Source organism: Mesoplodon mirus (assembly GCF_964341445.2).
Source record: "Mesoplodon mirus genome assembly, chromosome: 6".
Taxonomy (NCBI): Eukaryota; Metazoa; Chordata; class Mammalia; order Artiodactyla; family Ziphiidae; genus Mesoplodon; species Mesoplodon mirus.
The window spans coordinates 7,899,858-8,151,608 of NC_138982.1; the positions used below are offsets into that span (position 1 = coordinate 7,899,858).

General features: G+C 40.5%; 1 protein-coding gene and 1 pseudogene across 4 annotated transcripts; one reads left to right on the forward strand and one right to left on the reverse strand.

Annotated features, from left to right (window-relative positions):
- Nucleotides 1-36,693: 36,693 nt before the first annotated feature.
- On the forward strand, nucleotides 36,694-156,094 carry RASA2 (RAS p21 protein activator 2; the record flags this gene model as incomplete). Of its 3 annotated transcripts, none has more annotated exons than XM_082624395.1 (24): nucleotides 36,694-36,857; nucleotides 61,212-61,329; nucleotides 65,631-65,734; nucleotides 75,356-75,450; nucleotides 84,734-84,810; nucleotides 100,751-100,834; nucleotides 102,715-102,787; nucleotides 106,056-106,132; nucleotides 108,146-108,247; nucleotides 118,595-118,751; nucleotides 119,122-119,270; nucleotides 120,279-120,393; nucleotides 120,817-120,891; nucleotides 121,338-121,461; nucleotides 124,005-124,111; nucleotides 128,808-128,891; nucleotides 129,329-129,406; nucleotides 132,834-132,907; nucleotides 133,460-133,569; nucleotides 148,658-148,740; nucleotides 149,634-149,842; nucleotides 150,506-150,609; nucleotides 151,305-151,494; nucleotides 152,982-156,094. In XM_082624395.1, the coding sequence occupies exons 1-24, from the start codon at nucleotides 36,728-36,730 to the stop codon at nucleotides 153,010-153,012; spliced, it is 2,550 nt and encodes an 849-aa protein (XP_082480521.1). In that variant the 5' UTR covers nucleotides 36,694-36,727. The 3 variants fall into 3 exon arrangements, with proteins under 3 accessions (XP_082480521.1, XP_082480522.1, XP_082480523.1); XM_082624396.1 differs by having other exon boundaries at nucleotides 133,460-133,566; XM_082624397.1 differs by lacking the exon at nucleotides 152,982-156,094 and having other exon boundaries at nucleotides 151,305-151,498.
- Nucleotides 114,050-114,700, reverse strand: LOC309806050 (large ribosomal subunit protein uL22-like; annotated as a pseudogene). The gene has a single exon. The product of its transcript is annotated as a large ribosomal subunit protein uL22-like (transcript).
- Nucleotides 156,095-251,751: the final 95,657 nt, after the last annotated feature.

The following is a 251,751-nucleotide window of genomic DNA, read 5'->3' on the forward strand; positions in this document are numbered from 1 at the left end:
AAACGTGATTACATTTTTATTATTTCATTCTTGACATCGGAGATGTCAAGTAATTCTATTTAGAATGTTATACTGAGAAGTCAGAAGCATATTTTTCAATAATCTTTATGTGATGACTTCTGTGTAATTATGAATATTTTGTTCCTGTTCCCAGAAACTTTGGTACGTATATTTAAAAGATGTACCATGCTAACTTACAAAGAATTTTAATTCATTTACTCAAAATGTGCTGAATTTTAAGTGTCGGGCATTTTGTCAAGCCTACAGAGATAGAAGAGGTAGCCTGTGACTTCAAGGAACTTGAGTCCGGGGAAGGAGGCAATAGATGATTACAAGATAAGCTCTGAGCTCCTAGGGGCTCAGAACCAAAGCTCCTAGCTGGGGCTGATGGAGCCTGGGCTTCCCATTTGGGACAGGTCCAGGTAGCTGTGACTAAAAGAAACCACAAGTGAGTATAGACCCTGCAAGCCTGGGGTGTGGGGTGGTGAGTCAGGAGTGGCATGTTAAGGACACATCACCAGGGCCTTGGGGGCCGGCTTTCTAGCCTGAGGGTAGAAGGACCATAGCAGGGGTTGGGGGGAGAGCGTGAGGGGCTGAGTGCCAGGAGATGAGGTCAGAGAGGTGTACCACAGGTCCAAGCAAGATGAGGAGCCATTGTAGGGCTTAAGCAGAGAGGAGACCATCTGATGTGTTTAAAGGATCATGCTCACTGCAGTGTAGAGACCACAGGACGAGGCAAGCGTGGGTGGGGAGATCAGATGGGAGGCTGGGACCGTACAGGTGAGAGATGACAGTGGTTTGGTTAAGAGTGGGCGTAACGAAAGTGGTAAGACTAGGTCACGTTCTGGATAGATGATTTTTAAGTCTTTAAAGAATTTCAAACATGCAAAAGTAGAATAGTACGATGGACCCCAGTGAACCCGTCATCCAACTTCAACAATCAACCATTCACAGCCAATTTTGTTTTATCTGTACCCTCACCTGCTTCCCCTCTGTACTGTGTTATTTTGAAGTAGATCTCAGACATCACACCGTTTCATCTGTAAATACGTTCATATTTCAGAATGTACCTTTGATAAAAAATAAGCGTTTCCGGGCTTCCCTGGTGGCGCAGTGGTTGAGAGTCCGCCTACCGATGCAGGGGACACGGGTTCGTGCCCCGGTCCGCGAAGATCCCACATGCCGCGGAGTGGCTGGGCCCGTGAGCCATGACCGCTGAGGCTGCGCGTCCGGAGCCTGTGCTCCGCAACGGGAGAGACCACAGCAGTGAGAGGCCCGCGTACCGCAAAAACAACAACAACAAAAAAGTAAGCGTTTTCAATATAACTATACCATTATAACCCCTTAAAAATCCTTAATATTATCAAATCCATCCATTAAAATTTCTGATTGTCATAATTGTCAAAATCTTTCCTGCAATTTGAATCAGAATCCAAATAAGGTCCCACACGACAGTTGGTTGATACAGCTGAGTGTCTTTTAATCTTCGGTTCCTCGCATCTCTTTTTTTTTCCCCCTTTGCAATTTATTTTTGAGGAAATTAGGTCCTGGAGAGTTTCTCACTGTCTGAGAAGTAGCAAGACAACTTGCTAGGTTGGGTTATGTTCATCCATCAGGAGGCACATACAGTTTAGCTGAGGTAGGATAGGTACTTTGAAGATAAACCTGGTAAGACTTGCAGGTGGTTTAGGTCCCAGGGGGTGAGGAAAACAGAAGAGTCAAGGATGACTCCAAGCTTTGGGCTGGAGGAATTGGAAGGATGGAGTCACAAGCAGACAACTAGATACACGGATCAGAAGTTCAGAAGAGGAGACAGGCTTCAGGTATGGATCTAAAACTTATATTTCCTTCATTCAAAACATATATGAGAGGGGCTTCCCTGGTGGCGCAGTGGTTGAGAGTCCGCCTGCCGATGCAGGGGACGCGGGTTCGTGCCCTGGTCCGGGAAGATCCCACGTGCCGCAGAGCGGCTGGGCCCGTCAGCCATGGCCGCTGAGCCTGCACGTCCGGAGCCTGTGGGAGAGGCCACAACAGTGAGAGGCCCGCGTACTGCAAAAAAACCAAAAAAAAACCAAAAAAAAAAACCATATATGAGCTAGGTAATGGGAATCCAAGAGTGGGCAAAACAGATAGTCCCTGGAGCTTGTGATCTAGTGGGGAACATAAAAAGCTAAATAATTACAACTGCAATAGACGCTGTGAAGAAGAGTTACATGGTGCCATAAGAACATCGAATGCGGGGACCTAACCGAGTCTGGGAGTCCAAGGGACATCCTTGAGGAAGTAACTTCTGAGCTGAGATCTAAGGGATGAATGAGAGTTGAAAGGGGAGAGGGTTTCCAGGTGGAGGGAATAGCATGTACAAAAAGTCTGCTTCTAGAGGGAATACAGTGCCCTGGAATCAGTGGTGCAAGAGAGCTAGGTCTGAGATGAGACTGGAGGACAGGAGCCAGGCTATGCAGGCCTCCCAGGTCATGCTAAGGACTTGGATCTTATACTAAGAGCAACAGAAAGCCACTGAATTGTTTCAAGCAGATTAGGACACAAAGAGGTATTTTCATCAGTTTTGTATTGTGAAAAATCACTGTTGCTGAAATGTAGAGCATGAATTGGAGGACGGTAGTAGCCGGGAGTCGAGCCGTTAGGAAGCCACCGCAGGCTGGAGATGATGGTGGTGTGGACTGCATACAGGCAGTGAACATAGAGAGAAGGGGGAGGATTTGAGAGCTATTTAAAAAGTCAGCAGGACTTGATGTTGGATTGATATGGGAAGGAGGACTGGGAAGGGTCCAGGATGACCTTTTGGTTTCAGAATTGTTGAAACTATGGGAATGTAAGATGTCCTCTATGAAGCTTGTATAGGAAAAGAAGACAGGATCCCGGAAAACACCAGTTTTTGAAAGACGAGTTAAATAAAAGTCTTTAAAGGCTGAGGCAGAGACGGGGCTGAGAAGTCAGAGGAAAATGGGGGGCGTGGCAGCCTAGGAAGCCAGAGATGAAGAACCTCTAAGAGAGGAGAGAATGATCAATTATGTCGAGTGGAGATAAAGCCAAGTAAGGAAAGTCTGAGAAATGCCCTTTTGCCCTCAGCAACTGGAAGGTGGCTGGTAAATGGTTAACCCCAGCCCTGTTGGGGGAGAAAGCCTGATTTATAGTGTGCGCCAGTGTCTGTGGTGTGAATACCCCCACCCTGGATGATTTTAAGCCACCAACACGGTGTCAGTAAACATGAAGTTGGGAAGAGAGGCATCCAATAGGCTCACAAGAGCCGGTATGAGCCTGCTCTGGTGACTCATCTGGTGATCTTGGCACGAGTGGTTCCAGCGTGATGGTGCAGGTGGGAACTGAGGGGTGGATGCGGGAGTGGAGGTGGAGATAGTGAGGGAGACTCTTCTTTCAAGAAGCTCAGCTCTGAAGGGGAGAAGAAAGACAGACAAAGGCAACCAGGGTTTGAAGGTTGGGATTCCGAACAGGGCGGAACAGAGGATGAGGTGGCGAGGGAGTTAAGAGTACTGGCGAGAGACTGGCTGTAGCCAAGAACTGTGGAGCCTGGGTTTAATTTAAGGAAGTGCAGACCTCAGTATGTGACAGACACAAATGGAGGGTCAGACCTGAGGTGTCTCAGGAAAGGCTAAAGAATCTATGTTCCACATAGTGAAGGCTTAGGATTGCCGCAGTTTCCAGGTTCTAATATTTATCTAGGTGTTTCTTCACTGCTGTGTCTCCAGTGCTTCAAACATGGTCTAAGAGAGTAGACCTTAAAAGTTCTCATCACAGGAAAAAAAAAATTAAAACCGTGTATGGTGATGGATTGTAACTAGATTTATCATGGTGATCATTTTGCAATATACACTGTTGGGCTCAAGACAGGCCATCCCAAAATATGCCACAATGGCATATTGATTATTTTGAATTAAAGTTACTTAAGAAATGACCAGTGTGGGCTTCCCTGGTGGCTCAGTGGTTGAGAGTCTGCCTGCCGATGCAGGGGACGCGGGTTCGTGCCCTGGTCCGGGAGGATCCCACATGCCGCAGAGTGGCTGGGCCCGTGAGCCATGGCCGCTGAGCCTGCGCGTCAGGAGCCTGTGCTCTGCAACGGGAGCGGCCACAGCAGTGAGAGGCCCGCGTACTGCAAAAAAAAAAAAAAAAAGAAATGACCAGTGCAACCTGTTCTTATATGGCCTCCCATGCAGTTGTAGTCAGATGCTGGTGGGGTGGAGTCAACTAAGGGCTTGACTGCACTGGGCATCAAAGCAGTCACAGCCAGCCCAGATCCAAGAGAGTGGAGGAATGGAGGCCATTTCTCGATAGGGGAGTCAGGGGCACATACGGGGAGGGAAGGGATTAATGGCAGGCATCTTTTAAAAAAAATATCTATTTATTTATTTGGCTGCACTGGGTTTTAGCTGCGGCACTCAGGATCTTCGTTGCGGCCTGAGGGATCTTTAGTTGTGGCATGCATGCGGGATCTAGTTCCCTGACCCGGATTGAACCTGGGCCCCCGGCATTGGGAGCGCAGAGTTTTAACCACTGGACCACCAGGGAAGTCCCACAGCAGGCATCTTTAGAGACAAGCTACTGCAAGGGATAATTCCCTTGAGAAAACCATGGCACAGAGAAGTTAGATAACTTACCCAAGGTCCTACAGCTTACCCGCTGTGGAGTTAATCCCAGGCATCTGAGTTCCAGAGCCTGATGGGAGAGTCAAAGGGTCCTGGAGCCCAAGAGCACAGCACAACCTCTCATAGCAAAGCTGTGGTGGTTAAGAGAACAGCATTATCCATAGTAGAACCAGAGAGTTCCTGGGGTTATCTATCAGGAGTTTGGGAGAGAGGAAGAAATTCTAAAAATACTATGAATGGAAAGAAAGGAGGAGAGAACAAACTGGGCCAAATTTCAAGGATGATCTAAACAAGGCTCTTTTTATGTTGGGGGTGAAAATACGGCCTTGTGTGCCCCAAGGCAAATGGAAGACTTCATACTTTTTGCTTGTCTCTCTCCAATCAGGAAATGGAATTGTGTGTGTGTGTGTGCACGCGCGCACGTGTGTGTGTGTGTGTGTGTTGTTTTCCCTATAAGTAATTGAAATCTAAAACTTTTAGACATCTGCTCAAAAGGGTCAGACATGGGGGGAGCCTATAGCTGGACCAGAAGAGGTAGAACTGAGGTGTAGAGCGGCCTCAGAGAGGTTTTTCAAGCTCCGTCAGCGCCCCCTGCTGTACAACGTCATAGCCCTGAAAGTCTGGGTCGTCACTTAACTTTAGGCAGGTCCTGGCCCTCCACGGAAGGACAAGGAAAGGACGTCTCTACCTCAAAAAGCTTACTCACTTCACTGGAGCAACGGGGTGTTGCCAGAGAGAAGCTGACTCGTTCCCAAGTGGCCTGTTTCCCTCACCCTGACAACCTGAGAGAGTATATAGTTTAGGTCCTATTAATTTCTAGCTTCTCAGTTTTACTGGGTCAAAAGGCCAGGTCCCGCACGTTGACTTGGATGTGCCCAGCTCCTGTGTACATGTGCTGAGTGGGAAGGGTGGCGGGCCATTTTCCAGGTGTTGTCTGACGTTTCTCCTCCTAAAGAGCAAAGGTGAGAATTCGGGGCCACTCTTCCTGTCATCTCTCATCACAGTGAGAACCAGCCTCCTGTTCTGCTATTGCTCATGCTGATATGACAACGTTCCAGCCACTGGGAACTGCTCACCTCTCAGCATCATTCTGACCCCAAGTGAGAGGGCCCTGCCCTGGCCTCCTCCAGAGGTCCCCTCCCTTCGGGACAAAGGGTCTGCAGGGCCAGCAGAGATGGGCTCACCCAGAATCTGCGCCGTTCCCCAGACCGCACTCAGAGTACCCAGGACCTGAGAATTCCCTGTCCCCTTCCAGGGCCTGCTCAGGCCTCTTCTCTGCCAGTGTCACTCTGCGAGGTCCCAGGGATGGCAAGGGGCAGCTGTTCGAAGGGGATTTGGACACAGTTTGGGATATAGTTTCCGGGTCCGCGTGAGGCCCCCGGCAGTGTGGGAAGGAGCACAGTTGAGGGTAGGAAGGTACGGGAGGGAGGCCAGGGCCCAGCGCTTCTCGTGCTGCCTCGTTCCAGCCCAGAACACCGAGGAGATGGGAATTCCTAATTCAAAGCTGGCCTTTCAGATTGCTATGTTTGTCAAGGGAAGAGTCGTAGAGCGTATTTTTTTTTTTTTTTTTGCGGTACGCGGGCCTCTCACTGTTGTGGCCTCCCCCGTTGCGGAGCACAGGCTCCGGACGCGCAGGCTCAGCGGCCACGGCTCACGGGCCCAGCCGCTCCGCGGCATGTGGGATCTTCCCGGACCGGGGCACGAACCCGTGTCTCCTGCATCGGCAGGCGGACTCTCAACCACTGCGCCACCAGGGAAGCCCGAGAGTAGGGCGTATTTAATTAAGAACTTGTTAGCCTGATTTATAACTTTTAAATATTTTGATATGTGATATATATGCCTCCGTCTATGCGCTTTTGCCTTCAACCCTGCAAATGTTTGGGCACCGTTCCTCAAAATGCCTGGCTTTCCATCACACTGTCTGTGTCCAAGCTCTGGGCCATAATGAAATGTCCATCCCCACCACCACCACCCCCTTATCCACAGGCATAATCATTTCTCAACATCTAGGTCAAAACCCCCAGCCCCTCAGACCTCCGCTGGCCTTCGCCTCAGTCCCACACAGCAATCCGAGATCATTCGTTTTCAATTCCAGCCCTGCTGTCAGACAACCTGCCCCTTCAGGCTGAGCCCAGAGCTGGCTCATTTAGCTCTACGTTTCCAGCATCAGAACTTTGCTCTCAAACATGAGGAGTGCCGGGTCCCCATCCTTGGGTGACCAGCCATCCCGGTGCATCCATGAAGGAGGGTTTTCCCAAGATGCAGGTCTCGAAGTGCTCAACCGAGACAGTCTTGGGAAAACCGGGATGATTGGTGACCCTCAAGGTGAAGAAGCTGTTCAGAAAGACACAGGGCATCGGTGGCCAGGACACGAGTAGAACAAAGTGGCAATTTCAGTTTGAAACAATTAATGGGACTGTTGACTTTCCACCGTCCACCCCTCAGCCGTAAGGAAACTTCTAGACCACACGGAAATCTATCCAGGCTGTGCAGGTCTGGGCTGGGAGAATGGAGGCCCAAGCATGGTTAAAGATGCTTTCATCTTTATTCCTCGGAAGAACCTGGAAAGAAGGTGTTGTTTTCACCGTTTAATACTTAACTTATTCATTTAAATGATTTAATTTAAAGAATTAAAGGATTTTAGTAGGGGCAACTCCTACTAAAATCCTTTAATTATTTCACAAAGACTCCCTCTAGTCTCGTTTCTCTGAAGAAACTTCTGGGGAACCCAGCCCATCACACAGCTTCCAGATGCCCACACAAGGCATTTCGTGGAGTCCACTCTGAGGGTAAGTGATGGCCTGTCTCAGTCTTCTCAGCCCTCCCCCCCTCCCCCTCCCACCCCACCCCAAGTCCCCCATCTGTCCTTCCAAGCGGGGTGGATGGGGTTTCCTGCTGAGTCCCTTTCTATTTTTATCGTTAAAGCACCTGAACTTCCTTTAGAAACCACCCTTCAATCCCTTATTCCTCAACCCTACCTTCAGACCCTGTGGGGAGCAGCGGGGGCTGGGTGGGTGGGAAATACAAGACTTGGTTTCTAGTACATTGTATGTCTACGTCTCAACACAAGAACAAAGAAACTGAGTCAGGATCTTCTCAATTGCCATAGACAGAATAGTTGGCTTTAAGCAAAACTGGATCCAAGGGCTCAGGCAAAGTTCTATTCTCTCTCTCTCTCTCTCCCTTTTCTCTCTGCTTTACTTTCCTCTGGCTTCAGTCTCAGGCTGGTTCTCTGCAATTGATAGTAAAGATGTCCATGCTGAATGGAATAAAGTTTTCCTCCCCCCAAAAAAGTCTTCAAAAAGAGCAAAGACATTTCTAATAATAACCTCCCCCAACCATCAGTCTGGATTCAAACCCAGGACATCCAACATCATGGCTGACACTCATAATCTCTGTTAGTAGGAACACTTTGATGTAAAGTCAGTCATAAGCACCGCAGAACACACAGCATTCAGCTAAAGCTGAGCGAGGCACTGTGCCAGATGCTTTCATCTCTATTCCTCAGAAGAACCTGAAAAGAAAGTACTGTTTTCACCATTTAATAGGTGCTAAGGTCCAAGTCCAAGGCCTTCACCACTCTGAGCCATGAGAATCGACATAGGAAATGAGAACCCAGTTTCCCGGCAGTTCCTGGACCTCGGATGAAAATTGGAATCAGGAAGCAGAAGCCTTCTCTCTCTCCCCGTCCCCTCATCTCTGTGTCCCCTCCGTGTTCACATTTACTCGGTTCTCTCTGTGCTGGCTGGCCTTCTGTGCCTCTCCCTGCCCGCAGTGGAAGGTGCTGGCCATCTCTACAGGACACGCAAAGTCTCTATCAGAGACTGACTGCCATGCCTGTGTCCTAATGGCCAATTTCTGGAAAAGGAAATCTGATTCCCACCCTCCGCAACTCCCCACTGAAGGGATTGGTTCCCCTCGGTCAGTTTACTCCTGGTCCAATGAACTCTGGTTAGACAGAGCCCCGCTAGAAGATGGCTGCAGAGACCCAGCCTTGAGGGCAAACCATGATCCATAATCAGAGGCGGCAGGTGGGCTGGGAGAGGCCCTCAAGTGCCCATCACGTGGTCCCATGGGGACAAGAGCTGCTTAGTCAGTAACTGCATCAGTGTGACCCTCAAAACCTGTCATGGTGGCCTCGACTTTGCTGTCCAGCTTTCTACCCCAGTCTCCCACTGCAGTTGTACCCAGGCAGTTATAAAAAAGTCTGCTGGGACTTCCCTGGTGGCGCAGTGGTTAAGAATACGCCTGCCAATGCAGGGGACACAGGTTCGAGCCCTGGTCCGGGAAGATCCCAAGTGCAGCGGAGCAACTAAGCCCGTGCGCCACAACTACTGAGCCTGTACTCTAGAGCCTGCAAGCCACAACTACTGAGCCCGCGCGCCTAGACCCCGTGCTCCGCAAGAGAAGCCACCGCAATGAGAAGCCCACGCACTGCAACGGAGAGCAGCCCTTGCTCGCCACAACTAGAGAAAGCCTGCACTCAGCAACGAAGACCCAATGCAGCCAAAAAAAAAAGAAGTCTCCTGGCATGGAGGTGGGCTCAGGCCTTACCAACAGCAGCATTTCACAGGTCTTTGTGGGTGAGAGGGCGCATGACAATGTGAAGTGTGGGATTTGGTAGAGGTATTTGTAAAGGACGCCTCATCCTTTACATAAAAAAGTGAACTTATTTTGACAGAGTGTCTTCACCTCACTTTGTCAAACTGCAAACATGTTATTCTTAAGAAATTTTATACACTTGTTTATGTGAAACCTGTGTTTTTAATGTGTTCTTTTTGAGAAAAGTATTCCTTAAAAAAGAAAGAAAACATGTTTATATCTGGAAAATGAGTCTTGTAAACAAGCCATTCACATTTGAGAGAAAGCCAGTGGAGGCAGGTTAGGATCTATGCTTAAACTCCTGACTGCTGTGACCTCCAACCCCCTGGTACCCAGTCTGCCCTACCCTCTCTGAGATCAGTCTTGCGAAATCTCTCTGAATCCTGAACCAGACACACAGACCTGAAGGATACTCTAACCCTGTGTGGACCAGAGAGGAAAATCCTGCCAGCAGAGGGCACTGATGCTCCAGCTGGGACTCAGCAGGACAGCCCATTCCAGTAATGTGCCTGCCCCTCTTCCCTTTCGAGTAACTTGCTCCCTCTTTCACTTACTGAAGGAAATAAATGTCGTTGTGGCACTGACCCAGTGCGTGCATGCTATCAGCAACTTTCTCAGTAGTACCTACCTTTTGATATCCCGAACTTAAGGGTTTTTAGATTAACACTAATACTCAGAACAGGACAGACAATAACAGGACATCAGGTTCTGCTTCAAACTTGGGTTGTACCTGACCACCATTCCAGAAACTAGTTACACTTGCTTCTTACCTGGATGACTGGGAGGTGACCCCACTGCTCATACACACACACGCACACACACACACACACACACACACACATGGCTGAGGGTATGTGCAAATACCCCTAGAGTAAGGCCGGGTGCCATGGTACGGCATGGCGTGGAACACCCAGAAGGGTGAAAAGAGAAGGTGCTTGCAGAGAATGAGGAGTATCTATGAGCCCCTTGTGGGCCAAAGACTAGCCATGGACAATAGCTGCAGACCATGGACCAACTTGCCAGCACTCTCAAGTGGCCACCAGTACAGCAAAGAGATGCCACCACGAGCCATCTACCCATTAAGGGTGGAAGGGAAGAAACTACATTTGTAGGATTGGGGAGGGCATAACAAAGTACCTGAAAACCACTGAATTGTCCAATGGTAGCACCCGTCTCATATATTGGCCAAGGCTAGGATGCTGCCAGTCTCAGAGGCCAGGTGAGAAGACCAGCTTTGTAGGCCATTAGGGTATGTGGACTGTTCCCCACGCAGCCAGCCAGGTCACTGCACCTCACAGCCACCGGCCAGTCGACGTGTGATGGTCCCGTGAAAGCAGAAGGAAACCATCTGGGAGGGGAGGTAGGTGTCCATTTGGGAAGAGTTCTGAGGAAGACGCGTGTGATCTAGGCCTAAGCTGATCAATGCAGTGCATTTCCATGGTCACAGTGATTGGCTCAGCAGTGTGCATGTGACCCACTCAGAGCCAATGAGACTCAGCGACTCCTGGAAATGCTGTAAGAGAGAAGGCGTGATTCTCTCCTGACGGGACTGGGAGCTAGGGACAGGGTCTGGAGCTTCTGCTTCCTCCTTGCCTGGAGCTGAGTGGGGCCACTTTGGAGGTCCTGAGATCATGACGATCTCAGTGGAAGAACCTCAAGACAGAGGGAAATTGAGTCCTGATGACACCGTTTGAGCCCTGAATCCAGCCACACCTGACGTCAATGTTACTCCTGGGTTTTCAGCAAGGCAATGGACTCGCCTTGTGCCCATTAGAACTGCACTCCTGTGTCTCCTGAGGTGGGAAAGACGAGGTAGGTGTTCTCTGAGCAGGTTCTGCACCTGATACCCTTAGGATTCCTGATATGCCGGTAGATCTGAGATAAAGCCAGTCAGCCGGGGCAAGCTGCTCAGGCTCAAAGGGTCACCGGAGGTTGTTCTCGTACAAACATCCAGACCATTCTGGATCTTGGTGACCATTCCTCACTCCAGAGTGGGAGCCCACAACTCCAAGGTATGAATTCGAACTCTAAGAGCAACACCAAGAGACCAGGATTTCTATTGCAATCACCTGTAGAAAACAGCACACCATGAGAAGCATCTCCTTGAAATTAAAGTTGAAACTTCAACTTAAGTTTTAGAAGGGCTTCCAGCTGGAGAGGATGATAAATTAATTGGCTTATTCCCATGATTACTCATTTAAATATGTAAAGTAACATTGATTTTCCTTTATTCAGTGTTCTGCCTTTATTTCTTTGTGTGTGTGTGTGTGGTGGTAAAAAAAATACCTAGGGTCATTTTGTTCTTTTCTGCTTTTCTCTCTTTTTGAAAATCTCACGTGTGCAGCCTGATGGATTTAACATATGTAGACCAAGTGACTCATCTTCTCTGGGTGTGTGTCCTCATCTTTCAAGTAAGTGAGGCAGCGTTTCTAACCTCTCTCCTCAGAGACCTCTTCCAAGCCAGTGACACCCATTCTGCATGTTTTTTTTATAAAGTTTTTTTTTAATTTTAATTTTATTTTATGGCCGCTCGGCATGTGGGATCTTAGTTTCCCAACCAGGGATCGAACCCGTGCCCCCTGCCTTGGAAGCGTGGAGTCTCAACCACTGGACCATCGGGGAGTCCCCGTTCTGCATGTTTTGGTGTAACAGCACCTGTATCATGATTGCAGTATGACTTTTACCCACACCTGACACAGGGGCCCTGCATGATTGAAACGGGATAAATCTTTGTTAGGCTGAGTTCCCCCAAGGGCCGCCTTGACCCTGCCTCCAGAAGAGCCCAGCTTTGGGAGCAGGACGCTGCTAACCAAAAAGCCCATGGCCTACAGGACTGCCACACTTGTCACAGTGCACACAGCCCGTGGCTAAGGGAAACCAGGGGACCCCATCATAGCCACGCTGGCAAATGCTCACACAAAGGTAATTTAATAGATAGTTACTGGATGGTGGATGCATGGATGGATGCATGGATGGATGGATCTCTATTCCAAATCCTTCAGGGAGAGAAAAAGGACTAAACAAAGAGGAAAGCCAGTTCTGAGGTAAGCAGGCTGTTGTCGTGACAGGAAAGGGGATTCCCTGGCCATCCAACCTGATGCTTATTGTTCAAATCAATTTCCAGTTCCTCTGCGGTGTAACTGCACAATCAAACTCCCTGGAAATCCTCTGGAGTCCAGCATCTTGCTTTAAGCCATAATGAAACCAGAGTATTTATAAATTGTTTGCTGAAGGGTTGGTTTTATGCCTAATGATGTTAGATCCCTTGGAGGGGGGGAGGCATATATATCTGTTAAGAGGCTTTGGATTGCAATCCACAGAAAAACCAACTTAACGAGAAGTCTCAAAGTAGGCAAGTCTGAAGTTCAGTTGTGTCAGCAAGGACTCAGGCCTTTATTTACATCTGTCGATGCTGTCCGTAATATCTACCCTCACAGAGAGAAGATGGCCAAAGCCCGTCCAAGCATCGGACTCTTACACAAGTCCAAGAGCAAAAAGAAAGGGCAGCACGGCAGGGCTTTTCTCCCTTCCTCAAAGGTCCTCAGCGACCCACAATTTAGGCTAATCCTTGGTAAAGAGGAAACAGGTGTTCGCAATAAGTGTTACCCCCTGAACTGGGCTCATGGTCACCAAATGGCTGCGTAAAACCTGAGCTCTTTTGAGCACAGCAGGAGAAGAGATGAGTTATGAGTGAGCAGCCAACATGCACGGCCACATGGGCAGACACCGGCAATCATCCAGGCAAATCCAAATGGAACTAAATAAATTATTTTTTAAGTTTAAATAATCCACTTCCATAGTAAAATTGGATGACAGCCATGGACCAGGCAACCAAGAGCTCTGTGTAAAAAGCTCTGGTGGCTTCTGGAAGCTCTCGGTGACAATGAGGGCCTTCTTGCTCTATCACAGCTCCTCTGAGGCAAATGCAGAGACTTGATAAGTGTGCTTGGCCTCTTCCTGGGTAAAGGTCACGGCTCTCGGAGAAAGCGGCTCATTGTATGGCCTTGCAGAACAGTCATCATTTGTTCCTTCTCAGTGAAACTCAGCAGCCTGGGAACAGAACCGAGCACCCTTCAGCTTCCCTGGCCAGCTCTGACTCAAGAGGACACCCACGGGAGCCTGGATAAATGGCCCCGTGAGGGAGGCATTGGGGGGCGGGGTGGGCAATGACCCTGGGAGGGCCAGAGGTTGAGGGCAAGGGGTGATTTCCCAGGAAGTACCAAAAATGCCACCTAAGAGGCTCATGTACTAACAATTCGCCTTTTATTTCCACCCTTTCTCAGCAGTTATGGAGGCAGGACCAAGGCTACCCTTGGTGCAGGGGTGTGTGTGTGTGTGTGTGTGTGTGTGTGTGTGTGTGTGTGTGTGTGTGTGTGTGTGTGTGTGTGTGTGTGTGTGTTAGAGAGAGACCAGGAGCTGGGTATGTGTGTGAGTGGGAGGGAAGTGGGCAGGGCCAGAGGGCCAGCGATCGAGTGGCACCTGCTGTAATGAACCCACCCCCGGGGGTCACCCTGGGTCGAGTGCCACTCCTTTTTCCTCCCCCGCAGGGTTGGGAGGAGCCCATGAGACAAAGTGGGTAGAAGAATAGGTATATGTCGTGTCCTCTCTGGGCCTCTCTTCTACCTTCATTCATGCTTGGCTTCTCCTCTCATCCTTTCCCCTTGTCTGCAGCCATGACTGTGGGAGTCAAGAGCCCACTGCCCCAAGGACAGGCTATGTATGTGTGCCACTAGAGGCACCCGAGATTACTTCAGGACAGATGAACATTTTCTAGTTTAATAGATATGCATTTGTTTACTTTTCATTACCAAAAAAAATTGTAAGTTGTATGGTGGTCGTGAGAATTCCACTGGTTCTTGAGCTCTTCCTCCAGGAAAAGAATGTTGAACTCCCCCTAGTGCTGGAGGAAAGCGGGACCCAGATGGAGGGAATTTGAACGAATGGCATCTTGGAGCGTAAATGCAGTGATTTCAGTATTAAAAAATCAAGTCTGTGGGCTCCACCACATCATACTTCTGATAAATATATGTCTCATCTGGAGCACTTTCTATTTTTACATTAACAAGACTTGTAAATTACTCAATGGAAATAGCTGCTTTCTAGGGGATCGTACAGGAAGCTGGTAATTTCTGGATTGTACCCTGATTTCTAATTCCACTTTCAGCTAAGTCTTTTAATAAATCTCTAAATGTCTTTCTTTTTATTTCCTCATCCAGGAATTTGCAGAACATTACTGGCATTTCAATGAGGTTTTTTTTTTTTTTTTTTTTTTTTTTTGCGGTACGCGGGCCTCTCACTGTTGTGGCCTCTCCTGTTGCGGAGCACAGGCTCCGGACGCGCAGGCTCACGGGCCCAGCTGCTCTGCGGCCTGTGGGATCTTCCCGGACCGGGGCACGAACCCATGTCCCCTGCATCGGCAGGCGGACCCTCAACCACTGCGCCACCAGGGAAGCCCTCAATGAGTTTTTAGTTAAGAATTTTAAAGGTAATAACCATAGCCTTTCAAAGAAAGTTTCACTGAAATTAAATTTCAGTACCCCAGGGACTTCCCTGGTGGTCCAGTGGTTAAGACTCCATGCTTCCACTGCAGTGGGCACGGGTTTGAGCCCTTGACGGGGAACTAAGATCCCCCATGTCACGTGGCCAAAAAAAAAAAATTTCAGTACCCCAAATAAAAAGCTACATCATATACAAGATTACATAGCTCACGTTTCTGTGCCAATCTTTTTAATAAATTCTTCTTTTCTCATTACAGACTCAAGGTAACTGAGATATCTAGTGTCCAGTCCTAAGAAAAACAAATTTCTACTGATTTTGGGTTTAAAGAATTCACCAAATCCGTTTTATGATAACTGTGAGTAAAACTATTATTCCGCCCCCTGCCCCCAATCTTGGAAAACCTCTTCATGGTGCTTCCTGGACTTAATAATTTTCCAGGTAAAAAATATTTTCATATCACAGAAGCTCAAGAAATGTTTCCCACATTTATTGTTCTTGTTATAACAAGTATTGCCATCCCCTCAGTCCCACCCCAACCTCTTCCAACTTTTAAAGCAATTGTCTCAGATAGAAAATGCCTCTCAGGTATTCCCTGGTGGTCCAATAGTTAGGACTCAGCGCTCTCACTGCTGTGGCCTGAGTTCAATCCCTGGTAGGTGAACTAAGATCCCAGAAGCCGCATGGTGCGGCCTTAAAAAAAAAAAAGAGAAAGAAAGAAAATGCCTCTCTTCTTCAGTGGAATTTGAGTTTAGGGTCATATCTTGTTTTCTGGACCTCCAGTCACTAAGAATGTACATATAAGCTTAAGGTATTTAAATTACTACACACACACACACACACACACAAATAACATCTATTTTCACATCATGATAATTTTTTAAAGTGAATTCTTTCTTAAATATGAGAACAAAAGCAACAAAAGAAAAAAATAGATAAATTGGACATCATCAAAATTAAAAACTTTTTGCTTCAAAGGACATCATTTGAAAATGAAAGAAAGACACCCCTCAGACTGGTAGAAAACATTTGAAAATCATATATCCGATAATGGACTTATATCTAGAATATATAGAGTACAATTACAACTCAATAATAAAAAGACAAATAACCCAATTTAAAAATGGCAAATGAGACTTCCCTGGTGGTGCAGTGGTTAAGAATCCGCCTGCCAATGCAGGGGACACAGGTTTGAGCCCGAGTCCGGGAAGATCCCACATGCCCTGGAGCAACTAAGCCCGTGTGCCACAACTACTGAAGCCTGCGCACCTAGAGCCCGTGTTCCACAACAAGAGAAGCCACCGCAATGAGAAGCCCGCGCACCGCAACGAAGAGTAGCCCTAGCTCGCCGTAACTAGAGAAACCCCGTGTGCAGCAACAAAGACCCAAACGCAGCCCAAAATAAATAAATAAAATAAATAAGTTTATGAAAGTTTATGAAAAAATATAGACAAATGATCTAAATAGACATTTTTTCAAAGAAGATACACAAATGGCTAGTAAGTACATGAAAACGTGCTCAACACCATTAATCATCAGGGAAATGCAAATCAAAACCCCAATGCGATACCACTTCACACCCAATGGAGAGGCTACAATAAAAGAGAAATATAATAGCAGGTGTTAGGAAGCAGGTAGAGAGATTGGAACCCCCATGCACTGCTCGTGGCAGTGTGAAACGTTTCAGCCTCTTTGAAAACAGTCTGGCAGTTCCTCAAAAGATTAAACATAGAGTTACTATATAACCCAGTAATTCCACTCCAAGGTATATACCCAATAGAAATGAAACTATATGTCTACACAGACTTGTACGTGAGTGTTCATAGCAGCATTTGGCTATTCATAATATCCACAAAGTATAAACAACCCAAATGCCCATCAACTGATGAAAGGATAAATAAAATGTGGTATATCCACACTGTGGGACAATATTTGGCCATAACGAGGAATGAAGTGCTAATACATACTACAACATGGATGAACCTTAACAACGTAATAATAAGAATAAGAAAAATCCAGACTCAGAAGATCCCATATTACATGACTCCATTTATAGGAAATTTCCAGAATAGGCAAATCGTCAGAGATATAAAGTATCCGTGATTGCCAAGGGCTAGCTGGAGGGAAATGGGGAGTGACTCCTGATAGGCATGGAGTTTCTTTTTGGGGTGAGGAAAATATTGTAAAACTGATTGTGATGATAGTTGTAGAATTCTGTGAATATACTAAAAACGGTTGAAGTATACAACTTTCAATGAGTGAATTGTATGATGTGTGAATTTTGCTGTTACTAAAAAGTGAATTATAAGTAATAACACATTTTAAATCAGTGAAAAGATTTTCACCTCTTTACAGCTGCCTTAATTGTCTTGTGTTCAAGTATTCTGAAACACCTTGATGAACAATATGAAAGGAGATACCCTTTAAAATATTTAAAGTGTCTTACAAATATAAGAAAGTACACACTTACAAACGTTGATGCCATTATTATCTGGTCAATGTTTGTTAGCTCCTTCATATCAATTCTTAATAAATACTTGTTGAATAGGATGTAAAGGGGTGAATCAAAGTTCTAATAGTTGTATTTTGGGAAATAGTGAGATGATTCTAATAGTTCATTTGGAAGAAAAAACAAACAAGAATAGGTAATAAAAATTCCAAGGGGAATAGTAATAAGGAAGACTTAGATACTGAAAGTTATTAAATAATTATTGGAGTTAAATATGTGTGGTATTGGCACAATAATTGACAAGCTGCTGGAACAGAAATAAAAGTCATGAAATTTATTTTTATGTATAAGATTATGAAGTTTATAATTAAAGAAGGAACAGAAACCAATGAAAAGAACGTGGTCTATTAAACACATGGTGTTGAGATTACTTCCTATTTGGGGGAAATATGTGAAGCTTGGTTCAAACGGTACACTCAATTTCAAATGAATTAAAGAGCACAATGGAAAATATAAAAATCAGAAAAACAAAATAAAACTGAGTGCACATATATCTGGTCTCTGGAAAGAAAAGATATTCTGAGCAACAAAGTGGTGATAAAGATTATGACAAAGGAAAAGATTGAATTTGGATCCATAAAAATTGACAATTTCTATGAAAATATTACAAACAAGGCTACGCACACACACAGACTATGAGAAAATAGCAGCACATCACATATACGTACAAATGGTTCTAATCTGATGTATGTAAATATTTCCTAGAAATCAATAAGGAGGAAATATGCTTCTCCTCCTACCTCCCCAAATAAAAAGATCAGAAAGAGGTTCCACTTCTGATGTGGAACCTGGAGCCAGGAAAGCAAATAAAGATAAAATATCAAATACCAAAACATAGGACTTTAAAAAGAGTTTGGAAATCTGTCCAGACTAGCAAGCCAACATTTTCTCTTTGACATTGACATGAGAAAACCACTGACAAGAGACCCTGGGAACTCAGCATTCTTTAAGCCAATATGCATTTCTCCTAAAACGGACAAATAGGCCAAGGTGTGCATATGTGTTTGACATACAGTGTTTGAAAATATATGTGTCCCTGTAAAGTATAAGTAATAACATCTTTGGCCAGGATTCCATTAACTGCTATGTTTGTGCTGTTCCAGTATAGTAACAGGTGTTTACGATAATGACTGAGGAACTGCATGTTCTCGAAGTTCCCTTTCAATAATCTTTTATTGTGCCGTCACACCACGGCTATAGAATGTATTTCTAGAGCAGATGTCTGTGTCTTCAAGTCACTCATTCATACATGGCACATAAGGTAATTCTAGTCATTGTCCCACTCCCTGACTCCTTTTGTGTAACAGGAATTTTACTACAATTTAATATAGAAGATTCCTTTATCTGAAACATGGAGAATGGAATTAAAGCTACTATTTAATAGAGAAAGAGCAAGAAAACGGTACATTTTGGTGAGGAAATGAAGTCAAATTTTTATTTTATTATTATTAATTTTTTAATAGATCTTTTTTGGAGTATAATTGCTTCACAATACCGTGTTAGTTTCTGTGGTACAACAAAGCGAATCAGCCATATGCGTACACATGTCCCCATATCCCCTCCCTCTATTTATTTTTATTTTTATTTTTTGGCCTTGCCGCAGGGCATGCAGGGTCTTATTTCCCCCACCAGGGATCAAACCCGGTCCCCCTGCAGTGCAAGCGCGGAGCTTAACCACTGGACCGCCACGGAAGTCCCAAAGCCAAAGTTTTAAAATGTAAAAAGTTTCAAATGCCAGAGAAGATCCTCAGTCGGCAAAAACTAGATCGGACTGCAACGTGTTTGTCTGTAAACAGATACGCGATTGAGCAAAAAGCTGGATTTTCTGTTTTCTCCAACAGGTGGCGCTACACTAGCACCCTGCCTCATAAACACAGGCAGGGGAAAGGCCACGGGGAGCCACGAAGCCCACTTCCTGTAGCAGTGATCATGGGATCTATTATTTATGTTTGATCGTGGCCCTCGAGGACCTTCTTCCATCACAAGACGTAACCTAGCACAGGCCCACACACAGAGAGGCGCTCGGTGAAGTGTGCTTGAGGAGGATGACTCCAATCATTCTTCCTAAATTCATTTATTCGTTCACTCATTTACACAGTCAGTAAATATTTACTGAGTGCCTATCAAATATCGGGTGGGTCCCATGTTTGGGGCTGGAGGTATAATCGCGAAGAAAATACATGGACCCTGTCCCTGTGGTTTAGTGGAGGAAACAGACATTACTGAAATGCTCATGTTAATGAAATAATCACAAAGTGTGGTAAGTGAGCCAAAGGAAACGTACAAGCCATATAACAGTACAGACACCGGGATAAGATGAATCAAGGCAGAAAGGCGGCATAAATATGGACGAACTTCTGTACAGAATGAAAGAGGAATTGTCTAAAATGTTAAAGTCTACCCAGTGACTACATATTAAGTTATTAGGAATATATGTAGCACTCTTTAAAATCACCCACCACCCTTGCCATGGTCACCAATAGACACAATAACCAACAGACATAGAAAAAGTGCCCCATTCACCTCCCACTAAAGATTACACTTCAGCCAAAGTCTGGGATGATTCCATATTTTCTCTCCTAAATGGCTTTCCTTCCTCTAGCCTCCCTCCCTCAAAATGTAGTAATTCCATCAGAGGCTGCACATAACCTACAACTTAAATTTCCCCAACATGGTTTTCTTCGTGTCAGTTCCCTTCTCATGAAAGAGTCAGAAGGTCTGACCTCTCAAAGCTGACATTCCAGTTTCTCACCCTGTTACTGAAGGATCTCCATGACATGCTCTAACTTCCTTTCAGTCTGCTTCCCATAGGCCCCTATACAAATCCTATAGGCATTTCTTAGTATATCTACCACCCTGGAATAGACATTGCCTATCTCCCTTCCCTGGCTCTGTTCCATGCCTTTGCTCCATGCCATTCCAGGCATCTGTGTAGCTTTCTTCCTTACCAATAATGATGCCTTCCTTAAAACAAAACCACCAGCTTTTGAGGTGTTACAGTCCTTTTAAAAAAAAAACCACAAAACATTCATGATAGGAATAGGGGTTGGTTTTAAACATACTTGCTTGGCGAAATAAAAAATTGATAACTCACATGTGGAATCTAAAATACGACACATACCGCAAAAAAAAAAAAAGAATAAAATATGACACAAGTGAACATATCTATGAAACAGACAGACACACAGACTTACAGAACAGACTTGTGGTTGCCAAGAGGGGGCGAGGGGAGGGATGGACAGGGAGTTTGGGATTAGCAGATGCAAACTATTATGTACAGAATGGGTAAACAACAAGGTCCTACTGTATAGCACAGGGAACTATATTCAATATCCTGGGACAAACCATAATGGAAAAGAATATGAAAAAGAATGTGTATATATGTATAACTGAATCACTTAGCTGTACGGTAGAAATTAACCCAACATAGTAAATCAACTATACTGCAAGAAAATAATTTTTCTTTTAAATTGATAACCCTATGTTAGTCTTCCCGTTAAAAACATTTTATGACATCGATCTTTTGAACTGTAGAATCAGGGAAGCACAGTGCTACAAAGAAGTCCCTCTTGGCAGGCTCTGGCCTGACTTCATTTGGGAGAGAAAATTAGCCCACACCTGGGAGGGCTGTCCTAGTCCTGAGGCTCTGTGATTCCAGGTCAAGAGACCTCAAGGATGGTAAACAGTTCTCCCATCTGTTAAGATTTGCCCTCAGAGTTCTGGTTTCCTGTCTGAGGACCTACATCTTCTTCTGGCCATTCGCTGGACAGACGCAGTCTGCCCACAGTCTGCGGTCTTGGCCTTGCAGGCCTCTACGGAACTACCACGTTAGAACATGACATGTGATAGGAAAAATTATCAATCTATATAATGGTGATAATTTCATCGTGAAATACCCAAATATGCTACTTTCTTTTTTATTTCCTTTTACTGCCCTTCCCCCTGCCTTGTATTTCCAGCGGTTTCCACTTGCCTCAGGGAGGTTTAGTGTTGTTACAGAGGGACACAAAGAAAAAGAAAAAAAAATTAAGTATCAGCTTCCAAATAGGATTTTAGTATTTTTCCACCAGATGATCTTAAAAGCTAGGTTTCATAAGGGAGAGAAAAGATGTTCTAGATTCCTTTATTTCTCTTGTTGGCATATCAAAAGTCAGTTTGATCCTAGAGTTTACACAGGGAAGTAGACAAGGAAAAGAAAGAATGCCCACCCCATCCCCGCTGCCCCACTAGTCCTAGGTTGTCAGAGGTGATGCTAATCTCCCTTCTCCTGATTCCACCCAAAGTGGGCAGGTTTGTTAAGTAGGTGGGAGAAAGGTTGAGGGCTTCTGAAGCCTTCATCTTTGGGACTCTGGGAGGGGCTTACCTTGCAGGTTAGCTGGCACCCTGCAGGAGTGACTACATCCCGATTTTACTCAACAGCACAGCACAATTCTGCAGGGAGAGAGGCAGAATCTCATTCCCTGGGCTGCCCCTAGAACCAGCATGGAATAAACTGGATGAAGGAATTTCCACCTGGTCCATAGAAGAGGCCTGGAAAGTAGCTGAGTTGAGAGCCAAGAGGCGGCCACACCTCAGCCATCATGAGGGAGAGGTGAGTCGGCAGCAAGATCCTGGGTGAACATTCTAGGCAAAAGCCAGATGGAGGATGAGGGGTCTGCAGCAGCAGCCAGAGCAGCGACAGAGTCATCCATGAGCTTCCAAGCCAGGAGGAACCAGACCATGGGTACTGTAAATATAGCCTCAACGGCAGGTCCTCACTGAACTCCCAGGGATGGGTTAGATACAACCCAGGAGTGCCCAGACCACTCCCACAGCAGAAAGCAGCAAGGAAGCCGAAGAGGCTGCATGCATCTGAGGGTTCCATCTTCTGCTCTCTGTCTCTCCAGGGTTTGTTAGCCCCAGCAGTTGCCTGAGAGACGTAGCATTTTTTACCTAAAGAGATGGACCATTTACCTACAATGTCTATTTAAATTGTGCCAGAATAGTTCTCCTTCTATTTAGTGGTTGGAAGCTGGTAAGAAAGATGAGAACAATTTTGGAGAAAGGAAATGCTACATCTTCTTTGCACATTTGTGAGTAGGGTGAAAAAATCTGCAACTTTTCACACATGTGAGTGTTGCCAGCTTTCCCCACCCTCCTCCCCACTGCTAAATTTGGTGCTGCTCAGGCTGCCCAGTTCCTCCCATCCACCCACACCCAACTGGGGAGAAGAGCTTGGAAGGTCCAGATCGGATCTTTGGAGAATCAGGGGAAAGGAAGAGAGATAGAGTTGGTGTAAGCCACACGGGTAGATTCTAAGGGAAAAAATGAAGAGTAGGGGGCATGAATGTTGTTCAGAGGCATCAAGTGGGAGTGTGGGAGGAGGCCACAGAGAGATGTAGGGAGAGACTGGGTGGGTGAGAGCTGCTATTCTGGGGAAAGAGGGTGAGAAATGGAGGGCTGGATATTAGAGAAAAGGAAAGGTATTTTGATAAGAGCTGCTCTAGATTACATACTGACCCTTATTTATATTCCTTGAGATGAAGAGTAGAAATCCCATCAGGACTTTGCTTCTTTGAACCCCACCCCCTCAGGGACTGGGCCATGTGGATCTCAGGTTTGACAGGTCTCTGACTTACACACACAATGACCCTGCTACTATATAAGAAATGTGTTAATGTAGAGCAGGGGGCGATTTTGCCTCCCAAAGGACATTTGGCAATGTCTGCAGACATTTTTGATTGTCACAACAGGGAAGATGCTAGTGGCATCTAGTGCGTAGAGGCCAGAATGCTGCTAAACATCCAACAATGTGCAGGACAGACCCTATAGCAAAGAATTATCTCAGCCAAAATGTCAAGAAGGCCACAGTTGAAAAACTCATACAGAAAAATGAAGGAAACGGGCTGTTGTTTCCTTACATCTTCTCTTCCCAAAGACCAAATGAAAGACAGCTTTTTTTTCCATTTTAAACATTTCAAGTTTGTGATATTAATTCTTAAACAGCACTACATACATACAGTAATATCAGCCAAATCATAGAATTCAGGTTCTTAAAAACATTTAAGGTAGGAGAATTTCTATTGAAGAATTCCACACCCTGTGAAAAAATAGAGTTGAATATGAAGGTTTCTAGAAAATTCATGAAAAGCCCTTATACATATTTTTATTCTTAATATAAAAATATAAACCTAGCACACCAAATTAAATAACTATCACATTTAAGACATGATCATATACCCAGAGAAAACCATAATTCAAAAAGACACATGCGGGCCTCCCTGGTGGCGCAGTGGTTGAGAGTCCGTCTGCCGATGCAGGGGATACGGGTTCGTGCCCCGGTCTGGGAGGATCCCATATGCCGCGGAGCGGCTGGGCCCGTGAGCCATGGCCGCTGGGCCTGCGCATCCGGAGCCTGTGCTCCGCAACGGGAGAGGCCACAACAGTGAGAGGCCCGCATACCGCAAAAAGAAAAAAAAAAAAAAAAAAAAGACACATGCACCCCAATGTTCACTGCAGCACTATTTACAATAGCCAGGACATGGAAGCAACCTAAATGTCCATCAACAGAGGAATGGATAAAGAAGATGTGGCACATATATACAATGGAATATTACTCAGCCATAAAAAGAAATGAAATTGAGCTATTTGTAATGAGGTGGATAGACCTAGAGTCTGTCATACAGAGTGAAGTAAGTCAGAAAGAGAAAGACAAATACTGTATGCTAACACATATATATGGAATTTAAGAAAAAAAAATGTCATGAAGAACATAGGGGTAAGACAGGAATAAAGACACAGACCTACTAGAGAATGGACTTGAGGATATGGGGAGGGGGAAGGGTAAGCTGTGACAAAGTGAAGGAGCGGCATGGACATATATACACTACCAAACGTGAGGTAGATAGCTAGTGGGAAGCAGCCGCATAGCACAGGGAGATCAGCTCGGTACTTTGTGACCGCCTGGAGGGGTGGGATAGGGAGGGTGGGAGGGAGACGCAAAAGGGAGAGGATATGGAAACATATGTATATGTATAACTGATTAAATTTGTTATAAAGCAAAAAAATAAAATAAAATTAAATTAAAAAAATAAAAAATAAAAAAATAAAAATACAGCAGTGAAGGTTTAGGTAAGTTAATGTGGTAACACAGTTGTCAAAGTTAAAAGTTCTTTTAATCATATGGGGTAAAATAATGAGTAAATGGTCATTTAATAATTAGTTTGATTTTTACCTGCTAACAATAAAGTGTTTAAAATTTAAAAAAATAAAAAATAAAAAAAATAAAAAAAAAATAAAAATCAAAAGATGTGATAAATATGAGTAGTCATGGTTACTCTCCATCTTTTGCTCACTACTAGAGAATCCTCAGCATCTAGCTCTCCTCCCATCCCACCGCTCAGCACACTTTCACTGAGATCCTAATAAATTTCTTTTGTGTTGTTCCAGATAAGACATCTACTAAAATGGATTACTGGGAGTGAGGATGTAGCCACAAGCTGATAAAGCTCCCTGGAGATCTGACCATCTGTAACAAGTATGAAAACAACTTGCAACTTTGAAATCAATTTTCCAGCTTCTACAACAACCCACCAAAAAATGGAAGATGGTTAGATCTAGCCCACTACTAGACAACAGTTCATGACCCATGAGATTCTGCTCTCCTCAGCTACCTCTGCCCAAAATGAGCTGCTTGTGACATACACAGGCCCAGCCCAGGGGAAGGATTGCAAACCCCAGACCCTGCCTCCTTCCCTTCCACCTTCCTCATCTGACTTCTGAGACGTTGCCTTTTCTTTGCATCTAAGCTTTCTGCAAAGCTCAGGCTCAGCTCAGCATGATTATGTGGTCTGCTCTGGTTTCCCTTGTGGGTTTTAAATTCAGAATTCTGAGCTCATTTATTAGCAGCTTCTCTGAACAGACCATCTAATTAATTTGCTCATTCATTCATTCATCTATTCATTCATCATTCAGCAATCATTTAATAAGTGCCTTCTCTGTTCTTACATGTTTTCTATGCACAAGAGAGGCAAAGACAAATAAAATATTGTCCAGTTGTAATAGGGAAAAACAAATCTGACTCCATATTGGACTGTTTCTTTTACTTTAAACTTTGTATTCTGTTGCTTTTGCTACAAGTTAAGAATGTTGCCTATAGTCTGAAATATACAGGATAGCCCATTCTCAAGGCTCTGACCTTTAAAGGTATAATACTTTTCCATTCATATAGAGATAAAAAGTTGCAGAACAGAGAATAATATTTGTGTTGTTGGATGGACGTTTACAGGAACATCGTGACCTAATCTACCTGGACAGCTGCAGGAGCAAAGGATTCTGACACCAAGGAGTTTGCAACAACTAGCCACACCCCCTCCCCTTTTAGTATAAAATAAGCCTGAATTCAAATTTGGGTAAGGTGTTTCTTTGGGACCCTAGTCCACCATCTTCTTTGTCTGCTGGCTTTCTGTATAAAGTCACTATTCCTTGCCCCAATGACTCAGCTCTCGATTTATTGGTCTGTTGTGCAGTGAGCAGTATGAGCTTGGACTTGGTAACACAATCTTTGAGAATCTTACATAGAGGTGAGCAAGTGGAAAGGTAAATGTGCTTTGGGCATTACAGTGAATGTACACACAGGGTACTATAGTGACACGAAGAAAGAAGAGGCCAGTTCTACAGAGCAAACCAGATGAATCTCTGGTGTTAGGCGTTATTGAAATATTTTCAGTTGAACTTATTATTGAAAGATAAGTAGGTATGTTGATGTGGTGTACAGAATTGGCTGTCTACTCTGAGGCTACTCTTCCCTTTTCTTTCTCACAGCATTGGTTTAGTTCAGGTCTCAGGCAGAAAAGCACTTTGGGAAGGAGAGTCCATCTCCAGATTCAGGGGTATTGATGTTGATCAGGCTAAGACAATTATACATTCATCATGATTGCAAATGTGATGTTAAGGAGAAGACACCTGGTCCGGGTTGCAGGGAGTGTAATGGTGGGGTTGACTTCCAGAAAAACTGTCTGGGAAGAGTTTTCCCCTCTAATAAAAAAAAGAGAAAGAGAGATGCTTCAGGAGAAAATGCTCATTCCTGTCATTGGATGTTGAGATGTTTAGAGCTGCAGCAGTCATCTTGTGCTCATGAGGTCAAAGCCAGGAGAATGGCAAAGAAGCTAGCTCAGAAGCTTGATATTGTTGAGTTGATGAATTAATCATCCTGAGGCTGTCTGTGTACCTAAGGACTCCCCACCAGAAAAAAAAATTATTGTGGTAAAATATACATAACATAAAATGTACCATCTTAGCCATTTCTACATGTACAATTCAGTGGTATTAAGTATAGTCATATTGTTGTGCAATTGTCACCTCTATCCTTCTCCAGAACACCATTCATCTTGCAAAACTGAAACTCTGTACCCTTCAAACAATAACTCTCCCTTCCTCTCTCTCCTCAGCCCTTGGCAACCACCATTCTACTTTCTGTCTCTAGGATTTTGACTACTCTAGGTACCACATAAAAGTGGAATTTTTCAGTATGTGTCTTTTGATGACCAGCTTATTTCACTTAGCATAATAGCCTCAAGTTTCAGCCATGTTGTAACACATCAGAATTCCCTTCTTTTTTAAGGCTGAATAATATTCCATTATATGTATATACCCCATTTTGCTTATCCATTCATCTGTCAATGAACATTTGGGTTGCTTCCAACTTTTCTCTATCGTGAATAGTGCTGCCATGAACATAGGTGTACAAATCCCTTTGAGAATCTGCTTTCAGTTCTTTGGGGTATGTACCCAGAAGTGGAATTGCTGGATCATATAGTAATTCTATTTTTAATTTTTTTGAGGATCCATAAGGACTTTTTTATGGACAAAATATACTGTAACTGTTTAAGCCATTTTCTGACAGTTTTTCTGTTACTTGTAGCCAAAAGCCTCCTACCTAGTACGGTGAGGGGTTGGGGTAGGGAGGATATCTTGGACAGAGGGCTCAGGTGGAGTGCAGCAAATCTGCCCAGAACCACCTGGCACATTTAGGAAGCTGCAAAGAGCTCGACATATCAGCACATAAAGTGCAGGACTCTATCATTTGTATCCGTTGTTGTAACAACAGAACCCATCCTAGTTAGGTTAAGCAGGAAACAAACGCATTAAAGGTTCTGGGTAACTAAGAATCTCTTGGAGGGTCAAAGAGTCAAGTGGAAAGCTTTTCATCTAAGCACAATACCCGAGTCACACATCTGGTCAACACACGCAGGCACTGTGGTTTGCACAGGATACAGTAACACAGGCCTCTACTTTTACTGCCTGAGGTCTTTCTGCTATGCTTTACTGCCTTCACCAACAATGTCCTCTTCTTCCTCATATTTCTCTCCTCTGAATTAAAGTCTCTCATGGCTAAAGCTCCCTGGGGGAAACTGAGTCACATGCATGCGGCCCAGCTTCAGGAGAGACTTTGACCTTGAGAAGGTGGGACACAAGGTTCTGAGGCTCACTCAAATTCAGTAGGAAAGAGTGTTGCAATTGATTAACAGTGTGTGCCATGGGTATGAGAAAGGGAGACGTGGGAGCCTATTATGGACCGAACATCTGTGTTTCCCTGAAATTCATGTTGAAGCCCTAAAATATGTATTGTTGAATGTGGCTGTGTTTAGAGATGGGACCTTTAAGGAAGTAATTAAGGTCATATGAGGTCACAAGAGAGGGGCCCTGATCCAATAGGATTAGTGTCGCCTTACAAGAAGAGACGCCAGATAGCTTGTTCTCTTTCTCCATGTGCAGGCATCAAAGAAAAGCCATGTGAAGGCAGAGCAAGAAGGCACCATCTGAAAGCCAGGAAGAGAGCTCTTACCAGAAGTAGAATTGACTACAACCTTGATCTGGACTTCTGGCCTCCAGAACTGTGAGAAAAGAAATTTGTGTTGTTAAAGCCACACAGTCTGTGGTATTTTGTTATGGTACAGAGTTGTAGTACATGTGTCATACGGTTCCCATCACTGTCTGAAAACCTCCAGTTTGCAATGACTTCACTAAAGATTTTTAAGTAGGAAAATGCAGATTGGCATTTTTGAAAGACAGCTCTGGTGGCAAAGGTGGGTAGGGTGGGGAGAGGGTTAGACCGGAAGTAGAGAGCCTACTTAGGGGTGCCTCAGTAACTCAAGGGAAAGATGATGAGAAGCTGAGCTAAGCAGTGGTAGTAGAAATGGGGAAGAAGACCAGTTTGAAAGACATGAAAGGGGCAGAATCTATAGGATTTGGTTATTGAACACAAAAGACAAGGAAGAAGAAACAGTGATGACTGCCTAGTTTCTAGCTTAGGCCGTTGGCCAAGTGAAGATGTAATTCATCCAAGCAGAATATGGAAGGAGGAACATGTATGGGGAGACAAAGAAATTTGCTTTTATTAAATATCCAGTATCAGCCCACGAGATACTTATTCATGACATGGGAACACAGTGATCTCACAGGACAAATCTGGCAGACACCATCTTAACTAAGAGATCAAAGTTGACATCATCAGTAGTGGGATAGATGGTCACCAGGAGCTTCCTGAAAAGATGAACTGAGAAGAACTCAGCATCGCTTACATAGTGTTCCTACCAAAAATGCACAACACACACTGGGGGATAGTCTGCAAAATAACTGGCCTGTACTGATCAAAAATGTCAAGCTTGTGAAAGACAAGGAAAAACTGAAGAACTGTCCCAGATTAAAGATGTATAACAGCTGAATGCAACTCATGATCCGGGACTTTCTTTTTCTGTAAAGATCGTTATTGGGACAGTTGATGAAATTTGGATAAAGCCTGTAGATTACCTACTAAATGGTATCACTGTTAATTTCCTGATTTTGATCATTGCACTAGGTCACATAAGAGAACTCTTTTTTCTTTAGGGTATATACATGGAAGTATTTATGGGTAGAGGCACCACATACGCTGGAATGGTTTCAGGAATGGGTGGAGGGAGGGGGAGAGAGACAGAGAGAGAGAGAATAAATGGCAAGACCGCAAAGTAAATATTTTAAAATGTTAACATTTAGAGAATTAGATAAAGGGTATATATAAGCCTAAAATGATATCTAAAGAAAAAGTGCTTTGAAAGAATAGATTTTTTTACTTGACAAGTTAGATGTAAGTGCTTGTAGTTATCAAGGTTCAGTGCTTTTTTTTTTTTTTTTTTTTGTGGTACGCGGGCCTCTCACTGCTGTGGCCTCTCCCGTTGCGGAGCACAGGCTCTGGACACGCAGGCTCAGTGGCCATGGCTCACGGGCCCAGCCGCTCCGCAGCATGTGGGATCTTCCCGGACCGGGGCACGAACCCGTGACCCCTGCATCGGCAGGCGGACTCTCAACCACTGCGCCACCAGGGAAGCCCTAGTGCTTTTTTGGACTGAGTAAGCATTCCTCCTCCAGTCCTGGCGAGTGAGCCCTCGGCAAATTCATCTCCTGGGTTCAGGTCATCCAACCCTCACTCTCCCTTCATGCACCTTTGTAGGCCTCTCCAGCCTCCCTGGAAGATATACACTAGCAAGCCATCACTCTGCTTTCCCCAGGAGCAGCCAGTCATTCAGATTCTGAGACTCTATGTGCCCTGGGGCTGAGAGTCCCCTGGACCTAGGGCCTCCTGAAGGGAGCATCCTTCCCCTGCTGTCTGCAGTTTGCAGGAGCAGTCTGGGGTATGACGCCTTCCTGGGTCAGTCTCAGGATTCCAGTGCCGTCAAGCTCATCATTGCTTGTGCCTCACCCTTTTGGACTATCCTCCTCTCAGGAAGTCAGAGAGGGCCTCTGGACCACTCCCTCCCGATGGCTGGGAGGCCTTCCCCAGCCAGCCTCCTTTAAGTTCCATCATTTTCTTCTGTGGTCTGGGTGTGATGAGTGGCATGATTAGCCTCTCCCGTCTCACTTTTCTGGTGTGACAGGACAGTACTCACATCCTAATATGAGAGGCCAGACCTCCTATGCAGGATCTGCAAGAGCCAGGGGGAGCCATTCCATGGGCCGGCTTTAGCCATCTTTCACTCTGGCCTATAACAGGAAGAGGTTGGAGAAGTCTTCCAGAAAGAGTTGTTACTGTGCTATGGCACTTCTCCATGCCCCTCTTGTGGGCAAAGGCAAAGAGGGTGTTTCTTATCAAGACAAGTGAAAGTGACCTCGAAGGGACTCCTCATTGCACCTGGGGGTGTCCCTGGAGTGTGACAGACCTGAGAAATCTAAAGGCAAGAAGCTGAGGCTACTGCCCTTAGGTAGCAGAAGAGCACAGCAAAAGTGAGAGAGGAGTATGGAGCAGGAACAAGGGAGAGTGGGAGGGAGCCTCCCGTCCACCGAGAGGGTGCATGATTCCCAGGAGGGATTGACTGGAGACGTCACATAAAGAGCTTCATCCAAAGTGGAAGGTGCCAGGCGGATTGACCCAGCAGAGGGGTGGGCTGAGGAAATCTAGGGGCCAAATGTTTGGAGTTATCAGCTGCTGGCTGGAGGTGACACGACTAGAGTTGAGATTCAGAACAGAGAATCTCCAGGAAACCCACCTAAGGGATCCATGAAAGAAAGGCAGCTGTGAGCATCGTCAGACTCAGAGAGCAGCAATGCCACATCATGCCGGGAAGGTCGTCTAAGGCGGTGTCATTCCCCATGTCCTCTTCCCCTGGACCTTGCCTATCCCCAAGGGGTCAGCAACCTCACTGAGTGCAGGAGCCCAGAAAAAAGGCAAGAAGTTCAACGTCACCCTGCCCTCCTCCTGTAAACCCTCCAGCCTGGGACAGGCCTAAATCTGGACAGAGGAGAAGGCTTAGCTTTGAAGTGAGAAGTTTTGATTATTAGTCTGAGCTAGACAGTTAAGTTACTGTCATGAGACATTTTTGGTAACTAAAAGTGACGGGACAAGCAGCGTAACCTGTATGAGACTTCACCGAGGGCTGGGACCGAAGTAGTCGCAGAGCAGGGAGAAAAGGACGTGGAGCCAGAAATAAAACCGTTTTGTACCCACAGAATCCTGCTTATGTAACCAAACGGCGAGTGAAGGAATTGCTGCCTCTGACCCCCCAGTCAGGCCCCCTCTTTCTGGAGTCCTTTTTGTCTACAGGAGCAACCTGTTCCCTTCTTTGTTCAAATAAGATTCTCCTATGGTTCTTTTCTGGAGCCGGTGTTGCTGCGTTGGGGCTAAGCACCCAAACAGCTTTTGCACCTCCAAAATACCAGGCAAGCTGCTGAGAAGTTCCTCTCACCATCAGGAATGACTGACTGCCTTTCAGAACTGAGCTCTCCCAACCTTTTACGGCCGGGAAAACTGCCCAGTGGTGTGCAGATCCTCCTAGGATGGCACTGGAGCGGCGCGGCTGGGAGTGCGCACTGTAGTCAGAGGTGCGTCCGTTCCCCATCCCAGGTATCCTATTTACTAGCTGTCTGACCTGGGGGACTTTTTAAACCTTTCTGTGCTCAGAGACATAGAATAACTACAACGAAAAAAGCAACAATAAACAACCATAATATCGACGCGTATGGGTCCATGTGAAGAGACTGGCACAAATAAGTGCTCAATACAGGGCACTATTAGTTTCTGTGTTTTGCCAGAAGATAGAGATACTTTTCAGAGAGGTTGCTCTTGGGCTTGTGTTATTGAATCTCTCTCCTTATGGATGTTTTCCCCACCACTGACTTTTGCTGCTGAGGTTTTGGGCCATTCTGTAGCCAGCTCCTTTCTAGTTCCATCCAAGTCTCCTTTTCTCTTCCTTCAGAGTCTGGAAGAACTCAAGGGCATCATCTATCCAAGCACCACTCCATTATTCTCCTTTGGCCCTGGGGAGGGAACGGGGTGGGGGATGACATTTATCTCCAACCTGCCATGAGTATAGCCAGGTGGGTCTCTAGCCCCATCCTCCTTTGAATGACCGCTGAAGGTACAAAGTCAAATGTGTACCAACCAGGCAAGTGATGGGGTTCTTGGCCTCAGAAGACCTTAGCTACACCTTCAGAGCATGAAAATCAGGTGGGCCCTGGTCCGGTTCTTGCCAGCTGGATGGAGCATGTCTCCAGGGTTCATGACGAATGGACAACTCTGACCAGAAAAATACAGAAATTTCTTGAGTACAGAGTAGGAGATGAAACAAGTGCATGGTTGTCCAACTTTCTAGTTTTCTTTTCAGACCGATTAGTGCATCCGTCTAAACTAACAAGAAAAGTGCAGTGGTGGCGTAGTAGATATACCATCACAGTGCAAAAGGAGGGAGGCTGAGAAACAACTGAAGTCAGGCAGGCCTAAGGGCATAGACTGTCCCATGCTCCAATATTCAGGCTTTCAATGTCCTGTTCCAGGAGCTGAGCAAATTTGAAAATATTTTTAATGGAGGAGCTGGAGGCTTTAGGATAAAAGCGTATGAGGATTTTTGAAGACATCCCTGTTATGGCTCTGTTTGATCTTGAGGTGAACAGTTAAAAGTACATTTTGAGGGACTTCCCGGGTGGCGCAGTGCTTAGGAATCCACCTGCCAATGCAGGGGACGTGGGTTCGAGCCCTGGTCCGGGAAGATCCCACATGCCGCGGAGCAACTGAGCTTGTGCGCCACAACTACTGAGCCTGCGCTCTAGAGCCCGCGAGCCACAACTACTGAGGCCCGCGCGCCTGGAGCCTGTGCTCCGCAACAGGAGAAGCCACCGCAATGAGAAGCCCTCGCACTGCAACGAAGAGTAGCCCCCGCTCGCTGCAGCTAGAGAAAGCACGCATGCGGCAATGAAGACCCAACACAGCCAAAAATAAATTTAAAAAAAAGTATATTTTGAATATTCTGCAAAATATTCTGAATATTTAATGTCTTACCTCATCTTCCACCACCCTAACTTATCAAAAAGAAAAATGCTGATTGGATGTAGAGGCTAACTGTACAATGTAACTGAGTGTGTAATGCTTGAGGTACAAACGGTACTCTAATGAGATGAATGGGAAACCAAGTCATCAATGACCAAAGGAACTTGCCTCCCCATCGGTTCTGCTTCATGTGTGTAAAGTCCTATGGAAATGCTCTACATTTAAATATTGAAAAGCAAGCACATTTCTCTTCCCCTGACTCACCAGGAAGAAGGTGAATAAACAACTCAGGGCCAGGAGATAGCCCCGTAGAGTGCCAAGTTATAGGTTGGTGCGTGCTGTTGTTGATTCAGAACAATGCTGTATAACTGACACGTTCTGGGATTAGTTTCTAGCTGCGGGACATATTTTTATTAAGAGTTTCCCTACCTTGGCCACCATGAAGCCTGCCAAGTTACGGTGAAAGACTGAACAGGTTAAACACCGGTGAAGAAATAGGAAAAGACAAAGTAGTGAATGGAGGGGGTAGAGATAGGAGTGAGGGCCTTTAAACACATTCATTAATAATTTGAGGAAGGAAGTGAAGGGCAAGTTTGTGTATGATGCAATATTGTTCCAGTTACTAAACATCGTGAAGAAATGAGAGGAACTCTAGTTGAATTTAAAACACGATGCCAGGGCGATTAAGGGAAGGGGAGGCAACAGCCTCCTTGTCATAGTGAGTAAATCTTTCGAGTCTTTACAAAACCTTATTTCCCAAATATTTTACATTAAGGAAACATTGACTCTGCTAAAAATCTCTGCAAAGCAGATCAGTACCAGCAAAAGAATATTACCAAAAGAATATTAATGTCCTTAAACATTTATTCAGAATTAGAGTAATTAGGAATGATTTTGGATGAAGAAAAAATGAAGTTTCTGAGTTTTAGTGAAAGAGTATGATAATTCTGAAATCTGCAACAGGAAGGCTGCCTGGGAGGAAAAATGTGTAATTTTACACTTCATGTAAAACTGTTTTCAAACAATTTAGTGATAGAGTTATGGACCTGGGGTTAAGCTAGTGAAAAGAAAGGAAATTAGGAGAATCTGTACAGGTGTTATTTTAAAGAAAGGAAGAAACCTTTAAACACTAGCTTTTAATTTTCAATTATAGGTTGTTATTAAGGTTTCCCATTCCTATTTTTACCATTTGGACAGGTATGAAAATGAATAATAAATACAAATCAGAATTTCCCAAACAGGAAAATTTCGAGTCTGCAGAGGAGAGGAAGTGAGCTATATGATTCAAATCATTCATTCAACAGATATTTATTGGAAGAGTTAAAAAAAAAATGAATCTAGAAGAAGAGATAAACAAGTACACAGGTAACATAACACCAGGCAGAAAGTGATCAATGCCATAAACAGGTACAGATCAGAACCTCTGTCTGTGAGAGAAAAAGAGAGATGGATGGAGCAGCATTTGGTCCGGGAGGAGGAAGGGCCCTCCTAACAGAGTCCGGCTGGTGGGCAAAGTGGCTCAGTGTGGCCGGAGATAAGAGGAGTCAGGTAGGCTGGGTCCAGGACCAACCCTGAAAGCTCGCCCGAGGAATGTGAACTTTACTCTTCGTCGTTTCTAGTACTGTTCATGACCTGTACTGTGTAGCTTGCTGCCGGCTTAAGGGATGAATGAAGCCATTGATGCTTTTTTGAGCAGACAAGTGACAAACTCCAATTTTTGCTTTAGAAAGCTTAAGTGATGTGTAGGAGGAAGGAGAGGGATGGGAGACCTGTTCTAAGAGTTCCAGTCAAGAGCAGGAGGTGATGTTTGCTGAGTTAATCCTGCTACCTGCCCTGCATTCCACTAGATGCTTCACACACACTCTCAAGAATGATTTAATCCTGAGAATCACCCTTGGAGGAGGGAGGAGTAAGTATAGAATTCCCATTTTACAGTTTAAAACCAGGTTCAGAAAGACTGCGTAACTTGCCCAAACATCACACATGTAAAAATGATAGCATTAGGCTCCGACCCAAGTCAGTCTCATAAGCTTCTTCTTTCTGAAAACAAAACACACACAAAATACTATGACATGTTGACACTGCTCAAATGAGGACGGTTTTAATAAGGACAATGACAGGGAATGGAAAGGAAGGAAGAGAGAGGAGAGATTTCGGCAGAGTCAGAAGGATGTGGCAACTGAAAACTGTATGGGGACAAGGGATTCAAAAAAAGAGTCAAAGTTTCTATAGCCCAGATAACAGAATATGGCTGTGAACTCAGATTTGGAAATGAAGGTAGGGAATTAAGCTTCGGACCTATTTGTGAAACGACAGCAAAACATTCATGTAGGAGGAGGTAGGTTCACTTTCTCCAACATGTGTAAAAATCACATGGGGTCACTGGCAACACACGCAGAATTGGTAGTGTCACTCCTCGGCCACAGACACATACCAAGGCCATACTCTCAGGCTGTCCAGCCTTTGCCCAAGCAGCTTCTGCTCCTTGGCCCCTTTCCACCTCTCCCCCTTTGTCTTCAGTTCATCCTGCAGTACATTTCCCAGGAAGGACTTCCCTGACTCCCCAGTTTAGTCATCTCAGTTCTTTTCTCCCAGTGCCTCTGCCTTTCTCTGTGTCTCCTCCCAGACTGAGCTGCTGGAGAGCTGGGGCTGTCTTCACCTTGACGTTGTGCAGTCTCTGAAGCTATCATTTGTTAAGTCTGACCCTCAAAAAATATTTGTTGACAGACTGATTCCTATTGTTGCCCTAGAAAACAACCACCCTGCCCTATTAAGTCACAGTTTCTTCCTTCTTAGGGCATTGCAGTTAACCTCAAGACTAGGAAATCATCTTCCTCCTTACATACCAGGGTATTATTCATGCAGTTTACTCACTGCAAAAAGTTCCCTTGAAAAAAAAGCTAACAAACTAGTCAAAGATTTACGAATTTCCTAGTGTCAATCAACTTTTCAACAAGCTCACTTATGGGCGGGGGGATGGGAGATGCGACCCGACCCTTCTTTGCTCTTTGTTTCCCAAGTACCCAAGCGGTGGTAGAGGCTTCAAAGTTTCTCTATGGGAGGGTCTCCGGCGCTGCACTCAGGTTGAGATTGGGGGGAGGGATCTTTTTCTGAACCAGCTTTTGCGGAACGAACACTGTTCTGACTTAAAAGTAAGAATCTGTGTGTGTGTGGCGTCTGGCTTGAGGGTGAGGGCACGTGGACATTACTGGGGGAGTCTCTAAGGCACCTCGGCTCCTTCTGAATAAGGTACTTTGGAGGTCCACGCAACTGTCAAATTCCATTCTTTCTTCCCACAGGGAGTTCCCTTGAGCGTTAGATGTGGAAATCCGCGGACGGCGGGAGGGGGGAGTAATTCCCAGGAGGATTTGGGGAATCTCGGGAGGGCCGGTGTTTTCTCAGCGGGGTTTTGAGGCTGCTCATAGCCACGACTCGGAGCCACACTTGGCTAGAGCCTGGGCTTTGACGGGGCCAAGAGGAGGAAAGCCAAGAGGTGGGTTCGCCCCTGGCTGCCCGGGTTCGGGGGAGCGGGGGCGGCGACTGCCGGGCCCCTGGTGGGGCGGGGGCAGGGCGGAGCGGGGCGGGGCGGGGCGGGGCGAGCCCGGCCACGGCCCGGGGGGCGGGGCCAGGCGCGCGGCTCGCCCTCGCGGAGGCCGCGGCTGGGCTCCGCCTCGCCCCGCTACGCAGGCGGCGAGGCGGCTGCGGTACAGGCCGGGCGGCACCATGGCGGCGGCGGCGGCGGCCCCTGCTGCTGCGGCTTCTTCCGATGCGGCGACTGCGACGGCAGAGCCGGAGGCCGGGGACGAGGACAGTCGCGAGGTCCGAGTGCTGCAGAGCCTGCGGGGCAAGATCTGTAAGCTGGGGCCGGGGTGAGGGAACCCACCCGGCGGCGGCGACGCCGCCGGCGGCCGCGGGACTGAGGGGGCGCCGGGCGCGTGGGGGTGGCGGCGCCTAGCCGCGCTGGGACCCCGGGGCCGAGAGGGGCCTGGGCGGGGGCCGGGCGAGGCGCGCGGGGAGGACCGGCCCGGGGAGGCTGAAAGGGGGGTGTGTTGGGGGAGGCGTCTCCCGGACGGGGCGGCGTGGGCTGAGGCTGCCCCAGTCCGGAACGAGTGGAGAGCCGGGAATTTGCCGGGGACCGGGGGGGTGGGCGGTGCGGGGGCAGCGCCGGCGTGAGGGGCTCGGCTTTGGGGCGCGGCCTGGACGCTGGGACGCCCCGGCCTGGGCTGCGGCTGGGGGCGTGAGCCGGGGGCGTGAGGAGCTTCCGGCTGCCCTCCTACGCAGGCCTGCGGGCGGCTGCTGGCGTCGGGAGCGGTCCCGCGGTGGGAGCCGGGCGGTAATTACCGGGAGGCGCGGCCGGAGGAGGAGGAGGAGGAGGGCGGGGAACTGGGGCTGGCCCGAGGGGAGGGGGCTGCCTGTTTTCTGGGTTCACGACCCGGGGCGAGGGTGGAAAAGGCGCCCAGGGCTGGGGAAACGGGCCGCCCTGGGATTCGAGAGGCCGCCGCACGGGTGCTCGCGAGTGAGCGCTCCGGGAGGGGCTGGGGCCGGACACCTGTACTCGCCCCACCTCGCTGCGGCGGGGACTTGAATCGAGAGACAGCGTGACTGACAGGGACTTCAGGCAGGATGTAGTGGCTTCCTGTGAGCAGGTCTCAAAACAGTCATCCAGCCCGCACTTAACCCACTTAATTCCTTTCTTTCTTATGCCTTTAATTGTTACTTTCGTGAGTGAGCCGTCCTAGCTGCCTTCACATTTTTGCTCAGAGGCCCTGAGCATTACTGTAGACAGACCATTTGAATCCAGTCATTTGGACATTTATTTTTTTTAAAAATGACCCTTTGAAAAAAAAATAAAAAATAAATAAAAATAATAAAAGATAAAAATGACCCTTTGGCGTCAGATTGCCAATGTTTTCACAGTACTGTAGTTTATTCAGATGAAACACTTTTTGGGGGGGGCTGTTTTTAAGATATATCAGTACAGTTTATTTTTGCTCTGGTCGAAAATTAGCTTTGCTTTCTTGATTCAGTATCCTCAGATTGGAAACATGCTACATGCTTCATGTTTCATGTAAATAGCCCTTAGACATTAGGAGTACTTTTTACTTTGTATGAAGCAAATCGAATCGCATTAAAATGGTTAACAATGCTCTTTCTTGCACAGGATGTAAAATTTTCCTCTTCCTGAATAGTGATATTAGTAAGTGAGTTTGGATTTCCCCACTTGCCTTTTTCAAGTTGATCCCCCTTTCAAGTATTTGGGATTTTATTAAACCTCAGAAGCAGACATGTTAAATTCTCTCACCTTTTTATTTCCAGAAGTAGTGCTGGGGTTCTTAAGAGAGTACAGTTCTTAAAACCTGGAAAAATGACACCAGAGAAGGAGATCTTGTCTGTATCTAAGATCCCAACACAACCTACTAGGGTATAAAATCTTTTCAGTATTCAGATTAAGTCTTATGCTTAATATTTGCATATATCTAATTTAATATTTGGGAAAACTATAAATGAATGGGCCAGAGCACCCCGCACTGATTTTCAGATTTTCACTGCTTTACATTTTAGTGTCACTTGATGCTAGGCAGTGTCTATTGGAGCCTCGCTGATTTACATAGCTGCGGCTTGTACCATGGAACTACATGTACACATATCTTGGAATCAAGGGTTAGGGTTGGGCTGTTTTCAGAAGGACTTAGTTGCCCTGCACTTTCACCTGCTCCATGGCAAAGATAGCACGTAAGTGATATCACTGTGAGTGAAACTTGGGCCTACAAATAAAATAACTCAACTTTGTTTCTACGGGAGAGCAGCCCCATTACCCAGACTTGGAGGTTGAACATCCAGTTGCTGGGAATGATATTACCTCTTTAACCATCGCCGAAGTATTACATCTGTTATCGCAGTCAGCTTCTTGGTTTTTGAATTGTTCAGCTTATAGCTCAGGTCATTTAGTGTCTGTTTCACAGAAAAAGCATGTTAGGAAACTTATATACGAAGCTTCTCCCCATCTCCCTCTCCGTTTCTTTGCCCTCCTTTTAGCTGGTGTAATCTAGAATTGGTTGATCTTCAGAACCCTGTGAAGAGATGCTGTTTTCTGTTTCCCTGAAACTGACATGTGGGTTTTGCAGGTTGGGGGCTGGGGGGCTGGAAGTGTCATTATTAGCAGGTGCTAAAGTCACAGAAATGGGATGATAGCGGTTCTGACTGTGCAGATATTAAGCAGCTTGGGGGTGTGGGTAACTGTGTCAGCTTTCTTTTTCACCATGCTGGGAGAGAGACCTCGGAGGAAAACCTGATGTGCCCACCAGCCTGGAGATGTGCTGGCAGATTTCAGCTGCTGATTGAGAGCCTTTGACTTGGGGAATTATAGATTCATAAGTCTGAAAGTGAGCCTGAAAGGAAATGTTCTTTCTCCTGGACTTGGGTAGGACCCTTCAACTCCAGATTATTCCAGCAGAAAGTGGGAGGGTTGGATTTATATCTCTCTAGAGTTCTAGAATAGTAGTCCACAACCTTCTTTAGGCATATCACTCCAGTATTTATTAAATTTCCCATGTATTTCCATATATCCCATATATTCTCCGTATACTTCACAAGGTGAAATGGCATTTTGTGGTCACTTTCAAACAATCAACTGACATTAGCTAATCCAGTGTTGCTACAGTATTTGAGCTTATGTGCGGACCCTTAATTCCTTGAAGTCATATTAGTGCAGTAGGAAACCATGGCAGCTCCAAATATTAATATTCAAGAGCCAGGTTTAGTTGTTGGATGTCTTAGAGTTGTATGAACCTTTGATCAAGGAAAGCAAGGTTGTACTCCAGACTCCATCCTTTGGTCTGAACTCCTGTGCAGTGAGTGGCCGGTATGTTAGTCCTCTTGAAGCACTTTGACATTGGCCCCATCCCCCTAAAAAACCCATACACAAGTGAAAGATGGGGGTTGGGGCTTTCTCCTTTATACTTTCAGGCTTCATGCTGTTATTTTGTCATGTCCTCCTTTTTGGTTACTGCTTTTTGTTAAGTTGCTCTCATCCAGTTAAATCATGTTGTAAAAATGTTGCTCAGAGAGCCCAGACCGCCTTATGCATGGGTTGACCTACTCAAGGAAGACCAGATTGATAAGGGAGCCAGTGAGGATTTATGTGAACGTTGAGATGTGTGGTACAGTACAAGGTCTGTGGGACCACGATATGTCCCAGAACTCACGTGGTCTCCCTGTGTAGGATCCGTGGGATATGGTTAAGTCCTTGAGTTCAGAGGCTTGGTCAGGTTAGTCACCTGGATTTGATTCTTCACTTAATTTCTGACTTTTGTTAACATCTGTGTGTTTCTCTGTTCTTGTGTGTAAAGTGGGGGTAGTTAAAACACCTCTATCTCACAGGCTTGATTTGAGGATTAAATAAATCCCCTCCCCAATCATTCTCTTCATCCCCCCAGGAACTGAATCAGATATGGGCCATCTCTTAGGAAGGAGTAATAAAGTAGTAGCTAAAAACTTTATGTTCTGGTCCAACATGTGCTGGCATTTCCTGGTGTACAAAGCTGATTAAAATCAGGAGACTTGAATTCTGTTTCATACGTTGTTAATTATTATTCATGTGACTTTAGGCAGCTCACTTACCTTTGAGCTTATCTTCCTCACCTTTAAAATGGGAATAATGCCTCATCACTAGCCATTTTGTTCATGTATGTTCCCTGTGCTTGGGCGTGTCTCCTCCTTTCTCACCCCATGTTTATGCCAGGGAACTCCTACTCATCCTTCAGAAGCCTGCTCCATGTGATCTCCTGACCAAAGCCGTGTTTGCGGGACATTGCTACCCTCATTCCTGGAGAGAATGTGGTAGGCCTTTGTACCAATGGGGAATCACAAATTGTTGATTTCCTTGTAACACATTGTATAGAAATCATTTCTTTCCCCCATTAGACTGTGAGTTCTTCCAAGGTAGAATTCATTCTTGTTTTTGTTTTTGTTTTTTAATGTCCAGGTGTCAGCATGGTGCCTAGAACAAAATAGGCCTTTAGAAAATGTCTTGCTTCTCGCTGTGTTATCCTGAGGAGGATTTGAGATACGTACTATATGTGAAAGTGTTCTGTAAATTTTACAGCTAAACAAACTAGAAGATGATAGTATTATTAAAAAAAAAAATACATGGGTCTGTGGCAGGAAGTTCATCCCTTCCAAAATCACAGTTCCAACTGAGCTTAGGTTTGAATTGATGCCAAAGTTGCCTTATTAGGAAAAGGATTAAATTTATCTAAATGCTCTGATTGCTTATTATTAGGGGATTGAATATTATCACCTGACTGTATTCCATGAATATTATTACTAATTGGTCCTGAGCCTGTAAAAGAAAAATCTGATAATCCCACCTTACACATTAAATATTTTTATTTGTCATGGGAGGTTTCACTTTTTTGGTAATAACATATAAATCAAAACATTTTATTGACCAATGTGATCGAATTGAGAGGGAGAGATTAAAAAGAGTTTATTCATGCTGAGAATTCATTATTATCAGACATTTGAAATGAGATGTTATTTAATAAATTAATAGAGATTAAAGAAGGGTTTGTTCATGCTAAGAACTCATTATTGTCAGAAACTTGAAATGAGATGATGAGTTATTTAAGATGGAGGAAGAATCCATCTTTTAGATGGATCGAAATGAGAGAAAAGGGTTCTTTGTAAAAGTTCACAGAGCAGTCTGCTAATCATTTGCTCTGAGGAAGACAGGAGGTAAACCTCAATGAGTTCATAGAATTTTTCTTTTTTAACTTAGAACTCTTTGAATAGACTCTTTTTTTTTGTTTTGTTTTGTTTTGTTTTGTTTGAATAGACTCTTAAGAGACTGTGGAACTAACGTAGCTGAAATAAAACTGTCGTTTTATCCTTTAATCATAGATGCTAATCCTATTTCTTGCTAATGTGCTTTGTGACATTATTTGACGATAATCGCAGATTATGTTTTATCTACTAATGAAATTCTGTTTGCTTTTGAGTACGGCTATCAGTTTTGTTGTATAGTAATCAATTAATGTAAATTAAGAAACTTTTTATGTATATGAAGAAATTTCTACAATACATCTTTCGTTTTGTATGTCATTATTTTCACCAAAATCCCTAGCTAAAATAATATACTTTATAAGGCTATACCAGTAGACATGCAAACATGAATGAACAATACTTGACAAATTTGTTACAGTGAGCTTAGTTCTAAGAATATCATTAATGACAGAATGACTTTGGGCAAATTCTTTAACTTTGCTGAGCTTCTGTTTTCTTACTTGTAAAATGAAGGGTTTGGTTGTGGTCTTTAACATCCCGTCCAGCCCTGAGTCTTTGATTGTTGCCTTTTAACTTGAAACATTTATTAATACTTTAAGACAGTACATTGGATGCTTTTATTTATTTGTTTGTTTGTTTGTTTGCGGTACGCGGGCCTCTCACTGCTGTGGCCCCTCCCGTCGTGGAGCACAGGCTCCGGACGCGCAGGCTCAGCGGCCATGGCTCACAGGCCCAGCCGCTCCGCGGCATGTGGGATCTTCCCGGACCGGGGCACGAACCCGTGTCCCCTGCATCGGCAGGCGGACTCTCAACCACTGCGCCACCAGGGAAACCCCTGGATGCTTTTATTTTAATGCTTAAATGTGTTTAGTGTACTTATTGTGTGTATTATGCAATATACTGTAATAAACACTATACTAAATGTGTTTAGTATACTTATTGTGTGTAATATGCACTAAGATTTATTAGATAAGATTGTTTGAATCCTAACAAGTTTGTTTTGCTTTGTTTTGTTTTTTGTGACCATTACTTTATTCAGCAGTACACAATACATATCTGAGTGTGTGTCAGGGCACCAACCTACTGGACTGTGAAATGGGCCTAAGCAGTGAATGAGATGAAAAAGGTTCTTACTAGTTTATCCTAAAGCAATAGTTGCTTTTAGACACCTGTATTCTTAGAGAATTATAAAAGTTTAGAGCTGGAAGGTAGAGAACATATCTTGTTCAGTCCCCTCATTTTACAAATGAAGAAGTTGACACTCAGAGACTCCACTGTCACACAGTTAATGGCCTGTTGGGCACTAGTCCACTACTATCAAAGTTTTTGCTAAAATGCTGCATAAGATGAACTCATTAGTATGAGTGTTGCAAAAGTACTGTGTTTAATATATGAAGATTACACTGCCTATCTAATGATAATATCCAGAAGTAGTCCTAGATTTTCACTGTGCCAGCTACATACTGTCATCTGTTCCTTTTTAAGAACTTTGCGAAGTAGTTAGGGTTAGCGATGAAACTGTGGTTGTAATCTAGGTGGAGACTGAGCCTGGATGTTTACCTTTTTTTTGTTATGCTCTAACTCAGCTGTTTGCAGACCTGACTGCCCATCAGTGTCACCTGTGAACTTAAAAAATTCTGATGCCCAGGCTTTACTCCAGACCTACTAAATCAGAATTTCTGGGGTGGTACCCGGGCACCTGTAGGTTTAAAACATTCCACAGGGTTTGTTAATGGGCAGCTAGGATAGTGAGCCTCTGCTTTTGCCCATTGAACAGACTAGCCACCAACTACCTGAATGTTAGCAACCTGCTGTGCATGACCATTTAAAGGGTACCAGCGACTTCCCTGGCGGTCCAGTGGTTACGACTCTGTGCTCCCAGTGTAGGGGGCACGGGTTCAGTCCCTGATCGGAGAAGATCCTGCATGCTGCGTGGCATGGCAAAAACAACCCCCCCCCAAAAAAAAGAATAAAGGGTACCAGTAGAAAGTTTGGTGTGATCACAGAGAGGTTTTCATTTGATTATTTTTAAAGGTTTATTTGTTCATTTGATTAGATAGTACAAATACTTGGTACAATATTCAAAAGGTACATAAGGGTATACATTAAAAAGTTAATTTTTCTTACTTCTTTTATTCCCCTAACCATTCCCTCTTCAGAAGCAAGCATTACCAATTAATTTCTTTTGTATCCATGCAGAGGTTATTTAAGCATTTATACTTAAATGTATGAGTATTAATATCTCTGTCTCACCAATATACATATCCCAACAAAATACACACATTGTTTGCATCTTGCCTTTTTACACTTAATAGTAGCTTGATAATTTTTCATAAATATATGTGTATATATATGGGGGGAGGGAGGGAAGGAGGGGGAACTGCCTCATTTTTTTAACAGCTGCATAAAGTTTCATCATCTCTATATACCACAGTTTATTTAGCCAGTCCCCTGGACTGGACATTTAGATTATTTCCAGTTTTTGCTATTACAGACATTACTGCAATAAATAATTTTGTAGGTATTTTATTTTTCATATGAATGCATGTGTCTGTAGGATAAACTCCTAGATGTTAAATTGATGAATTGAGTGGTATGTGCATTTTTATGTTCAAAGGACAGTGGCAAATTGCTTTTCATAGAAACTATAACAGTTTATGCTCCCAGCAGCAATATATGAATGCCTGTTTCTTTACACCCCCATAATGTGTATTTTAAAACTTCTTGATCTTTACTGGTCTGTAAGATGAAAAGGAACACCTAATATTTAGTTTTAATTTGCACTTCTAAATGAGGTTGAGGATTTCTTCATACTTTTTAAAATAAATTTATTTATTTTTATTTTTGGCTGTGTTGGGTCTTCGTTACTGCACGCGGGCTTTCTCTAGTTGTGGCGAGCGGGGGCTACTCTTCGTTGCAGTGCGCGGGCTCCTTATTGTGGTGGCTTCTCTTGTTGCAGAGCACGGGCTTTAGGCGCACGGGCTCAGTAGTTGTGGCTCACGGGCTCTAGAGAGCAGGCTTAGTAGTTGTGGCGCAGGGGCTTAGTTGCTCCGCGGCATGTGGGATCTTCCTGGACCAGGGCTCGAACCTGTATCCCCTGCATTGGCAGGTGGATTCTTAACCATTGCACCACCAGGGAAGCCCCTTTCTTCATATTTTTAAGAGCCATTTTTTCCCCCATTTTTTGGTGTTTATTTGGTTTGCATTTTTCCCTGCTGGATTATCAGTCATCTTACTGATTTGTGGGAATGCTTTATGCAGTAAGGAAGTTAGCTATCTCTTTAGCGGAAAGATTTTTTTAAATTTAGATGCTTTGGCTGATGTCTCTGTTTATTCTTGAGGAGAAGTTGGTTATGAGATCCAGTGAGGGCAGTCTTTTGTTTGTTTCATCTACGTATATAATTTCTGATGTTAGAATAGAGATGGAAAAATAATTGTTTGAGGAAAAGTAAATGAAGACTTAACTATAAACAGGAGCTAAAAGATAAACAATAGATTGGGAGAAGATACTTGCAGCAAATCCTACAGAAAAAAAGAAAACACTTATATAACACTTATACTGTGCCAGGCACTGTTTTAAAGCACCTTAAGTCCAATAAAGATGTTTAAAAAAAAAAAGAGAAAGTACTTTAAGTATATTAACTAACTTAATCCTCACGGTGACTCTATAAGTACAGTTATTATCCACATTTTTACAGATGAGGAAGCTGAGGCACGGAGGCCTTAGTTTAACTGAGGCTAAACTAAGTAACTTGTCAAGATCAGACAGTGAGTGAGCCGTGGGCAGACTGGCTCTGTTACTCTTAACCTGCTATCTATACTTCTTATTTGTTAGTGTCCAGAGTATATAAAAAGTTCATCCAAATTTTAAAAAGGAAAAGGCCATTAGAAAAATAAAGGATATGAATAGGCATTCCACAGAAAAGAAGATACAAAAGGCCAGTAAACATAAAATACTGGAAAGGTTTAACAAAAATTAATCAGGGAAATACAGATTTTAAAAAGTCATCAGTTTGTGAAAAAAGAAGAGCTCATTGATTTCAGTATTTGGTGAGGGTTTAGGGAAACGGGTACTTTCTTCACTGTTGCTTGAATTTAAACTGGAAAGCAGTGTTGGAGAGCATTTTGGCAATATCTGTTAAAAATTTAAGTGTGTATACCCTGTGCATTTCTACTTCTACATATCTGCCCTACAGAAACACACGGTTGTAGAAGAGGTATATACAAACATGTTTAATGTTACCTTGTTGGTAAAACAATACAGAGGCAATTTAAGTGTCCATCAGTAGGATGATGGCTAAGTAGTATGTTCATATACATATTTTATAACACACACACACCCCCCATATACATGCACCTGTGTGGTTGCAACTTCTTTATATCTAGGTGCCACTTTTTTTTTTTTTTTTTTTGAAAAACTCTGGATCATGATTGAGTCCCATTTTGGCTTCCTGGATGCTGTTATCAGAAATAGTAGCCTTATCCCATATATGGCTAAAAAGAATGAGATGTATCTATAGTATGAAATGAAAGAACTTCAAGAGGTATCGTTGAATAAGAAAGAAGCCAGTTGTTAGGGTGGTATGTATAGTTATATGTGACTTCTGTATATGTATATGGAAAAATGCACAGAAAGATGTTTGAAAAGATAAACAACATTGGTTATGTCAGTGGTGGACAAAGGGAGTTGGCCTTATAAAGGTTTACTTTTCTGGAGAGTGTATTTGTGTATGAGGTATGTTATCAAAAAATGACTATTTGTGTAAGTGAATTTGATACAATATTTGTCTTATTCTGTGAGAGCCTCTCTTTCTCTAACTGTTGAAGACTATCCTATCTGCAAAAATAAGGGCAACCAGATGTTAGGTTGGGTAACATTTTGAGTTCACATAGAAATAAAGTCAATTTTTCTGTCAATTTTTTGGGTAACTTTTAATTTTGGTATAACTTCATACACACACAAAACTGTAAGAGTAATACAGTGAATTCCCATATGCTCTGCCTGTTTTCACCAATTGTTTGTATTCAGAAAGTTAACTTTAAAAAAATTCAGTGTTTTGTTTCAGAGGAATATAGTAAAAAGAATAATTTTGATCCCTTAAAATATTGTTAACATTTGTGTGAGTGGTTCGGAACCTCCTCGTTTTGAATTTGGGCGGTTTTATTTTTTTATTTTATTAAATGTTTATTTATTTGGTTGTGCTGGGACTTAGCTGTGGCTCACGGGCTCCTTAATTGCAGCACGTGGGCTTCTTAGTTGTGGCACGCCAACTCTTAGTTGCTGCATGCATGTGGGATCTAGTTCCCTGACCAGGGGTCGAACCCAGGCCCCCTGCATTGGGAGCTAGAAGTCTTAATCACTGTGCCACCAGGGAATTCCCTGGACAGTTTTATTTTATAAAAAAACTTTCTTGGTAGATGGGGGAAGTGAACTCACATTTATTGAGTATTTACTCTTTTCCAGGTACTCTGTTAGGATACTTTGTAAATTATTTCATTTAATCCAATTTCATGAAGAAGTTTGTTATTAATTCCTATTTTAGCAAAGAAGCAGATGGAAAGGTTATTTGCTCAGGGTTCAAAGGGTCAGGGTCAGGGTCAGGTATTCAGAAGGTCTTTAAGATGCCAAGGTCCATGTCCTTTTCTCTACCAAGTTGCCTGTGAGTTGGTATATTGGGAAGAACTGATGAGTACATTTCTGTTGTCAGGAAGTTAATAATTATCCCTAAATTGGTTATGGTCTAATGTCAATAAAATTAGAATGTTGGAATGCTATAAAAATTTATCTTCAGTACTGTTTTGGGGTTTCACAAAAAATGTTATTCTTCTGTCTGCTTGGCTGTGCTCATGTGGGTTTGTGCATGTTAACGGTTCTCTTAGAAAACACACACTTGCACACACACACCCCATATACATGCACCTGTGTGGGTGCAACTTCTTTATATCTAGGTGCCACTTTTTTTTTTTTTTTTTTTTTTTTTTTAAACTCTGGATCCTGACTGAGTCCCATTTTGGCTTCCTGGATGCTGTTATCAGAAGTAGTAGCCTTATCTCGTACGTGGCCCGTCCATGTAGCCCTTAGTTCTTTCACCACCTGGCTTTGGGCCTTTCCTTTGCTTGCCATACTCGTGACTCTTGGTCAGCTTAGGAGCCTTTAAGTTTCTCGTAGCTGTAGGGACCACTGGCCTATCCTAGGAGAGATTTCTGCCATATGTGCTTCAGAGTTTGGTTTGCTACTTGAGAAGGGGGCTGTAGGGAGCTTAGGGATCAGCACACGTTCAAAACTGAAACCAGAAGTGGGCAAGGCAAACCACAGGAAGATCCTGCCTGCAACTTGGTGACGTCTCTCTATAACCCATGGAGGTTTCCTGGCAATACCTTGCGAAACTTGCCTTTTTATGTACAGTAGTTTCCTAACTTCTTGCTCCGGCCTAAGCTTCAGTCAGAGGTGATTAATATGATAGCAATATAGATAACTGTATGATAATTATTATGCACATGACTTGTGTACAACAATTGGCCCCTAACTATGTTCTGTAGACTTTCACACTGAGGAGCTGCATCTTACCTAGTAGGGCAGTTTTGAGGAGTTGCCATGGAATTCATGCTTTAACCTTGACTTTATGCCTTGTCAGGAGTTGTACTTTCTGTTGTTCAGGTTTTATAACCACAAGACAGGTCTTTGCTCACTGCCTTTAGGCTAACCACCTAAACTATACTGGATTCCTGGAGTCCTTTGCCCACTCAAGTGCTCACTCAGTGCTATTACCTTGTTTACGTCTTACTGGTGATTGCGCAGTACCTTACTTCCATGATGGAGTAGGGGTGTAGTGGTAGTGAGACTTTATCACTCCCTGTTTCTTTAACCTCCAGGTCCCAGGTTGATATCTTAGTGCCTGTTCTTCGGTAGAACCAGATTTCTGCTAGCAATTATGTAATCTGTTGATTTTTTTAAAGATTACCAGTTGAGTGGGGTTATAGAATCTCAGATTATATTTTTTTAAAGGTACTTTATCATTTATTGGGAGTGAGAAAAGTTGCTTGACAATCTAGTTATCTGATTATGTTAATTTATGCATTGGAAAACCCTACTTACTAGTAGATATTCCAGCAGTCACCATATGCCTGTTGGCGTCTCATTCTCTGCCTCAATAGTATCACAAATATAAATGTATAACTTCCCAGTGGTGCTTTCGAGATGACAACTAGAGAGCGAAATAACAGCTATGTAACTTTTTTCTCTTCAGTGGTTCTTAGGTACCCCCCCCCTCCTTTTTTGTTACTGTACACCTGGGGCAATCTCACATACTCTGGAGAGGGTGCATAGGAAACCTTTTGGAAGGTCATGTGTGATTATGGCAGTTTTTCTCTTCCTTTCTCCATTGAGAACTGTAAAAAATGAACAAGAGAGAGCTCTTGTGTAAGATTTCTTTATAGGAAGTATTTATTAGGTATCTAGAAATTGATTGAACGATAAATGAAAATGTAGCATGTTGAAAACATGATTTTCTGCTACTTTTCTAGTAATCACCTAACCTCTCTGAGCCTCAGCTTCCTTTTGTATAAATTCATAATGGCAGTTATTCTAATCTTACAGAGTGGTTGTGGAAAGATTGGATGACTTGCTATAGTGCCTGGCTCATTGTAACGTAAGCAGTAGTGATAATCGGTAAAGTATATATATTCATAGTTTTCTTGATGAATAGCTATTTAATATAAATGTATATCCAGTTCTTGTAGTGTTCATGAGATTAAACTGGCCACAGGTAGCAATATCTAAAAACATTTGAAATCAGTGTTGCCACGTGCATTTTAAAACATTTCAGGTGTTATCTCTCAGGATCTTAAAGCTACGGGAGCCTAGAAGATTAACTAGTTAAGGCGTTGCAAACTCCAGTCTACAGAGACCAGGCATAGTGAAGTTAAAGCCAGGTGGGGATTGTTAGGATTTCGAAAGAGGCTGTCTGTCTACAGTTTCTACTCAGAACCACGTTGCCAGGTCTCTGATTATTAAAAAGAAACCAGAAATATGGATTTATTTATTATTAACTCTCCCAGTTTCTAGATGTTGGCTACATTTTTCCTAACACTATGCAAGACAGACAAAATAAATCTCTGGTTAGCTGAACCCCAAATTGTGCCCCCCCATTTGAAATAGTTCAAACCCCTCATTTTAGAGATGTGCAGCCCGAGGTATAGAAAGGTCAGGTGTTTGTGCATCTGTTTCCTCTAGTAGAAATGTATTATTTCTTTAATAAAAGTCTCATTAAAAAAAAGTGAGCTTCTCTGGTATATCTAGTTGTTGAATTACAGATTATCTTTGGTCAGGACCTAATGGCTTGAGTGAATGGAATTGTGTACAGATGCTAATTTTTAGGAATCTCCAACCAAGGAAGGGCGCTACTAGTTACTATTTACTGAGTGCTTACTCTGCTCTAGGTGTGGTGGTAAGTGCTTGACCTCAGCTAATAGTCACAGTAGTCCTTGAAGCATTATAATTACCTCTTTTTATGCAGGAGGTTGAGACTAGGGACACGCAGATCGTTAAGTACGAAACTCACGTTGGAACTCATGTGTCTCCAAAATGAATTTGTTTAACTTGCACCAGTACTGTATATGTTTTCAGAATTTTGTGCAACTTTCATCTTACTGCAAAAATTAAACATCATACGAAAACTTGAACGACCTTATATGTTAGCATTACATAGGATTGTCTTGGGACTCCCCTGGCAGTCCAGTGGTTAAGACTCGGCACTTTCGTTGCAGGGGACATGGGTTTGAGTCCTGGTCGGGGAACTAAGATCCTGCATGCCACGCAGTGCAGCAAACAAACAAACAAACAAACAAAACACATATAGGATTGTCTTTCTGTCTATAATTAGATGGCATAACAGCATTTTACTTTTATTCTAAGCTTGTCAACACTGAAACTGTTATATTTTTAAGCGTATGTTTGATTCATTCTCCTTCACTCCGTTTTTTTGTTGTGTATGTAAATGATAATGTTTGCATAGTTTTATGTCTTCCCCCCCATCTGAAGGTCTAATCCTCTGTTTAGGTTGCTATTCCAGTTATTAGAACATCATATCCTAAGTCACTCAGGCCAAATTCTGTGAATTTTCTCTCTGTAGTACCTCTTCCATTTTTCTTTTCCTCCCGTCTCCCCTTTATTCCCTTAGTTTAGGCCCGGTAACTGTTAGTAATTTTCCTGAAGCATAGTTCTGATCACACAGAAACTTCTAGTGACCCTTGTTGCTTCCTGAATAAAGTTAAAACTGCTTAGCTTGGCATTCCAGGTTCTGTTTGATGCCACCTTTCCTTTACAGTCTCATCCTTTCTTATAACCCTTTCATCTCTCTTTACGCTTTAGCCAACTTGTACTCTTCACTGCCTCCTTGAAGGTGCTCCTCCTGTTTCCACCTCCCGAGCTTGTTCACGCTGTGCCTGCCTTACTCCTGGAATGTTATCCCTCCGTTCCCAGTTTCTGTATTTAAAAAAACTTACTTGGAAGAAGTTACTGTGAAGATTAAGTGAAATAAAATATATGAAGTCCCTAAAAAAATCTATGTGTAATATATTATTTATTTGATAAATGAATATAGTGAACTATTATTATGATTTAGCTTTCCTCCCACTTCAAATAATCTTTATCTTCGGATCATCTTGTCCAGGACCCTGGCCCTTTGCAGTTTCTCTTGGGAGTTAATCATGCTGGCGGGTCTGTATTGGCTTTTATTTCTGTGCTTAAGGTATCCTTTGAAATAGATTGGAGATTCTACAAGATCTCTTAGGATAGTTTCAGACAGGAATAGCTACCTGTTCCTCTCAACACTGCTGTGTTCAGAAAGACATTAATAGGAAGGGAAAGACTAGGCTTTGGAATTTGATTCCTGTCATTTCACTGTGCCAACTGTGTAACTGTGAATTTTTTTTTCAGTTTATAGAAGAGAACAGTAATGCTTATGTCACAAGGTTGTTGTACCAACCAAATGAAGTATTTGAGAACATATTTAGCACTGTCTCGGAGCATGCAACTGCTTGATAAATATTTATCTTCTTTTCTTACTTATCCCAGTAGTGTTCCCCTCTAGGACACACAGAAACATGCATACAAACCTATAGATATAAATGCATGCACACAGTCCCCCCAAAACATACACATAAACACATATATGCATACTCACATCCATGCCCAGAAGCATAACACTGGAATCTCTACCCAATAGCCTGATATTTGGAATTCTAGTCCTAGGTAAAATTTATATGGTAGGCTCTGGACCTGTGACCTTTGCACAGAATCATTGATCTTGTACACAGAGAGTTGGCTGTCTTTCTGTTTCTGTTAATCTAGGTTATTGGTTTTGATTCCCAATGGTGTTTATCTTCTTGGTTTAAATTGTTTACTTTTTCCCAATGACTAAGAGCTATCTTCTATAAAATATTTACTCGTCTCCCCTCTTTCTTCAGGTATTTATGCAGAAGTTACCTTCTAGGTGGAGCCTTCCTTGGCTCCCCTCCCTCTGCCATTTCCTGTGGTGCCCATTCCTGCTTAGTACTAACATACCATTTTAATTGATTTATCTTATATCTGTCCATCTGTGTTAGTTCAGTGAGGACACGGTTTTCTCTGTTCTTCTCATTACTGTGTCCCTGGCATCGGAGGAGGCACTCAGTAAACGTTTGAATGTGTGCACTTCAGGACTGGTTGGTTTGTTTTCAATATGATATCTCTGTATTAACACTATAAACATTCTGAAATTTAGTGCTTTTGGTACCTGTATACAGGAGACATTTTCTTTTTAAAACTTCGGAGCAGTTGACATGGATACACTTACATCAAACTTATAAAAAGTTTATATGCAATTTTATAATTCGTGATGTGATATTAGAACCTCTTTTTTTGCCCATGCTAAAGTTATAAACATACACATACTTACACTTATTCAGTAGATATTTCATTATCTATTATTATAAGCTAAGCATGATGCTAAGCAGTAGTCCTGTCCCTTAAGTTCATATTCAGCAAAGAGACATGTAGCAAGTCTCCTTTACTGGTTCCTTCTTAACTCTACTAATGCGAAATGATGGAGAGCTCTGAGGCTCAGTCTTCAAATCTCTTTTCTTTTCTCCACATTTACCTTCCTTGTGATTCTGTATAGTCTTAAGGTTTGAGATATATTATGTACTTGCTAATGATTCTCAAATTTTATCTCTAGCCAGCACTTCTTTGCCCACTTGCATGTGCACTTGGATATCTAATAGGCATCTCAGACTTAACATACTCAATACAAACTCTTGACCCCTCTTTCCCAACAAGAGACTCTTTCCTCTGGAAGTGGCATCTCTGTTCATCCAGATCATCTGCTCTGGCTGAAACCCCTTAAGAAGTGATCCTTGACCCCTTTTCCTCTCACACCCATATGCAAACTATCAAAAACCCTGTTGGCTCTGTCTTCAACATACATGCCCAGCTGACCACTTCTTTCCATGCCAGGACTGCGCCCCCAGTCTCCGTTATCTCTAATCAAAATTATTACAATAGCCTCCTATCTAGTTTCCTGCTTCCACCCTTTTCCTTCTGCAGTGATTCTTTAGACCAAAAGTTAGATCATGCCATTCTTCTGCCCATAATCCTTCAATAGCTTCCCATCTCATTCTGAAAAACCTAAGACTTTCCATTGGCCTACAAGACCCTATTTAACCTGTTTCCTTCCGCAATCCTACTTCATCTCTTACTGTTTCCTCGGTCTTCCTACTTTGCTTACTGTTTTACAGCCATACTGGCCTCCTTGCTATTCCTTCAGTGTGCCAAACTATCCTGTCTCAGGGCCTTTGCATATTTTATTGTTTCTGCTCGTAGGGCCTTTGCATATTTTATTGTTTCTGCTCGTCCATCTCTTTCCCCAGGTATCTGCGTGACTCATTCCCTCATTGACCTCCTTCAAGTATCTCCTCAAATATCTTCACAGAAAGGCCTTCCTTGATTCCCTGTATAAAATAACATTGCTCTCCTCCCTCTCTACCCTCTGGGCCTGGCACTCCCTAACTGTATTACCTTACTTTATTTTCTTCCATGGCAATAAATATTATATACTTACTTGTTTAAGAGTTTATGATGCTTGTCCCCATTGCCTCCATTGTATAAAAGTTCCATGTGGGCAGAGACCTAGTTTTGTTCATTGTTATATTCCCAGCATTTAGAAAGGTGTCTGGCATGCTGTAGGCGCTTAATAAATATTTGTTGAATGAAATACAAGTGCAATACAATGCGATCCTTAGAGTAGAAGTGCATATAAGATGTATTAGGGAATAGAGGAAAGGGTGACTTGCCTACCTAGGAGCGGAGGGAAGACTTTACAAAGATGGTCTTAAGCAGAGCTTTCAGGAGAAAAAAAATCAGGTGAGAGCATCCCATGCAATGAAGATAGTGTTGAAAATGTACAGGGGCGTGAGAGAACACAGTGTTTTCAAGGAACTAAAAATACAGTACTGCTGGAGCATAACTTGTGGGGGTAAAGATTAAGTAGTAGATGGTGCCAGATTATGAAGGGTTTTTATGCCAGACGAAGGAATTTTAGGTTTTATCCTGCAAGGTGGGCAGTGGTAGATATGGAGGAGCCATTGAAGATTTTGGGGCAAGGAGTGATATATATGTTTACATATTAAAAAAGTAACTGGCCACAGTGTGAAGGAAGGGGGTCAGAGCTAAGTACAGCATTTTGTTATATACTCTGTCTATGAAGTTGCAAGATATGGATGATGCAGAGAAACAATTACTGTCACGTTTTATGGTTGACAAAACCAGTGATGTGTAGTGTGAAGGTGTTCTTGGCCTACTTGCAGTACATCTGTGAGGGAGGAGAAATGCCCGGTGGAGGATTGGTTCACCTCTAAAAATCCATGCTTTAGGAGAGAAGATTTTTTAAAAAAAATTTGGCTAACAATTATGTTGTAAGTCATGTAGACTGAAAAGTTCTTAAAGAGTACCAGTTATGAATTCAACAAGAAATGATGTTGTTACAGAGTAAAAGATGTTGTGCTTGAAGGCCAGCCTCCTTTCTTCGTAGAGGAACGGTTGTTTCGTCCATAATACGCCTCCCGCTCTTGATTCATTGTTGAAGGAAATAGCAACAGTTGTAAATGTAGTCAGAGCTATACTGTTTGCTGTAGGGCCAATAATCCATCTGTCTTTGTAGAAGTACCTGCCTTTGCCTATTGAAGTACCCTGGCATGCACAGAATTTTTAAAATCAAGAATAAGCCAAAAACATTTTCTACTTTCCTTCAAATGCAAGTAAAAACTATTTCCATTATTTCAGCTGTCTTGCTCAAGTGTCATATCTTAGCAATATATTGAATGTCTTGAACACATTTTAATCTTTTTACTTTAGAGTCAAAATAGGATGTGTAAATTTAAGGATAAGATGGGGGTACTCAAATGGTGCACATGGTTTGGTGGTTGAGAATTTGGCACTCCCAAATTCATGGAAACATGATATTGTATTATTGAGCATGTTTTCAAAACCACATCCAAATGCTGCAGTAGGAAATGAAGAAATGTTTTCCAAAGGCAGATACAACCATGCAGAGAGTTAGGGTCCATTTGTCTCCATTTCCCAAGTTGAAGCATTCACCTTTTGAGTGTGCTCTGCTATTCAACTCATTGTCTAGTGGAACCCTAAAAGTGGTTGTCAGTGAGATACTGCTTTATAATTTCTGAGTCCATGTTTGATCCAGATAGCCACATCTAGTTGAAAGACTTATACCAAACTCTGATGACCAGTAATGTGAGATGGGACTTTCAAATTTGTTAGAAAAGGTAGAAAGGATACGAAAAGAAGCTAGTCAGGATTAGGTTACAGAATCAACTCTAGCTAGTGTAAGCAGAAAGAGATTTAATCAAAGATTTTTTTTTAAATAAAAGATTTTAAGTGGCTTACAGAATTGTTAGAAAGACTGAAGAAATAGACTCTAGTCCAACTTTCAAGAATGACATTCAAAAGCCACATTGCATCTGGGCCACGAAGGGATTTGCTACCTCTGTTTGGATCAGAAAGGTGCCTGCAAAATTAGGAAGTTGTAACTTTTAGCTGCTAGTCTTAGAACCTTGCCACCTCTACCATGATCAGGCATCTTCCACTATTAGGAAACAGCCAGCGACAGGCAACCATCTTCACCGGTAAACTGTTGTCACTGCTGCTGGCTCTAGAAGTAGTTTTATTATTATTACTTCTTGGCCACACCGTGCAGCTTGTGGGATCTTAGTTCCCCGACAGGGATCGAACCTGTGCCCCCTGCACTGCAAGCACGGAGTCCTAACCACTGGACTGCCAGGGCATTCCCCTGCTGCTGCTGGCCCCAGAGCTAAGCCACACTGGCCACAACGTGTGTGACAGAATGGATGCCTTGTATCCTTCTTCTTGACGTCTGTGAAACCTGTGACTGGATACAAGGGCTGCAGCCAGCGCTACTGCGGGAAACTTGGACATCTCCACGACAGTACTTGCCAGTAGAAGCAACATAAATGCAACCTCCCTTCTCTTTTGTCCTCCAGATTTCCAGCGAGTGCATCTAGTTAACGGAATTTAAATCACATCCACAACCCTAACTACAAAATAGGCCGGGAAATGTAGTTCTTAGCTTTCTAGTCTCTGCAGTACAGGAAATCGTACGCCCAAGGACATTGTAACAGTTGATGAACGCTAACCCACCGTATCTGCCACAGACACAGACCCTGATTCTCCTGAAGGCTAGCCATCATCAAATGCGCTATAGATAAATTGAGAAAGATGGCACATAATACCAGCAAATAATGTTGAGAGGCTTACAGATATTTGTATTTTAGTATATTTTAAAAATTGTTTTATAATGACATATTAAAAAAAAATGCCTGAAATCGGTTCTCCACCTATATGATGAATTTAGTGGTCTGTGGATGCCCAGAGTTACCTGACATTTAAAGTGTGGGTAGTGGATGAAAAGCCTGAAAGAGGGAGTTCAAAAAAAAAAAATTAAAATGGGTTACCTAAGCTGAGGAAAGGTCAGTGTTATCAAACACTGAAGTGTGATTAAATAAGGTGGGACCAGAAGAACAGTCATTTGATTTGGTAGCACTTAATATTATTAGTGTCCTTGAAAGTTCTAGTAAAGAAATAGGATCAGAAGCCAAATTGTAGGTTTAGGCTGTGAGTAGGAGGGGAAGGATTGAAGCAGAGATTATAGAATAAGTTTTCCGGAAGCTTGCCTTTTAAGGAGCAGTAGTTTATTGTTTGTTTGGTTTTTGTCCAGTGCACTTGCTTATTTATATACAATAATCAACTAGAACTAGTGAGGCCCTATGAAAATATCACAGGACAGGTATAATCTTCTGAAGTTCCTCACTTCTTTGTGTAGCTTAATATAAAGTGTGTGCTATTAAATTAATCTTTCTGCTTAGAGATATATTGAGTACAGCGTCGTTTTTGTTAATTCTCTAACCATTAGTTACTTTACTTTTGTTTTTTTAAAATAAAGTGACAGTTAATTTTGATTTATGTTTTTTATAAAGTGCCAGTTAATTACCACTGTATTTTGGAGTTACAGTTTAAAGTCTTGATAGCTGACTTAATCAACATATATTAGCATGATTAATTGGTGATCTGGCATTGATTAGATGAATTTACTTTTCATTGTAGTTTATTTTGAACATTAGTGACAGATATTCAAAGATTATGACAACTGCTTTTCTAGGAAGTGATGTTGAGTGCATTTTATATATTACGTAGAACTTGAATTTTAATTGTTCTGAGTAAATATCTGATAACGTCAAGTTCATTGGATTCTGTAGACAAAATAACCCCCACTGTCTCCCTCTTAGAAAGGTGGGCAGTGGAATATGTGTACATTTATATAGTGTAGTTTTCTCAAATTGCAGTAGTGTGAATGAAACAGCAACATGTTCAAGGGCAGTGATTTAGTATTTAAGATTCCCTCATTAGATATGGAGCATGTTTATTATGATTTAATTCCAAATTTGTTTATATTCCAGGCCCTATATGGTGACCTAGGTGGATTTTTAGTTAAAAAAAAAACAACGCAGACCCTCTGGATTACACAGAGGGGAGATGGCAAAGAAGGAGAGACTTAAAGGAGAAGGTTGAAAGTAATGAAAACAGAATTGCTGGGCAGTGTCCTGGAGTGAGAGGGAGGGAATGGGGTAGAGAGAGCACAGGTAGGTAGATGGATGAGCTGTAGATAATAGGGAGGGACATGTAGTCTTTTGAGGAAGAGAAGATGGATGGATACAAATTCAAATATATATTATTTTTCCTGTTAGGAAACGTGAAGTTGTAAAGGCCAACCCATATTAGGCAAGTTGGGGGTCATTTAAAAAATTAGATTCCTTTATTTTGACTTGAGATGCTTATTCTATGACGTGGTAACTTGATTTCTTTCCCCTAATCTCTCAGTGACAGACTTAATAACAGTGAGTATCTTACTGGTGCCTTTCCATTGATTTTTCTAATTTTATTTTATTCTAGTTTTAGTTTTTGAGAATTCTGTTTTGTTCGGTGGACTTACTCAGGACTTAAGCCTGAGAGACAGCCTCTCAGATAGCTCTGAGGGACTGTTCCCTGATTTTTCTAATTTTAATTTTTAAAAAAAATCATTTGTTTATTGAGTTTTTCATAAGTGCTTCTTAAGTTTCTGCTAGACTTCTTTAAACGATATTGGTTTAAATGACCTTTAGTTTTATTTATTTATTTATTATTTTAAAAATATTTATTTATTTATTTATTTGGCTGTGCCGAGTCTTAGTTGCAGCATGTGGGTTCTCTAGTTGCAGCATGCAGGATCTTTAGTTGCGGTGTGCGGGATCTAACCCGGGCCCCCTGCATTGGGAGCACAGAGTCTTAACCACTGGGCCACCAGGGAAGTCCCTGGCCTTTAGTTTTAAAGTTGGTAAGCAGAAAGAGACTTGAGTTTATCTAGCCCAGGCTTTCGTTAGGAAAACTGTTCTTCAGAGATTTGTCTGAAGTCATTTGTCTACTTAGTAGCAGAGGTAATACAGGAACATTGGTTTCATGATTCTCACGGAAATGCTCTTTCCCTTATGCAAACTACATTGCTTTCCTAATTTAGTACACTGGTGCCTGATTTCAGCACCTACAGTTTTGTGTGTCCTTTTAGCCAATGAGCATCTCACAAGAACTTCGAAACTAGACTTACTTGATTCTTTAATATTCATTCAGCAAACATTTCTCAGTATTTAACAGTCACTATTTCAGATCTTGGGGCTCAGTAAGTTCTCATGCATTGAAGGAGGGAACCAAGAACTCCCAAATAATGAGGGAACCAGAAATAAACATTTAGGTAAAAATTAAGAGTTCCAGATAGTTGTAAAGGCTCTGAAGAAAACAGAGACATAGAATATGGTAGCAGGATTATTTACTTTAGATAAATAGTCAGGAAAGGTTTCTGAGGAAGTGACATTTGAGCTGAGACTTGGATGATAGGAAAAGGCAGCCACATGAAGATGTAGGGTTAGAGCATTTCAGGCAGGGGCCCTGAGCTTGGAACAAGCTTGACATGGTTGATGAATGGAAAGAAGGTGAACACTGGGGAGAGTGGGAGGAGAAGAGGTCAGAGAGGAGAGGACAGTTCAGTAGGGCTGTGTAGACCATGAAAATGGGCATTTTAAAATGGAATTGTATTCTAAGTGAAATGGAATGGCATTGGAGTAGGGGGGTAATTGACTTGAAAAGTATGTTTAAAAGATCATACTCCTTGATGGAGAGTGGATTGTAGGGTGATACTAATGAAGGCAAGGAGAAGTGGTTGCATTTGGGATTTATTTTGGAGTTCTGCTGGATTTACTGATGGACTGGACGTGGGGGTGGGAGGTTTGGGGAGCATGGTGAGAAAAAGAGAGGAAGATGGTGGTAGACTGGGGGGAGAGTGGGTTTTAGCGGAGGAAATCAGATGGTTTGTCTGGGACTTGTTAAATTTGAGAAGCCTACTGGATATCCAGGGAGGCAGTTGAGTATTCATATCTAATGTTGAGGAGGAGAAATCAGGCCTGGAAACGCATATCTAGGAGGCATCAGCATGAACACCATATACTGAAGGAATTTTGCATAGGGAAAGAAGAGAAGGTGGTCCAGAACTGAGCCCTGAAGCATTGCAACATTTAGAGGTGAGGAGGGAAAGAAGTCAGCAGAGGTCCATGAGGTAGGAAGAAAGCCACAACTACTGTGTTGCGGAAGCCAGGAGAAGAGTGAGTGTTAAGGAGGGATGTTAGCATTCACTTATATTAAATAACTAGCGCTGTCAGATCAGGTATGATGAAGACAGAGAAATGCCATTGGGTTTGGCAGTAATGGAAGGCATTGGTGACCCTAGACGGAGCAGTTTCACTGTTGTCATGGGGTTAAAAGCTGATTGGAGAGGGTCAAAGAATGAATGGAAGGTGAGGAATTAGAGACAATGGCTAGAGATGATAGTTTTTGAGAAGTTTTGCTGTGAAAGGGAGTCTAGAAATGGAATGATATCATGAGGGAGGAGACGGAGTCAAGGGAGTTCCGTTTTTGTTGTTTTTTTTTTTTTGGCGGCACGCGGGCCTCTCACTGTTGTGGCCTCTCCCGTTGCGGAGCACAGGCTCCGGACACGCAGGCTCAGTGGCCATGGCTCACGGGCCCAGCCGCTCCGCAGCATGTGGGGTCTTCCCGGACCGGGGCATGAACCCGTGTCCCCTGCATCGGCAGGCGGACTCTCAACCACTGCGCCACCAGGGAAGCCCTTTTTTGTGCTTTTTTTAAAATTGGGAAATGTCAAAGTTTGTTTGTGAGCTGACAGGAATGATCCAGTAGAGAGGAAAATTAATGATACAGGAAAGGGGGATTAATTGTGGAGACAATGTCTTTAGGGTGGTGCTGGTGGGATGGGATGAGGACATAAGTGGGGACATTGCTCTTTTCTAGGATCAGGGATACGGTGGTGTAACATGACCTCACATGCCCCTTTACACACAGCTCCTCCCTTCCGTCTCACCAGATTCCTTTAGACCAAGTTGATTATCTTTCTTTTTTTTTTTTTTTTTTTTTTTTTTCCTTTTTGCGGTATGCGGGCCTCTCACTGTTGTGGCCTCTCCCGTTGCGGAGCACAGGCTCCGGATGCGCAGGCCCAGCGGCCATGGCTCACGGGCCCAGCCGCTCCGCGGCATATGGGATCCTCCCAGACCGGGGCACGAACCCGCATCCCCTGCATCGGCAGGCGGACTCCCAACCACTGCGCCACCAGGGAGGCCCTGATTATCTTTCTTAATCACTAATTTTTTCTTCTGTGCTATATCTTGTATGTTCTTTTGGATTTAATGTGTCCCATATAAGGCTTAGCATGAGGCAGCTGGTGATATTTAACACCAGTTTTAATTTTTGTACCAACAGGTGAAGCGAAAAATTTATTGCCATATCTTGGACCCAACAAAATGAGAGATTGTTTCTGCACCATAAATTTGGACCAGGAAGAAGTGTATCGTACCCAAGTTGTTGAAAAATCTTTAAGGTTTGTAAAAAATTGGTAAATTATCATTCATATGATATATATTGAATAAAAATTTTTACACATTTTCCTGACTGTAATCAGCAAGAAGACTTTCTTCATCTGAAACTTTTATTTTCCTTTTAGATTCTGAGTTCATTTTTAGAGTTACAGAATCTCAGAGTTTGAAGGAACCTTAATGTTCATTGAGCTGGACTAAATGCCTTACGCTTAGTTCCTCCCAACAATTATTTTTGACAGGTAGTCATATGGCATTTGCTTAATAATGTTCTAGTGACCAAGGAGTTCACTGCCTCCTAAAAGCAGCCTGTTAGGTCTTAGAACTATTCTGATTCTTGAAAAGCTCTTACATTTAATTGATTAATGTCTGTCAAAAGGAGGACCTACCATATGCCAAGAACTTGCTGGGTGCTATTTATTCATACGTCCACAAGAACAAGATAGCCACAGTGCTTGCTTTCATGTGGCTTTTCATTGCCTCAAAATATATCTTCCTCTTAATTGTTCCTAATTCTGTCCCTTGGATTTCTGGAGAGCAGGTTTAATCCGTCATTCACGTGACACTCTTTCAAGTTTTTGAAAACAACTACCATATACCTCAGTTTTTTCTCTAGGCTAAATTTTGCCCACTCATTTGAACTTTTCTCAAAGTACATCATTATTTTATCTCTCTTGAGAATAAATTACCCCTTAGCGTTGATAAAAGTCACTTACCTAAGTAGGGCATTGTAAGGGAATGAACTCTTCGGTAGATTTGTCATGTGTTGGAAGTGTAGTAACACTGCGAGAGTATCATAGTGAGTTATAATTCATAAAATTGAGATGTGCCACCTCTTCCCTGTAATAGTGTTTGTGGATATAATTCTAGTGCAGAGCTGTACTGGAAGGATGCAGTCTTGTTCAGAGACAAGAGTTAAAATAAGGGAAGGAAGAGTTGTTGGAATGAACGTATGGTGGATGAAATATTTAGTAACCCAAGGAGATTGGAGGTAATATACTTCACATCTTTAAATCGTAAACCACCTATCCCCGTTGTACTAGAATTTCTTATTATTTATATAAACGATGAAACTGAGGCACCAAAAGCCTGAATAATTTGTGCATGTAATAAAGGAAGTTAGAAGCAAAACTGGGATAGGGACCTGAAACTATTTAAATCTCGATTTGTTATTTAATGTATGTTGATTCCGTATCAAACAAAAATCAGTTATATACAAAACTAGTAATTTTCAATAAATTGAATATTTGTGGTAGTTTCTAATATGTAATATAGCTTTGTAAATGAGTAACTAAAATAAGCTCACTATTTTTCCAGAACTCTTGCCTGCCTTTCCAGATATTTGTGTGGGGGAAATGATAAAACCCAAGTATTTTTATCCATCTTAAATTATTATGCTAGATGCATAGCAACTTGGAAGATATTTTAAGGCTAGCAATGGTTACCTTAGGTCATTTCAGTATAATTAGACTACATGTTTCTTGGATTCTAGGTGCCTCCTAGCATTCTTCCTTATGGAATAGGGTGAAAGAATTTGTAGTATAAACCCTTGCTCACCTTGCTTTCCTTTCAGTGTTTTCTACCCTTGTGAATGTTGTGATAAGCTGTTAAGTCAAAAGTCAGTAGATATCATTTAGATCTTTTATGGGTTCTGAATATTATAGTTTTTATAGGTAGTCTGGATATAGAATTTTTCGTGGCAGGTAAGTAGGAGTCACATGTGGAATCCATAGCTCCTAAATCTCTACCTCAAATCCTTTTAAGAAGTAGGTGGTCTATAAACAAATTGAGTAGCAACACTTCTTGTACCTAGTGCTTCTCTTCCCCACACCAGGAATTTCCTTAGGAGTGATATGCAGGATTATAGGTCAGTGATAACAGTAAAGTATTGCTTTATAAAAACTATATGTCTAGTTATTGCTTCTAACCAACGTTGTTGAAAACTTTTTTCAAATGGATTGATTAATTAATTTATTTATAAAATAAAGATGTGGGCGCCCATATGTGGGGATTAGATTGTTGAGATTGTGATGATACTGTGATACAGATGACTTAGTGAATAATTCTCATCTTGTTCTTATTTGGCTTTAGAATGTGTTTTAAAAATAATATTTGAGTGTGGATGTATAATATATAAAGGAAATTCTCAATTGTGTATAAAATGATGCAAAGGAGAAAAATACCTAAACCTGTCTTTGCCTAATAGTTGTTTTTGTGTTGATTGCTATATTGAGACTAATTAGAAAGACTATTTTGACATACCACCTTTTAAGTTTATTTTGGTTACATTTGAAGTGAAAAATATATTGACAAAAGTTGACCAGGTATTATAACAACTAAAAAGCTAAGTCAACTGTTTTCTGGACAGGGTCAGAAATGACTGCATTTTAGCTTCTCTTTAAGTTGTGACATCCTGAAGAGATGGCATTTTATGGTGACATTTTTAAAGTACCTTTTGTTCTTTAAACATTCTCAGGAAAGAGGTACTCTTGACAAAAGATGTTAACTAGAATTTCAGAAATTCATGTCTTCATAGGAGAATTTAAATATCAAAAGAGCATTCTTAAAATGAACTTAGAAAAATAAGCTCTTTTATAGGAGAAACTCTTAGCAACTTGGGGGTAGACAAAGATTTCTTTACTTAGGATGCCAAAAGCACCAATCATAAAAGAGGAAAACTGATAAACTGGATTTTATCAAAATCAGAGCCTTCTGCTCTTTGACACTGTCAAGAAAATGAAATGGCAAGCCACACCTAGGAGAAAATATTCTGACAAAGGACTTGCATCCAGAATTTATTAAAACAAACAAACAGACCAAAAACCCAATAAGAAGACAGACAAACCTTGTAAAATATGTGGAGGAAACTCAAACAAATAGTTCCTAAAATAAGGTATACAAATGGGCAACAAGCACAGGAGAAGATATTCAGCATCGTTAGTCATCAGGGAAATGCAGTTTAAAACCATTTCTGTCACTACACATTCTTGAACATAATGTGTCACGATAGAGATCAGATCACTGGTCCCCGTGACAGTATGGAGTGAGTCATTGCACAAGGGAACTTTGTCCTTTATCTTGATTGGGGTAGAGATTACACAGGTGTATACATTTGTCATGTCACATTCACTAGAACAGCTAATTTTTTTTCAAAACAACTTTTTATTGAAGTATAGTTGATTTATAATGTTGTAGAGTAGCTAATTTTAAAAAGACTTTCAGTAGCAAAAGTTAACAATGATGTGGAGCCGCTGGAGCTCTCATCCCTCGCTGGTAGGCATGCAGGATAGCACAGCCGCGCTGGAAACAGTTTGACAGCTTCTCATAAATTAAAAGTTTGCCTACCTTTTAACTCAGCAATTCTATTTTTAGTTACCTGTCCAAAAGAACTGAACACATAAAAGAGCTTTGTATAAAAATGTTCATAGCTGCCTTATTTTTAATAGCCCAAACTGGAAACAACTCAAATGCCATCACTAGGAGAATGAATGGATTGTGGAATATTCATAAATGGAATATTACCCAGCACTTAAAACAAATGAACTAATGATATACACAGCAAGATGGAACAAATATCATAGACGTTAAGCTGAGTGAAAGAAGCTGGACACAAGTGTACATACTATTTGATTCCATTTATATGAAATCCTACACCAGATCTTTAGTGCTAGAAATCAGATCACTGGTTGCCTGTGACAGGTATGATGGAGTAGCTGCAGAGAAACAAGAGGGAACTTTGTGGGGAGTTGCAATGTTACTGTATATCTTGATTGGGATGGACACTATACAGGTTTATAAATTAATCAAAAGTCATTAACCTCTGTACTTTAAATTAGATTTTATTTTATGTAGTTTATACCTCAGTAAAGTTGATTAAAAATAACCTATTTTAATTTTTTAAAGTATGTTTTAAAATAACATTTTATGTAGCATTATTCATTTTAGGTGTTATGTATTATTGTGATTTACGTATTTTTGAGATGATGATGGTGTGAATGACACTGTCCTCAGCTCTCATTTGTGTCCACTTTAGGTGAGCATGACCCCAGGCAGTTACTGGATCTTCTGTCCACAGGACTCCAGAAAATCTGTTGGTTCAGAGCCCAGCCTGGCAATCGAGGTCCTTTCAGAGTTCAGCTTGGTTTGTACAGGGTTTAGCTGAAACTTAGCATAGAGAATTATTTTGGAACTCTTGAAGCTTTTCTTTATGGTGTTTAATCTGTAATTTTAATTTATTTTATTGAAAATATTATAGGAGGACACTGTTGAATTTAAATTTAATGAGCTTTCCCCCTTTTCTCTCTAGCCCGTTTTTCAGTGAAGAATTTTACTTTGAGATTCCAAGAACTTTCCAGTATTTGTCTTTCTATGTTTATGATAAGAATGTTTTACAAAGAGACCTTCGTATAGGTATGTACTATTCATAATTGTCTTTTAATCACAACATTCGTGTTTATATTCATTCTTTCTCTAAGTATAAAGTGTTGAAAACAACAGAATAATATATTCTCAACTTTCTAATCCTTTCCTGTAGACTTCATGTTCATTTGTGGATCTGATTTTTAATTTGAATGCTCAGCTTGGGTGACACTTCCTCAGGGAAGTGACATAACCAATTTCCCCCTGGTCATGGTACCATATGTTTCCATAGTACCTGGTGGGTCCCTTTCTGTAGTATTCATTATAGTTGTTCATCAGTTTTTTTGTTTTTCAGGTGTATCAGAGTCTATTTGTCTACTTCTTTTATGTTATTAGTAAAGCTTGGTCCTGGGTAGAACTCTGATTTATATGAATCTGATTTGACAAATCAGTTTGTTGTTTAATGCCTGGGTGCCCTAGTTGAATATATATGATATTTATGAAGGCAGAGACTGTCACTGCCCGGGTGCCTTATATTTAGTAAATGCTCTGTAAATATTGTTGAATGGTTCAAAGAATGTTTTTTACAAAGATCACAGTATTTGATCCCCACCAAAGAACATCTGTTTTTGAAGTTTTTCTAATAGAAGTAATAATTTGGTTTAATCTAGTCATATTCTTCTCTCTGGCTATCTTGGTGACCGGTAACTGTTTCTTAAGTAATTGTCTGAGGTATGATCTGTAGGCATCGACTAGGGCAAAACTAACTGGCCACATATTGTCACGTTCATAGTCGTTGCACCACTATCTTTGAATAACAGGTAGAGGTCTTTAATTTACAGGCATCACTCTCCCTCTTTAGTGTCCTGAATTTCATCATCTCCATCTCTCCTTTCCCATTTGAAACATGCCCATCTCCTACAGTTTAAATGATTACCCTTTATTTGGCTTTGACCTCTTAACTACCGTCTAATTTGTTTCTGCTTTTGCTATTGAATTCCTTAACAAATGGTCTATATCCTTCTGCTTACTACTGATTTCTTTTTAAATCACTGTAATCTGACTTCATTTTTCTGACAAACTTGTTTTTGAAGTTTGCCAAAAATCATTTTAGAGCAGATAAAATAACCTTTTAAAAACAATAATACTTTCTCTTAATTGTAAAATTATTACAAGTTCTAAGGGATTGGTAATGACTCTGCGTGAGAACAGTTACAGTTAATAATTTGTGTATTTCTTCCCATTCTTTATTTCACACATTTATATTATTACATTGTACTGTTTATCCAAGTTTTTTCCCTTTTTCCTTTAATATCATCTAATGATCCTTTTCCCATGTCATTAAATATTTTTCACAAGTAAATTTTAAAATATCCTTTCTGTAGGAATGTATTATCTTAACCACTCTTTTCGTGGTAGAGATTTATGTTTCCAGATTTTTGTTACTCTAAATGGTGTTGCTATGAACATCCTTCTGCATAAATTTTTGCATGTCTTTTTTTCTAGGATAAATTCCTAGAGGTGAAAATACTGAGCCAAAGCGTTTGAATATTTTTAAGGTTTTTTCTATGTATATTTTTCCATTGGCTCCCAGAAATATTGTACTAATTTACATTCCCCCAAACATGACATGGGCGTAATCATTTCACCATACCCTGGTCATTCTTGGATATTATCATTGAAAAAATTTTTTTTCCAGTTTGATAGGTGAAAGAAATATTTCATTTTAACTTGTATTTTCTGATTATTAGTGAACTTGAGGAATTTTTTCATATGTTTATTGGTCTTTTACATTTTCCTTCTATGAATTAGTTGTTAATTCTTTTGCTTATTTTTCTTTTGGATGGAATTTTATCTTTTATTTATTCTTATGCATCCATATTTGATAAATATGTTAACTTCTGTCAGCTATATACATAACAAATACTTTGTCACAAAAGGCATTTTCATAGTTTTCAATCCTCGTCTGCCCCTGTGTCACATTAGACTCTTTGGATTGCTTATTCAACTTGTTGAAAGCCAAGGAAAAGGCAGTTTAATGACATTGTATTTTCCTAGTTGTCTTCCTTCTGACTTCTTTACTTATATGTAGACTTTTCTCTGTGTAGCAAACCCTTAATTATGGATCACCCCTGAGGCTCCATCCTTAATTCAATTAAACAAACATTTACAAACACTTGTCTGTGTGGCGTACAAAAGATGGGGATATTAAGGTGAATAAGATTCAAGTTGCTCTCAGGTTTTCAGGCTGATTTATACTCTAATACTAATATATTTAATAGGGTCTGTGCTGGAGGTAGGAACAAAGTACTTGGGAGCACAGAGTAAAGAAGAGTTAATTTTGTTTGGTGGAGGATTAACGGAGACTACCTAGGTAGGAAAAGGAAGAAGTTTCAAGATAATAGGGATTAGCAGAAGCAGAGAAGAAAAAGTGAATCATGTTTGTGGTGTATCTGCTGGAAAATGTAAATTACTTAGGCCAAGGGTGGTAGAAGATGAATCTGGGAATATGAATTGGACCAAGTTGTGGTGGACCCTCAAAGCTGTGTTAAGGAATTTGGACTTTATCCTGTAGACAGTAGTGTTGAGCCTTTTAAGAATGAGGAACCTTTTAAAAATCATATATAACTGCATATACGAATATAGTTTTGTAGTTTAACAACTTCCTGTGGTGTAAACAATAACTTTCAAACTACAAACTCAGTCTATAGGTTACGTATTTAAAGTGTGTATACATATATATACATATATATATAACTATATATACACATATTATTAAAGTATATGAACATCTACTTTAAATATGTCATCTGTAGCAGCAGTCCCCAATCTTTTTGGCACCAGGGACCAGTTTCATGGAAGACAGTTTTTCCATGGACTAGGAGAGGGGTACGGTTTCGGGATGATTCAAGCACATTCCATTTATTGTGCACTTTATTTCTATTATTATTACGTTGTAATATATAATGAAATAATTACACAGCTCACCATCATGCAGAATCAGTGGGGCCCTGAGCTTGTGTTCACTTGCCACTCACTGATAGGGTTTTGATATGAGTCTGCAGGCAATTGATTTATCGTGGTCTCTGTGCAGTCACACCTCTCTCTAATGATGATCTGTATTTGCAGCCGCTCCCCAGCGCTGCATCACTGTCTCAGCTCCACCTCAGATCATCAGGCGTTAGAGTCTCATAAGGCGCGCGCAACCTAGATCCCTTGTGTGCACAGTTCACAGTAGGGTTCGCGCTCCTATGAGAATCTCATGCCGCCGCTGATCTGACAGGAGGCGGAGCTCATGCGGTAATGTGAGCGATGGGGAGCGGCTCTAAATACAGATGAAGCTTTGCTGGCTTGCCTGCTGCTTACCTCCTGCTGTGCGGCCCGGTTCCTAACAGTATGGGTCTGTGGCCTGGGGGTTGGGGACCCCTGATCTATAGTTTATGCTTTAGAATGGAGAGAAGTTAAAGGCAGGGAGGCCATCAAGGAGTCTATTATCAAATGAGATGAGTAGGGTAGTGGCAGTGGAAATGCAAATGAGGGAATGTACTTCACAGGAGTAGCTTTAAATAGGATTTAGGTACTAAGAAGATAAAGAGGATATAAGAAGGGAAGGAGTTAAAAATGGTCTTGTTTCTGTGGTTGTCATTAACTGAGATAAGGAGCATTCAGGATGGGAAAGGGAGAGGATGACTTTGATTTCAAAGAAGTTAAATTTCAAACAAGTTAAACTTGCATTACCTGGGGCGTATCTTGGTGGACATGTTGGTTGACTGTTGGAAATACAGATCTGAAGCTCAGAGAAGAAATCTGGATTTGATGTGGAGGTATGGATTTGAGAGTCATTAGCACTGAGTGATACTTGAAGCCTCTGCTGGAATGAATGAAATTGCCCTGGGAGCATTTAAGGAGGGTTGCAGGGAAAATGAGGCTTTAGTGAAGATTGATTAACTGTATCAGGAAGTTGGAAGAGAGATAGAAGAGATGAATATCTCAGAAGGCAAGGAGATCTTTTAATGGCAAGACTAGAGAGAGGTAGAGTAGGATAAAGATGGGATAGAGGCTGTTGGTGATTATTAATGACCCTTGAGAGAGTGTGTATCTTTGATTGACTAAACATTTTAAGAAAATGTTTTGTAATTTTCATTACCTATTTACAAGTAGTCATTATATAGTATTTCTTGGAAAGGCCTTTAGTTGAGGTTTATAATTATGATTTCCAAAAGTTGCCCTTGTTTTGTTTTTTTATTTGTTTTTAAAGTAAAAATCAGTCCTTTGAGGAGTGGTATCAGAAGGCCATAACTTGGTGTGGGAACTCTTAAAAAAAAAGTTTATTATTATTAAGAAATGAAATTTCTACATTTAGTAGAAATTGTTTTTCCTTTTACAGATAGGAATTATTATTATTAAAGTAAACACAGTTCGTACATAGCCTTTAATTTAAAGTTGGAAAATAATCTTGATATTTTCACTTATAAATTTTTACATTTTTTTACTTTAACGTATTTTTCTTTTGCCATTAACTCATAAAGTTAGGCGGTACTTTGTTTTTTTTTAATTTTGAGCTACTGGAAATTGAGTTCCCTCAATTATTTTATAACTGAGTTGCCCAATTGTAGGCTAAACAGTGCCATAGCATTTTCTGGGAATGAAATTTGAGCTAGGGTTGAGAGAGCCACCTTTTAAACTTAAGAAGATCTAAGAAGGTGTACTTGTTGAATAGCTTTAAAAGCCTGTTTTGTTTTTTTTTTAATGAAAGCTCCTTCCTTCCTTCCTTCCTTCCTTCCTTCCTCCCTCCCTCCCTCCCTCCCTCCCTCCCTCCCTCCCTCTCTCTCTCTCTCTCCCTCCCTCCCTCCCTCCCTCCCTCTCTCCCTCTCTCCCTCCCTTCCTTCCTTTCTTTTCTTTCTTTCTTTTTGGCTGTGTTGGGTCTTCGTTTCTGTGCGAGGGCTTTCTCTAGTTGCGGCGAGCGGGGGCCACTCTTCATTGCGCGGGCCTCTCACTATCACCACCTCACTTGTTGCGGAGCACAGGCTCCAGACGCGCAGGCTCAGTAGTTGTGGCTCAAGGGCCTAGTTGCTCCGCGGCATGTGGGATCCTCCCAGACCAGGGCTCGAACCCGTGTCCCCTGCATTGGCAGGCAGATTCTCAACCACTGCACCACCAGGGAAGCCCAGCCTGTTTGTTTTTTATTTTTAATTGTATAATAATATATGGATATTTTCCTTTTTGTAAAAAAAATTTTAATTATAGTATTACAATTAATTTTGGCCACTGACCCCCCTCCCAGTCCCCTTCCTGGAAGTAATAACTGTTATTAATATGGGGCATAGTTTTTCATATTAGGGATCCTTATATGCCAGGAACAGTTAGTATGAAAACTTGATTATAGAGTAATTGAAAACTTGAAACATAGGAACCATGCTGCAAAAAGATAGAAAATTGTAAAATTAAGGCTTTAAAAGTCTTTTACTGTGTGATATATTGTCCTAAGTTATAGTGTCTTCTTCCCTTAAAAGAGAAAAAGAGAAGAGAAAAACTTCATGTAAGAATAAAATTCCATTTCCAGTGAGGATCCTAATAATATTAAAACATATATATTTAACCTTCTAATGTGTATTTTCTAGTTATTTTAGTTTTCAGAGGGATCTAGACTTAAGCAGTTAAACCATGGTTATCTTAGTAGACTGGTTAACTTGTTTTTCTTTCCCCATGGTTTAGAATGTTATAAGAGAATTTCACTAGGATATTAGAGACCTGAATTCCTTTCATGACTCTATCACTAACTGCCTTTGTGACCTTAAATAAGTCACTCTACCTTCTTAGGCCTTGTTCACCTATAAAATAAGGTTGGGTTTAAGATAGCGAAGGTATTTCTTAAACCCTCTGAATTGTAATTTCTCCTGGCATTTAGCTCTTAAGTCAAACCTACTGTTTAAAAATTGCTTATGACTACACTTTTGTGTCTGCTTGCATAGGGACTGTATCAGTTATCTATTGCTACATAACAAATCTCACCCCAGTACTTAGTGGCTTAATTTAGCAATCATATATTTGCTCATGATTCTGCAGGTTGTCAATTTGAGCCAAGCTCAACTGGGTGGTTCTTCTGCTGGTCTCACCTGGGGTCACTAATGTGCAGTTACCTGAAAAATTGACTGGGCTGAATGATCTGACCCATATGTCTGATGGCTGGTGCTGTCCATTATCTGGGCCTTCCACTCCACATGGTATTGAGGTTGCAAAAGGGTAAGCCCTACTGCAGGTGCTTATTAAGACTACTTGCATTACATTTGCTGATGTCCCATTGGCAAAAGTAAGTGGCATGGCCAAACCCAGAGTCAGTGCTGGAGGGGACCACACAGTGGCATAGAACAAGGAAGTATGATTTATTGGAAGCCATTAATATACCAGTCTACCACAGAGACCAAAAGGTATCAATCTAAACCCTGTACACGAAGGCATCTAAGTGTTGCCATCGATTGAATTGCTGTTATTGATACTGCCAGAATTTGTTCAGTCCTCTGGTTCTTTTTCATCTTGTATAGGCAGTCACACTTATCACTACTTTTATCTACCCTTTCAGCCATTTCTACTAGTAGCCAAGTAGGAACAAGGCCATCAAGATTTTGCCAGTTGGTGATCTGTATCAGGATGAAATTTCTAAGAATATATTGTGCCTAAAAATGGGGGCCTAGTATAACATGATATTTACAGATGGTAAGAAAATGCTGCTTAGAAGTGGTAATGGAAAGCTAAGAATACTTTTTTTTACTTAGAGACCAACAGAAATGGTTTCTGTGTCCACAGTTCCTTCATTTCTTTTTGTGTTTCCTCTCCTTGTCTGGTTTTAAGGAACTAATATAGCATCTGGTATATATGTGTGTATATATGTGGTCTAAGCTCTTTCTGTCTATGGGTTTGTCAGTACAGTGGGGAAATGAAATGGTACCTTTAAATAATGTGTTGGGTATTTGATTCCTGGGGTGGTTGGTTGATTATTTATATATTTGTTTATTTTCAATGTTGGTGATCTCACAGCTAGTGAAATAATGAGTTAACTTTGTTTAAAATAGTAAACATTAAACTAAAACACTTTGGAGACCGTTGGAGGCATGGAATAGGTTTCATTAGAGCTGAAAGTTGTTTCAAATACAGAGGAGGTAAATGAGGTGTAGAATTTAAACAAATTGCCCAAGGTCACACAGCTCAATAAGTAACAGAATTAGTGTCTGCAGTGTAGACACTACAGAGTTCGTGTCTGTGTTGGAAGGAACATGCACAGGCAGGCGTACCTTGGTTTTGAAAGCTGGCTTTAGCACTTACTAGTGGGCAGGCTTTTTATATCATTCAGCTTTCCTCATTTGTAATATATCCTCTTCCCCCAAGATTGTTATGAAGATTAAACAAAATGTGTAAGACTGTTTACTACCTGGTAGCTGTTCAGTAAATGCTGGCTTTTCTTTCAGTTCAGTGCTCTTTCCACTGTATCAGGCTGCCTACCTTTAATATTTAAAAGCTGTCATCTAACCTGTTTCACTAAGGACAGCTCACAACGAATAAGAATGATGAACGATATTTTTGGTCTTATTTGTATTTCAGACACTTGTTCCTCTCCTCCCTGTTCCTCTCCTCCTTCTCCAAATTCCTTTCCCCTTTACCTTCCCACCTTTCTCATTCATGCTTTTATTCATTTTCCCTCCCTCCCTCCCCTCCTCACCCTTCTGTACCCTGTTTGATTCCCTAGGGCTGATGACATTTATTTCTTTTTCATATGTTATATTGCCTATTGAAGTGCTGAACATGTTGCAGGTATCCTAATACCTAATGACTTCAAATATTTTTCTTTATTTTTCTCTGTTGTTCTTTGTCAGTTTCTCTGACTTCCTGAGATCATGTGTTCTTCTTCAGGCTGACTAAATCTTTACCTTTTAGAAACTGACGTCTTAAAAGGAACTTGATAAGAATAAGAACTGGCAATAAAATTGCAGGTTTTTCTCAACTTACAAACGGCTTGTTTATACGGCTAGTCAGAAAAGAGTTTCCCTCCCAAAAGACAAGAACCATTCAATTCTTTTGTGACAGTGAGTACCATGGATACATGAGACTTGAAATAGGAGGAAGAGGGTCCTTGCCTTAGGATTTTTTTTTTTACCTGTGAACTAAGAGAGGATTCTCTTTTGGGAAGGCACTTGTGACAAAGAAGATGTGTTTCCAGTGATCTGAGTTGTGAGTTATAAATAGAACAGGTAGATTCCTACTCTGGTTTTTAGAAGCATTATTGGTTAAATAGACTTTGGTTAAGGAAGTCTGGAAATCAACTCACCATTTAAAATACAAAGCCATTGTGATTATTTGTTGAATGAGTAAATGAATCAAACCAGAAAACTTCTGAATAAACTTTTTTAAAAGCCCTTTTTTTAAGTTGGGGGCTTGCTTTAGTGATGTTTGTATGCATTATACATGCACATGTATGTACATCTACATACACATTCATAAATTATGTATAAAACTAAAAATCCTGGAAATTGTAGAATAAGGGTCTTATAATATTAAACTTTTAAATAATAGCTTTATTGATGTGTTATTTACATGCCATAAAACTTACCCTTTTAAAGTGTGCAATGCAGTGGTTTTAAGTGTATTCACAGAGTTGTGCAACCATTACCACTGTCTAATTCTAGAATAAAATTTTAAAGACAGTTTTTCTGTGTTTGTTTTCCTGTTATGCCTTTTCTTTCCACTTGACACACAAAAATTGATATATCTTGACAGAAATTTTTTTTTACTGTTTTCTAAAAGTTTTCAAATGTTGAACTAAAAGACCAAGATGGTCATAAGTGAAAAGGGTATGAAGTATAATTAGGATACTTAAAATGAAAATTCTTGTTTGATAAAATAAAGTGAACTATTTTTTACTTCAGCATATATCCTTTGTTGAAGCTTTTATGTTGAGTGTTGGAATAAATTGTCGGTCATATGCAAAACTATGTCTACTTCTTAAAACTTGAATTGAGGAAGGAAATGCTTTGTACCAACATGGCAAATACTTCATTATAATAAGAACATTTCTGTTTCTTCCTCTCATACTACTTTGTTCATTGTACTGTATCTGTCTCTGAGATGTAGAAACTTTTTAGGGAACTGCTTTGATTTTTTTTGTGTGTGTGTATGCATTGAAGCAACATAAGCAGTGTTTACAGTGTTTTGATAAAGCAAATTTTTAATAAAATTGTTTTAATCTCATAATTTCAAGTCAGTTTTCAAAATTATTAGTGACCATATGATACTGTTTTTCTGTTCTCTTAATTGGAGCTTATAAACTCTTAGTAAATGCAGATATGTCTGCTCAGACAGAACATATGGTTTATTCATAGTGTGTTAAAGAGTTGAGAGGATTAGTTTGCACTACATTGAAAACGCAGTTGCATATAAATACAACTGAGTTTTGGTCTAAACCCCTAATTCAAAATGGCCCAGAGAAAGGTCTGCCAATGGGTAGAGGGAAATGAGGCACCTTTTCATTTTTTAGGATATAGAACAACGCTTTATAAAAATGGATTTTTTGATATCAACAGATACAAATTATTTTTCAATGTTTTCTACAAAGTATTATATGTAACAGTGCTAATGATTATATATAATATGTTTCCTCATTGTTTTACTTATTTCTAACAGGAAAAGTAGCCATCAAAAAAGAAGACTTGTGTAACCACAGTGGCAGAGAAACTTGGTTTTCACTACAGCCTATTGATTCCAATTCAGAGGTTCAGGTAAATATTAAGGATTAAGTGATGGAAGAGATTGTTACACACAGAAAATGAGTGAAAAACGAACTAGTTATAGTAGTTCATTTAGAGAGAGCTTATCATACCTTATTTTAAATTCTGGCACCAAATATTATAGACCTCTGAAGTAACATATAACTGGAAGGAAATGCCTCGCCACATGAAATCAAGAATGATGTACGTGTATGTGCACGCGTATGTGTTTGGGGGGTTATATTAGGAGGACATTTTTTTTTCCTTCCATAGTTCTTTTATTTGGGTCACAGTAGCAAACTACTAATTTTTTTAGATGGGGAAACGGTTTTAATGGAAAAGATATGTTTTATTAACTCTGAGGAGAATCCTTAGAAGTCTGTGATTTATTTCATCTGTTCCGACCAGGATGCTCTCTTTACTCTCTAATACACTAGACTTGGGAAAATGTTATTCATTCAAACCATGCCTGAGCCCACCATGCAGAGCTTTCATTCCCATACCCACCCTTCCTTTTGTTCATCTTTCGTTTTATTTGAAAGGGTATCGTTACTTATTTTAAAGCTCTTCTTTCCTTTTGCCAAAATAAGAGATCTTAAAGATTCTGTGTGTGAATAAAGATGTATGTTTAGCCATGTAGCTTAACTTTTGTATTTGTTTCTGAAAAGTCTGAGTTACTCTTAGAAATTATTTCTATCTAAAGGGAATCCTTTTTTTGTAACCCTATTTATTTATAAAATATGATAAGGATTGTGAAACCATTTCCCAAGGGCATAACTGCAAGCAGAATTCTTCTCTAAAAGAAGTTATAATTTGCCACTGTGACTCAAACAGAAGTTTTAGGCAAGAAAAAAGTACTGCACACACACCCACAGGTATTTGCAAATAAAGTGCCTGTGTCTGTTTCCTCATAACCTCTCAAGCATTCTGTTTGATTAAATTCTCAAAAAATTAAGTATTTGTTTGCTAAGACCCCTTCTTAAGTACAAAATATAATTGAAACTTCTCCTGTTTTTCCACCCTACCCCATTTTAATGTTCTTTTCTTTCCATTTGACAATAACTTTTATTCTTATCCCAGTTATACTGTATGGTAAATGATCCAGGTGAGAGGCAATGTGATGAAGTGGAAAGGGTTTTAAAGTAGAAGTCTAAAAATTGAGGTCCTAATTTTCATATGTGGTTATTCTACTGACCTTGAATTTTATTTCTATAAAATGGGAATGAAAGTTGCCATGTTGACTCATATGATTGTGAGAATTAAATGAAATACCTTTAAGAGTATTTTGAAAGCTGGTAATAGTTACACAAATGTAAAATGTCTGTTTACCGCCAGTCAGTCAGGTGTCCGTTTCCCTAATACACCTTTACCAAAAGGCAGACATGAAAGTTTTGAAGTGCTAGTTTTTCTGTTTAATAGTTTTAACAAAAAAGAAAGATAAGAAAAGGCTTTGAGAATTTGGTCTAAAATGAAGTTTGAGGATTATTTTAAGATGTAGTTTATCAAAGTCCATTCTTTTTCTTGTGGCCAGTGTTACTTACTAAAGGATTTAAGGGACCCAGCTCTCCAAAGTGAGAAATTTCTATAGAATACTCTTTATATAATTATTGGAGATGGTATTAGAGCTCAGTACTGGGTAGCAGGCTTTTTATTTGATTGTATGTATAAAACTCATGGCTGAAACACAAAAATCTGCAAACAGCATTTAACCGTTAGATATCATGACATTTTTTATTTGCTACGAATTATTTTCATAACCATGAGTTTTTAACCTTTACAGTTCTTTTGTCTTAAATGATAGTTGATTTGTAAGATCTACTCACTATTTAAAATAAATTTTAGAAGGAAGAGTACTTTAGGGGATGGGAGGTGGTGCATGACACTTACAACATTAATGTGGTACATTGGGAATATTGTTTCACTCCAAAGCTGATCTAGGAATATTAAATCAGCGTCGTGAGTCTAAAAAAGATAGAAAAGCAGCCTGATTCATACAAACCCTATTTTGTTAATGAATTTGTTCACTTGCATAAGTTTTATAAAATTTCATAAAAATATCATGGAAATAAGAGCAGTTGGTGGAGCCATGGGAGAAAGCTGTGAGACAGATTGAGTTCAGCAGGAATTTAATAATTACTATTAGTAATTAGAACAGCATATATCTAGCACAGTACTAAGGACTTAATATATTTTATCTCACTTAATCTTCAGATTAGCATTATGAGGTGTAAGTAGCATTACCTCCATTTTATAGATGTGGAAAATGGATTCATAGACGTTAAATGACATCTGCAAAGTCACAAAACTATTAAGTGATGGAACCATCATTCCCATAAAGAGCATGCCTGATTCTAAAACTCCTAACTGCGGTGCTTTACTACCTTTCACTATTCTGTACTGTTGGTCATAAAAAGGCTTCAACATAGATTATTAAGAGAATCACTTAGGAAAATCTGAGTATAAGGCACAGAAGCTTACCCAAATTAGCTCAAAGAAAAAGGGAGGGACATTAGGAAGTTCCTGGGAAGCTCCTTGGAGTATAATTACAAGAATTTCAGTATGGCCAGTGAGAGCTAGAAAGTTGTCAGGCATTTACATAGGAGCTGCATCCCAAGTGGAGATCAGGTTTCTTACTATAATAGACTAGATACAGTTTGCATAGAATTATTTTTGAAAAGACTTTAATTTCTTATAAAATGAACTAAAATAATGGGTGGTTTGTTTGTTTTTGGTTGACCACCACATAAAATAGCTGGCTTGCGTTTAGCACCACGGTGAATGAAAAATACATACTGTATCTTTAAAGTGTAGACTTCTCAACACAGCAGTAGATACTGCAGGAGGCACATAGGATTGAGACCCACTGATTCCTTTCTCCCTACTCATGTGCTCATTGTGCTCCTTGAGTGTAAGTACTCACTGTTTAAATCGTCTTTTTCTTCTTTCCCTTTTATTTTGTAAAGTGAATAGTTAATGTTTTCTCTCTATTTTTTGCCCTAATTTTTTTTTTTTTTTTTTTTGGCTGCGTTGGGTTCTTGTTGCTGCGCGCAGACCTGTCTGGTTGTGGCGAGCGGGGGCCACTCCTCGCTGCGATGTGCAGGTCTCTCATTGCAGGGGCCTCTTGTTGCAGAGCACAGGTTCTAGGCACGCGGGTTTCAGTAGTTGTGGCTCGCGGGCTCTAGAGCACAGACTCAGTAGTTGTGGTGCATGGCCCCAGCCGCCTCGAGGCATGTGGGATCTTCCCAGACCAGGGCCCGAACCCGTGTCCCCTGCATTGGCAGGCAGACTCTCAGCCACTGTGCCACCAGGGAAGCCCCTGCTCTAATTTTAATAACTATTCACTTTGCAAAATGAAGGGGAAAGAAAAAAAATGTTGTTTAATGATGAGATTCCATGGTATTCTTTTTGTATGTCTTATGAGACTAACATGTCTCTCCCTTCTGCTTCTCTCTATAAATCCACCCTAATTTCTTGTTGATAGCTAAAAAATGCCACATCTGTCTTTGAGCCTACTTGAGCATACGGCCGGCCCCCTCACCCTCTTAAGGTCTGACTCAGTTCTCTGCCACAATTTAGAGAGAAAATTTGGCAGACTTGGGTCAGGTGCCCACTGCAGTCTAATTTGATATGATTGGGGATTAAAGTTTTGGGGCGTTGTCCCCTAAGAAAGGGATTTAGGTAGAGGAAATGATTGGTATTTCTACTTCAGAGATGTTTGATTTCCTAGCTATAATTGGCATTTGTACCCAAAAGAGTTGCTAAATTATTGTTGTCTGAGGATCTTCAACTGTGACATGAGAACTTCAGTATATAGGATTCCCTTCAGTTCTAAAGTTCTAGGGAAGTAACATGTAGAAACATAATTTAGCCTTCAGATGAAAGGATTCCATAGTAGTAAGATGGGTTTTATACCAAAACAGTGCAAAAATTGCTAAGAACACTAACCTCTTACCTTGAATTGTTTCCCAGATGCTTTATTATTGCTGTGAATGCTAATTGTTTTCAGTTTTCTTTTCAAACATTCAAGACAATATTAATAATATTTCATGAGTGTGTTTTGCGACACTTTTTTTTTCCTTTTCTTTTTGTTTTGTTTTGCAGCGTTCCCCTGTGGCTTGAACTATTCTTTTCTCAACCCACTCTAACCTGCCTTCAGACCCCACAGTGGGTTGGAGGGAGAGCGTAGACAGCTCTCACTAATGTTACACATGACACTGTGTTAAGTCTAGTGGACATTTTTTAGTCCTCCTCTTACATGGCCTTTCAGCAACTTTTGATACTGTTGACTGCTCCCTCTTTTTCAAAGCATTTTCTTCCTTAAGTTTGTGGTCCTGGTTATCATCCTATTTTGCTTGGTGTTCTTTGTATTCTTTGCCACGTAAACGAGGTTAATATGAGTTGTGTCGGTGCCCCTTCCTATAAATCTTCTTTCGGCTTAGGTCATCCGCAGCCATGCTTTTAGCTGTTTGGTCCTGGAACTCACAATAACTTCAAGTATTTTTCCTTTCTTTATTTTTTAGGTACTATGATAAAAAGTATGCCTTCATATAAGACTGATTAAGCCAAATCTCTCATATGGAGAGGTTGGTGCTCTCATTAATTAAGGGTGTTCGTCTCACACAACTTGTACAAGCAGTAAATCCAGATGCAATATCAATCACGTCCTTTTGATGTAATTACTTAGTTACTAAGTCTTTTTACCAACAAGCTTATCTTGAATTTCTGGATCCTGCCATAAGTTATTGATTGTTTTATAGGTTGTGTTTTTTTTGGTGTGTGTGGGCTGGTAATATGGCCTCTGCCCTTGTTTAAAACAAGCAAGCATTTTTAAAAATCCAAAGATTATAGCTAATAATGCATAAATCAAGGGGTTTTTTTACCTGCTCAATTAAGACATAATGAGTATAAAGGTATCTTAAAAACTTCATTTGTAAATTTATAAACATGAAATAATAAAGGAATGAGCCATTCTAGATCATAATAAATATTTCTTTAAAGAGAAAACAAATCCATCCATAAACAGAAGGTATTAAGTAAAACCTTTATTTTTTCATCAGATAGGCAGTTGTGTCCAAAATGATTTATAGAATTAATTACTGTATATAAAAGCATCCATCAGAAATCTAGAAGTTTCCTTCATATGAAGAAAAATTTTCATCTGTTGAAATATACTTGAGTTCTGTGGAATGGTTGTTAAAATTTAATTTAATGGTTGTTTAAATTAATTAATGTTGATAAAACAAAAAAATGTTTAGACTCAGGAAGTTTTTAAGTGCGTGCATTGTGTTTTGCCCAAATACCTATATTCATTTGAATTTCCCAAATTGTATGTAGAAATTCACATATTTTCTAAATGGTACCAAGACTATACATTACTATAAAATTAAAATAATCACAGAATTTTCTATGTGAAATTTTTGTAGCAGTAACTGAAATAAAGTTAGAATATAAACCTTCAGACAGTAATAAGTTCCTAGATATGCTGCCTAATACAGATTAATGTGATATAATTGCTTATATCAACCTAATATAATTAGTGGTATGAAATATATATAGAATAATACCTTTTAAGTATTTGATTTATTTTTAAATTTTGTCACTACTTTGTCACTGAACCTCCCCTAGGAGGTTGGATAATAAGAAAGCTGTTGTGGACCGAATCACATTGCATGTTTATCACCAAATATAGTTCCATGCCAGCATCTTACAGTTACCTCTTTGTAAGTAATGTCCCTGTTTTTTTTAGTTGCCTTACGATTTTCTCATTTATTTATTTTTCTTTTATTTTTCTTTTTATCTTTCTCTTTATATTTTGTTTTCATCAGTTTTACTATGCTGCACCTATGTGTGATTTTCTTTTTATCCTACTTGGGTGTTCCTAGGGGCTCTTGATGACTGTGCCTTGATGTCTTTCCTCAGTTTAGGAAAATTCCAGGCAATTATCTCTTCAGCTTTTTTTTTTCCCCTGTTGGTTCTTTCTCCTCTCTTCTGGGACTTCAGTTACATGAGTAATAGACCATTTTACTATGTCTCATATGTCTCTTATACTCCCTCCCTCTCTGACTAACCTATCTCCTATTTCACCAATCCTCTTTTCAGCTGTGGCTAATCTGTTAAATACATGTTCATTTTGGTTATTTTATTGTTTAATCCTAAATTTTTCATTTGACATATTTTATACTTTACAGGTATTTGCTGAGTTTTTCATTTTGTTTTCTATTTCAAAAAAAGAAAAATCTGTTAACTCCAACATCTGTGTCTCCTGGGAATCTGCTGCTCTTTGTCAGTTTTTGATTTTTTGGTTTTTGTGTTTGTGGGGGGTGGGTTGGTGTGTGGTCTTAGGGCATGCTTTGTAATTTTTGATGGAATGCTGGACATTGAAATATGAACTATTTTAGAGATAACTTGAAACTCTGGATGATATTTTTTTCTTCCTCCAGGAAAGATTTACTTTAGCTTTTGGCATGTGGTTAGGCTGGAGGCCGATCACTTTAATCCAGTTAGGGATTTGGCTGATTCTAGGCTAAGTTTTACTCTTTGTAAAGGCTGATCTATGTTGTTCACCCTTTGTACTCAAGCATAGGCCTTCAAAGGTTCCTACAGAAAGCCTGGGTGTTTATGAGAGCCCCTCTATCTTGGTGGGCCCTGGGCTCCCATTTTTATCATGCCCAGTGTGAGATTGTGGAAAGTTTTGAGTAAGCTTTCCAGCCTCTCAAGCCACTGCTGAAGTTTGGGAGTCCTTTTCAATAAGCTTCTTTGGATGCTCTACCGGCAACTTCTGTTTATATCTCATTGACCAGAACTGTATCTTATGGCTATCCTTAGCCACTATCCCTGGCTTCAAGGGAAACTAGGAAATGTTTTGCTGAACTCTCCTCCCTACCCCACAAATAAACTTGTTTTGCTACAATCTAAATCTATAAAATGGTGACAAATGCAAGTAAAACTGAACTGTCAGGTGAACATAGTAAGGAATACTAAATTTTTCTTAAATGTTTTCTAATTTGGGTTTCTAACACTGAAAAGTAGCTTCAAATAATTTTTAAAACTTCTTGTTCATTTTTCTTTATTAGAAAGCAAAACACAATGGTAGTAGAAACTTAAAAAATCTAGATGAACAAAAGAAAACAATTTGAAATCCTACCAACCAAAGATAAGTTCTATCAATGTTTTGGTAGATAGCCTTGTAATTTTATATAGTAATATATATAGTATGTTTTATTTTTATAAATTAATATTGTATTATACACCCTCTTTTGTGACTTGTTCCTTCTACTAAGTATCATGTATATATTTCCATGTTAAAGTATATAATGAGGTAGTGTTTTATAGTTTAGAAATTATAATTTCCTTAATTTAACTCATAATGCTTTTTAATTTTAGTGTTCCACCCTTATAGTATGTGTCTTGTGTCTGCTTGTTCTCTCCCCACTCTTTTCTTGACCAGGTTAATATGTAATTATGTTATTGTTGACTAATGCCAACGGGATGTTCTGTTTAACAGCCCGGGGGAGTAATGAACATATTAGGTAGGCTCTGACTCTGATAATGATTCCTGGTAGAACCCCATTAAATACCTTCTGATTTCTAGTCTTGAGTTGATACAGTGCTGTGATTTTTAATTGTGAATGAAATTATTATACTTTTTTCCTACTCTATATTAAGTTTATATTGTTTTAAAAATAGATTAGATCCTAGACATTTTCTGAGAAACAGTTGGGAGTGCCTTGTTAGTATACGGTTTCTACCATAAAATACATACATGTTAAAATGGTACAACTGCTTTGAGATGTAAATGTTGGTGCAGTTGGCTAGGCTCGCTCATTTGTCAAGTGACACAGATGCTGGTGTGACAGCAAATATGATTCAAAATTCTGGTTGAGTAATATTATAAATTACTACATATCATGAACCTTCTTGAGGTCACTCTTGAATAGTAGGGGTTGTGAATATTAAATGCTGGACTAATGAAAGACCTATTTTATAAATTATGTATGGTTTTATAAATATTTGTGTCTAGATTTTTAGTGGAAGGTTGGCTAGCTATAGTTCCAATTCCACCTAACTGCTAATTTTATGACAGCTATTACCTTTGTTTTTTAGAGCTTAGCTTTCTCATGCAGACTTTTGTGTTGAGATCCATCAGTGTTTATTGCTCATCTATCTAACCCTGAGATTTGTAGTTAGTGGACCTCAGACTCACTCTTGTATAAAATATGCCCATTAAAAATAGGCTGATTCAGGTTAGATTTCTGTGTATGTCTGAAAGGGGTTGTTCCAAAGAGGAACAATGACTAGATAATAAACTTTCCTATCTCTGATGAAATAACTTATATCAGTAGTCCCTGGATATCACACCCCTGAGATCTCCACTTGGCAGTGTGGCAGTTTGTCTTGTCAGCTGGGTGGAGGTAATCCAACACTGATTCTTAACCAGTTCAGAATTGCTCATAACCAGTTTAGAATTGCTCATCACCAGTGGCAGGGTAGAAATATCAAGCTCTAGATTATATTGTTCCTAAGCCTTTGTTTCTTGAGAAGTTGATAGTTTGCTTTAAACTTATACCACTGAATTTTTTTTAAATCCATTTATTAATGGCTGTTTAAGAAAGTAGTCCTTTATTTTCATTTTCAGTATCCCATTTTTTCATCGTGCTCTTGGCCATATATTGTTATCTTTTATTTATTGTCTGCCCAACGAGATTGCGAGTTCTTATAATCAGTGACTTTGTTTTATACTGCTTTGGATTCCTACCCACTCCCGCAGTGCCTCCTAAAATGTAGTAGATATTCCATACATCTTAATTATTTGAGAAAAGTAAGTGTTGGCAAATTGAATCTTACTAGCTTTAACTTAGTTTTATTGTTTTAGAATTGTATGATTTCTCTGTCTTTTAATGATACTGTCTCTATACTTATTATCTTCTCTGGAAAAAGCATTCTACATCTTGTAATTTGCTAAATTCAAAATTTCCTAAATCATAAGTTTTATCTTTCTTTTTGATTCATGATAATTGAGATAAATATTTGTTGAACTGGGCATAAAATTCTTAAATTTAATACCACGTGTGATAGAAGCATTTGACTGCTTATTTTTCAGATTTTGATCTACATTGTTGGTTATTAGTCATTTAACAAGTATTTAATGGAGACAAAGCCATGTGCTAAGGATCACTAGTATTTAGTTAGTGAATAACTAAATATTATGGCTACCATTTGAAAAAGTACATACCTTTAATTAATATTTTATCTGTAAAATAGACTTCTCAGTTTGTAATTTTTTTTTTCATTATAGGGTAAAGTTCACCTTGAATTAAAACTGAATGAACTGATAACAGAAAATGGAACTGTGTGCCAGCAGCTTGTTGTACAGTAAGCATATTTCTTTTACCAAAGTCAACTAGATATAATTCTCCATTTTGTATTCTTTGAATTTTAAGCCAACTCCTTATTTTAAATACTTTAGAAATTTTTTTCAGAAATGAACTCTGCTATGCCATTCCTTTATTAATTTGTTTTCCACTTTATTTTCTCACATCTAGTCTACTCAGATTACATATGATAAGTCATTAATTCATTCAACCAGTATTTATGTAATGTGTGTTACATGATAGATATAGGATCACAGATAAACGTGTCTAACCACCTAGCAGCAACGAGTCGGAAAAGCTTCCCAGTAGAGGGCCTCTAGAAACTCTAGATATAACACAGCAGAGCATTAGGGACCTTGGGGCTAAAACTAAATGTGTACCTTGAGATTACCAGTATTGATTCTCACCTACTTTGAATTCCCTTTTTCCCCTTTTCTCTCAACTTATTTTTATCACCCCGACTCTAATCTTCTAACTGTTCTGGAAATCTGTTTCAGCCCAATCCTCCACCTTTTCCCTCTCACCCAAACCTTTCCTCTGTGTTGTCAACAAACAATGGGATATCCCTGACTTCTGAATGTTTTCTCTCTTTGTCTTAACTGATACGTGAATATCCCCTGAAGTACTGTTTCCTCTACTGCCTTCTCAGTGTGAGGCTATGTATTCTACCATACCCATATGCCTTAGAGCCAGGGAGTAGGGTCAGTATTGCTCTCCTACTTCTGCTCCAGACTATAATTTATTCTCCTAATTATGAACACCCCAGATCCTTTGAGGTATTCTCTCTATATATAAATATACATATTGATATTTATATGCTTATATATATACATAAAATACTATATATAATATTACTCTATTTTTTCTGAACTCTTTTAAAGAAGGTTGCACATATTATGATCCTTAATGTATCCGCGTGTATTTCCTAAGAAAAGGGATATTCTCTTAAATATAATATTTAAATGTACTTTAGTACAGTTATCAAATTCAGGAAATTTAACATTGTTACAATAAAAGTATAATCTGTAGTTTTTATATTTCAATACTTTAATCTACAGTTACAATATTTCACTTTTGTCAACTGTTCCAATAATGTCCTTTAAGACACTTTTTTTCTCTCCAAGAAAGGATACAGTTCAAGATTATGTATTATATTCAGTTGTCATGTCTCTCATCTCCTTAACCTGTACTTTTAGCTATTCTTTGTCTTTCATGGTAGTGAGATTTTTGAAGAATACAGGCCAGTTGTTTTTTCACATGTTCCTCAGTTTGGATTTACCTACTAAAAACAGGATTTGTTTACAATTTTTCCCCCTAGACTGAGAGTATATAGTGAAAGTATTTGGATTACTCTCTGCCCTGCTCAGTTCAGTTATGCTGTACATTTGAAATACAGTTAATTAGATTGATTTGGTTTGCATTTAGTTTAATGTTGTTTTCCCCCATCCTTGTTGGTTTACTTTTATTTTACTGAATATGTAGACTATCAGGATGACTTCAGAAGTCAGAACTATACCAAAAGGCATTACTCAGAGATGTGTTCAGTCCCCTCTCTTTTTATCCAGCTCTAGGCAACCATGATCTGTTTTCTCTCCTTATAGTTTTCATCTTTTCCAAAATATCATATGAACAGATCTATATAATATATAGTCTCTTGTGTCTTTTACTTAGCATGCTTTTGAGATTCATCCACATTATGTATCAGGAGTTCATCCTTTTTTAGTTACTATTTTCTTTGTTCCTTGCCATAACTTGGTAGATACTGTTGTCCTCGTTTTACAGATGACAAAACGATGCACAGATGGGTTAAATAAGCCCAGGTTCGTACAGGGAGAGTAGAGCCTGGATTTGAACTCTGGCAGTTTGATTTTTTTTTTTTTTAAATTTTGAGACAGTCATAGATTTGCAAGAAATTGCAAAGTGCAGAGATTCTTCACTTAGTTTCCTTCAGTGGTTACATCTTACATAACTATAAATACAGTATAAAAACCGGAAAATTGACATTGTATAGTGACAGGGTATCATTTTATCATATGTGTAGATTTGTGTAACCACCACCACAATCAAGATACAAAACTATTTTATCACTGTAAATATTTCCCTCATGCTACCCCTTTATAGTCACACCCACTCCTTCCCCACCCCCATCCCTAATCTTTTGCAACCTCTAATCTGTCTCTGTATCTAAAATTTTGTCATTTCAAAAGTCTTATGTAAATGGACTCTTAATAGTTTGTGACTTTTTTTTTTTTTTTTTTTTGCTGTACACGGGTCTCTCACTGTTGTGGCCTCTCCCATTGCGGAGCACAGGCTCCGGACGCACAGGCTCAGCGGCCATGGCTCATGGGCCCAGCCGCTCCAGGGCATGTGGGATCTTCCCGGACCGGGGCACGAACCCGTGTCCCCTGCATCGGCAGGCGGACTCTCAACCACTGCGCCACCAGGGAAGCCCTGTGACTTTTTGAGATTGGCTTTTTTTCACTCAGATCCAGCCAGTTGTGCACAAGTTTCTTAAAGATTGAATACAGTTGCGTCACTTTTTAAAATCTGTTTTGCCAATTTCTGTCTTTTATTTAGTGAATTTATACATTTACTTATAATATAATTATGGATATGTTAGGCTTAAGTCCACCATCTTATTTTTTGTTTTCTGTCCCCTCTGTTTTCTTTTTCCTGTGGGTTACTTGAACATTGTTTAGAATTACATTTTGATTTATCTATAGTGTTTTTTTAATCTATAGTGTATCTCTTTGTATAGTTTTTTTAGTGGTTGCTTTAGGTATTACATTGTACATGTGTAACTTATAGTCTACTGGTGTTGACATTTTAGCGGTTAGAATAAAATGTAGAAACCTTGCCTTTTAATCCTCCACCATTTGTAATATAATTGTGTTAATTATTTCCTGTGCAACAGTGAAAACCACATCAAAGTGTTATAATTTTTCTTTCAGTTATTAACACAGTTTAGAAAAGAAGAGAATTCTAGGTCTATTGTATTTACTCATATTTTTGCTCTTTCCATATTCTTTCCTTCCTGTCATTTCAGGATCCCTTCTTTTATCACTGTCTTTATGTGTAGAGAATTTCCTCTTACCACTGTTTTTAGGATAGGTCTACTGGTGACACATTCTTTTAGTTTTTCTTCATCTGAGAATGTCTTGATTTTTTTCTTGATTCCTGAAAGATATTTTCACTGGATATAGAATTCTTGGTTGATAGTCCTTTTTTTTTTTTTTTTCAGCACATGAAAAATGTACCACTTCCTCTGGCCTCCATGTTTTTTTGTGTGTGTGTGTGGTACGCAGGCCTCTCACTGTTGTGGCCTCTCCCGTTGCGGAGCACAGGCTCCGGATGCACAGGCCCAGCGGCCATGGCTCACAGGCCCAGCCGCTCCGTGGCATGTGGGATCTTCCCAGACCGGGGCACGAACCCGTTTCCCCTGCATCGGCAGGTGGACTCTCAACCACTGCGCCACCAGGGAAGCCCAGGTTATTATATTTTTAAGTCCTAAAATTTCCATTTGGTTCTTCTTTATATCTTTATTTCCTTGGTGAGACTTACTATTTTTTTTGCTGAAACTTTCTATTTTTTCATTTATTTCAAACATGTTCATAATTGCTCATGGAATCATTTTTATGGTGGCTGCTTTCACGTTTTTGTCAGATAAGTCCAACATCCATGTTACCTCAGTCTTGTCATCTGCCAGTTGTCTTTTCTCATTTAAGTTGGAGATTGTCTGGTTTTTCATATGTGGAATGGTTTTCAGTTCTATCCTGGACATTTTGGGTATTATATAATGAGACTCTAGATCTTGTTTAAATCTTCTCTTTGAGCCAGGCTCCTCTGACCCTCTGCTGGTGGGGGAAGAGGAGTCCCAGTTTCATTACTGTCAGGTAGAGGTAGAAGTCTAGGTTCCTGACCCAGCCGCTCCCGATAACCCTGGGGGAAGAGTCAGAAGTGTTCCTTGTTACTGCTGAACGAAAGTCATAGTTCACGCTCCCCTTAATTCCTTCCTGTTAACCACTTTGGTGGGACAGGGAGGAGTGCCTTACTACTGCTCCGCGTGGCCTCCACTGACACCCTGGTCGGGGGGAGTTAGTTACCCCTAGAAAGCGGTGAAAGTCTTGCCTTCCCACTCAGCATTCTCTGACACCACCCTGGCGTGGAGGGAGAGGAGTGCCTCGTTGGTGCTGGCTGGTGATGGAAATCCAGGCTCCTCGTGTGGTCCCTACTGACTCCATGGGAAGAAGGGGCTCATTACAACCTGTCAGAGGTACAAGTCTAGGCTCTCCCCTCAACTGCTGGCCTTTGTTGATGGGGGGTGAGGGTGGATCCACAGTGTTTCTCATGGTGTTTGATTGGAGTAGATGGTTGTTGTCTAAAAATGGTTTCTATCTTGCTAAGCTGCCCAGTTCCTGGTCCTTTGGCTAGAGAAAGCTGGCTTTTCTTAGGGCATTTTGTTGTCTGCTCCCATTGGTGGGTGTTTCTGGGTTGGTAGCTTCTCTAGCCCTCAGTCTGGGATGTATAAAGTGTAAGAAAGCCCAGGGAATTCACTGCTGGGTTCCAGTTTCCTTGGGTCCCCAGATCTCTAATTGGCTTGCCTTCTTCTCTTCACCTTTCAGTTTTCTTATGTTTGTTTAACATCTAGGGTTTTTAGCAATGCTTAATGGGAAGAAGAAGGAGGTATGCATGTACTTCATCTTGTCCTAGAACTGGAAACCAGTCCATTTCTTTTTACTTACAAATAGTGTTCCTTTGTATGGAATTTGTTTACCCATTCACCAGTTGATGGATATTTGAATTGTTTCCCATTTGAGGCTATTATAAAGAAAACTGCTGTAAATGTTCACAAACAGGTCTGTATGTGGACATACGCTGATCTGCATTCTTTTCTTCCTTCTCTTTTTCACTTAAGCCTCCACTGTCCATATTCACTGTCCATACAGCAACAGAACTCCAGTAGTAGTTTTGTGGAACTTATTGCTGATTTCTCAACTTCAGAGGTATTTGAAGTTTGTGGTATTTTCGTTTTTTCAGTAATGCTCAAGGCATGGTTTTATGTATTGTTCTCTTTGTGCTCCTTGCTGAACTACAGTTTTGGGGAGTAGTGTGTGGAAAGGTTCATATCCCAGCAGTTGCTATTATTCTCCAGACCTGGAAACTCCCCACTGTAGCATTTCCTGAACTTGAGTAAGACCTCCATCCGCTAATCTCTACCACATTCTTACCTGCTCCTATTTTTACTTTCTTCTAGGTCTTTTTCTATAATCTGTCACTATAGTTATTTTCTTACAGTTTCCCTAAACTCCCCTGATCTTCTCTTCCTTTTATATTTATATCCCTTTTATATGAATGAACTCAACTTCTTCTGTGTTCAGTCTGCACCTGAATATTGCTGGAGAAAATCACACAGAAAGACTAATTTTACTTTAAATTCATGATCACAAACCTCACATGGATACTTACAACTATCACGGAGTTTTACTGTGCTTCTCTAATACACCTATGAGATTTTGCATCACTACAGACTGCAAATTGGTCACATCTTCCTGAATCCAAATCTGCAAACCTGTATTGGCCTCCATCTTTTTGTCCTTATGTTTTAGTCGATGAGGTGCTCCTTTTCTTGTTGGGAGTGAATTCTTCCATCTGAACTCTGGATTCTTTCTCTTTCCCCTACAAAGGACTTTGCTCCTTTAGCTATCCCTTCTTCTGTTTCATCAGCTTTACTTGCTCTTTTAGATTGTTCTCACCAGCATGTAAACATGTTCTAGGATCTTCCATTCTAAAAGACATGCCTTCCCAGACCTCATCTCCAGCCCCCTCTCCCAGCTACCATCCCCATTTCTCTGCTCTCCTTTGAATGCAGACTTCTCAAAGATTGTCTAATAGATATGGGTGTGTGTGTGTGTGTGTGTGTGTGTGTATACACTAGCTCTGAGTGTTCACTGAGAAGGCCTGCAAACAGTGTCATCCCAGTAGCAATGAGCATACTTAGCACCCATATCTTGATTTCTAAATACCATTCTCTAGTCAGCACTATGCACTAGATCTTTCTGTGATGATGAAAATGTTTATGTCTTAACTGTCCAATATGGTGGCCACGAGCTTTGTGTGGCTTATTAAAAACTTGTAATATGACTAGTGCAACTAAAGAGCTAAATTTTAAATTTTAATTAATTATAATTTAAATAGCTAAATGTGGCCAATGGCTACAGTATTAGAACTGCTCCAATAAAAAGAACGTGGAGGGGTTTTGTTTTGTTTTGTTTTGTCTTTTTAGCAGTGACTAGTTTCCAGGTTTGGGCAGAGAAAAATACAAGATGAGCCCAGAGCATCTATGGAATCAGAAAGTAAGGAATTGCTCAAAAAATAATGAGGGCATGTGGAAAGGATGTTGAAGTCAACTTGAAAGAGCTCCAAATAACCAAATCTGGGACAATTTGATCATCAAAATAAATAATGATAATAATGGATTAAAACCTGTAGAATAAAATAAATATCCATGAGCCAATGCTGATGTAACAATTAAGTAAATACATGGGAGAGAAAGGACTGCTTTTCCTTATTGATGAATATAGGACAAGTGATGGAAATAGAAACATCACTATTAGCAAACACTACAATAATAATTAGTACAGGGACGAATCATCTAGAGATGCCAAGTAAGTGAGCATAAGTGTAATGACAAACAACATATATGCATAGTCTCAAAGAATAACCCTATAAGATGTCGGATAGGTACCATCTTAACTGAGTGATCAAAGTTAATGTCACTGATAATGAGACATTCAGTACCTCCTGTTAATTTGCATTGAGAAGGATACCAAGACACATAACCTCAATGTAATCATGAACAGACATCAGACAAGTTCAATTTAAGGAATATTCTACAAAATAACTGGCCAGTACTGGCAAGATCATGGGGCAAAGCAGGAAAAGTAAGGAACTGTTTTAGGATGGAGGGGACTAAGGAGACATGACAGCTAAATACAACTTGCTATTTATTATTAACTAATATCATATCAATGTTAGTTTCATGCTTCTATAATTCTACTCTGATTACACAAAATGTTAACATTGGGTGATGGGTATACAGGAACTCTGCATATTATTTAACAACTTTTTGGAAGTCAGAAATTATTTCAAAATAAAAAGTTTTTAAAAAATTGTCTACACCTTATGCCTTCAACCCAGATCTTTTTTCTAGCTCCAGACTTACATGTCAGCCTACCTTCGATGTCTCACAGCGTTGCAAATTTAACACATTTAAAGCTGCAATATTGATTCTTGTATCTATCCAGCTCCTCCCCACAGCTCAAGCCAGAAATATGGGAGTCACTTAAAATCTTTTCTCCTCTCTCTCCCCCAAGATTGGATCTATTTCTTACTGATTCTATAAAAATTTTTCTTGAATTTTCTAATTTTTAATAATACTTACTGACATCTCCTTATTTCAAACCACCAATCATTTCTTACCTTGACTATTTCAATAATCTTTTAGCTGGTCTTCCAGTCTGCAATCCATTCTCTTTATAAGCAGCCCAGAGCAGTCTTCTGAAACATAAACTAGATCGTGGCAGTCCCCTGCTTAAACACTTAGTGATTTTTGCAGTGCTTTTAGAATAAAATCCAATCTCCTTACCGTGGCCCGTAAGAACCAGTGACCCGGCCTGCCTCTTTGATTTCATTTTGTGGTGTGCTTCCTCTTCATATGCTTGCTGGCCTTCTCTCACTTCTTCAAACGTGACATTACTCTTCCAGCTCAGAGATGTACATTTGCCTTTCCTTTTGCCTGGAATGCCGTTATGCCCATTCTTCTTCTAGCTGGTTCATTCTTGTCCTTTAAGTTTCAACTTAAATATCACTTACTCTAAAATAGGGTACCCTGTTCTTTTGCTTCCATAGCACTTGCCAGTATTTCTAATTGTTATTATTCTTCATTTATTGCTTGTTTTCTCTTTCTTCAGGTAGACTCTGTGCTCCATGAGGGCAGGGGCCATGTTTGTCTTATTCACCTCATGGCCCCAGCATCTGGCACTTAATAGGCACTAAATAAATTTTAAGGCAACTAAATGACGAAAGGTAACACTGTCTTCTTAAAGGATGAAGAGAAAGTAGCTTGCCTAGAAAAAGTGAGGTTTTTTTTTTTTTTCCCCCAGAAGGAAAGAATAGTATAGGCAGAAATATGGAGGCAAGAAACAGCATGGTGTTTGTGTGTGTGTATAATTAAAAGCAGTTTGATGTTGCCTAATATATGAACCTTGAGTCAGAGATTGGTCAGAAATTGGTAAATAGGCTGGAGCTAGATCTTAAGAGCCACGTATGTACCATGTGGCCTTATAAAACTTATATGAGCTTATGGAACTCTTGGAAGAGTGTAGACAATAGAGTGTGGACAAATTTGCATTTTAGGAAGATGAGATTTTTGACAGCAGTCAGTATAGAAAGGTGACTTTGAAGGGTGTCAGGGTGATCCGAGTCAGAGGTGATGGCTTCTGTGCCAGAGCAACAGTTGCAGGTGTGAGAAAAGAGGCCAGATGAAGTAATATTTAAGGAGTAGAATCATTGAAACTTACTGATTGATTAGATATAGAAAGTGAGGAGGAAGGAGAATTTAAGTGTGGCTCTAGATTTCTAGATCGTGTTGGTTGGTGGTGGTGGTATACACAATGAAGAGAAAATACTGGAAGAGAAGCTGCTTTAGTAAGAGATGGTAATGAGTTGAGTTTTAGCGGCTCTTGAACATCTAGGTAGGGATTTCCATCAGGCATTTAGATATAAAAATCTTTAACTCTGTGGTGAGAGCTCATATAGAAATGTATGGTTGATGGTAGTTGTGGCCATAAGAACAGATGTGGTAGAAATAGGCTTAAGGGAGGTTATGTAGCATAAAGAGAAGAGAGCAGTTGACTGAGAGCAAATCCAGCAGTAGACGTAGAAAACCATGTGAGGAAAACATGAAGGAGACAGATAGGTGACATGAGGGAAGTTAGGAGAGTGAGGGTCAAGGAAACCAAGAGAGAAGAGGGTTTCAAGGAGAGAGTGATCAGGAATATTGCGTGCAGCTAAGAAGTCCAGTGAGAGGAGCCCTGAAAAATATGGAGAGCATTTGACACTCAGTGGACCTTAATGAGGAGACTTTCCATAGAATGACAAATGCAGAAAAAGCTGGGTTTCAGTAGGGTGAGGAGTGAGTGGGGGGGTCAAGAAATTTGGAGAGAAAAACAAAAATTAGATAGGTACAGAATGACTTGAAGTCCAGGCAGTGATCTTTTTGCGGTACACGGGCCTCTCACTGTTGTGGCCTCTCCCGTTGCGGGGAACAGGCTCCAGACGCGCAGGCTCAGCGGCCATGGCTCACGGGCCCAGCCACTCCTGCAGCATGTGGGATCTTCCCGGACCGGGGCATGAACCCGTGTCCCCTGCATTGGCAGGCGGACTCTCAACCACTGCACCACCAGGGAGGCCCCTGGATACCTTTTATTTCTGCTTCTTACCTTATTGTACTGGCCAGAACCTCCAGTACGATGTTGAATAGAAGTTGTGAGAGCAGACATCCTTGTCTTATTCCTTATCTTAGAGGGAAAACCTTCAGTTTTTTACCAGTAAGTACAATGTTAGCCATCCTTCATCAGGTTGAGAAACTTCCCTTTTGTTCCTAGTTTGCTGAGAATTTTTATCAGGGATGGATATTCAAATGATCTTATGCTTTTTTTGTTTTCATCTGTTAATATGGTGAATCTTGTTGATTGATTTTTGAATGTTAAGCCAGCGTCCACTTGGTCGTGTTGTGTTAATATTGTCATGTATTGCTGGCTTTGATTTGCTGAAATTTTGTTAAGGATTTTTGCATCTCTGTTCATGAAGGATATTGGTCTGTACTTTTCTTTTCTTGTAATGTCTTTGTCTGGTTTTGCAATCAGGATATTAATGGTCTCTTTGAATGAATTGGGAAGTATTTTCTCTTCGATTTTCTGAGTTTCTATAGAATTGATGTAATTTAGTTTTTATATGATTAATATATGAATTCACAAGTGAAGCCATCTGGGCCTGGAATGTTTTTGTTTTGTTTTTTGTTGGAAAGGTTTTTAACCAGGAATTCAATTTCTTTAATAGATACATAATTGTTCAAAAAAATTTTTTTAGTAATTTTGGTAGTTTGTATCTTTCAAGGAATTTGACCATTTAATCTGAGTTATACAATTCTTTGTATAAAGTTGTTCAGTTATTCCTTTTTATCCCTTTAATATGTGTAGACTTCATGGTGATGTCCTAATGTTGGTAATTTGTGTCTTCACTCTTTTTTTCCTTATCAGTGTAGCTAGAGGCTTATCAATTTTAATGACCTTCTTAAAGAAATGGCTTTTGATTTTATTGTTTTTTATATATTTTCTGTTTTCTCTTTTATTGATTTTCACTTTTATTATTTCTATTTATTTTGGGTTTAATTTGCTCTTCTTTTTAAAGTTTCTTTTGATTGATGCTGAGGTCAGTGATTGGAAATCTTTCTTCTTTCCTTAGTGCTATCCATTTTCATCTAAGTACTACTTTAGCTGGATCCCACAAATGTTGATATACTGAGTTTTCACTTTCATTCATTTAAAAATACTTCATAATTTTTCTTTTATTTTTTGACCCATGGGATTATTTAGAGGTAAGTTAATTTTGTTTCCAAATATTTGAGGATTTTCCAGATACCTTTTTGTTGCTGATTTCTAATTTAATTCCACTGTTGTCAACATATTTTGTATGATCTGAATACTTTAAAGTTTACCAAAACTTATTTTTTTCCCCAAAATATAGTTTATGTTTTGTGTGCATTTGAAGAGTGTTTTCTGCTTTTGGTGGATACACTGTTTTTTATAAATGTTAATTATGTTAGGTTGGTTGACAGTATTGTTTAAACTTTCATTCTTAATTGCTTTATTGGGTGTTGAAATCACCAACTATTTGTGGATTTGTCAGTTTCTCCCTGCAGTTCTATCAGTTTTTGCTTCATTTGTTTTACAGCTATAATAGGAACTTAACATTTAGGATTTTTATGCCTGCTTGATAAATTGAACTCATTATTATAAAATAACCCTCTTTATTCTAATATTGGTAATATTCTTTGTTGCAAAATCTACTTTGATATTAATATAGCCACTCTGGCTGCCTGGCTGGCTGGTTTACTTGCCTTCTTCCTTTTTTTCATGTTTCTAAATTTAATATTACAAGATTTTTAATCTAACTTTGATTTTATACTGGTATCTCTTTCCTCTAACATTGAAAATCTTAATCCCTAACTTTACATAAATATTTAACAACATAATTATTTATTTACCTTATCTTCGAAGATATAGACAATAGATTCAAAATAATTGTACCAGTATTACCACTGATAATTAGGTTACTGAATGAAGTTTTAGAGGTCTTGCTGCTGTTTGTTCTAAGAATATAGAATATATCGCTAAGGATATAGAATCAAATACTGTGCTCTAGTCCTTTGAACTAATTCCCTTTTTTTTGTGTGTGGTTTCTCAGGTTTGTTTTTGTTTACTTTTTAAGGGCTATTTCTTAAGTTTAATCTTACTTTTGAAATGTAAAAGTTTTCTATGTTGCCAAGCTCAAAACTATATAAAAGTATCTTTGAACAAGTCCATTCCCAGTCCTCTACCCTACTAACTCCTATATTTAAAAGTTTTGGCCTTTCTTTCCAGTATTTTTACAAGTATAAGCAAATAAATATATGCACATGTATAAATAAAAATTAAAATATATTCGTGGGCTTCCCTGGTGGCGCAGTGCTTGGGAGTCCGCCTGCCGATGCAGGGGACTCAGGTTCGTGCCCCAGTCCGGGAGGATCCCACATGCCACGGAGCGGCTGGGCCCGTGAGCCATGGCCGCTGAGCCTGTTGCGTCCAGAGCCTGTGTTCCGCAACGGGAGAGGCCACAACAGTGAGAGGCCCACGTACCGCAAAAAAAAAAAAAAAAAAAAAAAATTCGTGTTTCTCACTCCATTCTGTAACTTCCTCTTTTTTCAGTTAAGAATATATCCTGAAGATCACTCCATATCAGAGTAATTAGAGAATAGAGATTTACCTCATTCTTTTTGACAACTACATAAAATTCCATCCTATAGATACTGTAATTCATTCAGCTAGACCCTTGCTAATGGACATTTGGTTTGTTATTACCCATTAAATCAGCTTTCTTTTAATTAGTATGGTTTATATTTTTCCACTTTTTTTACTTTTAACTTAATTTTATCTTATATTTAAAGGAGTCTTAAAGTCAGTGTATAATTTTTTTGTCCTATCTGAAAATCTCTGCTTTTTAATTGGCATGCTTAGGCCATTTACATATCTATGTAAGGTGTCTGTTACTCTGTCTTCATGTTTACTCATCTTTTCTTCTGCCATATCTAATCTTCTGTGAATGCCACTCAGTGTGTTTTTCATGTCAAACCATGTAGACTTTCAAAATTTAATGTCTTCTGTGTCTTTACCAAACATATGAAACATAGTTATAATAACTATTTTCATGTCCTTGTCTACTAATTCTATCAACTGTGTCATTTCTGGATCAGTTACTCCTGATTTGTTTTTCTTTTTCATCATGGGTTGTGTTTTCTTGGTTCTTTGTGTTCCTGATTATTTTCTGTTGGTTGCTAGATATTGTGACGTTGCTAGATATTTTTTTATTCCTATGAATATACTTGAAGACTTAGTTACTTGGAAATAGTTTGATTCATTTGTGGTTTGCTTATAAGCTTTGTTAGCTGGAACAAGAGTGGCCTTTAGTCTGGGACTAATATTTTCCCACTACTGAAGCAGCACCCATAGTTACCAGCTTTTTACTGTGGCCCATGCGATCTCTTGTTAGTCATTTGTGGGCTTCTGGAACTGTTCCCTCTGCTCTTTTCTAATGGTTCTTTCCCCAGCCTCAGATAGTTTCCTCACATGTATATGTTTATCAGCACTCAGCTGGAGACTCCGGTTATGGGTGGGTCAGGGAGCCAGTTCTTTTGTAGCTCTCTGGAGGTTTCTTTCTCTCTGTGCAGCTGTCTTCCCTCCAGTACTGTGCCCTGGGAACTCTAGTCACTTTGGCCTTCCCCAGCTGACAGCCCTTTCTTTCTTCTCAGGGAGACCATCTAACAGTAGGCTGGGACAGTTAGAGGGCTCACTTTGTTTATTCCCCCCATCAGAGATCACTGTCCTGAGCTGCTGATACTACCCTTTTTTTTTTTTTTTTAAGTGTTTGAGGTGGGAGGATATATCTGTTCCCTGTTACTCCCTGTACTACGTACTCCTGTATGTAGAAGTTAATATTTGTCTTTTATTTAAAAAAAAAAAATCCAAGGAAAACAATCAGATCATTCTGTATTATAAACAAGTCTGGACTAAACTTATTTTCCTTTGTAATTCCTAAAAAATGTGTCAATATCAAATACGTTATGTGTCATATATAAATAAAATACAAGATAATTTAGCATACTAAGTTTATTTTAACATTCATTTTCAGCTTATCCATGGTTTATGACGTGAAATTGCTTGATTTACCAATTAGAAGAATAGTTGTATCCTAGGTAATTAGGAAAATATTTCATAACATACGTAGCAGATAAAATAATCTGTATTTAATAATACTACTTGTGTGTCAGAAAACCCAATTTTTATACTTAGATTTAAAAATTAAGAGTACTTCTGATTATTTTTATAGACTCACACTTTTGGATTATGGGTATTTTTTTTTGGTTTGTGGGTATTCTTATAGAAGTGTTTGTATACTGAACAGCATTTTTCTCTTTTTTTAAATAAATTTATTTATTTTATTTATTTATTATTTTTCGCTACGTTGGGTCTTCATTACTGTTCATGGGCTTTCTCTAGTTGCAGCGAGCGGGGGCTACTCTTCATTGCGGTGAGTGGGCTTCTCATTGCAGTGGCTTCTCTTGTTGAAGAGCATGGGCTCTAGGCACGTGGGCTTCAGTAGTTGCAGCACGCAGGCTCAGTAGTTGTGGCGCGCGGGCTTAGTTGCTCCGCGGCATGTGGGATCTTCCCGGACCAGGGCTCAAACCCGTGTCCCCTGCTTTGGCAGGCAGGTTCTTAACCACTGCACCACCAGGAAAGTCCCCATTATTCTCATTTTTAAAAAATTTTATTTTAAAAAACATATTTATTTATTTATTTGTTTGTTTGTTTTTGGCTGTGTTGTGTCTTTGTTGCTGTGCGCGGGCTTTCTCTAGTTGCGGTGAGCGGGGGCTACTCTTCATTGCAGTGCACGGGCTTCTCATTGCGTTGGCTTCTCTTGTTGCGGAGCACGGGCTCTAGGTGCGCGGGCTTGAGCAGTTGTGGCACGTGGGCTTCGAGTAGTTGTGGCACGCGGGCTCCATAGTTGTGGTTTGTGAGCTCTAGAGCGCAGGCTCAGTAGTTGTGGCGCACAGGCTTAGTTGCTCTGCAGCATCTTCCCAGACCAGGCTCGAACCCGTGTCCCCGGCACTGGCAGGTGGATTCTTAACCACTGTGCAACCAGGGAAGTCCTCTCAGTGTTTTTATACCTCATAAAATTATAGTGAATTTTTATGATTAAGATTTTACATAATTAGTGTTTACATGAGATAAATTTGGTATTAGAAGGAAAGTAATACAGTATATTCAGGCACAGTGGGACTGTAGGAGGACTTAAATTTTAGAAGTGGGGTTAAGAAAGTAGAAGTTGAGTCTTGGCCCACTTCTTACAAGTTGTATTAGCCTTATTTTGTTACTTTCTCACGTAAGCTTTTTGAGCCTTACTTTCTTCTTTAAAATGGCATGATGATACCCTTCTTAAAGGCAGTTGTGAGAGTTTGATGCATTTTGTGAAAATAAATAGTAAACTGCAAATACTCTGTCAAAATCGGGTATCATTTTGAGGTTTAGCCTGAGAAGTGTAAATTTCAAACAGTATGTACAGTGGGAAAATTTGACTGTACCCAGGCCTGACATTAATAATCAGAATTGTTATCTTGGCCTGTACTTTCTTCGGGTAGTTTCAGAAATTTTTTAAATTTGATTTTTGATACCCAATTTAATAGAAATGAGTCATATTATCATTTCTTTCTTTACTCGGCAGCACACCATTTGCACCTCACCCACGTATATGATCTGTGGGTTGTGGAGAGAAATTAGGATGTTGCTCAATAGCCCACATCTTTCAACAAAGAATACTTTTCACTAACACTCATGAGTTTCTTGTAGGCACTGGGAAATGCACACCCTTAGATGCTAAACTAAATTCGTGAACTCAATAAAGAGAAAATTTGAGGAGCAGGTCATTCAGTCAGATTCTGTGTTCTCTGTAAATACCAATGACTGTTGTCATGGAGTGGATGAGATGACCTTGGTTTTTATGGTCTAAAACTCCTTCTGCAGAATGATGCAGGAGCTGTTACTGAGAGTCAGAATAAGAGGCTGCAGAACTGTATGTGGCTTGCCCTTTATTTATGAATCAGATTTTAAGTGGAAACCACAGCTGTTTCCTTGTTTCTCATTCATGCTTTAGCAGAGGATATGATGCCACAGATTTGACTTGGTTTGTAGTGTCTCCTTTAAGGTTCACACAGCTTTCTTTTCCTTTTTAGAAGCCACAGTAGTTTTAATGTTATTATCAAACCACAGCGTGTACCTTGTTGGATAGACCTTGTGTATATCCAAATATTATTTGGTAGTCTCAGTACTGACTGTGGTGGTCTAGTCCTATTTGGAAATACAGCAAAAGTAAATAAATGCATATGTACATATGTTTGGGTAGGTGGTATGTAGGCATACAACTTCAGACATGTGGAAAACAATTTTAACCCTTTGAATGTATTAATTCGTATTTAAAGATAATGTTTTAGGTTGTTTAACTTGAATATAAATGTTTTATGTTGTTTAACTTGAATATAATAATGTTAATTTTTCTTTATTCTTCCTTAGTGTCAAGGCATGCCATGGGTTGCCTCTCATAAATGGACAAAGCTGTGACCCTTATGCAACAGTTTCTCTTGTGGGCCCTTCTAGGTAATGTTTATTGAATTAGTATTAGATTTTTAAGTTTTAAAGTTTAACAGTTACAAAATTAAAGTTCTAAGAGAACTTGCTGAATAGCTATTTATGACACAAAGTAACGAATGCTTTGAAAGAAAAATCTTCCGTTAGTTCTATTATTCACTTTCAAACAACCAACTCCTATTTTTATGAAAAAAAGTGAGTGCCATTTCAAATCTGTCAGACTCAGGCTATGGGGAGCAACCTGTGTTTTATAGTAGTTAAAATGTACTTAAAAACATAAACCTGACCTTCATTCATCATCAGCCTTCCTAGTTTCAAACGTCTTAGATTTTATTGCAGGTAGAATCCTGTTTTAATAAATGCTAGCTCAAAATAGCAAAGGAATTTCTATATTTTTATCTGGAAAACAACTCAGGACTAAAAATACCTTTTTTGCTCGTGGCATCTGTGCTGTACAGAGAGAATTCCAAGCTGTAGACAGACTGCTGAAGTACCAGAACATGGTGAAGTGCACTGTATCATTGATTTTAATTACTTATGATAATTTATGGAAAATCTATCACACTTTGTAGTATTTTCTGTTTTATAATTTCATTATGGTTTCTTTCAGAGCCTGACTAGTCTGAAATTTGTCTACAACTTGAAGGTTTAGAATCAGGAAACAAAGAGCATACTATTCCCTCTACACAAACACATGTATATACACATAGACATTCACTGCTTCTTCCCAACCGCAAGCTATGTATTCTTATTTTTTAGAAAATCACCAGTAAGTCACTTTGAAAAATGTATTTGTCCCTATGTATGTAAAGCACCATGCCTGGTACTTACTGGGTTCTCAAACAATAGTATCCTATTATTATTATAGATGGTTTTTTATTTAAAAATATAAAGCTGACCTGTTTGCTAAGCGCAGATACTCAATCCTATAACATTCATACTATCAGAGGGATTGAGTTTTGTGTGTTAAAAATGTTTAATCTAGTGGAGCTAGTTTTGGTTTTGGTTTATAATCAATACCTGATAGATTCTTTAGTGTAATTGCTTAGTAATGTACAGATAGAAATTATTTGGCTTGTGAATTTGTTCTAAAAAGTCACTGTTGGTTTTGATATTGTACTGTCATTTGGAGGATGTTACCATTGGCGGAGGCTGGGGAAAGGTTACATGGGACTTCCCTGTACATTTCTTTGCAACCTCCTCTCAATCTGTAATTATTTCAAAATAAAAAGTTTTTTTAAAAAGCCACATTATGGGGCTTCCCTGGTGGCGCAGTGGTTGAGCGTCCGCCTGCTGATGCAGGGGACACGGGTTCGTGCCCTGGTCCGGGAAGATCCCACATGCTGCGGAGTGGCTGGGTCCGGGAGCCATGGCCTCTGAGCCTGCGCGTCCGGAGCCTGTGCTCCGCAATGGGAGAGGCTACAACAGTGAGAGGCTCAAGTACCGCAAAAAAAAAAAAAAAAAGCCACATTGTGGCTGAAGCCCAAGAAGTAAACTAAGAATGCTTTTCGTGTTCCTCTGGTATTTTTCAGCATAGATAAAGGTACCCTGAATCTCATTGTCTTCCTTCTACCATTTATTTTGAGTTGCTTATATAATAGAATGTGTTATTAAAAACCCCTGAAGTAAGCTTGGCAGTCAATCTAGTATAACCATAGAATAATAAAATCTTGGCATATATCAGGTATACAAAATTTGTGTATTCTTTGATTTGAGGTTTTAGAGACACCTCAGTTTTTTTCCCCCAAGTAATATTTAAAGCTACTGCCTTCCCCGAGTCATCTTAACAGTTAAACAGAAAGAGGTCAGGCTCCCTGGTTGGAAATAGCATGTTTTATAATTGTGTACTATTAAGTTCTACAAGGTAAAACTCTACCACATTGGAACAGGAATGACCAAAAGAAGACAAAAGTAAAGAAGAAAACAAGCAATCCGCAGTTTAATGAAATCTTTTATTTTGAGGTAACATTTTGTTTTATTTAAATGTTAACATTTAATATTGAATGCTGATTTACTTCTTTTTTCAAATTCTGGCCATAGTCATAATTTTATTAACTAATGCAACTAAGCATTTCTAAGCAGTAGAACCACAGTGTAACACAGTAGAGGCCCAGTGCATAAAACAAATAATGGCAGAGCTCTGATTGATTTGAGGATGGGGAGGTCTAGGACCACACCTACTCTTCAGTCATCCTCAATATCACAGCCCCCTTCACACAGAACCCTACCTTATCCAGCCCCTGACCTAACATGCAGTGGCCCCAGGACTCTTGTGCAGAATATTATTTGAAAACCACTAGTTAAATAAGTACGATATCACTTGGTACATCTGGGTTCTGGTCCCAAATCACTACATGGGAGACTCAAATTTCTTATCTTGTAAAAGGATAATTTTGTAAGAGAAAACAGTAGCATCCCTACCTAACTCAGAGTTTTTAGGAGGTTCAAATGTGAAAATGCTTTGAGACTATAAAGTATTATATGATTAAGGCCTTATTATTAAGTTCTTTTTAGCTAAATCACTCTATGGACACATGCTTATTTTCATAGAGAACGTCAGCTGCCTTGAAGTTGCCCAAAATACAGTGCTTTGGAGTTCTTTACTGTGGAGCATTTGTTAAATAAATCCTTTTTCATATTATTAGAAAACTATAGGAAAAAAACAAAAATAATCAAACTCTATTCTAAAAGAGTGTGTTCTACCCATAGAATACGTTGCAGTTGAGATTACCATGTAGGGAAGATTTGAAAAAAAGAGTTACATATTGTGCTTTTCCTTCTTTCTGTGTGTGTTTTTCTTGGTGGTTCAAAGTGAAAAGAGCGAGGGCACATCTAGCCCTGCCTGATTACTGTGCTTCAATAAGGGAACACAGTTGAAGAAATGCCAAGATGGAAGTAGGAGGAATCGTGGGGGGTGGGGGCAAGGAAGAAAGAAAACAAAAGAAAGTGCGCCAGTGTGAGACGCCCCATTTCCCGGCTCAGGACTTGCTCAGTTCAGTTGTTCTGTACTTACAAATGGCTGTTACATCTAGCCTGGAGAAAACCAAGAAGGGGCGACTTGCACCAGCAAGCAGATGGTCCTTTGACAGTCAAGACCTGACCTCTTTGCTATATGCAAGCATACATATTAGGCCTTGAACCATTCATTCAAAGGGCCCTTTGTTGAGTTGATTATAAAGATAAAAGTCCAATCTCTGTGCTCTAGTGAGAGCAGGAGACCCAAAGCGTACACGTGCGTGCATACACTCAGCAGTAAAATGCAGTAGTAGATACTGGGTAGCTCTGCTCTAGGTGAGTTAAGCCAGAGGAAAGAGTATGAGAGAAGGAACATTTTGAGCAGAGACAGAGAGACAGAAAAGCATAAAGTTATGTCCAAAGAGTAGCAAGTAGTGATTTGACTAAAAGGGAATAATGGGAACTAAGCTTAAAAAGATAAGTGTAGGACCAACTAATGAAAGGCCTTGAGAGCCAGGCTGAAGTGCTGTGTTAGCCATTGAATGTTTTTGAACCTGGAAGTAATGAGTAATGCACTGTTTTGGGAAGAATTAACCGTGATCTGTGGGCCAGATGGCTGAGAGAGAGAACAGAGATCAAGAGACTGTTGTAGCTTAGGTGTTTTTTTAAAAAAGGAAAAAGCAGAAGGGGGAGGGGCTCTGATTCAAGAGAGTAATATGGAAATGAGAGGAAGAGATGGATGAGAAAGAAACTGCAGATGGCAAGATAAAAAATTGGTTATAGAAGAAGAGAGAAAATGAGGAGTCAAATGTCTTCATGATTTCAAATCTGGAAAAAATAGAAAAGTTAAGGAGGAGAACATAAGTGGTTCAGTTTGGGGCATAATGAGCTTGAACTCAGATATGTAAAATCCTCCCATGGGAAGTTCATGACCGAGATGGGTGATGGTTGTAGATAAAGAATCAAGACTTGCTTACAGCAAGTCAGGAAAGAAAGCCACGGGAGCAAGGTGTACAATAGAGGGGAAAAGTGAAGAAGGCTGGTTCTGCCACATATTAGGTGTTCGACTTTGAGTATGTCTCTTAATTTCTGTACTTCAGCTTCCTCATTTTCAAGATGAGGGTAATAAATCTAGCCCTGCCTGCTTCAGAGCAGCGTTCTGATGAATAAAAGAGATAATGGATGTGAAAGCACTTTGTACAGCACTGGGCAGCTCTTAGAGCGAAATAAAATATAAAACCCTGGAGGAAACCCATATTTATAGGTTCTGAGGAAGAAGTAACAGAGGAAGAAGCAAAGAGAGCAGAAGGTGGCCAGGATAGTGCTGGGTAAACTCAAAGACCAGAGCAGCTCCGGGAGAAGGGAGTATGGTTGTATGGTCACTGGTCCAGATAAAGGGGTCAAGGAAGGTGAGAGCTAAGAATGTCATCACCAGACTTGATGAGTAAGAGAGGGGTTTGGGGAGGGTGATCTGTGAGGAAGCCAGATGATAAGGAGTTACTGTAGTGAGTGGGTGGTGAGGAAGTGGAGGCTGTAAGGATGGGTAACAGTTTTGAGATATCTGTCTGTGAAAGGAAAGAGATAGGAAGACCATAATTTAAGGGGAGAGTTTTTCTTAGACTTGAGTGAGGTGAACAGTCTGGTCAAGAAAGCTGTAATTAAAATAGATCGAATGCTTGCTGCGTGTTTACTGCGTGCTTATTACTGCATACTGTGTGGGGACGGAGCAGTCTTAGAAAAGAGGAGGATCATCTCATCTTGTTTGGAAGAGGATGAGAACACTCATCCAGTAAACAGGCCTGTGTGGGAACGGACATGTTCAGGTGGACAGCAGTTGAGGAAGTTCCTGCCAACGGCCTTGATGTTTTTGGTAAAAATGTGAGAAGGAAGTATACGGGTGGCATTGGTATCTTGAGAAATGTGGGAAGGTCTTCAGACAGTTCCTAGCCTATGCAGCTTCCCTGAAATAGAACACTTTTACTCTGAGTCACCAAGAGATTACATATGAGCCAGAGAACCCCGTGTTGCCATAGATTGAGTTGATAAGGAAGGGTATGGAGGTAAGGTTGATTTTGATTTTTTTTTGCCACCTTATTCTTGCCATTCTGCTACTTCCATAGCTGTTTTTGTATTTATCTTTTGGGTAAAATATTACTTAGGCATTTTCCTCTGTTTATAATATACACAATCGAACATTTTAGGGATGATAGTTTTTTAAAGTTCATGTAAGAAAAAGATACTTAAAAATTTTTTTACTAAAATATTTTGTTTATAGGTAACCAGATCCAGTAGTTACACCAGAAAGTCCCAGTTTCAGGTAGAAGAGGAGGACATTGAAAAGCTGGAAATTAGGTATGTGTCTTGGGGTTTTACAGAATTGCTATGTTCTGTGCCAAAAGAAAATCCTAAATTTAACTGAACAAGGTGACTCAAGCTTAACAGAATTCTCTTTAGCAACGTAATCGATGAAACTTAGAGGAATGTGCATCTAATCTAAACCCAAATAATCTTTTCAAAATCCAATTTCTTTGCACTAATAGTTAAGGTGTATTTATTTAAAAAATAAAATGAGCTAATTTTCACCTATTTTATTCTATTTTTAGTTTTTCCCAAATTTAATTGCTCCTTAAATTTCAAAATCATAGCATAATGGATACAAAGAATATATAGAAAAGTAATTATATATTAGCCAATTTAGAAATAATTTTTTTATTCTTCTTAACATATCTGCTGTCTAACAGAAATTTCAGTGAGGTAAGAAGTCTTGTAAGATGATTCAACAGGTGCATGTGTTTGAAGTTTGTGCTATTTCCTAGGTCTTAAATATCTATGCTGTTTGGGAGGGGAAAGTTTTGTAAATGCATGTATAGTGTGGTGTTAACAGTGTGTTCATCTAAAGGGTGTATTAATCACATGTTTGGAATGATCAGGTAATGTATTTTTCTAAATCACCTATCTTTACATATTAACTGGTTTTAATTGAGAAAGAAACCGTAGTCTTGTGTTGGTTTCTTTTCTCAAAAACAAAAAAGGAACTCTGTAGTCCTTATTTTTACAGGTTAAAAGAAAGCGTAGACTTTGAAACTAAGAAACTTAAGTGCTTTCTTTTAGATTATTTAAGATAGTCACTTTCTATGCTTTTAAGTAAAAGCTACTGCAGTATTCTACTTTCTTAGTTTAGATAGTGAGGTATAAGACAATGCTAACATCTCTTGTTTTTAAGCATGTAAAATTATGTCTGGTACTTTGGCCATAAGCATCTTTGCCGCAGGCATTTTTGCCGCAGACATTTTTGCCACATGACTAATAGGCCATAAATAACTGGTTGACAGTTTGGTTTCAACTGGTTGAAATGTGTTAGCATTTCTCCTGGTTATCGACGTTATTGATAGCTTCATTGAGCGGACAGGTGACAGTGATTTGCCCCAAGGGTTGGTTTCTTATTTGGAAACAGACCACATTGGAGGAGAAAGAGGCTGAGGGCCTGAAAGGCACAGAGTCAAAGCCACATTTCACATAGAACTTCGAAGCATCCATCAGCAGACATGTGACACTATGGCAAGAACAAACAACAGTGTGGAGGCTTCAGTACAAAACTCAGAAACCAATACGCGTCCTAGAGTTTGGAAACGCATACCTCTCTTAACGAAGGAAGAAATTTTAGGAAAAAAGTGCAATGCTGAATGAGGAGACAAATCAAGAAGCAAAAACAAAAACAACGTGTGAAATACTGTGAACGAAAGACTTGGAAGATAAGCGTTTAGGTACAGCCCACAAAATAGAATCAGTATTTGCGCAGCATTGCCATGAATTTACACACATTTTGAATGTATTCAAATTTTGTATTTTGCAATAAAGTCTTTTTAATTTTGTTGTTTATTTTTTATGTTTTATGTTTGTGTCTTGCGGTACGCGGGCCTCTCACCGCTGCGGCCTCTCCCGTTGAGGAGCACAGGCTCCGGACGCGCAGGCTCAGCGGCCATGGCTCACGGGCCCAGCCGCTCCGCGGCATGTGGGGTCCTCCAGGACCGGGGCACGAACCCACGTCCCCTGCATCGGCAGGCGGACTCTCAACCACTGCGCCACCAGGGAAGCCCTATGTTTGTGTCTTTTTTAATGTCTCTCTTATTTTTTTATTTTATCTTTTATCACAGAATTGCCTTTTGACCAATTAGTTATGTGGTGAAAATGTTTGCGGCAAAAAGTGCTTGAGGCAGACGTCTGTGGCAAAGATGCTTATGGCAGAAGTACCCAGAACCGTAAATTAATGCTATAATATGAATCATAGTAATTTGAAGCTTTTTGGTCATGTGCGTTCTCTTACACATTGTTTGCAAAAAATAAAGCCAGTTTTTAAATTTTCAGGATCGACTTGTGGAACAATGGAAACCTGGTCCAAGATGTTTTCCTCGGTGAGATTAAGGTTCCTGTGAACGTGTTAAGAAATGATTCTTCTCATCAAGCCTGGTAAGAAGACAAACATTGTAGTGAACTACATAGTAGGTCATCCCCTTTCATGCACTGTATATGCAAATAAATGCTTACTTTGAGCATATTTTAAGTTTTTAATGGATAAGCCCAAAGTTATTAACATTAACTGATTTGGCCATTAATTTATTGTTGCAGAAATATAAGTACAATTATATTAGTTTTATGACTTGTCCTCTGGTACTGAGATAAAAGAACTGAATTGCCTAGGAATATTTTCCTGTTCAAAAACTTAATCTTAACTCTAAAGAAAAAATATAAAACATTTCGAACATTATGTAAGAGTTGCCCATGTGAGAAGATGCTTGATCACAAATCATCTGTAGTTCAGAAGCTTTATTAATGGGCATGGGAACTGTAGATGTTTGAAAGCAAAAGGTTTATTGTAGGGATTCAGCTGTTTACGGGATTTCACCAGTGATTTTCCTACCCCAAATCCCACTGAAATGCACCATGGATGGCTCTGAGGTTATTTTCTAAATGCCTAGGATCTAGATGTTGTTGAGCTGATCCAGTTAACACACTTTTCAGGAGCTCTTGTGGCCCAATATTGGCTACAATATTACCTTTTCATGTCACTTCTAATAGTGACATTAAACTCATGTTAATGTTCGGACATTAAACTGATGTTAGTTTCCTTAGTAGAATCAGTGTGAAACTTTTTTTTTTTTTTCTGTCTACAGCACTTAAAAGCGTGTATATCCTTTCCCTTCCAGTAGGTTGCCCAGTAGCCCTCATGCTAGACTTGGGTTTCAACTGAGTATAAACAGCATGCCTTTCTCATTTGCCTCTTAAGGCCCCCTTTTCAGGGCTCAGTTTCAGGTGCCTGGAAGAGGAGTTGAAACTCAGTGTTCAGATGTTTCTTACTGTGGACAGCAGTCTCGTTACCTTTAGGATTTTGCTTCTCCTGAGTGCCGTCAGGCATTCTTCACTCTGGACTCTGTTGTCCTCAAACAGTTCTCCCTAGTAGACTGATATTTCTTTCTATCTATCTATCTATCTGTCTATCTATCTATCCATCCATCCATCCATCCATCCATCCATCCAACCAACCATCCATCCATCCATCCATCCATCCATCCATCCAACCATCCATCCATCCATCCATCCATCCATCCTAGGTCTTAGTTGCAGCATACGGGATCTTTAATTGTGGCATGAAGAATCTTTTAGTTGTGCCATGCGGGATCTTTAGTTGCAACATGTGGGATCTAGTTCCCCTGACCAGGGATCGAACCCGGGTCCCCTGCATTAGGAGCACGGAGTCTTAGCCTTTGGACCACGAGGGAAGTCCCTAGACTGATATTTAGAGTCTCAAAAATTTTATTTTATTTTTACCTCTTGCTAATGCATATCTAAGATTTATTAGTCTTTATGGTGGCGTTTTATATGCTGTAATTTCCAAAATGTATCCATAGATGGAAACTTGGTCACTATGAAAAACTGATGAACATTTGAGGCTTGTCATTCACCCCTGCCAATCTTCTTCCACCTTCTATAAAATTAGCATACTGTTTAAAAAATATTTATTCATTTATTTATTTGGCTGCATCGGGTCTTAGTTGTGGCATGCAGGATCTTCGTTGCGGTGTGCGGGCTCTTCGTTGCACTGCACAGGCTTCTCTCTAGTTGTGGTGTGTGGGCTCCAGAGCATGCGGGCTCAGTAGTTGCGGCACATGGGCTCTCTAGTTGTGGTGCGTGGGCTTAGTTGCCCCGCTGCATGTGGGATCTTAGTGTCCCGACTAGGGATCGAACCCGCATCCGCTGCACTGGAAGGTGGATTCTTAACCACTGGACCACCAGGGAAGTCCCTAGCATACATTTTAAAATGAAAATTTCTGAACTCAGTTCATTAAGTCTTTAAAATGATATGCCTTTCCACTTGGTACAAAATAAAATGTGAGTGATTGTGCCTCCCAAGGCCCCTCAAAGTGAACTTGAAATGTGCCATTCTAGCCTTATTTTAAGTAAGAGGTCTCCAATTTGGAGGCCCTCCAAATTTGGCAAAATTTGTAGAACTACCTAGGCAGGATGTAAGAACACTAACAAACAGAAGTTAATTTTATTCCCATAGATTTATTTTTTTTTGCTAATAACATTTTAAAAGTAACCTGCCCGAAAGTATGTGTTAAAATTTATACAGCATGAAATAGAAACATCTGCTAATTCATTTATACTTCCCTGCATGTAAGGAAATATAAAAATGTGAATGCAGTTTTCTTTTAAGTCAAATTAAAACTCAGCCTCCTTTGTCAATTGTAGAGCTGCAGCATCCCCTTGTGGGGTTGATGGTAACTACTGCAGGATTTCAGGCATATTCTTTCTTCCCTTTTAAAAAATATTTCTTTCTTTCTTTCTTTCTTTTCTTCCTTCCTTCCTTCCTTCCTTCCTTTCTTTCTTCCTTCCTTCCTTCCTTCCTTTCTTGCTTGCTTGCTGTGTTGGGTCTTCGTTTCTGCACGAGGGCTTTCTCTAGTTGCGGCGAGCGGGGGCCACTCTTCATCGCAGTGCACGGGCCTCTCACTGTCGCGGCCTCTCTTGTTGTGGAGCACAGGCTCCAGACGCGCAGGCTCGGTAGTTGTGGCGCACGGGCTCTAGAGCTCAGGCTCAGTAGTTGTGGCTCATGGGCCTAGCTGCTCCGCGGCATGTGGGATCTTCCCAGACCAGGGCTCGAACCCGTGTCCCCTGCATTAGCAGGCAGATTCTCAACCACTGTGCCACCAGGGAAGCCCAGGCATATTCTTTCTAATCTTAATATTCTAGCTCATTAATGTTGATAATATCTAGTTTTAACTTTATCATATGTAGATCACAGAATTTGATTAGACTTTTTGAATATGTAGTATACTCACATGGTTCGCAGTTCAAAAGGTAAAAGTCTGTCTCCTGCCCCTGTCCCCCAGCTAACCATTTTCCCTCTTCTGAGGCAGCCACTAGTTTGAGATTGTGGAGATACTTTATGTAAGTATAGGCAAACATGGATATATCCTTCTTTCCCATTCGTTACACAAATATACACATTAAAAAATTTTTTTATTTTATGTTGGAGTATAGTTGATTAACAATGTTGTGTTAGTTTCAGGTGTACAGCAAAGTGATTCAGTTATACATATACACGTATCTATTGTTTTTCAAATTCTTTTCCCATTTAGGTTATTACAGAATATTGAGCACAGTTCCCTGTGCTATATAGTAGGTCCTTGTTGGTTATCTAGTTTAAATATAGCAGTGTGTGTACTTGTCAATCCCAAACTCCCTAACTCTCCCCCCCCCACCCTTCCCCCCTGGTAACCATAGGTTCATTCTTTAAGTCTGTGAGTCTGTTTCTGTTTTGTAAATGAGTTCATTTGTGTCTTTTTTTTTTTAAGATTCCGCATATAAGCGAAATCATATGATATTTGTCTTTCTCTGTCTGACTTAACTTCACTTAGTATGATAACCTCCACGTCCATCTGTGTTGCTACGAATGGCATTATTTCATTCTTTTTTATGGCTGAGTACTATTCCATTGTATATATGTACCACATCTTCTTTACCCATTCATCTGTCGGTGGACATTTAGGTTGCTTCCATGTCTTGACTATTGTAAACAGTGCTGCGATGAACATTGGGGTGCATGTATCCTTTTGAACCATGTTTTTCTCCGGATATATGCCCAGGAGTAGGATTGCTGGATCATCTGGTAGTTCTATTTTTAGTTTTTTAAGGAACCTCCATACTATTCTCCATAGTGGCTGTACCAATTTACATTCCCACCAACAGTGTAGGAGGGTTCCCTTTTCTCCACCCTCTCCAGCATTTATTGTTTGTAGACTTTTTGATGATGGCCATTCTCTCTGGTGTGAGGTGATAACTCGTAGTTTCGATTTGGATTTCTCTAAGAATTAGTGATGTTGAGCATCTTTTCATGTGCCTCTTGGCCATCCATATGTCTTCTTTGGAGAAATGTCTGGTGATTGGGTTTTTTTTTTTTTTGATATTGAGCTGCATGAGCTGTTTGTAAATTTCGGAAACTAATCCTTTGTCAGTCTCATCGTTTGCAAATACTTTCTTCCATTCTGTGGGTTGTCTTTTCATTTTGTTTATGGTTTCCTCTGCTGTGCAAAGGCTTTTGAGTTTAATTAGGTCCTTAATGGACACATTCTGTATCATATTCTGTACCTTACTTTCTTTCACTTTCAATTTAGTAGAACTTCAGTAAGTATTTGTTGACTTTTTATAGTGGTTAAGAGTATGGACTCCAGAACGAATCTGCCTTGGTTGAAATCCCAACTCTGTCATTAACTACCTGGGTGACCTTGGACAAGTTGTTCCACCTGCATGCCTTCGCTTTCTTTGGCTGTCAAATGGGGAGAGTACAAACAGTGCCTGCCTCCCAAAGTTGTTAGGGGGTGAATTGGTTTCATGTAAAGTAAGTTACAAGTGGGTGTAGCTCAGGCTCTCATCATGACAGTTATTGCCGCTGTCATCACCATTATTCCACATCAGTACATATAGAATTTCTGCATCTTTTTTTGTTTTGGTACCAGTATTCCATTGGTTTGTAATGGTATAAATAAAGAGAACCTCAGTGATCATCTAGTTCAGTCTCATTTCACCAGTTACATCAGTGTCAGAGAACTGAACATGTGCAAAGCCTTTGTGTGACTGTACACACTGGTACAGTCATTTCCTCCTAAATGATCCAAAATGAACATTAAGAAAATAGATGCAAACATCCTTTCATGTTATGATTTAAAATTTTGAAAGTAAGGTTCAAGTAGTAAATAAAACACATGGTTGTAGTTTTTTTCAATTTAAGCACTTTATACACATTTAAAACTAGGTTAATATTTACTTTAAGATGAGTTGGCTTTCTGGTTTGCTAATTTTGGCACCTATCTTTAATCTCCTATCTTTAGTAAAAAATCTGTTGATAATGATTATCTTTCTGGAACCTGAAATAACATTTAAGTATTAGTAAAGGTGCCTCTGAACAGTTATTTTCCAGATTAGGCAGCATTATACACAAATAATTGTAGTTTTTGCCTGCCTACCTCAATTTTAATTATACACACCTTGTTAAAATTTTTCAAATGCTGATTTTTTTTCTGTTGAGGGGCTGTCAAAACTGCTGACTCTTGAGAACATTAGGATTGCTTTTTTGTCTAAATATGAATAAAAAAATACATGTGAGCAACTGAGTGCCACTTTCAGTTGATAACTTCTCTTTGTTTCCTGTTCCTTATTCTTTCACACTGAAACACTTCATTCAAACACTGAAGAAAATATATTTGAGGTGTTTTTTTTGTTTTTTGTTGGTTTTTTTTTTGTATCCCTAGACCTCAGACACACCAGATATCCCCTACTTAACAAATCTTCAGGTTTTTCTTTTTCTTTTTTTTTTTTTGCGGTACATGGGCCTCTCACTGTTGTGGCCTCTTCCATCGCGGAGCACAGGCTCCGGACGCGCAGGCTCAGCGGCCATGGCTCATGGGCCCAGCCGCTCCGCGGCACGTGGGATCTTCCCGGACCGGGGCACGAACCCATGTCCCCTGCATCGGCAGGCGGACTCTTAACCACTGAGCCACCAGGGAAGCCCGAGGTTTTTCTTTTTAGCTCTAATTCATACAAGATTGCTTAATTCACCAGGGCTCCTTTAGATTGTTTAAATTGAGATTTTTGTAACAGTGTTTTAAAATAATAAATTACATGTACATAATTATATAAATAATGACATTATGTATAGTTATTTTACATATATATGTTTTTTAACTTTTACTTGCATTTATTTTTTTACAGCATTTATTCCCAGGCCATAAGTTTTTGTTTCTTCAGTTTCTTCTGGGATATCTTTTTCTTCTGTGCAACCTCCTCTTCTGGTTTAGGAACAATCTGTTTTTTTTCAGTGAGGATCATCTCATTGTGGCAGGGAGAGCTCATGTATGGGTTGATCCTACCATGGGCTCTATAAATCCTGTGCCGTATCTTGGGAGGGCTTTGTTCACCTGGATGTGCTCAATGACCAGAGAATCTACATCTAAGCCCTTAAGTTCAGCGTTACTCTCTGCGTTTTTGAGCATGTGCAGTAAAAATTCAGCACTCCTTTTGGGCCTCCAACCCTGTGTCCAGCCCCACTGTTTGGCCTGGGGCACACCTACGAACTCCACCATTGTAATGATGGAATGGCACACATTGCTTCTGTAAAGTGACATCCTTCAGATACTCGGTGGCTTTTCAGATATGCATACACTTAATGGCCTGGGCAGTTTCACGAGTGTTCTTAAAGTGAACACGAAGATTTGAACCTCTTGATTTGCCTGATTTTTTGTGGTTTTCTGGGTCAAGTGAATAACGAACCATTTTTAGAGGTTACCTCAGGCCGTTTACCGGAAAAGCTATTTAATATATTTTAAGTGGTAACAGTTATATGTATATAAATGTTTTATAAATAACATTTACTGTGTACAAGGCACTATTCTAAGTGCTTTACTTATATAACCTCCTTAGGGATTAAATCAGTTAGGTACTATTATTACCCCTTATTTAAGAGGTAAGGAAACAAGCACAGAGAGATTGAGCAGTTTTCCCAAGGTCATACAGCTGTGATTTGGACCAAACTCTTTGACTGCAAAGTTTGTGCTCTTAACCAGTGTACCATAATAAATTTGTACTTTGGCATAAATATTTTTGAATATATTTAAAACTCAAAAATATTCTGTTTTAAGCTGTCAGCAAAGATTTGAGTGTCCCTTGCTTATAAAATATTATTAAAAAGAAAATTGAGTGAGTGGTCCCTTCTCATTTAAAAAAATGATCTTTTCAAGGAATGGGGAGGACAGTTTTGAAATTCTGTATTTTGTTCAAGTAGACATGGGTGAAGTATTTTGTCCATAGGAATTTCTTATCCTGCCAAAGGAACCCAAGGAGACAGGTTTAAAAAGAGTGGCAGGAGCAAGCCCTCTGGAGTTCCTGAGCGTCCTAGAACAGTGTATGCATAAAAACGAATAACTGGCATAACATTGCCCAAATCCCTCTGCAAAGAATGTGCCGTGTTAGGACTGTAGACCTGTTTTGCAGGTATTTTGTAGTTTTATGGGAGTACCAGAGGGATAAAGCATATTCCTTCCCCCAGTAATTCAGAGATAAGGGAATTAGAGATGCCCTCTGAGTATAATTTCCATAGAACAAACCAAAACAGAGTCTGTAACCTGACTAGAGTATGAGGACACTGTTTAGGATGGGTAGGCGCAGTCCCTGGGAGGCTGGGTTTTAACTGTAACACAAGTAATTTTATCCTTCCATATACAGAAAACATAAGTTAAAATAGATGGGGCAGGGCCTCCCTGGTGGCGCAGTGGTTGAGAGTCCGCCTGCCGATGCAGGGGATACGGGTTCGTGCCCCGGTCTGGGAGGATCCCATATGCCGCGGAGCGGCTGGGCCCGTGAGCCATGGCCGCTGGGCCTGCGCATCCGGAGCCTGTGCTCCGCAACGGGGGAGGCCACAACAGTGAGAGGCCCGCATACCGCAAAAAAAAAAAAAAAAAAAAAAAAATAGATGGGGCAGAATAAAAATGTGTCCCAAAGAGGCCAACATGGGTGGCTGCTGCCCATTCAAGCACAGTCGAGCGGTAAGGGGATTCTGTTCTAGAAGTATTGTTCTTTCCTTGGCAAAATTGTCTTAGCTGAGAGATTCTTCAGATTTCCTTAGATCTCTGTGTTGTGTCTCTGTACTCACCACAGCACCTTCTGATAAATAATTTGGCTTTCCAAATAGCTTACCAATAGGTAAAAAATGTACTGATCAAACATAAACAATTGTATTAACAGGTAAAAAAAGGTATTAGTTGAAGTAGGAGATGTAGATGAAACACTATGGGAAATGGTGATAATTGTTGAAGCCAAGTGATAAGTGCATGGGGGTGATGGTGAAGGTGTTGCTTACTAATATTATCACCCTTCTCCCTACTTTTGTGAATTAACATTTCCATAATAAAATGTATTAGTCACAAAAAAGTGTGGGTCTCTTTGCCATTTGACTGTTGTACAGTCTTTCCTCGGTATCCATGGGGGATTACTTCCAGGAACCATGAAGTTCAAACCCATGTTGTTCAAGGGTCAACAGTATTTCTTTTCATAAATTTAGTAATTGGCCTTCTGTTTTAAATATATTAGTCTCTGTGCTCAATCATTGCAATTCAAGTTCACTTTGAGATGTGCTGTTAAAACTAGGTATCTGAGTCTGCAAAGCTACAGAACATACACTGCATTGTTGGAAATTGACCATAGTGATGCCCACATCAGGATGCTTGGGGATCAGCCAGCTAGACTTCCCTTAGAGGCACTTCAGAGTCATCTTTGCTAATAGGCTTATTTCCAGTTATTTCCATAGGCAAATTCTTTAAATCATTATTTCTCAAATCAGAGACTAGAAGTTCTGAAGGTTGGTCTTCTGAGACAAGAATTCCTGTTTTGTGGGTAGTGATACAATTTCTGTATAATTTCTTCTCCTTACATTACCATTCCTTCATCTTTTAAATTTTTCTTGGTTAATTCTCTAGTTCTCTTTTATATCTTTATCATATCTTTCTGAAAGCTAGAATTCTATTAAAACCCCCCTCTCTTCTATTTTTAAACAAGTTAGTCTGTTAGGGGAAGACATCAAAAGTAAATATCAAAACTACTGACTCCTTTATAAAAAGCATTCTAGCTCATGAGTGAAGGAGGGATGATAGAATTATAGTTATCATTTTGCAACCTGTGCAGATTAATGACTCTCGGCAGTGGTCATCAGTGATTGCTAATATCACAAAAAGAGAGAACAGTCAGACATTAGTGCCTCTTGGTGGGACTACACAACACTCTAAATGAAATGTTCTTGCCAGAATATGAAATCGGAATCTAACCAAGCTCCTAGATCTATCTACAATACTACAGGAAATACAGAGGAGACAAAAGAACATGTTAAATGACATCATGGAGATAGAGTTAACAGAGTCCCAAGTCTGGAAAACTGTCTAGATAAATTACCTGATTTCTTAGTGGTTAGAGGGAATCTATAGGTTAAAAGAAACTTAAGCTATCAACCAATTACAATCTCTAAAACTTGGATTTGAATAGAATATAGAAAACTGTTAAGTTTGGGAGAATTTGCATACTGACGGGATAGCAATGATTTTTAAAAGTTTATATATATATTTATAGTTATATAGTTATATGTACTTAAATATTTATAGATGAAATTATAAAACACCTGGAAATTGTTTTAAAATAATGCAGGAGTGGGATGGGAGGACTGAGTAGAGAGATGGCTAAAACAAGAATAGCCTTGAGTTGATAATTATTGAAGTTAGGTGATGGTACATGGGAGTTCAGTATGCTACTCTTTTTACTTTTGTATGTATTTTTAAATTTCCATGACAGAAAGTCTTTAGAAATAACTTAGATTTCTGGTTTTGGTCCTATAAACTTCTCTTGATTTTTAAACACTTCTCTTCCTTGGAATATTTAAAGCTGCCTCTATTTTTTACATATATATTTTTTGCCTTTTACTTACCTCAAAAAATTCATGTAAATCTGATTGTTGCAAATAAAAACATTTTCAATATATTTGCACTGTGAATCCTTTAATAATATAAAAATCCTTTATAAACCTTCAATCACTAACTTTTAAAAAATAAGTTCAGGGCTTCCCTGGTGGCGCAGTGGTTGAGAGTCCACCTGCCGATGCAGGGGACGCGGGTTCGTGCCCCGGTCCGGGAAGATCCCACATGCCGCGGAGCGACTGGGCCCATGAGCCATGGCCGCTGGGCCTGCGTGTCCGGAGCCTGTGCTCCACAACGGGAGAGGCCACAACAGTGAGAGGCCTGCGTATCACAAAAAAAAAAAAAAAAAAGTTCAAATTTTTACAATGTAGGATTTACTTTAAAATGAGATCACTTATACCTTCTTGTAGTATGTCTTATCTATTTCAACCAAATGTGTCTTTCTTAAATTTAGTTGGTAAAGAGTTATTTTTGATAATGTGTTAGATTTTGTGTTTTATTTTTTATTATTTTTTTCCTAACCTGCAAGCTAATCAGACTCTTATTCAGTCCTTTCGAGATCTTGATTTTTGTATTATCTATACTTTTTTTTCCTGGATTAAAATCTACTTTTAGCTTTCTAGTTCAATAGACAGCCACTATTAAGCCTCTGAAAATGAATACTCTGCTATTTAATGAATTATCCTAACATTAAATATTAAGTTGACTTTTTTGATTTAGTTTTTTGATAGCTTAGCTGTTTGTTTACCTCACCAACTTTGATGCCCATTACCATTGCATAGAATTGATTCTATTTTTACTTTAGGTACTTGCTACAACCAAGAGACAACGGAAACAAGTCATCTAAAACTGATGACCTGGGATCCCTTCGATTAAATATATGTTATACAGAAGACTGTGTGCTTCCTTCAGAGTACTATGGTCCTTTGAAAACTTTGCTGCTAAAATCACCAGATGTTCAGGTACTTTAAAAATCTTGTGTGTTAACTTAATATGGAAAGGCTAAAATAATTCTGTAAATGATGAGGAAAAGATTTCAGAGTATCAGGTTTTATTAAAACTATGTATACGTGTATATATATATACACACACAGAGACACTCTGTATGTATGTGTGTATATATATATATAAATATATATTCTGAACCAGAGTACTGTATACCAATATCTGCTCCAAATTTCATCTCTGATAAAAATCTAGAATATTAAATATTATTCTATACAACAGTTACCATTAATGAACATATTTGAATTACTTTTTAAAGGCTAATGATTGAATATTTAATCATGCTTCTTTGATTTTGTGCTTGTTTTCTACCTTTCTGTATTCTAGCCAATATCTGCCTCAGCTGCTTACATTTTGGGTGAAATATGTCGAGATAAAAATGATGCTGTTTTGCCCCTTGTACGACTGCTGCTCCACCATGATAAACTTGTTCCTTTTGCCACTGCAGTAGCTGAATTAGACTTGAAGGATACACAGTAAGAGTTATATTTTACTAAATGTTAATTATGTGCTGTTGAAATTGGACCTTAATTTGCCAAATTGTTTTTTTTTAAGTATTTCTTTTTTTAATTATTTTTTATAAATTTATTTATTTATTTATTTTGGCTGTGTTGGGTGTTCGTTGCAGCGCGCGGGCTTTCTCTAGTTGCAGAGAGCGGGGGCTACTCTTCGTTGCAGTGTGCGGGCTTCTCACTGCAGTGGCCTCTCTTGTTGTGGAGCACGGGCTGTAGGCGCGTGGGCTTCCGTAGTTGAGGCACATGGGCTCAGTAGTTGTGGCTCACGGGATCTAGAGCACAGGCTCAGCAGTTGTGGCGCATGGGCTTAGTTGCTCCGTGGCATGTGGGATCTTCCCAGACCAGGGCTCGAACCCGTGTCCCCTGCATTGGCAGGCAGATTCACAACCACTGCGCCACCAGGGAAGCCCCCCAAATTGTTTTTGTAACCTCAGTTCTCTTGTATTGACCAGCCGTTCTGTATAGAGGTCGTAAAAGAACTGCTTAGCAAGTAATAAAAGGCAGGTCTTTAAGATAGCAAGCAGTATCCACCAACAGTAAAGTTAACAATTAAAAGATTTTTTTCACTCATTGTTAAAATTTCCTGTTATTAATCTTTGCTTCTTTATTGTTGTAATGAGTCACATGTCACAAATAAAACACCAGGACAGAAGGGTTTTTTCCCCCTTATCCATTATGTAGCACCCTTATATGCCCATGTGTGACATTAAAAGCAATCAGATGGCTTCCTGTTCCTGTCATAGTCTAACACTTGTTTTAGACACACACTACTTTTGTAGTTCAAATATAGGTTACTTTTTTTTCCTAACTTATTTTTTTATGTTTTTGGTAAGTTTGAAAATCCTAATTGTAGCAGGTTGGTAAAAATTACTAAAATTGTTTATATGACCAAAGTCAAATACCTCATTATTGATTTTACAGCCTTTGTTTATTACACTTGATTTCACCTTATTTCTATTTGTATTTCAGAGATGCAAACACAATTTTTAGAGGAAATTCCTTGGCTACCCGATGTCTGGATGAGATGATGAAAATAGTGGGAAGGCACTACCTGAAAGTAACATTAAAACCTATTCTAGATGAGGTACAGAATATAACCTCTGATACTAATAGTTTGTCCTTATTATAGCATCTCTTTCATCAAGTTATCTACTGATGGGGATGATATATCCATTCACACATTAGTGAAAGAACACAGGTGAACACTTTAGAAGTAAAATAAATGATTTACTTTTCCATCAATGGATTTTTACTTAAAGGGCACATTGTAGTATACTCTACATAATTATTTCTTTGTTATAGGGTTTATTTTAGCTGGAGTTTCAAATATATGAGAAATGTTTTTTGATACAGTTCTTTAGGCATATTGTATACATTATCTCTGGATGGGGGTTTTAAACTTTGTTACAGTTTTAATTTTTATAATTGTATGATCAGAAAAATAATAGTTATTTTCATTTTGCCCCATTATTTAGAGCATTAGATGAAAAATTGATCTATTTTCCAGATATGTGAATCCTCAAAATCCTGTGAAATTGATCCTATTAAATTGAAAGAGGGAGATAATGTAGAAAATAATAAGGTAAGTCTTCGCTGTCTTTATAACTGCATTAAAATTGGTCTTAATGGTATACCTGTCTCCCACTTATGTTGTAGTAATGTTATTTGGAGGAGAGCAGTGCTTTTCATTTGCATGATGCCCATACTATTAGCAGCATTTCCTGTGTCTAGTTTTTAGAATGTTATTTCCCTCATTTCTCTTTGGATCATTTTATTCTCTGCTGCTTCTTATGAATTTTATTCCATACATTCACCTCTTATATCTAACTAGTCTAAATCTAATTCACTAAATGAGTTCAGGATGCAATTGTCCTTTAGCTGAGTGTGTTTAGAGAAGGGAAGCAAAGCTTTAGAATACTAGATGGTGACTGCCTAATATATCTCATTTTCGCTGAATTTTTTTCCATAAAGGCTATTGAAGATGCATAAAAGTCAAAATCTTAATGTTTACCTTTTTAAATCCTACAGGAGAATCTGCGCTACTATGTAGACAAGTTATTCAGTACAATTGTAAAATCAAGTATGAGTTGCCCCACTGTAATGTGTGATATCTTTTATTCTCTAAGGCAAATGGCCACTCAAAGATTTCCTAGTAAGTGCCTTGTTTTACTAAAATACGCCATTTTTTTTCTATACTTGATTTTTCTGTAGATTTGTTATCTATTTGGTTTATGTGAATGTGTTTATGGTTTGTTAAGTATAGTCTTCTTTCATTTTTCAAAATAGTTCTAGCTTTTTAATGAAACATCTGATTTAATTTTCTTGTAATCTCTAAACAGAATACTCTTGTTTATTTCAATATAATAGCAACTTTATACAAGCAAATCAAAATCAACACTAATTTTAAGAAAGGCAGAAATTTAGAACCATAACAGTATATAAGTAAATATTTATACCAGCTGCTTACGAGACTGTTAAATATGATAAACAAAAACAGCTTTGTTATTTGTACCAACTACCTTTTCCACTTGCATGCACTCAAAATAGTGAGAATTTTTAAGTTCTGTACAACTGACTAGATTTGACAGTTTGAGAATGCTAAGGTCTTAGTGATGAGAGGTTTTTGCAAAAATGGTTTTAGACATTAGAAACATCTCTGTTGCAATATACATAGAATTTTGAGGTAACATATATCAATATCTGGCATGCTTTAATTTTGCAAGAACACCTGTGTCAAGGCTTTGCTTAGAAACATTTCAGTTAAATTAACAGCTGCTATCTCTGATTGTCAGTACTTGGAATTATTCTAATTATATGCATCTCTGATAAGTAAATAAACTTACTATGGCTGTCTTTCCAGATCTGCCTGTAATGGGGGGGGAGGGTAAGGAGGTAAGGCAGCTGCTTAAATTATCAGTCTTATCCAGCCGTGTGAAACTGTAAGTTTATTTCTGTAACCATCTGAAGAGATTTTGCTATTTTATCATATTTTTTTAAGTGTTGTGTGCACACAGGTGTGTGCAGTTATCTGCTGCTCCACTAAATTACCCAAAGCTAAAGTGGGGTTGAGTTGTCTAACTAACATGTAGATAAATTCAGCCCTAGATGTCTTTGCTAATTATAGTAAAAATATAAACAGTTAACTTGAAATAAGCATACTAAATCTAGACTTTGTAATGAAAATAAGGGGAGCAGAGACATTAAAGTATGGAAAGATGAAATGCTGACTGAAGTTATATATATATATATATATATATTTTTTTTTTTTTGCCGTACGCGGGCCTCTCACTGTTGTGGCCTCTCCCGTTGCGGAGCACAGGCTCCGATGCGCAGGCTCAGCGGCCACGGCTCACGGGCCCAGCTGCTCCGCGGCATGTGGGATCCTCCCGGACCGGAGCATGAACCCGTGTCCCCTGCATCGGCAGGTGGACTCCCAACCACTGTGCCACCAGGGAAGCCCTGAAATTATATTTTTAAATAATGTGTTAGATCATAATAACCACATTGAGGACTTAGTGAACAGGCACAGTGCTAGCCTCACTATCTCCTCTCTCTCACCTACACAACACCACATGAGACAGGTACTGCTCCCCTGCAGTAGTTAATGAAACTGAGGTTTAGGGAAGTCAAGTAATTTGCCCAAGGTCCGTGACATGGCCAGCAGGCGAGCAGGGTCTCACACCTGGGCCCGGCCCACTCCAAAGCATGCTACTGCTCACCGTGCTCTACACTACCCAGTGAATTTGGCCTTCAGTATGCATCAGCTGTTTCATTCTTGTTTATGTGAATAATCTAAAACACATCGTATGATTTTTTAATAAATGCAAACATATTTCCTTAACTATCTTTTTGTTGGCCTTAGATATTCTCAGTAGACTCCAGTAGCGATAGTTCTGTTCTCATAAAGTATTTTCATTATTTTCTCATTTGTTCTTACTGCCCTGGGAAGATGGGTGGGGAGTGGGGAGGCAGTCATGGGAAGCAAGTGTTACTAAAGAACTCCACATTAAATGACTTGTGGGTGACCACCTGCTGAGTGACTTAGAAGAGTTAAAACTCAGACCAAATGCAGACATTGTTTCCCTCACCTGCTTCTCTACCATCTGATTGATTGTTAAGTGTTGACTCCAGTCAGCAACAAAAGCTTAGCTGAATGATCAAAGCCACAAGTTGTCTTCAGTTCATCTGCATTTTTGTAGGGAATATTGGTAGCTTTTTTAAAGTAAAGGTTTCTGTCTAATTGTTTTTATTACATAACCTTTGATATTGTCAAGGTTTTTGAGGGGAAAATTGAAACAGTATCCCAAAACTGAAGACAATCACCTCTCTTAGTCTTAGGGGACTCAGAATTACCACTAGGTAGTGCTAGATACTACCTTTATTTTCGTTGTTGTAATTTCGGGAGTCTCTTCTTGCAGATGAGGAAAGAGGTATTTTTCCAAATTAAAGTATTTCTGACAACCTAGCAGCTTTGTCTTTCACTTTCTTTATTATTTCAGATTTTTTTTAGTCATAGGATTTTTTTCCTTTGATTTAGTCATAACCATTACTATCATTTCATCAACTCAGTTCTTACTATACAAATTATATTTATCTCCTATTTAATTTACATGTTTTTCCAATATTTTTTACCTGGTCATCTGTTTTTTAATTCAGTGTTTTTGTGCATGACATTTCACCATTTTTTTCCTGCAGATGACCCTCATGTTCAGTATTCTGCAGTGAGCAGCTTTGTGTTTCTTCGTTTCTTTGCTGTAGCGGTAGTATCACCTCATACTTTTCATTTGCGACCTCATCATCCAGTAAGTGTTGTTCTTCTCAAAGCTTTATTCCATTTTAATTTATTTTTATTAAAATAAGAAAAGATAAAATAACAGGCAAGTTTCACTTGGCTATGTTTTCTTATAACAGATAATTAAATTTACTGGGCATTTTTCTTAGCCATTTCATTCTTTCAGAGAAGGCGGAAAATTCTATTTTTTTGTTATTGTTAAAAGATATGCACGTGGATAATAATACTGTGTTGGTAATAGCTGCAGCTTGGTGATGGGTACAAAGAAGATTCATCATCTTCTCCCTCTGCTGTTCTGTATGTTTGTAAATTTCTGTAATACAGGGATGTCTTTTTTGTTCTTTCATTAGTTATAGGTTTAGTTTGATCTTGCAGATATCTTTAAATCTCACAGAAATTTGAAGAGGCTCATTTCTGAAAGGTGTAGAAACTTTCATTGGAATGTAATTTGTTTGGTATCTCCATAGTTTTACTTTTTATTCACCTGAGATGATGATATAAATATAGGAGATTTAAAACTTAAGGCATATAATCTGTCTGTTCTGAAGTCGTATTTAGTTACTTAAATCTGAATCTGCACTGCATAGATGTACATGTTTCTTAACATTTTAAACTTCCTTATTTTTGCTGTTTCTTTCTCCTTCTCCTACAGTGTATTATTGCTAATTCTTTAACCTTTTATGTTCCAAACATTTTATAATCTTATCTAGTTGTTTTTGTTGCTGATTTTTATAACAAATGGTAATAATAAAAGCCAACATTTATGTAGTCCTTGCTCTGCACTAGGCCTTCTTCTAAGTACTTCATATGTTCTAACTTACTCAGTCCTCCCAGTAACCCTGTGAGGAAAATTCTGTTCTCATCTTTATTTATAGATAAGCAAACCACAATTCAAGGACTTCTCCAGGGTCACACAGCTAATTATGATTTGATCTCACTCAATTTGAACTGGTTAAGAAAGTTCACTGACTGACCCACTCAGTCTTCCCAGGCTGTGGGCTTACCCGTGTTCCTTCCTTCCTGCCTCTTCGGCAGCCAGGCGTTTGAGCACCTGCAGTGTATCAGGTGCTGTGCTCAGCACTGGAGATGCAGTGATGAGGGAGAGACACTCCCTGCCCTTAGGAGACTCACTAATACAGCGTAGGGAAGACACACAGGGTTTGGAGTTAAACTGGGCTCTGCAGCCAATGCTTCTCTGGACAGCTACACGTCGGCCACTTTCTTAACTTTGAGAACTGAGTAAAACCATGCTGCTGTGGCAGCAACGCACACTTTCTTGTCAAAGAACAAATGGTCTCTGAGTAGCTACAGCGGAGGGTTGGGCCAGTGCCTTCTGTTCACAGGGCTGTCCTTTCTGTGGCTATGTTACTGAAGCTGGACAGAGCTGTGGGGCATCAAAAGCTTGATGACATTCTGGACATAAACAGAACTCCTACCTCTGAGCTTGTGACCCTGCCTTATATTCAGACTTGAATTTGCATATCCCTGTAACGGATGTTACGATAAAGTCCTTCTAACCACAGACTCTGTACTTGAAGTCACCTTTCCAATCAGTATGTCAGAAGGATTGCTTCAAACTGTCATATAACTTTACTGTTTGCTTTTAAGTGAGCCTTTCATTCTAACTGGGGAAATAAGGCAAATATATAAGACACATAATCTAAAGCTACATACCTAAATCTAAAACTAGCACCTGATTAGTACCAAGTAAGGAGTATAGACAATCCATACTATAGAAATTGAGAGCAAGGAATGATCCCAGTGACCTGAGGGTGATGACATTGTCAGGACTAGTATTGAAAGTTACAGAGTGGTTGAGGAGGAGAACCAATTAAAGGTTGTTAGATTTTACATTTATAAGTTCTTTGAATTTTGAGAATATTAGTAGAGTAGAAAAGAAGAAAATCCAATTGCAGCAGATTAAGGAATAAGTAGGTGAATGCAGTTTTACCTAGGAAATATATCAAAAGTGAGCTTGCCCTGCTGCTAAAAGACATGGGCAAATTCAAGCATGTACATGTGTGTGTGCATATACACATGAATAAATACTTCTTTTGAAAAACACTAATTTTAAAATACGGGTTATAGGAACATTGACATGGTAGACCATTCTTTTGAGAAGTTTCACAGTGAAGAAGAAAGATTGAACTTTCCTTCTCATCCTGTCCCCTGGTCTCTCACTGATATCTCCTTCCAAGACTCAGCCAAGGCAGACTTCTCTAACCCTTCAGTCTGGGTTAGGCTCCTCTCTTATATGTGCCTGTAGCACCCTGGGGCTTTCTCTGTCATGGCACTTGTCATACTGTTCTATAATCATCTATTTATTGTCTCTGCATGTGGACTGTCAATACCTTAACAGCAAGGGCTGGATCTTTTTCAAATTTGTGTATCCCAAGCACATGGCACAATTTCTAGGACAAGTAGGTGCTCAGTAAATGTTTGATAGGTGAAAGATGGTCGCTCAGAGAGAGAGAGCTCATCAAATGATGTCTTTTCCAAAAATGGGAAAAGCTATGTGTGGTTTAAATAGAGGAGAAGAGACCAACAGAAAGGGAGAAATTAAAGACAGAAGGGGCCTTATTAATACGTCAATATACTGGATGATTCAGAAAGAGTGTCTTTAAAAGAAAAAGTGATAGGATAAACTTGCCGGGGGAAAGAACAGTTTCTCCTTTGAAGTATTATGGTGAATCCTATGAAATTGTTTTGGTTTGTTTTTTTTGTAGATCAAAAATAGTCAACAGCAATTTCACATGGTTCAACTTAATAGAAGGAAAAAAGGATAGGATATGTTGTTTTGGGGTGACAGAGTCAACGTTTCAGTTCAATTTAATAAATGTAATATACCATCTACTATATGCTAATGCTAGTCTGTGTACTAGGTGCCAGATGACTAAGGTCCTGGGCATCTATGAAAAATTATGATGGCAGATAGTAGCAGAGTGAAAATTTAGAACAGCTTCTTTGTAGAGTACACTAGGGAATCAGCAGTAACTAAATGATATGATTGTCAAATAGTAGTGAGGGCCATATTGGTGTAAACAAACCTCTGACATGCAGAAATTATGCAAAATATGGTTTGCTCACTTTTTCCAGTTCAGGAAAATAATGAGCTAAAACATTGATTTCAAAACCACATTTGAACAGGGAAGTCTTGATGAAATTCAGTTCAAATTCAGGTTGTTAGCACATCGTTAAGAATTTTATATTCTTCAAGGCAGAGAATTGGAGGGACCTTTTATAGATATTGTAGCTAAAATATTTTCTGGATGTTGTAGCTAAAATATTTCTGAATAACCTTAATTAAGGTGCGTAACTGTTTCACGAGTATATCGTAATGATCATATCTCAGATATTCCTTCTTTTCCAGAATTGCCTTACATCCTGGTCATCTCTTCACCTTCACAGTCACTGTCTATTTTCAGTGTGGGGATACTAAAATATTAAGGAATGTCAACCAAACACTAAACTAAAGCATTTCTGTATCTAAATTTTCTTGAACATGTCTTTTTTTTTTAATTTAATTTTATTTTGATTCTTTTTCATCTCTTTTTTAAAATATTTATTTATTTATTTATTTTGGGCTACATTGGGTCTTCATTGCTGCGCGTGGGCTTTCTCTAGTTGTGGCGAGCGGGGGCTACTCTTCGCTGCAGTGCGCAGGCTTCTCATTGCGGTGGCTTCTCCTGTTGCGGAGCACGGGCTCTAGGCACGCGGGCTTCAGTAGTTGTGGAACACGGGCTCTAGAGCTCAGGCTCAGTACTTGTGGTGCATGGGCTTAGTTGCTCCGTGGCATGTGGGATCTTCCTGGACCAGGGCTCGAACCCGTATCTCCTGCATTGGCGGGCGGATTCTTAACCACTGCGCCACCAGGGAAGCCCTTGAACATGTCTTTTGATGGCAGATTATGGGTATTTGAATCTCAAAAACAAAGAAGATGTTTTATATAGTGATAAGGGAATTGGTTATACAAATGGATGGATTGGTGGAAACTCATCAGACTATATACATTTAAAATCTGTTCATTTTATTGTATGTAAATTATACCTCAATTTAAAAAAAAAAAGGAAGCAGCAAGGATTCATTAGGGAGCACTGTTTAGTCAACTTTATTTGTATTTACTTCTTTCTGGCAGATAGGCCTGGATAATAGACTCAAATAGTTACCTTCTGCTAAGATCCTACATGAACTAAGTGACTTCTCATTTCCTAAGTTGAATTTAGGTCTTTGCTTCCATGGTGAAAAGAATTGATTGCAGAAGCCATAAAAGTACTGAATATGCTTACAAGTGGGTTGAATACAGAAAATTTGGAAACTGCCATTTTAAGTCATATGGTAGAAAAAAGTAGATGCCATTGACATTCCAAAAGTGAATACAATTTTTTACGTAATCCCATCTGCCATACTGTACCCACCCCCCAAAAATTAATATTGATTAAATTATGGCTTTCAAAAGAAAGTATAACATGTCATTAGATATAATTACTTTGAGAGGAACTGTCAATTACATGTGGCTTCTTTAGTCTCTTAATTCCTTAGTTCAGTGAATTGTGCCAAACCTTAGCTAGATTTTAGCTGGTTTGAATGAACATTTTTGAGTCACTGTTTTAGAGCAAAGTAGCCCGTTCACTCTATTCTACTTTTTACACAAATTCTATTTCTTGAAAACCTAACAAGACTTTTTGTGTCTTTTCTACATTCTTTAGGATTCACAGACAGTTAGAACATTAACTCTCATCTCAAAAACCATTCAAACTTTGGGAAGCTGGGGGAGTCTGTCCAAAAGCAAGGTAAGTCTTTACATCTTTTGCTCTGTATTCACACTTCTAAATGTTGTTGTACCCTGTGATCCCTTCTCCCTCACTTTACTCCCTTTCAAATTAAAAACAAAGCAGAACCAAAAACATATATATGTATAGATGGCGATAGGTGTCTTTTAGATGTTGTGTCTTAGTCACCTGTTACAGAAGACAGTTTCATTTAAACTAATGTGTCTAAGATGGGAGAGAGAGTCTAGTTAACAGATGCAAAAGCCTTTTATTTATCTTTTTGTGCCATAATCATCCAGCAGCTGTTGAGAGAAATCTTCAGCTCCAAGCCCTATAACTCTCTTGAAATATACGATTGAATCCCTTTAGGCCCTAATCCTAAGTTTAAAAATACAGTCAATTATATTCTTAGTTCTCTACTTAACATATATAAATTCCATGTGTTTTTTTTTTCTTAGTCAAGTTTCAAAGAAACATTCATGTGTGAGTTTTTCAAAATGTTTCAAGAAGAAGGATATATTATGGCAGTTAAAAAGGTATGATTGTTTTACTCTGGAAATATTAACTTCTTATCATATAGCATTAGGCAAATAACATTTTATATTGTTCCTAGGAATCAATCCCCAGTTTTAAAAAAATGTTTAACCTGTCCATCAAACGTGAAAAGGCTGTCTTTTACTATATTTCTCCTCCCATACAGAACTATGGGTTTTTCAGCTGTGAAAATACCTAAATGAGTTTTAGCAACAGCTACTATTGCCAGTGTCTTAGTAACACAAATCACAAATATCTAGAGTTAATATTTCTTAACAGCAGCACTGTTGACAATTTGGTTGGGCAATTCTTGACCATGAGGGGCATTTTTGTCCACTGTAAAATGTACAGCAGCCCTGGCCTCTACTATTAGATGCCAGAAGCATGTTCCCAGTTTTTACAACTAAAAATGTCTCTAAATGTTGCCAAAAGTCCCCTGAGGGACAAAATTGCCTCTGATTAAGAACCTTTGGTCTAGGGGGAAAGACTTAATGGTACCTGATGTATAGTGGGCACTTAATTGCCACTGGAGAAAATATATGAATTATTTGAATATCTTATAAACAATATAGGCTTGTGGTTAGTAACCTGAGGAAAGTTACTTTAATTTAAAATGTACAAAAGTCTATAGTATATAAGGTCATAACAAAAGAGCTGCAACAAACAAAAGTTGCTATACTTAGAAATTGAGAATGTTTGGGGAAGATTTTTGATTTCTTGAGTCTTTAGTTCTGAATCACCCCAAACAAAATGTAGCATTGTTGTAAAATCCTAAAAATTTGTAAAGAAAAGTTATTTTTAAGTACATCTAAACTTAGCTTGAAGAAAGTACTGTATCTTATTTATCACAATTCTAACTTAATGAATCTAAATTAGCATGGTTAGATTTTAAAGATTGCATTCAGTTTCTGTAGCATAATTCACAGGTGACTGCCAGGAGTATATTTTGTTTGTAGTTTTTTATGTGTGCTTTTAAATTTCTTACAGGGACTCGTAAATGAAAGTGATCATTTAAAAAATTAAAGCCAGTTGGATTTTTTTCATCTTGAATAATAGCGCAAGTTCAACCAAAAAAAAATTTTTTTTAAGCAACCATTGAATGTTTTTGAGGAGAAAGTCTCTCAAAAGAATAGGCAGAGAAAAAGCTGCCCTTTTATTCTCAGGACATTGTTGAAACAGTTTGTGGGACAGTGTAGGCAGACTTTTGTTGGCAAGATTATGATGTTCTGTCTTTTGTTTTGGGGTTGTTTTTCCATTTTTTAATGACCTAGGCTATGGCAGCATCTGATTTATTTTTCCTGATACGATCGGAATGTGTATAGTTGGTCATGTCAGTGGAGAAAGTATTTAAGGGTGCCAGGAGTGTAGTCTGTTCCTGATCTGCTCTGAGTCACCCACTCACATTCTCATGCACTATCACTATAGTACATCTCCTGTCTCACATTTACATAGGATATTTTGCCCTAATATATGAATTTTCTTTATTATTTACTTGTCTAGATATGTGCAGTGCTAGAAAGTACAAAAGCTTATGAAACCCAATTTCTCAATTAGTGGTGTTCTCACTAGTGACATTGATCACTGCTCCAGAAGAAAATAGTTTATAATTCTGAATCCTATACTATTTCCACAAAGTTTAGGAAAAATAACCTGAATAGGTCTGTAAACAGGCTGACCATATAATTTAGTGTTCAAAACTACAAAGTTTTCAAGGGTGAAAAGGAGTACTTTGATTATGAGGGGACCAAAGTTGTAGACAAGGATGGCCCTGAGCAAATTGAGGCCTATATTTACCCTGCCTATAGTCCATCTTAATTATTATGTTTTCTTTCACCTTATATAAGTGGATTTACCTCATATTCCTTAACAATACAACAAATAAATAATAAATTTAATAATTACCATAAATAAATAATAAATATTTATCAAATAAGAAAGTTAGTGCCCGCAGGCAAATATTAAGAAATGAAATATTCAAATAACTCTTTCACGCTCCATTAGTGGATGGTTGATCTGTGAGAACTGAAGAGGTAATAGGACATTTCTTTAGTTTCCTTGGATACTTGTTCTGTGTCACCCATATATAATTCAAAAGAAACTCTGTTCTTGTTCTTTCAGTTACCAAGATTTCTTCCAGCAAACTAGAAGTAAACATTCCACTGGAAAATCCCACAAGTGGAGGTTCTGGTGGGCAATCTACAGCCAGTCTTAGGAGAAAATGACTGTGCCCACAAACTCTACTTTAGATTATTCACTGGTGCCTCAATGTCATCCTTATTGGAATGTACTTTGTTTTTGTTTTAAACCCTAAGCGGGACAACATAGAAAAGTATAAAGGAAAAAACAAGGACTAAACAAATAAATAGTTCATTTATGGGGCAAAATAGGATTCCTCTCTAAGAACAGGAATCGTTTCTGAACTACTAATTTCCCTCTCCCATGAAGAGATGCCACATGTCAGGAACCCCTTGACCAGTTGAGGTAGCGTATTCTTGAAGCTTAAATGCTTTTCACTGGGTAGTTTGCCATTGCTAGATTTGGGCACTTCAGATTTTCTGGACCACCACATTTCCACATTTTCCATGGGAAGTTTCTAAATGGTTATTAGATTTTCAGGCTATTCCAAAGAACCCAATTACACTTTAGTCATAACTGAAATACTAGCTCTCAGGGCTAAAGTCAATTATATATGATGAAAGTCAGCAAACTCTTCTGTAAAGGGCCAGTGAGTAAATACTTTAGGCTTTGATGGCTGCATAAGGAGACTGCCACATATTTTTCTTTGTTTTTACAACCCTTTAAAAATTTTAAAACTGTTCTTGTGGGCCTTACAAAAACGGGTTGAATTTGGCCTGCTGAGCTATAGTTTGACAATTCCTGACCCACAGTATAGGTTCACAATCCTGTATCTGAAATCTTTGGGAACGGAAGTATTTCAGAATTCAGTTTTTCAAAGTTTTGAAAGATAATAGGTCTATGCAATATATTATATAATACCCCCAGTGTGTCACACAGTAATGTTTATGTAGCACATTAGTGAATATTCACACTAAGTAGGATAAATACAGGCTGTAAGTAGCCTTTCACCAGTTCAGGTTAAGTTACTGTAAATGAGTTTACCGTAAATCAAAAGCAAACCAAAAAACTCTTTGTACTCAGAGCTTTTTAGATTTCAGAGTTGCAGTTAAGGAATTATGGGTTGAATTATTTCTACAGGGACATATATTCTGGGTTTTAAGTAACTTAACGATAAACTTTTAGAATACCTGTCATATGTAAATTAGGGACTTCCTCTACAATTAAATATGTATTTTGCTTTATTCCTTAATAATGAAGAACTTCACGATATTATCTGTCAGCGACATTGATAAACTGAATTTATGATGTACCTTGTCACAAAGTGTAATATTTGCCCCTTTCCCCGTTTAGTTCTTGGATGAAATTTCATCTACTGAAACTAAAGTGTCCAGTGGTACCAGTGAGCCTGTGCACCTGAAAGAAGGGTAATTTAATGAAATTAGATTTTAAAGTCATATTTCAGTATAGACATTAAGTAAGTACAAAGAGCATGGGTCCAGGAGTGAGGAAATCTGGGCTTTATTCTGTGCTAAAACTGCCTGAGTAACATCAATCAGGTAAGTCACCCTCACTGTCCTATAAACCATACACCAGATGGGCATGACTTCTTGTCCATACGGTGCTATAGTTGTTTTGCAAATATAAGGAGATTATGGGTGGTAGGGTCGTACTTTGAAAAAAGTAACAGCATTATTCAGTCGTAAAGTAGTGTTTTCATTGGAAGTTAAAGGGGAAAATGACTCACTTGGCCTTTTTAGTTCTGGATAGTACAGTTGTAAATATCAAATTATTTAAGGACTTTATTCCCTTTGTATGGCCAAAATAAATGCAGGAGTTATAGATGGCAAAGACATTTTCATAAACTTAATATAGTCTTTGACAGCTCTTCATGTCATTTAAAATTAAAGGATAATTCTTTGATTTGGATTAATTATTTTAATATTTGTAGCTAAATGTTTACTCTGTTGTTTTGGCAGTGAGATGTATAAAAGAGCTCAGGGAAGAACTCGGATTGGAAAAAAGAATTTCAAGAAACGGTGGTTCTGCTTAACAAGCAGAGAGCTCACCTACCACAAGCAGCCAGGTAGTTGTGTTTATGCTCTGTTGTGGGGCTTTTCCCGATTCCCACTGAAGATTTCTTTTTCTGCTGCTTAATGTGACTAGTGAACCTTTTTACTAATGTTACTGTAGTTCATGGTTTCTCACAGTGATGTACACACACTAAAAATGTAATAAATATTTGACAAGTAACACCATGTAAATTACACTTTTCTCTCTACAGTAGGTGTTCCTACCGTATGCTCTGTTTTCTAAAAATCCCTGGTGAATCCCTGTTTTTGTAATCAACCCATAAGGAACAACAGTTAGATATTTTGAAACTCAGAATTTTAACTTCCAGAGTCAAATTGGTAAGACTCAGTTTCTAGTAAATGAGAGTGTTTCAGTGGTTTGCCAGAAGTTGCCGCAGTCATACCATAGGCTGTGATTCCTATTCAGTTAAAAGATTCATTCTAGACTATTGCCAAGCTAACTCCAAGATGAAAATTCTAGTAATTTGCCCCCTGAAAAGGCACAAATTGGCTATCTATTTGGGTGCAGAGAGCCATCTTCCTACAGTGTGATTTGAGGGCTTCGGAGAGGCAAAGTTTGTCCCTCAGTGGACTGACATAACGCCTAAAATCTCTACCTTTTAAGTTTATTCCTTTGGGGGTAAAGCATTATCCATAGAAGGCCACTCGTTTCTGATACCTTAGCAAGAATTTAGTATCTAGATCATAGATCACATACAGTAAAATTCCTTCTGTTCAGAGTGATCAGGATCCAAAGTTGTTCACTTAACCAGAAAGGTCAGTTAAAGCAAGAATCACTTAAAAACAAACAAAAAGATGCATTCCTACCTTAAATATTTATATGTTTGTTTAGCAGTCTTATGATAGCCAAGATCTTTTCTTTGACTATGGATCTATAGATGAGATTTCCCCTCTGTCTTTCTTGTGCAAACATAACCCTAATGCATCAGTTTTCAGGTTGATTTCTCTAACGTGAAGCTAGAACTTAAATACTTGAAACGTCGTCCAATTGTAGAATCCTTTTAGAGTCATGATAGTCACCCTAAGTTTTTTCAGCTGTCACACCCCCATATAAATCAACTTTATTTGTGTTGGTCTCCTTCTTTGAAAGGCTTTTCAGAGTGTTTGCCTGATTTTCAAATAAATGTATGCCTCTTGGTAGGTGGCACTTCTTTTGTCACTTTACATAATGTTTAAGTAAATTATAATTACACCATGAAAAAATGGCATAGATAGGTCTGGGAACAAACACAATGGACTTGGTAGTCAAAACAGCCTAACCAATGGAAACAGAAGGGTACAAGCTTAATAGTTAGTACCCTAGCAGCCACAAGCATTCAGCATCCCATGAGCATCATTCAGTAAGTTCTACAGAGGAAATGGAGAGTCTTGGTTAATCTGACAAATCTGTTAGGTAAAGATCTGTTAAGAGAACTTCTGGTATAAATTCTGAAATGATAAAACAAACACCAGACATAAGATACTTTCAAGAGAACGTAGACTCAATTAAGCAGAGTGCTTCAGTGGAGAGTCTAGAAGAGTGAAGTGAAAAGAAATTTTTTTGTTTCATAATTCCTGAGGATCCTTAGCCAGAATGACTACATATGTCCACATATATTAGTAAGACATAAGAGGCCAAATGCACTATATTTTTAGGCACCCAGATAATTTGTTGTGGAATATAAGTATTCCAGTGACTAAGGATCAATCGGCTACATACTTGCCCTCCAGACAGCATTCTTTAAGCTAAGCATATTTTTAATGTTTTAGAAGTTACAGTTTATGTTGAATACTATATAAATGCTCTCACATATATAGCACCATTTTTAAAATAGCTGGCATAATATGCTAATTATGTTTACATCAGCAGTACACTGAAATAAAGGTAAGTTAGTCATTCTCTGTGAATAAGTTGGCTATTTTCTCCCCATTTAAAGTATTTTCTAATCTAAACCAACATTCTAAAGTCTTCTTTGGCTTAAGGCTTTAGGAATCAGATGATAACTTTGGACCCTTTTCCTCTAGAAAAATTCATGAACAAATGTAGACACAAAATCTTGCATATAATTTCAGGGAGTTCATAGTCCCAGAGTCCATGCACAGTTCTCAAGAACTTCTGTTCTATCCAGTGATCTTATGAGGATAAAATTCTCTAGAATGATTAGACTGCTCTAAAGTATAAAATAGACACATTAGAAGTTACATTATTTTCAGACCTTAAGAAATTTAACATGTTGGAATGGCATTGGAGGAATGAGCTCTATTATATGAAGTTTCAAGATTATTTACCAAAGCCTACAGTTTTAAGCATCCATGCTTTTTTTTAAACTATTTTGTTGGATTTCTCCAAAATGTATTACATGCTTCCCTGCCTTCTAAAAAAGAGTTCATTGAACGTAAGTTAACATTTTCTAGATGGCTTGGGGCTGTCAGTGATAATATTAATTATTATGTAGTACTCTGATTTAGTGATGTTTTCTGGGCTGCTTATGGGTGTGTGCAGCTGTTTACTTCCCAGCTACATGCCTTGGACTGCTGTGCTTTTTTGTGTTCCTGTGTTTGCTTTATACAGTTTTTCATTATCCCCTCTGTGTTCAGGCTGTCACCTTAAATTTCTTGTGCTGTCAATGAACAATAATGTAGCATCTCACTCCCACCTCTTATCCCCTACTTCCATTTTTTACTGCTAATATACTATAAGTGAGGATGTAGGTACTGTGTTTGTTAAAATTATGCATAAGATTAAAAGGCCTTGATTGACGATTTCAGGACTTTCCTCTGTGAATAAAATACATAGGCTTTGGATTCTCTCTTTGGTTGTTCAGCAACTGTTTTGCTTACTTCCTGTTTCCTTGCAGTTTTTTGCATAGCTAAGACTGCTAGGTAATTAGTCTCTTATTACACTTTACGACTTTGGTGTCTGAAAGAGCGCCTCCCACATATTCTGTAACGTCGCTTTAAATCATGGAGTCTTTCACTCTTTCCTCCTACTGAACGCTAGTATTCTGAATCAAGTATTTCTGCCACTTAGAATCAAATAATAGTTTTCCAGTTTACTGGAAAAGTAATTAATAGAATTTTCTCAATTTTAAGGGTTTTTCTCAAATAAGTTATTAAATTTTGATGCCCACTTAGTAAGCAGTCAATCTTCAATATCACTAAATTAACATGTGGCAAATGAATATCATAGGGCATTCAGTCAGCTATCAGTCATGATTACCTTGACAGTTTCTTATGGATCTGAGTGTGATTATGATTTTATATTGATACACTATAACGTGGTCATCTTCTACAAGTAAAAGTTCTCCTAGTTGTATGCTGGAATCAAATGAGTTATTGATGTTCCAGCCTTTTCCTATCTCATCCAGCCTCATCTATTGCATTCTCCATATGTCACTTTGCCAGACTAACTCTTGAAGCTCCTTTCAGTTGTGCTCTTTTACATTCATGCTTTTGCATTTGCTCTATCTAGAAATCCCTTTCTTTCCTTCTTAACCTGTGTGATCTGTTGTCCTTTAACCCTCAGAACAAGTGTCAGCTCTTTATGGAAGTTGTTTTCATAAAGCTTCTGGCCACCTCAGTTGAGTATTCTCTTACTATGTTTCTTTAGCACATTAGTGATAACTTATGTCACACTGTGTGGTCATTACTTTTATCTATCTCTTGCCCTAGTTTTTTAAGATCCTCAGTGGTAAGGACCATGTTTTTACTACCTTCATTAAGGCATTTATTAAATTTTAATAAATGGATTTCTTCAGAGGACACCATGTTTTCCAGATATGCTGTTATCTGAATACATTAAGAACCACTGCTCTGGGTTTCTAAAATTTCTGCCAAGCTTACTACTAACAGGTTATTTTTTTAAATAATAAGTTACTAACAGATTCATCTCTGAAACTCCATTTGTGTTCTCCAAACTTGATTAGATATTGTCTACTTATGGATGACCTGTTATACACAGATACATACATACAGCCTACAGAACTTCCATATGATATCAGTGTTCTAGCTCATATAACCTGTGGACAATATAAAAGAAGTTTCCATGATGTTTTAAACACGCATCTCAATACATTTAGGTTGATTTGGTTTTTACCTGCTCATATTTTCATACACAGGGCTCTGCAGTATTTTTTTTCTTTAATAACTAAAGAACACCATTGATTTGTCTGTGCATTATATTCAACAGATATTTTATTGGGTGCCTGCAGTGTGCCAGATGTTGTTCCAAGCTCTGGAGAAAACAGTAGTGAACAAAACATACCAAAATCCTTACCCCCATGGATCTTATAGTTTAGTAGTGATCGACAGTAAACAAGCAAACAAAAGAATTTTATACTATATGGGATGATTATAAATGAGATGAACAAAAATAAAGCAGGGAAGGGGAATAGAGAACTCAGGAGAGTTGCAATATTAAAAAGTCTAGTCAGGGAAGGCTTCACTGAGAAAGTGACATTTGAGCACAGACCTAAGGAGGGTGAGGGAGTGAGCTATGTGGATAAATTTGAGGTAGTAGTGACGCAGACATAGCTAACAGCAGCTGGTACAGAGGCCCTGAAACAGAAGTACACCTGGAGTATTCAGGAGACAAGAGAACGCTTTTGTGACTATAAAAAAAAAAATGAATAAGGGAGTAATCACAGGAACTGAGATCAAAAAGACCATGGAGGAGCTAGATATGATAGGGCTTTTGTGGATCATTGAAAGAGTTTGAATAAGATGGCAGGGCACTGGAGAGTGATAAGCAAAGGAATGATATCATTTGAATTATGTTTTGATAGGATTGACCTCCCTTGCCATGTAGAGTGCTGTGTGGAGATTAGACTGAAGGGGGCAAGGAGACCAAGTAAGAAGCTACTGCACTAATTCAGGGGAGACAAGATAGTGGCTTGGACCTGTTAGTAGCAACGGAGGTTGTAAAAATAGATCACATCTTGGATCTGTTTTAAAGATAGTATTCACCAGATTTGCTATAGGGTCGGATATCAAGAGTAAGAGAAAGTCAAGGATAACTCCAGGGATTTGGGCTTACACAAGTAGACTGATGAAGTTGCCTTTTTAAAAATAGACATGGGAGTTCTGGTAATAGTAGAGAAGCTTGTACTAGACTAACTCTCTCATAGATAACAACTAAAAACTTTGGCCAGAATATATAAAACAACTCTCTGAAGAATTTGACCCTTGGAAGATGAGAACTATGCTGGGTGAGATTTATGTTTATGTGGCTTTTCCCCCTGAGAGCACTCCCAATCTGTGCAGTATGAGGTGGCTAGAATTCAAACAGAAAGTCATAGTTTGCTTTTTTTTTTTTTTTTTTTTTGGGCCACACCACATGGCGTGCGGGATCCTAGTTCCCCAACCAGGGATCAAACCCATGCCCCCTGCAGTGGAAGCATGGAATCCTAACCACTGGACCACCAGGGAATTCCCAGAAAGTCATAGTTTTATTGCCTTGAAATGGCAAAGGACAGAGTCCAAGGCTGCCAGAGAAGGCAGAAATTGAGGAGATTAAAAGGAGGAGCCTTCCAATCTGCTTTGAACTCCCCTGAAATCCTCAGCTGACTCGAACTGCTCATGCTAGGGGGAACTTCAGAGAGGCTAGTGAAAAGCAATAACTGAAAGATTAAAAAAGATGAGCAGAGATCTCAGCTTCTTTCCTCCTCAGAGACAGAGTTTGGAATTTTAGAAGGCGGTGGTTCAGAAGTAAAGACTATGTCCTAGGATTAAGAATAAACAAAGTATCTTATAAACAGAGTATAAAACCAAGCCTCAGAGTGATCAGCTAATGATGTAACTTTTCGAGGGAAGATAACTGAATCCAGAGTCTCTACAATGTATTATTCTTAGTGTCCAGTATACAGTGAAATATTAACAAGTTTGAGAAGAAACAGGAAAATACAACACTAGTCAAGAGAAAAAGCACTTAACAGACGCAGACCCCTATATGGTCTACGTGTTGGAATTATCAGATATGCACTTTAAAGCTGTTATAAATATTTCAAGGGTTTAATGGAAAAGATAGTCATCATGATTAAACAGATGGGGAATTCCAGCAAAAGAAAAAAATAGAAACTATAAAAAGGAATCAAATGGAAATCTGGAATTGAAAAGTACAACATTGTAAATGAAAAGTTTATTGGATGGGCTTAACAATGGTTTGGAGATGTCAGAAGAAAGATTCAGTGGACTTGAAGACAGATCAATGAGAATTATCCACTCAAAGAACACAGAGAAAAAATATTGGGAAAAATGAACAGAACCTTAGTGAGTTGTGGGACAGTATCAGGCAGTCTAACATATGCATGATTGGTATCCTAGAAGCAGAATAGAGAAAGAGGCAGAAAAAAATACTAGAAGAAAAAATGGCCTGAAATTTCCCAGATTTGGCGAAAAACATTATATTACAGATCTAAGATCAGTGAACACCAAGCATAGTAAATACAAAGAAGACTACACTTAGACATATAATAATCAAACCAGAGATAAAGAGAGGAATCTCAAAAGCAGAGGAACAAAAGACAGATTACATACAGGAGAACAATACAAGTGACAGCTAACTTCTAACAAAAAGCAACCAAAGCCAAAAGACAGTGGAATGATGTCTTTCAAGTGCTGAAGGAAAAAAGCTCTCTACTTAGAACTCTAGTGAAAATTTCCTTCAAAAATGAAAATAATCCTTTAGGTAAGTTGTTAAGTAGACTTGCACTGTATGAAATGCTAAAGGAAATTCTTCAGGCTGAAGTGACATAACACCTGATGGAAACTTAGATCTACAGGAAGGAATGAAGAGCACTGAAAATGGTAACTATGTACATAAATGTAATCATGTCTGTCTGAATTTTTTAAAAAACAGCTGTTTAATGCAGAATTTATAACATTGAATTATAGCATTTATAACAAATTTAGATGTAGAATATATGACAATAGCACAAAGGAAGGGGGTGGAGTAAATTATTGCAAGGATCATCTGTTTTATGTGAAGTGACACAAGAATAGTTTTAAGTAGACTGTAATGAGTTAAGGCTGTGTATATTAATCTCTAGAAGAAAACTTTAAAGAAAAAAAGTATAACCCATCTCCTCTCCCCTGCACAAAAAATAAATTTAACAGGAGGGGAAGAACGGAGGAGCAAAAACCGGATGGGACAAATAGAAAACAAATAGCAAAATGATAGGTTAAGCCCAACGGTAACAAGTAATTAGAATACATGTAACATCATATCTAAGATCTGGAGCAAAGCAAGGATTATGCACTTCACTCAGTTCTCTTCAGCATCGTATTGGAGGTTGTAAACAATGCAGTAAGACCCCTCCCCGCCAAAGGAGAAAAGGACATATGGAGTTACGTAAAAAATCCTAAGGAATCTTCACAACAACTGTTTGAACTGATAAGTGAATTTAGCAAGATCTTGGGATACATGATTTGTATATACAGATCAGTTGTATTTGTATAAACTGGCATCAAAATGTTAGAAGATGAAATTTAAAAAATAATACCATTTACAGTAGCAACCACCCCCTTCAAAAACACCCACTTAAAATACTTAGGATCACTTTTTTAAAAATAAGTATAAGACTTTAAAGAAAATTATAAAACATTGCTGAGATAAAATAAAGGAGATGCAAATAAAAGGAGACATACATCATGCTCGTGGATTTTAAGGTTCAATATTTTTTAAGAAGTCACTTCTCAAATTCATCTTGATTTTAACACAAACCCACTCCAAATCCCAAGTTTTTTTGGGTAAAAATTGACAAGTTGATTCTAAAATTGATGTCAATGGGAAAAAAAAGGACTTAACATGGCTGAGCCAATGTTGAAAAAGTAGAACAAAGTTGGAGGACTAAGACTTACTAAGACTACTAATTACTAAGTAATTCAAGTCTGAAATTTTGGCATAAGAGCTAGAGAGATCAGTGAACAGACAAGAGTCCAGAAACACACACATATATATGGTCAATTCAGTTTTGACAAAAGTGTCAAGACAATTCAATTGGGAAAGGAAAGTCTTTTCAACAGATGGTGCTGGAACAACTGGATAAACGAAGAGAAAACGAACTTCACCTTACCTCATACTACACACAAAATTTAATTCAAGATAAGAGGATCATAGGCCTCAGTGAAAACATAAGAGAATATCTTTGCAACTGTAGAGTATGCAGGGATTTCTTCGGATATCAAATGCACTAAACATCTTTTTAAGATAAATTGAACTTCATTAAAGTAAGACTTTCCCATTCTTTATATCATCCCTCCTTTTTCTTTCTTTTTTGTTATGATAATGGGCATAAAATGTGTTGCTTGGCAGTTGAAATTTTTCAAGAGGTTGTTGGGATTTGAGTTTCTTTAAACCATAAGCTAATGTTTTTCACCAAATTTGGGAAATTTTTTACTTCAAATATTTTTTTTCTGTCCATTTTCTCTCCTTAGGACTCCAGATATACTTATTCAGTCATGCTTGATATTGTCTCACGGGTCTCTCTGAGACAGTTTGTCTTCTTTCCCTTATTTGTCTTCTTTCCCTTTTATCTTTGTTCTTTAGATTGGATAGTTTCTGTTTACATTCATGATTCATTTACCATCTCAAATCTTCTCTTCAGCTCATGTAGTGAATTTGTCATTCCATTTATTGTGCTTTTCAGCTCTAAAATTTCTGTTTGATTCTTTTTATGGTTTCACTTTTCCTGTTTAGAGTCCATATTTGTTCAGTCATTATTAGCATATTTTCCTTGAATTATTTGAACATATTTATAATAGTGGCTTTGCTCCCTAATAGAATAAATTCAACATCTGAGTCCACTTAGAGTCAGTTTCAGTTGGCTGCTTTCTTTCCCAAGTATGGGTCATACTTCTCCTGTTTCTTTCCACATCTTATTTTTTAGTTAAAAACTGGGCTTTGTAGGTAATACATTATAGTGTGTCTGGATTCTGTTTGTTCTTCTGAAGAACTCAGACTGCAACGTCTGTTCTGTGTGTGTGTCTGTCTGTCTCTTTTTATCTTTCTCTCTTGTCAGTGTATAGCTGCTGTTGTCTTTGCTCAGATTTTTTTTTTCCCTCATCCTAACTACCTCCCTAGGGCTCTCACCTGAGCTTGCTTAGTTTAGTGATCAGCCAGTGATTTGAGCATAGTGCTCAAATACCTGAAGCCAGTAAGTCTTCCACCCTTTATCACCTGAGCTGTTTGTGAATCGGAACACATTCAAAGGCACAGCAAATTCACGTCTCCCCAGGCTTTCCACTTTTGCCAGACTCTCTGGGATGGTCCACATACATGCATCTTTAGCAGTCAGCCAAGGATGTGGCAGGTTTATTATCTCAGCCTTTCTATAGCTCTCTTGTTTCCAAAATCTCACCCTTAAACTGAATTTGTAACCTCCAGCCAGTAAAGCTGTGAGTTTTCACTGATCTGGGGAATTATGGAAACACCTTCAGGGAGGAAGACTGTAAATGCACAGTTCTTATCCTATGCGGTAGCAGTTGTTCGTTGAGTAAACACGTCTCAGATTTTTACTTGCCTTTGGTTATTTTCCAGTGCTCTGAAGTGGTTGTTTTTAATAATTTGCCCAGTTGTTGGTTTTGTTTGTTTGTTTGTTTGTTTGTTTGTTGCGGTACGCGGGCCTCTCACCACTGTGGCCTCTCCCGTTGCGGAGCACAGGCTCCAGACGCGCAGGCTCAGTAGCCATGGCTCACGGGCCCAGCCGCTCCGCGGCATGTGGGATCTTCCCAGACCGGGGCATGAACCCGTGTCCCCTGCATCGGCAGGCGGACTCTCAACCACTGCGCCACCAGGGAAGCCCAATTTGCCCAGTTTTATACTTACTTTCTAAGGAATGGAATTACTCAGCTTCCTTACACTACTATCAAAAGATAGATTCACAGTTATTTTATTTCATCTGTGTTCCTTGGGACCAATATATAGCTGGAATTCTGTTTTTCTTGGGGTGGTAATGATTTTTTAATGGAGATATAATTCACATAACCATAAAATTCACCCATTTAAAGTGTACAGTCCATTTTCAGTATATTCACAAAGTTGTGCAATCACCACTAGTCACAGCACATTTTCATCCCCCCAAAAAAGAAAACCTACACCCATTAACAGTCACTGCTCGCTCCTCCCTACTCCCGGCCCCTGGCAAACAAATCTGCTTTCTGTCTCTATGGATTTGCCTATTCTGGACGTTTCATGTAAATGGACTTAAACAATGTGTATGTAACCTTGTAAGACTGGGTTCTTTCACTTCGCATAATGTTTTCAAAGTTCATCTATGATATGGCATGAATCAGTACTTTATTCCTTTTATGGCTGAATAATATTTTGTTGTTTGGATATATTCCTGATTTTGTTTATCAGTTCATCAGTTGATGTACATTTAGATTGTATCCATTTTTTTACTATTATGAATAATGCTGCGAACATTCACATATATGTTTTTGTGTGGACATATGTCTTCAGTTCTCTTGGCTATGTACTTAGGAGTGGAATCAGTGAGTCCTATGGTAACTAACTTTATGTTTAACTTTTTGAGGAGGTAATGATGATTTGAACCTAAACTGGATTTTAGTTATTTAATAAGGAAATTTAATACACTCACATTTATTGTGATTACTGTAATTGCTACTTTGTTTTATGTTTTTTGTTTATTAGGCTTTTCTGTTTATTGAGGGTTTTTCTCCTGCCTTTTTAATTGGAATAATCAGTCCCACTCATGTTCATCCTGTCCTACCTAGTGAGAGAATTTGGGCATCCTATTTCTACTTTTAAATTGTTAACAGACAGGTTTAAACTTACATGTTTACCGTGTTGTCTGCAGTTAATCCCAGTCTCTGTTCAAGCTGAGAAAGAACATGAGCACGCTTTCAATTTATTCTTCCCTAGCGTCTACCTAATGAAGTCATCTGAAATTTTAGTACCAGGTTCTCTTGTTTCGTTGTTTTTAACATGTTTATTGGAGTATAATTGCTTTACAATGGTGTGTTAGTTTCTGCTGTATAACAAAGTGAATCAGGTATACGTATACATATATCCCCATATCTCCTCCCTCTTGCATCTCCCTTCCACCCTCCCTATCCCATCCTTCTAGGTGGTCACAGAGCACCAAGCTGATCTCCCTGTGCTGTGTGGCTGCTTCCCACTAACTATTTTACATTTGGTAGTGTATATATGTCCATGCCACTCTCTCACTTCGTCCCAGCTTACCCTTCCCCCTCCCCGTGTCCTCAAGTCCATTCTCTATGTCTGTGTCTTTATTCCTATCCAGCCCCTAGGTTCTTCAGAACCTTTTTTTTTTTTTTAGATTCCATATAGATGTGTTAGCAGACGGTATTTGTTTTTCTCTTTCTGACTCACTGCACTGTAGGGTCCAACCACCTCACTACAAATAACTCAATTTCGTTCCTTTTTCTTCTTTATCCATTCATCTGTTGATGGACACTTAGGTTGCTTCCATGTCCTGGCTATTGTAAATAGAGCTGCAATGAACATTGTGGTACATGACTCTTTTTGAATTATGGTTTTCTCAGGGTATATGCCTAGTAGTGGGATTGCTGGGTCGTATGGTAGTTCTATTTTTAGTTTTTTAAGGAACCTCCATACTGTTCTCCATAGTGGCTGTATCAGTTTACATTCCCACCAACAGTGCAAGAGGGTTCCCTTTTCTCCCCACCCTCTCCAGCATTTATTGTTTGTAGAGTTTTTGATGATGGCCGTTCTGACCGGTGTGAGGTGACAACCCTCAGAATGGGAGAAAATATTTGCAAACGAAGCAACTGACAAAGGATTAATCTCCAGAATATACAAGCAGCTCATGCAGCTCAACATCAAAAAACAAACACCCCAATCCAAAAATGGGCAGAAGACCCAAATAGACATTTCTCCAGAGAAGATATACAGATTGCCAACAAACACATGAAAGGATGCTCAACATCACTAATCATTAGAGGTTCTCTTGTTTCTTTTACCTTTTTATGTTTTAATGATTTTTCTAACCATGCTTATCAATTTTTCTGATTTCTTTGCCCAGCACTATTTTTTATATAACGTACTCGTCTTTTTCCTGAATTCTTACTTATTTTGCAGGAGTATGTTCTCAAAGAATTACTTCAGGTAGGCATTAGGGCTGATAAATTTTCTGAGTCCTTGCATGAGTCCTTGCATATTTAAAAAAAAAGTCTATTTTACCCTTACACTTGAATAAGTTAGATTGGATTTAAAATCATTTCCCACAGAACTTTTAAGATACTTCTCCATGGTTTGCTAGTTTCCTTTGTTGCTGGTGAGAATTTTGATGTCATTCTGATTCTTAGCCTTGATTCTTCTCCCTAGAAACTCTTAGGACTTTTCTTTAATCTTCAAGCTCTAATATTTTACTGCCCAGTGTCTAAGTATTACCTTTCTTCCATCCTGCTCAGCACTTGATGGATCCTTTCAATCTGAAGTTTTATACCTTTATCCTTGGGACATTTTCATTGGTAATTTTACTCTGAACACTCTTTCTGTTCTGTTTCTGGAATGCTTATTAGACAGGTACCAAAACTTCTAAATTCATCCATCATGGCTCTTAACATTTTTATTTTCTGTTTCTTTGTGCTTTTGTACTATATATTTAGAGTCCTCAGTAAAATCTTCCATCTTACTAATTCACCTTGCAATCATTCCAATTGACATTATCAACTGAAATTAACTCTAATAACATCATATGTGCCTGGAGCAGTGCACTTTCTTTACATATGCTGTATTGTCCAGAAATGAACAAATACAGCAATTCTAGGATATGGGCATGCTTTTGTGTATTCAACAAATCTAAAGATAGAAACTTCCTGCAAAATTTTTAAATTCTCTGCAATCTCTGTGGTGCCCCATGTAGATGAGTACCGAAAGACATGTCTCCTTTGCCCCCTCATTTATTATACCCCTGATTTCCTCAGATGTTATTCTCTTTGTTGTATGTGTGTCTCCTCCAGAGTGCTGATTTTCCTCATCTGTTTGGTGATTTTTTTGGCGATTTGCTCATCTTTGTGTTACAGTCCATTCACCTGCTTGCGTGTTCAGTAGCTTACAGCCAGTGATTTCGAGGGAGGGACAGGACGAGCTGCTGAGGGGCAAGGGTGCTAGTGCTTGTCTTCTGGCGTGGATGCTTTCAACAACCTGTGGCAGCCCTGCTTTACAGCCCAGTATGCATCCTTACTGCTTTAGCCTGGGGCTATGCCTCTGTTGACTGCTGCTTAGCACAAGGTGGCGGGGCGAGGGGGGCAGTGAGGACCTAATTGACCCAGCTGTTGCAGATGCAGCGTACCAATCAGTCATCCTGATATGACTGTCATCACACATGTCTGAGTGTGTTCCCCCTCGCCCCGCCAACTGTCTTGTGTCCATTGACTCTGGCTTGAAGCTTTTCTAAACCAGTCCTCCTTTTACAGATGTCTTTTCCTACGTGTGGTTTGGGCTGTGGCTTCTTCCAGTTTACTCCCTTCCCCACTCCCCACACCTCCTCATAAATTTGATCTTGTAGCTAGCTCCCAGGACACTGTTGATAGTCTTTTCTTATTTTCCCATGTATATATAATTTGTATTTGTTGAATTGAAATGTCGTTTCCACAGAAAAGTTTTCCCTACCTGCCCAGTTTAAAGTAACTTCCCAGCTACTTTCTATCATGTCGCCTTGGGTTGTTGTCATCATAGCATTCATCTCTACCTGATATTTGTCTTTCGTCAGTCTTTCCAGACCTAAATGCAAACTTCATTAGGGGCCTTATGCGTTCTGTTTACTCCTGTATCCCAAGTGGTTACAGGACAGTGTCTGGTATATAGTAAACATTCAGTGTGTGATAGTTGAATTAAGTGACTTTATCTTTTTTAAAAAATTGTATATCACATCTTCTTGAATTACACAAATTTTAGATTTTACATCAGGAACCAGGCTTAGCAAATACTCTGTTAACCTCTCTGTTCAAGAAAGAAAACCTTTATTAATCAAATTAGTGTCTTTGACCAAAAAGCTATACATTAATCCATGGATAATATAAAGGTCTTAGCCTCCATCACTTCAACCCAAATGTCATTAAAGCAAAGTTTGGTGGAAGGGGAAGCAAAGCTTTGATTTACTAAGAACATTACAAAATGACCAGAAAAAGTCATAATTATATTTGCTTATAGTTTCTATGACTATATGAATGTAGTTTATTCTCAAGTAAATTGTAAGTTGAAATGCTTCATATCCTCATGCCATCTTATTATGAAGCTCTTTTAGAGAACCCAAATTTCCAAATTCTTTTTTTAAAAAATATTTATTGATTTATTATTTTTGGCTGTGTTGGGTCTTAGTTGCGGCACACAGGATCTCCAGTTGTGGCATGCAGGCTCAGTAGTTGTGGCGCTTGGGCTTAGTTGCCCCGTGGCATGTGGGATCATAGTTCCCCGACCAGGGATCGAACCCACATCCCCTGCATTGGAAGGTGGATTCTTAACCACAGGACCACCAGGGAAGTCCCCAAATTCTTAAATTAGGTTAATGATTAACTCTACCAAATAAAATTTTACTTTTATTTCCTGTATCTCTTAGAGTAAATTTGGTAGCTCTAGTCAGCTGACCAGCCATTATGTGATAGTAATGAACAATTTTTCAATTTCAAATCATTGTTTTGAGGGTTAATTCCTTAATTAAATATTTGATTGGAAAAGCAGAAAAATCCACTTAGATACAGTCAGATTCATTGTTTATTTAATAACTCCATGAAAGAAAATTCCACATTTCCGCAAGTTTTGAGTAGACCTTTATTGCTAAGTATAGTCCCCACATAATTAATGTTACAAATATAATATTTTTATTTTCTACATGGAGATCAGATTTATTCCCTCATTTTTCCTTGCAAATGTTTGAATTTTATTTTTAAAAAAATAAAGAGGAAGTCACATAGAAAACAATCAAAATTCATTTGTTCCACAAAACAAAGGATACTTATATATGCACCATTTGGAAATCTGTAAGTTTCTTATACACCTACCATCAAGAGAACGATCTTAAATCTTATAGAGTTAACCTCTCACCTCTATAATTTTGATGGAAATTATTTTAATTTTATCCTACTTCTTTTATAATTTAGGCAAAGATGCAATTTACACGATTCCAGTGAAAAACATTCTTGCTGTGGAAAAACTGGAAGAGAGCTCTTTCAACAAGAAAAATGTAAGTTACATAATTTAAAGCTTTTTAAAGTGCATATAATACTTAGCTGGAAATTTAAAAAGAGGTTTATTTTAGTATTTGTTATTAATCATTAATATCTTATAATTGGTGGCTAGAAATCTGTCTTAAACTTGTCCATTATTGTTGATGCTTTATGTAGTCTGCCTCCCCTGTTAAGTTAAAGGTACTTTTCTCAATATTTGCATATTCTCAAACTTCTCAGCTTGACATGCAAGTCTCTAAGAATATAGTCCCAACCAGCCTGTGCAGCCTTATCTTCTGCTACCCTTCAGTACATACCAGTACACTCAAGTCAGCCAAGATGATTTCCTTGTTTCTATTTTCCCACTGCTTTGTCTTTACTCATACTTCTTTCCTCCATCTGAAATTCTGTCCCTTTATTCCTGATTATATGATAGTTCCTTCCTTTGGATTTGTGCGATTTCTAAAAATTATACTCTGGGGCCTCCCTGGTGGCGCAGTGGTTGAGAGTCCGCCTGCCGATGCAGGGGGATACGGGTTCGTGCCCCGGTCTGGGAGGATCCCATATGCCGCGGAGCGGCTGGGCCCGTGAGCCATGGCCGCTGGGCCTGCGCATCCGGAGCCTGTGCTCCGCAACGGGAGAGGCCACAACAGTGAGAGGCCCACATACCGCAAAAAAAAAAAAAAAAAAAAAAAAAAAGAATAAAAATTATACTCTGTTGCACCGTTTAGTACCATGTGACTCAGACAGTCCCAGGGACTAACTTGCTTGAAACATAATAGTTTATAAGATACCTGAGCAACAGTTACCTAGCCAAGCAAACTAGATTTCTCTTATGTACCTTTTTGTGTTTTGTACTGTTTGGTTTTTAGACTCTGTCACTAACTTTTTGTCTTAATTGCCTATGAAGATGTTCCAAGTGATACACACGGAGAAACCACTCTATGTCCAGGCAAATAATTGTGTGGAAGCTAATGAATGGATAGATGTCCTCTGCAGGGTGAGCCGATGCAATCAGAACAGGCTCAGCTCTTACCATCCCTCTGCATATCTGAACGGAAACTGGCTCTGCTGTCTGGAGACCAGTGAAAACGCTCTCGGCTGCAAGCCATGTACTGCGTAAGTTTCTTGTTGATTAAAGAAGCAATGTTTTAAATGTGTTATAGTCATACAGTGGAATATTATTCAGCCATAAAATGGACTGAAGTCCTGATAGATGCACGGATGAACCTGGAAAAGATGCTGAGTGAAAGAAACCAGACACAAAGGCCATATACTGTATGATAACATTTACATAAAGTATCCAGAATAGGTAAATTTATAGAGAAAGAAAGTAGATTCGTGGTTGTGAGGGACCAGAGGGAGGGAGGAATGGGGAGTACTAATGAATACAGGTTTCTTCTGGGGACGATGAAAATGTTCTCAAATAAATTGTGGTTGCACAGGTCAAAAAATAAAAACAGGGCAATGTTTAAATAGATGTGCAAGCTTGAGCAAGCTACCGAGGACGAAGGGCTTAGCCCTGTAGACTTAAAAATTAATGGGATGAAGCACAGGTAATGAAAGTGGTTTCACTTTAAAATTCCCTTCCTTTTGGTTAGAGTCGCATAATGACCAAACCTCTCTTGGCCCCATTTTATTTAATTATCAAATTAGACTAGATTCCTAAGGTTCCTTCTGCAAAATTCTGTGGTTCTATTTTCAGTCTCAAACCATCAAAAGTCTTTAGCATGTTAACAAAGTGATATTTTTCCAATGTCTTTGATTTCATTTTTACCATAGAGGTGTCCCTGCAGACATCCAAATAGATATTGATGAAGACAGAGAAACAGAAAGAATTTATTCCCTTTTTACCCTCAGTTTACTTAAGCTGCAGAAAATGGAAGGTAACTATACAATTAAAATACTTTTATATAACCATGATCCTTCATTACCAATGCCTGAAGTGTTGCTTTGGCATTTTCTTAAAGTCAAAGATACCTCATAGATTTACCAAAATGTTACTTATATGAAAGTTGACAAACTCCCAAAGGGAGCCTTTTTCATAGATATTCATCAAGTAAAAATACTGTTTTTGAATAAATGTGATTATCATAATTAATAAAATATATGTATTTTGGTTATCTATGCATTTCCAGGGGAGATCTTCCCAGCTTGAGCCCCTTGAAAAGTTTTTTTTTTAATAAATTATTTTATTTTTGGCTGCATTGTGTCTTTGTTGCTGTGCGCAGGCTTTCTCTAGTGTGGCGAGCAGGGGCTACCCTTGGTTGCGGTGCACGGGCTTCTCATTGCAGTGGCTTCTCTTGTTGCGGAGCACGGGCTCTAGGCACACGGGCTTCAGTAGTTGTGGCTCGCAGGCTCTAGAGCGCAGGCTCAGTAGTTGTGGCGCACGGGCTTAGTTGCTCCGCGGCATGTGGGATCTTCCCGGACCAGGGCTCGAACCCGTGTCCCCTGCATTGGCAGGCAGATTCTTAACCACTGCGCCACCAAGGAAGCCCGAAAAGTTCTTACTTATACTATCAATACAAATTACATTTAATGAATTTAGTTGTCTGATCAGAGATTTTATTGCTTCTTGTAGAGGCTTGTGGAACTATAGCAGTCTATCAAGGACCACAGAAAGAGCCCGATGACTATTCTAACTTTGTAATCGAGGATTCTGTAACAACCTTTAAGACAATTCAACAAATAAAAAGCATCGTAGAGAAGCTAGATGAACCTCATGAAAAGTATAGGAAGAAAAGATCAAGTAGTGCAAAATATGGGAGCAAGTAAGTATTTTTAAGATACTTTCAACATTTTCCAACATAGTTTGAGATTGCCTCTGCTACCCTGTACTCACACCTGAAGTGCAGGCCTCCTGCTTACCTTCGTCTTTCAAAACCGGCTCAGAACCTTTCTCTTGTGCAGGAATCTCCCTGGCCACTCATACAGGGATCTTTGTCTTTTTCAATTCTGGTATCATTTCATTATATTGGTGCAGTACTTCGTCATCACTTTTTAATGTTATATTTCAATGTAATCTTTGAACTGAATACTTAGTAGTTTTCTGTTTTTGTTTTGTTTTGCTGATCCTCTTCCTTCTATATCTCTTACAGTACCTTTGTACATACTAAGTACTAGAATAAAAGGATCAGCTACGTGGTGCTGGAAGTAGTTTATAGTTGATGCTTTGGATCCATCTCAGATGCAGATGGGCACTGGTGGAAACAGCAGCATGAGTTAATATTTATTAAGGAGCTTACTCCTTACTACTGGGCACTGTACCTAGTACTTTACATTGCATCAGTTAGATAGTTTTTAGCAGCAAGTAACAGAAAATCCCAATTGAAGTGGCTTAAGTAATAGGACATTTTTTAACCTCAGAAATTAAGTCCCGATTTCTACAATCGGTTAGCTCAGCTCAACAGTGTCATCAAGGACGATCCAGCCGCTCAACCATCTTCAACAAGATGATTTCTGTCTTCCTCAAACTTGTCCCCTCATGGTCACAGCTGGGCTGCAATAGTTCAGAGCCCCACATTTTTAATAATAGCAACCAGGGGCAGAAAAAGCTACTTCCTCCTCAAGAGGAAGGAAACCTTGTCCAAAGTTACCCCTAGCTTCCCCTGAAACACAGGGCTGCCCAGTACCAACACTAGAGTCAGGTTTCGATTTGCACAGAGGTAGATAGGGAGAGATAGTTCTTGGACCAGCAACGAAGTGTTTGCCACAATGCACACTCTCTCATTGATCCTCACATCAGCCCAACAGGGTTATATTCCCATTTCACAACTAGAGAAACCGAGGCTCAGGAAAGTTAAGTGTCTTGCACAAGGTCATACGGCTGTTGAAGGAGGGGCTTTGAATCTTGGCCCTGCTATTTTTACTTTTTTTTTTTACCTATGTGGATTGATAATTATATATATTTTATAAACAATAAAAATCAGTTTGACAGGTATAAATATTTGTGTTCTCCCTAGATAGAAGGCTCAGTACATTAGGAAGATTAGTGTAAGCATCCTAATACTGTCTTTCCTACATTCGTATACTTCGTTCTCTTCCAACAGTAGTAATCCAGTTTTCTTGGAGCCCTGGCAGGTTTCCATATGAGGTCCTAGTCAATGCTTGACCATCCTTCTTAAATAGCATTCTCCCCCTGTAGCCACACACACTCCCCCTGTACCCACACCCCCTTTCCCAGCTGTATTTTCCTCTGTTAAAAAATACCAATCTCTCTTGTACTAAATAGTTTATTTGTTCATCTTATTTCCTCTAGGGAAAATCCAATTATTGGGAAAACATTTTAGAGTTTGACCAATTGACTCAGAAGAACTGGAAAATATTATTTTTGTTGGAGTTTTTCAATTCATCATATATTTTGTTCATAGTATTTAAGAATGAACATTGGCTTCACTGTCACCTGCATTCACCTTGTATTTAATATTTAATAATTGAAATTAACTGTTTGGGAATCCTGGTATTGATGTGTTCCTAGAGAATTTAAAACCCAAGATTCCCTTCATGTCTTACGTGTCGAAAGCCATGTTTCTGCAACTTCTTTTTAATAGAAAGAATCTTCCTAAAGAAGCTTTGTAACAAAAGGAGAACTCCTCCATAGCAAGAAACCATTTCTTCTTGTAACACTCTGTGTTCTGTGGACTTTTCACTACCATTAGTGCCTGCTCTATACTGCCAACATTGTGTTTTACTGGAATATTTCAATCCATGACTATTCAGAGCTTTCCATTTAGTTCATCTAGACCCTCCCTCTTCAAAAAAAAAAAAAAGATCTCTTTTGGTCCATTGGTCATTACAGATTACACTAGGAACAGCGACAGAAATGTTAGAAAACTGCCAGAGTATCCTTGAAAGCTGGTAGATCTTTTGTCTATTTAGAGATGATGTAAACAGAACTCAGACAGGAGAAATCAGGGAACATGTACTATTGTCTGCATCTTGTTTACATTTGGGATGAGTGACGGCAGATGAAATAAAATGAGACCACTTAATTTTTTTCATTATTTAAACATCAGGTACTCATTTTCTTGATTTGCGAGTTCAGGTTAATGTGACTTCTAAGGACTTCACTTTTGAAAAAGAAGAGAAAGTAAACAATGGGAAAAGGTGGTGGTAAACTCACTCCACTTCACTCATTACTCCATTATTATAAGGGCCACCACCACAGGACGCCCTCCTCCCAGCGTGAGGCTGAGATCTAACTCGAGAACAGTCACTCGGCGCACTTTACTCATCTGGGCCACCCCAGATTATACTTTAGATACTCTGTGGTATCTAATCTTTATGATCAGTTGAATGATCAGTGTTTAAGTCTAGAAATAGTGCTTTCCTGAAAATGTTTATATTTCACTGCTGTTTTCTTATTGCCTGCTAGCCAAATGGAATTTGGGCAAGCAACTGTTTGAATCCTATTTTTCCCTAATTTACTTTTATCCTAAAAATCATAACTGTAAATAAGCAATTGAAGCGAGTTGCCACCTTGAAGTTAAGAGGTATGCACTTTGCTTCATCAGTATTAAAAACCATGGTACTCTTATTTTGTCTTTTTAAATTCAAAACATTTTCTAAGTGTGGTACTTTGAACCTTGGAGTATTTTACATGTTTCTGTTTAAAACTGTGACTACTTATTAATGTAAATCTAGCTAATAGTGCTTTTTTTGTTTCCCTGAGCATAAGCTATATTTCAAGATATACTTTGCCAATTATGTTATTGGTAACTGTTTTTAAATTATAATGTCACTAGGTAATTATTTTTAAAGACCATTCGCACACAGTCATCAGAGTTGTTCCATAAATGATTATAACGGAGCAATGTTTCTAATGTACAAGTCTCTAAAGGACTTGTAAAAATCAGTTGGTTTTATTTAAGAATCAGTCCTAGTCTGCATTATGGTAGGTCATTGCTGGCCCATTTTAAAGACAGGTTTGAAAAGTCTTTTAAATTTCATGAGCTTGTAGATTCCACAAACTACACTGATTCATCATTGTGAAAGAATTTTACCATTTAATAAATTTCTCACTTTTAAATTTCATTCAGATTGAAATTTCATTTTAAGGGTCTCTGAATGTCTGCCTGGAAAGGCCATGTGAGCATTGCCAGGTACCACTCATTACTCTCTAGTGGCTTCTTTAGTTATAGTCTTCTAATATTTCTAATGTCAAGCCCTCAGTTATGACGGTTTTTAAAGATCACAGCGTTCTCAAAGGGACCAAGGCTGTGTGAATACGTAACTCAGAATTTGAAGAGTTCAGTTACTAGTTATTTTCTTCACATGACACTTTTTAAACAGCCAGTTTGACTGGAATTAACCACCTTGGCATAGCCTAAAAACAAGTAATATGACATGAAATTTTCTTTGAAAGTCTTCTGAAATAAGAGGCCATGTCAGTGGGACCCCAAAATAACCAAGGTACTTACTTGCTTCCAAGGGGCTCCTCATTCCTCTGCTGTTACTTATGAGTACTTTGATTTTTACTACCTGATCTGCTTTCTCTGCCTTTTCTAAACTTGAAAAAAATACATGGCAGCTCACTTTACCCTAAAACCCTGAAAACCCCAAGAAGGAAAGAAAAGGATGATATGGAGAAACTCTTGCCATAAATGCCAATTCTGGTTCTTAGTTTAGCCATTTCTGTCGTTTGAAATTACGCTGGTATGTTGCTCGTTTTGTTGTTGTTATCGTTCGTTTTGTTCTTCATGTAGCTTTGTTTTTTTAATATTCATTTAATATGATAATGGGCAATAGCAACATTTCTTTTCTCCCAGGAATATAATTTATCAAACTGAGCTATTTTCTTTGCCAAAGAAATTTGTTTGTTTATCATGGGTAGTGGTTAAGTGTCAAAACAAGGCTTTCCGTATTGTACAAAAAAAGATGATGAATGATGTGGCTTTTGTTTTTGTTTCTGAAGCCATTCATTTATCAGAAAGGCTCATTCATGCCAGATTTTAGAAGACAGATTTCTTTGTTTTTTGTTTTTTGTTTCTTTCTTTTTTAAGTAAAAGCACCTTTAATTTGTTCTAATGGTACATCCTGTAAAGACAAAATGCTACAAAGCCTTTTAGGTGTCCTTACAGTATGTGAAAAATACAGGACTCATTCTAGAGTTAAATTGCCAGTCTTGATTGATATTATCTGCTTCCATTTTTATTAACTTTTGGAAATTAACGTTGCGAGTAAATATTGGTTTTTACAGTGTCCAGTTTGAAAATGTAAGTTATCAAAACTTAATGTAGTGAATTTGTGTAACCATGTGGTATTGTTGAGAATGTATTTTTATTTAAATTTTATTTTCTTATCAAAATATTATAAAAATTAAGAACTTTTGTAGCTGTCGCTTGGAAATAACTCAAATAAATTACAAGAAGCCTGTCCACTCTTGGTGTGACCTTACTTTCTCACTGATGTAAGAATTTCTTCTCATTTAAAATTATCGTACCTCACCTATTAGGAAGGGAATAGCAGAAGTGAGGAGTCCTCAGTAACAAAGAGCAAACCATCTGGAAAGGGTGCAGTAGTCTTCTGCATTTATCTAGGCTGGTTTTTGATGGACTGAGGTCCTTATTTATTCATTCAGCAGACTTGTTTTGAAGACCTACAGTGTGCAGGTGCTGCGAAGGATCCCATCATTCCCTAGAGCCGTGCACATCTGGTGTGTGGGAATATATCCCCCTCTTTTCTGAGTAAATAGTTTAGAGCTGACTTGCACCCCCAACGAGAGAAGCCAGAATCTTCCCCATTAGTTAGTGCCTCAGCAGCCTCTTAGTATCCTCAAATAAACCTCCATAAAACCTAGTCCCTGCAACTCCAGAGAAACTCAAGGTTAACAAAGAGGAAGGAATAGGGTTCTGACTCTCTAAGCATCTTGTTTTTACTGAAATACCAGAATCCCACTCATACTAGCCCATGTATTAGAATAGACCTTAGAAAAATCAGTAAGGACACAGTTGAACTCAACAACATCAATCAACTGGATACAATGCACATCTGTAGACTAGTTCCTTCAAAAGAAAAAAAAAGAAAAGAATAGACCTTAGAATAGAAACATCAAAGGGTTCTGTATAGGTTCTATTCTATGACATAACAGACCAGTTCTTTAAAGAGAGAGGGGGCAATACTTCTGTTGGGTTTCTCTTTAAGTTTCATGACTCCAAAACAAGAGACACCTAAGGCCAAGCAGAGTCCTTTTATGTTCCATTCGCTGATGTAAGTTTCTCTACTGCCCCAAGTCTCAATGACCAGTGTGGCCCTTCAGAGAATACCTGCATTGGATAGACATGACGTACTTCAAAAATAAACTGATCCAGGGCTTCCCTGGTGGCGCAGTGGCTGAGAGTCCGCCTGCCGATGCAGGGGACACGGGTTCGTGCCCCGGTCCGGGAACATCCCACATGCCACGGAGCAGCTGGGCCCGTGAGCCATGGCCACTGAGCCTGCGCGTCCGGAGCCTGTGCTCTGCAACGGGAGAGGCCACAACAGTGAGAGGCCCGCGTACCGCAAAAAATAAATAAATAAATAAATAAATAAACTGATCCATGTCCAGAGACCTCGGGCTGTCATTCCTCAGATGTATCTTCACCTGAGGTTTAGTCTTTTGTGGCCAAAAGTCTCATTCATTGGCTTGTCATTTTGCCATGTGACTTCTCAGTTTGGTGAACCATTTGCCATCATATTTTAAGCTTATACCTAGATTTTATATTAACAGCAGAGAAGGTAACCTGTTTAAAGTCCTATTAAGATTCATTCAGTTTTCTGCCTTGTATGTTAAATCCTTTTTATTTCATACTATCAAAGCCTTTGCTGTCTTTGCATTTATCTACTTTTTGACATGGTCTTAGATACATGAAGTTTTTGCTCATCAAGGAAAATTTCGTCTGGAGTGAACAATATTGTTTTCCAAATTTAACATTTCTCAACTCCACCCAGAACTGAGAAGGCCACACTGCAATGTTACAGAAGCACCCATCATTTTAGTCAGACTCAATGCAGTGTGGGGTAAGTGACCCCTCGAGAGGCCTATCAGAATCTCCCTGAGGAGAGAGAGGGCTCAGGTGTAGTTTGAAAAGGCATGAGTCAATATGATTTTTATACTTGAAAATGCAAAAGACACCTATTTTTGTAATTCATAGAACAGAAAAGTCAACAAAATATTGACTGGTACAAATAGCATAGGTGAGACCATGATTCTCACCTGAAGGCCCTTTTCAATATGGAGCTTGAGGTATTTGTGTTAATGTGGGACATTTGTTTTCAAAGTTTGGGAAACACTGGAATATGGGCTAAATTCCAAATCCTGATCCCAAGTCTCTTAAACTGTACATCAGAAGTAGTTGTCAGGAGTAAAACTACAACCAAAATCACTGCCTCCTTGGAGTTTGCATTCTGGGGCGAGACGGAAGATGAAACAAACAGGTAAAATATGTCAGATGGTGATAAGTATTATGGAGCAAAGTAAAGCGGGGAAGGGAGACAGAGTGCTGCATGTGGGGCCGGGAGGGCTGGGAGACGGTTTAAAATTAGGTGGTCAGACAGGCCCTCACAAGGTAGGTGACATTCGAACAAAGATCTGAAGAAGGTGAGCAAAGGGAGCCTTAAGGATATGAGGGGAAAGATCTTCCCAGGCAGAAGAAAGAAAATGTGTGGTGTGCTCGAAACAGCAAGGAGATTAGTGTGACCAGAGCGAAATGAGTGAGAGGGACTGGGATGCCTGGGATGAGAGACCATTTTGAGCAGTGGAGTAATGTGGTGGACTTGGCTTTTTTGGATTGCTCTGGCTGCTGTGTTGAGAAAGGTCTCGCAGGCATAGGCGGCAGCAGGAGATTGGGTAGGCTAGCAGCCTATTCGTGTGAGATTCGTATGGAACCACAGAGGACCCCGAACAACCAAGGGGGGGATCCTGACAAAGGAGACCAGCAGCTGGAGTAAACAAAAGAGGCACACGGGCCAGAGGAATAGAATAGAGAGCCCAGGAATAAACCCACAAATACGTGGTCAGTTCATTTATGACAAAGCTGCCATACAAAGGACATGCAGTAGCCAGAGGACATGTTCCCCAATAAATTGCTTGGAAAACGGAACATCACAAGCAGAAGGACACTGGACATCATCTGCCTCGCACACAAAGCTAACTGAAATACACAGTTCTGCACATCAAGCCCTTTGCTGGGTCCTCTGATGACAGACCCCCAGCAGTCAGCCATGCACAAAAGATTCTCCTCAACTTTTCATCACTTTTCTTCCCATGGCAGCACCTTGCGGCAGGTCCTAAAGAAACCGAGATCCACTCAACGTGGATGCAGACCTGCACTGTCCTGAAACCAAATCCCTGGTACGTCCTAAGGAGACCTAGCTCCTGTCAGCTGTGCACAGAGCCAGGTCTGTGGGCAGATCAGGCAGGCCCTGCACTGGTAAGAGAGACGGGCTTGTCGCCCTCTGCTGGCAAACTAGGAAATGCAGGCCGCACCCACTCAGTTTAGTGGAGGCTGAGTTCACTGCTGGCAGTCCTGCCGAATCCACTAATGTTTGGGAATAAAGATAGATGCAGGCAATGTCCCATGAATTCTCAAAAAGTTACAGAACAGTTAGAAACCATGTGCAATGAAATGAACGTAGATACAAACTTTACACCTTATACCCAAAGTCACTCAAAATGGTCCACACACATTTAGAAATAAGACTATAAAAATTATAGACTAAAACATATAAGAAAATTGACATGGCCATGGATTTGGTCACGTAGATCATGAGCTTCGAATTTTATCATACAACATGTAAAGCCCACACACAAAAGGGTAAGACTATTCATAATATGTGTTCTATAAAATTAGAAATTTCTACTCAGCAAAATGCCTTACTCAGAAAGCCAAAAGACAAGCAACAAACTGGGAGAAAAATATTTTCAAAATACATATCTGATAGGGCTTCCCTGGTGGCGTGGTGGTTGAGAGTCTGCCTGCCGATGCAGGGGACACGGGTTCGTGCCCCGGTCCGGGAGGATCCCACATGCTGCGGAGCGGCTGGGCCTGTGAGCCATGGCCGCTGGGCCTGTGCGTCCGGAGCCTGTGCTCCGCAACGGGAGAGGCCACAACAGTGAGAGGCCCGCGTACCGCAAAAAAAAAAAAAAAAAACATATCTGATAAAGAATTTGTACCCACATTATACAAAGAACTATAAAACAAATAACTGCATTAAAATGGGTAAAGATCTGAACAAACACCTGGCCAAAGAAGATTACAAAGTGGAAAAAATATGATCCACGTCGTATACCATTAAGGAATTACACATGAAAACAATAAGACAGCACTACACACATATTAGAACTGCTAACCTCCTCCCAAAAGGACAACACCAATTACTGGAGGATGGGGCAAAACAGCAACTCTCCTTCATTGCTGATGGCACACAAATATGGCCGCTTGAGATACCGTTTGGCAGTATTTTCCAAAGCCAAGCAAGTCTCACCCCTTGAGATCCATTTTTATGCCTCCAGTATTCACAGAACTGCTTTGAAAGACTATATCCAAATGAAAAAGGAACAATATTATGCACAGAAGCTCTACTCATAACGTCGAAACCTTCCAGGAATCAGGGTTTCTTCAGAAGACGAATGCATAAGGAAATTGGGGTACATACATGTGAAGGGGAGAATCGGACACCCCAAACTATCGAATTTCAGTAGACCCCAAACAGCTAAAACAATTTTGACAAAGAAAATCAAAGTTGGAGGCTCACACTTCCCAATTTCAAATGTTAGTACACAGCAACAGGAAATAAACCACTGTGATACTGGCATGAGCTGTACATAGAGATGAATGGAATTGAATGGAGATCCCAGAAATAAAGCCATCTGTATAGGATGAACTGATTTTAGACAAGAGTAAACAGCATGAAATTGGGGGGAAATGATGTTTTCAACAAATGGTGCTAGGCAATTGGCTATCCATAGGCAGGGGAAGGAAACTGGACCCTTTATACCACATATGAAAAGTATCTCAAAATACATAAAAGGCTTAAATGTAAAAAATAAAATTTCACTCAGCCCCATGTATTCACGTGTTCTACATCCATGTTTTCAACCAACTCCAGATCAGAAATATTAGGGAAAAAATTCCAAAAACTTTCAAAAGGAAAAACTTGAATTTCCAAGTGCCCACAACTATTTACGTAGAATTTACATTGTATTTTAAATATTTATATAGAATTTCTATTGTATTAGTTATTATAAATAATCTAGGGATGATTTAAAGTATACAGGAAGATATGCCTAGGTTATTTGCAAATACTATACCATTTTATAAAAACGACATGTACATCCATGGATTTTGGTAAGCTCTGGGAGTCCTGGAACCAATCCCCCACTAATACCAGGGAAGACTGTAAAACCTCCAAGAAGACATGAGAATAAACCTTCATATACTTGGATTTAGCAATGGTTTCTTAGATCTGACAGCAAAGCACAAGCAACAACAACAAAGAAACAGATTGGATTTCCTCAAAATGGAAAACTTTGTACATGAAACTTTTGTGCATCCAAAGATCCAATCCAGAAAGTGAAAAGACAGCCCACAGAATGGAAGAAAATAATTCCACATTATATATCTGATGGGTCTTTATCCAGTATATATCAAGAACTGTTATTGTACAATTCATCAACAAACAAGCTGTTTTAAATATGAAAAAATGGGCTTCCCTGGTGGCGCAGTGGTTGGGAGTCCGCCTGCCAATGCAGGGGACACGGGTTCGTGCCCCGGTCTGGGAGGATCCCATATGCCGCAGAGCGGCTGGGCCCGTGAGCCATGGCTGCTGAGCCTGCGCGTCCGGAGCCTGTGCTCCACGACGGGAGAGGCCACAGCAGTGAGAGGCCCGCGTACCGCAAAAAAAAAAAAAAAAAAAAAAATGAAAAAAAGACTTAAGCAGACCCGTCTCTATACAAGACATGCAAATGGTCAACAAGCAGATGAAAAGATAGGATGGAAATGCAAATTAAATCCACAATGCAGTAACTATTTCACATACACTAAAATAGTTATAATCAAGAAAATTAACAATAACTAATATTGGCAAAAATGCGGAGACATTCGAACCATTAATCATTATGGTGGACATGGAAGAGAGCGCCACCTATGTTTTCAATATGAATATACAATTACCAGATGGAACAACTCCACTCCTAGAATAACAGAAAGTATTAAACACAGGTGTACACATCTATTGATAGCAGCGCTGTTCACAATATTCAAAAGGAAGAAACAATGCAAATGTCCACCAGTGGGTAAATGGATAAACGAAATGCAGTTGGCCCATAAATTGCCGTATTATTCTGCCATAAAAGGGATCAAGAGAAATGGTGCAGTGGAAACTAGTATGGCAGTTCCTCAAAAACTTCATTAGAGAATTAACGTACGATCCATTAATTCCACATCAGGGTATATACCCAAGATATTGAAAGCAAAGACTGGAACAGATATGGGTACAACCATCTTCCCAGCAGCATTAACCATAGTAGCAACAGGTGGAAGTGAACCAAGTATCCATCCATTGATGGATCAATGGATAAACTGAACGAGGCGTACACACAAAGGGATGTCACTCAGCCTTAAAAATTCAGAAAATTCTGACATGTGCTACAATATATACGAATCTTGAAGCTGTTAGGAGAAGTGAAATAGCCCTGTCACAAAAGGACAAAAACGATATGATTCCACTTATAGGAGGTGTCCAGAGAAGTCAAATGCAAAGGAAATATTTAAAATGCGGTTGCCAGGGGCTAAAGGGAAGTAGTGTCAAATGGCTACAGAGATTCACCGTGAAAATGGAGAAGTTCTGAACGTGGATGCTGAGGTTATTTGTACAACAATGTGAGTGTGGTTAATGAATTTTTCACTTAAAATGCTTTAAATGGTAATTGGTATGTACAATTAATCACAAGAAAAAAAATGAATGAAGCACTGATGCTTGTTACCATACAGAAAAGGCAAACCAGATCATATCCTGTGCACTTTCAATTCATCAAGGTTGTGAAGTTGATGAGATGTATCAGTCATGGTTCCAAAAGAAGAAAACAGGATCATAATGCAAAAAGACATTTCTCTAGGTTTGAAACAGCTGGTGAGAGCCCACGTGAGCCTGTGGGTTGGATTTTGATGTGATCATATGTTAACTTAAGTGTCTGACAAAACGCCATATTGTTTTCCACATCCACTGCACCATCTTACTCTGTTTCTGTATATGGCAGAATACTATGGGAGTTTATAGATCTACCCTGTTTTGCTTATCCATTCATCCACTGGTGGATATTCAAATTGTTTCTACCATTGGGCCAATGTCAACAAGGCTGCTATGAATATTCATGCACAAGTTTTTGTTTGTACACCTGCTTTCTATTCTTTGTGGCATATTTCTACGAGTAGAGTTCTTGAACCCAACTCTAATTGTACTTTTATCTTTTTGAGGAAGTGCCACACTACTGTACATATTGTCTGCACCATTTTACATTTCCATAAGCAATGTATCAGGGTTCCAATTTCTCTACATTGTTGCCAGCATTTTAATTTGTTTGTTCTTGATTATGACCATTTACTGTACGTGAATGGATGTCACATTGTGAGTTTAATTTGCATTTCCATCATGACATGAAAGAAATATACCTAAGAGGGTTTTATTAGAATCTCAAACCTCAGGATCCTGCTCAGTACACAGGTGTTGCATAACCAAAAACTATTAACATTCCCCTTAAGTAAATTTTAAAAACCATTAAGCACAAAAACGATCCACCACAATTCATTACAATACCACACCACTCACAATTAACCCAAGCCCACCATAAACCTGTGAAGGTTTTGAAGAAAAACCTACAAAACTAACTACCAAAATAGTGCTTAAAATAAATACAACCTATGTCATCATTTTTCTCTTTTTTTTTTTTTTTTTTTTTCCGGTAAGCGGGCCTCTCACTGCTGTGGCCTCTCCCGTTGCCGAGCACAGGCTCCGGACGTGCAGGCTCAGCGGCCATGGCTCAGGGGCCCAGCCGCTCCACAGCATGTGGGATCTTCCCGGACCGGGGCACGAACCTGCATCCCCTGCAGCGGCAGGCGGACTCTCAACCACTGCGCCACCAGGGAAGCCCTATTCTCTCTTTTTTTTTTAAAATTAATTTATTTTTGGCTGTGTATGGGTCTTTGTTGCTGCGCACGGGCTTTCTCTAGTTGCTGCGAGCAGGGGCTACTCTTTGTTGCGGTGCGCGGGCTTCTCATTGCGGTGGCTTCTCTTGTTGCAGAGCACGGGCTCTAGGCACACGGGCTTCAGTAGTTGTGGCGCGTGGGCTCTAGAGCGCAGGCTCAGTAGTTGTGACGCACGGGCTTAGTTGCTCTGTGACATGTGGGATCTTCCCGGACCAGGGCTCGGACCCGTGTCCCCTGCATTGGCAGGCGGACTCTCAACCACTGCGCCACCAGGGAAGTCCCTGTCATCATTACTCTTACATGGAATGTAACCATGGCCAATGACTTGAAAAATCATCGTTTCAACTATAGGAACACGAATGCCCAACATTTAAAAATCCCACCGATTGGGCTTCCCTGGTGGTGCAGTGGTTGATAGTCCGCCTGCCCATGCAGGGGACACGGGTTCATGCCCCGGTCCGGGAGGATCCCACATGCTGCGGAGCGGCTGGGCCCGTGAGCCATGGCTGTTGAGCCTGCGCGTCCAGAGCCTGTGCTCCACGACGGGGGAGGCCACAACAGTGAGAGGCCCGCGTACCGCAAAAAAAAAAAAAAAAAAAAATTTTCCGCAGAGATTCAAGTCCTTTTCCTAAGAAAATACATATAATCAGCATTCTTTCACTCATTATTCCACTTTTACTCACTGTAGCGTTCATCATATTAATTGAACAGAAAGTCCTAGGCTATATACAAAACCAGAAGGGGCCACACATCATCAGCCCTTAAGGATTATTACAACCCTTTGCTGATGCAGTCAAATTATTTATTAAAGAACCACTGTGACCATCGATCTCATCCGTTTATGTATTTATTATTACATCCTCAATAATGGCTCTAAACCCTGGCTCTCACAATATGAATTCCTCTCCCCACGCCCTATCTGCTAGTTAATATAAACCTAGGTGTGCTATTTATAGTAGCTATATCAAGCCTAGCCATTTCTACTATCCTCTGATCTGGATGAGCTTCGGATTCAAAATACAGTCATCAGAGGTCTACAGGCAGTAGCACAGACAATCTCATAGAAGTAACAGTAGCAATTATTCTCTTATCAGTCCTACTGATGAATGGATCATTTACACTTTCAACAGTAATTATTACACAAGAATGCCTTTGACTAAATTTCCCATCCTGACCACTAGCTAGAATGTTTATCTCTACTCTAGCAGAAACCAACAGAGCTGCATTTCATTGAGCAGAAGTAGAATCAAAACCTGTCTTTAGCTTCAATGTAGAAAACATAGCAGGCGCATTCACCATTCTTCCTAGCAGAATATGTCAATATCATTATAATAAATATTTTCACAACAACCCTATTTTTAGGAGCATTTAACAACCCTCATATGCCAGAATTCTATACAGACAATGTCATCCTTAAAACACTCCTGTCTCCTTTCTATGAATTCAAGCATCCTACCCACAATTTTTTTTATTGGATTATAGTTGCTTTACAATGTTGTGTTAGTTTCTGCTGTACAGCAAAGTGAGTCAGCCACACGTATATATGATCAGCATATATATCTCTTATGAAAAAATTTTACCACTAACATTAGCCCTGTGTATACGAGAAGTTTCACTACCTGTCATCACATCAGGCATCCTACCACAAACATATTATGTCTGAAGAAAGCGTTACTTTGACAAAGTAAATAATAGAGGTTTAAACCCTCTTATTTCTAGAATCATAGAAATTGAACCTACCCTTAATTTTAAATTCTTCATGCTATCAGTTTGTACTACATTCTAGAGTTAAGTCAGCTAACTAAGCTATTGGGCCCATACCCCAAGAATGTTGGTTTGTATCCTTTCAGTACTAAGAAACCCTATTGTTTTTACTATCATTCTACTGACCATTATCTCAGGAATTATCATTGTAATAACAAGGTCGCACAGGTTACTATTATCTCCATTCTAATAAAAAAAGTATTTAACCCGTAAGTGTGAGGACTAGAAAATCTAAGGCAACCCAATTATCTAATTCTAACTGGGCTAAGGAATTGAGGGATGTCTGTTGTGCTGCAGTGCAATCTTTTCAGCTATTTGACCAATGGTGGCTGATAAATTTCTGATCATCTCTTTGTGTACATACACTCCTGCATTAGGAACCAAGATGCCACAAAGATTTTGCCACCGGTGTCTTGCTATCTTGCTAACATAGATTGCTTGACTCTGTAAAGAAGCGAGAAAGGAGGTTCATCTCTTTCCTGATGTATAGACAATGGGGTAGCATAATGTTCTAATAAACATAAACCTTCTATTTGTCAGCTATTAAAACATTTTTCAATGAAGTAAGGGAGGAAGGGAGGGGGTTCGGGGTAAGCTGCGCTCAGTCTCTAAGAACTGAAGCTAGTATCAGATAAGGAGTGGACATATTAATATGTTGAAGAATTTAAACTTGAAAGATTAGGTCAGAGGGAAGTTGGTCTGGGTGAGTGGGAACGTGAGGAACATCTGAAAAGCTAGGGATAGGTACTGTATTATGAAGGGCCTGTCCCAGTATATACGCTTTGTGAGAGCGTTACTAAAAACTTTTCTTCCCATCCTGAATATTGGGGCAAAAGTATAGCTAGAAGTAAAAGAGTAACTTTCAATTTTGATAGGGAGACAAACGTTTGAGTAACTTCAATTGAACCAGTAGGATGGGTCTCACAGGCCTGGCCTGGATTCTTGGGTCAGCTGTTGACCACTGTTGTCATCAGCTTCTCGACCTGGCCTGATGGTTGTCTTAAGGTGAGTTTGAGGTTAGCAGTCCCCTCTATAAACCAGTCCGATGCAGAGGCCCCTTTTAAGTGGGAAATATGAATTCAAGAGTTCATTCCCTTCAGTTTCACTGTGTATGATCTAGTTAAGAGTACCTGATAAGAATCCTTCTCTTTAGGTTGGAGATAGATAGTCCTTTAAGTGATATCTTTTCCAGTATGCACAATCTCCTAGGTGCAGGTCATGGAGCACCTGACCTTCATCCAAAGATAGATCATTGTGATCAGATTCAGAAATGAGCTTCGAATATCCTTTTAATAATTCAATTAAACTTTACAATAATGTGACATAACAACAAAGCGGTTTCTTGGATGTAGGTAGTAAAGACGCCTCAGTATATATAAAACTTCAATATCCACAAAGGTGTATTACTGAAACAATTTTTCTCTCTAAATTATCTTCATTTTGACCATAGTCAATTAAGATTTTTTGCTTTTGCAAACTAAGTCTGGTTTCTATACACTTGGCCTGATTATTTACATAAGTGTAATTGATCATATAAGGCTCTGTTAAATTTGCCTTTATTGGAACTTTTCATAAGGGATCTCAAATTGAAGTTTTAAAAGGCCTCTCAAGGCCAGGAAAGCCATACCACTAGATTCTACCTACAATACCTACAGATTTAGGTGCATTCCTCCCTTCTCAAGTTCCAAAATATCTTGAGGTTCTTATTTCTGCCAGGAAGTGGCCTTCCTTTTTCACTTGGAAAGCCTACTAGGAACCGAAGAGATTCTAAATTCAGGGGGAATCAGGTAGAGAGAAAAGATAAATGCTTCCATTCTGGTTACAAATGTATGTTTTACCAAACTGCTATAAGTCATAATTAGCTTAAAGGGAAAGGTTTTCTTCTATCTGGAAAACAGAGTTTAAAAGCCAGTAACAGTTCAAACAAAAAGTCATATAAATTATAATCATATTTATCAGTTCATTCAGTCCCATGTAATTAACTTTTGTTCTGATTGAGTCCAGTTTTTCTATTAGTTTTGTTGACCTTGTCTGATGATTGAGGATAGAGTTAAGAAGTTGATGAGGTATTTGTTAAAGCTTGTATGATTTGTCCAGTGAAGTGGGTGCCGCCTTGTTCACTGGAGATTGTGGAAAGTATACCAAGTGGAAAACACATTTTCTAACAGTTTCTTTATCATTATAAGTGCATCAGCCTTGTAGCCAGGGAAGGCTTTAACACATCAAATATAATGGGGTTTTCCAGGGAGCCAGGAAGAGCCAAGAGGCTGTTTTGCGTTTCCCACAGCCCTGACTGTTTAATTAACAGCATTGCTTACCCATCTTAATTTCTGATTTAGGAGCAGACTGTTGCCGTGTTACAAGGACATCAGGATGGCAAAAGTCTGTCAATGAGGGTTAATTTTTTTGTAGACACTGAATGGACTTCAAGAGCAGGAGCTATAATCTTGACATTCTGTTGTTGCCTTTGCATGAAAGGGCATTTCCCTAATAGTTGGGTTCAGTCCCTTTAGCATGAGCCTCAATTTTGATGACAGAGAACATTCTATGTCAGGATTTATAAAATTTCCAGGAATTTCGTATAACTTCTGGAATATTGATAATACATACTTTAGACATAATATAAAGAAAGCTTTTTTGTAGACCTTTTTATGATGGCCATTCTGACTGGTGTGAGGTGATACCTCACTGTAGTTTTAATTTGCATTTCTCTAATAATTAGCAATGTTAAGCATCTTTTCATGTGCCTTTTGGCAACTCTGTGTCTTCTTTGGAGAAATGGCTGTTGAGATCTGCTCATTTTTTGATTGGGTTGTTTGTTTTTTTGATATTGAGCTGCATGAGCTGTTTGTATATTTTGGAGATTAACCCCTTGCCAGTCACACCATTTGCAAATGGGTGTGTAGAAAAAGGAACGCCCCTACATTGTTGGTGGGAATGTAATTGGTGCAGCCACTGTGGAAAACAGTATGGAGGCTCCTTAAAAAACAAAAAATAGAGCTACTGTATGATCCTGCAATCCCACTCCTGGGCATATATCCAGAGAAAATCATAATTCAAAAAGATACATGTGCTCCCCCTTCCGGGTACCTGGAAACGTCAGGCCCGGGAGCCAATTCTTGCCGGGGATGCGGGCCCGGGTGGCCACGGGAAGCCAAGGCTGCTCTTGGCTGTGACCACTTCTCATACTTCCCTCATTTTTGATGACCTCGACACTGTTGAGGAGGACCGCCCTGTTCTAAAGCCTCAGCGTCTTCTGCTTCCGTTGGCAGAAAGGGAAAGAGACAGTGGAGGAGCCACTTCAGATTCATAAAATCCCCAGCTTAGAGGTGGTTCTAATGCTTCCCAAGCCATCTCTATTACTGGTGGTGGCAGGGGCAGTGCCCTGAAACCTCCCCTGGAGGAACAGAATTTAACTTTGCATCATGGATAAGAAGTAAAGATCAAGATTCTCCATAGCCAATTATTTCTCCTGTATTTGTTGAAAAGACTTTCCTTCCCCCCATTGAATTGATTTTTTGCCATTGTCAAAAGTCTTTACAACATATAAGGGAGTTGTCTATCCTTTTTTATTTCTGGTATGGAGTGATGGAGATCTCCTCTAGCACCCAGTGCTAAGGCAAAGGGTCCAACTTGAGTATTCCATTGGTCAGGCTGTTGCAGGTGGCCCAGCTTTAGGAAGACCAGCCATGTGGCTGACAGAGTCTTGGTGCTCCGGCCGGGTGTCAGGCCTGAGCCTCTGAGGTGGGAGAGCCGACTTCAGGACATTGGACCACCAGAGACCTCCCGGCCCCATGTAATATCAAATGGCTAAAGTTCTCACAGAGATCTCAATCTCAATGCTAAGACCCAGCTCCACTCAACGATCAGCAAGCTACAGTGCTGGACACCCCATGCCAAACAACTAGCAAGACAGGAACACAACATCACCCACTGGCAGAGAGGCTGCCTAAAATCATAATAAGGTCACAGACACCCCAAAACACACCACCAGACTCTGACCTGCCCACAAGAAAGGCAAGATCCAGCCTCATCCAGCAGAACACAGGCACAGTCCCCTCTACCAGGAAGCCTATACAACCCACTGAACCAACGTTACCCACTGGAGGCAGACACCAAAAACAAGGAGAACTACGAACCTGCAACCTGCAAAAAGGAGACCCCAAACACAGTAAGTTAAGCAAAATGAGAAGACAAAGAAACACAGCAGTTGAAGGAGCAAGATAAAAACCCACCAGACTTAACAAATGAAAAGGAAATAGGCAGTCTACCTGAAAAAGAATTCAGAATAATGATAGTAAAGATGATCCAAAATCTTGAAAATAGAATGGAGAAAATACAAGAAACATTTAACAAGGACCCAGAAGATCTAAAGAGCAAACAAACAATGACAAACAACAAAATAAATGAAATTTTAAATTCTCTAGAAGGGATCAATAGCACAGTAACTGAGGCAGAAGAACAGGTAAGTGACTTGGAAGATAAAATAGTGGAAATAACTACTGCAGAGCATAATAAAGATAAAAGAATGAAAAGAATTAAGGACAGTCTCAGAGACTTCTGGGACAACATTAAATGCACCAAAATTCGAATTATAGGGGTCCCAGAAGAAGAAGAGAAAAGAAAGGGACTGAGAAAATATTTGAAGAGATTATAGGTGAAAACTTCCCTAATATGGGAAAGGAAATAGTTAATCAAGTCCAGGAAGCACAAGAGTCCCATACAGGATAAATCCAAGGAGAAACATGCCAAGACACATATTAATCAAACTATCAAAAATTAAATACAAAGAACAAATATTAAAAGCAGCAAGGGGAAAACAACAAATAACACATAAGGGAATCACCATAAGGTTAACAGCTGATCTTTCAGTAGAAACTCTGCAAGCCAGAAGGGAGTGGTGAGACATATTTAAAGTGATGGAGGAGAAAAACCTAAAACCAAGATACTCTATCCAGCAAAGATCTCATTCAGATGTGACAGAGAAATTAAAAGCTTTACAGACAAGCAAAAGTTAAGAGAATTCAGCACCACCAATCCAGCTTTACAACAAATGCTAAAGGAACTTCTCTACGCAGGAAACACAAGAGAAGGAAAAGACCTACAATAACAAACCCCAAACAATTAAGAAAATGGTAATAGGAACATGCATATTGATAACTACCTTAAATGTAAATGGATTAAATGCTCCAACCAAAAGACATAGACTGGCTGAATGGATACAAAAACAAGACCCATATATATGCTGTCTACAAGAGACCCACTTCAGACCTAGAGGCACATACAGACTGAAAGTGAGGGGATGGAAAAAGATATTCCATGCAAATGGAAATCAAAAGAAAGCTGGAGTAGCAATACACATATCAGATAAAATAGACTTTAAAATAAAGAATGCTACAAGAGACAAGGAAGGACACTACATAATGCTCAAGGGATCAATCCAAGAAGAAGATATAACAACTGTAAATATTTATGCACGCAACATACGAGCACCTCAATACTTAACGCAAATGCTAACAGCTCTAAAAGAGGAAATCGACAGTAACACAATCATAGTAGGGGACTTTAACACCCCACTTTCACCAATGGAAAGATCATCCAAAATGAAAATAAATAAGGAAACACAAGCTTTAAATGATACATTAAACAAGATGGACTTAATTGATATTTATAGGACACTCCATCCAAAAACAACAGAATACACATTTTTCTCAAGTGCTCATGGAACGTTCTCCAGGATAGATCACATCTTGGGTCACAAATCAAGCCTTGGTAAATTTAAGAAAACTGAAATTGTATCAAGTATCTTTTCTGACCACAATGCTATGAGACTAGATATCAATTACAGGAAAAGATCTGTAAAAAATACAAACACATGGAGGCTAAACAACACACTACTTAATAACCAAGAGGTCACTGAAGAAATCAAAGAGGAAATAAAAAAATACCTAGAAACAAATGACAATGGAGTCACAATGACCCAAAACCTATGGGGTGCAGCAAAAGCAGTTCTAAGAGGGAAGTTTATAGCAATACAATCCTACCTTAAGAAACAAAACACATCTCAAATAAACAACCTAACCTTGCACCTAAAGCAATTAGAGAAAGAAGAACAAAAAAACCTAAAGTTAGCAGAAGGAAAGAAATCATAAAGATCAGATCAGAAATAAATGAAAAAGAAATGAAGGAAATGATAGCAAAGATCAATAAAACTAAAAGCTGGTTCTTTGAGAAGATAAACAAAATGATAAACCATTAGCCAGACTCATCAAGAAAAAAAGGGAGAAGACTCAAATCAATAGAATTAGAAATGAAAAAGGAGAAGTAACAACTGACACTGCAGAAATACAAAACATCATGAGAGATTACTACAAGCAACTCTATGCCAATAAAATGGACAACCTGGAAGAAATGGACAAATTCTTAGAAATGCACAACCTTCATGGACTGAACCAGGTAGAAATAGAAAATATGAACAGACCAATCACAAGCACTGAAGTTGAAACTGTGATAAAAAATCTTCCAACAAACAAAAGCCCAGGACCAGATAGCTTCACAGGCGAATTCTATCAAACATTTAGAGAAGAGCTAACACCTATCCTTCTCAAACTCTTCCAAACTACAGCAGAGGGAGGAACACTCCCAAACTCATTCTACAAGGCCACCATCACCCTGATACCAAAACCAGACCAAGATGTCACAAAGAAGGAAAACTACAGACCAATATCACTGATGAACATAGATGCAAAAATCCTCAACAAAATACTAGCAAACAGAATCCAACAGCACATTAAAAGGATCATACACCATGATCAAGTAGGGTTTATCCCAGGAATGCAAGGATTCTTCAATATACGCAAATCAATCAACGTGATACACCATATTAACAAATTGAAGGAGAAAAACCATATGATCATCTCAATAGGTGCAGAGAAAGCTTTTGACAAAATTCAACACCCAGTTATGATAAAAACCCTGCAGAAAGTAGGCATAGAGGGAAGTTTCCTCAACATAATAAAGGCCATATATGACAAACCCACAGCCAACATCATCCTCAATGGTGAAAAACTGAAACCATTTCCACTAAGATCAGGAACAAGACAAGTTTGCCCACTCTCACCACTATTATTCAATATAGTTTTGAAGTTTTAGCCACAGGAATCAGAGAAGAAAAAGAAATAAAAGGAATCCAAATTGGAAAAGAAGAAGTATAGCTGTCACTGTTTGCAGATGACATGATACTATACATAGAGAATCCTAAAGATGCTACCAGAAAACTACTAGAGCTAATCAATGAACTTGGTAAAGTAGCAGGATACAAAATTAATGCACAGAAATCTCTGGCATTCCTATACACTAATGATGAAAAATCTGAAAGTGAAATTAAGAAAACACTCCCATTTACCATTGCAACAAAAAGAATAAAATATCTAGGAATAAACCTACCTAAGGAGACAAAAGATCTGTATGCAGAAAATTATAAGACACTGATGAAAGAAATGAAAGATGATACAAATAGATGGAGAGATATACCATGTTCTTGGATTGGAAGAATCAACATTGTGAAAATAATTCTACTACCCAAAGCAATCTACAGACTCTATGCAATCCCTATCAAGCTACCACTGGCATTTTTCACAGAACTAGACCAAAAAATTTCACAATTTGTATGGAAACACAAAGACCCCGAAGAGAAAGAAAAATGGAGCTGGAGGAATCAGGTTCCCTGACTTCAGACTATACTACAAAGCTACAGTAATCAAGACAGTATGGTACTGGCACAAAAACAGAAATATATATCAATGGAACTGGATAGAATGCCCAGAGGTAAACCCACACACATATGGTCACCTTATCTTTGATAAAGCAGGCAAGAATATACAGTGGAGAAAAGACAGCCTCTTCAATAAGTGGTGCTGGGAAAACCAGACAGCTACACGTAAAAGAATGAAATCAGAACACTCCCTAACACCATACACAAAAATAAACTCAAAATGGGGCTTCCCTGGTGGCACAGCAGTTGACATGCTGTCCCCTGCCAATGCAGGGGACATGGGTTCGTGCCCCGGTCCAGGAGAATCCCACGTGCCGTGGAGCGGCTGAGCCCGTGAGCCATGGCCGCTGAGCCTGCGCGTGCAGAGCCTGTGCTCCGCAGCGGGAGAGGCCACAACAGTGAGAGGCCTGTGTACCGCAAATAAATAAATAAATAAATAAATAAATAAATAAATAAATAAGCAAACTCAAAATGAATTAAAGACCTAAATGAAAGGCCAGACACCATAAAGCACTTAGAGGAAACCATAGGCAGAACACTCTATGACATACATCACAGCAAGATCCTTTTTGACCCACCTCCTAAAGAAACGGAAAAAAAAATAAACAAATGGGACCTAATGAAACTTCAAAGCTTTTGCACAGCAAAGGAAGCCATAAACAAGACAAAAAGACAACCATTAGAATGGGAGAAAATATTTTCAAATGAAGCAACTGACAAAGGATTAATCTCCAAAATACACAGGCAGCTCATACAGCTCAATATCAAAAAAACAAACAACCCAATCCAAAAATGCGCAGAAGATCTGAATAGGCATTTCTCCAAAGAAGATATATAGATTGCCAACAAACACGTGAAAGGATGCTCAACATCACTAATCATTAGAGAAATGCAAATCAAAACTACAATGAGGTATCACCTCACACCGGTCAGAATGGCCATCATCATAAAATCTACAAACAATAAATGCTGAAGAGGGTGTGGAGAAAACGGAACCCTCTTGCACTGTTGGTGGGAATGTAAATTGATACAACCACTATGGAGAACAGTATGGAGGTTCCTTAAAAAACTAAAAATAGAACTACCATATGACCCAGCAATCCCACCACTGGGCATATACCCTGAGAAAACCATAATTCAAAAAGAGTCATGTACCACAATGTTCACTGCAGCTCTATTTACAATAGCCAGGACATGGAAGCAAGCTAAGTGTCCATCAACAGATGAATGGATAAAGAAGATGTGGCACATATATACAATGGAATATTACTCAGCCATAAAGAGAAACGAAATTGAGTTATTGTGGTGAGGTGGGTGGACCTAGAGACTGTCATACAGAGTGAAGTAAGTCTGAAAGAGCAAAACAAATACCATATGCTAACACAAATATATGGAATCTAAAAAAAAAAAGTTCTGAAGAACCTAGGGACAGGGCAGGAATAAAGATGCAGACGTAGAGAATGGAGTTGAGGACGTGGGGAGGGGGAAGGGTAAGCTGGGACGAAGTGAGAGAGTGGCATGGACATATATACACTACCAAATGTAAACTAGATAGCTAGTGGGAAGCAGCCACATAGCACAGGGCAATCAGCTCGGTGCTTTGTGTCCACCTAGAGGAGTGGGATAGGGAGGGTGGGAGGGAGATGCAAGAGGGAGGAGATATGGGATATAGGTATACATATAGCTGATTCACTTTGTTATACAGCAGAAACTAACACACCATTGTAAAGCAATTATACTCCAAAAAAGATGTGTTTTTTTTTAAAGATAAATGCATCCCAATGTTTATTGCGGCACTATTTACAATAGCCAAGACATGGAAACAACCTAAATGTCCATCAACAGATGAATGGATAAAGAAGAAAGAAGATATGGTATATTCCTCAGCCATAAAAAAGAATAAAATAATGCCATTTACAACAACTTGAATGAACCTAGAGATTCTCATACTAAGTGAAGTAAGGCAGACAGAGAAAAACAAATATCATATGATATCACTTATATGTGGAATCTAAAAAAAGAAACAAATGAAATTGTATACAAAACAGAAATAGACACACAAACATAGAAAACAAACTTATGGTTACCAAAGGGGCAAGGTGGGGAGGGATAAATTAGGAGCAGCTGCATGCTGCCATATCTAGGGCTCAACTCAGTCTGCAACCAACTTGCAAGTGGCTCCAGGAAACACACACAGGTGTACACACACAGATGCACAGGGACACAAACTATATATGCACTGCACAGCACAAATATATGCACAAACTAGCATATGAACATAAATGCACACACATGCATAGCACACACATGCACATGCACCCACTAACATGTGCGTGTGCAAATGCACACCAATGCACATGCATAGCACGTGTATGCACAGAGGCACATGCACGTTCAGAGCACACACACAGGGAATAAAGTGAATGCCGTAAAGCGTTAATTCCTGAACACAAGTGAAGCTCGTATGTACTCTTCCTTTTTTTTTTAGCTTCGATGTTTTTCAAAATTCCAATGGCATATTTCACAAAAACTGAACAAACAATCTTGACATTTTTATGGAAACACAAAGGACTCTGAAGAGCCAAGGGGATCCTGAGATGGGAGAGCAGCAGCTGGAGGAAACTCACTTCCTGACTTCAAACCCTACTGCAAAGCTACAGTAAGCAAACAGTGTAGAGATGGCACAAAAAGAGACTCAAGGGCAAGAGGAATAGAATAGGTGATCAGTGAATTTATGACAGAGTTGCCAAGGACATACACCAGGGAAAGGACAGTCCCCTCAATAAACTGCCTGGAAAACGGAATATCACAAGCCAAAGAAGGACACTGAATACCACCTGCACCACACACAAAACTAACGAAAACCTACAATTTTCCACATCAAAACCTTCCTTTACTGGGTCCTCTGAAGACGGACACCCGGCAGTCAGCAACACACAGAAGGCTTCTCCCTACTTTTTACTCAAAATTTCCCCACACAGTGGAATCTCCCAGCAGGTCCTGAAGAAAATGATCTCCTCTCAGTGTGGGTGCAGCCCAGTGCTGTCTTTTTTTTTTTTTTTTTTTTTGGCGGCACGCGGGCCTCTCACTGTTGTGGCCTCTCCCGTTGCGGAGCACAGGCTCTGGACGCGCAGGCTCAGCGGCCATGGCTCACGGGCCTAGCCGCTCCGCGGCATATGGGATCCTCCCAGACCGGGGCACGAACCCGTATCCCCTGCATCGGCAGGCGGACTCTCATCCACTGCACCACCAGGAAAGCCCGCAGTGCTGTCTTGAAGCCAAGTACCTGACGGGTCCTGAGGAGACCCAGCTCCTGTCAGCAGTGCACAGAGCCAGGTCTGTGGGCGAAACAGGCAGTCCCTGCACTGGTAAGCCAGGTGGGCTTGTCGCCCTCTGCTGAGAAAACTGTGAAATGCAAGCCGCACCCACTAGTTCAGCGGAAACCCAGTACCCTGCTCAGCATCCTACTGAAACCACTAAAGTTTGGAAATACAGACGAATGGAGGCCAGTGTCCCATGAATTCTCAAAAAGAGCTGTAGAACAATTAGAAACCATACGCAATGAAATGAATGTAGACACAAACTTTGCAACTTACACCCAAAGTCACTCAAAATTGTCCACAGACATATTTACAATATAAAACGATAAACATTATAGAAGAGAACATAGAAGATAATCTACATGCCATGGGTTTCATCATGTAGATCATGAGCTTTGAATTTTTATCACACAACACGTAAAGCCCACACACAAAAGAGGAAAAAAATTAAAACATGTACTTTCTAAAATTAACAATTGTTACTCGGTGATATCAAATTCAAAAACCAAAGGATAAGCATCAAACTGGAGAAAAATATTTGCAAAACACATATCTGATAAAGAATTTGTACTCACATTATACAAAAATCGATAAAACAAACAGCTGCATTAAAAATGGGTAAAGATCTGAACAAACACCTGGCCAAAGAAGATATACAGATAATAAATAAGTGTACAAAAATATGATCCACATCGTATACCATTAAGGAATTACACATGAAAACAATAAGACAGCACTACACACATATTAGAGCTGCTAACCTCCTCCCAAAAGGACAACACCAATTACTGGAGGATGGGGCAAAACAGCAACTCTCCTTCATTGCTGATGGCACACAAATATGGCCATTTGAGATACAGTTTGGCAGTATTTTCCAAAGCCAAGCAAGTCTCACCCCTTGAGATCCATTTTTATGCCTCCAGTATTCACAGAACTGCTTTGAAAGACTATATCCAAATGAAAAAGGAACAATATTATGCACAGAAGCTCTACTCATAACGTCGAAACCTTCCAGGAATCAGGGTTTCTTCAGAAGACGAATGCATAAGGAAATTGGGGTACATACATGTGAAGGGGAGAATCGGACACCCCAAACTATCGAATTTCAGTAGACCCCAAACAGCTAAAACAATTTTGACAAAGAAAATCAAAGTTGGAGGCTCACACTTCCCAATTTCAAATGTTAGTACACAGCAACAGGAAATAAACCACTGTGATACTGGCATGAGCTGTACATAGAGATGAATGGAATTGAATGGAGATCCCAGAAATAAAGCCATCTGTATAGGATGAACTGATTTTAGACAAGAGTAAACAGCATGAAATTGGGGGGAAATGATGTTTTCAACAAATGGTGCTAGGCAATTGGCTATCCATAGGCAGGGGAATGAAATTGGACCCTTACCTCATCTCACACACAAAAAGTATCTCAAAATACATAAAGGGCTTCAATGTAAAAAGTAAAATTTTACTCAGCCCCTTGTGTCTACTGGTTACATATCCATGGATTCAACAAACTCCAGATCAGAAATATTAGGGGGAAAATTCCAAAATTTTTCAACAGGAAAAACTTTAATTTTCCACATGCCAACAACTATTTACATAGAATTTACATTAAATTTACAACATTTATATAGCATTTATATTATATTAGTCCTTATAAGTAATCTAGATATGATTTAAAATATAAAGGAAAATGTGTCTATGTTATTTGCAAATACTATACAATTTTATATAAAAGACTTGAACATCCGCGGATTTTGGTAAGCTCTCAGTGACCTGGAAACAATCTCCCATGCATAACGCGGGACAACTGTATAAAATCTCCAAGAAAACATGAGGATAAACCTTCACAACTTTGGGTTTAGCCATGGTTTCTTAGATCTGACAGCGATGCACAAGCAACCAAAGGAAAAAGATTGGATTTCCTCAAAATTAAAAAACTGTGCATCGAAAGAAGCAATCTAGAAAGTGAAAAAACCCACAGAATGGAAGAAAATAATTCAACATTTTATATCTGATGAGTCTTTATCCAGTGTGTATCATGAATTCCTACAACTCATCAACAAAGAAAAACAACCCAAGTTTAAATATGGACAAAGCATTTAAATAGACACTTCTCCACATACGACATGCAAATAGACAGTAAGCAGATGAAAAGACAGGATGGAAATGCAAGTTAAAACCACAATGCAATAACTCAGTCACACACTCTAAAATGGTTATAATCAAGAAATTTAAAAATAACAAATGTTTGCAACAATACAGAGACATCAGAAACTTTAATCACTACTTGTGGAAACTGAAAAGGGTGGAAACTGAAAAGGGTGCAACCTATTTTCTGATACGAATATACAATTACCATAAGGTTCAACAACTCCACTCCTAGATAGATTACACAAAGAATTGAACACAGGCATACACATTTATTTCCAAACCACATAGCCAAAAGGAAGAACTAATGCAAATGTCCACCAATGGTTAAATGGATAAATAATATGGCACTTGATCCATAAACTGCCATAAAAATGAATCAAAAGAAATAGTGGGGCTTCTGTGGAAAACAGTATGGCAGTTCTTCAAAAACTTCAGAGAATTAACATACGATCCATCAATTCCACATCAGGGTATATACCCCAAAATTTGAAAGCAAAGACTGGAACAGATATGGGTACACCCATCTTCATAGCAGCATTAACCAGAGTAGCAAAAGGTGGAAGCAGTCCAAGTGTCCATTGGTGGACGAATGGATAAACTGAATGTGGTATACACACAAAAGGTTGTAAACTCAGCCTTAAAAACTAAGAAAAATTCTAACACGTGCTACAACATATATGAAACTTGAAGCCATTAGAAGTGAAGTAGCCCTGTCACAAAAGGACAAAAATGATATATGAGGTATCCAGCGAACTCAAATTCAAAGGCAGAATACAGAATGTGTTTGCCGGGGCTGAGGAAAATTAATGTCAAATGGCTAAAGAGTTTCATCAGTGAAAATGGAAAAGTTCTGAATATGGATGGTGAGGACATTTGTACAACCCATAAAAACTAACCACCCCCGTATTTCGAGGCCTCTCACCTTCTGAGATGGCCCACACTCTGTGGAGTGTGTTTCTCTCTAAATAAACCTACTTCTTACCTAATATAAATAAATAAATAAATGAAAATTTTAAATAAAGATTACATTTTAAAAAGGGACAGAAAAGAAGAGAAAACATCAATCTTTGCAAAGAAGCCAAGCCCTACCCAGATCCTGCTCACCCAGAGAGATGATGCAGTTTGCCTTTGGAGGGTTTCACATATTTTTAAGGGGCACTGTGTTAAGATTATATGTGTAGCCACTATGTCTTGGGTGTTGTGGATGACCTGGATGTGGTGGAAACAGTGGGATTTCTAATTTCAGTTTTACATCTCAAACCTCCAAAACACTCTTATAACTAGTAAATGAATTCAGTAAAGTGCAGGATTCAAAATCAATACACAGAAGTCCTATACACTAATAGTGAATTGTGTTGTGTTCCTATACACTAATAATGAATCATCAGAGAGAAAAATTATGAAAACAAACATATTTACAATAACATCCAAAGAATAAAACACTTAAGATTAAATTTAACCCAAGACATGAAAGAAATGCACATGGAAAATGTAAAGACATCGATGAAGTAATTGAAGATGCAAATAAATGGAATGATATCCTGTGCTCATGAAAATCATAATAATTGCCTCACTTGGAGGTTATGTGCTGGTTCCCTGGAATAGTGTCCCTCTTCTGGGTAAAACACACCAGAGTATTTTGTGTGAAGTGACAAGTGCAGTAAAGAAAGGAAGGCTCTGGGATCCGAGCATGCAGATAAACAGTACTTAGTTCTGCTGTTGCCAGTTGCCTGTAGGTTTGAAATCACTGGAAAGTCAATAACTTTCCAAACCACATTGTCACACTTTTTTTTTTGAGATGGTGGAGAGGAAGGAAACATTTATTTAGATCAGCCAATCACTCTGTTTCCCTTATAGCAAAAGCCTAAGAGCGGCTCAAATTTTGTGAACACTATTCTCTTGAACACACACACACACAAAACCCCCTAAATTCAAAAGTAAAAAACCATTAAAAAAAAAACCCAAAACTTAAAAAACCTAAAGAGAGCCTCTCCTGAGCCACCTCAAAACTGAAACTGTTTCCTTTTTCTTCTACTCAAGAAGTGCAGGCAATTAACTAATTAAACATTTACTTTTCAATTTAATGACACTCTCCATATGCTCTACTTAATGTTTACTAGACAGAGCTGAAGTAGATGTTTTGGCTATAGCCCATCTAGGGTGCCAACATCACTATTTTATAAATCGCTTGCTGGTAGCAAGTGAGAAAGTGAGAAACATCACACTTTGTTACAGAGGCCGAGCCTTACCCAGATCCAGTTCACACAAGGTCATAAACGTGATCGCCCTCCTAGGAGTACACATGGAGTTGACAGGAACCTTGAGAAGGTTATATTAGGGACCACTATGTCTTCTGTGTTGTGGATGCCCTGGATGTGACAGAAACAGTGGGATATTCCAGTTCCAATTTTCTACCTGTGGAACCAAGTCCAAGGGTAGAAAGCGCATGCCCTGTATGTCAGAGAGGTGGGCTCAACCACCCTGTGGGCAGTGCGGGAAGTGCGGTAGTGCCTATATCCCAGTTTTCTGAAGTCACTGCTCTTTGCTGGCAGAACTGCTGAATCCACTAATTTTTGGACATTCACACTGAAATGGAGTCTATATCCCATAACTTTTCTAAAAATAGATAAGGAAAAATTAATTGAAAACTATTAGGCATGAAATAAACCAAGACGCAAACTTTACAACTTACACCAAATTCACTCACAATTTTTTATAGACCAATGTTAAATCCAAAACTATTCAAAATTAGAGAAAAAAATAGACATGAGCTTAGGTTTGGTCATGTAGATCATGAATTTTGAGTTTTAACACACAATACAAAAAGGCAATCCAGAAAGAAAAACAAGGAATACTGTGGACTTAATAAAATTAAAGATTTTAATCTGTGAAAGATCTTATTCAGGAAATCAAAAGACAAGTCACATGTTGGGAGAAAAATAGTGGCAAATACATATCTAATAAAGGATTTGTCTCAAAATATACATAGAACTCTTCTCATTAAAACTTGGGAAAGACTGGAATGGACACCTAGTCAAAGAAAGTACATACATAGTATAAAAAACTATGCCCAGGACTGGGTGGCAGAAAGAGTTGTCCAGGTCAACTCCCTGAGTCATGTGTGACCCTGGACTAGTCCTGTCCCTCCTGGAGGCCTCAGAGAGATGGCAAGGCAGGAAGGGGAAGGGGGCCAGTTATTCTTAAACCTAACTCTAACCTTGATGACTCACCACTTTCATTCAACATGGTCTAGGAAGACCCAGCCATGGTAATTAGATGAAAAAAACAAGAACTAAGAGGAATCTGATGGCAGAGGAAAAATGAAAACTCACACTGTTTGTAGATGACATGATACACTATAGAGAAAATCCTGAAGATGGCACCCAAAAATATATAAAACTCATCAAAAAGTTCACTTAAGTTGCAGAATAAAAAATTAATCTACAGAAATCAGTTGCATTTCTATACATTCACAACACACTATCAGAATGAGAAATTAAGAAAACAACCTCAATGACAATGACATCAACAAAAATAAAATATCTAGGGATACATCTAACCCAGGAGGTAAAAGACCTGTACTTGGAAAACTGGAAGACACTGATAAAAGAAATCAAAGAGTACACAACCAAATGGAAAGATATGCCATGTTCATGGATTGGCAGGGCAATCTAGAGATTTGATCCCTTTCCTATCAAAATACCAATGGTTTTTTTTTTTGTTGTTGTTGTTGTTTTTTGCGGTATGCGGGCCTCTCACCATTGTGGCCTCTCCGGCCTCGGAGCACAGGCTCCGGACGCGCAGGCCCAGCAGCCATGGCCAACGGGCCCAGCTGCTCCGTGGCATATGGGATCCTCCTGGACTGGGGCACGAAACCGCATCTCCTGCATCGGCAGGCAGACCATCAACCACTGCGCCACCAGGGAAGCCCCCAATGGTTTTATTTAGAGAATTAGAACAAAGAATTCCAGTATGTGTATTGAAGCATGAAAGGACCTGAATAGTCAATCCAATCTTAAGAAAGAAACACAAACCTGCACGTATGACTCTCCCCTATTATGAAACATACTAGAAACATAGAATCATCAAGACAGTATGGGCTAGGTATTTACAGAAGCTGTCTTGTAACATTAGGTACCTAGCACCTGGATATTTTTAAAGCTAATGGATTAGTTCAAGATGGCAGGAAAGAAGGACATGCTCTCAATCCCTCTTTTGAGAACACTGGAATCATAAGTAACTGTTGAACAATGATCGACAGGAAGACACTGGAACTCACCAAAAAAGATACCCCACATGCAAAGACAAAGGAGAAGCTGCAGTGAAACAGTAGGAGGGGCGCTATCACAATAAAATCAAATCCCATAACTGCTGGGTGGGTGACTCACAGACTGGAGAAGATTTATACAACAGAAATCCACCCACTGGAGCGGAGGTTCTGAGTCACACGTCAGGTTTCCCAACCTGGGGGCCTGGCAACGGGAGGAGGAATTCCTAGAGAATCAGACTTTGAAGGCTAGTGGGATTTGATTGCAAGACTTCGACAGCACTGGGGGAAACAGAGACTCCACTCTTGGAGGGCACACACAAAGTAGTGTGCACATCGGGACCCAGGGGAAGGGGCAGTGACCCCAGGGGAGATGGACCCAGACCTACCTGCTAGTGTTGGAGGGTCTCCTGCAGAGGTGGTGGCAGCTGTGGCTCACAAAGGGACGAGGACAGTGGCAGCAGAAGTTCTGGGAAGTACTCTTTGGCATGAGCCCTCCCAGAATCTGCCATTAGCCCCACCAAAGAGCCCAGGTAGGCTCCAGTGTTGGGTCGCCTCAGGCCTAACAACCAACAGAGAGGGAACCCAGCCCCACCCATTAGCAGTCAAGTGGATTAAACTTTTACTGAGCTCTGCCCACCAGAGCAACAGCCTGCTCTACCCACCACCAGTCCCTCCCACCAGGAAACATCCACAAGCCTCTGAGATAGCCTCATCCACCAGAGGGCAGACAGCAGAGGCAAAAAGAACTACAGTCCTGCAGCCTGTGGAACAAAAACCACATTCACAGAAAGATAGACAAGATGAAAAGGCAGAGGGCTATGTACCAGATGAAGGAACAAGATAAAACCCCAGAAAAACAACTAAATGAAGTGGAGATAGGCAATCTTTCCAGAAAAAGAATTCAGAATAATGATAGTGAAGACGATCCAGGACCTCAGAAAAAGAATGGAGGCAAAGATCGAGAAGATGAAAGAAATGTTTAACAAGGATCTAGAAGAACTAAAGAACAAACAAACAAAGATGAACAATACAATAACTGAAATGAAAACTACACTAGAAGGAATCAATAGCAGAATAACTGAGGCAGAAGAATGGATAAGTGACCTGGAAGACAGAATGGTGGAATTCACTGCTGCGGAACAGAATAAAGAAAAAAGAATTAACAGAAATGAAGACAGCCTAAGAGACCTCTGGGGAAACACTAAACACAACAACATTCTCATTATAGGTGTTCCAGAAGGAGAAGAGACAGAAAAAGGACCTGAGAAAATATTTGAAGAGATTATAGTCAAAAACTTCCCTAACATGGGAAAGGAAATAGCCACCCAAGTCCAGGAAGCACAGTGAGTCCCATACAGGATAAACCCAAGGAGAAACACACCGAGACTCATAGTAATCAAATTGGTAAAAATTATGGACAAAGAAAAATTATTGAAAGCAGCAAGGGAAAAACAAAAAATAATATACAAGGGAACTCCTATAGGGTTAACAGCTGAATTCTCAGCAGAAACTCTACAAGCCAGAAGGGAGTGGCATGATATACTTAAAGTGATGAAAGGGAAGAACCTACAACCAAGATTACTCTACCCTGCAAGGATCTCATTCAGATTCAATGGAGAAACCAAAAGCTTTACAGACAAGCAAAAGCTAAGAGAGTTCAGCACCACCAAACCAGCTCTACAACAAATGCTAAAGGAACTTCTCTAACTGGGAAACAAAAGAAAAGGACCTACAAAAACAAAACCCCCAAAATTAAGAAAATGGTAATAGGAACATACATACTGATAATTACCTTAAATATGAACGGATTACACACTCCAACCAAAAGATACAGGCTTGCTGAATGGATACAAAAACAAGGCCCATATATATGCTGTCTACAAGAGACCCACTTCAGACCTAGGGACACATACAGACTGAAAGTGAGGGGATGGAAAAAGATATTCCATGCAAATGGAAATCAAAAGAAAGCTGGAGTAGCAATACACATATCAGATAAAATAGACTTTAAAATAAAGAATGCTACAAGAGACAAGGAAGGACACTACATAATGCTCAAGGGATCAATCCAAGAAGAAGATATAACAACTGTAAATATTTATGCACGCAACATACGAGCACCTCAATACTTAACGCAAATGCTAACAGCTCTAAAAGAGGAAATCGACAGTAACACATTCAGAGTAGGGGACTTTAACACCCCACTTTCACCAATGGACAGATCATCCAACATGAAAATAAATAAGGAAACACAAGCTTTAAATGATACATTAAACAGATGGACTTAATTGATATTTATAGGACATTCCATCCAAAAACAACAGAATACACATTTGTCTCAAGTGCTCATGGAACATTCTCCAGGATAGATCATATCTTGGGTCACAAATCAAGCCTTGGTAAATTTAAGAAAATTGAAATTGTATCAAGTATCTTTTCTGACCACAATGCTATGAGACTAGATATCAATTACAGGAAAAGATCTGTAAAAAATACAAACACATGGAGGCTAAACAATACACTACTTAATAATGAAGTGATCACTGAAGAAATCAAAGAGGAAATAAAAAAATACCTAGAAACAAATGACAATGGAGTCACAATGACCCAAAACCTATGGGATGCAGCAAAAGCAGTTCTAAGAGGGAAGTTTATAGCAATCAAATCCTACCTTAAGAAACAGGAAACATCCCGAATAAATAACCTAACCTTGCACCTAAAGCAATTAGAGAAGGAGAACCAAAAAAACCCAAAGTTAGCAGAAGGAAAGAAATCATAAAGATCAGATCAGAAATCAATGAAAAAGAAATCAAGGAAATGATAGCAAAGATCAATAAAACTAAAAGCTGGTTCTTTGATAAACAAAATTGATAAACCATTAGCCAGACTCATCAAGAAAAAAAGGGAGAAGACTCAAATCAATAGAATTAGAAATGAAAAAGGAGAAGTAACAACTGATACTGTAGAAATACAAAAGATCATGAGAGATTACTACAGGCAACTCTGTGCCAATAAAATGGACAACCTGAAAGAAATGGACAAATTCTTAGAAATGCACAACATGCCAAGACTGAATAAGGAAGAAATAGAAAATATGAACAGACGAATCACAAGCACTGAAGTTGAAACTGTGATTGAAAATCTTCCAACAAACAAAAGCCCAGGACCAGATGGCTTCACAGGCGAATTCTATCAAACATTTAGAGAAGAGCTAACACCTATCCTTCTCAAACTCTTCCAAACTACAGCAGAGGGAGGAACACTCCCAAACTCATTCTACAAGGCCACCATCACCCTGATACCAAAACCAGACAAAGATGTCACAAAGAAAGAAAACTACAGGCCAATATCACTGAAAAACATAGATGCAAAAATCCTCAACAAAGTACTAGCAAACAGAATCCAACAACACATTAAAAGGATCATACACCATGATCAAGTGGGGTTTATCCCAGGGATGCAAGGATTCTTCAATATATGCAAATCAATCAATGTGATACACCATGTTAACAAACTGAAGAAGAAAAACCATATAATCATCTCAATAGATGCAGAAAAAGCTTCTGACAAAATTCAACACCCATTTATGATAAAAACTCTCCAGAGAGTGGGCATAGAGGGAACCTACCTGAACATAATAAAGGCCATATACGACAAACCCACAGCCAACATCGTCCTCAATGGTGAAAAACTGAAACCATTTCCACTAAGATGAGAAAGAAGACAAGGTTGCCCACTTTCACCACTCTTATTCAACATAGTTTTGGAAGTTTTAACCACAGCAATCAGAGAAGAAAAGGAATCCAAATAGGAAAAGAAGTAAAGCTGTCACTGTTTGCAGATGACATGATACTATACATAGAGAATCCTAAAGATGCTACCAGAAAACTACTAGAGCTAATCAATGAACTTGGTAAAGTAGCAGGATACAAAATTAATGCACAGAAATCTCTGGCATTCCTATACACTAATGATGAAAAATCTGAAAGTGAAATTAAGAAAACACTCCCATTTACCATTGCAACAAAAAGAATAAAATATCTAGGAATAAACCTACCTAAGGAGACAAAAGATCTGTATGCAGAAAATTATAAGACACTGATGAAAGAAATTAAAGATGATACAAATAGATGGAGAGATATACCATGTTCTTGGATTGGAAGAATCAACACTGTGAAAATGACTCTATCACCCAAAGCAATCTACAGATTCAATGCAATCCCTATCAAACTACCACTGGCATTTTTCACAGAACTAAAATATAAAATTTCACAATTTGTATGGAAACACAAAAGACCCCAAATAGCCAAAGCAATACTGAGAACAAAAAACGGAGCTGGAGGAATCAGGTTCCCTGACTTCAGACTATACTATAAAGCTACAGTAATCAAGAGAGTATGGTACTGGCAGGAAAACAGAAATATAGATCAATGGAACAGGATAGAAAGGCCAGAGATAAACCCACACACATATGGTCACCTTATTGTTGATAAAGGAGGCATGAATTTACAGTGGAGAAAGGACAGCCTCTTCAATAAGTGGTGCTGGGAAAACTGGACAGGTACATGTAAACATATGAGATTAGAACACTCCCTAACACCATACACAAAAATAAACTCAAAATGGATTAAAGACCTAAATGTAAGGCTAGAAACTATCAAACTCTTAGAGGAAAACATAGGCAGAACATTCTATGACATAAATCACAGCAAGATCCTTTTTGACCCACCTCCTAGAGAAAGGAAAATAAAAACAAAAATAAACAAATGGGACCTAATGAAACTTCAAAGCTTTTGCACAGCAAAGGAAACCATAAACAAGACCAAAAGACAACCCTCAGAATGGGAGAAAATATTTGCAAATGAAGCAACTGACAAATGATTAATCTCCAAAATTTGAGCAGCTCATGCAGCTCAATAACAAAAAAACAAACAACCCAATCCAAAAATGGGCAGAAGACCTAAATAGACATTTCTCCAAAGAAGATATACAGACTGCCAACAAACACATGAAAGGATGCTCAACATCTTTACTCATTAGAGAAATGCAAATCAAAACTACAATGAGATATCATCTCACACTGGTCAGAATGGCCATCATCAAAAAGTCTAGAAACAATAAATGCTGGAGAGGGTGTGGAGAAAAGGGAAAACTCTTGCACTGCTGGTGGGAATGTGAATTGGTACAGCCACTATGGAGAACAGTATGGAGGTTCCTTAAAAAACTACAAAAAGAACTACCATATGACTCAGCAATCCCACTACTGGGCATATACCCTGAGAAAACCATAATTCAAAAAGAGTCATGTACCAAAATGTTCATTGCAGCTCTATTTACAATAGCCAGGAGATGGAAGCAACCTAAGTGTCTATCATCGGATGAATGGATAAAGAAGATGTGGCACATATATACAGTGAAATATTACTCAGCCATAAAATGAAATGAAATTGAGTTATTTGTAGTGAGGTGGATGGACCTAGAGTCTGTCATACAGAGTGAAGTAAGTCAGAAAGAGAAAGACAAACACCGTATGCTAACACATATATATGGAATCTAAGAAAAAAATGTCACGAAGAACCAAGGGGTAAGACAGGAATAAAGACACAGACCTACTCAAGAATGGACTTGAGGATATGGGGAGGGGGAAGGGTAAGCTGTGACAAAGTGAGAGAGTGGCATGGACATATATACACCACCAAACGTAAAATAGATAGCTAGTGGGAAGCAGCTGCACAGCACAGGGAGATCAGCTCAGTGCTTTGTGACCACCTAGAGGGGTGGGATAGGGAGGGTGGGAGGGAAGGAGATGCAAGAGGGAAGAGATATGGGAACATATGTATATGTATAACTGATTCACTTTGTTATAAAGCAGAAACTAACACACCATTGTAAAGCAATAATACTCCAATAAAGATGTTTAAAAAAAAGACACTAATGAAAGAAATTAAAGATGATACCAACAGATGGAGAGATATACCATCTTCTTGGATTAGAAGTTAATATTGTGAAAATGACTATACTACTCAAAGCAATCTACAGATTCAATGCAATCCCTATCAAATTACCAATGGCATTTTTTACAGAACTAGAACAAAAAATCTTAAAATTAGTATGGAGACACAAAAGACCCTGAATAGCCAAAGCAGTCTTGAAGGAAAAAAATGGAGCTGGTGGAATCAGACTCCCTGTCTTCAGACTATACTACAAAGCTACAGTAATCAAGACAATATGGTACTGGCAAAAAAAAAAAAAAAACAGAAATATAGATCAATGGAACAGGATAGAAAGCCCAGAGATAAACCCACACACCTATGGTCAACTAATCTATGACAAAGGAGGCAAAGATATACAATGGAGAAAAGACAGTCTCTTCAATAAGTGGTGCTGGGAAAACTAAACAGCTACATGTAAAAGAATGAAATTAGAACACTCCCTAACACCATACACAAAAATAAACTCAAAATGGATTAGAGACCTAAATGTAAGACTGGGCACTATCAAACTCTTAAAGGAAAACATAGGAAGAACACTCTTTGACATAAATCACAGCATGATCTTTTTTGATCCACCTCCTAGAGTAATGGAAATAAAAACAAAAATAAACAAATGGGACCTAATGAAACTTCAAAGCTTTTGCACAGCAAAGGAAACCATAAGCAAGACGAAAAGACAACCCTCAGAATGGGAGAAAATATTTGCAAAGGAATCATCAGACAAAGGATTAATCTCCAAAATATATAAACAGCTCATGAAGCTCAATATTAAAAAAACAAACAACCCAATCCAAACATGGGCAGAAAACCTAAATAGACATTTCTCCATAGAAGACATACAGATGTCTGAGAGGCACATGAAGAGCTGCTCAGCATCACAAATTATTAGAGAAATACAAATCAAAACTACAATGAGGTATCACCTCACACCAGTTAGAATGGGCTTCATCAGAAAATCTACAAACAACAAATGCTGGAGAGAGTGTGGAGAAAAGGGAACCCTCTTGCACTGTTGGTGGGAATGTAAATTGATACAGCCACTATGGAGAACAGTATGGAGGTTCCTTAAAAAACTAAAAATAGAATTACCATATGATCCAGCAATCACACTACTGGGCATATACCCAGAGAAAACCATAATTCAAAAACACACATGCACCCCAATGTTCACTGCAGCACTATTTACAATAGCCAGGTCATGGAAGCAACCTAAATGCCCATCGACAGACGAATGGATAAAGAAGATGAGGTACATATATACAATGGAATATTACTCAGCCATAAAAAGGAACGAAATTGGGTCATTTGTAGAGATGTGAATGCATCTAGAGACTTTCATACAGTGTGAAGTGAGTCAGAAAGAGAAAAACAAATATCGTGTATTAACACATATATGTGGAACCTAGAAAATGGTACAGATGAACTGGTTTGCAGGACAGAAATTGAGAAACAGATGTAGAGAACAAACGTATGGACACCAAGGGGGGAAAGTGGCGGGGGGGTGGGGATGGTGGTGTGATGAATTGGGAGATTGAGATTGACATATATACACTGATGTGTATAAAACAAATGACTAATAAGAAAATAAATAAATAAATAAATAACATTAAAAAAAAAAAGACAATATGGTATTGGCACAAAGGAAATACACCTAGATCCATTGAACAGAACTGATAGCCTGGAAATAAACTCATGCTTATATGGTCAACTCATCTATGACAAAGGAGGTGAGAATATACAATGAGGAAAAGATTACCTCTTCAATAAATGGTGTTGGGAAAACTGGACAGCTACACATGTAAGAATCAAATGCTACGGATGGTATGGAATCCTTTTCAATACCATCTACAAAAATAACCTCAAAATGAATCAAATACTTCCAGGTATGACCTGAAGCCATAAAACTCCTAGAAGAAAACAGACAGTATGCTCTTTGACATCAATCTGAGCAAGATTTTTTGCATTTTTCAAGCAACGGAAACAAAAGCAAAATAAACCAATGGAAATCCATCCCCCTGAAAAGCTTTTCAATGGCAAAGGAAATCATCCACAAAATGAAAAGGCAACCTACTGAATGTGAGAAAATATTTGCAAACAAAATACCTGAAAAGGGATTCATACCCAAAATGGACCAAGAACTCACCCAACTCAACCTCCAAAAGACAAAAATCAAGCTCAAAACTGGTAGAAGACCAAAGATTTTTCCAAAGAATATATAGAGATGGCCAACAGACACATGAAAAGATGGTCAACATCACATAGCATAGGGAAATGCACATCCAAAGCACAATGAGATGATTATCTCAAACCTGAAAGAATGACTACCATCCAAATGAAAACAAATAGGAAGTTTTGGCAAGGATGTGGCAAAAAGGGAATACTCGTGCACTCTTGCTGAGAATGTTCATTGGTACAGGCACTATGGAAAACAGTATGAAGGTTCCTCAAGAAATGAAAAATAGAACTATCATATGATGCAAGAATTACACTTGGAAGAGTATTTTTCTGAAGGAAACAAAAACACAAATTCAAAAAGATATACCCCTGGGGACTTCCCTGGTGGCCCAGTGGTTAAGAATCTGCCTTCCAATGCAGGGGATGTGGGTTTGATCCCTGGTCAGGGAACTAAGATCCCACATGAGCCCATGCACCACAACTACTGAGTCCGTGTGCCACAACTAGAGAGAAGCCCATGCACTGCAACAAAAGATCCCGCATGCCGCAACTAAGACCCAACACAGCCAAAAATAATAAATAAATAGATAATTTTTTTAAAAAAAGAGATATACCCCAATATTCATGGCAGCTTGGACAACAGCCAAGATATGGAAGCCAAAGAGACCATTGATTGGTGAGTGGATAAAGAAGATTTCACATATATATTTACACACACACAGTGGACTGTGAGTCAGCCATAAAATGAAATGAAATCTTGTGACAACATGAATGGACCTAGAAGGTATTATGCTAAGAGAGATATGTTAGACAGAGAGACAACTTATGATGTCAGTTCTATGTAGAATCTACAAATGAACAAACACAGAAACAGAAATGAACTCATAGATCCCAAGAACATGTTGGTGGTTGCCAGAGGGGAGAGGGTGGGGGCATGAGCGCAATAGATGAAAAAGATTAAGAGGTTCAAACTTCCATTTATAAAACAAATGTCATGGGGATGTAGCGTACAGCATAGGGAATAGAGTCCATAATACTGTAAATAACATTGTATGGCGACGAATGGTAACTAGACTTATCTTGGTGATCATTTTGTAATGTATAAAAATGTTGAATCACTATGTGTTATATCAGAAAACGAATATGATATTGCTTGTCAATTGTACGTTAATTTTAAAAAATGCTATCTTAAAACAAGAAAAGTGTGTAGTGAGATCAAATGCAGGTGTCAGATGAAACGTTGAAAGGATGCGGGTTGAACAATGTCCACTGAAGTTCAGCTCTCAAGTGGTCCAGAGAAATTGAGGACTTGAAGAGGAGCAGCCATGTGATACTACTGGAATGTTCGTTTGTTTCTTTGTTTAAATAGGATTTATTATTTATTTTTTAAAGACGTTTTGAGCTCACAGAACAATTGGGCAGAGTACAGAGAGGTCCCACATGCCCCTGCTCTGCTGTTACTGATGCCCTGACACACACCCCAGCTCCCACCCACACAGGTGCTCAGAGTCTCCCTCTCCCCAACTATCCTATTAACATCCTGTCTGTTGGTCACTATCAATAAATCTACAAGGACGCATCATGATCACAAAATTTACATTAGGGTTCACTCCTGGTGTTGTACATTCTATGGGTTTTGACAAATGTATCTCACCATGAGTGTATCACAATGAATAGTTTCACTGTCTTATAAATCCTCTGTGCTTGACCTACTAATCGCTCCCCACCCCCCAACCCCACCACAAACCCCTGGCAATGGACTGATCTTTTCACCCTTTCCCTGCTTTGCCTTTTCCTGAATGACATATGTAGTTGGCACCCTCAGGTGTGCCACCTTTCCAGATTGGCTTCTTTCCGTGAGTAATATGCATTCAAGGTACCCCACCTGTCTCCCCATGACTCCATATCTCACTCATTCCTTTTCAGTGCCAAAGAACATTCTGTTGCATGGATGTAACCCAGTGCATGTGTCCATTCACCTCCCAAAGGACACCTTGGTTGCCTCCAAGTTCTTTCAGTTATGAATAAAGTAGCCATAATATCCCGGCAGAGGTTCCTGTGTAGATGTAAGCATTTGACTCCCTTGGGTCCATTGACACCAAGGAGTTCAAGCACTGGATCATAGGGTAAGGATGTGTTTCATTTTCAGACTTTCTTAAGATGGTACCTGAGAACATAGCATATTGAAGAATCAAGCCAAGGAAGAAGGTAAAATGCAAAGATGCCTGCAAGAAGGACCGTCATTGCAGAGCCCCACCCCAGAGACCTGTGAGGAGCTGGTTGATGGGGCCACCCAATCCATCTCCCCAAGTGAGGGGCTGGTGCACCACACTGCCAACAAGGGCCAAGGCAGGCTAAGAGTGAGTGTGGCCATGGAGGCTTCTCCAAAACCAGGGCCCAGAGATGAACAGGGAAGTCCCCCTGCTCAGACACTACCCAGGCCACTCTTCAGGGTCCTGCCCAAGGCTTCTGTGTCACTCAGCACACTTGGCTCAGACCTGGGGCACTGTGTCACCTATCCCCTGAGTCAGCTGGAGGAGCTGGAGACCACCGAGGGCAGAGCCTGAAGGTGAGAAGCCCAGAGTTGGGTGCGTGTGAGGGTGTGGGGAGGGGTGCGTGCTGTGCCACACAGGGAGGAATCCCCAGAGACTGGTCTTGTGCCAGGAGCAAAGACTGGCCTCAGACCACCCAGCTGGTAGACTGCAGTCTGAGAAGATATCCGGTTGTGATTTTCTGGGCTGATACTTTTCTGAAAAGCTCTCAGAAGATTTCTGTCTTTTTTTTTTTTTTTTTTGCCATGCTGCATGGCTTGCGGAATATTAGTTCACCTACCAGGGACTGAACCTGGGCCACAGCAGTGAAAGCATGGAGTCCTAACCATTGGATCACCAGGGAATTCTTAAGATTTCTGTCCTTGAAAAGGCACACGGAAAGGCAGGCATGTGGGGAAACTTTTCTTCTCTCACTGCTCCAGCACTTCCACAAGAATTAAAGCTGGCTTACCTGGAACATCTGTACATTTGGAGGAATATGGTGCTGGTGCAGAAGCCAGAGAAAAATAAAAGTGGGACCCAGAGCCAGATGAGAATCCACCACCCCTGCAGGGAGAAACTGCATCTGCTCTTATAGGAGACCCAGAGCCAGGTCAGGATCCACAACTCCTGCAGTGAGAACATGAAGCTGATCCGGCAGGAGATACAGAGCCAGTTCAGGATCCACAACTCCTGCATGAAGAACATGTACTTGATCCTGCAGGAGATACAGAGCCTGGTAGGATCCACAACTGCAGGGAGAACCTGCATCTGCTCCTGCAGGAGATACAGAGTCAGGTAGTATCCACAAATGCAGAGAGAACTTGTACCTGATCCTGCAAGAGATCTAGAGCCATGTAAGGATGCACAAGTCTGGCAGGAAGAACACGCACCTGCAGGAGACCCAGAGCCAGGTCAGGAAGCAACACCCCTGCTGACTGAAACTGCAGCTGCTCCTGCACCTGCACCTGCATATGTAGGAGACCCAGAGCCATTTCAGGAATCACCACCCCCAGGGGCAGATTTGGCTCTGCAACCACCATCCCTGTCAGCTCCGGATCAACACCATCAACCCCTCCCCTACCCAAACTGTACTTCCTTTCCCCTGTCCTTGTTTCTGTTTGTGTTTTTGTTAATTTTATTTTTTCTTTCACATTATTTCCAGCATTCTATATTTTATCTTTCAAGTTTAAAATAATAAAATTGAAAGTTCTTCCATTTTAAAATGTGCAATTCAGGAGCATTGCAAAAATCATGTTAAGTGTGATCCATTCATCACACATCTATGGAGAAATTAAAATACATTATTTCCTTTTTATTTTAAAAATATTTATTACAAGGACATTAAGCATTTATAAGAGTAAAATAATGAATTCTAAAGGAATTAATAACCAAAGAAAGAACAAGAGAGACAAGATGGCAGAGTAGAGGGACTTGAGCTAACCTCCTCTCATGAAAACACTAGGGTCACAACTAACTGCTGAACAACCATTGACAAAAAAGACTCAACCCTACCAAAAAGGATGTTCTATACCCAAAGACAGGGAAGAGGCCACAACCAGATGGTAGAAGTGGCACTTTCATGATATAATCAGGCACCATGCTCGCCAGGTGGGCAACCCACGAACTGGAGGGTAATTGTATCACAGAGTTTCTCCAACAGGAGTGAGAGTTCTGAGCCCCACGTTGGGCTCCTGAGCCTGAGGGCCTGGCATTGGGAGAGGAAGCCCCCAGAGTGTTTGGCTTTGAAGGCCAGTGGGGCTTGAGTGTGGGAGCTCCACAGGACTGGAGAAGGCAGAGACTCCACTCTTAAAGGACAGGCATAGGGTTTCTGGTACACTGGGACCCAGAGCAGGGCAATGACTCTATGGGAGCCTGTGCCAGACTACTTGCAGGTCTTGGAAGGTCTCTTGAAGAGGCTAGGGTCAGCTGTGGTTCACTGTGGGGGCAGGGGCACTGGTGGAGGATGCTCCAGTGGATGCTCATCAGCGTGAGCTTTCCTAGAGGTTGCTATTTTGGCACTGAGACCTGGCCACACCCATCAGCCTGTAGGCTCCAGTGCTGGGATGTCTCAGGCCAAACAACCAACAGGATGGGAACACAGCCACACCCATCAGCAGATGGGCTGCCTAAAGTTGTCCTGAGCCTAAAGGTCCCTATAAACACACCCCTTGACATGGCCCTTCCTACCAAAGGGCCAAGACCTGGTACCACTCACCAGTGGGCAGGCACCAGTCCCCACCACCAGGAAGTCTGCACAAGCCCCTCACCCACCAGGAGGCAGACACCAGAACCAAGAAGAATTACAATCCCACAGACTGAGGAACGGAGACCACAGACACAGAAAGCTAGACAAGATGAAGTGTCAGAGAAATATGCTCCAGATGAAGGAACAAGATAAAACCCCAGAAGAACAACTAAGTTAAGTGGGGAGGGGCAATCTACCTGAAAAAGAATTCAGAGTAATGATAGTAAAGATGATCCAAGATCGCAGAAAAAGAATGGAGGCACAGATCAAGAGGATACAAGAAATGTTTAATAAAGAGCTAGAAGCTTTAAAGAACAAAACAGAGATGAACACTACAATAACTGAAAGGAAAACTACACTAGAAGGAATCAATAACAGAATAACTGAGGCAGAAGGACAAATAAGTGACCTGGAAGACAGAATGGCGGAATTCACTGCTGCAGAACAGAATAAAGAAAAAAGAATGGAAAGAAATGAGGACAGTCTAAGAGACCTCTGGGACAACATTCACATTATAGGGGTCCCAAAAGGAGAAGAGAGGGAGAAAGGACCCGAGAAAACAGCTGAAGAGATAATAGCTGAAAACTTCCCTATGGGAAAGGAAACACTCAAGTCCAGGAAGCACAGAGAGTCCCATAGAGAATAAATCCAAGGAGGAACACGCCAAGACACATATTAATCAAACTGACAAAAATTAAAGACAGAGAAAATATTAAAAGCAACAAGGGAAAAGCAACGAATAACACACAAGGGAAACCCCATAAGGTTATCAACTGATTTTTCAGCAGAAACTCTGCAGGCCAGAAGGGAGTGGCACGATACAGTTAAAGTGATGAAAGAAAAAAAACCTACAACCAAGAACACTGTACCCAGCAAGGCTCTCATTCAGATTTGATGGAGAAATCAAAAGCCTTACAGAGACAAGCAAAAGCGAAGAGTTCAGCATCACCAGACCAGCTTTCCAACAAATGCTAAAGGAACTTCTCTAGACTGAAAAGAAAAGGCCACAACTACAAACAAGAAAATTACAAAGAGGAAAGCTCACTGGTAAAGGCAAGCATACAGTAAATGTAGGAAATCAACCACACAAAAATATGATATCAAAACCAGCAATTATGGGGAGAGGAGATTACAAATGCAGGCTATTGGAAAGGCAGCAGAATACATATTCTTCTCAAGTGCACAAGGAACATTCTCCAGAATAGATCACATGTTGGGCAACAAAGGAAGCCTCGGTAAATTTAAGAAAATTGAAATCATATCAATCATCTTCTCCAACCAAAACTCTATGAGATTATAAATCAACTATAAGGAAAAAAACTGTAAAAAAACACAAACACATGGAGGTTTAACAATATCTTACTAAACAACCAGTGGACCACTGAAGAAATCAAAGAAAATCCAAAGTTAGTAGAAGGAAAGAAATCATAAAGATCAGAGCAGAAATAAATGCAATAGAGAAGAAAACAATAGAAAAAATCAATGAAACTAAAAGCTAGTTCTTTGAAAAGATAAGCAAAATGGATAAACCTTTAGCCAGACTCATCAAGAAAAAAAAAGGGAAAGGGCTCAAATCAATAGAATTAGAAATTTTATTTCTAAATTTTATTTCTAATTAATTGTTGTAAAGGAGAAGTTACAACACACACCACAGAAATACAAAGGATCATAAGAGACTACTACAAGCAAGAATATGCCTATAAAATGGAAAACCTAGTAGAAATGGACAAATTCTTAGAAAGGTACAGTCTTCCAAGACTGAACCAGGAAGAAATAGAAAATACAACAAACAAATCACAAGTACTGAAATTGAAATTGTGATTAAAAAACTTCCAACAAACAAAGGTCCAGGACCAGATGGCTTCACACACAAATTCTATCGAGCATTAATAGGAGAGTTAACACCTATCCTCTGAAATTCTTCCAAAAAGTTGCACAGGAAGGAACACTTCCAAACTTATTCTATGAGGCCACCATCATCCTGATACCAAAACCAGACAAAGATATCACAGAAAAAGTAAATTACAGGCCAATATCACTGATGAACATAGACACAAAAACCCTCAAAAAAATACTAGCACACCAAATCCAAGAATACATTAAAAGCAGCATACACCATGATCAAGTGGGATTTATCCCAGGGATGCAAGGATTCTTCAATATACACAAATCAATCAATGTGATACACCACATTAACAAATTGAATAAAAACCATATGATCATCTCAATAGATGCAGAAAAAGCTTTTGACAAAATTCAACACCCATTTATGATAATAACTCTCCAGAAAGTGGGAATAGAGGGAACCTACCTCAACATAATAAAGGCCATATATGACGAATCCACAGCTAACATCATACCCAATGGTGAAAAGCTGAAAGCATTTCCTCTAAGAACAGAAACAAGACAAGGATGTCCACTCTCTCCACATTTATTCAACATATTTTTGGAAGTCCTAGCCATGGCCATCAGAGAAGAAAAAGAAATAAATGGAATCCAAATTGGAGAAGAAGTAAAACTGTCACTGTTTGCAGATGACATGATATTATACATAGAAAATCCCAAAGATGCTACCAGAAAACTACCAGAGCTCATCAATGAATATGGTAAACTTGCAGGATAAAAATTAATACACTGAAATCTGTTAAATTTCTATACACTAAAAACACAGGGTCAGAAACAGAAATTAAGGAAACAATCCCATTTACCATCCCATCAAAAAGAATAAAATACCTAGGAATAAACCCACCTAAGGAGGCAAAAGATCTGTACTCTGAAAACTATAAGATGCTGATGAAAGAAATTGAAGATGACACAACGGTTGGAAAGATATACCATATTCTTGGATTGGAAGAATCAATATTGTCAAAATGACCATACTATTCAAGTCAATCTACAGAGTCAATGCAATCCCTATTAAATTACTAATTGCATTTTTCACAGATCTGGAATAAAAAATTTTAAAGTTGTATGGAAACACAAAGGACCCTGAATAGCCAAAGCAATCCTGAGGGGGGGTGGGGAAAACCCCAGAGCTGGAGGAAACAGCCTCTCTGACTTCAGACTATACTACAAAGATACACTACAAACCTACAGTAATCAAAACAGTATGGTATGGGCACAAAAACAGAAATATAGATCAATGGAACAGGATAGAAAGCCCAGAGATAAACCCATGCACCTATGGTCAATTAATCTATGACAAAGCAGGCAAGAATATACAATGGAGAAAAGACAGCCTCTTCAATAAGTGGTGCTGGGAAAACTGAACAGCTACATGTAAAAGAATGAAACTAGAACATTCTCTAATATCATACACAAAAAATAAAGTCAAAATGGATTAAAGACCTAAATGTAAGATCTGATACTATAAAACTCTTAGAGGAAAGCATAGGAAGAACACTCTTTGACAGAAATTTCAGAAATATCTTTTTGGATCTACCTTCTAGAGTAATGAAAATAAAAACAAAAATAAACATATAGGACCTAATTAAACTTAAAACATTTGTACAGCAAAGGAAACCTTAAACAAAACAAAGACAACCCACAGAATGGAAAAAAAATATTTGCAAACAAAGCAACTGACAAGGGATTAATCTCCAAAATATATAAACAACTCATGCAGCTCAATATCAAAATAATAAACAACCCAATCAAAAAATGGGCAGAAAACCTAAATAGACATTTCTTCAAAGAAGACATACACATGGCCAAAAAACACATGAACAGATGCTCAACATCACTAATTATTAGAGAAATGCAAATCAAAACTGCAATGAGGTATCACCTAACACTGGTCAGAATGACCATCATCAAAAAGTCTACAAACAATAAATGCTGCAGAGGGTGGGGAAAAGCAAGTCCTCCTACACTGTTGGTGGGAATGTCAATGGGTACAGTCACTATGGAGAACAGTATGTAGGTTGCTTAAAAAACTAAAAATAGAACTACCATATGATCCAGCAATCCCACTTCTGGGAATATATCCAGGGAAAATCATAATTTGAAAAGATATGGACACAGAGAGGAACCAAGATGGCAGAGGAGAAGGACGTGCTCTCACTCACGCTTGCAAGAGCACCAGAATCACAATTAGCTGCTGGACAATCTTCGACAGGAAGACACTGAAACTCACCAAAAAAGATACCCCACATCCAAAGACAAAGGAGAAGCCACAGTGAGAAGGTAGGAGGGGCGCAATCACAGTAGAATCAAATCCCATAACTGCTGGGTGGGTGACGCACAGACTGGAGAACACTTATACCACAGAAGTCCACTCACTGGAGTGAATGTTCTGAGCCCCATGTCAGGCTTCCCAACCTGGGGGTCCGGCAACAGGAGGAGGAATTCCTAGAGAATCAGTCTTTGAAGCCTAGTGGGAATAGACTGCAGGACTTCGACAGGACTGGGGGAAACAGAGACTCCACTATTGGAGGGCATGCACAAAGTAGTGTGTGCACTGGGACCCAGGGGAAGGAGCAGGGATCCCAGGGGAGACTGGACCAGACCTACCTGCTGGTGTTGGAGGGTCTCCTGCAGAGGTGGGGGGCGGCTGTGGCTCACCATGGGGACAAGGACACTGGCAGCAGAAGTTCTAGGAAGTACTCCTTGGTGTGAGCCCTCCCAGAGTCTGCCATTAGCCCCACCAAAGAGCCCAGGTAGGCTCCAGTGTTGGGTTGCCTCAGGCCAAACAACCAACAGGGAGGGAACCCAGCCCCACCCATCAGCAGTCAAGTGGATTAAAGTTTTACTGAGCTCTGCCCACCAGTGCAACAGTCACCTCTACCTACCACGAGTCCCTCCCATCAAGCTTCTTAGATAGCCTCATCCACCAGAGGGCAGAGAGCAGAAGCAAGAAGATCTACAATCCTGCAGCCTGTGGAACAAAAACCACATTCACAGAAAGATAGACAACATGAAAAGGCAGAGGGCTATGTACCAGATGAAGGAACAAGATAAAACCCCAGACAAATAGCTAAATAAAGTGGAGATAGGCAACCTTCCAGAAAAAGAATTCAGAATAATGATAGTGAAGATGATCCAGGACCTCAGATAAAGAATGGAGGCAAAGGTCAAGAAGATGCAAGAAATGTTTAACAAAGATCTAGAAGAAGTAAAGAACAAACAGAGATGAACAATACAATAACCGAAAGGAAAACTATACTAGAAGGAATCAGTAGCAGAATAACTGAGGCAGAAGAACGGATAAGTGACCTGGAAGACAGAATGGGGGAATTCACTGCTGCGGAACAGAATAAAGAAAAAAGAATGAACAGAAATGAAGACAGCCTAAGAGACCTCTGGGGCAACATTAAAGGCAACAACATTCGCATTATAGGGGGTCCCAGAAGGAGAAGAGAGAGAGAAAGGACTAGAGAAAATATTTGAAGAGATTATAGTCGAAAACTTCCCTAACGTGGGAAAGGAAATAGCCACCCAAGTCCAGGAAGCACAGCGAGTCCCATACAGGATAAACCCAAGGAGAAACAGGCTGAGAAACATAGTAATCAAATTGGTAAAAATTACAGACAAAGAAAAAGTATTGAAAGCAGCAAGGGAAAAATGAAAAATAACATACAAGGAAACTCCCATAAGGTGGAGAGCTGATTTCTCAGCAGAAACTCTACAAGCCAGAAGGGAGTGGTATGATATACTTAAAGTGATGAAAGGGAAAAACCTACAACCAAGATTACTCTACCTGGCAAGGATCTCATTCATATTCGATGGAAAAATCAAAAGCTTTACAGACAAGCAAAAGCTAAGAGAATTCAGCACCACAAAACCAGCTCTACAACAAAGGCTAAAGGAACTTCTCTAAGTGGGAAACAAAAGAGAAGAAAAGGACCTACAAAAACAAACCCAAAACAATTAAGAAAATGGTCACAGGAACATACATACTGAAAAGTACCTTAAAAGTGAATGGATTAAATGCTCCAACCAAAACACACAGGCTTGCTGAATGGATACAAAAACAAGGCCCATATACATGCTGTCTACAAGAGACCCACTTCAGACCTAGGGACACATACAGACTGAAAGTGAGGGGATGGAGATGGAAAAAGATATTCCATGCAAATGGAAATCAAAAGAAAGCTGGAGTAGCAATACTCATATCAGATAAAATAGACTTTAAAATAAAGAATGTTACAAGAGACAAGGAAGGACACTACATAATGATCAAGGGATCAACCCAAGAAGAAGATATAACAATTATAAATATCTATGCATCAAACAGAAGAACACCTCAACACATAAGGCAACTGCTAACAGGTATAAAAGAGGAAATCGACAGTGACACAGTAATAGTGGGGGACTTTAACACCTCACTTACACCAATGGACAGATCAGCCAAAATGAAAATAAATAAGGCAACTGAAGCTTTAAATGACACAATAGACCAGATAGATTTAATTGATATTTATAGGACATTCCATCCAAAAACAGCAGATTACACTTTCTTCTCAAGTGCACACGGAACATTCTCCAGGATAGATCATATCTTGGGTCTCAAATCAAGCCTCAGTAAATTTAAGAAAATTGAAATCACACCACAACGCTATGAGATTAGAAATGAATTACAGGGGGGAAAAACGTAAAAAACACAACACATGGAGGCCAAATAATACTATGTTACTAAATAACCAAGAGATCACTGAAGAAATCAAAGAGGAAATCAAAAAATACCTAGAAAAAAATGACAATGAAAACACGATGATCCAAAACCTATGGCATGCAGCAAAATCAGTTCTAAGAGAGAAGTTTATAGCTATACAAGCCTACCTGAAGAAACAAGAAAAATCTCAGGTAAACAATCTAACCTTACACCTAAAGGAACTAGAGAAAGAAGAACAAACAAAACCAAAAGTTAGCAGAATGAAAGAAATCATAAAGATCAGAGCAGAAATAAATGAAATAGAAACAAAGAAAACAATAGCAAAGATCCATAAAAGTAAAAGCTGGTTCTTTGAGAAGATAAACAAAAGTGAAAAACCATTAGCCGGACTCATCAAGAAAAAGAGGGAGAGAACTCAAATCAATAAAATTAGAAATGAAAAAGGAGAAGTGACAACAGACACCACAGAAATACAACCCATCCTAAGAGACTACTACAAGCAACTCTATGCCAAAAAAATGGACAACCTGGAAGAAATAGACAAATTCTTAGAAAGGCATAACCTCCAAGACTGAACCAGGAAGAAACAGAAAATATGAACAGACCAATCACAAGCACTGAAATTGAAACTGTGATTAAAAATCTTCTGACAAAGTCCAGGACCAGATGGCATCACAGGTGAATTCTATCAAACATTTAGAGAGGAGCTAACACCCATCCTTCTCAAACTCTTCCAAAAAACTGCAGAGGAAGGAACACTCTCAAACTCATTCTATGAGGCCATGATCACCCTGATACCAAAACCAGACAAAGATACTCCAAAAAAAGAAAATTACACACCAATATCACTGATGAATATAGATGCAAAAATCCTCAAGAAAATACTAGGAAACAATCCAACACCACATTAAAAGGATCATACACCATGATCAAGTGGGTTTTATCCCAGGGATGCAAGGATTCTTCAATATACACAAAGCAATCAATGTGATACACCGTATTAACAAATTGAAGAAGAAAAATCATATGATCATCTCAATAGATGCAGAGAAAGCTTTCGACAAAATTCAACACCAATTTATGATAAAAACCCTCCAGAAAGTGGGCATAGAGGAACCTACCTCAACATAATAAAGGCCATATACGACAAACCCACAACAAACAACATTCTCAATGGTGAAAAACTGAAAGCATTTGCTCTAAGATCAGGAACAAGACAAGGGTGTCCACTCTCACCACTATTATTCAACATAGTTTTGGAAGTCCTAGCCATGGCAATCAGAGAAGAAAAAGAAATATAAGGAATACAAATTGGAAAAGAAGAAGTAAAACTGTCACTGTTTGCAGATGACATGATACTATACATAGAGAAGCCTAAAAATGCCACCAGAAAACTGCTAGAGCTAATCAATAAATTTGGTAAAGTAGCAGGATACAAAATTGATGCACAGAAATCTCCTGCATTCGTATACACTAATGATGAAAAATCTGAAAGAGAAATTATGGAAACATTCTCATTTACCATTGCAACAAAAAGAATAAAATACCTAGGAATAAACCTACCTAGGGAGACAAAAGATCTGTATGCAGAAAACTACAAGACATTGATGAAAGAAATTAAAGATGATACCAACAGATGGAGAAATATACTATGTTCTTGGATTGGAAGAATCAATATTGTGAAAAAGACTATACTACCCAAAGCAATCTACAGATTCAATGCAATCCCTATCAAATTACCAATGGCATTTTTTATGGAACTAGAACAAAAAATCTTAAAATTTGTATGGAGACACAAAAGACCCTGAATAGCCAAAGCAGTCTTGAAGGAAAAAAACGGAGCTGGAGGAATCAGACTATACTACAAAGCTACAGTAATCAAGACAATATGGTACTGGCACAAAAACAAACATAGATCAATGGAAAAAGACAGAAGCCCAGAGATAAACCCATGCACCTATGGTCAACTAATCTATGACAAAGGAGGCAAAGATATACAATGGAGAAAAAACAGTCTCTTCAATAAGTGGCACTGGGAAAACTGGACAGCTACCTGTAAAAGAATGAAATTAGAACACTCCCTAACACCATACACAAAAATAAACTCAAAATGGATTAGAGACCTTAATGTAAGACCAGACACTATCAAACTCTTAGAGGAAAACATAGGAAGAACACTCTTTGACATAAATCACAGCAAGATCTTTTTTGATCCACCTCCTAGAGTAATGGAAATAAAAACAAAAATAAACAAATGGGACCTAATGAAACTTCAAAGCTTTTGCACAGCAAAGGAAACCATAAACAAGACAAAAAGACAACCCTCAGAATAGGAGAAAATATTTGCAAAGGAATCATCAAAGGATTAATCTCCAAAATATATAAACAGCTCATGCAGCTCAATATTAAAAAAACAAACAACCCAATCCAAAAATGGGCAGAAGACCTAAATAGACATTTCTCTAAAGAAGACATACAGATGGCCAAGAAGCACATGAAAAGCTTCTCAACATCACTAATTATTAGAGAAATGCAAATCAAAACTACAGAGAGGTATCACCTCACACCAGTTAGAATGGACTTCATCAGAAAATCTACACACAAAAAATGCTGGAGAGGGTGTGGAGAAAAGGGAACCCTCTTGCACTGTTGGTGGGAATGTAAATTGATACAGCCACTATGGAGAACAGTATGGAGGTTCCTTAAACAACTAAAAGTAGAATCACCATATGACCCAGCAATCCCACTACTGGGCATATACCCTGAGAAAACCATAATTCAAAAAGACACATGCACCCCAATGTTCACTGCAGCACTATTTACAATAGCCAGGTCATGGAAGCAACCTAAATTCCCATTGACAGACGAATGGATAAAGAAGATGAGGTACATGTATACAATGGAATATTGCTCAGCCATAAAAAGGAACGAAATTGAGCCATTTGTTGAGACGTGGATGGATCTAAAGTCTGTCATACAGTGAAGTAAGTCAGAAAGAGAAAAACAAATATCGTATATTAACGCATGTATGTGGAACCTAGAAAAATGGTACAGATGAACCAGTTTGCAGGACAGAAGTTGAGACACAGATGTAGAGAACAAACGTATGGACACCAAGGGGGGAAAACCACGGTGTGGTGGGGATGGTGGTGTGCTGAATTGGGCGACTGGGATTGACATGTATACACTGATGTGTATAAAATTGATGACTAATAAGAACCTTCAGTATAAAACAAACAAACAAAAACAACTAATACTAAACTTTCTTTGGGTTATTTGTATGGAAATATGTTAATATAAATATTTCAGACATTACATGAAATTCTAAAAATCTTATGTTCTGGTATAATGTTATAAGTCATAATTCTAGTTATTACTTTAAAATGTATATCTCAGAAATAAATAAATTTCCTTGTCAATTGCATTATTATGAACTTTCATCTAACTGTGGTCATTTTAAAATCCTTTGTCATTTACAGACAGTTCTGGGTGTACTCTGATGCTTTTGCAAAAGTGTTCCTATAAAAGGGTTTCATCTTCAAGGAATTCATGGAAAAGACTGACAAGTACAGGTTTCTGGTAACTGACTATACTGCTGAACTGAATGAATAAGCATTTTCAGAACTCTAATGGAAAACTGATGAATTCATAAAAGTGCTAACAAAAGATCAAGATGAAAAAAATTAATTACATAGGACTGAGTGAACGGATGAGGATGATTATAATTTTTGTGACTTTCTGTTTGAATAAACAAAAAAATCCCACAAGGACTCAGAGGCAAAAAGTATACAAATCAATTTTCACTGCAAAGTAAAGGAGCTGTTACAGTGGAGGATTACAGGACTGAATGTCAATATCATGACATAGTAGGAGTGTGTTTCATGTTTGGTAATTGCAATCACTGTTGCTTTTGTTGTGGTCATCCATTGACAATGCTTGGTGTCAACTTATTTATCTCTTGTAAAAATAAAATACAGTGTGTGTGTGTGAAAAAGAAAAATACAATAACACAAACCATAAAGAAAAAGATGGATAACAAAAAACTCCATACACAAAGTAAAAGAATAAAGACTGGGTTTCGAAAAACATATAACAAAGGACTAGTATCCTCACTACCTTAAAAAAAAACTACAAAATAAATAAGATAAAAAGAACCCCAAAGAAAAATGGGTAAACGCCATGTGCATTCAATTCAAAGAGGAAACTCAAAATGGCCAACACATACAGGAAAAAATGTCTGCCTCACATGTAATTGTAACTGCAAATCAGATATTATTTCACAATCAACTGACTGGCAAATTGAAAGCCTGACAATATTTGCTGAGTGTTACTGAGGGTAGGGACGGACAGAAGAACAGGAATTTTCATACATTTCTGGTGAAAGTATGTTAGTACACCTTTAGTATAATGCATTTGCAATATTAACTTGAAGCTATGCATACTCTATATCCCAGTAATTTGATTTCTAGGCAAATACTAGAGAAACACTAGTACACATGCTCAAGGGACATATGCCAGGATGACCACTGCATTTGTTTTTTAAAGTTGCAAATACTCTAAATCTCTCTCAATGCAGGAATGGATAAATACATTGTGGTGCGGTCACACAAAGGGATACTACACCAGTTTATTTATTTATTTTTTGAACCATTAGCTTGTTTTATGGAAAAAGGGGATGTAGAGGTACTAATGTGAGCAGATAAATTCAAATCAGACGTTGGGAATATCACCATTTCCTCCCCCATAATACTCCCTGAAAAATCAAAGCTAAACAAACGTGGTATGTGGCTGCGTAGCTGACTCTTGCTCCAACCCAACACCCCCTTCCCCACCTTTATAAATATAGTTGAGTAACAATACTTGGGTAGATCACCAAATCAAAGCCTGTAAATATTGTTCACAGCTCAAACACTGTTCTTACCGAGTTTCCTTTCTTGTAAAAGAGTAATGTCTAGTTTCCTTAGCCTAAGTCACATATACACTCTCTGAGCCTACTGATTTTCAAACTTTTCAAAGAACCTTTATTCAAATGAAATCTTAGATGGAACAGAAAAAAAGCAAAACCACTCTGGAGAACCAGTACTCTAGAACTTCCTCTAGTAATCATAACATTTTAGGGAGAGTTTAAACTACATGAAAATTCTCAAGACTATTAGCTTATTTTTGACTATACATAATTTTAAAATGTGAACTCTTCATGAAAAGCTTTGTAGATTCCAAAAGAAACTACAACAATTAAGTCCACTGACTTTCTATTCAGGAGTATATTTCAATAGCATCAAAGTGCTACAATAATTATAACCAGTCTTATCTAAGACTAATTTTTTTAAATAAATAAATTTATTTTTTTTAAAGAGAAAAGATATGACCTCAATATTCATCACATAACTATTTACAATAGCCAAGACGTGGAAGCAACCTAAATGTCCATTAACAGAGGAATGGATAAAGAAGTGGTACATAGGGCTTCCCTGGTGGCACAGTGGTTGAGAGTCCGCCTGCTGATGCAGGGGACACAGGTTCGTGCCCCGGTCTGGGAAGATCCCACATGCCGCAGAGCGGCTGGGCCCGTGAGCCATGACCGCTGAGCCTGCGCGTCCGGAGCCTGTGCTCCGCAATGGGAGAGGCCACAGCAGTGAGAGGCCCGCGTACCACAAAAAAAAAAAAAAAAAAAAAAAGTGGTACATATATACAATAGAATATAACTCAGCCATAGAAAAGAATGAAATAATGCCATTTGCAGCGACGTGGATGGACCTAGCAATTATCATACTAAGTGAAGTAAGTCAGACAGAGAACGATGAATATCATATGATATCATTTATATGTGGAATCTAAAAAAATGATACAAATGAACTTATTTACAAGATAGAAACAGACTTACAGACTTTGAAAACAAACTTGTGGTTACCAAAGGGGAAAGATGGGGAGAGAGATTAATTGGGAGTTTGGGTTTAACCTATACACACCACTATATATAAAATAGATAATCAACAAGGACCTACTGTACAGCACAGGGAGCTCTACTCAATATTCTGTAATAGCCTATATGGAAGAGAGTCTGAAAAAGAATGGAGATATGTAGAGGTATAACTGAACCACTTTGCTGTACATCTGAAACTAACACAACATTGTAAATCAACTATATTCTAATATAAAATTAAAATTTAAAAAATCGAAGAAAGAACAAAACCTTTTGGTGAATAAGTCACAGGCCAGCTAGGTGGCAGGACATGGCAGGGTTGGGGCCAGTTTCTACAGGAGGTTGTGTGTGTTCTGAATCATCATTCAATAGAGGTAAGGAATAAATCCACGACTTCTACACTGAAAACTACAATGGCTGGTTGAGATCAATGAAAAAAGACCTACATTCATGGAACATAATCCATAGTCACGGATCAGAAGGCTTAATTCTATTAAGACGGCAATACTCCATGAAGAGATGTAAAGATTCAAAGAATCCCTACCAAAATCCCAGATGGTGTTTTGCAGAAACTGACAGTCAATCTACAATCCATGTGGAAAACGCAAGGGGCTCAATGAATCTTGAAAAAGAACAAAGTTGGAGGTATGGACAGCCAGGCAGAATCCTATGGCTGGTATAAGGACAATTTAAGCTGAAGATAGTTGGAGATTCAAAAGATTCAGAAAGAAAGGCTTTTTGGAGCTCCTCTTTTCTGAATAAAAGCAGAAACTTCTGAGAAATGACCACAGCCATACATTTCCTCTTCAGGGTAGCTTCTATTCCCAGGAGAGAGACCAAGAATAACCCTACCATAAATCCCTTCTGTGGCGTTTTTTTATGACCCTGAAGGAGATGCAAAGATCACTCATCCATGGACAAACATTATCACAAACTTTCTTATATCCCATTGTTTTCCAAAGAATCCCTTTGTCTTTCCTGAAAAAACTTAAATGTTCTTCCCATAGAAGCCAATTCTCCCTTCTCCCTTTCACCTATTAAGTTTATAACCTTTTAACTTTCACCGTGAAACATGTTAGATACTTTTTTGATTGGCTCCTGTGTGCATACAAATAAACCATTTGGGACTTCCCTGGTGGTGCAGTGGTTAAGAATCCACTTGCCAATGCAGGGGACACGGGTTCAATCCCTGGTCTGGGAAGATCCCACATGCCGTGGAACAACTAAGGCTGTGTGCCACAACTACTGAGCCCACACTCTAGAGCCTATGAGCCACAACTACTGAGTCTGTGGCACAACTACTGAAGCCTTCACACCTAGAGCCCATGTTCCACAACAAGAAAAGCCACCGCAATGAGAAGCCCGTGCACCACAATGAAGAGTAGCCCCTGCTTGCCACAACTAGAGAAAGCTCGCACGCAGCAACGAAGACCCAATGCAGCCAATAAACAAATAAATAAATAAAATTTAAAAAAAAAGAAATAAATAAACCATTTCTCTTGTTCATCTACTCTTTCTTTTGTCTGTTTTGGGGAGTGTCTCTGGATCACAGGAGCTGCTCTTTTTTCACCTTTAGTGACATCTTTTTGTCCATGGTTAAGCTATAAAAAAGCTTATTGGTTTTGAGTCTCATTTGGAATACGTATACCTTTGGAGACCCCCTGAGAGGAAAGAAAAGGGTTCAGTACTGCCAGGAGATTTTACTGGTGTTTAACTTTAGGTAACACCTAGCAGTACCCTCAGAGGTCTTTTGAGTATTTACCAGGTGTGGTGGCCCAGGCTGTCCTTTGTGTTTTTGTAAAAGGCATCTGAATCCAGCTGCTAACAATTTGCATAAAACTTGCAGTAAAGAGAAGAAAAATTCCCATGAACTTGTGAGGCCTTTGACTGGGAAAAAAAAAAAAAAAAAAAAGCACAACCTAAAAGTTGAGAATTGTTTTATTCATCAGACAAAACTGAGGACTTAAGCCTGGGACACAGCATCTCAGATAATTCTGAGAGACTGCTCTGAAGAGGTAAGGGAGGAACCAGGATATATAAGAGTTTTTGCAACAAAGACCAGGGAGTCGGAACATCAAAAATTATTGTTAAAGAAAACTTGATATCTCAAGTTAAGGAATTTAGTGCTTTTCTGTGTATGGGAAGATGTAAGGGTCCTAGGCTCACTGAAATCATTCCTTTGATAATGCACCTCAGCTGTCTGGGGCCAGTACCCTAAGCTTTCTTATTCTAAGTCTCCTCAGTGTGCATCATCAGGGGTGGCTGCAGCAGTTGACTGCTAGGTGGCGGGCATCCTGTTTCTATCCTGAGTTCTCTCAGGGCTCACCACTGGGGCAGCTGTAATGTGATGGCTTGACGGCTGCAACATCCTTTGTTTACTGCTATGGCAGGCAATATTCAGTGACCATTATAAAGACTATGTGTCCCATTCTTGTGCCATGAGAGCTAGAGTACCACAGGGGTTCTCTTGTTCAGGGTCTATACAACCTCTTTGCCACCAGTGGATGGGTCTGAATTCAACACAAGTGCCTCTGCTGTCTAATGTCCCAGAGTTCTCTCTCTGGGGCGTAGTTCATCATATGTACCTCAAAGGTTCCAACGGCAGCTAAAAGACACCTCCTAACGGGCTGGGAGCTGGAGCAGCACAGCGCATATGAGAGAGGTCAGCCTGAGGGTTGGATACAGCAGCAGGGACACTTTTTCCTAGACCGTCTGGAGCTGGGTTGAGAGATCAGTGTGCACATTACCAAGTCCAAGTTCATACCGCTCACTGCACAACAAGCCAATAAATCGAGAGACAAGTTGTAGGAGCAAGGAATAGCAACGTTGGGACAAGGAATAGTGACTTTATTCAGAAAGCTGACAAACCAAGAAGGTGGTAGACTCATGCCCCAAAGAACCGTCCTGCCTGAGTTAGACTTCAGGCTTCTTTTATACTCAAAGGGGAGGGAGTAAAGTCAAACACTTCCTGGTTCCCATCAGCCTCTGGAGCGGGGGGTTAATTTCTTTCTCCCTGCAGTCATTCACAGGTGGGCCCGGGCAGGATGCTTCCTGGGAGCTAAACAAAGATATTTTAGCTTAATGCTCATTACCTGGGAGGCAGGGTTCCCAGAGATGGGCCATTATGTATAATTTAAGCTCACAGGCAACATCCCTTTAGTGATTAACTTGTAATAGAATACAAAATCTTCTTCCCTATTACAATTCCCCGCTGTCAATGTCCATTCCACAATCTTGTGGGAAAGGGACAAAGGCCACTCTGGCTACTCCCTGCTGAAAGGAGATGCCAAATATTCCTTGGAATCTTTAGACAGTCCTTTTTTTATCTACAACTATTTGAACCCGATGAAACCTCTTAGCACTTTGTTGTCTAATTTGTAATTGAACTTGGGTTTTTTTGTTCCAGTTCCCAATACATATACTAAATTCCTGGGCTATTTATTTGGATGAAGTTAAACAAATTGGTTGACCCTTCTCCAGCTACAATGGAATTACTATCTATTTCAGTTGGATAGACAGACCTGTTGGAGGCAAACTCATGAACAGAGGTTAGCATAGTTCCCAAAGTTTTAATGTAATTGGCAACTTCTAGGTCTTTTAGCATTTATAGATTACCTTGCCTGGGCAGAAACCTGGAGTGGCCTGCCATGCAATATTTTTAAGTTAAGCAAGTTAAGCTTGCTTCTGGGAACCACTGATCCATAGCAGGGCAACTGGCAAGGCCTTATCTCAAGTTAAGTTAGCCTCTTGACATATTTTAGCAACATTCTTTTTTAATGTATGATTCATTTTCTTGGTTTTTCCTGTTGATTGTGGTCTCCAGGATGAATGTAGTTTTAATACCTTAATCTAAATCAGGGGATAATTTCCCTAAGGAGGGCTTTAACCACTTCTGAGATTTTCTGTCCAGGTGGTATATGCTTCCACCCACCCTGAAAAAGTGTCCACGCAAACACTAGCAGGTTATCTGAAATTTCTTGCAGTTTGAGGCATTTGAGTAACTGAGTCCCCTCCTGGGGCGGTCTGACAGCAGTCTTTGTTTTTTTATTTTTATTTTTTGTCTGTGTTGGGTCTTCATTGCTGTGCGCAGGCTCTCTCTAGTTGCAGCTAGCAGAGGCTACTCTTCCTTGCAATGCGTGGGCTTCTCATTGTCGTGGCTTCTCTTGTTGCAGAGCAAGGGCTCTAGGCACCTGGGCTTCAGTAGTTGTGTCATGCAGGCTCAGTAGTTGTGGCTCATGTGCTCTAGAGCATGGACTCAGTAGTTGTGGTGCATGGGCTTAGTTGCTCCGCGGCATGTGGGATCTTCCCGGGCCAGGGATCAAACCCGTGTCCCCTGCATTGGCAGGCAGATTCTTAACCAGTGCACCACCAGGGAAGATCCTGGGTTGTTTTTAAGACTTTGGGGGAAAGAGCTCTGTAGAGTGAATCAGTTCATTCCCCACTGTCAATTTTACCTGGGGCTCCTGTGGGGAATTAGGTACCTCAAGTCCAAGGGAGTCCCTGGGCCCCTTCATTCAGAGTGTTCCTCTCTTTCTACCATATGAGAGGCTCTTGTCTTCTACTGTTCTTCTGCTTTAGCCTAGGGCAATCTGTTTTCCAGTGGTCTTCCTCTTTACAGTAAGCACATTGTTCTTTCCCCAATAGTGGCTTACCTCTCTTCGAGTTACTCGCCTTCCGGGAATCCAATGCCACTGCCAGAAAAGTGGCGTTTCTTATTGCATTTTCTTTCTTCTGTTGTTGTTTCCTGTTGAATACTTTAAAAGCAACATCTACCAGTTGAGAAGATGGTACATTCCAAATGTACCATCTAACTTCTGCAACTCTCTTCTGATATCTGAGGTACTTTGCCCCAAAAGGTCAAATTTACCATTCTAATATTTTCAGGGGCCTCAGGATCTGCATTAGTATGAGGTTTGTAGTTCTGATAAATCCTTTCCAGGAATTCAGAGAGGCCTTCATTTGTTTTGCTGACTTTCTTGAATTTTGTTTAAGCCCTTTTGCTTTGGTTTCCTTTTTCAAAGCCCCGCCAAGATGCACAAGGGCGCTAACAGTACTCTAATAAAGGCTTTGTTCCCTCACTGTAGTTCCGATTCGGCTCAGCGGTGGGTGCTGCCGAGTGGGCTTCAGGTGTAGAGGACCCTCCCTTTAAGGAGGGCTGCAATCTTTCCAATGAAAGAAGCCTGAGAAACCCAGCTGGCTGGCCATTTGAATTTAGGCCCCCTATGAGACAATGGCATCAGGGAAATTTCCCTATCCCAGAAGTGGCTCCTGGCCCAAACTGGGTGCCCTGTTGGGTCTTAGATGGTGATACCAGACCAAGTCCCTGTGCCCCAGAAACTAACGCAGGATTTTCTAATTGAGCCCTATAAGGAGGGGAAGTCCTGAGCCCCAGAATCAGGAACTGGGGCTGGGTAGGAACAGAAGGCGGTGGAAGGGGTGGGTATATTGGCATAATGGCCAGAGTGGCTGGGACGGCTAGCTCAGCCAGAGGAGTTAAGGTTTGCAGCAACATACACTCACTCTCATTCTCTTCCTTTTCTTATTTTCCCTGCTAGTAGTACAAACGCTTGCATATAAAGGATTTCATTATTTTTCCCGCTTCTTCACAAAATAGAGTCATTCAAAAGCCACTGTAAAACCATAGGTAGCAATTGGTCATCTAACCATTAAAATGATGCTTTTTTGCTTTGGTACCAACGAACTGGGATTACAATGCAATGGAACAGAAACTTGATTACAGCTGTAACAAACAATTTAAGATAATTACTAAAATTATGACTGATACCATTTACCGGTATACACCAGAATTTTAGGAGTTCCATATAATTTCTAGAACATGTATATTAATAACGTTTACCTATATGATACAATCTTAGAAGTTTTATCACCACTAACTTGACAATGCCTTCCATGCAATTCAACACACCAAATAAGCCCAATTAGTTTAATGTTCCTCTCTCTGAGATGGAGGGAAAATAATTTGAGGTGATTCAGAGACCCTCTGGAAAACACCAAAGTTAGCCAGCGGTCAACTTGATCTTTGGGAATTTTGTCAAAAATATCAGAAGATTTTAACCAGTGATAATAAAAGGTCTCAATGGCAAATACAGATCAGTTAAAGAAACTCACAATCTATTACCAAAAGCAGTTCAATATTTTAAGAAAACTTTGTCCTCTTAGAGAACCAAATTCAGGTTTTGTACCACTTTAAGATTTTTTAAATTAAGTTCAGTCTTATCTTAGAACTTAGTTTCAAATTACAAAAACCTGGAAAGACTAGACATTCCCCAGATTTTATTCCCATAGAGTTTACCCAAAACTCTCTGTCACATTGTTATTTTTCTTGCTGACAAATTTTGTAACAGGAATAATAAGGTCTTACTTGATTTCTAGTAAATGTGGGTACAATAAAAGTATTATACTTAAGGTTGATGACTCTAAGGACATATCTGTATCAAACCAACAAGCTTAAGCTAACTTTAACACCAGATATTAATTCAATACTGAATATGTCCTAAATCATGTGAACCTGAAACTCATTCTGGCCAGTTGCTTTTATATTTGTGTAAGCACTTAATTTCCTTTAAGCTAATTAAATAGAGCTCTTTTACAAATTAATTTTGGCCACTCCTCTATAACACATGTACAAACACACACACACAAACGCAGGGAACTCACAGCTCCCATTCCAAGATTTCAGCCATGAATCAGGTACAACAATGTAAAGCCCATCAGTTACAAAAGAGGCTGGATTCAAATTGGGTTTCTAGCAGATAGGACAAATCAAGGTCACCTGTCTGGATGGCTAAACTCTTTTGACTGATATTTATGAGAAAGACACTTCTATTTCTATTTGTAGCTTTTGGTGATTTTAGGAACCAAGTGGAACTTTTCTTCCTCAGAATGTCCCTCTTTTGGACAAGGACAGGTTTTTTTCCTGTTCCTTACCTCCATTTGACATCAGTAGAAGTATCACAACACTGATTTGTCTGTAAATGAAGAAAGAGTACCAAACAAAATGAAACAAAAAACCCAAAGAACAAAGAGGAAATCCTAAATAAACCCTCAAGTTTGGGCTTGGGGTGTTACATATACCAATGACACAGGAGACCATAAACAACATAATTAACTTAGCAAGGGTAATAGTACATGGTGCACAGGGTCCCAAGATAACCCTGCTTAAACCCCCGTGTGGATCGTAACAGGTACTGTGTTACAATGAAAAATAGCATCTTCCTCTCGCCCATGGGTTCACAGCTGTAATCAGATCCCTTACCCAAAATGCTCCCCATAGGACTTTCTTTAGGGATAGTTGAAACATTCCCCATTTTTAAAGACAAACAAAACACAAGTGGCACACACAAATGCAAGCATCCGAGGAAACAAACTGGTTCACAAATCGGGTAAAAGCCCAAAAACTCTCTTCTCTCTCCACCAGGGTATCCCACTCAAAGACAAAACAAATTGGCTTATTCCAGAGAAAAAGTCCCAAACGGAGAGGAAATGAAGCTTCTGGCTGTATATACTGGTACAACTTACCCTACTGTATGGCCCCAGTCAGCTTCCAAATGCCAATTCCTTGCTCTAACTTCCAAGCGCTGGGGCAGCCAGTGCCACTTCAGGGAATTCTGAAGGGAAGATCCTCAGGACAAGTGGTCCCAACGGCTGCTAGGGCCTTACTCCAGAACTCCCCAACTGGGGCCAGCTGGCCACGAGCAACAAGGTTCCCGGCTGGTTTATCAAAATTTATTACCGAGTCCAAGTTTGTACTGCTCACCACACAACAGGCCAGTAAATTGAGAGGTGAGTTGCTGGGGCAAGGAACAGCAACTTTATTCAGAAAGCCAGCAGGCCGAGAAGATAGTAGACGTGCCCCCTCAAAGAACCATCTTGCCTGAGTTAGACTTCAGGCTTCTTTTATACTAAAAGGGGAGGGAGTAAAGTCAAACACTTCCTGGTTCCCATCAGCCTCTGGAGGGGAGGGGTTAATTTCTTTCTCCCTGCAGTCATTCACAGGTGGGCCTGGGCAGGATGTTTCCTGTAAGCTAAACAAAAGTATTTTAGCTTAATGCTCATTACCTGGGAGGCAGGGTTCCCAGAGATGGGCAATTATGTATATAATTTAAGCTCACAGGCAACATCCCTTTAGTGATTAACTTGTAATAGAATACAGGGCCTTCTTCTCTATTATGCAGAGGGAGAACCCACACCAGTAAGTGCTGTTTTACACTCACGTTTGGTTTTAAGTGTCCTTCCACTCAACCTCAAAAAAATGGACTTTTGGGCTTCCCTGGTGGCGCAGTGGTTGAGAGTCCGCCTGCCAATGCAAGGGACACGAGTTCGTGCCCCGGTCCGGGAGGATCCCATGTGCCGCGGAGCGGCTGGGCCCGTGAGCCATGGCCGCTGAGCCTGCGCGTCCGGAGCCTATGTTCCGCAACAGGAGAGGCCACAACAGTGAGAGGCCACAACAGTGAGAGGCCCGCGTACCGAAAAAAAAAAAAAAAGGACTTTTATCAACAACTAAGACACCATTTGAACAGCTCATTTCAAGCCTGTCTCTCACCACAGGTGACACCAAAGCAAAGGGGTAGGGTGCCCTATTGCTGGAGATACAACTCTAGGCTATGGCCGTGCAGGTTTGGGGCCCTCAGGGAGGGCCAAGGCACAGTCCCCTACCTGGGGGTCCCCAGAACCAGGGAGATGGATGAGAAACTGAAGCTGGCAGCTTCCCTCAAGATAGAGAGCCTACTGCAAGATAGAGGGAGATGAGTAACACTGTAACGGCCCCTCACTAGACCATCTATATTAGGTAGGAGGAGTTCCATTCATATGGGGACTGCAAGGCATTCTGCTGAGACATGTGTCAGACTGCAGTGGAGCCTGGACCATGTGGAGATGGCACAAGGTCAGCAGAGTGCCATGGTAAAGCCATTCTCCTATGCAGATCCAGTGAATAGGATAGTGAATCTGAAGTTGACACAGACCCATAGGATCAATTTAGTTTTGACAAAGTCGCCAAGGAAATTCAATGTGGGAAATCATGGTCCTTTCAACAGAGATGTGCTGGAACAAGTGGACATACATATGAGGAAAAAAGAATATTGATCCTTACTTCTCACTATCCACTAAATAAATTTGAAGTAGGTCACAATCAAATTTATAGATGCAAAAACAACTGAATACATAGAAGAAGACAAGAGAAAATATGCCCAGTGTGTGTGTGTGGGGAGACATATATATGACAAAGGGCTTATATCCAGAATATAAGAGCTCTTATATCCAAAACTGTGATCATAATAAGACAAATAAGCCCCCAACATGAGCAAAAAACTTGAAGACGTTTCACAAAAGATACACAGTTGACCAATGAGCACAAGAAAAATGCTCAGCATTATTAGTCATCAGGGAAATTCAAATGAACGTCAGCATGAGATACCACTGAACACCCACATGAATGAATAAAATTAAAAAGATGGATGTAGCAAGTGTTGGTGAGGCTTTGGAGCCACTGGGACTCCTTTTTAAAAATATATTTATTTATTTATTTAGTTGCACCGAATCTTAGTTGTGGCAGGCGGGCTCCTTAGTTGTGGCATGAGAACTCTTAGTTGCTGCAGCATGTGGGATCTAGTTCCCTGACCAGGGATGGAACCTGGGCCCCCTGCATTGGGAGTGTGGAGTCTTAACCACTGCGCCACCAAGGAAGTCCCCACCATGGGGCCTCTCATCCACCACTGGTAGGAATGGTACCAACACTTTGCAAACCAGTCGAGCAGTTTCTTAAAAAGTTCATACAATATGACCTAGCAATTCTAGTTCTAGGATTTTTTTTTTTTTTTGGTCAAAGGAAATGAAAAATACGTGGACAAAGACTTGTACACGAATGTTTACAACAGTTTTACTCAAAATAACCCAAACTTGGAAAGAACCCAAATATCCAATAGCTGAACAACTTATGTCTATACAATGTAATATTAGCTTTATAAAGGAATGAACTGCTGATACACACAATATTCATGAACATCAATAACATTATGCCAAACCAAAACAGCCGGACCCAAAGGAATATACATGATTCGACTTGTGTGAAATTCTGGAAAAGTAGATCTAATCTTTGGAGACAAGCAGATCATTGATTGCCTGGTGCTGATGGAAATGGTTGGGAAGGGGACAAGGGAATATTTTGGGATGATGGAAGTATTCTGTATCTTGATTGTGGTGGTCGTTAACATGGGTGTATATGTTTGTCATGTCATAAAACTGTACCCTTAAATTACTGCATGTACTAAGCTCATGAAAAGATACTTAACCTCATTTGTCATTAGAGAAATGCAAATCCAAACCACAATGAGAAACCAACCACCTTACATCTAAAATAGCTGTAACTTAAAAAGCAGCCACAACAGAAAATAACAAGATTGGAGAGGATTAACAAGTGTTGGGGAGAACGTGGAGATATTGAAAGCCTGTACCTTGCTGGTAAGAATGTAAAATGATGCAGCCACTGTGGAAAAGAGTTTGGTGGTTCCTCAAGAAGTTAAAATTACCATATGACCTGGTAATTCTACTCCTAGGTCTATACCCAAAAGAACCGCAAACAGGGACTCAGATACTTGTACATGAAAGTTCATAGCAGCATTATTCACAATAGCCAAAAAGTAGAAACAACCCAAGAGTTCATCTGTAGATGAATGGATAAAAAAAATGTGTTATACACAGTTGACCCTTGAAAAACACGGGTTTGAACTGCACGGACCCACTTAATACTCGAATTCTTTTCAATAAATACATACTATGACACGGTCTGTGGTACTTGAATACGTGGATGTGAAACAGGATACAGAGGGCTGACTGTAAAGTGCACACAGATTTTTTGACTGCATGGAGGGTCAGTGCTTCTAACCCCCGTATTGTGCAAAGGTCAACTGTACATACACTGGAATATCATTCAGCCATAAAAACTAATGAAGCGGGCTTCCTTGGTGGCACAATGGTTGAGAGTCCGCCTGCCGATGCAGGGGACAAGGGTTCGTGCCCCGTTCCGGGGGGATCCCACATGCCGCGGAGTGGCTGGGCCCGTGAGCCATGGCCGCTGAGCCTGCGCGTCCGGAGCCTGTGCTCCGCAGCGGGAGAGACCGCAGCGGTGAGAGGCCCGCGTACGGCAAAAAAAAAAAAACTAATGAAGTTACGATATGTGCTACAATATGCATAAGCCTTAAAAACATTGTGCTCTGTGAAAGAAGTTGGGTACAAAAGGACAAATATCTAGAAAAGGCTAATTCTTAGAGACAGAAAGATTAGTGGTTGCAAGGATCTAGGCGGAGGGAAGAATTGAACTGATTGCTTTAATGGGTTCCGTGTTTTGTTTGGGGTGATGAAAAATTTTTGGAAATAGTGGTGATGGTTGCAGACCATCGTGAATGTAATAAATGCCACTGAATTGTACACTTAAAATGGTCAAATTGCCAACTATCAAAGAAATAAAAAGAAACAGTAATGGCAGTTTTTAATTTCAGCAAAAGAATTGAAAGCAAAAAAGCATTAAGATTTTCATTTTGGATATACCAGGTAAAGTGTAAACTCCAAAAGTCAACTATACAGGCAGGTTATATCCAATCTGTATCCCAGCACCCAGCACAGGACCTGGCACGGAGAAATTGCTCAGTGAATGTTTGTCAGATGAAAGAAGAAAGGAGCCAAAAATAAAAATAAAAACACGCATTCCCCTTGTGCTTAGAAGTAGGGCTAAGCCTGAAAGGAGGAGAATGGTGGGTCAAAATTTGGCATAAGTGGAGTAAATTAGAGCAGTGCCTATCAAACTATCTATGGGGAAAACCTAGACTCTTTTACCTCTAATCAACTGAGGACTGATACATGGTTCTACTACTGGCATGTGCTTTGTACCACCAGCAACTTGTCTCTGTGAATTCAACAGCATCCTAAGTCAGCATCTTGTAAATACAGTAACACAAGACCCTGGTCACATACTGGAAAATCACAGCAGTGTCAAATTGCTATTATAAGAATTTCTGAAATCTCACCCTCAATTTCTATATTTATCTCATCACAAACCAGAAACAAAGAATTCACAGTCTAGCCTTGGTCCCTGAAAAAAAAAGAGTTTAAGTTTGCAAAGAGAATGGTTCTCAGAGATATTAGGTGATACTTCTATCTCCACCTGCCTACCCTGCATCTTCACTTAGATGTCTAAGTGATGTCTCAACCTCAGCCACATCCAAAGCCATGATTTTCTGTCTCAACTCTCTTCCTCCAGATGCCTTCCCCATACTTGACCTCTCTTCTTGTTTCTCAGGCCCAAACACTGGCATCATTCCTGGCTCCTTCCTTTTCCACAAACTCCAGATCTGAATTGAAGAAAAATAAAGCTGATTCTATCTTTGAAATATATCTAGATATACCCATAGATGAGCACTTGCTTTATTACAATAAAGCAATAAAGTCGATTTTCAGGAAATGGTGCTTAATCAACTGACCATCTAGATGGAATCAAATCAAATCAAATCAATTACAAGTGAATTGTGGCTCTAAATGGGAAAGGTAAGACAAACTGGAAGATGACATAGGAGAATATCTTCATGATCTCAGGGTAGGCAAAAATCTGAGGGCAGGAATTGTTGTCTGCTATGTTTATGCGGCATCTCCACTGTAGACACCCGCTATTTACAGAAGGAACATAAAGGAAACTTTGACACCCTCTGGAGGGATATACACACATACAAATACTTGGATCATTGTGAAGACACACAGTGTTCTTAATGGTATGACTGTCGTATAAATATTACTTCTCATTAGTCTCTTCTCACTTCTCATGCAATGCTAATTAAAAACCCATTCAGGGGACTTCCCTGGCGGTCCAGTGGCTAAGACTCCGTGCTTCCACTGCAAGGGGGCACAGGTTTGATCCCTGGTGGGGTAACTAAGATCCCTGCAAGCCACTTCGTGTGGCCATAAAATAAAATAAAATAAATATGTATAGCTTTAAAATTTTAAAAATTCAGATTTATTTTTAGAATAATCTGATTCTAAATTTCATACAGAAAAATGATCAAGAATACCTAGGAAACCCCTGAGGGAAAAAAAAGTGGGGCCAAGCAATGAGGTGTGATAAGCCCTACCAGGAGGTAAACCGTATTTTAAAGCCACAATTATTACCATTTTGTTGAATCTAGGACACTCTGTATTATAAGGTGCATCACTGGTTTGAGTGCCACGAAGAAAAACACTGCCAAAAAGCCTGTGACTTTTTAGATGCCTCCTGATTCAAAGATCTCACAAGTGTGAAAAGACATCTGCCTTGGAACGGCATTGATGCATGGATTCTCAGACAGATGAACAAAACAATAAAAATGCCAGACATAGACCCCAAAACATACATGATTTTAGTAGAAGAATAATATTGCAGATAGTTGGGGAAAAGGGATCTTTTATTGACTGGTATTGAGAAAATTAGGTAATCATCTAGGAAAAAAGCCTCCTATCTCACACCTGATAGACACACGCGCTCCAGTTGGACCAAAGATGTGAAACCAAAAACCAAAACATAACAGTTGTAGAAGAACTCTAGGGATAGCAATTTTTATATTATCAGAATAGGGAAGGCTTTTTCAAATATGTCAAAAGTCGAGAAACCACACAGAAAGACTGATAATCTGACTGCTTAAAAACAAACAAAACTCAGTGGCCAGGCCAACACTGCCCCATAATCAAAGTGAAAAAACAAAAGGTAAGCTGGGAAGTAGCCTGGCCACTCATGCCACATGGCCTTGACCCACCCCATCATGTCTCCAGGGTTCATTCTCTCTACAACCCCACCTGCATATCTGGTGTCGTGCCCATTATATGGGACCTCAGACATCTCCTAACATGAGAGGGTTATTTTACACAAAGATAGCGGGTTGAATGGTGGCCCCAAAAGATGTGTCCCCCAGAATGTATGAAGGGATATTATCTGAAGAAAGGGTCTTTGCAGAATTAGTGAAGAATCTGAGATGAGGTCATCCTGGATCAGGGTGGCCCCAAATCCAATGACAGTGTCCTTATATGAGACAGAAGAGGAGAGACACAGACACAGAGAGAAGCCACAAGAAGACGGAGGCGGAGATGGGAAGGATGTGTGGCCACAAGCCCAGGGATGCCCAGAGCCCCCAGAATTGGGTAGAGGTGAGAAGGACAATTCCCTGGAGCCTCCAGAGGAAGCATGGCCCTGCCCACATCTTGATTCAGATGTCTGGTCTCCAGGACTGGGGGAGGATGAATTCATGTTGTTTTAAAACCCCCAGCTTGTTGTCATTTGTCACAAAAGCCACAGGACAGCCACACAGACCCTGCCCTATAGACTCCTGGGAGTGTGGCTCTCATTAAAGGCAGATAAAGCCTGGGTCATGGAACGCTTAGATTCTGCAGTGGGCCACCAGAAGTCCTAAAGCAGTGGCTGGACCCGAGAATGCTGAGGGGACAAGTCTGGAGCTCATCCGTAAGGGTGCCGGCTGCATATGGCCTCTCCAGGTTCTTACACCTGTACATGAAAGGAAGGGTGGTTTGAAGCATTTCAATCTCCTGACTGAAGACCTTCAATGTCACCATTCAGATCGCTAATTAAGAACCCGGCAGGTACACAGGTGAAACCCCTGTCGGGACACTTTCTAGGCTGATGAGCAGAATTCTGCAGGTGGTCAGAGTCGCGGGACTTTCTCCCATGAGGGCGGCAGCCCCCCACAGGGAGTGTCCTCGCTGGAAAGCTGGTGGACCGTGTGGAGGTGTCTCTGAGTAAACATTAGCTGACCCCCAGGTTAGCTGCTCCTGAAGTGTATCCACCCTTCACATGTAAAACACCTGAATATGTGCAAGGACCCTAAAGGCTGGAGGAAAGGGCTTGGAGCCCCACCAGTGACAGCATGCATGCTGAGTTGCAGGCCACACGGGATGGTCCTGGCTTGCACGTTCTTCTGGAAACTTTCCATTCGCCTGCCTGAGCTACCCCCCCGTCTTGTCCCCCACTGCTTTTTTTCTTGCTTACTCACTTTTGTCTGTGGAGAACTTCCAACAACAGGTGCAGATAACACATCACCTTCCTTGGCAGGTGGCAGCCATGTAACTCCTGCGAAAGGTCCAACGGAGGCCCACTCAGACCAGGCCACACGCGGGGCATGACTCCCCGCTCCCAACTGCCAGCCCAGCCCTGCCGCCCCTGATGGGGCAGGAAGTATGACCTGAGGTGCACCTGTAGGTGCTCTTGCTGCCTGGAGGGGGTGTTTACAGACCTCCATCCAGGCACACCTGGGAAGGGCTGGCCTGCCGAGTCAGGCTGCCCAGATCGGCCAGTTGTCCCCCATCTGGGGCTCATGGCTGCAGAAAATGGGTTTTGCTGTGCTGGCCCAGTCCAAGGAACAGGTGTGGGGTTCTGGGGGTCAGGATGGACATGTGGCTGCGGCTCTGGCTTGTTTTCTAATCATTTTAACTGGCCCATGAGTGGGAGGCAACTTCAAGAAAACCCACTCCTCATGAGAGAATTCCAGGGGTCAGAGAGAGGAGGGGTGGACACAGAGGCCTTGTGCCCCAGGTCCCATAGAAGCTTCCGCACGAGCCAGTGGAGGGAGGCTGCGCAGAGTGAAGCCCAGGGTCACAGACCGGACCAGGAGCTGCTGTTTCTTAACTCACGTCCTGCTCTGAGGTGCTCAGGGGCTGGGGGTTGCTCTGCGAAATGGCTGCGTGCGCAGTTCCTTTGTGCTATCTCTTGCCAGGGTGTCTGCATAGGAGGGCCCCAAGCCCTGGGGGAGGGGAGGCTACCCACGGTGAGCCCCATGGGCTGCTGGGTGCCTGCCCAGGTGAGCTCCATATCCTGGGAAGGGCCTGCCCGAGAGAGCCCTCTGTGCTGGGAGGGGCGTGTGAACGAGCATCTTCTCTTTGCAGCCAGCACAGAGTCACATATCGACTTACCCGGGGGCCGTGCTGGGATGTGATGAGAAGCAGGAGATCCTGCAGGTCCCTGAACCCCGCCTGGGCCCATCATTAGAGCAGCAAAGTCAGTAGGTGGGTGCTGGCTGCCGGGACGCATGAGGGAGGCCCCATGGGTACCTCTTGTTTCTTCCACTTGACACCACAGAGGCCCCCCAGGACAGAGCAGACAGCCTGCCCCACGCTGATGGGAGCTCCTGGTGACCCTGCAGGGGACATGGGAGGGAGGGACCTGAGCCCCTCTGAACAGGGACGATGAAACTGCCGGGAGCAGGCAGTCCCCCTGGGTGGGCGGTGGGTGCAGACCCCAGACTGTGGCCCACGTCCGTGCTTCTGGCTGGGTTACTTGGCTTCTCAGAGCCTCAGCTGTGTCCGTATTAGTGATTCCTGGAAGCCAGGCTATTTAAATCACTTAGTAAGTACAGCACATAGTTTATCCAGTTTTATACATTTATCGTATCTTCCTCACTAGATTGTAAATGATTCCAAGGGTAGGGAGGGACTTTATTGTACTTCACAGCCCCTTGGCCTTGGATGAAGAAGACTGACTACATACTCCGTGAATGAATGACATACTATGGCTGATAGTGGAGCAGCAAGGGTCATGGCTGAAAGTCAAGGACTCAGCTAGAAACTGCCTTCATGATCTTGGGCAGATAACCCCTTTTGGTTTTGGTTTCTCTACACATGTAAAATTTAAAAGTCTCTATCTTCAGGAACAAGGTATTGGGCCCTTGCTACGCACTAAGCACTCTGCTAAATCCAGGAGCCTCTAAGATACTGCCCTCCAGTTGCTCACGGCCAAGCTAGAGGCAGACCGACCTGAGGTTCTTCTACAAGGTCAATACCCAGACAACCACTAGGGTCCCTCCCACTCACTCCTTACCCCATTTAATTGTGTAGGTAATTCAGTGCCTTCAGTGGACCTTTCCTGGCAGAATGTTCCCAGCGCTCTCCATGACTGTGGACCAAGCCAGCAGCACAGACCCTGTTGGACCCCATAGATTGTATTATCATCCTTTAAGGAATTAATAGAGTCCTGGTCGTTACTTACACATGAAGCCGTCTGGTGTAGGAAAAGCCCACCAAGTTGTTGTTAGTTAAACAAGGGAGCTCTTATACTTAGGTGGCTCTAATGCCGTGACACCCACATAAGCAAACCAAAATCTAAGCTTGTAAATGCCTCAGGGTCATCCAAATGCTGAGAACAACCCATCATAAACAGCCAACCAGGCTTTTAGTGATAGCCAGTCAGTTTCCTTTCCCTGCTTCTGCACTTTCTATAAAAGTCTTTCCCCAGCTCCTGTCGACAGAGCTGTCCTAACCACTTCTGGTTTGGCGATGCCCCATTCGAGTTGGTTTTTGCTCAAATAAATTCTTAAAAATTGTAATATGCCACACAGGGAGGCTCATGGGGTCTGTGCCATCGTGCCCTCTGCTGAGTCATGCACACGATATGTTCTAACTAAATATCATCCTTAAGACTGTGAAGCCTGAGACCAAGCCCCAGTCCCATGGGAGGAGCCCAAAGCACTGGTATCACTTCCTTCAACCCCTCAGGTTGTCTCTGAAGGGGACACCACCTTGCTCTCCTGAACTATAAAGACTCATCTTAATAGATCAGGGCATCAGAAGACCTGTTCCCACTACCTGACCCCTACTGCCCCAACCAAGCTCCTGGAGCTCTCCTTCCAGACTTTAGCTTCACTGATACTCCTGATGATGTTTCTGTCCACGGCCAGCTGCATCTGGGACCCAAAGGCCCCAACTGATGCTACCAAGAAGGCCCCTTGGTACACACGGGGACACAGCAGGTGGGAACTTCTGGACGATGCCTCCCTGAGCACTTTGTGTGACTGCTGTGGCGTTACCTGCCCCCCCCCAATTACCCCTCAAAGGAGCCCTGGCAGCCTCCAGGTAGGCCACTGAGGACCCTTCTGACCAAGTGACAGAGAAGGTTCCCTGCTCCTTTGAGTTGAGTCAGGCTTCTGTCCCCAGGGGGCCTGGAGGAAGCCTCCCCAGATCACTGATGCTGATGACTGGGACTCCGTTCATGGTGGTGTTGATGGCCACCCAGAGCCTGGGCTTCTGCCTCTGCACCACTGCCACTGGCTCGGCGTCCAGAGCCTTGCAGCACGTGTAGCTGCAGACCCAGGAGCCCCAACACCGACCAGAATTTTCCAAGAAAAAGATGTTCCTGGGGCCTCCCTGGAGGCGCAGTGGTGGAGAGTCCGCCTGCCGATGCGGGGGACATGGGTTCGTGCACCGGTCCGGGAGGATCCCACATGCCGCAGAGCGGTTGGGCCCGTGAGCCGTGGCCGCTGAGCCTGCGCGTCTGGAGCCTGTGCTCCGCAACGGGAGAGGCCACAGCAGTGAGAGGCCCGCGTACCGCAAAAAAAAAAAAAAAAAAAAAAAAAGATGTTCATGAAAGAAAGAGAGAGAGAGAGAGAAGGAGGGAGTGAAAAAGGAAGGAAGGAAGAAAGGAGAGAAAATATAGGAAATCCAAGTTTGGATTTCAGAGAAACTACCACTAAATTTTACTATAAGTACGTTCCATGCAGTATTTCCATATTTCATCCGGCGGCCATGCTCCTCTACATGCAGAGGACAGTCCCACAGGGAGAAGCTCTCTTCCCTCAGCCAGCACCTGGGGCGGAGGGCTCTGAAGCACAGGAGATGCAAGATGCTGCCTGCCGGGGGTGGTCCTATGAGCGATAACTAGCAGCATCTCCACAGTTCCCTTTTTTTTTTTTTTTTTTTTTTTTTTTTGCGGTATGTGGGCCTCTCACTGTTGTGGCCTCTCCCGTTGCGGAGCACGGGCTCCGGACGCGCAGGCCCAGCGGCCATGGCTCACGGGCCCAGCCGCTCCGCGCCATGTGGGACCTTCCCGGACCGGGGCACGAACCCGTGTCCCCTGCATCGGCAGGCGGACTCTCAACCACTGCGCCACCAGGGAAGCCCCACAGTTCCCTTTTGAAGAGACAATTTTCAAGTCTATGGGAGGTCCTTAGTTGGAGGATGGGACGGGATGCCAAGCAGACCCAGGGTGGGCCCAGCCTCCCTTCCCGAGGCTTCCCCCTACCCCTCAGCTCCCTTCGTCCTGGCCCAGCTTCAGTGTGGGCTTGGCGCTGAGAGCTCTCACTGAGGAGACCGGCTCACCTAGCCCTTGCTCCATGGATGGAATCCAGTCTTCTTCCTGAGATGCAGGAGCACAGGAATCCAGGCGGGCTCTGTTCCTCGCCATCCTGTGCCCCTAAGGGAGGTCCCCAGCTGGCACCAGTCTCCATTACTTCCTCCAGAAACTGGAGACCAAGTCTGCTGCTTCCCTCAGGGGGTCGTGTAGGGCCAAAAGTGTGTGGTCAGTGGGAAAGGACGACACCTGTGTCAGGTGTCCCTACTGTCCTCTGGGTCCCTAAATCCAAGTCCATGCAAGGGGCCACCCACTTACTCTGCTCTTTCCCGTTTGAAACATACTAAAGAATCAGCACAGCGTGAGGTTCCAGATTAGCTGAGGGAGAGGCTCCAGGACCCCTTTAAATTCTTTTAAGAGAAAAGATTATCTGCCTGGGGAGGGGCGGGGGTCACCAGAATTAGTGCCCCCTCAAAGTAGGCGAATGGCCCCTTTGGTTCCTTCCAGTCCAAGGACCCTCACTGTTGAGTCTTTTCACATGTCAGGAATCGTATTTTCCGAGCATTTCCCACTGTTTTTCAGATTCCCGTGTTATCTGAACTTTCATGACCTGGGGGGAGAGAGCCCCTACCACCCTTCTAGCCTCACCAGGGTCTGTCTCAATGCACACGTCTCCCCATCCGGCCCAAGCTCCCGATGGCCGACTGGAGGACACGGTTCTGGTGTCAGACACCGAGGTCCGGACCGCAGTGTTCGAAGTGGGGGCAGAGGCTGGGAAGGCACTAATATGCATTTCATGAACAGTCTCCTACGGAATCCTCACAACAGTCCTGACACCAAGGGAGAATCTGCACCCTGAGAGGCTCAGGGACCTTCCCAAGGAGGAGGGTGCGGCCCCAGAACTGTCCTGCTTGTCAGGCCAGTGGGTGGGGCTGGAGCTCAAGGCTTCAGAACTTGAAAGCAGTCCGGTGAGAGCCTCAGTGCCATTGAGTCCCCCTCCCACTGAGAAGCAAGAGGCAGAGGCACAGGATGTGGCCAGGCCCGCTGACCAGCCTCCGAATAGGAGGGACCCAGAGGGGTCATCAGGGACCAGGAATCTGGAAGCTGGATGAGGAAACAGAAAGTGGCAAGGGCAGACGTCTCGGGTGTCTGACTCCAGACAAACCAGGAGTGTGTCCATCTGAGGTCTGCATGGGCCCAGAGGAGTGTGGATGCCAGCCGAGAGAAGGAGGTGCTCTCAGAACCTGCGGCCAGGGGCCCGGGCCAGAACCCAGGGAGATGGGTGGACCAAGGCGGCAGCTCCCAGGCCCGGAGCACTTAGGTCAACCCTGCCAGTGCCCTGAGGGCTACACAGCACCTCATCTGGAGGACCCAGACACCGGGCTCTGAGCTGGGATGGGGCCTGAGTCACCCCTGCCCTCAAGCTTGGAAGCCACGTCCACTTCTATTCCCCATATCTGCCTGCCAGCTCCTCAGTGTGTCCAACTGGCAAGCCCACTTACCCCTACACGAGCCCAAGTCTCAGAGGGGCTGGACTCCCCACCGTGACACTTGTTCCCAATGCTTGGTTCACTGATGGAGCTTTCTGCCCAGTCTATGGACACTCTCTCAGGCAGACAGACAGACTAGGGCCCAAGGCTCAGGCCTTAGGCTCCCTCCTCTCTCTGGCTCAGTCCCCAGGACGGGGCTCAGACACCCTGCACTTCAGATGGCCACAGAGAGCAGGATAAACCTCTCCCAGCAGAGTCGTCCTCAGGGAGTGACCATTTCTAGGTACCTTCCAGAAAGTTGTCAGGTACCAGTCAGGCTCTTGACCCCCTTGAGACAAGCCCCATATATCGAGGCCTGGGAACAAACAAAGTGGCTTTTATTCCCCTCCCTACTTAAACCCCTCATTTAAGCACAAATCCCTAGAGGGAGGGAGGATAGCCTCTTCTCAGGCCTCTGCGAGTCAGTTCCCCTGCTGTGAGTTAACATTTTGGGGAGCTTTGGAAAGAAGGAGAAGCATTAGACTGGTGGTTTTCAAAGTGAGGTCCCAGGACCAGCAGCATCAGCATCACCTGAAAACTTGATAGAAGTGCAAGTGCTTAGGCCCCAGCCCAGACCTGCTGAGCCAGAGCTCTGGGGGTGGGGCCCAGCCATCTGGTCAACCTGCCTTCCAGGGGGGATTCTGGCAGTTAGTCAAGCGGGAGAGCCCCTGCTTTAGCCGTCGTGAGCTGGTCTGCAAATGTCCAGGGGCTGTCGACTCCATGGGTGTTCTCCCCAACACTGCAAAAGAGGTGAAACCAGCCTCCACATCTGGGGGCAGAAGATATTTCTAGAAGCACCAGGTTGTCCCCCAGCGCTCTCTGATTTACTGTAGGTGTTAACATTGGGGGGGAAAGCCCAAAGCTGAATCAAATTGGCATGGAGCCATCAGAGATAAAAAATTAAAGTTTCCAAAATGTTATTGTTGGGAGTACTTAGGAAGACTCTAGTGTGGTGTCTTTTACACAAATATTGTGAGTCACAATAACTGTGTTTATCTTCTTTTTCCTTCGGCAAATAAGGAAACATCTGTGGGGATGCTGATATTTATTTATTTTTGGATGAGCGTCGTGATAGTGGAAATATTTTGTACATGATTATAGAACACTGGGGCTGAAGCACTGCCCGTGAGGAGGAGCCAGGAGTTAACTGGTCAATAATGTAGACAATCCCTTCTAGTTAAGAAGAGCCTCATGTGTCCCACTTGTTTCTAAGTGATGTCACTCCAGGCATCTTGCTTCTCAATAAAAGGCAAGATCAGGCGAGTGGGGGAAGGCAGGCAGTCCAGGCAGAGGTTGCCTGGCCCAACAATCTCAAGTCACACTGCCTTTTCTGTGCCTCAGTTTCCCCTTGTTTCTTGGCCTCATGGTGGAGCTGAGAAGCCAGATGCACTGTAGGCTCAGACCTCCGACTTCTCTGGAACCAGGTCCTCCGGAGGAATCCTTGAGTGCGGATCCCTACAATGGCTGCCATAAACCTCCTGCCTAAAACTCCTGCTGACCCACGGGGCTCACACACTAAATGTAAGAGAAAAAGGGGCACCCATCTGTGTCGTGTGATGATGGAGGCCTGTTAAACACATGAGCAATGAAAGTCTGACCGAAAGGCAAGGTGCCTCCCCTGACTCTACATCCTTGAGAAAAAGGCTGGACGTGAGTGGCATTTGGAGAGAATAATGATTTTTAAGATTGGATTGAGAGAAACAAAAACATATGTCCACACAGAGACATGTAGGGAAGGTTTAGAGCAACTTTATTTGTAACAGCCAAAAAATGGAGACAACCCAAATGTCCATTAACAGGTGAATGGATAACCAAACCGTGATACGTCCGTCCCAACAATGGCGCGCTCACTGCTCAGCAAAATGAAGGGATGAATTACCAACACAGCCAACGAGGGGTGAATCTCAAAGTCGCCAATTTGATCAAATGAAGCCAGGCATAAAAGGGTACATGCTATGTGATTTATTTGTATAAAATTCTAGAAAGGGCAAACTACAGTGACAGAGAGCAGACCAGTGGTTATGGGGGGTGGTGACTGGGACAGGGTTACGAGGGCACAGGGAGATGTTGGCAAGGGCTGGATCCCGTCACTCTTTTGACTGGGGGTGTTGGTGTCATGAGTGATTACATGTGTCAGAATTTATCAAATTATATGTTCGAAGATGTACAGTGTATTGTATGCCAATTATACATCAGAGAAGTTTAAAAAAATATGGGTTGGCAATTCTGACTGTTTCTTGGAGAAGTTGGTCACATTTCTGCTAGAGTCCCTCCTCTTCCTGGCTGAGTCAGAAACAGACAGATTTCTGTGGTGCTCTGTTGATATCAGCAGAGAGAAAGTGGGTATTCCGAGGCAAATGAAGCGTGCATTTGTGAGTGTGCAGGGCAGGGGCTGAAGAAATATATCTCTTTCATAGCAACTGTGATATTAATCATCAACAATCTGAGCATTTGTTGTCTACCAGGCTGAGCACTGTATAAATATTATCTTTTTTTTTTTTTTTTTTTTTGCGGTACGCGGGCCTCTCACTGTTGTGGCCTCTGCCGTTGCGGAGCACAGGCTCCGGACGCGCAGGCTCAGCGGCCATGGCTCATGGGCCCAGCCGCTCCACGGCATGTGGGATCCTCCTGGACTGGGGCACGAACCCGTGTCCCCTGCATCAGCAGGCGGACTCAACCACTGCGCCACCAGGGAAGCCCTAAATATTATCTTATTTAATGCTCACACAAACCTGAGAGTAGATGTTACTGGACCCATTTTACAGAAGCGGAAACTAAGTCTAAGGGAGATACCTAACTTCCTAAGGAGTGGCAGGCAGATCCAGGATTTGAAACAGGTATTTATTTATTTTTATGTACTTTTCAAACTTTCTACCATGAACATGTACTACTATTAACCAGAAATATCTTTCAGTTTTTAAAATTATTATAATCACTTTGTAACAATGCTTGAAAATTTCTTCTCCTGTAAAGATGATTCCTAATGCATACTGAGCCTATTAGGTATCACACACTTAATCGTTCCTTTCAATCTACAAATTAAGAATGGGAGGTTGAGGCTCGTAGTAGATGCGCTATGTGCCCCAAATGACAAAGCTGAGGAGTGGGGGAGCCAGGATGTGAACTCAGAACACTCTGGGTCTGGAACGCTTGTGCTTTTCATATTCGTAGCCCCAAATCTCACCACATCTGCCAAATGCTTGCAAGGCCATTTTAACTCCTGGAGTCCCCTTCAGTCCAGGCAGTGTGTGCACAGATTTAACATAGCTGAAGTCACTGTATCTATCTGTCTCGGTTCTATTTTCTCCTCTTCAGAGCAGTGGAGCAATACTTTCCACACTAGTGCACAGACTTCTCATTCATTCTTTAAAGAGACCTGCAGTATTTCACGCAGTTTATGTATTATAGTCACTTTCTCAGCCATGCCTTTACAATCGGTCTGCAATGAGCTTTTTACGGAAAACAGTGTTATCTATCAAGGAGCCAGAAAGACACCTGGTAACTTAACACCGGCCTCCAAAAATAACAGAGAGAGAAGCAGAAGGGGAAAGATGCTCTGATGATTAGAGGCAGGTTATCCAAAATAACCTCAAATCAGGACAGGGAAAGGCTCAGCAACATTAACTCTTTCATCCTTAAGATGGAAGGCCTCTGGGTTTAGGGGAGAGTTCAGAAGGATTTCTCCAATGGCGATGCTTGTGGAGCACGTGTCAAAGTTTATTTCTGCTTTTCAATAAAATAGCACATTTTTCTTTCACTGACATGAAACAAAGATTATTCATCTACCCTCTTCCTTACAGACAACATTTTTCATTATCTGCCACATGGAAGTTTTGGTCTGAATTAGGGAGGATTGGATGCTGAGACCATCCTATAGGACAGGGGTCAGGGAACTATGGTCACGGGGCACATGTGACCCACCACCTGTTTCTGCACAGTCCATGAGCTAAGAATGGTTTTTACATTTTTTTAATTGTGATAAAATACACATAACATCATTTACTATCTTAAACATTTTTTGAGTGTACTGTTGAATGACATTAAATATATTGTTGTTCAACCATCACCACCATCCAGAACTCCATCTCCAGAACTCTTTTCATCTTGCAATACTGGAACTCAGTATCCATTAAATAACAACTCCCCATTCCCACCTCTCTCCAGCCCTTGGCAACCACCATTCTACTTTCTGTCTCTATGAATTTGACTACTTAATATGAGTGGAATCATGCAGTATTCATCTTTTTGTGACTGGCATGTTTCGCTTAGCATAATATCCTCAAGGTTCATCCATGTTGTAGCATGTGTGAGAGTTTCCTTTCTTTTTAAGGCTGAATAAAATTCCATTGTGTGTATATACCACACTTTGTCTATCCATTCATCTGTTGGTGGATACCTCAGTTGTTTCCACCTTTTGGCTATTGTGAATTATGCTGCTGTGAACACAGATATAAGAATAATTTCTTCAAGTTCCTGTTTTCAATTCTTCTGGATAAGAGTGGAATTGCTGGATCATATGGCAATCCTATTTTTAATTTTTTGAGGAAACACCATATTGTTTTCCACAGTGGCTCACCATTTTATTTATTTTTATTGCAATATAATTGACATATAACATTATATTAGTTTCAGGTGTATACCATAATGATTTGTTACTTGTATACACTGCAAAATGATCATCACAGTAAATCTAGCTAACATCTATCACCATACATAGTTAAAAAATTTTTTCTTATTATGAGAAACTTCAGATCTATTCTATTAGCAGCTGTCAAATATGCAGTACAGTATTATCCACTGTACTCACCATGCTGTATATGACATCCCCAGGGCTTCTTTTTTTTTTTTTTTTTTTGCAGTACGCGGGCCTCTCACTGTTGTGGCCTCTCCCGTTGCGGAGCACAGGCTCCGGACGCACAGGCTCAGCGGCCATGGCTCACGGGCCCAGCCGCTCCGCGGCATATGGGATCCTCCCAGACCGGGGCACGAACCCGTATCCCCTGCATCGGCAGGCGGACTCTCAACCACTGCGCCACCAGGGAGGCCCCCCAGGGCTTCTTTATTTCATAACTGGAAGTGTGTACATTTTGACCCCCTTTTCCCATTTCTCCCACCTCTCACCTCCTGCCTCTGGTAACCACCAATTTGTTTTCTATGAACTTGGATTTGTTCTTTTTTCTTTTAGATTCCCCATGTAAGTGAGATCAATATTTGTCTTTCTCTGTTTGACTTGTTTCATTTAGCATAATGCCCTCAAGTTTCATTCGTGTTGTCGCAAATAGCAAGATTTCGTTCTTTTTTATAGCTGAGTATTATTCTATTGTATGTATATATACCACATTTTCTTCATCCATTCATCCATCAATGGACACTTAGATTATTTCCATGTCTTGGCTATTGTAAATAATGCTTCAATGAACATGGGGGTGTATGTATCTTTTTGAGTTCGTGTTTTCATTTTTTTAGATAAAACCCAGAAGTCGATTACTGGATTATATGATAGCTCTATTTTTAGTTTTTTGAGGAAGCTCCATGCTGTTTTCCACAGTGGCTGCACCAATTTACATTCTCACCAGCAGCACACTAAGTTTTAAATTTTTCCATATCTTTGCCAGCACATATTTTCTGTTTTTGTTGATAGTAGCTTTCCTACACATTTTTAAATGGTTGAAAAAATCAAAAGAAAATTATGATTCACACACTTTTACTATTATACAGCCTCAAAGGCATGCCTCTATGCCTATGAAACATGTATTTTATGAAATACTCAGGAATGGTGGATTTGTTTGTTGGTATGTTTTAGATTTTCCTAAAACGTACCATATCATTCACTTTGCAGAGGAAAAAAAAAGAATGACACGTTATATTTGACCACAGTCAGTACAGAGTAATTACTTTGAAAAATTAGGAGCTTTTTGGGGAGTAGATGGTATCTGCCAGTGCATTTACTAATTACTCAGAATAAAAATATCCTGTCTCCTCTGATATGTAATGAGCTTCTAGAAATCAATATAAACACCAAAATAAGAAAAAAATTTTTAAAATATATAAGCAAAAGATATGTACAGTAGGTTCACCGAAAGGGAAATATGGCTTTTTTTACATATGAGGAAATGCTTAATCTCACATGTAATAAAAAATACAAATTAAAACTTGAGGACTTCCCTGGTGACACAGTGGTTAAGAATCTGCCTGCTAATGCAGGGGACAAGGGTTCTATCCCTGGTCCAGGAAGGTCCTACATGTGGCGGAGCAACTAAGCCTGTGCACCACAACTACTGAGCCTGTGCTCTAGAGCCCACGAGCCACAACTACGGAGCCCGCGAGCCACAACTACTGAAGCCTGTGCGCCTAGAGCCTATGCTCCACAACAAGAGAAGCCACCGCGATGAGAAGCCCACACACAGCAATGAAGAGTAGCCCCTGCTCGCTGCAACTAGAGAAAGCCCGTGCACAGCAATGAAGACCCAACGCAGCCAAAATAAATAAATTTTAAAAAAAAACTTGATGAAGAAAATCATAAATTGTCTATGGCAGGATAATCAAACTAAGACAGAAAGGGAAAAAAAATTTAAAAACACAAAAACAAATGACATGCCCCCTTTGTGGTAGGCCTTTCCCAATGTGCAATGTGCATCTACATTATACAGTAACCAGTCCTCCTCAAAGCAGGAGGATGAAATCGACCTCTGAGAAAAAGTTGGCCCCTTTCTTCAGACGACAGCATTATAATTCTATGATTAATATATTTCTTTTTCATCTCATACAAGGGGTTGCATTTCTATACATGCATATTTGACAAAATAAAAAAAAACTTTGATGAACTGAGTACACAATGCTAACCTGTCAATATGATACATAATTTCTTTGTCTCAAAAATGTATAAAACTGCATCTCTAACTCCTGGTCAATGGAGCAGTTCTCAGGGCTTCTGAGAATCTTCAGTTTGGCTTGAATAAAATTCTCTTTTCGTTCTTCATAACTTGATCATTATTTGATTTTTCACTGACAAATTACAAGGTACCATTTTTCACCTACCAGTTTGGAAAAAATTTTTTAAATCTTATACCATATTCACTAGAATGTGAAGAAATAGTTACTTTTAGAAATTTCTATAAGAATTATTTGCCTACAGGGGCTTCCCTGGTGGTGCAGTGGTTGAGAGTCTGCCTGCCGATGCAGGGGACTCGGGTTTGTGCCCCGGTCTGGGAAGATCCCACATGCCGCAGAGCAGCTGGGCCCATGAGCCATGGCCGCTAAGCCTGCGCGTCCGGAGCCTGTGCTCCGCAACGGGAGAGGCCACAACAGTGAGAGGCCCGTGTAAAAAAAAAAAAAAAAAAAAAAAAGAATTATTTGCCTACAGAGGGCAATTTAACAATATCAACCAAATTATAAATGCACATCTCCACTGACCAAGCAGTTCCACTCAGACATTTGTCCCATGAATGTACAGATAGACATGTGCAAAAAATCCTATGTACAAGGTTATTCTCTGCAGCCCTGTGTGAAATGGCAACAGACTGTAAACATCCTAAATATCCAGTAGGTCTGGTCAAAGAAATGCTGTTACCTCTATATAAGAATTTTTTTAAACAATGGGAAAGACTTTTATGCGGTAATATGAAACTAACGGAGATGTAATATTAGGTAAAAAAAAAAAAGCAACATATAGAACAGTGGGTTGTGTGCCATCATTTGTGTACACATATTTGTATTCTTTATGCATAGCATTTCTTTGGAAGACTATGCAAGAAAAATTTAACATTGGTTGGAGGAAACTGGGGGCTGAAGGGTGAGTTTTATGTTTCACTGTACACCTTTTTGTATCTTTGAATTTTTAAATATGTGATTGTATTACCTAAGGTTTTTTTTGTATTACCTAACAAAAAATTAAGTTTTAAAAAATTAATGAAAAAACCATAAACCTCCCACATACAGTAATATGGTAGACTAGATATCCCCAAACTGTCCCACTATAAGACACCTAAAACCCTGGGAAATATTTTTTTAAAATATTTTAAAATTCATGGCTAAGCTGACATGAAATTAAGAGAAATCCTCAGAAGTCAGAATTAAAGAGAGAGCACAAAACTAGGAGAGCCAACGAACGCTAAAGCATGATTGCACTAAGGCATCCGTAAATCCCTGGAGAGAAGAAGCTGGTGTTCAAGTCTCAGGGAGAAGGACAGAAATACTGCCTGAGGCCCGGGAAGGAGGGAGTCAGCACTCACAGTCTCAAGTAAAGATGGGGCCTTTAAAAAGACCCTTAATGAAGCAGTAACCCAGGGAAACATCTATCCCACAAAGGGAGGGAGCAAGAAAACTTGCCTAAGTGGCCTTGACTCTGAGGAGAAGGGCCAGAAAGATGCCCTGGAAGTCTTAACTTTCCAACTCATTATATAAAGTGAACATCACTTTGATAACCAGAAAAAAGCAAGAAAAGAACTCAGAGAACATCTTGCTCATGAACATACATGCAAAATCCTAAACAGAGTAGTAGCAAACCAGGTATTGATCAGCAAATATAACACAACATGACTAAGTTGGGTTTATCTCAGATCAGTCTGGTTTAATATTAGTGTCCAAAAACAAAATTCAACTGAGTAAATTTTGAAGATATTATTGGCTTTATTCAACAATTCATCAGTCAGGCAGCATCCCATTAGCAGATGGAAAGGAGCACCAAGGAGCTGGACAAAATGAAAGACTTTTGTAGGCAGAAGGGAGCAGGGACAAGGTAATCATACTAGTCAAAAAGCAAGTTGGTTATTGCAAGGTCCCTTTTCTTTAGGGGATGGCAGGGGTCTGTCAGGCCAATGACCTAACCAGTGCTGATCAGGCGATCCCTGACTGACTGGTTTAAGATTCCATTTCTGGGAAAGCCAGAAACTGTAATTAAGTCTCGGTTTGGTGACATAGGGCTTAGCGTGACCAACTGCATTTGGGGCCTGGTGTCTTGTTTTTAACATTAGAAAATCTATTAATACAATTGACCATGTGAACAGTAAAGAAGAAAGGTAATATGATCATCTCAATAGAGACAGAAAAAGCATTTATTAATGATTAAACAAAACTGTAAAAAACTAGGAACCAGATGAAGGCTATCCCTAAAACACTATGGCAGATACCATTCTCAATGATGAAACACTGAAAGCTTAAAAAATGGAACAACATGAAAATGCTTGTTCTCATAACTGATCATTGTTTGATAGGTCTCACTTGTACAAATAATAAAAGAATAAGAAATAAAAGATGGAATGGCTGGAAAGGAAAAAAACAAACTGACATTAAATCATGTAATAGTCTTTATAGAAAACCACAAGACTCTACAGCCAAATTAATAGAATTAATAAGATCAAGATTGTTGGACATAGGTCACATACAAACCCTAATTGTGTTTCTACATAGCCGTAACAGTGAAAAAAAAAATTTTTTTTTTACAAAATACCATATATAACTGCAATAAAACAGATAATATACCTAAGAGGAAATCTAACAAAAGACAGATTTATGGAAACAAACTGTGAAATGCAATTGAGAGGTTCATTAGTATAAACTAACAATTCTAACAAACTCCAAATTCTCAATGGTAGAACACAATAGAAGGTTTTTTTCCTTTCTCTCCCAACAGTTCAATGTGGGTATTCAGTGGGAAGACTTCACACAGGGACTGGGGGACCAGATTCTTCTAATCTGTGGCCTCATCATTTCTTGGGGTCTCAGAATCCTCTTCATGATCCCCTGCATCCATCTACAGTAAGGGGAATAGTCAGAGGGAACAGGGTCCCAGAGGAGGGCCAGGCCCGGGAGTGTGCCACCGAGGAAATGTCTGCTTTCCTTCCACTGTTCAGAACCCACCCACCCAGGGCCACACCACACTTCCAGGGAAGCTGGGAAATGTAGTCCTGCTGTGAGCTAAAGAAAAGGGAATTGGGCTTTGTGAACCACCAGGCAGTTCTCAGCCATAGACATGAGACGAGACCAAAATAAATGTTTATTGATAGGAAGACTCAATATCACAAAAGCATTAATTATCCCCAAGTTGACTTTTAGGTTCAATTCAATGTCAGCCAAAATTCTAATGGAGCTTTTCATGGAACTTGAACAGCTGATTTTAAAATGCATTTGAAAGAGGAAATGGCAAAAAATAGCCAAAAAATTTCCTGAATGGGGGTGGGGGTGGGGGGGGAACTGCCTTGTCAAGAAATATAACTTACTATTGATATAAAGCTCTGGGCATTTAAATGGTATGGTACTGGTCCAAGGATAGAAAAATACACCAAAGGACCAGAAACAAAAGCCCATAAGCAGTGGATATATGTATACGCATAACTGATTCACTTTACTGTACAGCAGAAACTAACACAACATTTTAAAGCAACTATACTCCAATAAAAATTAACTAAAAAAAAAGAATATATTAAAAAGGAAAAAAAATCCCATAAGCAGAGCCCCATACCTGTGAGTGACACATGATAGGGTAACCACAGGTCTGCAAGGAAAGGACTGGCTTTCCAGAATAGAGCTGGGATCAGTTAGGGGTCTTTTGTCCACATTAGTGTTTTTATTGTTTTATTGCTTTTCTTGAAAAACAGTTAAATGTGAAAGGTCAAACTTTAATGGTTTTAAAAGAAAATACAGAATATCTTTAAGACCATGGGGGAAAGGATTTTTAAACATGACACAAAAATGTCATACAAAAAAGGAAATAAATGACAAATTAAATCACACTAAAATCAGGAAGTTGAGTTCATCAGCCATAAAGAAACTGAAAAGGCAAATGATAGGCTAGGAAAATATGCTCTCAATACAAACAACTGACAAGGGATTAGTATCTAAATATACAAAGAATCCCCACAAATCAATAAGAAAAAGAAAACAACCCTGTAGCAAAATAGAAGAAAGACAAGAACAGATTTTCACTAAAAAAGGAGACCCAAATGACCAATAAACACATTTAACCATGCCTCAACTCATTAATAGTTAATTCATTAATAATGGTGGAAATGCAAATTAAAATTACAGTGAAATATGGCTTTCCACTCACTAGATAGGCAAATTTTTTTTTTTTTTTTTTTTTTTGCGGTACGCGGGCCTCTCACTGTTGTGGCCTCTCCCGTTGTGGAGCACAGGCTCCGGATGCGCATGCCCAGCGGCCAGGGCTCACAGTCCCAGCCTCTCCGCGGCATGTGGGATCTTCCCAGACCGGGGCATGAACCTGTGTCCCCTGCATCAGCAGGCAGACTCTCAACCACTGCGCCACCAGGGAAGCCCTTGGCAAAATTTTAAATCCCCAATCCAACAGCTGGGGACAACAGGCATTCTTTTACAAGGTGTATACATATGTTGTAAATCGATAAAGCAAAACAAGGGAATAATACATACCTGAGGATGGGGGTTACCTCAGAAAGGTGGGATGAAGGGAGGGGACACACGGGAGGGCGTCCCATTCTCTGTACTTAAACAAAGGTTGGCTACATACACAAATGTTTTTATTATAATTATTATTATGACCTTATATGTGTTTTACATATATATTCTATTGTATACACATATATAAATGTTCTATTGTATATAGGAAATATTGCATAATTTTAAAATCAGGCTACGAAAATGAAATAAAGACACTATCTTGACTCCGGAAGACTTGAAATATAGTCAAGAAAGCAGAAAACCAAACCATCCCCATACAAGGTGGGTGGGTATTCATGCACCATGAGAACCGAGAGAGACATCAGTTCTGCCTGGGAGACCTGGGGAGGCCCTATGGAAGGAAGGAAACTTTGAGTGGAGCCTTGGAGAATGAGTGGGAGTTTTCCAGAGAGAGAGAAGCATCCAGATCAGCGAGACTAGATTTCCAAAGTGAGGCGGGGGTGTCGGGGGAGGCAGGGAGCCGTGACACAGGAGCCCGAGGAGAGGAAGAGTGCAAGAGCACTGACTCTGCTCTCACGGGTGTGTCCATGCCACGCGCCCATTTCTGCTCTTAGGCTGGAGGCAAAGTGATGGCTGCTGTTGTCCTCGTCATTGTTTTTCAAGCCACCCCACCAGCGCAGCACCTCTAAATGGAAAACCAAATCTCTGAAATAAATGAGATTGTGGTAGGAGCGTGAAATGGTCAAGCAACCATGGCCAGCGTGGGTCTATCCATCCTCAAGGTGGTGAGATTCCCCCAGCCTGTCAGACTGCAGGTCTCACTGTGCACCCTTATTACAAAGCAAACAGAGGGAGCTTGTGACGGCGTTTGCAAAGCCCAAGAAAAATGTTGTGGTTATCCTGAGTAAACATAAGCATGGCTTTGAAAGGAAAATACGTTGTGAATTTTGAAATCTGTCTAGATTTTAGATACTTCGTATCTAACCACATCACAGTGCCAAAGAAAGGTAACAATTTTTCTTTCCCATCAAACCTATAGCCAAACCTATTAATTAACAAAATGACTAAACTGGCGTCCAGCTTTCCCTCGACACCGCCTTCTGTTCTCTGATAGAAAAACTAAAAGGGGAAGGGGGACAGTACAGTTCTAGAAGGCAAGTAGCCTGAGAAAAGCAGCAGGCCAGTAGGGTTTGCTGCCTTCACAACCAACCGGACGCAGCCGCGTCCGTCGTGGCCACCACATCCCCTTAGGGGGCGTGCATGTGGTCCCGTTTTGAACAATGAAATGAGAAGGGAAGTGCTGCGGAGGCTTCTGGGAAAGCCTTTCTTGAAGAAGGTCCGTTTTGCCCTTTCTCTCTTCTTTTCTGCTTGGCCACTGTCACATAAGGACAGGACACTTTGAGCTGCAACGGCTGATGGCACCACCACCAAGGAAAACAACAAACTGTGGATGGCAGAATGGGAAAAGAAAGGTCTGAGGTCCTTCATTACATCATGGATACACCAAACCAATGCCAGGATGTCTTACCACCAGACTTCTTGTTACATGAGCGATGAATATCTGATTACTGCTGTTACATTAATTGAGTTTTCTGCCACGGGCAGCTGAAAGCATTCTAACTCCTACATAGAAATCTAAATGATTTCCTAGAATAGGATCCCAGGTGTGGAATTTCTAGCTTTAGATTATTGATATATACAGACAAATCTCGCTCCAGAAGAGTTCCAATTTACACTCCCATCAGCATATGTGAGACGCATTCTCACCACAACCTTCTCAATACTGAGTCACTGAGTAATAGCTTTCTTTAAAAGTCACTGCTAATTTGGTAAGCAAAACTTACGATCTCAAAATCGGTGCTTGTTCATCTCCATTTGGTGAAGTGAGACGTGACCAGACTTGGCCTAAGAGAGCCTGGTGGCATCCGGCCCAGAAAGGGGACATGGTTGGTCTCAGGCTTTGAGAAGACGTTTGTTACCCCCATGTTCAGACTGCCTGAGAGTGAAGATCCTTAGAGCTGATGGGCAAAAGAGTTGGTAAATACAGGGAAAGTGGCATAAAAGGAGCTTCCTGAGGCTTTTTACTATCTCCTTGGTTGAAAAATTCTAATATGATTGGACTGGAGTAGGGTCTCAGGCACAGGCATTCTTTGAACTCTCCCAGCTGATTCTAATATGTAGTCGGGTTGCGAGGCACTGATATAGCCCACATTGAAGATTCAGTTTTTTATCATCATCCTGTTCACCTTCAAAAACGATTTGAAGCTTGTTTTCAGAGGTCCTACTCCATAGACTCTCTCACTGGAAAACATCCCTTGACCCTTTTTGTTATAATCTTCATTTGAGATGTCTTTTCTGATCAGAACATGTTTCCGAAACACCTGCAAATGATTGCAGGGCCAGTGCTCAACGAACCCCTACATCTAATGCTGATGCATCTCAGGCGTGCCCAACCCTGGGAAAATGTCCTCTTCCCTCTAAGCACACCCTAGGAGAAACTCCCTCCTTCCCTGCCTGATGCAAGAGTCTCACTGTTTCCTCCCTGTAGATTTTACCTCTTTTTTCCACATGGACCCAGTCAGGACTGCATGATGACTACACAGAGAACAAACAGGAGAGGGGAGCTCCCCAAGAACTCTGGTAGGGGATGTGGGCGTGGTAGTGACAGCTGTCTCAGGGTCCACTGTCCTTTTTCTTACCCCTCCAGTCATTGCTGGAAGGACAGACAGACAGGTGTGAAGAACAAGTTATTTGAGGGGAAGGATGAGTGAATTAACAACAGTTCCAGTCCCCAAGATGCTGCAGACTGCCAGGAGCTCCTGGCACCCATTCCTGAACCTCTATTTGGACCACTAGAGGTGGGAGGGGCTTAAAACTCTGGCTTTGGGATGTTCTGTTAAAGCCCTCTGACCAAAGATTACCAGACACTCACTTGCAGTCTAAGAAAAAAAGATGTTAGGTTTACTGAGTTTGTTGCAGCCGGAGAGGATGGCCCCAGAGGCTCTGGAGAGGCAGCTGGCAGGGGCTTCTCGCAGGACCTGCCCAGTGCTGGGTGATTCTCGGGAGGGATTGGGAAGGTGGGGGGGCAACCCTAGACTGGATGCTGTGAAGAAGAACAGAGTGTTTTGGTAACTGGACATCTAATGTTATCTAGAAAACAGGGGCGCTAGAGTTGGTTGTAACTGGTGAAGGGAGAGCAGTCACTCAGATGCATCAGGAGAGGGAGTCAGTAAGTCACTTTTGTGTTTGGAGAATGGCCTTGTCCTGTCTCTCCTTGCAAATGTTTCTGAGGGTGAGGGGCTTGCCTGAACATTGCTTCCGTGCAGATTGGGAAACCAACGGTCTGGCTGCTGGCAGGGCCGGCTTTCACATTTTCGGTTCAAAACCCCATGTTCTTCTTGACAACCCAAAGAGATTGTGTCATCATTTCTTGCCTCAGCAATCCCTGTTCTCTTCACAACAGTGACTACGTGCTTTCAGCGATGGGTCAACAATAAAAATTCTAAATAAAATGATCCCAATCAAAACTGTGAAACCTGCTCACCGCATCCTTTTTTCACTGTGTAATTGAATGTCTGCACGTTATCTGAAGAGGCATCTGTCAAGGAGTTCCTGTTTCCAGAAATGCCCATTCTGCTGTGGGTAACAGAACTCTGAACAGCTTTGCCCTAAATAAACCGGGGTGTTCCTTTCCTTGTGTATTGAGAACCCAGAGGAGGGCAGCCCGGAGGAGTTCAGCAGTTCCATTATGCTATCAGAGACGCGAATCTCTGCATCCATCCTCTCAGCCATCCGGGTCGTGGTTGATGTCTGGGGCTGACGTACAGGATGGCAGCTTCATCTTGAGCACGATGACGGCATTCCGAGAGAGAAGAAATGTAAGAACAGAAGACAAAAACTCATGCTACCTGGCTGTGCCTCTTTAAAGAGCTTTCTGGGAAGCCTCCATCTATCAACTTCAGCTTCTCTCTCATCTGCCTGCGCGATGTCACCTGGTTATCCCAACGCAAGGAACACCGGGGGATGTTTTCCTAGCCTGGCTTACTGAGAACCATGTGCCAAAATTGAGTTCCCTCAGGGAGGAAGAAGTGGAGAATGGATATCTGGAGGGCCGCCAGCATCTGAGTCATGCACCCCTTAGGTCCCTGCAAATCTTTCTTTACTGAAAAAGAAGTTTCCTAGGTGTGTTAGTTATATATTGGAGGTGGAACAAATTACTCCAAAACTTAACGGCTAAATACAACAAGCGCTTATGATCGTACACAATTTCTGAGAGTCAGGATTCTGGGAGTGGCTTAGCTGGGTGGTCCTGGCTCAGGGCTTCTCATGAGACTGCAGGACTTAAGGGCTTAAAGAATCCACTTCCAGGATGTCTCACTCACATAGCCCTTGGCTGGAGGTCTCAGTTCCTCACCCCCTGGGCCTTTCCCAGGGCTGCTTGGGTGTCCTCACCAAGTGGTGGCTGGCTTCTCCCAGAGCCAGTGATCCAAGAAGGAGACAAGGAGGGTGTCATGATGCCTTTTATGACCTGGTCACACACCATCTCTTCCAACATATTTTATTCGTTAGAAGTGAGTCACTAAGTCCAACCCACACTCAAGGAAAGAGCGATTCGTGTCTACCTTTTGGAGGGAGGAATGGATATATTTGTGAAGACATTTAAAAACCACTTCCTCCTGGGTGGACTGCCCCTGAGCTATTCTGACCCCTCTGACCTCACGCCCTCCTTTATATCTCTTCCCTCCTTAGCTCTCTCTCCCTCTTTCTTTACCCTCTTCCTTTTTCTTCTCTGTCATGAGTTCTCCTGGGTTTCCTACCCTCTGGCATATGATTTCCTACGTATCCAGTAGCAGAACAGCCTCCTTCCCCCAAAAGCCAAACTCACCTCAAAGCCCTTCTAAGATTCTGGTGGCTGAAAGTCAGCAAGGAACAAGGCACGAGGATGGGGTGGGCTGATACCAGTGTTGATTCTGAGGGTCTGATCAGGGTTCTGAGAACCAAAAAGATCATGGAACCTCCACCCTCCTCCTATGCATAAATCAAAAAACAAACCAACACCATGCTGCAAAAGACAGATAATGAAGTTCAACAAAACTTCTGACTTTTCTCAAAACTATTTTGCTAGGGTTTCTCTTGAAATATGAAATATCAGATTCTTCCCCTGCATTTGTCATTGTTGTTTTGTCTCCCAGCTTTGCAGGAGCTCAAAATACCTGCTTAGCCTCACCAGTAATTCAGCCCTGGTGGATAAGTCACACCTAAAATGATAACAACTATGAAATGAGCTCCAGGCTGCTCTGACTCACAAATGCTTGAGGAGTCCCTATAGTACTTTCAAACTGCTGTCCATCCCACCCACTGTACTGGCCATCCCTGGGGTCCTGGCAGCTAGTAGCTGCTGCAACCCAGGTTGCTAGTTATCTCCCGATATCCGTCTTTCCCGTCTTCTGTAAATAACAGAAGTTCCCATTTTTCACTGGGCTCATGTCTGTCTGGAATAAAGACCATCTTTCCCAGCCTCCTTTGCCACTAGGTATGATCATGTCTGTAGGTCTGGCTAATGGAATGTAAGCAAAAGTGTTATATGTGATTTCTGGGAAATGTCCTTAAAGGGAGAGAACATGCCCTTCTTTGTCCAGTTCTCCGTCCTTCTATCTGAAATGGCTGGAGCTCAGCACCCATTTTGGACCGTGAGGTTAAAGTCACACACTGAGGATGGCAGAGTAATAAAGTAGAAGGAGGGACTTCCCTGGTGGCACAGTGGTTAAGAATCCACCTGCCAATGCAAGGGACACGGGTTCTATCCCTGGTCCAGGAAGATCCCACATGCTGTGGAGCAACTAAGCCCGAGCGCCACAACTACTGAGGCTGCGCTCTAGAGTCCGCGAGCCACAACCACTGGGACTGCATGCCACAACCACTGAGCCTGCACTCTAGAGCCCGTGCTCCACAACAAGAGAAGCCACCACAATGAGAAGCCCATGCACTGCAACGAAGAGTAGCCCCCGCTCGCCGCAACTAGAGAAAAGCCTGCATGCAGCCATGAAGACCCAACACAGCCAAAAATAAATAAATAAATAAATTTAAAAATATAATAAAGTAGAAGGAGCCTGCATTCCTCATGATCTTGGGCCTTCTGTAGCAGCTCTGGACTGCTTACCCCTGAATGTCATTAACATGAAAGGGAAATGAACTTCTATATTTTTCTAAGCAGTGTTAATGGGTTCCTGACACTCGCGGCTGACCCTAATCCTAGTGTTACGTTTCTTTTATGAACCTGCCCACTGTGCATAGGGACTCCTCCTCTCCTCTCTGATGGCCTGTCTGGTTTCTGACCCTTGCTTTGTCCCTGTCCTCTTGGGGGCTGGTCTTCCTGATCCTTCTCTGTTCCCTAAGAATCTGCTTTGAGACCTAGTCTGTGACCTGTAAGTGTACTCTCTCACCCCACTCCACACTTCTCCTCCCTCACTGCCCTTCTGGTTACCTCTTACGAAGGCTGGACTAGGGCCCCACAGAGGAAGGAAAGTGGCTGCACAAAGCAGAAATAACCCAGGGGTGCCGACGCACGGGGGCACGCTCACTGGAAAGTCATGTCTGTCCACATGGAGGATCCTTCCTTGCCCTCCTTGACCTTCCCCACAGCTTCAATTCACTTTGTGCCAAATTAGAGCCATCTGGGTTTAAAATATAACTTAAAAAACTCCAGCCAGTGTGGAGGAGTTATGGGACTATTTTCCGTTTGCAGTTTACTGTGAATTAATTGAGTCCAATTTCTTTCCTTATTCATTATTTCATTAAACGTTCACTAAGAGCCTCTTCTATACCCTAAGAGAGAGAGACAGACAGTTAATAGATATAGATAATTTATTATCTGACAGATCTGGAGGTCAGAAGTCCCACATGGGTGTCACTGGACTAAAATCCAGGTGTCAGCAGGGCTGGGTTCCTTTGAGAGAATCCATTTCCAACACCTGCGCCAGCCCCTAGAGGCTGCCCATATTCCTTGGCTCCTGTCCCTCTCTGCCATCTTTGAAGCCAGCAACGGCCAGTTGAGTTCTTCTCATTGCATCTCTCTGACCTTTCTTTTCATCCCTCATCTCTCTCCGAGCACAGCAGGGACAGTTTCCCGGCTTCCTGTTCTCAGACTCAGGCGTAGATTGGGCCCCACCCAGATAATCAAGAAAAACAGCCTCATCTCAAGGTCTGTAACTTTAACCACGTCTGCAAAGTCCTTTTTGCCATATAAGGTTACATATTCACAGGTTCCCAGGATTGGGGCAAAGGTATCTTTGGGGGCCCCCAAATCCTTAAATCTACAAGCCCCAAAGCCACTGCCCAGAGCAAATTTTCTTAAAATCCCTTTTCCTCTCCCATCCACTTCTTCCCAAAGCTCCAACTGCTTTTGCATCTCTTTCTTCCATATTCCCCAGAAAACCCCCCAGGCCCAGCCCCTGAGCTGCTTCCTTTATCCTGGCACCCCCTCCGTCCTGGGATTGGGGAGACAAAAAGGAAACCTCTCTAGTGGGCAGGAGAGTCCCCTCACACTGGTTTCTGCTTGTTGCTGTGGGCTGTAGCCACCACTTAGAACTCGGTTTCTTTGGGAAACCATGTTAGGGGCTCCGGTGAGGTCCACAGCTGACATCGCGCGGGCGGGTAACAGGCGGAGGCGTCTATCTCTTGGAGACCTCTGCTCCTCGTCCCCAGTGCCCCACTGATGACCAGGGACACACGGGTCCCCAGCTTCTTTCCCCTCCTAGATCCTGTCCCCCGCAGCGCCATTGGCTGCGACGACCTTGACCCGCAGCGAGGGCACCTGGAGTTCTCCAGGTCCGGGCCGAGCCCGGACGAACCCTGGAACGACATTTCCTGCTTCCACGCCCTCCTCCTCCTGCCTCCGACTCTTCTCCCTCCAGCTCTGGCCCCTCGCGGGTCACAGACGCCCTCCAGCCTCCGCCCCTCGCTGCGACCGCCCCTGGCAGCAGTCTCCATGGCGCACACCGCACGCTGAAAGCCACCCGACAAGGGACGCAGGGACTGGGTGTCCTAGTGAGTGCGGGCCACAGGCCAGTGGCCGGGAGCGTGCAGGATGAGCGCGAGGTTGCTCCGGCACCCCGAACTGGGAGGCCCCTGGTTAGATGCTCCAGACCGGCTGGGACCTGGGCTCCGTGGAGGTTGTGTTTCTGTGCCTCCCCCACCCCAGCAACACCGGCCCTCCCTACCCGGACATCCCCAGGGTAGGAATTTCCGGCCTCGGTGGGTAGTGAGGATTCTTTCCAGAATCTGTTGAAATTGTTGTGTGCAGAGGCGCACGTCTGGGGTCTTGAAGAAGGCACCGAAAGCAGCCCCTCCTTGCCCTCCCTCTCCTTGTCCCCTGAGAGCCAGCCGCTGTTGGAGCTGGGCTGGCAGGGGACTCAGAACGGGAATCTTTTTCCCCCTCTTCCTCGAGACAGGGGGCAGGGCCCTCGGCCCAAACTCTCACCCCCTCAGCCCCCATCCCCACTGTCCCACTTCCAGGAGTGTCACAGCCAGAGAAGATGAGAAAACCTATCATAGGGTGGGGTATCTACTCCTTAGGCCCCCAATAAATATTCATTAACTTATCAGCCAATCAGTGCTGGCCTTGAGTACCTAGGTAGCTGCTAACCTGGGCCACTCATTTACACATTTAGGGAAATGACAGAAATAAATGCTCATGATAAAATATTAAGTGAAAAACTCAAGCTTTAAGAGGGTCTTAATAGAATGCATGTGTGTATACTTTGTGTTTCTGTAAATACCCAGAAAAAGCTGATGAGAAATACTTGATATTGTGAACAGTAATAATATTGTATAGCACCTGTCTTAGTCAGCTTGGGCTGTCATAATAAAATACCAAAGACGACAGAAATCTGTTTTTCACAGTTCTGGAGGCTGGGAAATCCAAGCTCAAGATACCAGTAAGGTAGGTTTTATTTTGTAGCCTTTTCTCTTGGTTTGCAGGTAATGGCCAATTCAACAGCTTAGGGGTGGGGGGTGGGGAGGGTAATCCCTCTGGTATCTCTTCGTATAAGGGCACTAATCCTATCATTAGGGCCCCATCCATGACCTCATTTAACCCTAATTACCTCCCAAGGGCCCCATACCATCACACTGGAGATTAGGGCTTCAACATAATGAATTTTGGGGTGTGCAAATATTCAATCCATAAAGGTATCTAATAGGTGGTACCTTACAGTGGTTACTGATTTGGGCTGTGGAGCCAGACTGTCTGAATTTGAATCCCAACCCCAGCACTTACCAGTGTCTGCCCTTAGACAAATCACTTAACCTCACTATGCCTCAGGTTCCCTACTGAGCATTTACTATGTGCCAGGATCTGTTCTTAGCATTTGTCATGTACTAACTTATTATTCCTCATAACAATTCTCTGTCACCATCATTTCCATGTTACTGATGAAAAGAACTTTACATTTGTTATCTCATTAAATCCTCACAAATGTCAAAGAGGTAGTATTCCCACCATTTTTACAGATGAAGAAAATGAGGTTCGGGGAAGTGAAGTTGATTACCCACAATCACCCCACTAATAACTGACAGACACAGGATTCAAACCAGTTCTGCTTGACCCAAAGCCTGGGACGCCCACTTCTCACCCACACAGTCTCTCATGATGCCATGCAGTGTTTGCCAATTGCCTGATGATAAGCATCGCCCAAGATGCTTTCCAGAAATGGTCTTGGGAGTCAGTAAGCTCAGTTCTTTCCCTTTCCAGGTCTCATTTTTGTTCCATGTAAAACAAGAAGTTAGACCAGGCCCAAGATGGCAGATAGGTTTGCGTAGCTGCCAAGTCTGGTTGTTCTGCAGCAGCTGCTGGAGCACAAAGCTGTGAGCAGAATTCTGGGGCTACAGCTGGGTGGTAGCCATGGGTCGGGGGACTGGTAGGGTGAATGACCATCTTGGTTTGCCCAGCATTTTCCTGGTTTTAGCACTCAAAGTCCTGGGACAGTTGGTCATCCTAGTGATGGCTTAGATGGATTAGACAACCTATAAACTCCCAACCAGAGCTATTAATAATGTGATTTTCCCTTACCCCAGTACCTGTGTCTCTATATTCTTCTGGGTTCACTCTCCCTTTCCAGAATGTTTTTCACTCATGATGGGCTAATTTGTTATGCAGCAATAGGATACTAATGCAAGTGTGACCTAATTTGAAAATGTGAACTACCCCCAGTAGCTCACATGGCATCTAACAGATGTTGCTAGCTTTGTCTTGAAAATTTAAAATATCCCAAAGTGCCCTGTAAGTTTGCGGTGCCTCCGTGCACCTCAGTACACAGTTTGGGATCTGTGACTCTGAGACATGAAGCATTTCTAGAGATAAAGAGGGATATTAAATAATGTCAAAAGGGTATATCCCCTAGGGAAATTTATCAGTTCTAAATTTGTAGGTACCTAGTAACATAGCTTTAAAATATATGACAAAAATTTATGCTACAAATAATAAATGCTGGAGAGAGTGTGGAGAAAAGGGAAACCTCCTACACTGTTGGTGGGAATATAAATTGGTGCAGCCACTATGGAGCACAGTATGGAGGTTCCTTAAAAAACTAAAAATAGAGCTACCATATGACCCAGCAATCCCACTGACAAAATCAGTACTGATTCTTGCGGCCAGCAGAATAATAATAACATCAATAATAATAAAAAAAAGTGCTTCCACTATGTGCCAGGCATTGTGCAGTGCTTTATAAACTTATCTCATTTAACCCTTATGACAACCATAATCCTTTTTTTTTTTTTTTTTTTTTTTTTTGCGGTACGCGAGCCTCTCACTGTTGTGGCCTCTCCCGTTGCAGAGCACAGGTCTCTGGACACACAGGCTCCGCGACATGTGGGATTTTCCCGGACCGGGGCACGAACCTGTGTCCCCTGCATCGGCAGGCGGACTCTCAACCACTGCGCCACCAGGGAAGCCTGAATACTGCCCACATTTTAAACAATCTAAAAGAACCTGGTCCCATGAGTATAGACCTTGCAAATTGACATTTTCTGCTCTCTTTTGATTCCCCACTCCCATTTTAAGATTAGTGAA